This window comes from Phyllostomus discolor, chromosome 5 (assembly GCF_004126475.2).
Source record: "Phyllostomus discolor isolate MPI-MPIP mPhyDis1 chromosome 5, mPhyDis1.pri.v3, whole genome shotgun sequence".
NCBI classification, from domain to species: domain Eukaryota; kingdom Metazoa; phylum Chordata; class Mammalia; order Chiroptera; family Phyllostomidae; genus Phyllostomus; species Phyllostomus discolor.
The window spans coordinates 14,200,393-14,488,750 of NC_040907.2; the positions used below are offsets into that span (position 1 = coordinate 14,200,393).

At 44.3% G+C, this 288,358-nt stretch overlaps 6 protein-coding genes and 3 long non-coding RNA genes across 21 annotated transcripts in view; 1 reads left to right on the forward strand and 8 right to left on the reverse strand.

Annotated features, from left to right (window-relative positions):
- Nucleotides 1–217: 217 nt before the first annotated feature.
- Nucleotides 218–2,820, reverse strand: TEX46 (testis expressed 46). The gene is made up of 2 exons (XM_036025510.1): nucleotides 2,238–2,820; nucleotides 218–595 (listed from the first exon to the last, which is right to left on the reverse strand). Exons 1-2 carry the CDS (start codon nucleotides 2,427–2,429, stop codon nucleotides 398–400), a joined length of 390 nt encoding a protein of 129 aa, XP_035881403.1. The 5' UTR covers nucleotides 2,430–2,820; the 3' UTR covers nucleotides 218–397.
- Nucleotides 2,821–6,413: 3,593 nt separating this feature from the next.
- Nucleotides 6,414–52,526, forward strand: KDM1A (lysine demethylase 1A). 2 transcript variants are annotated; one of them, XM_028513773.2, is made up of 20 exons: nucleotides 6,414–6,907; nucleotides 12,288–12,453; nucleotides 22,614–22,673; nucleotides 27,124–27,257; nucleotides 29,986–30,064; nucleotides 30,698–30,790; nucleotides 31,692–31,798; nucleotides 33,354–33,435; nucleotides 34,296–34,390; nucleotides 38,492–38,634; nucleotides 39,005–39,095; nucleotides 40,600–40,734; nucleotides 41,394–41,467; nucleotides 42,893–43,004; nucleotides 45,865–45,997; nucleotides 47,390–47,577; nucleotides 47,995–48,109; nucleotides 50,199–50,326; nucleotides 50,970–51,116; nucleotides 52,002–52,526. In XM_028513773.2, exons 1-20 carry the CDS (start codon nucleotides 6,548–6,550, stop codon nucleotides 52,185–52,187), a joined length of 2,628 nt encoding a protein of 875 aa, XP_028369574.1. In that variant the 5' UTR covers nucleotides 6,414–6,547; the 3' UTR covers nucleotides 52,188–52,526. The 2 variants fall into 2 exon arrangements, with proteins under 2 accessions (XP_028369574.1, XP_028369577.1); XM_028513776.2 differs by lacking the exon at nucleotides 22,614–22,673.
- A 1,270-nt stretch (nucleotides 52,527–53,796) lies between these two features.
- Nucleotides 53,797–140,958, reverse strand: LUZP1 (leucine zipper protein 1). Of its 4 annotated transcripts, XM_036025511.1 has the most exons (5): nucleotides 135,230–135,335; nucleotides 81,585–81,690; nucleotides 73,687–73,851; nucleotides 59,256–62,443; nucleotides 53,797–57,669 (listed from the first exon to the last, which is right to left on the reverse strand). In XM_036025511.1, exons 4-5 carry the CDS (start codon nucleotides 62,322–62,324, stop codon nucleotides 57,514–57,516), a joined length of 3,225 nt encoding a protein of 1,074 aa, XP_035881404.1. In that variant the 5' UTR covers nucleotides 62,325–62,443; nucleotides 73,687–73,851; nucleotides 81,585–81,690; nucleotides 135,230–135,335; the 3' UTR covers nucleotides 53,797–57,513. The 4 variants fall into 4 exon arrangements, with proteins under 4 accessions (XP_035881404.1, XP_035881406.1, XP_028369807.1 ...); XM_036025513.1 differs by lacking the exons at nucleotides 73,687–73,851; nucleotides 135,230–135,335 and adding an exon at nucleotides 140,739–140,958; XM_028514006.2 differs by lacking the exon at nucleotides 73,687–73,851.
- A 14,929-nt stretch (nucleotides 140,959–155,887) lies between these two features.
- HTR1D (5-hydroxytryptamine receptor 1D) lies at nucleotides 155,888–158,820 on the reverse strand. The gene has a single exon (XM_028513384.2). The coding sequence runs from the start codon at nucleotides 157,837–157,839 to the stop codon at nucleotides 156,706–156,708; it is 1,134 nt and encodes a 377-aa protein (XP_028369185.1). The 5' UTR covers nucleotides 157,840–158,820; the 3' UTR covers nucleotides 155,888–156,705.
- Nucleotides 158,821–213,427: 54,607 nt separating this feature from the next.
- LOC118500531 lies at nucleotides 213,428–218,917 on the reverse strand. The gene is made up of 2 exons (XR_004903094.1): nucleotides 215,595–218,917; nucleotides 213,428–215,125 (listed from the first exon to the last, which is right to left on the reverse strand). It is a non-coding gene; the product is annotated as an uncharacterized LOC118500531 (long non-coding RNA).
- An 8,496-nt stretch (nucleotides 218,918–227,413) lies between these two features.
- LOC118500532 lies at nucleotides 227,414–230,086 on the reverse strand. Its single transcript, XR_004903095.1, has 2 exons — nucleotides 228,958–230,086; nucleotides 227,414–228,746 (listed from the first exon to the last, which is right to left on the reverse strand). It is a non-coding gene; the product is annotated as an uncharacterized LOC118500532 (long non-coding RNA).
- Nucleotides 230,087–230,757: 671 nt separating this feature from the next.
- On the reverse strand, nucleotides 230,758–236,475 carry LOC118500533. The gene is made up of 2 exons (XR_004903097.1): nucleotides 235,900–236,475; nucleotides 230,758–233,437 (listed from the first exon to the last, which is right to left on the reverse strand). It is a non-coding gene; the product is annotated as an uncharacterized LOC118500533 (long non-coding RNA).
- A 291-nt stretch (nucleotides 236,476–236,766) lies between these two features.
- HNRNPR (heterogeneous nuclear ribonucleoprotein R) lies at nucleotides 236,767–268,071 on the reverse strand. 6 transcript variants are annotated; one of them, XM_036025515.1, is made up of 11 exons: nucleotides 267,924–268,061; nucleotides 264,570–264,735; nucleotides 262,179–262,297; nucleotides 261,264–261,371; nucleotides 259,171–259,284; nucleotides 249,695–249,871; nucleotides 248,078–248,213; nucleotides 244,730–244,944; nucleotides 240,681–240,830; nucleotides 238,274–238,395; nucleotides 236,767–238,052 (listed from the first exon to the last, which is right to left on the reverse strand). In XM_036025515.1, the coding sequence occupies exons 2-11, from the start codon at nucleotides 264,724–264,726 to the stop codon at nucleotides 237,440–237,442; spliced, it is 1,911 nt and encodes a 636-aa protein (XP_035881408.1). In that variant the 5' UTR covers nucleotides 264,727–264,735; nucleotides 267,924–268,061; the 3' UTR covers nucleotides 236,767–237,439. The 6 variants fall into 6 exon arrangements, with proteins under 6 accessions (XP_035881408.1, XP_035881407.1, XP_028369168.1 ...); XM_036025514.1 differs by having other exon boundaries at nucleotides 264,570–264,738; XM_028513367.2 differs by having other exon boundaries at nucleotides 244,730–244,935; nucleotides 264,570–264,738; nucleotides 267,924–268,060.
- Nucleotides 268,072–280,948: 12,877 nt separating this feature from the next.
- Nucleotides 280,949–288,358, reverse strand: part of ZNF436 (zinc finger protein 436) — a 9,812-nt gene continuing 2,402 nt past the window's right edge. For 3 of the 4 annotated variants that reach the window (XM_036025519.1, XM_036025517.1, XM_036025518.1), the window contains 3 exons: nucleotides 287,727–287,853; nucleotides 286,416–286,475; nucleotides 280,949–284,959 (listed from right to left, as the gene is read on the reverse strand). In XM_036025519.1, coding sequence (XP_035881412.1) covers nucleotides 283,707–284,959; nucleotides 286,416–286,475; nucleotides 287,727–287,832 — 1,419 coding nt within the window. In that variant the 5' untranslated portion in view covers nucleotides 287,833–287,853 and the 3' untranslated portion in view covers nucleotides 280,949–283,706. The remainder of the gene's footprint in view (nucleotides 284,960–286,415; nucleotides 286,476–287,726; nucleotides 287,854–288,358) is intronic. The other variant, XM_028513235.2, reaches the window with a different exon arrangement.

The window sequence follows — 288,358 nt, forward strand, 5'->3', positions numbered from 1 at the left end:
ATGTTGGCCTCCGGGCCAGGGACGCACTTGGGGCCTCTGCGTGCAGAGCGGGGGGGGGGGGGGGGGGGGGGGGGTGAGGGGAGGCGGGGCGGGCACTGGGGAGGCCGCTGCTGCTGCTGCGAGGCTCAGGGCGGACAGGAATGCAGCGCCCTGAATCAGGGCGGCCCCCCCCCCCCCCCCCCCGCCACCCCGCTGCAAGGGGGGAAGGGCGGGGCTCTAGGGCCCGCAGGCTGCGTCTCTGGGGGGTGCTGTGCCGCTGATGGGGCGAGTGACCCTGCAGCCTCGGTCCTCTCCTGTGTTGTGATTCACTAAGAAAATCCAAAGGTCTCCGACAGGGCTTTACTGAGTAAAGGTGACACGGGAAGAGGCCAGCCACCCGGGCTCGGACGGGACGGCGTCAGGGGGAGTGGGATGTGCACTCGGAGAAGATGGAGATCGACTCGCGCTCCCTCAGCCTGTGCTGCTGCCCTGCAGGAAGAGCCCGCCGCCGGCTCCACCTGTCCTGGCGGCTCAGCTTATTCCACAAGATGAACATCTGATTCTCCAGGACCTTCAGCTTCATCTCACTGACCATCAGCCGCTCGAGGATCTTGTCCTGGAGGGCCAAGCAGGCGTGCAGTCTCTCGATTTGTCTCGTGTTCACGGTGGGGCCCTTGGGCGTGGCTTCAGGGGTCTTTGGTTTCTCTTTCTCTTCCTAAGCGCCCCACCAGCAGGGAAAGAGGAGAGGCTGGTTAACCGCGATAGCCGCCCCCTTCCCCTGCCCGATGATTATAAGCGTCATCCCAACTTGCACAACCAGCCCTCCAGGAGCGCGCCCTGTGGGTGAGAGCACTGGGGCCCGGTGAGGGACGGTCCCTCTCTCAGCATCCCCCAGCCTGCAGGGGAGACCCCACGCACCCACGACCCACAGTTCCCTGTGGTCCATAGGAATCAATAACAGGGCCGCCAATCTGGGCTCGCTCGCAAAGAACGTAACACCTTCACCCAAATGTACGTCTCCAGAGCCGTGCTTTCCCGGCATGCCCGAGAGCCCCGCCCCGCCCTGCAAGGGCTCCAGCTGCCGAGTCTCAGAGGAGACAACACGCTCTGACCTCTGCATTCCTCATCTGCCCCCTCACCGAGCCTAGTAATACTTCATCTTTTTTCTTTTTGGAGCCCTTCACACACAAAAAAGTAATGGTTCCAACAAATATGCATGTTCCCACACCAGCTTCAGAAAGAAAATATCACAAATGTAACAGTGGGTCCCTCTCCTAGAGTGACCCCTCCCTCCCTGAGCCTCATCTCCACCGCGGCCTTGATCAGTGTCTGTGTTTTCCGTGCACTTTTTTAACTAGCAGTGGTTTGCAACGAGAGGCTATTTTGCCCTCCCCAGGGGACCTTTGGCAACATCTGCAGACACTTTTGGTTGTCACAAAAGGGGTGACGGATGCTATTGGCATCCTATGGGCAGAGGCTGAGGAAGCTGCTAAACATCTAACAATGCACAGGACAGTCCCTCACAAAAAGAATGATCCGGCCCGAAATGTCAATCATGTGGAAGTTGAAAAAATCCTGCCCTCCCCTGGCTGCTGTGGCTCAGTGGATTGAGTGCCAGCCTGCAAACCAAAGGGTTGCCATTTCAATTCCCAGTCAGGGCACATGCCTGGGTTGTGGGCCAGGTCCCCAGTAGGGGGCGTGTGAAAGGCAACCACATGTTGATGTTTCTCTCCCTCTCTTTCTCCCTCCCTTCCCCTCTCTCTAGAAATAAAAAAAAAAATAAATAAAATCTTTTAAAAAAGAAAAACCCTGCCTTAATATATTTCACTAAGTACGTGCATTCATAAACAAGATAGGATATTGTTTGGCATATTTTTAGATTTGTATATGTCATAATCCTTATACATCTCTCCTATCATCGTTACATTTTAGAGATTTACCTATGTTTTACACGTGTCTTTAGTTTCATTTTTCCTTTAAAGGAGTTGTTACTGTTGCCAAAGCATGTGGGCATCAAACCTGAAGTAGGAGAGTGTGGGACAGTCCCAACCTTAGAGCCAAGACATCGGAAGCCTTGAGAAGGTTGTGTTTGGTGCTTCATCGCCCAAGAGGCAGCTGCAGAGGAGGGACGCACGCAGGCCGGAGTCGTGGGTTCCTCAGTCGTGCCCCATTATTCTGACACCTTCCCTGTCCCCCAAGCCCCAATCTAGGGGCTTCACCCTCACCCTCAGCTGAAGCTCAAGGCTCCTCTTGCTCACCTGCTGGGACTTTGGGGGGGTGGGCTTCAGTTCATGCTTGACCAGCCAGTTGCTAAGCAACAGCAGAAAGAATAGGAACCCAAACAAGGCTGGCTTATAGCTGATCAGCCAAGCCACCAATGCTCCGATGGCACCTGAGGAATCAAGTATGTCGTGGAGATTCCTAAGAAGAGATATTAGTTCTTCCAGCATTCTGGCTTGGTGGCGCCCAGGCCCCAAGACCCAGCCTCAGCTACCTCTCTGGGACAGTTGCCTCCATAACAGGAGTCATGGATGCCCTGTCCTGTAAGTCATGACTGGCCCCCAGCAGCACCCCTCCCCCGTTGCCACATAACAATAAGATTGACTACTCCTATGTCTTAAGCGGTCACTATGTGTCAGACTTGGACAGGCAGTTTGCAAGCATCATCTCATAATGCCCTCACAAGAGCCAGGTGATGTAGGCCTTAGTGATGCCTCATTCATTCGACAGAACTTCTGGGCCTAGCCACTGAGAATAAAACAGCCAGGAACACATCCTCTGCCCTCACAGGGAGGGAGACTGCAAAGAAAAATTAACCCAACATTTGGAAATAAGGCTCAAACTTTACGGCAAGTCTGTTCACAGTAATACTAGAATATTCTCTAACTGGGAATATTCTGTGGGTCACCCGATACTTTAGGAGAAAGTAACTTTATTTGACTTACTCTTAAATATTGATTAGCTCCCACTCTGTGGAGTCAGATGTTAACTTTTAAAAAACGGGTAAGTTGCTCTAGCAATTCCACTTGGGAATATGTACCCCAAACAACCTAAAGCAGGGTCTCGAAGCGAGATTTGCGCACCCACGTCCGTAGCAGCATGACTCTCAATGGTGGAAAGGTGGGAGCCACCCAAAAATCCATCGACAGGTGAATGGGTAAAAAGGAAGGAAATTCTGACACATGCTACAACGTGGGTGAACTTAGAGGCGATTACGCTAACTGAAAGAAGCCAGTCACAAAAAGACAAAAGCTGTTTGATTTCACTGACGTGAAATATTTTGAGTGGTCAAGTCTATAGAGACAGAAAATAGAACGGTGGTTGGAGGGGCTGGGGGTGGGGCAGGGGAGTGTTGGAGAGTGACTGTCTACGGGTACAGAGGTTTTCAAGATGAAAAGAGTTCTGGAGATTGTTTGTCCGACCATGTGAATGTAATTAACACTAAACTGTACATGTAAAAATGGTTAAGCCCCGGCTGGTGTGGCTCAGTGGACTGAGTGCCGCCATCCTGCAGTTCAGTCCTCGGTCAGAGCACATGCCTGGATTGCCGACCAGGTCCCCAGTTGGGGCGGAGGGGGGTCGAGAGGCAAGCTATCTGTGTATTTCTCGAACATTAATGTTTCTCTCCCTCTTTCTCCCTTCCTTCCCCTCTCTCTAAAAGTAAATAAATCAAATCTTTAAAAATAAATAAATAAAAAATGGTTAAGATGGTAACCTTTAGGTTATATGTATTTTAATACAATTTAAGAAAATGAAATTAGTTACGGGCCTACCTCACTTTATTGTGTTTTGCTTTATGTACTTTGCAGGTGTTGCATTTTTCACAAAGCGAAGGCCACTCCCTCCACTAGCAAAAAGATTACGCTGACTTGATCGTGATGCTTGCTTTATCATGGTGGTCTGGAACCCAGATTGCAGTGTCTCTAAGGTATGCCTGTATTTCTGGAAAGAAAATGGATAAGTTGCAAATGATATTTTGGGGAGGGCAAATAAATGCAAATGGTTCTGTCTAAGAGAAAAGATAATCCCCAAAGTTTAGTATTATGGCATCGTAAGACATTAACTACCTTTTCTTTATTTAAAAATAGTTCACAGTCTTATTCTAGCATTCTGTCTTCCACTGAGCAATGACTAAATATAGCAATTTTTCATATTCTCCTTTGAACAAGCTTTATCTTCCTGCTGTTTTTCTCAATAATAAAATCAGTCAGTCAATCAATCTTTGGCCCTGGCCAGGTAGCTCAGTTGATTAGAGCATTATCCTGATATGCCAAGTTTGTGGGTTCGATCCCCCGTCAAGGCACATACAAGAATCAACCAATGAATGCATAAATGAGTGGAACAACAAGTCAATGATTCTCTTTTTCTTTAAAATCAATTCACTTTTAAAAGTGAAAAATCTTTGACATATGTCCATTATTTTTTATGGAAGTTCTTAATGTTCAAATATCAATTCCAATGGCTATGATATTCTAATATATTGAATTAGTCACCACTTTCTGGGCCTTTAGTTTAGTTTTCCTTGCTTGTTATTATACATAACTTGAGATAAACAGCATTGAAGTTAAATCTTTGTACCCATACTTAAACATTTCCAGAGAATGTTTTCCTGAAAGTGGAATTGCTGGGTCAAACCATATGGATATTTTTAAAATATAATTTTAAGTTTTAACAAATTATTATATGTTAAACAATTCACATAGAACCATAGGATGTATGAACTATTACTTGCAAATGACTTCAGCACTGGTAGAATTTCATAATTTTTTACCTTGTTAAGTAGAAAGTTAGGAGTTGGATAAGTCATAAAAAAAGACTTGGTTGCTTAAAATAAAAAAAAAACAAAACAAACTACAGGATATAGAACAAACAGGCTTGTCTCCTGTCTCACCCCTTCCCATCAATCCAGCTCTTTTAGCTGGTATTGATCTTCTGATATTTATCTTGATATAGCCAAATAGTATGTTTATACTGTTATTTTTTATTTCTTTTTAAAGAGATTTTATTTATTTTATTTTTAGAGAGAGACAGAAACATCAATGTGTGGTTGCCTCTGTTATGCCCCCAACTGGGGACCTGGCCTGCAACCCAGGCCTGTGTCCTGACTGGGAATTGAACTGGTGACGCTTTGGTTCACAGGCCAGCACTCAATCCACTGAGCCACAGCAGCCAGGACTATTTCTTGATTTCTCAATTTTGATGTTATATATTATCTTTTCATGATGGGAGATGAGGATTTACCTCCCATGCAGAATCTCTCTCATCCTCACTTCACCCCCTTCTATAAACCCCTCTCACCCTCTCACCCCTCTCCTCCACAAACTTTCTCTTTCCTCCATTCTCTCAATATGATTCTATCACTTGGGTTAAAACAATATTCATTGCTTATGTTACTATGCCAATGTAGCTCACAGCCCAGCCACATGTTGTCCTGGAACTACAACTTCTTGCACAGCTACTGCTTGTTTTTTTTTTGTTTGCTTAGTTTTTAAAAGTCAACTTCATGATGTACAATCGACATAAAATAAAACATACCTATTTTCTGACTGGTGTAGCTCAGTGGATTGAGCTCGGGCTGTGAACCAAAGTGTCACAGGTTCAATTCCCAGTCAGGCCACATACCTGGGTTGCAGGCGACAGCCCCCAGCAACTGCACATTGATGTTTATCTCTCTTTCTCCCTCCCTTCCCTCTCGACAAATAAATAAATAAAATCTTTAAAAAAACATACCTATTTTACTTGTGCAGTCCAATGAGTTTTGACTAATGTATATACCACCCCAATCAAGATATAAAACATTTTCATTACTCCCAGCAAGTTCTCTCCTGCTCTTTTGCAGACAACACCCACACTCCTCCCAGGCAACCACAGATTGGACTCCAACACTAGAGACTAGGATTACCAGTTCTCAGACTTCATGTAAACGGAATCATTTTTTGAAAATTACAGTATATTTTGAAGGGACATGTAAAAAAGCAATTATAGTTCTGTGGAAATAAGCTTGAAGAACACGAAGCCTGATTTAGAATTGGGTCAGGGAAGGATTCCTGGAGTTAAAAGAATAAATCACCACTACTATCTTTGAAAGCAAGAACTCCATAATTAAACCCTTGTCACCTAGTAAGCATTAATAAATATTAGTTGAATTGACGAATGAATAGGTGAATGAATGAATGCGTGAATAGATTTATAAGTCTGTCCAGGTCCCTGGATGAAACGGTCGCCCTCGGAGGTGCAGTCTGGCCCAGAAGCCCTAAGAGCAGGACGGTGCTGGGGCCAACTCTGAAGGCCAAGGGGACGCTCTAGGAAAGCATCGCGTTCTCCGCCACCGGTGCCGCTCTAGCCGCCAGAACGCGGTTCTATGGCGGCGGGGGGCGGGGGAGGGCGGGGCCGTGGGCGTCCCGGGCCTTTTTGTTCCGTCGCGGCGGGAGCGCGCTTCGCGCGTGCGTAGGCGGCGGCCGTCGTTGGCGCGCGCACTGCGTGAAGTGAAGCGAGTCCGGGTGGTTGCGGACCCACGGACTCACAGGTTGAACGGCCCCTTCGGCTGTCGGCAGCCAGGCGGCCCGAGATGTTGTCCGGGAAGAAGGCGGCGGCTGCAGCGGCCGCGGCCGCGGCGGCCGCAGCGGCGGCAGCTGGCTCGGAGGCCGGCGCCGGGGCCGCGGCGGGCTCGGAGAACGGCTCAGAGGTGGCCGCGCCGCCGGGGGGCCCGTCTGGCCCTGCAGAGGCCGGGCCGGGAGCGGCCGGGGAGCGCACTCCCCGCAAGAAGGAGCCTCCGCGGGCCTCGCCGCCCGGGGGCCTCGCCGAGCCGCCAGGATCCGCCGCACCTCAGGCCGGGCCTACCGTCGTGCCTGGATCTGCGACCCCCATGGAAACGGGAATCGCAGAGACTCCGGAGGGGCGACGGACCAGCCGGCGCAAGCGGGCGAAGGTGAGGCCCGGCCCCCTCCCTCAAAGCACGAACCCCAGTGTCTAGCCTCCCCGAGGTTGTCCGGCCCCCCATCAACCCCTCTTCCCCGGTCTTGGGCCTTACGCCCCGTGCCCACCCAGACCTCCCCAGTCAGTCGATCCCCACCCCGCATTCCCATTAGCTAGATGAGAGAGGGGAAGGTCTTTGCCTGTGTTGAAGGCGGTCTTTGTGCTGGGACCGGGCCCTCCTGGGAAAGGGAGGATTGACGTGCGGGTCGATTCCCTCGTTACATTTTGTACTCCTTTGCATTTTCCTGAGTGGAAAAAATGGCTCCCAGACGTGGAGTTGGGGTTGGCGTTGCTGGAGACGTACCCCACTAGTTTGTTCCCAGCTGTGCCTGGAAGCTAGCTGCTCAGCAGTGTTTACGGGGTGTCAGCTGGGAGCACATTGGGGCCGCAGGGTGATCCTCATGAAATTGCCTTAGCCATTAAGAAAGAGACCGAAAAGAAAGGAACGTTTTTTCCGAGCCCTCGATATGTGCTAGGAGTTTTCTCCTTTTTCTTTGTATGCTCTCAGTGATCTTTTCATGAAGATATTTACGATGAAGCTGATATCAGTGAATCTAGATACAACTGTGGGAAGAAAGAGGTTTGTCACAGGGTAGTGTGCACCCAGACAATAGCCGCCCCGCGTCTCTGGGTGCCAGGTGCTGTGTTCCGAGCATCATCAACGTTTTGTTTTTGGTAGACACCCGGGGACAGGTATTGCCAGCCCCGGTTTAGTAATGAGTAAACCGAGGCACACAGTTTAAGCTGCTTGCCCAAAGTCACACTGCTCACCAAGGGGTGGAACGGGAATGTGAGCCCTGCACGTAGGTCCTAATGAGGTATGTCAGCCTCTGAGACAAAGGACCACATGGGACCCCTGCAGTGTGTGGGGCACTGGAGCAGTCCTAGAGCACAGACTTTATTGTCGTTTTTACTGAATTTATCAGGGCGACTGGTTAATAAAATTAGATAGGTTTCAGGTGTATAATTCTATAATACATCATTTGTGCATTGTATTATGTGTTCACTGCCCCAAGTAGAGCACAGACTTTAGACAGGGGCCCCTCTGGAAATTTCATGGTCCAGCTGAAAATAACTGGAACCATACATACATAAATTTTTAAGTAACATTTAAAATCATGCAATTCATATAATTTGTACATGTAATAAGTTTTCTACCTGTATATAATTTTTTAAAAGATTTTATTTATCCACCTCCAGAGAGAGGGGAAGGGAGGGAGAGAAACATCAATGTGTGGTTGCCTCGCGCACACCCCCAACTGGGGACCTGGCCTGCAACCCAGGCCGGTGTCCTGACTGGGAATCAAACCGTGACCGGTTTGCAGCACAGTACCTAATCCACTGAGCCACACTAGTCAGGGCTGAATTTATTTTAATTTAAACACTGATAGCCATGTGGTAGGTGCTCTGTAGGCACATGTGGCTAGTTCGGTCTTACTGGAAGCATCGATGCAGATCATTGCCATTATTATAGAAAATTTCGTCAGGCAGCTCTACACTAGACTAGGAAGTGCAGCTCATAGTGCTGTGAGAATTCACAAGAGGGGAAGGTTTATTTCTATGTTTGGAACAGTTAGGAAATAATATGCAGAGCAGCTGGACCTTGGATTTTAGGTGTTAGGTTAACAGGAAAAGGTGGCAGTAGCTTTTAGGGAGTTTAGCGAGTTTAGGGATTGGTAAAACAGCACTGAGGACCTTTTGACTAGTGTGTTAGAAAATGATTAGAAGTAAGTTTGACTAGTTAGAGCCAGAGAGTTTATACCCTAGTTTGAAAAGGTTGGCGTTCATCTGTTAAACTATCTTGGAACATCACAGATTTGGAAAATTAATCTGGCAGTTGTACCTAGGTGAAAGAATTAAAAGGAAGAAAGATTAAAACAAACAAACAAAAGATCAGGTTTAAGGTGACTGGGGAGTGAGTGAATCAGGATAGCAAGAGTGTGGGAGAGAAACTCGTCCATGTAAAGGTGTGAGTAGTGCCCTGCTGACACATATCCTCCTATGGGGACATCTCTGTGCCCTTGGTTGTATTTACTTAGGGATGGGAGATTCCCAGGCCTTCCTGCTCAGAGTATCTGTTCCTTTTTTCAGGGGAATAGTTTTTATTTTTTAGAGTTTATGTGACTCTTTTAGATGGTTTTAAAACTTTTTATTAAGTGGAGAAGTTCTTTTACAAAAGAAAATTTTATGCAGAATCCCCAAATAAAATATACCTGTTTTATATTAAGAAATTTAAAGGTTTTTTAAAAGGTTTTAAATAAAGATTTAAGTAAATATTTAAATCTAATTAAAGGTTTAAATAAATCTTTAAATCCAATTAAAAATTTAAATAAATCTTTAAATCTAATTAAAATAAATAAATAAATATTTTATTTATTTCTTTTTAGAGAGGGGAAAGGAGGGAGAAAGAGAGGGAGAGAAGCATGATGTGAGAGACAAACAGAGATCGGTTGCCTCTCTCATGCCCCCAGCTGGGGACCTAGCTGGCAACCCAGGCATGTGCCCTGACTGGGAATTGAACTGACAACCTTTAGGGCTGCAGGTCAGCGCTCAATCCACTGAGCCACGCCAGCCAGGGCAGAAATTTACATTTATTTTATTTTAGTTGTCAGTCTTTGAGAAAATGAGGCTATTTTGATAGCTAAATTAAGCACAATAGTTGAAGACTTGTTTCAGCCTCAGAATCCAATTTTATTGGTGTATTTTATTTATGAAATATTATAAAGATCCAGTATGGATTGATAAGTAGAGCAGAAAATTGTTTTTGTTTGTTCAGCTTGTTTTCCCACCTCAGGACACTCAGTTGAAAAGAAATGGAAGAAAAAATTCCATTCTTGGGTCTCCCCAAAATTGTTACCCAAGCAATACAAGTTCATGTGATGGTGGTCTCTAAAGGGTTATGGTTTGGATAACACATGAGTGTATATGAGTGTATATTTTTGTTTTAAAAACACATTTAAAAATTAATAAACGAGCCCCATCTGGTGTGCCTCAATGGATTGAGTGCCGGCCTGTGAAGCAAGGGATCACTGGTTCAGTTCCCAGTCGGGGCACATGCCTGGATTGCAGGCCAGGTCCCAGTAGGGTGCACAAAAAGCAGCTACACATTGATGTTTCTCTCCCTCTCTTACTCCTGCCCTCCCCCTCTCTCTAAAAATAAATAAATAAAATCTTTTAAAAATTAATAAGTGAAATCCCAAAGAGTCCTCTGGTTCTGTGGGACACAGTTTTTTCTGTTGTTTTTTAAGTACTACCTGTAGATAGCCTTGCTACTATCTCTAGGTATTTTTCTAATCCCTTTTTTCCTGAAAACCAAAAGACCAGCCTTTATAGTGTATTCCTTGCTAATAGTTATTCCTTCACCAAAAACAATAGATTTTTTAAACAGTAGAATGTTTAAAAGATTGTTTTTGCTACAAAATTTCTCAGTACCTTTAATGTGCGTTATGACCTTGGGGGCTTTGTAAAGATTAGTGTTTCCCAAACTTAGATTCATTTTTCCTTCAAAGACCATAGTGTCTAATGGAACATCCTTTGGGAACAGCTGAACTACTGTAGTAGAAAGGGTTTTATATTATTCTCTGTGTTTGTCTCAGAATTTGCACATTGCCCCGTTTCCTAGTAGGCACTTGAGAAGTGACCACTGACTGACTGGATAAGATGGGATTAAAGGACTGGCTTTTGGGGTGGGTGGGGTGGGGTGGGGTGGTATCAGGCACTGTTGAGGGCTAAAGGGAGAAAAGGAAACTGTGTACTGTAAGCATGTATTACATTTTCTGACCCCTCTCTCTCTTTGAAACATTTTTACCTCCTGTTGATTTTTTACCCATTGTCCTGAGGTCTGTTTCTACTGTTTATCTTAGTCAAGTAGGCTAATGTTTAAATGGCTAGAGGTCTTATTGTAAAGCCTATCAATAAGATGGTTACTTTGATTAGGATCTTTTGTTTGCAACTGGAGTTTCAGCTTATTAAGCTCAGGGAGATTCTCATTAGTAACCATTTTTCCATTGTACCATGTACTCAGTGTTCATTATTTGATAAATCCTTGTGCTAAATATAATTCTTAGAGCATGGGCCAGAATTATTCAGTTTATTCTTAATTTTTGTTTCCATTTTCTAATCCAGTCTCAATTTTCAGTAAAACTTTTACCTCCCCTAGCCATTCACTCCCCACCCCCCAATCCTGTGGTTATGTAATTTAAAAAACAAGAAGAAAAGAAAAATATAAAACAGCCAGCCATCTGGAGCTATTTCATAAGTATTTCAATAGTTAAAATAGATTACATTTGCTACAACCTACAGGACTATTCATTTCAGAAATCTAATGAGTTAGGTACATTCTGTGTGGAAACCATGTTGCCTTTGCTCTGTCTCCACATCTAAATTATTTTTGTTTCATTCATTTTTGCTTTTCATCAAATCTGAAATCGTTAGAGAGCTGGTGTTTCTGTGGCTTCCTGGAATCTATTAGGGTAGGACTGACAGTGACATTTGACAGTGTTCCAGGTTGATGACTGTAATACCATATTAACACTTTGGCAAACAGGTCCTTAATAATCTTCCTTATCCTAAGTTGCTTTACCCCCCATAAAACATTCACTAAGACTGCTTCCTCTTTCTGTTTATTACCTGGTTCTCTCCATGGTAACCTGAGTGTGAATTAGTAAGACTGCAGCCTCCGCTCCCCGGTCACTTACTCCTGAATTTGTTGTAATAAGAATTCTTTGCTCTCAGTCACCTCCCTTAGGTCACCAGTTATTTTTTAAGCAAATATACTTTTTCATAGTTTAATTTGACTGTTCCTATTTGCAATTTTTATTCCTTCTCTCCCCCTCCCACCCCATTCCCATTTGGTTTCTGGCATTTTTTTACTATTTTCCCAAGGAATAGTAATTAGAAGAAGTACAGGCATTAGACAGACTTATTATTCTAGTTAACTCATATTTTTTGCCTAACTGGGGGGTTATTTTAGTTTAGGGGTTTTTTTTTGTTTAGTCCCCCCCCCCAAATTTGCAGTATGTAAACATGATACACACACAGTTGTTAAATACATTTGGGAGCTGTAGGCAGCCTCAGAGCCATTGATCTAAATGTCGGTGCTATGATGTAAAAGTTACATATTGGGCTAAGTCTGAACTGACACAAGATTGTTTTATGACAGATTTTGTTTTTAATAGCTAACCTATCGTGAGCTAGTTTGTTCCTTGGTGTTTTGCTTGTTTCCCTTAAAATTTAAAGTTAAAAAGCAGTTCACACTCACTGACGGTTCCATGTTGAGTCCCTGATTTTCGGCGTCACTGCACTTAGCTTTCCCTGGTGTGATCTCCGTGTAGGTAGAGTACAGAGAGATGGACGAAAGCTTGGCCAACCTCTCAGAAGACGAGTATTACTCAGAGGAAGAGAGAAACGCCAAAGCAGAGAAGGAGAAGAAGCTTCCCCCACCCCCTCCGCAAGCCCCACCTGAGGAAGAAAACGAAAGCGAGCCCGAAGAGCCGTCTGGTGAGTTGCAGTCATAGACCACAGTTTTGTTTTACCTTAGAAATAAGAGTGAACGGATTTATTCCTATTTTGCAGTGACATTTGTCTTCATCTTTGGTTTATACTGGTACTGTGTGTCTTAGTGTGTGTATGTAGGCACATACATGTGTACATACATACATAGCAGTACTGATACTCCCTTTGCGTGTGTCTGTACGTATGCAGGAGGGAAGGAAAGGGAGGGAGGTGGAAGGCTAGTAGCAGTCAGTGTGAGGCAGGTGGAAAGGTGGAGAAAATAATCGGTTAGAGAAAACACGGAGAAAGCCAAATCCAGAGAGCCAAACCTCTCCGTGATAACTCGTTTTCAGAATTGAGAGATAGACTGGTTCAGACATTATTCTGGCTAAATTATGCATTTACCAAGTGGTTAGAAAACTTGCATGGGGTGGTGTGATGTGGATTAGTTTGAGAAGAGTCTTTTCCTAATGAAAAATTTGAAAATATATCTGAGGCAAAAAAGAAAAGACCCACTAAGTACCTATTATTGTTCCATTGTTGAGCCCTCCCATCAAAGGTATGAGAACAGGCTGCGGGGAGATTTCAGTTCACAGTTTCACAACCTGGAAAGCTTAGTGGAGTCTGTGGTGTTGGAGTCGGAGCTTCAAATATCTGTAAAGAATTCTCACTGACATCCCCTTCGCCTGAGTCCTGCCGAGGACACCAGACCAATCAGGGACACCCGTCTGTTTTGGAGAGACCAAGCGAAAGTGGAATCTTAATTAATTTTTCGTATCTTATGCCCTTAGTGGTATTTCATGAACTTTTCTTGCCTTTAAATTTTTACTATATCCGTCTCCCTAAAATACTTCCTATATTTCCAGTAGCTCCAGGCCCATTCACCTTACCAATTCTTTTAGTCCCAAACCTTTTAAAAACAAAATGCTTATTTCAGACCCCATATGCTGTGTCATGCATGACTTTCATAGGTACCCAGATTACGGCACACATGTGTTTCATTTGCTAAGTTTTATTGTTTGTTTTAGACTTTTTTTTCCTAAGGTTTTTCCCTGTGGTTTTTACATAAATTGCCAGGCCCATACTGATTTGTGATTTGTTGGGATCAGAAGTCAGGTGTTAATTTAAACTTAGATTTAGAATATGCCAAACAGATTCTGGCTAAAACTCTCAAAAGTGAAAATTTATAATTTATAGTAATTATAGTAAAGTGTATTAAAAGAATATAGTTTGAGAACATTTATAAAAAGATAATTAGATTCTGGGTTCAGTTCATCTCAGAAATGATGAGGTTTTCTTAGAACGATTTTCCTAAAACTTCCTTAGAATGGCGTCTGGGACAGGTTGTTGGGAGTGGCATGTTACCTGTGGGACTGATGTCCCTGAGGCAGACGGAGCCTTCTCTGTACCTCGGTACCTGCTCTTTCTGTGGTTTCCTCCTCCCCTGTCTAGACGTACATTTAGCTCTCTTCCCTCGTTCCCTTATCTCCAGCTCTTTCCTGGACTCTTCCTTCCATATTCTTTCATTCTTGCTGCTTTTCTTTTTTTACCTTTGCCATAGACTTGCTAGAGAGATACAGGGGGATAATCCTTTTCCTGCTGTTACAGCTGAGAAGCCCCTGAGGTCCTAGTTCAGGAGCTCTGCTGCTCAGCAGCAGGTCCCACGTGCTGCTTCCCCCTCTGTGCAGTTGTCAGGGTCTCCGGCGAATAGCTGATTTACCACGGATACCAGTTCACGCATACCTTCTCTGTCTTCGGAAAATTTTAAACCAAGTCTCGAGTTGGTGTTTTCTTTTTCATGAAAGCAGCTATTTATTTGTTTATTTGTCATTGGTAGGTTTGTTATCTTTTTCCGTAAATGTCAGGCACTGTTTCCACAAAAAGTAAACATCTTAACAAAAGGATTTAAGATTGGGAGAACTGTCTTTATGCTATTTATGTTCTGGTTAACTTTAGTCCAGTGGTTTAGTGTAAATAACTGAGTATTTTGAGGAAAAATGTAAAGTTTTGTTTATTACGTTTAGGATATTGTCTGTTCTCAGAGGTGTGTTGATAATAGCCCAAACTTGCCAATATAATATGTCGTTGTGAAAATAAAGTTATTTTTTCTTTTAAACAACTTAAAATTAAAAAAAGAAATTCCAGGGTGAATTACGGAAGTACTTTACCCAGAAAAGTAGTGACTCAGTTTACTAGCTTACATAATTTAGAAATAGATTCGGCCCTGATGCTGAATCACATAATATTATCAGGTGAGTTCAAGTGTTTAAAAACGGTCCGGAGTTTCCAAATCTCTTGTCTTATCAGCGCCATTTCTTCAACTTCGGTTTTTACTTGCAAACTGGACAGGAGCATTGCCGTGTGGGTGTCTTCGTATCTTGAGAGGAGATGAGGGTCTGCTTCTCTACCAGATCTCTCCCTCAGCGCAGTGTAGGCAATGGCTAGAGACCGCTGCTCCCGTAAGCTGTGTAAGGAAGGTGTGAATACACCTCATTCTTACCAACATGTAAAGTTGTTTAGAAAATTTTGCTGTGCTTTTCACAGTGTAATCTTAAGGAGAATAAAATGTATTTTCTTAATTATGAAACCTCGAGGTATTTTGAAGTCAGTGGGTCAAATGGTTTGACTGGGGACGATTCCTCTAGGCGAGTTCTGAGAGGGGGTCAGAGGGAAGGTGGGGGCTTTAGCTACAGGGCTGAGGAGTTTGGACTTGATTTGCTTGAAGAAATTGGGATGGCCTGGTCAGGGGAGCACTGAGGTGGTTCTGAGTGAAGGCTGATGGACCAAAACACGTGTTTTGGGAAGATCCATCTGATGTGCCGTCTAAGGGTGACCTGAGGGAGCACAAAGACTGGCGCTGGGCAGACGACTTAGGCCATTGTGGTCATCAAGTTCAGTGGATTTGGGTCAGAAAAATGCTCTCAATATCAGTCTTAAATTTTTATAGAAATGAAATTTGGGGTTTTTTGTTTGTTTGGATTTAATTGGGAAGATGTTCTCTGTTCTGGCTTAAACATTGTTTTTAGATTTGTCATTTTTTGTTAACTGAAGGTGGCATGTAGTCCTATGGGAGTCACATGGGTGAATAATGTATTTTTGCTCCTTATCTTTAAAATCCACCTAAATTTCCATGTATTTTTGTATTTACTGTATACTTTAGATATATCTGTTTTACTAAATGATGGTTTTATTTGGTTTCCTAGTAATTTTCAATCAAGATAAAAGTGTTTTTTATTTTTTAGGACATGGCAACCAAACCTGAACAGGTTGTCTTTGGAACTGTTAGTTATGAGTAGGGCCATATAATAGGGGAGCACCTGTAGGACAGTGTAACATCTCAGCCGGACCACTGGTCTGGAATAATCACCCCTTTGTTAAAGTAGCCTTTTATTGGAGAAATTGTTCTTCCCTTTCTTAACTCAGTTGTTATCCTGTGTACCTTAGATTAATCCTCAGTGAGGATTTACTATGTTAACTGATATGCTAGCACTTACCTTTTTTATTTCCAAACAAAAACATTTTTTTCTTCACTGCTTTTAGAAATTGAAATTTTCTAGAAAAACCTCACTTGTAGTTCTTAGAGTCAAATTTCATATTGGATAACTCTTTAAGAACTCTGGTTTGTGAAGATATATTGCATTTGGGGTTAGAAATAGCTTAGTTGTATATAGCTTAAGATTTTTACCAAAAGTCTTAAAATACATGAAATGAAATTTGCGGGCTACTAAGATACCTTTCTCAAGACTTCTTCAAGTCAGTAGATTTCTAAATTTAAAAAAGCGTGTGTCTATATGTGTATTTCTTCCATGCTCAGTGATATCCTGATACTCTAATGACGCTGAAAGACTTCATTAAACTATCGGTTAACTCTTCAAACTAATTTTATTAGAGATGGGTATTAGATACAGTTAGCTGATCAGTGACAGCTCTGTATTACACTCTATTTTATTCAATGACTATGGGAAGAATCACCTTATCTCCTGTTTATATTCTTAAAAGAATTCTTGTAAGAATATAAACAAAGGAAGTACCTATTCTCTTCTCTGTTTTGCATGGAAATTTTGGATATGTGTGTTTGAAAGAGATATAGGCTAGTAAATAAATTATAGAAATCATTTGTGAGAGATTGGTATGACAGAAATTTATGTGTGTGTGTGTTTTAAAGATTTTATTTATTTTTTTAAATTTATTTTTAGAGGGGAAGGAAGGGAGCAGGAGAGGGAGGGAGACATCAGTGTGCAAGAGAAACACCAGCCGGTTGCCTCTCACACGCCCCCAGCTGGGGGCCTGGCCCACAACCCAGCCATGTGCCCTGACCAGGAATCGGACTGACAACCTTTCAGTTTTCGTGATGGTGCCCAACCCACTGAGCCACACCAACCAGGGCAGAAATTGGTGTGGTTTTAATTTGGGGTCTCTGTTCATATAATAGTCATACTACAGGTTGAAAGTATTTTTTTTTAATCACATAAAAGGAGATGTAACCTGAGTTAGTAAAAATACTAAGTTATAAAAAATACACAAAATGTATGTGTATGAGTAAAAAATTTAGTTTTAAATTCAATAAAATTTAATCACAAACACTGATATCATGAAATTATCCACATGATAAAAGATCAGTGACCAAAAATTTAATGAATTGTTTATTCGGTAAAACAAAAATCTGAATGACAGAATCTTTTGGACCGTCCTTTGGAGCTTGGTGTGATAGAATTTGACCAAAGAAGAATTGAACATGGATTTCCTTACTTTAAAAAGAAAAAAATCAGTAGTTCCAATATTTGTGCAGTTGCGTGTGTGTGTGTGTGTGTGTGTGTGTGTGTGTGTTTAAACAACTGATAGTCAGTTTATTAAGAAGGTTGATTTAGGCACCTGCATTGGTGGCTTCAGCCTTGACTCCTGGCTCAGTACTGACGAAAGAAATCTGTTTAACAATCTCAGAGGGGCTGTGCAAGTCAGTGAGTCGTTTGTGAATCCTCACATGAAGCCAGCCTCGTCTTAGAACCCTCCCCACAGGGGTTTTCTTACAGTGAGTCTCAGAGTCTTGGCAGGCATCCGAACTGGCCCTTTCACGCTGAGAGTCTTTTCGCCTCTGATCAAGTCAGCACAGACCTCCTCCAAAGCCTTTGGGGCTGGTCAGAGTAATTCTAATTCTAATTCTAATTCCATGAATCACCACCTCTGGTTCTACAGGTGTCTTTCCGGTATCTTTTAAAGTCATTGCTGCAGTGCAGCTTCCTGATCGGCTTGTTCCTTGGCTTGTTCCTCCGCCAGAGCAAACCTCCGTGAGTCAGAAGCCTCGGTGAGTCAGGAACGGGAGCAGACAAGACAGCGCTTTGTGTCAGCGGCAACTGCGTCTTCCTCAAAGAGCAGTCCTTAACATTTCTGTAGTTCTTTTTTCATAAGGCGCCCTCATCTCCCCTGTGAGGCAGTCAGTATTGGCATATAGTCTGTACGAGTGCTGGGTTGGGCAGTATTGCATAGTTACACAGAGTTCAGGTGGATCATTTTTTCGTCGTGCTATAAGCTGTTTCTCAAGTGGTTTGTTCCAGGCTTTTCTCTTGCCTTGCCTGCAGGTGCCTGCAGTAGGAGAGCAGGAGTAGCTTTCGGGTTCCATGACAGTTGACTCAGATTACCTCCAAAGGAAAGATAGAATGCTGTTGCACTCTCATACCCAATAGGGGACGTTCTTTTGTAGATTTACTACAAGTTTTTGGGAAATTCATTCCTGCTAGAATTGTTTATATTGCCATTTTGGTCCACTAGTGTCAGATAAGTGTCTGAAGTCAAGTCATTTGCATTCTCATTGTAAGTGGTATGATGCATACATTTACAAAGCAGACCTAGGATTAATTTTCTTGCCTTTTGGGGGGGGGCATAAAGTATCATTATAGTGTTTTGATTTGCAACTGTGTTCCAGAATAACTTATTGGAGGACTGAGAAAAAAAAATGTGACGAGATGATAAGGTCATCTAGATTAGTTCAACACAATTTTTTTTATTTTGAGAGATAACTATAAACAAACTAATATATATGTATTACTATACAATACATAGTCCCCACTGTCGGATCATTTATAGCTTAGTACAAGACACCAATGTACATATAAATATGAAGTAAAAGAAAAAATATTCTTTTAAAAAAAAACTTCTCCCAAGGATATGTTTGTTGATTTTTCTTGGGGTGGGGGGAGTAGAGAGAGGTGTGAAAGAGAAACGTTGATTGGTTGACTCCTGTATGCTCCAGGGCAGGGATCAAATCTGCAGCCTAGGTGTGCGTCCTGGCTGGGATCGAACCCACAACATTTTGGTGCACAGGACAATGCTCTAACCAGCCAAGCTACCCAGCCATTTGAATGTGATTGCAAGAAACTAGTCAAAATGTGAACCTGCTGGTCAGCATGTTCCTGAGAAAACAAACTAATGATCCTAACACCCGTGCTTGCCAACTAAAGTATTTGAAAGTAATCATAGACTTTTAAGATTCTGGAAGAGCGGTATCTTAAGAATTTGAATCAAGACGAGAAAAGACCCAGTAACGTGACCGTAACTAAAATACTTAAATATTCAAGAATTACTTAACAGATCTGCAAAAGGTTTACTAGAGGACAACTGAAAGGCTGCTATGTAAGATAAAACAAAAAGATTTCATTTCCAGTTTGGAGAAAATGGGCACAGATAACCTGTATTAAGGGTCTCTTCCCCACACTTCACCGTGTGCACGTGTGTGTGTGAACGACGGGGGGATGAAAACAAAAGGAAGTCTGCAAAGAGATGCCAAGATCAAGGTGATAGTAAAAAGTTGCTCTTGTAAAATGACAACAAACTAACTCACAACTATCAACAACTGAAACTAAAAAATAAAAATAAACTAAGCAAACAACTAGAACAGGAAAGAATCAGAAATGGAGCTCACATAGAGGGTTTTCAGCAAGGAGGAGGAAAGGGAAGAATGGGGGGAAAGGGTCAGGGAATAAGAAGCACAAATAGCAAAATAGACAGGGGGAGGTTAACAATAGTATGGGAAGTGGAGGAGCCAAAGAACTTATATGTAGGACCCATGGACATGAACTAAGGTGGGGAGATGCTGGTGGGAGAAGGGGTTGCAGGGTGGAGGGGAAGAAATGGGAGAAAAAAATGGGACAGCTGTAATAGCATAATCAATAAAATATACTTAAGCCAAAAATAAATAAAAACCAAAAAAGTTGTTTTTGCATATTTTCATTTTCTATTTTTAATTTGAACTCATAAAAGATAACCATACTTGCCTTCTGGTCCGTGTCATTGTGCCACTGTCAGAAGCAGAGTCCTAGGCTAGAAAGACCCAAAGAGCACACGAATATAGCATATTTATACGTTTTAATCTGAGACACTACCTGGGTGGAGAGTTAGCTGCAAATGTTTATACGTGTGCTTTTTTTGTTTGTTTGTTTTTAAGATTTTATTTATTTATTTTTAGAGAGAGGGGAAGGGAGGGAAAAAAACATGGAATCAGTTGCCTCTCGTATATGCCCCAAATGGGGACCAAACCTGCAAACCAGGCATGTGCCCGGACAGAGAATCGAACTGACAACCCTTCACTTTGCAGAATGGTGCCCGTCCAGCTGAGCCACACCCATCAGGGCTGTCTGTGTGCTGTTTTTAAGAAAGTGATGAAGAGTTGATCTAGCATACCAGTAATAAACATGATGTCTTTAGAGAAATGGGACCCTCAAAATACTTATGAGCGTGTTATGATTAGAGGGAAAAAAGCAACCTCATCTTTACTTCAAGACATGTTATAAACCTTCACCGAGTCGAGAGATAAATCTGTTATTCCTTTGCTTAATATTAAGCCCTTTTTGTTTGGTTTTCACTTATTTCTCACATGTTTATATCAACTTCTTGCTTGGTTTTCTCCTATTTCTCTGCCTAAGTAATACTTTGGATTTTCATAGGTCTCCTACATCTTGTACCAAATAACAGTATCTTTATAAAAAGGCTGTCCTGCCAGTTTGTGAAAGAGCAACCTGTTAATCTTTTGAACATGTAAATCAGGGGTAAGAGATATCCATATTTCTATTTAAAGTACCAGTGACAGAAAGAAAAAAAAAAAACTCAGTCAAGAACTACCTGTAGGTTAAAATAAGCTGATTAGCAGATTGCATGGCAAATAGTGGGAAAAGAAGGAAAATGATAAAAGGAAGGATAAAATAATTCAGACTTAATGGCTGGCTTGAAAGAGGTTTTTGCTTTTATTTATTTTTATAAGTGGTTAGATGCCTTCATGACAAGACATTGCTTTTATTCTTTTCCAAGCTAGGAAATAAAATTTGAGAGACAGAAGTTGTATTATTCCTAATGCCTAAATGTTATTCTTGGAAACCATATTTATATTTTTGTTCTGAGCTCCTCTCTTCCCTTTATAAAATACAGTTCAGTCTTCTGATCTAGCTTGGTTCTATTTGGAACCAAACAAAATAATGACAACATTTTTTTTAACTTTGATTTTTTTAATGAACAAATCCAGAAGTTACTAAGCATGAACTTTTTTTTAAAGAATTCTTTTTTATTATTATTTTATTTATTCATTTTTTAGAGAGAGGGGAAGAGAAGGAGAGAAAGGGAGAGAAATATCAATGTGTGGTTGTCTCTCACATGCCCTGTAGTGGGGACCTGGCCCTCAACCCAGGCATGTGCCCTGACTGGGAATTGAACTGGCAACCCGTGGTTCACAGCCCACGCTCAATCCATTGACCTACACCAGCCAGGGCAGAATGAACATTTTTTATTTAAACTTTAAAAGTAAAATTTTAAATGTAGGGACTGAGCTTTCAAGATAAGTTGCAGATTGGATTATATAATTGGAGTCATCTCTTCATAATTAAATGCCCTTTTCCAAAGGCTTTAAATAACAAATCTCATGCCTTGTGCCTTCTTTGAGAAGCATAACCTTCTAGAACCTAAAGGATCCTTCAGGATAGAGCGTAGTGAGATAATTTTAGAATGAGAGTCTATCCTACCTTCAAAGCAGAGCACATACCTTCTAGCATTACATTCTTACATTGTCAAAAATCATTTCTATCTAAATACTTTTATAAACTTAATGATGAAGTTGCCATTTTGAGACTCACAGACTGGTGGTAACAGTGCTGTGTTAGTGTCACTTCACTATTCCTTTTAACTCGAATGGTAGAATAATCAATCTGCTGTCTAGTTGAGATTCTTTTAAAATAAAATTTTACACGAAGCCTGTGTAGTTTTTAGATCATCGGGAGGTGGTCTTTTCATGTCTTCCAAAGATCACACTGCATTTTCCTGTGGTGTAAATTTCCTAGGTGGCTAGGAGTTTAAGAGGATCATGGCATCCGTCTTGGTGACGGCTTTTGGAAGAGTCTGGAAGATAACCTATTCTGACTTTCTCAGATTGAATTTTCAAGCTGTGATACTTTTCTTGAAGTTATTTCTTTCTACACATTAATCAGTGAGGAAATTTCCTTAGGCTTATTGTGAAGTCCCCTGAGATCTTGCCTGCCTTGTTTGTCTGTCTGCGGTACCTGGAATATGACAGCATGGCATCTTACGGTGTGTTTTAAAGTTGTACTAAGAAATCACTGACATATTCAGATCTCGCATTGTCTAGTATGTATAGTAAATACAACTTTTTTCTGGAATTGGATTATTTTGTTACATATCCTGCTTTGAAGTCAACGGGAGAATTTTTCATTAAAATTAAAAGTCTCGTCATGTATTCTTTTTAGACAGAAAGGTAGAGATAAAGAGACACTGAGGGGATGCTGGCTTGCTGCAACTTCAGGTCCTAGAGCCCGTGTCTCCCACCCGTTCTCGGTCTGGCAACAAGCAGTAAAAGACGTTGGGAGTCCCTCCCCCACCCCCAGTCCCACCTTGACTATTAAATAAGACTGGCAGCAAGGACATAGTGATTAGAGACTATGTACTTTGTTCTACCTTTCAGCAAGAATCAGTGTGTCAAGTTGAAGTTTCGTGATCGGAATTTTGAAGAATATGACGTGATTCCTTGGGCCTTGATTCCAGAAGGAGCTCTCTGAATATGGGTTTACTAGTTGGTGGTGAATTCGATAGTCGCCAACTATTAGGCCTTTATGTCCAGATATTATCTCAATTTATGGAGTAAGGTCCCTGAGTTCTCCTCTTTCCTTCCACAGGGCAAGCAGGAGGACTTCAAGACGACAGTTCTGGAGGGTATGGAGACGGCCAAGCATCAGGTGAGGGTGGCGTTAGATGCTTGCCACTTAGTAGCAAGAGCCGCCAAGTCAGGGATCGATGCTTGCGAGTGTTTTTGGCTGTGGTACCCACATTTTAGCCAGAAGCGCAGGGGAAGTTGAACCCGCAGGACAGGGTAGCGCTAGGAGAGTGTAGCCAGGGCAAAGGCAAGCACACCTTTTGAAGTCCTCAGGCCGGTCTCAGCCCTCCGCTCTTTGTGTTTGGAAGGAGATGGCGGGTACTTTTTTCCCCAACAGCCTTTGTAGTAAACATGATATAAAATACAGAGTTAGGAGTCATGGGACCTTTAAAAAGTAATATAATTGTATACACAGAGAGGAGAATCCATAGGCTGAAATTCTTCAAAAAAAGAACAGGCATTCTAGGACAAGTAAGGAATTAATGCAGGCAAGTGACTCTTTTTAGAAATGGTTGTTACATAGGGTTGGGTAAATTTTTTTCAATTAACATTAGTTCGTTAATTATTTTGCAGTTTAAACATTTTGTTTCTCACATGGAAATTAAATTTTAAAAATGTCTGCTCAAGCTCTTTATTTTCATATCAATCTATGAGATTTGTACTTCTAGGAAAAAATAAAGGGTTAAATGATTTTTAGGGCCCATTTGGAACAGTTAACAGTTTGGTCCAGGAATCCAAAGTAGTATGTGTGGATTTCATCCTTTGCCTCTTAAAGAATGTGTTGTGTTCCAGTGTCGAGGCTGGTTTTACATTTTGATAGACTTGGAATAGGTGTTACTTGATTTTTGGAGTTTGCCACTTTTCAACCGTTAAGTCTACTGTAAAATTATTTGCCTGTTGTAGTTTGTGTACGGCAGGTCCAGGGAGTATTTGTATTTTACTCTCTCGGAACAAATGATAGTTCAGTGTTAATACAGAAACTAGTAAAGAGAGGATCCAGAATGTTAGAGACAGACTTCTGTAAACGTTAGTCCAAGGACTGGCTGTTGATAACCAGCACAGGGCTATCGTAGTGGAGTTACAATCCTCATTCAGAGTCAGACCTTCAGGAATGGTTTCCGTCAGAGGGTGCACACCTGGATCTTGCATGGAATTGTTGAAGGGCAGGGATAGCCTTTAGAGATTTAATCTTGAAGAAATACATTGTTTTGTTGATGCTTTTTGTTTGAATAAATTTTTGCTTTCACTTTAGTAAACAGTACATTGTATTGCTGAAACCAAAAGCAAACTTTCATATAAAACTGTGACACTATGGACTTAATATTAGTGGGACATGAGTTTTAAGTGTTTCCAGGAATGGCGGCAACTATTCTGAATGCTTCAAGATCTTCCCTCAGATCTTTGTCATGTTCAGAAGCATGCTTTTGTGTGATGATCAGTCAGCATTAGAAACATGCTTATAAGTAATCAACATTCTTCTCTTAATAAAACCAAATGACCCTCACGAGTGTCTTGGGACCAGGATCGTATCTTGACTTTTTAAAATCCAAATCCAGTTGGTATATACATTCTAAGTCTTAAAAGTGAGAAGGGAACTTGAGGTCATCTTGTCTAGCTTCTGGGACAAACAGTATTGTGTCTCCCCTGCTGTATGGATTAGGACCTGAAACGAAGGTCAGTGACTTGACCAGGGTCACACCAGCAGTTGGGGGAGTGGGAACCCACAGGTCTTGTTTCTTAGGCACGGACTATTCATTACACCCTTCCCTAATAGAATCACTTAAAGTGTGCATTTAACCCTGAAAATGAAACATCTAAAGCATAAGAAATCATATGATTTTCCTCTTTTTTTTTCCTTTTCTCTCCTTTCCCTCATTCTTCTTTTTATTTTTAAACTATTATAGGACTGGATGTGGCACATCTATAATTTACTGATTTTAAGTAGTCTTTTATATGTAGATCCTATCAGGTTTTTGCTTTCACTCTTTAGCTAGAAACCTAGTTAATTTATCTACTTTACTGGGGGAGAAAAGCAAATAACTCTCATGAAGGCCTTCTTTTCTTCTCTGTTAATGTTTGTATTTGTTTCCTTACTCTTCTCAAGATACTGCTTTTATCACATCAGACTCGGGTGGTGGGGAGTGATTCCATGGACCAGGAGGCCTGTGTCTTCACTTCTCCTCTTCCCCGTCTCTGCCTCTAGAGTCGATCTGTCCAGAAAGGTCTCAGTTATTCCCTTAAGTAATTTAACTATGTTGCTGTTTTCGAAGAATGGTCGAGCCTGTCAGACGGTTGGAAAGGGTAGTTGCGCTTTCAGCATGACTGCATTTTGGAAGGTGCTGATGCTAGAGTTTGCAGTGTGTCCGAGGATCCCACGTGACTGAGAATAGCCTGTGTCCCGATGGTCAGTGTTTCTCCTTTTGCCTTGGTCTCATGCCCCACCCTCAGCGATAGGGCTTTTACTGGTGGTGCTTTTCTATAGGAATAATGAACTATCCTGACATTCTTTAATTTTAGGTTGGGATTCATTAAATGTGAGGATTGTTGATTTGATTTGGTAACTTGAACACCGTGCTTGCGCCCTCCTTACCTGCTAGATAGGTCTCTCTCCTTGTCTCCAAGACAGCGCTTCTCCGCGTGCGGCCCGTTTTCGTGTTAGGCGCCTTGCTCAAGGGCCGCTGCTTTTTCTAGGTAGCGTCGTGTTTGGGAGTCTTTGTGAGACACCTAGGTGGCTTAGCTGTGTTTCTCAGCCACAGCTTCGAACTGCCTGGTTCTTTTTGTGCTCCTAATCTTACTAATACCTTTCCTTTAATTTTGCTTTCATTATCAGTGCTTCCAGCTTCTTAACTCTTTAAAATAATTAAATATGGATATCTGGTGCCTGTTTCGTTACTTATATATAATTATTTCAATGGTATTAAATTTTGAAACTCTGTAAATTGTGTTTTGATATTTCATAAACTGGCGATTAAGTATATTTTCATAAAGTGATCTTAGAAATACAAGTAAAATATATGCAAATGTGTTTCTAAGGACATCTTATAAAGTTGTACTTAATTACCAGCATATAAAAACATCAATTTTTAATACCCAATTTAAAGAGTTTCAAAATAACATGTATTTTACTTGTAGAATATGAGATACATATATACAAGGTCTATCTGGAAAAAGTCCAGCCATTCTTAATATAACAAGAACGGTTTGCGCGACATTGATGTAACCTGGCAGCCAAGGAGAGTGGACTGGAACGCACATGCGTGAACAGTGATGACTTCACTGCACTAGTCAGTGGGAGCAGTTGACGCCGTTGACTGAGCATGTGTCCTGTGTGGCCCTCATATTCAAAGTGACTGAGAGGAGAGCGACGAACCTGCATCAGAATTTGCATTAAGCTTGAACATTCCTCCACGGAAACTATTCGGATGATTCAGAAGGCCACAGCTGTGGGCAACTGGTGATTGGCGGCTCCATCACAACAATGTGCCTGCTCACGCATCAGGACTCGTGCTGAGTTTTTTTGCCTAACATCAAATCACCCAGGTGACTCAGCCTCCCTACAGCCCAGATTCGGTGCCCTGTGACTTCTGGCTTTTCCCAAAACTAAAGTCATCTTTGAAAGAGAACAGATTTCAAACTGTCACTGAATTTAGGAAAATTCAATGGGGCAGCCGGTGGCGATCAGGAGAACTGTGTGAGGTCCGAAAGTGCCTACTTTGAAGGGGACTGAGGCATTATTGTCCTGTGTACAGTGTTTCCTCTATCTTGTATCTTCAATAAATTTCTCCATTTTTTGTATTACATGGCTGGATACCTTCTGGATAGACTTCGTATCCATTACATGTGTATATACTATATAGTGAAGGCATTAACATACTTTACTTGCAATATGTGGTGAACTATTTCTAATGTTTCTGCCAGAAATGGTAAATCCCTTGCTTTCTTCTGTCTCATCATTGTAGTCTGCTTAACTTTTCCCACTGCTGGCCAGCATTGAATTATGGGAACTAATGGATGGTGCCATTGATGACATTGTGTATTTCGTACTGCTGGTTATTAAATCTTAAATTCATCTTCATGCTCCTTTCTCTAATCCTTAAAGAGGGCAGGTGATTTGTGTTTTTCACTCTGTAGCCTTTTTTGCTTTCTGATCTTATATTTTTCCTTTATTCTGGTTCTTTAGTTTTAAAATTTATTGTAGATTATCAATGATACTAATTTTAATTAGTGTATTTTCCAACATTATAAACTTATTTTGTTAACAAAAAATATTTCAGTGCCTTGTTCTATTTTATAAAGTATATTGTTTCAGTCAGTAAATTCTAATTTTGGAATATTAAGCTCAAAAGAGGGACTGAATTAGAGGGGTATTTTAGCTTTTGAGCACCCTTTTTAAAGGAGGTGAGAGCAGACTGTGAATGAAGCAGAGCTTCACAGAGGCTCTTCAGGCCAGAGAGGGGTCTGAGGCCTAATCGTTGTCCCCAACTCTGTATCTGCCAGCACTTTTCCCAGGAGTCCTTTGCTTTCTTTGCCAGGTGTGGAGGGCGCAGCGTTCCAGAGCCGACTTCCCCACGACCGGATGACCTCTCAGGAGGCCGCCTGTTTCCCCGACATCATCAGCGGGCCACAGCAGACCCAGAAGGTCTTTCTGTTTATTAGGAACCGCACCGTGAGTTCCTTTTCTCACCTCATTATAAAAAGTGCATATCACTTTCATAGAGAATATGAGGAAAAGAGAGAACCATTGTTAGAAATTAGTTGTTTTTTTTTTCCTTTAGGTATTTTTAAAGATGTGTGTATAATTCTTGTTTTTACAAAATTGAGATCCTACTTGCTCTCATTCTTTGGATCCTTTCATTCCTCACAACCTCATAAACACAGCAAGAATCTCTATACATTAAAAAAAATACTTTTAAAATAATCACTTTGTCTTTCCGTCCCAGGATAAGAGAAACTGTTCGTCTGTTCTACTCACCTGGTTCAACCTCCTCCTCTGGCTGAGTAATTGATTTTAATGTCTGTGTAATATTTTGTCTGACTGTTGAGTCCTAATTAACTGTTGGACATTAAATGTCCATTTTTGCCATATAATTATTGAGCTCTGGACTACTTTTATATTTTTTGACTCTATCTCCATATGTTATTTCCATATGGTAGAGTTCTAGAAGGAAAACAACCTTGTTAAGAAGCACGGACACTTCTTAAGTTCTGATACACGTTGCCAGATCGCTTCCCAAGAAGGCTGAACCAGGTGACGCTCCCACCTGCCCCTGTTTTTGTTGCTAAAACGATGATAATCTGTGCTGCTGTACTAGACCAAAACTATTTCATTTATTTTCCATTTCTTGGATTGCTTAGGCTTACTGCTTTTTCACATTTATTACTTGTTTATATTTCTTCTGTGAATTTTTCTTTCATGTGTTTTATTCATCAGAAGTTCTTTAACCATAGAGTAGAGGAGGGCAAGATACTATTCAGAACATATTCGTTGTACTCTAGGATGATAAGCAAATTTCTGTTATCCTTTTACCTACTTTAAATTTAGTTCAGAGATGTCATTTTAACATATCTGCTTTTCAGCCACCACTAACGTTTTTATTTTGGCTGTTAGACTGCAAAATCACTGCTAAATTTGGATTGCTTAGCTAGAGCGGTGATTTGTAGGTTATACTGGGTTTTTGTAGTACGTGATAATGGTTCTCTTTTGTGAAGAAAAGACAGGTTTTTTAAAAAGTGAGTGGAAAATCTTACTTTGTATTTCTGAGGCTGATTTGGCCTGTAATTGAATCCACATCTGTGTATAGCATATCCACATTTCGATCGAAGTGGATTTTCTGAGACGAAATTGTCTCTGTTTGTTTGTGTGTTTCATCTGAGGGCGGTGTTCATTGATGGCCCGAGCTTCGGTTCACAGGACGGAAGGAGGAAGGAGGCTCAGGCTGGGGGTGAGGCGCTTGGGCCTGGAGTGTGCTTGAGGAATTCCATTTCCCCTTGACAGTGGCCCCAGAGAGAAGTAGAGATGCATATGAATTTGTTTATATTTCTTCATTGGATTTATTTACACATGACCAGATTTCTTCTTTGTTGAAACTTGTGTATGGAACAGTCTGTGTTAGGTTTTAGTTAAGGCTTAAATCTGCTGGTGTAGTTGGTCTTGCATTTTGAAGATATATATTCAGTTTGAAGGGAAAATGTTAGAGCTCATTGATTGTACCACAGTATTTATTTTTTCACTTCTCATCTTACTGCTTTTTCAGCAGTATTTAAGGTAAATGGCCACTCCTTTTTTCTTTTAAAGATTTTATTTATTTTATTTTTAGAAAGAAGGGAAAGGAGGGAGAAAGAGAGGGAGGGAAACACCAATGTGTAGTTGCCTCTCATATACCCCTTACTGGACCTGGCCTGTGTGACCTTCTTGGGAATCGAACAGGCAACCCCTTGGTTCGCAGGCCGGCACTCAATCCACTGAGCCACACCAGCCAGGGCTCCTTTTTCCTTAAACACACTACTCCCTTAGCTTAATATAGTGTTATAGTCTTTCTCTTGCTTCCCTGGTCATTGTCTCTGACTGCTTTGTAGGCTCATCCTTGGAGCAGCAGGCCATTATGTGAACCTGTTGGAGTTGCTTAAGGTCTCTCCTGTCTCCTGTTTTTCCTCCAGGACCCCTCTTCTATATACTTTGGGTTGGGCATCAGTTGTCACCCGCAAATTGCTGTAGACCATAACTCTCTCCTCTGATCCCCAGTTTCCTCATGACTGCCTTGTATTTTAGAGAGAGAGGGAGAGAAACATTGTTTGTTGTTCCACTTATTGTACTTACTCATTGGTCAATTCTTATACATGCCCCGACCAGGGATCAAACCCGCAACCTTGGTGTATCGGGACAGTGTTCTAACAAACTGAGCTACCTGACCAGGGCTTGGTTGTCTTGGAATTAAACTCATTATCTTCTCTTTCAGTGAGTGGCATACTGATTTACTTAGTTGTGCAAACCAAAAGCTGAGGAGTTTTCCTTGGCGTCTCTTTTTTTACCTCCCCTGTATATGTAATTGATAATTTGATTTTTGTGGATTTTACCTACTCACTGTCTCTGGAGTCATGTAATCCAGGTTTAAATCCTAGTTGCTCCCTGCCTATAGCTAGCTGTGTGATCTCAGAAAGTTACTAGGGTTTTGTTTTTTCTTTTTTAGGTTAAATATCTCCCAGTTTCTTCAACAATTTGCTCATTTGGAATGGTTTTGTGTTTCATTAGTTCCTCTGTCAGGAATATAACCCTCATTGTTTTCAGTGAAAGGAAAGCCCACTTTTGGGGCCTTAAAAGTTAAAAGGATATTTTAAAGTGGTCAGATGGTGTAAATCTAGTTGAATGAAATGCAGTTTCTATCATTTACATACAGTTGCAGTTGTGGCTGGATAATCCAAAGATACAGCTGACTTTTGAGGCTACTCTGCAACAGCTGGAAGCACCGTACAACAGTAAGTCACGTGTTCAGCCACTGGTGTCGGACTAGATTGCGAACGTTGGTATTTCCTTCCAGGAGCCCCATGGTTCCTTGGTAATGAATCTTTTTGATTCATATTTCCTCTTATTTCACCTTGTACTGTGTAAAAATGAGCCTTATAGAAAAGCTATTTTGTATGTTTGTAATTATTTTCCTGGTTTTTAAGTGGCATTGACAGATGAGTGAGTTTAGGAGATGGCTAATAATGTCCCCAGGCCCGTGTCCAGCGTTAATCCACGGAGTGCTATGTTGGCGTTCCGTTGACTGGCTCTCTGGCTTTCCCACTTCCCATTTGCCACCAACGAAATCCTGTAAAGGTTTTGCCGAAGTAAATGAGCACAGTACTACACTAAAAAGCGTTGGTTTTGACTTTCACTTCACCTGTAATGGAATGTCATTCTTAAATTCCTAATTATGTGATACGCATTTTGTGCTACCTCACAGGCTTGTGGTTCTAAGAATTACTTATCTAAAGGAGTCACATGACCTGCAGCTTATGGAAAAGATGTGTAGAATGACTTTGTGATGGGGAAATAGAAGAGTTAAAGAATTTGTCATTTAAACTGCTAAAAGTGTAAACATGTTTTTAAATCCGTGTATCCTGTAGGTGACACTGTGCTCGTCCACCGAGTGCACAGTTACCTGGAGCGCCACGGGCTCATCAACTTCGGCATCTACAAGAGGATCAAGCCCCTACCGAGTAAGGGCCGGGCCGGTGCACTTGATAATTCTGAGTTGTGCTTCTAGGGCTCAATTTTATTTCCAGGAGGCTCTTAGCATTTTATTTTGATTTCTGAATCTATATTTGGACTCAAAATATTCCCACATTTATCCTATAAGTCAAAATTAAAATCTCTTCATGTATGCATTTCCTGTAATTTCTGGTTTGAAAGGTACTTAGTAAAAGGTACTGGGCTTCCAATTTAAGAACTCAATTAAAATATAAAATTTGTTGATAATGAGAGAAGTGACTTATGAAAGCAGGAGGTTTGAGATATTCCCTCATTGGCCAGTTTTCTTATACTGCTAAAGGTTGCATTTTTATTTTATAAATACTATTTTATTTTGTAAAGTCCTCTTTCATGATCTGAGATAATGTCTGCCAGGAATCCAGGAGATGGGGATATTTTGAGAATTAATATTTTTTTATTATTTTAAAATATATATTTTTTTTGATGCTTTAGTAATTCCTCCAAAGGGGATACTGCAAAGTACAGAACCAGCGCTCAAAGGAAGTGGCTGTGAGGGTACGCGGGGCGGCTGGGCAGACCGCCCGCGTGTGACTGTGAGGCTGTGAAGCGGCTCACTCTCGTGAGTTAGCCGGGGGCCGCAGGTCCTGGAGCAGGGGACTGGGAAAAGTCAGAAAGTAAATCCCAACAGAAAGGATTTCATTGATAAATTTTCAACATCAAATTAAAGTTTATAAATTTTATGTATTTGCTAATTTGTATTTAGATAGTTGCTGTATTTTGAAAATAACTCTGAATTGTTTACTTTGTAAAGCATCGTGACACGTTAGGAGGTTTTCATGATAAAACACCATAAATACAAATTCAAACCTACAACGAAACATTCTGATTTTTGTTTGTTTTGGCTTTTAGCTAAAAAGACAGGAAAGGTCATTATCATAGGCTCTGGAGTCTCAGGCTTGGCAGCGGCTCGTCAGTTACAGAGTTTTGGGATGGACGTCACGCTTCTGGAAGCTCGGGTGAGAATTTTATTGGGGGGTTAGAAACCTGACCTAAAGGAAATGTAAGGAAGTTATTTGTTGCAAATTAATAAATCATCCAGCTTCCCTGAACTAAACCAAATTGATTTAAACTGCATTAATTGTATTAATACTCAAAGCAAAGCAATTGGATAGTGTTACTTACATGGAAGCATTTTTGACAGTAAAGCTTGAAAAAGTGCTCAGGGAGGATTTAGAGTTTGTAAATGATCCGTGTATCTTCTGATGGATGTTTGCGGGTCACGCCTGCATGGACACACATCCTCTGCAGGAGGCAGTGTTTCAGTAGTGGGGCGGAGTGCACCGTGTTCCTTGTTTGAGAGTCAAGGAAAAGGGATTGCTTCCCAGGCAGCAGCCGTATTTTAGGGCCTGATGAAGCCAGGATACTGGTTCCCTTCTCATTAGTCCCAGAGAGAGAATGGAAACTAAAGGAGGAAAGGGATGATGGCTCGGAGTGGGAAAAAGAACACCACGTTAGGCTGCTACTATTTGAATTATCTTCATGAGCAAATTTCAAGATTTACTTACATTCCAGTGGCTTAAAGGCCTCCCTGGACTCCCACTGTTTGAAGAAACACTTCTCAGGGTGACCTAGACACCCTAGAATTTTATAGAAGCTTTCAAAATGTTTAATGCCATCCAAATTGCTTTCTATAAATTGCTAATTTAAAAAAATAGTCTTTTCAAATATGGGGAAATCAAAAGTAAACAGTTCCTGATACAGTCTTACTAAAAATATTAATTCAGAAAACAGTGCCCTCTGCGTCCTGTGTGCTGACAGTGCTGTAAGGAATGGTGGGGTGATTGTGATCCTTCCCTTGTGGGGCTTCAGTCCAGTGTACAGGTTTCTGTTTTGTTTTGATAGTTTGCTTGCTTGCTTGCTTGGAGTTTGTATGCCCATATTTATCCATGACTGAAATGTCGCTACAGCTAAGTAAGGTTTCCCCTACTTGAAAGTCCCCGGTGAGCAGAGATAGACCTGGGCCTGTGGGCAGGAATGAGAGAGACTGTTCGGCTCATTAGACACCCTGCCCCTGGACATGGGTCTGCTCTGGAGAACTGTTTGTCAAAGAAGTCACCTGTCAGATCGCTCACCGCTGACTTGGGGCACTGGCGGGCAAGACGTCGTAACTCAGTGGTAGAAAGATGACATTTGGTGTTAGAATTTTTTAACATATCTTTTCAATATGTGTGGTCCTTGCTTGCCTATCCATTAGTGGTATTAGAGACAGCTGGATAGAGAACAGTAGCTATAACTAAATATGTCTTCTATCAAATTATTTCCTACTTCACATCATAATTCCATACCTTTTTGTATGTCATTCATTACCTACCTCTCCCTCAAATAGTCTTCCACTTAAACTTCATTTGGTCTTTTGCCCACAGTGCTATTTACTGCATTCCATGTGAACTGAACTCTAAACTATAGCTTTCTCTTTTAATTACAAAAGACAGAGGCCTGGGATGGTATCATGCCAGTTTCTCGTGGTTAAAATAGAATTAATGATTTTACCTATTTAATTTCTGAAAACAGGATCGTGTAGGTGGACGAGTTGCCACATTTCGCAAAGGAAACTATGTAGCTGATCTTGGAGCCATGGTAGTAACAGGTCTTGGTAAGTGGTTCTGTGCTGTAATATACATCGGAGACTCATAAGTTTTCATAAGATTGTTTAAACTCATATTTTAAAGCCATAGATGCTGTCTTAAAATATATTAGCTTGGGATACTATTCTTGGTGAGAGATAAAAAGTCATTTTTCTGAAAGGATATATCAGTATGTACAAAATTTAAATCGTGCAGACATTTGAACCTAGCAGGTCCAGTTCTGGGAAATTATCCTAAGAAAGATAAGTAGTGGACCATGTTGTATTTGGAGATTTTATTTATTTTTAGAGAGGGGGAAGGGAAGGAGAAAGAGAGGGAGAGAAACATCAGTGTGTGGGTCCCTCTCAAGCGTTCCCTACTGGGGACCTGGCCCACAAACCAGGCATGTGCCCTGACTGACAACTGAACCAGTGCCCCTTTGGTTCACAGGCCCGCACTCAGTCCACTGAGCTACACCAGCCAGGGCGGAGCATTTTTAATGCAGTGTAGCAGAACATTAGAAACCACAGATTGGAAGATGAAATTGTTACACATGAGAACTATACATCCATATTGAGGGTGTCCACAGTTCATTATTAAATTGTAAAAACATTACAAAACAATGTGTGTTATCCTTTTGTATATGTATAGGTCTGAAATTTTATGCACATAGTATCTAGAATGATCTGTAATAAAATGTTAACTAACTTTGTGGGTTTATAGGTAATTTTTTGTTCTATGCTTACACATTTGTTTTACTTTGGGCAATTTTTTTTCAATATATATTGCACAAGCTTCAAGTATGTTAAATTTGAGTAAAAATGTTTTTGCTTGAGGTTTTGTTCTCTGTTCCCGGGTGTGCTGAGTTAACCGTCTGAATCCCTTCCAGGAGGGAACCCCATGGCCGTCGTCAGCAAACAGGTGAACATGGAGCTGGCCAAGATCAAGCAGAAATGCCCACTTTATGAAGCCAACGGACAGGCTGTAAGTTGAGGATGAACAGAACTTTTCCAGATTTTGTGGGTTCAATTGAAAACATTTTTGAGGAAAACGTGTGGGTGAATGAATTTACGCACATATACATATAAACTGAGGGCAGAAATGATGTGGTGTTTTCTGATTGTTCCGTCTGAACCACATAGGAAAGGATGATTATTGCATATATGCAGATTTATCTGCCTGTTTAAGCATTAATCTTCAGGCATTTAATGAAGGCTAGCTGGACAGTTAATCTTTTTGTTTAGCTGTGGCCACCGACTCCAAGAGACCTGTGTAATTGACACCCGATCCTTCCTTCCTTTGTCCTGTGCCTCCCATCGTGTGCTTCACTGTGTGTGCTCCCGTGAGCTCAGTTTTGTGTTTGTAGGCCCAGGTTTTAATGGGCCAGTAGCCGAATGGTGGTACTTAGCTGATGCTGTGGCAGGCATTCGTTGACCCCGATGCATAGGAGCTTCCTTTGCTTAGTGTGGCAGCAGCGTGGAAGTGGTACTCAGTATGAGAAAATGATAGTACTTGACAACTATATGACAGACTTAGACTGCGTGAGTCACCTGATTTTCACAGGTGAGCGAAATTCAAAAGTTTGTATTCAGTAGACCTTTTACCAGTTTCCCTATCAGGAGTAAGGGTGTGTACAGTCCCGAGGAAGAGAAGATTTGCTTTGTATATGGCAGTTTAGCTCTTGTTACTAAAACTGGTAAGATTCCAATTTCAGGTCCCAAGGACATTGTTACCCCTTCCTGTATACCTTGAAGTTTTATGGGGTTCATATCAGAGAAGGCAGACTTTCGAGGAATGCCTTTTGGTTCCCACCTCCCCCATTCCGGACCCACATTTCCTCCCGTGGTTTTGGGGGCGTGGAGTGGGGTGAGGGCACACCCTCTGGCGGAATTAACAAAATAGAATGAGGGATAAAAAATGATGACGTGGATGTTAACCCAGCAATTCAGTAAGTTTTCACTGCTCTGCGAAGATCTGTCTGCAAAGGGTACAGAGTAAAGTAGGACACCCCCTGCGATGGGAGACGCCGCAGCGTAGTGGGGCTTGAACACGAGTAAGTCTTTCCCAACGTGTTGTTGCGGGAATTTGCAGGAGTGTACAGGAGTGGAAAGAGGCCTGTAGTGGACTTCCATTTTTTCATTCCAGTCTTGTTTCATCTGTCCAGCCCCCTTCTGGGCCTGGAGTATTTTAAAGCAAATCACAGTCAGTCAGTCAACAGGATTTTATTGAACATTTGCCAAAATCTAAGCCCTGTTCTACGCACTGAAGGTGTATTCTCTGCCCTCAAGGAGCTTAAGTTCTAGTGACTCCAGGTGTCTTGTGAACTCAAGAGCATCAGCAATAATAACTGCCTTTAAAATCAAAGTCGTTTTGCCCCAAGCATATTACTCATGCATATTCCAGTAACACAGAGACAAGGCACATTAGCCAGGGTGAAGTAGAAGGATCAGTTGCTGCTGAGAAGCAAAGAGAGAGTCTCTGGAGGTGGAAGGGGGAGCATTTGCAAAGGTGGGTTAGGACTTTCAGCATGTGGCCGTGGAGCTCAAAACTTAAGTCTTTCCCTCCAAAGGCCCTCTCCGTCACATGCTCACACGGGTTTGTTGTAGATTTGCACCTGTATGTTGGGCTGGTGCCATTTGAGTTTTTGTCATTGAAAGCGCATGTAAAAAGTCAGGTTTTTGTGGGGATTGTGGGTGGACTGAAGGAGAAAGGGTAATGAATCAAGTGGGCGGCTCAGCAAACAGGGAAGAAACAAAAAGTCAGATTTGGTCCCCGTAACCTTGACAGTGTCCCTTTAAATATTTCTCCACTACCCACCCTGGACGCCAGTTTCTGAGCCTGAGTACTGCGTGTTTTTCAGTGTGAGCTTCCCTGTGTGACTGTCACCCTAGCTGCAAAGGTTAAAGCTTGTTTGAAGCGAGCCATCTGGTTGACGCTGGAAGAGCTGTAGTCTGTGCCATGTTCACCCTCGTGTATTGGCACACCCTGCCCTCCTGGAGAGGCGTGGGTGATGCCGTCCCTCTTGCTGCTGTGGCATGCCCTTGCCGGGCATTTCAGAAGCCACATGTAGGAATACCATCTCTTCGTACTCCATGTGTAGCCATGCACATGGCATCCCTGATCTGTTAAGATCTCGTAACTGTAGCCCTGGTCAGGTGGCTCAGTTGGTTGGAGTATTGTCCTGTGCACCAAAACGTTGTGGGTTTGATCCCCAGTGGGAGCGTGTACCGGAAGCAACCTATCGATGTTTCTCTCTTTCTCTTTCATAGGAGAGAGATCTTTTCTCTCTCTCTTTCTCCTTCCTCTCTCTCTCAAAAAAAAAAAATCAAACATATCCTTGGGTGAGGTTTTTTGGGGTTTTTTTATTAAAAAAATATCTCAGAACTGTAGATATTGGTTGAAAATGTAATTGTTGCCTTTTTTAAAGGTACACCAAATTTAGAGTTTCCAGAACCATCTTGTAGCATCATTGCAGGAATTACACCAAGCAAAACTTCAGCATTGCTTTGAGTATCACGACCATCACATCGATGAGGAAAAGTAACTGATGAGCAAGTAAATGACCTTCCCGACAAGATGGTCTCTTTCATTAGCTCTGACAGCTGTGTAGTCAGAACAGGCAGCGATGTCACCAAGAGCGCCTTTCTTTGGCCGTGGGGTTGGATAGGTGGTCATATGGGTTTGCTCCCTGAGTCCTAGGCACCGACCACCCCGATGCATAAATGGCACCAAGCATCCGAAGCCTGATTCTCTGCCTTATTTCTCTACATAAGTCAGAAGATTCTTGGTGGGTTTTATTTCTGAGGCTAAGGAGGAATCTCTAATTCATAAAGATTTCCTGATCTCTCCTATGTGTGATCTTTTAGAACCTGATGCTTTAAAATACACGTTTGACTGAATCAGTTGTGGCATCCATCGTATTTACAGTTTTAAAGGACAGTTGCAGTCCCTCCCCCTTTCTGTTTTTGGTGTACGTTGTACTTCCTGCTGCATTCTTTTTGCCACCCCCTGGCTCATACAGTGTCGCTGGTGTGATTTTTCAGTGAAGGGGCAGAGGCTTGTGCGTCAAAAATATCTGTTTAATTGGGAAGGACAAAAACTAAGAGGCAGAGTCTTACTGTGACGATCTTGTCCATGACCAGTTACCGCTGCTCGGAAAGGATCACGTCTCCTTGGCCTTGGTGTTTATAAGAACTTCAGTGTTTTGTTTTCTCGTTGCCAGTTTTAGGTTGACTGTAAAGTGAAATTCATATTTTAAGTCTCATTTCCCAGTTGATGCCCAGCTTATGGCAAGAGATGTTTGCATTAGACATGCTTCTTCCTCCCTGCGCTGCCGTCATGAATTGCTTTGGGGCTGAATTGAGCAGCGGCAGAGGGATTCAGATTGGCTGACGGTGTCGGTGTCAGCGGGCAGGGCACAGGGGGGCAGGAGAGTGATGGTCTTGCAGCTCGATGCCCTGCTCCGCAGTGTGTCCTCCTCCTCCACGATGGTGAGCAGGCCTGTACCTCAGTCACTCACAATCTGAGCTTGGAAGTTCAACTCTGAACGTAACTGGTGCTTTAGAACATCATCACTCTGCAAATTAACAGCTTACTAATAACCGTGAGTTTCACTTCTGTGTTCCCTGCTCCCATCTTAAATTCTGTCATCTTTGAGAGGAAGCAGATACTTCAGGCTTCTTGTCTGTCCGTCTTGCCCTTTTTCTGGAAGGTCCTCAGGTGTTTTGACAGTTTTTGTTCTCTGGGACTGTTCTAGCTGTTGTGTGCATGTCCGCCCAGCTTTCCCAGTGCACGGCAACTCCCCCTAACCCCAGCCAGCATCGGTGTGAGCCCGGGGGCTGTTCACAGAGGCGGAGTCCCGGCTCGGAGTGCAGAATCGGGCGAAGAGGGAAATAACAATGCCAAGAACGTGTCATAGTTCATTTAGTGGGACTGACCCCTTCATAGAAAAGAAAGTTTGAATCACTGTCCTCAAAGGTTTCCTTTGAGATACATGTTTTGACCTTTTAATCTATACAGCGTTTGTTCGTGGATGGTTGTGTTTAGTCTCATAAGGACCAACTCTGCTATACTTCGGCTTTTCAGGTTCCTAAAGAGAAAGATGAAATGGTAGAGCAAGAGTTTAACCGACTGCTAGAAGCTACATCGTACCTTAGTCACCAGCTAGACTTCAATGTCCTCAATAACAAGCCCGTGTCCCTCGGCCAGGCGCTGGAAGTGGTCATTCAGTGAGTACTCGGGCACTGCTTGTTGTCTAGCGAGTTCCCTTCAGAGATTGGCTTTCTTTGTTCTAAGTTTTCCATCAAGTCTCATTTGAGCTAATTTTCGCTTATTCTTATGTGAAATAGTTAAATCTGACAGTAAAACCATTTAAAATAATTATGTGATACATAAGGCCCCTCTCAATACTGAAATCCACTTTTATGGCATTAAACTGTATTTAACAGCCTAGAAAATAATTTGCCACCTGCCAACTTTCTTATTCCAAAGTGTTAGAAATTTTAGTGGGCCTTGATACTCTTGCATGTTTTTGATGGATACCAGTCTTACGTCGCAAAGCTGGCTGTGTGACCAGGGCACACCGATTGTCTCTCGTAGGTTACAAGAAAAGCACGTCAAAGATGAGCAGATTGAACATTGGAAGAAGATAGTAAAAACTCAGGAGGAATTGAAAGAGCTTCTTAATAAGGTGAAATTCTGTTTATTTTCCTTATAGCTAAAGGTACATAGGGGGAAAAAAGTCTTCAGGGGTGTCCAGCCTTTGGCATCTCTGGGCCACACTGGAAGAAGAAGAGTTGTCTTGGGCCACACATTAAATACACAAACACTAATGAAAACTGATGAACAAAAAAAAAAGTCTTAAGTAAATTTACGATTTTTGTATCGGGTCACATTCATAGCCATCCTGGGCTGCATGTCGGACACCCCTTCTTAATTTAGAAATTTAAAAAGCCCTGGGACTCTTTACTCTTAAGAAAAAATGACTATTCAGAGGCACCGTTTCAGCCCTGACTGGCGTGGCTCAGTGGATTGGGTGTCATCCCGCAAACTGAAAGGCCATAGGTTCGATTCCCAGTCAGGGCACATGCCTGAGTTGTGTGTGCCAGGTTTCCATTGGGGGCGTGCGAGAGGCAGCTGATGGATGTTTCTCTCGCACATCAGTGTTTCTCTCCCTCTCTTTCTCCTTCCCTCCCCTCTGTCTAAAAATAAAAATAAAATCTTAAAAAGAAAAAAGGTACTGTTCATCCATCAGTCTTCAGTGTGGCATTACTGGTAAACTGTGTCAGGTTCCCTTTGGCTATTGCAAAGCTGACCCAGTGACCTCTACTGAATTCTGGGACGAGAGGAAAACCATCTGTCCAGGGGTCAGGCTCCCCCGATCAGGACAACAGTCAGCAACCAGGACAACAAGTCATTGCCCTGATTATTTCACTTGTGCCAAATGTTGTATCTGTTGAAAGCTTTTTGCCGCCACCATCCAGAGCCCTGGCACCAGACTAGGACACTGTTTGTTTCTCCTCATCCTGCCAGCTGCAAATACACCACCAGCCCAGGGAGGAAATACGAAGTGGGACAGCCCCCATGGGGGTCGTCACACAAAATCTGGGTGCATCTTATGACCGGGCTCTTGCCTGGCTCACTGTGTCTCATTTCTTCATATCGCTGAATGAAGAGGCCTCTAGCGCTCCTCCGTCGTGATCGCGAGCGGACGAGACGGAAGGAGTGGCTGGGGATCGGCTGGGCGGCTGGGCCCTGTCTCACGCTTTACCCGCCACCCAGTCCTCTGTGGTGCCGCCGGACACCTGCGGCTCACCTTGGGAATGGCGCCTTAGGGGCTTTGTGTGCTGACTTGACCTTCCACGTACTGAAAAAACAAATCACGGAGGTTTGTTTTCCCTGGAAATTATTAATTTGTACATGTGTATATAATTTTTTTATTAATGGGACACTTCTAGTTCTACCATTTGTTTTGGAACACAGAACCAATCTTATCTGCTCATGATGTGATATATCTGTATTGAATCATGTAGGATTTTTCTCTGTTCTAAAACGTGATGTAGGAGAGGTATGTAGGAATTCCAAGGACCTATTCTGGTTCAATATAATAGTGTTCTAGGCAAGGAGCCAAAGCACGGGACTTAGATGAATTATGTTGCTGTCTGGAGTGGTAAATCTGTGTTTTTACCTTTTAGATGGTAAATTTGAAAGAGAAAATTAAAGAACTCCATCAGCAATACAAAGAAGCGTCTGAAGTCAAGCCACCCAGAGATATCACTGCCGAGTTCTTAGTGAAAAGCAAACACAGGGATCTGACCGCCCTGTGCAAGGTGTGGTATGCGTGCCTACGTGCCCGGTTGGTCCTACTGGGAATCCCAACAGTCAGACCTGAGAAACTCTGGGCAGGAGAGCGCCGCTAGCCAATCACAGGCGCCTCTAGTAAGAAGAAAACGGTTTGATACACAGGAGCCATGGGGTTAGCTTGGTTTGGGATATACTTTTCTACAGAATTCCTACTTCATCTTTATAATCCCATCCTTTAGCTTACTTACATCCCATTTAGCCTTTGGCATAGTCCATCGCTGACAGTTTAGCATAATGATTATGAGCGTGGACTCAGGTCATCTGGAGTCACACTGTCTGGCTGAAATCCGTAACCTAGGATCGCCTAGCCACGTGACCTCGGGCTCCCTGACGCCTCGTCTGTGACAGGGTGTTAATGCTGACTCCCCGTAGGGGGTCCAAGGTGCTCATTCCATCTGGGGACGCGGTGCGTGCACGGGAAGCGGTCGTCGCTATGCCCCCCACCCCGGTCTTAATTCCAGGCTGTTACAGCTTGTCTCCGGAAACACCCGTCGCCGAGCCCTGACCCGGCCTTGAGTAGATATGACCTGGGCAGAGATGTGGTCCGGCCCTGACATGTTGTGGAGTAAATAACTAGGTGGATCTCTGACATGTCCAGATCAACTGGTTCTCTTAATTTTATCAGGAATATGATGAGTTAGCTGAAACACAAGGAAAGCTAGAAGAAAAACTTCAGGAACTGGAAGCCAATCCCCCGAGGTAAGAAGAGCAGACAGATGTTCAGAGAGCCGGCTTTTACTGTTCTTTCTGTTCAATATAAAGAGCCATGGTTTTCCTCATGCTCAGTGAGTGGATGGCAGATTATTTAATGAGTGGGAGGTACTTGTGCGTGTGGACTGCAGTTTACCCTTGAAAACACAGGTTTGAACTGCTCACTCGAGTGCACTTGGATGTGGGTTTTTGCAGTAAACATATTGGACATTTTTTTTTGAGATTTCAACAATTTGAAAAAAACGTGCAGACAACTGTATAGCCTAGAAATCTAGAAAAATTGTGTCATGAGTGCATAAAATATATGTTCATATTTTCCTTATAATTTTCTTTTCTCTAGCTTACTTCATTGTAAGACTATAGTGTATAATACATATAACATACAAATATGTGTTAATTGATTATTTATCTTACTGGTGAGGCTCCCTGCCAGCAGTAAGCCAATGGTAGTTAGGTTTTGGGGTCGTCGAAAGCTAACCCAGACATTCGGGGCAGAGCAGTGTGGGTGCCCTTTACCCCAAGTTGTTCAGTGGTCACCTGTGCTTCTCCTGAGCGCTCCCAGATCCTCCCCTGCTCTATCGTTTCAGTGTGTGAGGGTGCCCTGGAGCCTCCAATACACTGTTGTTAGGAGTGCATTTCTCCATAAAATCTGCTATTTGAATGAAAGTGTAGTGAATGAAAATTGTCATCTTTGCGTGGCCTAGAAGGCGGTGTTGCTTCAAATTCCCCTAATTCTGGGGAGTAGGAAAGTATGACACTCTTATTTCCGTTGGGTTTTGACAGTGAACACTTATGTGCTGATACTGCACTCCATACTGCTTCTGGCCTCCAGGTACATCTGCTCTGTTCTGTAGTCAGGAGTGCCCATGCTTTCTTCTTCTTCTTTTTTTTTTTAAGATTTATTTATTTTTAAAGAGAGGGGAAGGGAAGGAGAAAGAGGGAGAGAGACATCAATGTTTGGTTGCTTCTTGAGCGCCCCGTACTGGGCACCTGGCCCACAACCTAGGCATGTGCCCTCACTGGGAATTGAACCAGTGATCCCTTGGTTTGCAGGCCTGTGCTCAATCCACTGGGCCACACCAGTCAGGGTCCATGCTTTCTTTATAAAATAACTTTTTTTTAGTATGAATATACTTTCATAATGCAAAGTAACCATATAAAAAAGTCTCTTTTTTTCCAGACAAATGAGGACTGATTGTAATTTGCTTTATGTAGTGAACTTGGCAGTGCCCTAGGCACATTACTAAAGGGATTAAAAAACCAGATCAGGTTCTACTTTTTGACTTAGAACTTCATGTAAGGAACAGTCCCAGGTGTAGATGGTCACATGCTCATGAGGTCACCCACATCAGCCCAGTGAGCATAATAGCAAAGTCCTTTAATAACCCTGTGCTCCTTGTTCTCATTTTGCAGTGACGTGTATCTTTCGTCGAGAGACCGACAAATACTTGATTGGCATTTTGCAAATCTTGAGTTTGCTAATGCCACACCTCTGTCTACACTCTCCCTTAAACATTGGGATCAGGTAAAAAATTTTTATCATTTATTTGTTGTATGCCTTGGAAAGGGCTCTTAAGAGAAACTTTGTACGTGTGCTTTTCAACAGCTTTATTAAGAAAGATAATTTACATGCAATAAAGCCTACCCATTTTAAGTGAACAGTTTAGCTTTGCCAAACTATGTAGTCACGGACCACCACAACAGTCCAGAAGAGAACATTTTCACCATCCTTAAAGGTTCTCTCTTGCCCTTTTGAGGTTCTTCATTGCTGTGTGTGTCAGCATTTTGTTCCTTTTTGTTGTGTACTCGCCCGTTATGTGTCTGTTACATGGACACGTCACAGATGGGCCTTTCACTGGCACATGTGGTCGTTGCCATGTCGGGCTGTGAGTGACTGAAGCTGGTAGGAGCGTGAAGCTGGTCCATGTCTTTCTCTTGGATAAATGTCTAGGAGTCAAACTGCTGAATCTTATGGAAAGTAGATTTTTATAAAGCTTTATAAGAAACTTCTAAACTGTTCTTCAAATTGCATTCCCACCCGCCAGTAATGCTTGAAGTTCTGGTTGCTCCATGTCCTCACCCTCAGCACTTAGTGCTGCCAGTTTTTACCGCTCTGGCCACCCGATACTTCCTCGTGGTTTTCATTTGCATTTCCCTGGTGACCTGACGTGAAGCATGTTCGATGTACTCACCATTCATGTGTCAGTTCTTTGATGAAAAGTCTTTTCCTATCTTTTGCCCGTTTAAAAAATCTGGTTGTCCCCTTGTTAAATTGTGAGAGTTCATTATGTTCTTTAAATTTGGATCCTACATGTTTGTCAGATTTATGTTTTACACATATTTTCTACCAGATTACAACTTGCCTTTTTTTATTTTCTAAATGGCATCTTTCAAAGAGCAAAAGTTTTCAATTTTATGAAGTCCTATTTTATTAACTTTCAGGCTTTGTGTTTTTTGTAAAATCCTGAAATTTTTTTTGCAAATCTTTGCAAAGATTTTTCTCCAGTTTTTTTCACGAAGTGTTTTTCATGGACTTTGCTCTTATGTTAGGTCTGTGATCCATTTCGAGTTAATTTTTGTGTATACTTAGAGGTGAGTGTAGGATTCATACTTTCCTATATGATTATCTAATTAATTGTTCTAACACAGTCCTTTTTCTTCATTTGTCTTGGTGCCTTTGTTGAAAATCAGTGAACATGTGTGAGTCTGTTTACAATTACTTTTTTCTGTTTATCCATATTACACTATCACGCTGTTGATTATTGTTGCTTTGTAGTATGTCTTGAAATCCAGTAATGTTCTCCAACTTTGTTCTTTTTTTAAAATTGGTTTGGCTATTTTTGGTCTTCTGTGTTTCCATAAAAATTTACAATTGGTTTATCAATTTCTAGTAAAAATAACTTCTGAGATTTTTACTAGGATTGCATTGAATCTACAGATCAACTTAGAGGGATAGTCCCCTTCATGTTGTCTTCTTACCCTTGAACGTGATGCGGTCTTGTGCCACATCACTAAGTGTGGTGGGGGCGGCCTACCCTCCAGCTGGTGAGAAGTCGTGGTGTTTCTCAAATAATTGAATGGACCAGTCTCTAAATCTCGGACTTCAGCCAGAATCAAGACTGACTGTATATAAGTAAATATTACATTTTTACTTATATATTTCTGTTTTACATTTTCCTAATAAGATTATTTTGATTCTCAGTCTTTAGATTATACCTTGGTGTTCTTTAGTATTTGAATTACAATGAGGATTGAATTTGTTAGTTCCCAGTTTCTTTGTGGTTTTGCAGTAAATACTAAATTAGACCCTTGCAAGTAACTGATTTGTCATTTGGAGTTTCAGTCTGTGTCCATTTGCTGCTGTGTTGCATTTTTCAACGTGGGTGGTTTGAACTGGTCGCCCGGGGAGCGGGCCTGTCAGTCACTGAGGAGCAGTGAGGCTTCTGCTGCTGGCCCGTGTTTTTATCTCAGTCCTAACACGTGCGGTACATTGTCTCCAGGAATTTCTTGAAATTGGAAATACTGTGTAGCCTCAAGAGTTTCTCTATATAAAAGAATTTTCAGTAAATTCAAAGAAATAAGATCATTTGGGCCCTGACCAGCGTGGCTCAGTGGGCTGGGCGTTGTCCTGTAGAGCGGGAAGGTCGCTGATTCGATTCCCGGTCAGGGCACAGGCCTGGGTTGCGGGCCAGGTCCCCAGATGGTGGCGTGCGAGAGGCAGCTGACTGGTGTTTCTCTTCCCATTTTTCTCCCTCCCTCCCCCTCTTTCTGAAAGTAAGTAAATAAATAAAATTTCTTTAAAAAGTCAGGGAATTCTTTAAGGCCAAATCTTGACTTTACTATATTAACTGTCTTGGGCCAATTTTTATAATTCTAGATTGCCTTCTCTACTTCAGCCGTCTCTAGTTTTGGAGTCTTCCTCAACTTTAAGACCTGTAAGCTTAAGGAATAAAAACTGATTTTGCTGTTAGGTAGAAGAAGATGCAATCAGGATAGCGACTCTGCTATCCCACCAAGTCTGTATGCATTCAGAAACCAAGCAAAAGCTAGATCTCTGATTGTATGGGTCTACTGAATCAGCCTCCTTCCCTCCTCCAGCACTCATGAATAGTCTGGGCCTGGTGATCAAAGCTCTACCTAAGAGAGAAAGAAACCGCCCTGATTTCACTGTCCAAAGATAGCCATTGTGGACATTCTGACATTTTTTCCTTTTCCCTTCAGTTTTCTGGGGCATCTGAGGCTGAATATGGAGTGATTGTTCTTTAATTAGCATATTGACAGTTTCCACCAACTGCTGCATTTAGTGTTATTTTACAGAACTCGGTATAAAGGGCATAAGTTAGACTAAGAAAATGTGAAAATAGGTCCTTCTCTCTCCTGCGTAGGATGATGACTTTGAGTTTACTGGCAGCCACCTGACGGTGAGGAATGGCTACTCCTGCGTGCCTGTGGCCTTAGCAGAAGGCCTGGACATCAAATTGAACACAGCAGTGCGGCAGGTTCGCTACACGGCGTCAGGTATGTCGCTGCGTTGCCGGGGAGAGAAATCTTGAACTCTGAAACACAGTACTGATCTTTTATTGGGTTTGACCTGTAGAAAAAGTGTTAGGTCATTTCCTGATAGAATGTCTTATAAACTACAACTCTGAATCTAAAAATTTGCATTTACAAAAGGATTGAGACCACAGAATATTTAGAAGTTCCAGCCCCTTCACTGTGTAAGCCAGAAATGAGAAGTAGTTTTAATTTCCAAATTGTGCATGGACTGAAACCCTAGAATCTGGGCCCCTAAGCGTCCAGTGGGTCTCCCCCTGTTATTCCACCATCTTGCATCTTGGCCTTCGGATCCATGCTGGCTTTTCCCACTCAGATGGACGAATGGCCCAGGCCACTTTCTCGTCCCGAGTGTGGTCCTGCTAGTAAGCCGACTTCAGACTGCCCCGTTCCTGTGGCAGGAGGCTCAGTGCTCACTGCTGCTGGTTTCAGGCCCATTTAATACGGAGTTCAGAGAGCCTGTTGTCCCGCCCACCTTGGAATAAATGACCCCGACCTCCTGTGGTGACTGGCCACTCCTCTCCCTGAGGGCCCTCGTGATAAGTGCAGGTGTGGCCACTGCCCTTCATGGCCCCTGTCCTAGAGTTTCCAAAATCACCACAAGTGTTTTTTTAAAACCGCTGAAACAGATTTCCACTTAAATTCCCTTCAGAGGCAGGTTTTAACCAACGGTGGTGAAAAGATCCACAGCCTTGAACTAGCCCTTTGCTTGCTGGTGACGGGCAGTGAGAGCAGCTTTGGGGGCCTTCTCTCTGGTTCCGTGAGCATGGAAAACGGGCGTGTACTGAGATCTCGTGCTTATCTGAACTGTTTGTGTGCACAGATAGGCACTCACTGAGGAAAAAAATCCAGCACAAATGAGGACGCACAACATTACTCATGGTCAGCTCTGAGCTCATGAACTGTCAGGAATAGCAGGCCCCGCGGCTCGGAGCCGCAGCCTTAGGTTTGTGCTGCAGGCTTCCGGTGTCGTCGTCTCCCGGTCCTTTAGAGAGCGAGCCCCTGCCCGCAGCGGAGGGGGTGCTGGGTCTATTGGGACAGACATTTTACTCTGAATTTTGGTCCGAATTTACTTAGCTGTGATAAATGATCAGGCCCTTTTAGTCGTCCAGAAGGTCACCAGAAAGGTAAAGTAGTATTTCAGTGAAGATAAGGAAGGAAGTCGACTATTAGGTTGTGAATCCTGGCACTTACTACCTTTGTTATTTCATTTCTGCCTCCGTTTTCCTCTGAAAAATGGGTAGGACCGACCTCATAGGCAGACTTGTGCGAGGAATGACCCGGGATGGGGTGGAGCTTGCCGCGCACTGAGCGCGCCCCGCCACCAGTGAAGCCTTTCCCCTCGGACCCCTCTAGGGTGTGAAGTGATAGCCGTGAACACGCGCTCCACCAGCCAGACGTTCATCTACAAATGCGACGCGGTTCTCTGCACGCTCCCCCTGGGTGTGCTGAAGCAGCAGCCGCCGGCCGTTCAGTTCGTGCCGCCTCTCCCCGAGTGGAAAACGTCCGCGGTCCAGAGGATGGGATTCGGCAACCTCAACAAGGTAACCTGCCCTCGGCACCGGCACCGGCACCGCCCTCGTGCGCCTGCGCGAGTGCCAGCCTGCCCGCCTCTGTCTGCCCGGACGGGAGGGGGTTTGCGCCTTCATGCACTTCGCTGTGCCCTCGGCTTCCGTGCGCGTGAGGCCTGACCGTTCGTTCACTTCACTGCCCAGTTACACCTGAAGTGTTCGCGAGAACTTACTGCTCTGGGGTCACTTTACAAACCCAGGCCCATGAAGAGGAGGCTCTAAATGTCATCCATCCTAAGTAACGCATTTGTAATAGGGGTTTCGAGGCTTGTGTTGAGAGCAGAGTAGAAGAATTTAAGTAAGGTCTGAAGAAGCACTTCCTGTCAGGCACAGTGTGCTGGAGGCCGTGTTCTTGGACCCCTCACCAGCCCTGTGCTCCCCGTGTGACAGGTGGTGCTGTGTTTTGACCGGGTGTTCTGGGACCCAAGTGTCAACCTGTTCGGGCACGTCGGCAGCACGACCGCCAGCAGGGGCGAGCTCTTCCTCTTCTGGAACCTCTACAAAGGTAAGCGCTGTCTGTCTGGCTGGCCGTGACCTCGCTCGTCCCCCACAGGAACAGAGGAGTAGGAATGTTCCGTTTTTTCTCGGATAGATGTGTCTTCATTTTTCATTTACTCAACAAGCAAAGTCCCTTCTAGGCGCTGGGGGCGTGGGGAGGAGGGGAAGCCCGCCCTCCGGGAGCCCACGGCTGACTGGGGGGCCCGGGGGTGGGGGGGGAGTCGCGCAGGCCGAGAGCGGCGGCGCCGCGGTGACCGCCGTGTTCTACCGTGTGTAACGCGCTCCCGCACATCGTGCGCACCCGTGTTTTGGGGCCCAAACTTTCAGGAAAAAAATCTTTCATTTTAATTTTTTAATTCAATTATTTATTTATATTTAGAAACAAAACCAATTCTCATATTCCAGGGTATTATTTTGCATATGGACGTTGTTACTACTTTCTAGAGTTACACTTTTTACACAAAAGCATAAATTAAAAATTACACTTACATGGATATGGAATTAGTACTGCCTGTGTATGATGCATGTCCTTATTTTTCCCTCAAATACTTGGGTAAAAAATTGAGCATTATGCATGGCAAACACGGCAGATGACGGGGAAGGCCCAGAGCGCTTCAGAAGAAAACGTAACAGGAAGGACCGACCCCGCCAGGAGGGACAGGCCCAGGAGGCTTCCTGGGGGGGAATTTGTCTTCCTTACGCTCAGTCTTGTGTGCGGCTTGCCCCAGATCTCTGATCGCTTCACTTAGAATGTATTTGTGAAACTCCTGCCTTCTGTTGTGCGTTCTGCTTTGGATTGCCCTGAATCCTGTACAGAGGTTAAAAAAACCGTATTTGGGCCCTGCCTCACCGCAGGAAGGGAACGTACGACGTGTGCTGTGCAGCAGCGTCAGGAGGCACGGCCGCGGCCGTGCAGACACGCCAGCTAACAGTTCGATCCCGCCCCGGGTATTGCCCTCCCTCCCCACTGCCCGACACCGGGGCATCCTTCCCTGGGCTCACGGCTTCCCCACATCCGAGTGCCCTTCCCTCTCCCCGCCCAGGCCACCAAGTCCTGTCCGTGCCAGCCTCACCACCTCTGTCCGACCTGTTGGTGTCCCTTTTCTGCTGCCACCTCCCAGTCCGGGCCCCTCTCTCCTATCACCTGCTCAGTCGCCAGCAGCCACTGGCTGCCACCCCTGCTTCTGTCTTGCGAGGGCTTTCCCTGGTGGGCGTGCCTAAGGAGGCGCACGTGATTGGGCCCTCCTCTGCCTCAGCCTCCTCGTCGTTCTTCCCTCGTACCCCTCCACTCCCTGGGCGCCAGCCACCCTTGCTGCTGTGCTAGCATCCCGGATGCACTGTGCTGTGTCCTGCTGCAGGGCCTCTGCCCGGAAGTACTGTGCCCGGGGTGTCCTTGTTTTTCTTCTCTTCCTTCCAGGCGTGGCTTCCTCTGCCCTTCAGGTCTTCACCTAAGTGTCACTGTTTCAAACAGGACTCCCAAGATACACATACCTCCACTGCTTCAGATCTAAATTCTCTGCATTTTCTCTGCATCCTGCATTTCCCTTCAGTAGCTTCTGTTACAGTTAATACTTATGTATCTGTGGTTATTTATTTTGAGTGTCTCTTTATCTACGGACTATACGGTCTAGTCTATAGCTTTCACACCCCAGCATCTACTCCTGTGCCTGTCACATGCGCCTGCTGCATGAGTACTTACCAGATGGGTGAGTCGAGGTGGTGATGGGCTTGGCGGGGCCCGGGTTAGCTAAAAGGGTGACCCTTGTCATGGGCTGTGCCCAGTGGTCAGGGCTGAGAATCCTTTGCCTCAGTGGGATACTTTTTCTTTTGTTAACAAGGTGTGACGTTACATCTTCTGGACTTCCATATTCTGCAGAGTTATAAGCTGTGAAGTACATGGGTTATACTTCACTTACTAAAGCTTGCCCGCACCCTTCTGGGGACAGATTTCAGGTTGCAGTTGCAGGAACAGCTCGTCTCTGGCACAAGTGGCGCGTGGTCTGACTGCTGGCCATCAGACTTCAGAGCACCAAGAACACTGGGTTCTCGGCAGAAGTCTGTAGGAAACCCTGGAATTGTCCTTTCTGTTCCCCCAGCTCCAATACTGTTGGCCCTGGTGGCAGGAGAAGCTGCTGGCATCATGGAAAACATAAGTGATGATGTGATCGTGGGCCGATGCCTGGCCATCCTCAAAGGGATCTTCGGCAGCAGCGCAGTGCCCCAGGTGAGTGCGTGGGCGGGCGGGGCAGGCGGCTGGGCCGGGCTGGGGCGGGGCTGACGGATCCTCCCAAGCTGCAGCCCAGTGCTGGTCAGGCCGTCCTTGGCCAGAACGGAGAGGGTGTGTGGGTTTGCATGAGTGCTGATGTCGTTTGGAGTCCGTGCTGTGAGCGTGGGATTCAGAAGGTCATTTGCTGCATTTGTCTGCTGGCCTGTCGTCTCTGCTGTTGGAATCCTACACCATCCCACCCCACCTGTCCATCCAAGGGGCCAGGCTCCTTCAGGAAGTCTTAAGAGAATCTCTTGAGACTTTTTTCTATTCTTCAGGCCTACTGACACACAGACCCTTACGATTCCTTTGAGAAGAGGCACATTAATGCTTCATGTGAGCTTGTGGAAGAGAATTTAAGTCCTGGGTAGATCTGTGGGTTCACGGGCAAGGGTACAACGTGGAGGCTTCCTTGCGTTCTGAAGGCATTTTCTGTCACCTGTTTTAAAGCAGCAGCATTCACCCCTTGGCTGACTCCCATGTCTGTCGCCTCTTCAGCTCTCACTAGTGTCCCTACTCGTGACAGCCTTTCCACCTTTCGGAGATTCCTGGTTTGTCCTTGGTGTCTAGTGGTAACTTCTGCTCGTGGGTTTCTCTTTAGCCCAAGGAGACGGTGGTGTCTCGCTGGCGTGCTGACCCCTGGGCCCGGGGCTCCTACTCTTATGTGGCCGCAGGATCGTCTGGAAATGACTATGATTTAATGGCTCAGCCGATCACTCCCGGCCCCTCCATTCCCGGCGCCCCACAGGTGAGAAACAAACTGTACGTGGGCTTATTTGGGAGGAGGCCAGTGTTCCAGGATCTCAGGGTAAAAAGTGCCTCTGTTTCCAGATTTCCTCCTGTCCGTGCAGCCTTTCAGATAACCCAGAGCAGAGGAAGAGGGAGGGACAGTGTCATTGCGTCAGATTTCTCACGTTTTGGCTTTGTAAATCCAAACAGTCCGTGTTAAAATGGAAGAATTCAGAGGATAAACCAATTCATTACTTTTTCCTTATTCAGATCTTGGTTCCTATAAAACAAAATCAAACATTTTTAACTCCACCCCACCCCCACCATTTTGTAAAGGCTGATAGGACTGTTGCGGGTCCCAATCACTCGGGGCCTCCAGGGCACGCCCCTGAGAGGTGACCGTGGGCCCCTGTCTAAAGGATGCCTGGCCCAGCTCCCAAGGGTAGTGCGTGTTCCTCAGGACCCTGTGGCAGGTAAGGCCGGTCTGCGCTGGGAGGCAGGTGCTTCCCAAGTAGGAACACGCGCTGTGTTCTCCACGGTTCCGAGCGGTGAGGACCCACCCCTGCCCCTGCCCAGCAGGTGCCGCATGAAGCAGAGGAAGCTTGAGAACTGGGTACCCCAGTGTTTAACTTGTCAGTAAGAACAGAGACAGTGAAGCATTGCTCCAGAGCCACGGCTGGGCTAAGCTCCACCTTCCCTTCCCTACTTCCGTCAGTTCTGAGAAAAGGCCTGCCTGAGAAAAGGCCTGCCGATGGGGGAGACCCTTTTTGGTGAAAAGACAGGAAAGGGCAGGGGGTGGGGGAGTCAGCTTCAAAGGCCAACAGGAATTTGGCCATTCAGACAGGAGAGTGAAGGTGTATTTGCAACCTGCTGATTTTCTCTTAATATCTTTTTCCTGAAATAGCCAATTCCAAGACTCTTCTTTGCTGGAGAACATACAATCCGTAACTACCCGGCCACAGTCCACGGCGCTCTGCTGAGCGGGCTTCGGGAAGCAGGAAGGATCGCAGACCAGTTCCTGGGGGCCATGTACACGCTGCCCCGCCAGGCCACCCCCGGGGTCCCCGCGCAGCAGTCACCGAGCATCTGAGACCGGTAGATCGACCAAGAAGTTGTCGACGTGTGTGTCCTTGGCCGTGTAAGCAAGGTTCTCTTAGCAATACTAGGTTCCTGGAAAACCCGCCCTGGCCCGGCCCCGGGCTCCCGAGCAGCCATGAAGTCCATGCGGCCGGGCAGAGGTCTCTCTGCCGGTGGCGGCGGAGGCTGCCTGCCTTGAGTGATGCGGCGCCAGAGGGGGCAGCGCTCCCCCGTCCGTGGCCGTGTGTGTGCTCTGTATAGACTGAGGACGAGCACTATGAGAGGACACCCTAGTCTCTTGGTGTGTGATAGTTTTTTTAAGAAATATTTTGAGAATAAACTTCATATAAAATTAGTCTTATCTTTTTTATTCCTGTGCCCTTATGTCAGAGCCGCATACAGGACAGCAGTGCTGCTGCTGCCTCAGAGATGCTGATTTCACCCCTGTTCGCGCAAAGAGGAAGTCTACAGAGGGGGAGAGGGTTTGGTCAGGTCGGATGACAGGGGGCGGGGGTCCTGTAGAAGCAGCAGGCTTCCTCGTCTGGGGGGGTACACTTCCCCCACTGGGATTGGGGGTGACCGAGCGCCAGAGTGTGAAGTGGCAGGTCAAGTGTGTGGACATTGGGCAACTTCGAATTCTCAAGGTAAAACACAACACCAAGTTTGCATGGGCCTCTGGCGGAACGTTCTGGCTTTCTTCTCCAGATCTCCTCCACGGGCGTGGGCCTCAGCTTCTGGTGGCGTCTGTATCCTTGGCCCGTGGCCCTTCCCTCCCGTCCAAAAAGCACATCACTCCGAGCTCTGCTTCCCGATGTCACTGCCTGGCAGCCCTTAGGTCCTTCTTCTGTCTCTCATGGGGATACTTGTGACTTCCTTTCAGACCCACCCAAGTCTCCCCCACCCCAAAGTCCTCTGTCACACCTGCAGAGTCCCTTCTGCCACGGAAGGTAAAAACTTGTACTGAATGGTGTGCCTACTGCTTCTCCCCAAGGGCTCTGAACAGACTAACTGCGCGTGTCACTTGCTTCTGGAAATCGGATTTCACTTGTATCGGCCAGTCCTTCCCTAAGTGAGGTTTTGTGTACATCGGTGGTCTGACTGGAGAGGGCTTTTCCCGCAGGCTGGAAACGACAGCGGCGGAGGAATCTCGCACACCAGGACCAGGGCAGCGGTGGGACTGAGGTACCGGCTGGGCGAGAACAGCACGTGGTGGAAAGCAGATGGGCTTCGGAGCCCAGCTCTGCCATCAATACTGTTAGCTGGGGCCAGGGAAGGGGCGTTTGATCAATGTTTGGTCAAGTGGTAAGTGCAGTGCTTTTAAGAGTTTGTTTAAATGCAACAGGTGGCATAGGCAGCTTGAGAGACCATTGTTTTGTGTGTGACAACACAGCCTAAAAATAAAATGTACCAATAAAATAGATGCTATATGATTCTAACTCCAATTCAGCCGGGCTTCTAGGCATGTCCTTGACTAAGCCCCGGCTGTTTTTTCAGTCCTCACAGCACTAGTCGGCTGAGAACGCTGAAGTGAAATACACTCGCTGTAGCGGTCGGTGCACAAGAAACAGTTGTGTGCAGAGGTGGCGTCAACAAAAAGTGGCATCACTGACTCACACACAGAGCACGTGGAAACGAGGGAGTTTTATTGGTTACATATTGTGCTGCAGAGCCAACAGACAGCATTAGAGCCAGAGGATACATGCAGACAGGCAGCTTCAACTATACACATGCACCCAAGGAGCCCTGAGTCACTGCTCACGGCTTTGCCCTGGTTTCCAGCAGCAGGGTTCCGGCCTCCTTGGTCCCATGCCTGGAGCAGGAATGTAGAAGCTGCTGCGCCTGGACTCCAAGGGGCGGGGGTGAGACCCGAGCACCTGCCTGAGCAAGTAAGTGTGGGACAACAGATACTGACGCCCCTCGGCAAAAGGGGCCTATAATGTATTAACAGTTTTTGAGGGCTATTTCCCTAGCCCTCCCAATCTTTAAAATACAAAAAAATAGACTTTATTCTCTTAAAAATACATTCCATTCAGTACATGTTCTGAGCTGTGAAGCAGCAGGAAAATAGGGCCCCTTTCCTATGATCTTGGTTGTGAGGCTTTTGAGAACCCTGTTCCCCACTCGGGGTATTCAAAAGTTAATCCCTAAAAGCAGCTCTTTCAAAGCAGTCTCGAACAACAACAAACCACGCCAACAAAGGCAGCTAGGGACTGCACCAGAGGCTGGGTCCCTACTCCTTTACTGGGAAGCGGTAGCACTTGGCACTCACCCTCTATGATGTAAAGAACTAAAACTGCCCCAGGATGACAAGTCCAAGATCAATATAGACCCTCTCACACCCCATGAGAGGGGGTTGATTTATGTGCAAGTTTGCCTGTGGCCAGGGTCGGAGTCCGTGGCCCCACTGCAAATCCCTTTAACCCACATTGTAACTGTTTCATTGCCACTCAAAAGCAAGAACAGCCATGGTTTCCTCTCGCCTACCACCCCTGCAGCCTTCCCCAGTTTCTCTCTCAGGATGGTAAGGGACCGGAGAAGGACCAGCTCCTGGCATTTAGCCAGCTCTCCTTTCTCCAACCAAGCAGCCTGGAGTTGCCAGGCTCCCAGCTCCACTAGGAACCCTCCCACAACCATCCACCTGCCAGCAAAACTTAGGAGCGCTTGAGCCAAGCTGCAGAAAAGGCTTGTCATAAAAGTGGGTTTATTGGCTGGGACAAGGAATATTTGGCTTTATTAGACAACTGTTCAATTACCAGGTCTCCCCTCGTTTTGGATGTTTCCTCCAGGGCCCTGATGGGGAGGCCTGGGTCCAGACGGTCTCACCGAGGTTGCTTTTCAGAAACGTGCCTCCCTACTTGGGAACGTGAGAGCCAGCCTTGCCAGTCACTGGAAGCCCAGGGTGACTGAGCGTCCAGCCTTCACGGGCTATTACAAATGGTATTCTCCGCAAGGCCGAGCACATGTTTTTAATGTTTTATAGAGGTTCTAGGAAGTGTGCAGATGAAACAATATTTATCCTGAAATAACTATTATGATCAAACCCTATTGCACTCAGATTTTAAGATGGCAGTCCCAGCAAGAGGGCACCACAACGGTCCCTCTTCCACAGAGCATTATGGGAAGTGGCAGATGTTGATGCTGCTGAAATGTGGAAAGATCCAGACTTTGGCACCAGGAGGTACAGCACCAGAATCCAGGGCCCAATGCCCAAAGAGGAGAATCATCGGCCAGCTCTTCGAAGGCATGGCTCGGCACCCTTCTGTTCCCACCAGTGGAGACGAGCCACAGACTTTGATGCTCCCAGCTGACCTCCACAGGGGTCGGTTTCCCTTGGACTGGCAGAGCTGCCAACCAGTGGACAATGGCAGGGGGGCTAAGGGAGAAGCTGCAGCCTTGAACAAGCTAGTGTCTGGCCAGTGACCCAGGAGAAGCAGAAGAGGTTTTGAAAACAGCATCTGAAGTTGAACTCTGAGGCAGCAATGTGAAGGAAAGGCAAGCCACAGGACAACACCCTTAGATTGGCAAAACTCCAGAGAACGGAAATGAGCAAAACATCCCTGTCCGTGAAAGTAAGGAAGGCGTGCCCCCAGCCCCCAGGACCGCCAGGTCTGGTGCAGATGGGGGCGGGGTGCACACTGGTTCCCACGCTGAGTGGAGGCGGAGGAGTGACTCGAGAAGCACGGGAACAGGAGGCACACCCACTTGTGTTACGGGAAGTGCAAGCCAGGAGATGCCGTGTGGCAGTGGGCAAGGCGCTGGTGCCAGAAAGGGCCGCAGAGACCATTTAATCTGACCCTTCCATTTTACAGACTGGAAAAAGGAGGCCAAAGGCAGCTTCTCTGAGCTCGAACTCATGACATAAAAAGGGCCCAGAAAAGCAGTCAAGGGCAGCGAGGACACATTCCCCAAGTCCGTTCGGATGGCACCTTCCAATGAGACCTACCGCACCCCCTCCCCCTCCAATGGGATGATGGAAACAGAAGAATCTTAGGCTGCCAGATTCAGGCCCCTCATGAACCAGCCACTTCAAAGCACTTCACAGCCAGGGAAGCCACGGCGAAGCACAGCACCCTGAAGGCAACCCGGCTTTCCTGACTCCTACGCCAACGCGCTCTCTCTGTGAAGGGGGGTCCCTTCTTCGAATCGAGAATGCTACAGGAAAAGCAGTGTCAAGATTATAAGTTCTTTTTAACTTCCCCATGTGAATGGTATTAACTAATCAATTTTTATTGGCTTCCTGAAGTTTGCTACGTTTTGGAATTGCATACACCTGGGGCCCCTGGTGAGCACGTGTCACCTTTCCTCCGTGAGGTCATGGTCTGCAGAAATCAGGGGCCCACTTCCGCGGGAACGCGTCAGCCTGGTAAAGTGCGCTCCCTCCTCCACGGGGGGGCGGAGGAGGAGGAGGAGGAACAAAGCCCATGCCTCTCGCGGAACTATTGCTTTGTGGAGTGGGGGAAGGGGAAGCGCTTCTTCCTGTCCACCTTCCCCTTTGCTGGGCGCTTCCTGGAAGGCAGAGTGTGCTGGGTCAGGCCCAGTTCAGTCTGGGGGTATTCCGAAGGTGGAAACACGGTCAGCGTGGAGTCTCCAGCCACAGGAGAGGAGCAGGCAATGCCAGCAGCATTATTGGTGCCCGAGGACGGAGACGCGTGAGGTCTGTGCATCTCCAGGTGCCTTTGGAAGGTGAGCTGAGGGCTGGGGTTGGGGGAGAGGTGACGTCATTCCAACAGGTGGGTGGGTACCCGTGTACTCTGCCCCCAGAAAACTGGTTAGCAAGGGGGCCCGGTCAGAGAAGTTTCCATGTGAAGTGTAGTCCCATAATCCTTTAGAGGCAGCACAAACGTCTTCAATAAGTCTGAGGGACTCCAAGGGGGCAAGAAACAGAAGCCCCCGGATGGAGCGGATGGCTGGTAAGTCTTAATGTAGGTGCTTGGGCCCTAGGGCAGACAAGGAGCGAACTGGATGTGGTGAGGAGACTGAGAAATCAGAGTATTAACCACAAGGAAGGGGCTACAGTTGTATGGTGGGGATATAAGGAGTTTCTATCATTCCCTATTTGGGGACCACAGTGGCCCCTTCTACCTGGGGGGACAGGGCAGGGACAAGGAGGTCTCATGCATCAATCAGGGAAGCCTGGGTGACTGTCCAGCTTGTAGTTTCTGATCCCCTCTGGCCAACCGGCAGGAATGACCTGAGCCACAGCCTGGCTCTCTGCCACAGTCTCCCAGCCAAGGCCTGGTGTCCTGCCTGGTGACTGGCCCGGGGCCCCACCTTCACAGGAGGGGAAGGGGGGAGAGCTGAGAAGCAGGGGAGGAGACGACACGCCTCAGCCCGCCGGCTCAGTTGTCCTCAGCGCAGGGCCTGGCTGGCCGTCTCCGTTCCTCGGCCTGTGCCTGCCCAGGCTCCGCCGGCCCCGGCTTCACGGGCAGGTCGGACCGTTCCAGGGAGTTGTGCGGTCGCCTGTGGACACCGTGTGTGCAGTCCTCGTCTTCCTCCTGCGCCAAGAAATTACAACAGTGAGCTGTGGAGGAAGACACGGTGAGTGACGAAGCTGCCCTGGCTCCGCACCCCCGAGGGCCCCTCCAGCCTGACGGGGAGGCGCTGCACAGACAGACAGACCCCAGCGTGACGCAGAGACACGTTCTCCCCGAAGACAGGCCAGTGTAACCATTCTTGCAACTCGGGGTAGACTACAAACTGCAAGCTGCCAGGAGCTCCTAGGGTAGACTGGGGGGCTCACAACTGAACAGAAGCCCTACAAAGTCCAGGGCTAGGCGTCGGGGCACAGGAGTGGTACCCCTGAATAGTAGCCCGCGGTGCTCCAGTTCTGAACACGCAGGCTGCACGCTTCTCGGGGTGAGAGCCACTCCCTCGGTGAGCAGACAGGACGCGTGCTGAGACGGGAGCCGGGCAGCTCTTGCCCACTCCCCGCCGAAAGCTCCCGCGCCTTCCCTCTTCCACACCGCACTGTAAGCACCATGCACCCCCATCACATCTCGGACAGCCAGGCTTCCGAGGACTAAACGTCCAGCTTTCTCTCTGCTGCTCCTCTACCCGACTTCTGCCTTTTTAGTAATGTTTCGTTTGGTGCTCCCAAGCACATGCAGATCAAAGGACACAAGTGTGAGTGAGAGAAGCGGTGGGTACGAAGGAGAGTGGATTTAGAGACAGAAACCCTGGATTCAAATCTTAGTTCTTCCCATAATTCACTTGGGCATGACCTTCGGTTTCTACATCTAAAAAAGTGGGGATAACACCTGCCCAGCAGGGCTGCTGGGGCGACCGAATGAGGTTAGCGGGCAGCGAGGTGCTTTGTCCAGCGGTCAGTACCTTGTAAAGACTTCAGGGCTTTTCAAGGGAGCACGCGGTCACCTGCCCTCACAGGCTCCACGTTCCTGGGGGCTTCCCCCCCAGACGCTGTTCTGCCAGTGTGACCCTCAACTAAGGAGGAGCTTCTGCGTTTGTCTATGCTGTGCTGAGCGAACACGAGCCAGCCCTGCCTCAGACTGAGGGCATAACGGGCTCGGCGGGAGTCTGGGGCAAAGAGGCACCCGGGCACAAAGTCTATAACGCAGGCCTTCGCGCCAGCAGCCGGCCGAGGATCCGCTGTCCGAATGGAAGCGGCCAGGAGCTCGTTTCCCAGGCTCCCGCCTCTGCTCCGCAGACAGGGCCCCGGCTCCCTCCCGCATCCCGGCTCCGCAGCGGCTGCAGCTGCTTCTCGCGCTAACCTGCTGCTCTGCGGAGCCGGCGGGGGGCTCCCTCGGCTGCCCTGGCAAACCAAGGACACAGAGGCCCCACCCCTCTCCTCTCCTCTCCGTCCGGCCTTCAGACACGAAGACCAATTGGGAGAGGATTTTGGAAATTCATGCTCCTCTGTCAAACACCTTCCTCACGGTCCTTTATCCTTCAAGGGTGAACCCACCTTATTGCCGACAGTCTGCGGAGCTGGTACAGTGTTTCCCGGCCCCTCCGTCTGCACAGCCCCGAGACCCACAGGCCAGAGCAGAGGCGGTGGAGGGGAAAGAAGAGTGGGAAGGGGAGAGGGGCGGCAGACGGAGAGGGGGAGAGATGTGGGACTCACCGTGCCTGCCAGGTGGTTCCAGGCAGCGGCCGTGACGGCGTCTCCTACCCGACTCTGCCGAGTGAGCACCTCTGACACGGTGAGGCTGCTGTGGGTCCTTCTGGAAGAGAGCTCGGGGGCCTCCCCCGGGTTTCCTACCCTCCGAGTACCCTGCTCGCAAAGGTAGGACCTGGGCTGCTCGAGGTCGGAGTAGTCCGTGGAAGACCTCTGGGTGTAGGCATTGGCAGACGCCACATTTTTACCCATCTGAGTCGGGGGGTCCTCTAAGGAGTTCAGATCTCGCCTGCTCTTCCAGGCGTTGCGCACGGTCACGTGCCTGGCATCCGACAGGCTCGCCTCCGAGGGGGCGCTATGGCTTTTCCACCTGATTGTCTCCGCGGGGGGCGCGTGGCTGTTCCTCTCCACGGTGTCCGATGGCTTGATTATGATGCTGCTCCGAGAGACCACCGTCTCCGGCCTGTTCTTCAGGGGCCCGTCGCCCACTCTTTCGGCTTCTGAGAACTGCAAGGTGATGTCATGTTTGTGTATGGAGAGCTCGAAGGGGGAGCTGACGTGGTTGCCGACGGCCGAGAGCTCTGGCGGCCCCACCTGGATGTTGCTGGTGGCCGTGTGCCGCTCGCGCGGCGGGGCCTCACCTGGGGCGGCGCGGGGGCCGTTGCTGCTGTCCGAGGGATAGATGGTAATGCTGCTTGTGACTTTGTTCGGCCCTGGTTTGGAGGGCAACTTCTGCTTCTCCAACGCGGACTCCGCTCCGGACCCTCCCATGATTTTCTTCACATCTTTATCAACGATGACAGGTTTGATGATGGCTCTGGACCGCAGGGCCTCTCTGGGGCTGAAGGGCCTCTGGCTTTTCACCCCGGCACCGTTGGCCTCTGCGAACTCCGCGGGGTTGGTGGGGGCTCGGGCAGGCTTCGCAGACTCATTTTCCGCCCCGACGTCTTTATCATTCTCGAACAGGGAGGCTCTGGGGCCCCCTCGGGGTCTGGCCTTGTCTCTCGAGCCGGGCTGTCTGTGCTCTGGCTCCGGGGTGATGGTTGTGTTGACCAGTTTGGCGGTAACGAGAGACATCATGTCCACGTCATCATCTGAATCTGCCTTGTCTCTGCCGCCGGATCTGATGACTCGACACCTCAGGGCTTCGTGCTGACTGCTGTCCTCCATCACAACGGCTACGGGGCGGTCGGCTTCTTTGTTTGGGGCTGAGAGGCCCTGAAGGATGTTCTCCTGGCTTCTGGAGCTGTAAGGGTGCTTGGACAGAAGTGGTGCCTTGGCACCTGGGGAGCCGGTATCGGCCTCTGGGCCGTTGGCAGCCTTTTTGCCCTTCGAGAGCCCTTCCGAGGAAGATCTTCGAGATGAGGCCAGAGCTCCGACGGCCTTAGAGCTGCCACAGTCTGCGGCCTGAGTGACGTGACTTCCGTTGCTGGGCACCTGCCCTCTCCTGCCGAACGGGGCCTCGGCGGGGGCGTCGCAGGCCCTGTCCGCTCTACCCAGCACGTCATTGGGGACAGACCCATGGGTGGTGTCGCTGAATGTCCGTGTTGTCTTCTCCACTTTGCCCTTCAGCCCGCTCTCAGCACCTGGCTTGGGAGCGCCCTTCCAAACTTTGTTGTGCTCCTGAGCAGCGGGCGGGTAGCGGCTGAGCACCGACGGCTGCTCCCTGGACTTCTTCCCTTCGCCCTGCGAGGAGCCAGATCCAAACCGATCTTCGGTCCTCTTCGGTGTCTCCTGGGCCCCACCATCCATCCCTGCGCCCGTGTTGGCAGCTTTGGCTGCCCTCCTGCCGGGGAAGCCGGGGGACGGGACCTGCCTGTTGCTCAGAGAATAGTTCTCATTGTTAAGAGCAAACTCCCTGTTCCGGTGCCTGTCCCGCTTATGCTGCGGGGACAGTTCCCGAGACGCGTGCTTGGACACGGGCGCCTCACTCCCGTGGCCTCTCAACTTAGTCCTCTCGTGCCTGCCCTTGCTGGGCAGGAAAGCGTCCTCCCCTCCCACCTCCCCGTTCTCTAACTCCTTCTGCTTCTTGATTTGTAGCTTTATCTCCTCCAGCTGGCTGGCCAAGAGTTTGTTTTTATTTTGCTCGCTTAAGTAATTATCCTGAAGGTCATTATTCTTGGCCCTCATCTTCTTCAGCTCCTCTTCCAAAGACTCAAAGTGTTTGAGTTGTGTCTTAAGTTTCTCAATCTCTTGGTTAAGGTCTTTGACTTTGTTGTCTTCCTGATTTCGGTTCTTTTCGTTTTCAGACTTGTTTCTCGTTTCATTCTCAGCCTGCTTCAGGTAGTCCAGACTGCCCTTCCTCCTGGACTCCTTGGACGGCAGTGAGGAGGGCACGCCGTCCTCGATCCGCAGGTCCTTCCTTTCCAGCAGGTCGGAAGCGTTCCTCGTGTAATCCCGGTTCATCTTTTTGTTCTGCTCCAGCTTCTGAGTGAGTTCTTTTATAATTTTCTCGTTTTCTTTCTCCTTTTCACTTAGGTATTTCCTCTCGCTCACGAAGCTCAGCGTCAGCGATTTTAGCCTCTCCAGCTCAGACGCCAGCCCCTGCTCCGTCCTGTCCAGCCGGTCCTCGGACGTCTCCAGCTCCCTCACTTTGGCTCGGAGCGCTTCCAGCTCCGAGGAGATCTTCTTCGTCAGGTTCCTCTCCTCGTTCAGGCTCAGGCAGAGCTGGGTGCAGTCGTTCTTACTCCTGCTAAACGCCTCCTCCAGCTTCTCCAGCTCGGCCATCCGCTTCTGAAGCCGCTCGATCTCCGATTTCAGGTCCCGCGTGAGGCTCTCCTCCTCTTCAAGTTTCTCCTTCATCAGCCGACACAGGTCCTCGGCTCTCTTAATTTCCTCGTCCTTGCCTTCGATTCTCAGCACCCGCTGCCGCAGCACTTCGATCTCGGCCAGCATGCTGGAGTTGCTGCCTTCCGCCTGGATCACCTTGTCCTGGAGGTCCAGGAGCTCATCCTCCGCTTTCTGGAGGTTTTTGGTGGCTTCTTCCAGTTCATCAAGGCGGCGGCTTAGACTCTGTAACTTAAAGCGCAGGTGGCGGCTGGAGGTAGTCTCCTTGTAGTTTGCAAACTCGGCCATGTCTACTGCCAGCCGGTGCGGGCTCCGAGAGGCATCCGCTTCCGCTCGAGGGCGTGCGAGACGGTTACCTTCCCCTGGGCATGCACAGCCTTCCCTGGCAGCTGGAGACCGTCATCACTCTGCAGAAGGGAAGCACAAAGCACGTCAGGTGGCAGATAACAAGTCTGCACGTCACTCCCAGCTCCCATATGTAATTCTTGTGCCTGAAACACAACAGGAATCTGAATAAATCTGCAGGATAAGACTGGTTCTTTACGGTTGATAATGAGTTGATATCTAGTTTCAGCCTAAGGAAGAATGCCGCCAATGGTAGCATGGCAGAAAGACACAGTGGGCTGTAAGACAGTCCTTACCCTTTGCCACCTGCACAATCTCAGGAGAGTCATTGGCTTTTCTATACATCACTAAGCAAGCAGCCCCAGTTTTACTCGGTTGTAAAATAAGGATGCAATGCCTACCATCCCTCTCCCCACTACTGTTCTGAGCTAATGCAGGGAAAGCGCTTGGTAGCGAAGCAGTAAACAATTCTAAGATTATTAAGAACTATAGCTTTAGGAAAGAAGTAGAATAATGAAAAAAATCACCTTATTGACCTAGGAAGGTAACAGGACCTGGGGTCCATTAAGGCAGAAAGGGAGGACAGTGTGCCGAGAGAATGCACGACCTTGGGCCTGCCGTCACTGCCGTTCCCAGGTCAAACCCGCACTGCCTGGGTCATCTGGGGTGACTCGGTCGCACTGGGGATCTAACGCAAAACGGTCTCCGCCTGGACGTGACACGACGTGGACGTGTACTGTCCCTGGGGAACCACCAGAGGTCAACAAAAAGAGTCTAGAAAGGAATTCCCTTCTAAGTTCATTCTACATAAAAGCCACACAGCCAAAGTCCCACTGAACCACAACACACGTAAGGAAGAACCACTTGTTTATGTGAACAACGGAGGTTTATACCAATAAGAACTGAAGTAAGATAGTCTATAGATCATAAATTAAGTATATTCCAATATTTAAAGTCATAAAACGAGACACTAACAAGATGCTATCAACAAAGAGTGGTCCTTTGAGATTTTAAAAGAGACTTTGAGATTTTAAGTCTCAAAAGGGATTTTAAAACTAACCAAATAAAATTGCTGGAAATGTAAAGAAAAATAGCAAATAGATGCAAATGAAGGGTAGAGTGGTTGAGATACAAGGAAATTACAAAAGGCAGCACAGAACTAAAGACCGAAGAAGTGACCGAGAGGTGAGCAGACACAGAACACACGCAAGAGGCCCACAATGAGGTCCACAAGGAGTCCAAAGGAGCGGGCCGATGGGGGAGAGGCAGTATTTGAGGAGCTACTAGCTAAGAATTTTCAAGAGCTGATAAAAAAACACAGAACAGAGCTTCATATTCAGAAAGCAAAGTTCCCAACCAAAATTAAATCTGAGCCCAGATGAGAACAAAAGGAAAATAAAAACCTAAATGTTTATTACTAACAGACCCTCAGTGAAAAAACTGTTTCTGAATGCGCTGCAGAATACAGAAGCTGATCCCCTGAGGGAAGCGGGAGACGGACGGGATGGTGAGCAAATAAACTAACCCAGACAAGCACTGACTCCTGGGCAGGAAGGGCGGGATGAAATCGAGTGGGACCGAAGTACTGGACAGTAACAACACGTACGCCAGGGAAATCAGAACTCAAGCAAAACCCTGTATTCTTTGGGAAGAGAGGATAGAGTTGTTGTAACTAATTTCAAACCTTGTTAGGAATAGATATTCATCATATACTGAGAAGGCATTAAGAAGCAATACATAAAGAACTATAATGTTAATTAATAATGAAAAAAACCCTCATTTTTAAATGGGCTAAGGACTTGAGTAGAAATTTCTCCAAAGATGATATTCAAATGGCAACAAACACATGAAAAGATGTTCAACATCACTACTCCTTCAGGAAATGCAAATCAAAACCACACTGAGATGCCAGTTCACACCCCCCAGGATGGCTGCTGTCGAAAAACACAGACACGTGTTGGCGAGGATGTGGAGAAACTAGAGCCCTGGTGCCCCGCTGGGGGGGGAATAAAACGGTGCAGCCACCGTGGGAAACAGTGTGGTGGTCCCTCGAAAAGTTAGAAATAGAGTTACTACATGACCCAGCAATTCCACTCCGGGTGTATAACCAAAAAACGTGAAAGCAGGACCTCAACGAGGTTTGCACACCTATGTTCACTGCATTATTCGCAATAGTCCAAAGGTGTGAGCAACACGAGTGTCCATAAAGGGATGAATGGGTACACGAACTGTGAAATATACATACAGTGAAACAGTCAGTCTAAAAAGGAAGAAGATGCTGACACGTGCCACAGCATGCAGGAACCTTGCTGACACTGTGCTAAGTGAAGAAACCCAGTCACAAAGCAAATGCTGGGAGATTCCACTGACGTGCGGTGCCCAGAACAGTCAGACCCACAGAACGGAAAGCTGAACAGTGGTTGCTGGGGGCAGGGGCCAGGGGGGTCTGTCACTTAATGGGCACAGAGTTTCACTTCTGCAAGATAAAAAATTGGTTGCATAATGTGAATATGTACTTAACATTATGGAACTGTATACTCAAAAAATTTTTAAGAGGATACATTTTTGTTATGCATTTTTTTTACCACAATAAAAAATACCTTTAACAATTTAAGGCAGGGAAAAAGTAAAATGCCGAGACAGAGACGGTACGGCAGACTCCCAGTTTCCGGTCCAGCCCATCAGCAGCTTCGAAGTCATCGCTTCAGCCACACAAGTCAAAGCAGAACAAACTGGAAAGCGACAGCTCCCCTGAGGTCCACATGAGAACTGCAGTCACGGAGAAAACCACTGCACCCCAAAAGCAGGCAAGTGCACACCGAAAACCACCATCTTCCCCAGCAGAAACCCCCACGGGCACTGGCCCCGCCACAGGAAAACCTAAATTAAACGGCGGCTGACAGACTGCTGGAGGCTCCCCTGGAAAACTGCGAGCTGAAACCTCCCGGCAGGGACCCCCGTCTCAGAGGGGACGCACTGCACTTTGTGGGCTGTCCTTCCAGGAGCGGTGCCAGGCTCCCACAGTGAAGGTGAGAGGAAACTCCTTACGTTTCTGCTCACCCAAGTAGCTAGATAGCACTAAGGAAGGGAGCGAAAGAAATCAGACATTATTACGCATAATGAACCAGGGAGCACAAGCCTGCTTCACCAAGAAGTTGCAGTGTTCACTGACACCGGGAGGATGACGGCATCACCCCAGCAAGGGGAGCAGCATGCCCTGGCCCCCTGTGTGGGAGGAAGGATGGCTTTTCACTCTCCCCAAGGCACAGCAGGTCCATTTGCCCAGACTCTGGGGGCAAGGAATAAGAAACCAAGGGGGAAATTATTCTGCTGGGCACGTGCCAGGTAGTAAAAAAGGGCACCGGGACGGTACTTCTATGAGGCATGTGCATTAGCAGCTACGATGGCAACCACAAGGGGGAGTCTCTAGCCTGGGAAAAGGATCACATTAGTTAAGGGACACAGAACCCCAGAAGAGATCTAGGAAACAGGTTAAGGGGAAGACCCAATGCAGCCTGTGGAAGACTGGGAAGTTGGTTAGTTTGAAAGAGTGCCTGGTCCCTCCCAAGCCTGAGATAATAAAACCCAAACTTGAAGAGCTCGCTCTCTCTAGCTCAGTAACACGCTCGCCCCATTCATCCGTGCATCTTCTCTCGGTAGCAGCCCTGTGGCCCTAGCGGCCGCCCGGGGCTGGCGGCAGACGGCATGTGCGTGGGCACACAGCCAGCCAGAGAAGCTGGGAACACGGACTAAGCTGGCGGGTGGTGACAAAGACTGGACTGCACTGAACCAAGGGCACAGAACTTCTGGACCTGGGTCTTGTACTGGCTCGGTGAAGACAAAACTGGGCTTCTTCCAAGGAGGGGCGGAAAGAGACGGGACCCAGGGAGCAGTTCTTTGATTCTGCTTCTCCAATAGAAGCTCACCATGCCACGACCTCCCATCCGTGGGCCCCTGGAATTCCTTTCTTGCGACTCCATGAAAGGACTTCGTTTCCAAACGCTTCTAGGAGGGGGAGCCTACTCTATTGGTGCTTTATCAGAGCCTAACTGACGCGGGGGGGGGGGGGGGGGGGGGGCGCGGGACACTTCCACTAGCCTTCCATGTGGGGGAGGGAAATGCCCAGCTCCAGCCACTCTAGCTATCCTGAACCACCTGAAGGGCGGGGCGGGGTGGGGCGGGGCTGCGGGGAGTGATGGTGGGTACAGGAGGACGATGACTGGATAATCAAAAGCACTGGTGAAGTTCACAGACCAAGGGCACAGCTCACTGAAAGACTGAGACCCAACCCCGGGACAGCGGAGCACGCCCTTCCCCCCACACCGCACCACCGCGTCACTACAGACGCCTCTCTGCCTCCGTTCTTTTCACCCAGGTCATCATGTCGGTCGTTGAACAAAAAATTACAAGGCATACTAAAAGGAAAAAAAAAACAGTTTGAAGAAACAAACATCAGAACCAGACTCGCATACAGCACAGACGTTGGAATTATCAAGACAGGAATTTGAAGCGACTACGAAGAACAGGCGGAGCCCTGCAATGGAACAGTAGGTCACACCCGAGAACACACAGGTGATGTCAGTGAAGCAGCGGAGATTCTAGGGAAGAATGAAAAGGAAATGGAAGAGATAAGCACTGCGACAGAAATGAAGAATGCCTTTGTCTCATTACTGCACTAGACACAACTGGGGTAAGAAGCTCTAAGCTTGCGGATATATCAACAGAACCTTCCAAACCGGAAAAGCAAAGAGAAAAAGACCGGAAAAAAAAGAAAAAAAGGAACAAACTATCCAAGAAGTGTGGGACAACTACAAAAGGTGTCACATGTAATGGGAATGCCAGACGAAAATGTAAAACGTTAATGACAGAACATTCCAAAATCAGCACACCACAAAGCTCAGAACACAAAGCAAGATAAATGCCAAAAAATAAAATAAAAATAAACCCCAACATCTAGGCATATCATATTCACACTGCAGAAAACAGAAGATAAAAAAATATTTTTTAAAAAATCTTGAAAGAAGCCAGAAGACACAATACCTTACCTATATAGGAGAAAAGGTAAGAATTATATGTGACTTCTCCGAAATCATGCAAGCAAGAGGGAAGTGAAATGAAATGTTTAAAATGCTGAGAAAAAACACCAACCTAGAAGTCTGTACCCTGCAAAACTATCCTTCAAAAGGGAAGGAGAAATGCTTTCTCAGACAAAAACTGAGGGGATCTCTTGCCTGTGGGCCTTCCTTGAAAGAAATGTTAAAATAAATTATTCAGTGAAAAGGAAAATGATATATAGATCAAAAACTCAGGCCACATAAATAAAGCAAGAGTGTTAGACAAGGAATGAGCTAAAGTAAAATAAAATTTTTAATTTTTTACATTCATAACTGATCTAACAGACCAACTGCTCCAAACAATATAGGAACGTGTTCAATGGCTACAGTTCACCAACACGGAAGAAACGGCAGCGATGGCACACGGGACAGGAGAAGAGCCAGATCACTTTGTTATCACAAGGTCCTTGCACTAACTCCAGGGCAACCACTAAAACAGTTTATCAATATACTAAGAAAGGACAGGAAAATGGAACTAGATAAAATGCTCAGCTAATGCCACTAAAGCCAGAATTAGAAGACAAAAAAACAAGGGCAACAATGAAACTGTAGCCAATGTGGTAAATATTAATCCAACAACACAGTTACTTTAAACAGCAACAGTCCATATCGATTAAATGACAGGCAGCGTCAGAGTGGATCAAAAATTGAGACCCAACTGTATGTTGTCTAACAAAAACCCATGTTAAATTTTAGTACATATGTAGATTAAAAGTAAAGAAATGGACAACGCCGGCCCATGTTAACAATAATCAATAGGCAGCCGGAGAGAAGCCCCACCCATTTCGGACCGCAGGCTCCAGAGCAGGGGAAGTTATCGGGGGTGACGAGGGACATTACATAATGGCGTCACTTCTCCGAGAGGACACAACAGTCCTGAACACAGAGGGGGCAAAAGTAGGGTTACAGTTGTGAGTACACAAAACACAGGCTTTATCTTGTATTACTTACTAATTATTGTGTTCTCCATAAGAACAACTGTAACCCTACTTTTGCCCCACCCTGGATGTATGCATCTTAAAACGGAGCATCAAAGTGCATGAGGCAAAACCTGACAGAAACGCAAGGAGAAACTGATGAACCACTGCTACGGGTGGGCAGTTCCACACCATTCTGTCATAAATGGGCCCATCTAGCAGACAGAAGATCCGTAAGGACACAGTTAAACCCAGGAACACCATCAGTCTCTCTCTCTCTAAACTTCTCTCTCTAAACTTCTCTCTCTCTCTCTCTCTCTCTCTCTCTCTCTCTCACACACACACACATTCCTACTCAGAAGTTATGTTATAGCACTGCATATTTTTCACGCTTGGAAATGGTTCTTAACCCTGGGATTTTAAAAAGTGGAAATAAAATGACAACAAACTCACAACTATCAACTGAACACAAAAAAACTGAGCAAACAACCAGAACAGGAACAGAATCACAGAAATGGAGATCACATGGAGGGTTATCAGTGGGCAGGGAGAGGGAGAAGGATGGGGAAAAGGTACAGGAAATAAGAAGCATATATGGTAGGTACAAAATAGACAGGGGGAGGGTAAGAACAGTATGGGAAATGGAGAAGCCAAAGAACTTATATGTACGACCCATGGACATGAACTAAGGGGGAGAATGCTGGTGGGAGGGGGGGTGCAGGGCAGAGGGGAATAAAGGGGAGGAAAAAATCGGGATAACTGTGATAGCATAATCAATAAAATACACTTAAAAATTTTTTTAAAGGTGCAAATATTTCTTTCAAGAGAACAACAGTACTCAAATTAATGAAATGTGGTCTCTATATTTTCTGTATCTCATTACTTTAAAATTTTTATTTTTTTCCAAGAACTGCAATTAACATTTGAACCAGACTGCTATTGTACCTTAAAAGAACTCAGTGATAACCAGCATTTAGCCTATTAAAAATGCTCTTTTTGAAGGGAAAAAAACTGCCATCAATCAACTATATATAAAGGACATGTGTAGATTACTACAACAGAATATATTCTTTTATTTGATTTTTATTTATTTTTAGAGAGAGGAGAAGGGAGGGAGAAAGAGAGACAGAAGCATCAATGTGTGGTTGCCTCTCACGCACCCCCTACTGGGGACTCAGCCTGCAACCCAGACATTGCCCTGACTGAGAATTGAACCCGTGACCCTTTGGTTCGCAGGCAGGTACTCAATCCACTGAACCACACCAGCCAGGGAAGACTATGCATTCTTTTCAAGTTCATATGGAAGAGTCACCAACATAGACCACATTCTTAACACAACTCAACAAGATGAAAAGAACAGAAATCATACACTCTATTCTCTCAGACCACAGTGGAACTAAACTAGAAGTCAACACCAGAAAAACAGCTTGGATAGCCCCCAATACCTGAAGATTAAACAACATACTTCTAAACACATCGGTCAAAGAAATCTCTAAAATATTCTGAACTGAATAAAAGTGAAAACACAACAGATTTGTGGGGTACAGCAGAAGCAATGTTTAGAGACAAACTTATAGCGCTGTGCATACATTAAAAAGAGTGGAGATCTACAGTCCATAATCTACGATTACATCTAAAACTAGAGATTTAAGCCATACAAGAAAACTGCCATTATTGGCAAGAGAAAAACTGCCTCAACCATGATTCCATAAGAAAACCCAGGGCAAAGGAGAAACAACCTTAAGTGGAATTCACGGAGATGCCAAATGCCACGGCCACTCAGGTCAGAACCCAAGATCCGGACTTCCGGCAAGATGGAGGCATAGGTGGATGCACCGTACCTCCACACACAACCAAGATTAGAACAACAAGTTAGAGGCAGAATAACACCCAGAACTGACAGAGAACTTACCTGAATGGAAGTCAGACAGCCAAGAAGTTGAAGTAGACCCGTTCATCCAGACCGATAGGAAGGGCAGACACGAACAGCCGGGCACACGAAGAACAGGGAGAAATGGGCATATAAGGCAACCGGGAGGAAGCGCGTAAGGCATCTAGGGCCCGCAAGATCGCAGCGGGTGACCCCTGAGTACGCAAGCGGCAGCTGGCGGACCCAGTGAGGCTGCAATTGTGGACCAGGGCACAGCGCGCAACCCAGGATCCCAGAGAAAGGACTGAGGTCCCAGGAGAACAGAATTACCGCCATTGTTCCCTCCCGCCCCGCCCCCACATACAACGTCACAATCTAGCGACTGGGGTGCCCAGCCCCGGTGAACACCTAAGGCTCCACCCCTCACCGTAACAGGAGCGACCAGACCAAAAAAGAAAAAAGAGAGAGAGAGAGACATGTCTCAAACAGAACAGATCAGTCCCCCAGGACTCATCCTTTTGAGTGACCAAGAGATAGCCAATCTATCAGATGCACAGTTCAAAACACTGGTGATCAGGAAGCTACAGAATTGGTTGATTCTGGGCACAAATTACATGAAAAAATGCAGGTTACCATAAAAGAGATGAAGGAAGATGCACGGAGAACCAATAGTGATGGGAAGGAAATTGGGACTCAAAACAATAGAGTGGACGAGAAGGAAGAAAGAAACAACCAAATAGGAAAGAATGGAGAAATAACAATTCAAAAAAACGAGGAGAAACTTAGGAACCTCCAGGACATCTTTAAACGTTCCAACATCCAAATTATAGGGGTACCAGAAGGGGAAGAGGAAAAGCAACAGATTGAACATGTATTTGAACAAATAATAAAGGAGAACTTCCCCATTCTGGCAAAGGAAATAGACTTCCAGGAAATCCAGGAAGCTCAGAGAGCCCCAAAGAAGTTGGACTCAAGAAGAAACACACCAAGGCACATATCATTACATTAGCCAAGGTAAAAATGAAGGAGAGAATCCTAGAAGCAGCAAGAGATAAGGGGACAGTTACCTACAAAGGAGTTCCCATCAGACTGTCAGCTGATTTCTCAAAAGAGACCTTACAGGCAAGAAGGGGCTGGAAAGAAGTATTCCAAGTCATGAAAGACAAGGACCTATATCCCAGATTGCCCTATCCAGCAAAGCTTTCATTTAGAATGGAAGGGCAGATAAAGTGCTTCTCAGGTAAGGTCAAGTTAAAGGAGTTCATCATCACCAAGCCCTTATTTTATGAAATGTTAAAGGGACTTATCTAAGAAAAGAAGATAAAGAAAAAACATGTATAATGAAAGGACAGCAAACTCACAATTATTAACAACCAAACCTAAAGCAAAACCAAAAGAAACTAAGCAAACAACTAGAACAGGAACAGAACCACAGAAATGGAGATCACATGGAGGGTTAGCAACAGGGGAGTGGGAGGAGAAGAGAGGGGGAAAAGGTACAGAGAATAAGTAGCATAGATGGTAGGTAGAAAATAGATAGGGGGAGGGCAAGAACAGTATGAGAAATGTGGAAGCTAAAGAACTTATAAGTATGACACATGGACATGACTAAAGGGGGTATATGGGTGGGAGAGGGTGTACAGGGTGGAGGGGAATGAAGGGAGAGAAATGGGACAACTGTAATAGCATAATCAATAAAATATATTTAAAAATAAAAAGAACCCAAGGTCCCTCCCAACTGCACTTCAAGCCAGAGCCACAAGATGGAGCCCCTGCTCCACTCACACAGCGAGGCCACGGCCAGGAGGAACTGCAGAGCCTCCTCCCTCAACCTCTCACATCCCAACCTCTCACATCCCGCCCTCTCCCGGGTTCATTCCCTCTCCATTACTCCGCCCCCTACACACAACCTTCTCCATCATCTTGGCTTCTTTTGGCCTCCCCTTCCATTTGTCCCAGCCTACAAGCTCCCTCAAAAATGGAGAGGAAAACTATCCCAAAGTTATATATTTTTATAAGACAGAAACCCTTTCCCTCATTCCCTCATTCCCAACCATTTTTCCTATTGTGAGTGCCATACACAAAAAGTTTTTGTTTCGTTTTTACTTTTGCCTAGTGGTACAGCGAGGGAAAAAGTTATCGATTTATACAGAGTGGAGGGCGTGGGGGACTAAACCAAGCACAGGCTGCATGCTGGTTCTGCATGAGCAGAGACGAAGGATCTGCAGGCAGCAGGTACAGGAAGACTAACGGTGTGCGACGCTCCCACCGGTGCTGGAGAACGGCCGACCCTTGTAAATATGCTGGAAGGCCATTGAATTGTACTCTTTAAAGAGACGAACGAATGTATGATATATAAGTTGTATCTCAATAAAGCTGTTCTTAACAAAACCAGCTTACCCCAAACGGAAACATTCCCCTCAACAAATCTTATTCATACTAATTTATACTACAGTTTTCATAAATTTGTTTTTCAGAAAGGAAAATGTTAAACTTTAGTACAGCCCTATCTCAAATTATAATTCTCAATTAGTAGAGTGCAAGAATTATATTGCTTTTTTATTCCTTTGGCTTTTAGTGTTAATTTTACATGTTCTGTTCAAGACTGATATGAATCAACAAGTGCATCGCAAGAAATGAAAAGCCAGGAAATATACAGCAAATACTTACTGGAAATGCAGGAAAAGGGTTATCACACGCCACTACTCAGAACCCTCTACAGTTTCTTGTTGCTCGCAGAATGCAGTCCAAACTCCCGACACGGTGCTAGGTCCTTCGTGACCTGGTCCGTCTCAGCCTCCCCCACGAACTCTGCGTCGGGTCTGTTCTCGTGCAGACCCACAGCCTTGCTCTCTGTCTGTGGGCCTTCACCAGCTTGACTGGTAACTCCTTCTTTCTCCAAATCCCACCTTAGACAACACCTCCTCCCGGGAGCTTCTATAGGACCTCCTTCCCAAAACCCCAGGCCTCTCTGCTCCCAGTCTGCCGAACCGGTGCCCTCACAGCCCTTACCACACTGCACCCGAGTTTTACTTGCTCATGTGTCTCTTCAGCTTAGAATTTCTCATTCGCCACTGTATTCTCAGTACCCAGCAGGAAGCCTAGCGCGTAACTAACGCTTAAAATTTGGTGAATGAATGGCTGAACAAGCCCCTAATTACCAGACGGCTGGACAGCCCTTTGACACTACACATGGATGACAAAGGAGAAAACCACCGGCGGGAGCAGCAGGGCCAGCACGGACACCAGGCTCTGAGACGACGCCCTCCGCGATCTCGCCCCAGGCCCCGTGTCACACGCACAAGGTCTCAGTCACGGGGCTTTTCCCTGCGGACAAAGCCCTTCCGGCGTTCAGGCCTGTGTCATGGAAATGGGACAGAAATACAAAAAACAACAAAACCCACCACTGTCTGTAGGTATCTACTTCTAGTTACGGTGCCGAATGTTGGAGAAGACAAATTTCTAGCTTTTCTTCCATTCCTTAGAATAGGGTTTCAGAGCCAAAACAACTAAAGAATCATTTAGTCCACCGATTTCATACCAGGCTCAGCAAACCCCTCAGGGATCGCCTCTGGGCCAGAGAGCAAGGGAGGAGGCCTGAGCATGTGGAGCTTCTAAACTGAACTGCACTGAAACAAAGCAACTGACTTTAGCCTCTTGTAAGTTTAAATTTTACTTTTCAATTACGGTTTACATTGAATATTACTTTGCATTGGTTTCCGGTGGACAGGGTAGTGGTCACACAATGACTTCAGCCTCTTAGCATATCGGGCTTCGCCACCATGTGTGCAGAAATAGTTCCACTACTTTCATGTAAAATAAAACCACCTATTTTGACCCAATCTCTTTATTTTAAAAATTAAGGAACTAAGACTTAATTAAACACTGTGGTTTAATTCTTAATTGAGAATTAAGCAAACACTGTGGTTTCTCTGTACAGAATCCATCCCATTGTGTACAGGCACCTCCCTACAAACTCTTAAGCATTTTTACAGAGTGAGCAGTTCCGACTACACACAGACCAGTAACGACAAGGTATAAAGGGACAGATAAAGGACAATCACAAACTGAGCACTGCTATACCACAGACAATATATTAAGTACTTAATACGCATGCTTTCTCTCAAGCGACCCCAGATATGCCATGTACCCTTTCTTAAACGAATTAGTTCCCTGAGGTTTTCTCATCCATACAAAGACAACACGGTAATCCCCAGGCATGTGCAGCACTCAGCAGAAGGTCCTGCACATAAGGCACGACAACCAGTCGTAGATGTTACTACCACTCTATTCAGCCTTCACAATAACCTTATGCGATCGGGTCCTGGGACGTGCCCAAGCTCACATAGCTAGCTAGTAGGGAGAGCCAGGTGGTGAACCCAAGTCCAATTCTAAAGCCCATATTCTCTGAAAAATGCTACCCTCGTTTGGCCCACGTCACTGATCTTTCTCTAGGCAGCAGTTCCTTCCTCTGAAAAAAATAATACCCAGCCTACCTCACAGCACAAAATTAAATTAGCCAATGCACTTTGAAGGTCCTCCGCATACCTAAGGTAAGTTTCACCAGGCAGAATCCTCCTAAAAATAGCAACTGGCTAAGATCAAGCCTCTACCCGGGGAAAACAAGGAAATGAACCAAAAATGGGTCTATGAGGCCTGTCCAGAGGGTATCCAGTCATGTAACATGAGATACAAGAGACATTTATGGAAGAATACACAAGATACAAGAAACACTGTACATAGGACAATGACACCTCAGTCCCCTTCAAAGTAGGCACCTTGGAACTTTTCACAGTTCTCCCTATCACCACCAGCTGCCCTGTAATACTTTCCTGAATCTCATCGACAATGTGAAATGTATTCTCTTAAAAAGGTGATTTTAGCCCTGGCTGGTGTGGCTCTGTGGGCTGAGCACCAGACTGTGAACCACAAAGTTGCCAGTTCAATCCCTTGTCAGGGCACATGCCTGGGTTGTGGGCCAGGTCCCCGCTTGGGGGCATTCGAGAGGCAATCACACTGATGTTTCTCTCCCTCTTCCTCCCTCCCTTCTCCTCTCTCTAAAACATAAATAAAATCTTTTTTTTAAAAGGTGATTTTAGTTTTGGGAAAAGCCAGAAGTCACAGGATGCCAAATCTGGGCTGTAGAGGGGCTGAGTCATCTGAGTAATTTGATGTTTTACTAAAAAACTGCATGAGAGGTGATACATGAGCAGGCACGTTGTCGTGATGAAGCTGCCAATCACCAGTTGCCCATAGCCGTGGCCTTCTGAATCATCCGGATAGTTTCCACAGAGGAATGTTCAAAATTAATGCAAAATTAAATGCAGGTTGGTTGCTCAACTCAGTCATTTTGTATGGGATGGCCAGACAGTGCACATGCTCACTCAACAGCGTCTACCAACCCCACCGACCACTACAGTGAAGTCGTCATTGTTCACCCGTGCACATTCCAGCCCATTCGCCTTGGCTGCCAGGTTACATCCAAGCCACACAAACTGTTATTATATCAACAATGGCTGGACTTTTTCCGGACAGACCTCGTAGAGTATTATTTATCTCTGACCTTTTGGCCCTAAGTATAGCCAGAGAAAGAAATGCTTTCTTTCCTCCAGGACCACCCCACAAAGTGCCTCCCGCATTCCCTATTCATTATTTTTTACCCAGGTAAAATTCATTTATTCAGTAGACATCTATAGAACATCTATGATGCACACACTATTTCGCCAATCGTTAGAGAGAGATCCTTAAGATCTAACCCTTGCTTTTAAGGAATCAGAAAGAACCAATTATAAAACAATAATAAAGAAGCCTTCCTGACCATCTAAACTAGTAGAGTGCCCACCCCTTGGATCCCTCTTCTTTTACCCCGTTTTGGTCAGCACATTTTACTGCTCAGAAGAAGTGATTAACTGTGCCCGAGGGTGGGGTCTGGGAAGGACATTGTTTGTAGGAAACCTCAGAAATCAGAGGAAAGTGAAAAGGAGGAAGGGTAGTCCCATCCTTTATGCCAGCTTCCTCCCCTGCCACACACACACACACACACACACACACACACACACACACACGCTAGCGTCCAGCTCAGATCCAGCTCAGACCGGAAAGCACAGCACCAGCGTCTCTCACTCAGGGCTCCTTCTGCCCAAGCTCTTGAACCCAGTTCCCAGGGCCCCACCCGGTGTTTTGGAGGCTAGCTCTTCTCGCAGCGGGCCAGGAAGCTCTGAAATAGAACATAATCAAACTTGCCCTACCCTGTCCCCCAACACAGCTGCCATGATTCACTTCCTAAACACTCATTAAAGGGGGGGGGGGGGGGGGGTCCAAAAACTTACTTTAAAGTTTGACAGTATTCATATAAATATACAATTTTTTTAGTAAATATTTTAGTATTTGTAAAACTTAAGGTTTCTGTCCCAACTTCTCAACTCTGCCACTGCAGCATGAAGCAGTCATACACAATATATAAGCAAATGGCATACTATATTTCTTTTTTTTAAGATTGTATTTATTTATTTTTAGAGAGGGAAGGGAAGGAGAAGGGGGGGAGAGAGAGAGAGAGAGAGAGAGAGAGGGAGAGAGAGAGAGAGAAACATCAATGTGTGGTTGCTGGGGGTCGTGGCCCGCAACCTAGGCATGTGCCCTGACTGGGAATCAAACCTGCAATGCTTTGGTTCGCAGCTGAGCTCAATCCACTGAGCTACGCCAGCCAGGGCAACATACTATATTTCAATTAAACTTCACTTATATAAACAGGCAGCGGGCCTGTGCATCAGCTTGCCAACCCCGATCTACTGGGTTGGCAAAAAAAAGTCCATTATGTTGTTTTTTGTTCTTTTTAAGTAAAAGACACATTTTTCATTTTCACCAGTAACTTTATTGATTTGGATATGTTGAGTCTGACAGCTCTCTCCCACTGTTGGCTTCTAATGGATGGAGGCCAGGGGTGCTGCTACATCTTCCAATGCATAAGACAGCCCCACAGCAAAGAACTGTTTGGCCAAAATGTCAGTAGTACCAAGAAACTTTGCAAACCACTTTTGACATGTTCAATCAGTCATAGCATCTTCTCCATACACTGCACAAATCTTTTTTTTTGTGCTTCAGTTGCATTTTTACCTTTCTTGAAATAATAAAGCATAGTACATGTGTTGCATTATTTTCTTTCATCTTGATTATTACAATAGCTGCACAAAAATTCACTAATTTTGACAAGTTTCTTTTTAATGCACACTGATATGACAGCTGTCACAATGTAATCTAACAAAATTGTTTCAAATGAAGTTAAAGACAACTAAGCACTACTAGAGCCATCATACAGAAAAAACCCTTGATGGACTTTTTGGCCAAACCAATAAAAGAGAATGGGAGAACTATTTTTAAGCAGCTTCCTCCTGACTATTTCCAACTACCTGTCTTAAAACCTCAGGCTCTTGCCCTGACTGGTGTGGCTCAGTTGGGTGTCATTCCACAAAGCGAAAGGTAGCTGGTTCAATTCCTGGTCAGGGCACATGCCTGGGTTGCAGGTTTGGTCCCCAGTCAGGGCATGTGCGAGAGGCAGCCAATCATGTCTCTCTCTCACATCAATGTTTCTCTCCCTCTTCCTCCCTCCCTCTCTCCCTTTCTCTCTCTCTAAAAATAAATGAATAAAAATCTTTAAAAAAAAAACCCAGCACCTCTTCAGTATTTCTATTTAATTACTAAGTATAACACTGCCAATAAAGAGTTAATATCCAAAATACATAAAGAACTCATACAATTCAGCAACAAATAAAAACAAGCAATCCAATTTAAAAAATGGGCAGAGCCCTGGGCAGCGTGGCCCAGTTGGCTAGAGCGTCACCCTGCCACCCAAAGGTTGCAGGTTCAATTTCTGGTCAGGGCACAGGCTTGGGTTGCTGGTCCCGTCCCTGGTCCAGGCACATGTGATCCCATCTGGGCAAAATCAGGAGGCAACCAATCAACGCTTCTGTCTCACATCGATGTCTCTCTCTCTCTCCCTTCCCCCCTCTCTAAAAAGCAATTCATAAAATGTCCTTGGGTGAGGGTTAAAAAAAAAAAAAGGGCAGAGGACCTGAACAGACACTTCCCCCAAGAAGACTTAAAAACAGCTAACAGATGTACAAAAAGATGTACAACCACACTAGCTATTAGGGAAATGCAAATCAAAACTATAATGAGATACCACCTCGAACCTATTAGAAGGGCTACTATCAACAAGACAGGTATATAACAAGTATTAGAGAGGTTGAGGAGAAAAGGAAACCCTCATTCACTGCTCGCAGGAATGTAAATTGGTGTGGCACTGTGCGAACAGTCTGGTGGTTCCTCAGAACATGAAGAATAGCCCTGGCTGGTGTGGCTCAGTGGATTGAGCGCCAACCTGCAAACCAAAGGGTCACCAGTTCGATTCCCAGTCAGGGCACATGCCTGGGTTGCGGGCCAGGTCCCCAGTAGGGGGAGTGTGTAAGGCAACCACACTGATGTTTCTCTCCCTTTCTCTCTCCCTTCCCCTCTCTCTAAAAATAAGTAAATAAAATCTTTAAAAAAAATTTTTTTTAATTTAAGAGTAGAATTACCACATGATCCAACAACCCCTTTCTGGGTTTCTAACAGAAAAATTTGAAAACCTTTACTCATAAAGATATATGGACCCCTGTGTTCACTGCAGCATTATTCACAATGGCCAAGACATGAAAACAACGGAAGTGCCCTTGGATGGATGGTTGGATAAAGATGTGGTATATATACACAATACTCAACCATAAAAAAGATGAAATATTGCCATTTATGACAACATGGATGATATCGGGAATATCGTGCTAAGTGAAATAAGTCAACAGAAAAAAGTCAAGAACCACATGATTTCATTCATAATTGGGAAATAAAACTGAAAGCAACAAAGAAACAAAAAGACACAGTTTTAGACTTTTACCAGGGATCACTGTCAAGTTCCCCATGATAGCCTCAAACCCATGTGATCTAGATATTAACTCCAGATACATGAAACATCTCTGCAGGGGGACTGGGAGCCAACTCCACCTTTAAAATACATCCAGAATCCATTACTTTCTGGCTACCCACCACTACCGCCCCTGGTCGGAGCCCCCCACCCTAGTTTCAGCCACATCGCCCCCTCCTGGACCACTCACTGACCACCGCAAAAGCTCCCTGTTCTCCCTGCTTCCACCACTGCCCGCCTTTCCCTACCCTCCACAGTCCACGCTCCCAAAGCAACCAGAATAAGACTTTAACCTCTAAGTCAAAACACGTCATTCCTCTGTTTCCCATTCTCTAGGGGCTCCCACCTCACTTTCCAATCCACTGCAAAGGTCTGGCCCTGGCCCTAAGACACTGTGTGATTCGGTCCCATCACTTCTCTGCTCTCATCTCCTACTGCCCTTCCCCCCACCCCACCCCAGCACACTGGCCTCCCAGTGGGCTCCCGGCCAGACAGGTCACACCCCTACCTCAGGGCTTTTCACTTGTAGCTCTCTCTGCCTAGGATGTTGTGCTCCCAGACACCTCCCTGGCTGGATTCTTCACTTCTTTCAGATCTTAGCTTAAAATATCACCTCCTCAGAGGCCTTTCTCTGATCACCTTATTTATATAAAGGAGCAAGCTCTCAGCGCCCTGACACTCACAGCTTACCCTGCTTTTGTGCTTCCGAGCACGTTTACCCACTGGACATTATTTATCTCTGTGCCTGTTTGTTTATTTATATCTAGTTATTCATTTATTTGTAGCTATTTCTTCCCATTAGAATATAATCCTTGAAAGCAAGGGCTTTCTCCATTTTGTTTAATGCCGTATACCTATTTCCAAGAACCGTGCTAGGCATGTAGTAAGTACAGTGCTCAATTTTATCATCAGAACACAAGCTCCAGGATACAGCACAATAACCTATGTATAATAGGAATGTGGAATAAGTCTGATGAAAATGGTTATCCTCCCCCTCCCGAAACTCACCAGGCACGTTTAAAAACACTGGTGCTCCAACGGAAAGAGACCGAAGTGTCATGAGAAAGACCGACGAACAGAAGAACACTGGCTGCCACTCCACCCCGCCAGAAACTAACTCCATAACCCAGTTCCCTGAGACAGGAAACATGCTCCAGGGAGAGGAAAAGAACAAGACTCCCGAACCAGTTAACACAGCAAGAGCTGGCCTAGAGGTGTCCCACCCCCTCACGAGCGGCTGCAGCATGCTGCCCCCGACTGCGCCGTCTCACCGCAGGGGCGGCCACGGGAGTGCAGGTGGCCCTCCCTGGGCTTCCTCTCCTGTGACCGATCACTCCTCTGCTGAGCCCCAGTTCCCAGACGCCTTCTCTGCTTGCCGCATTGCTCCACCTTCCCAGAGGAGCTTTCTCTAACCGTCCACCAGCTACCACGGGCAACCAAGGCCACGGTTTCCACTCTCCAGTGGCTCCCATCTTGTTTAGAATAAAATGCACTCTTGCCCCTCTGCACACTCACTGCTCAGGTTTCTTTTATTTCATTAGTACTCTCCATGGCCATGGTCAGCATCAACCAATAAAATACTGGCATCCAGAACCCTAGGGAAAGGAGCTAGTTATCAATTGAAGTTTTTTTTATTTTGCTTTGCTTTTTTAAAGATTAAGTCAGTCACTGCCTCAACCAAAAATTAATTTTCTCTGCCCTGGCTGGTGCAGCTCAGTAGATTGAGAGCATGGGCTGTGAGCCAAAGGGTCGCCAGTTCGATTCCCAGTCAGGGCACATGCCTGGGCTGTGGGCCAGGTCCCCAGTGGGGGGCACTCAACAGGCGACCACACATTGATGTTTTCCTCCCTCTCTTTCTACCTCCCTTCCCCTCTCCTAAAAATAAATAAAATCTTTTTAAAAATTAACTTTCTCAAGAGATGTTAAAAGTACAATGAAAATAATCCAGGTCTGAAATCTAGTCCTAACATTTACTACCTATGTGAATTCGGAGAAGTTATGTAACCTCTCTAAGCTCACTCCCTCATGGTGATCATAACAGCACTCACCTCATGGGGAGATAACACATGTCATATAGGGCTGGCCTGGCACATAGTAAGCACTCAATAAACAGTGGCTAGACCTATTGAAGGTTGTCAACTTCATGCAAGAATTTTCCTTTGTTGGACTGGCTGGCTGATTAAACGAGAAACCATGTGAAGTACTTATTAGCACAGTACATGGTTCATAATGGTCGTAGACTAATACTGGCTTTCCTCCCTCTCCCGTAATGGTGGAAGAATTGCAGACTTCATAAACTACCCAATTCTATCAGTGTGGCCACGTTTCACTGCACAATATACTTACCATTTAGGTACTTGAAGCTTTCAGTCAATGCTTCTGGCTGCTCCCCCCGATTGGTTCTTGTCCTGGAAAGTCACTCACTATCTTTCAGTGGCAGTTGCCCCCTGACCTATACAGAATAAAAAAGGAAGGAAGAGAGAGGTAGAACATGAACCACACCAGGGCTGAGCAAGCTGAACCAAAGGCCTGTCCCAAAGGCCGTCGCAGACAGTGCAGGGTCAGGAAAGAGACTGGGCAAAATCCGAGTCCAGATGCTGCTCACTCTGACGGAAGCTGGCTATCTCTTCCCCAAGGGAGAGGGGAGTGGCTCCAAGAGACTTCCCCTCTCCTCTCAGATAAAATACAGTCCCAGTGCAGGCTACATTGCCCTCCCTTAAATTAACAGACCTACACACTCCTCAACAGTCCAAAAGTTCATATGGCATCTCACAGCTGGGGAGCATCTCAGAAATCAACTAGTTAAATGCCCTCGTCTTAAGAAAGGAACTAAAGCTTGGAAAGGGTGAGTCACACAATTGCTTAAAACTTAAAGCCAGGATTCTACTAAAAATAAGATGTTCTAGAAGGTGGATAGGAACAAACATCAGCTGGGTATCTACCACAGCCCACACAATATGTTGTATATCTTATAAGCCAATAACACAATAATGCTGCTCCCTTATAGATAACCTAAATTTCAAGAAGTCAAGTGACTTGTCCAAGGTCTTACCGCTGGCTGGTAAGTGGCAGCCAGGATTTAAACTCACGTCTGTCTGAGCTCAAAAGCCCCTTCACCAGGCTGTCTCTCACTGGGCTGCCTTCTAGACTGGGTCCTTGAAAGGACCCCGAACAACCCAGGAGTGATTAAAACTAAAAATAGAGCTTCTCTGCCTGCAAATGTGCCCTTCGGTTTTATAACGAGCCTTCTTTCTACAAGACAGCTGAAAAGCCTGCTAGCCCATTTAATCTTACCCGTAAAGTAAGTTACTGAAAAGCAGAAGATCTGGGTCAAATGTCTGTCTACAATGGAACAGCACTGAGGGCCCAGAAATCAAACCGCGGGTACATGGGGGCGAGTGATTTTTGACAAAGGAGCCAGAAACACACACTGGGGAAAAGAAAGCCTCTGTGATAAACAGTGCTGGAGAACTGGAAACCCACGTGCAAAAGGATGAAACTAGACTGCAGTTTGTCCTCTTGTACAAAAATTATTCCAAAAGGGATCAAAGACCTACATATAAGATCTGAAACAATAAAGCACATAGAAGAAAACATAAACACTAAACTTACGGACCTTGGTCATGGAGAACTTTTTAGAAATTTGACCCCAAAGGCAAGGGAAGTAAAGGCAAAAATAAATGAGTGGGGCTGTATCAAACTAAAAAGCTTCTGCACAGCAAAGGAAACAGACAACTAAACAAAAAGGCAACTGACCGAACGGGGGAGATGGTGTTTGCACACCACAGCTCCAACAACCAGTTCACATCCAAAACATATGAAGAACTCATACAAGCCCTGACTGGTGTGGTTCATGGGTTGAGAAACAGCTTACAAACTGAACAGTCACTGGTTTGATCCCCGGGCAGGGCACACGTCCGGGTTGAGGGCCAGGACCCTGGTTGGGGGCATGAGAGAGGCAACAGATCAATGTTTCTCCGGCACATCGTTTCTGTCCACCTCTTTCTCCCTCCCTTCCCCTCACTCTAAAAATAGATGATAGACAGACAGACAGACAGAATTTCTTAAAAAAGAAATTATACAACAAACAATCCAATTAAAAACTGGGCAGAGGACCTGAGCAGACGCCTCTCCCAAGAAGACATACAAATGGCCGTCAGATACATGAAAAGATGGTCAACTTCACCAGCTATGAGGGAAATACAAACCAAAACTACATGAGATACCACCTCACACCTGTTAGCGTGGCTACTGTCAACAAGACAGGTAAGAACAAGTGCTGGAGAGGCTGTGGAGAGAAGGGAACCCTCCTCACTGCTGGTGGGAACGTAAACTGGTACAGCCACTGTGGGAAACAGTATGGAGGTTCCTCACACAAAAAACAAACAAACACACAAATAAAAAAAAATAGAATTACCATATGACCCAGCAATCTCTCTTCTGGGTATCTACCTGAAAAACTCAAACACATTTGCGAAGATTTACGCACTCCCATGTTCATTCGCTGCAGCATTATTCATGGTGGCTAAGACACGGAGACAACCACAGTGCCCTTCGACAGAGGACGGGACAAAGAAGACAGGGTGCATATATGCCTCGGAATACTGTTCAGCCACAAGATGAAATACTGCCATTTGCAGCAACAATAGATGGACCTTGAGAATATTATGCTGAGGGAAATGTCAGAACAAACCCTATGATTTCACGCATATGTGGGGTATAAAACTGACACTCACAGACACAAGCAGACGACAGTATGGTGGTTACCAGAGGGCAGGGGGACGGGGGGCAGTAAAAGGTAAAGGAGGTCAAGGACACAGTGACGGGAGATGATCTGACTCTGGGCGGTGGGCACGCAATGGAACACACAGATCGTGTACCAGAGAAATGTACACTTGAAACCTGTATGACCCTATTAACCAATGTCACCCTGATAAATCTGAGTTTTATATCCTCACCCAAGGACTTGCTCCTTGATTTTAGAGAGAGGGGAGTGGAGGGGGGGGAGAGAGATATCGGTGTCAGAGAGCATCGTCAGTCCATCGGCTGCCTCTCGAACATGCCGACCAGGGAGGGATCTAACCCACGACCTAGGCGTGCACCCTGACCAGGGATCAGGGTATACGGGATGCCTCTAACTAATTGAGCCACCCTGCAGGGGCCATCCCAGTAAATGTAATAAAATAAAAAAATATATGGTTAGCATTTAAAAAAAATCTGTCTATCCTAGTTTTGAGGAAGAATGGAAAGACAGCTAAGCTAGTGATAAAACTAAAGCTTTTGTAAATGTTCTTCCACTCAAACTACCCCCCCTCCCATTCCGTCACAACTGCCCCGTCCCCCCTCCCCCACCCACAGCCTGCAGACCCCCTCTGCCTTCCCACCCAGGCTGCCCGTCCCTGTCACCTGATTCCGCCACCTCCACCGCCAACACTGCGACATGCACACAACAGAATCCATCCCTACCTCTATCCCCCTGGAGAGCTAGAAGGCTAGAATTAAGATGGAGAAATAATGAAATCATAGTTTTTTAATGGCTTTTTTAAAAAGATGAGAACTTGAAGCCTCAAGCCAGTAAGACCTGAAGGAAAAAGAATTACTGATAAGCAATGAAAACAGCTAGGGAAAAAGACCTGCACCAGGGGCAGCACCCGAGGGATGGCCTGGGTGAGTGCGGGAGAAGCTTTAGCTCTCTCTCCCTCCCACACACACTATTTTTTTCAATTATTTTATTGTTGTTCAATTACAGTTGTCTGTATTTTCTCCCTGCCCCCTCCAAATCCACCTCCCTCCCTTGCTTCCACCCTCCCCCTTGGTCTTATCCATGCCACACACTTTTTTAAAACATATATTTTACTGATTATGTTATTACCGTTGTCCCATTTTCTCCCCTTTATCCCCCTCCACCCTGCACACCCCCTCCCACCTGCATCCCCCACTTTAGTTCATGTCCATGGGTCATACATGTAAGTTCTTTGGCTTCTACATTTCCTATAACTATTCTTAACCTCTCCCTGTCTGTGGCTCAGGTGGTTTTCTCCCTACCATTTATGCTACTTATTCTCTGTACCTTTTCCCACTCTCTCCCCCTCCCACTCCCCCCGCTGATAACCCTCCATGTGATCTCCGTTGCTGCCACACACACTTTTAAAAGGACTTTGTCTAAGTAGAGTAAGTGTGACTGCTATTCAAACAGCTTCAGAACGGGCCCACAGGTCGCCTGTCCCGCCCTCACCCATCATCTGACTCTTCCCCCCTCTCCACCGACCTTACACACACACACACACACACACACACACACGCACACACTGCTCCGCACAGACGAGAGCTTCCCCCGCACATAAATTCTGACCTCTCAGCGGGGGACACGTAAGTCTGACCCATCTCCATGAAAGGCTCTGCAGCCCCAACAGTGAAAGCAGCACCCCTACAGACAGCGACTGCCCCCACCGCCCACTGCCAAATTTGCTAGCATGTTCCTAGGGCCTAGGAGGCTGTTCTCTTCAAACAGGAGAGAAAGCACGGCCAAGCAAACAGGAACTCCGGATGATCCTGGTTTGTTTTCAACGGTCTGCACTCTCTCCTGCTTCGCAGGGGTGGGAGCAGGCAGCGAATGGCTTCTGAATGTCTTTTACTTCTTGCATCCTCTGCGAACTAGCCTTCCGCCCCCAGAAACAAGAGGATGACTGTAAATACTCTTGGGCTGCCCCTTCAGAGGGATTCCCGCCCCAACGGACCCACCCACATCACTGCCCTCGGGCATCTTTTCTGTGCTTCGTGTCCCTGTCGGCAGTGACAGTGGTGCGCAGGGGTCTGCCTGTGCAGTCACAAAGAGGAAAGGCCCCTCACGGACAACGGTGCCTCCAGCCACCTCCTTCTCCAGAGGAGGCAGTGAGCCCCAGAGAGGAAAAGAGACTGCCTTGCCCGAAGCTGCAAAGCCAGTTGAAGTGAATGTGGCTGAGCCCACCTGAGATCATTAGCAAGCCACACTGAAGAAGCCCATCGGCCCAGCCCTGGCCAGGTGGCTCAGGTGGTTGGAGCCTCGTCCCATACATCAAGAGGCTGCGGGTCTGATCCCCAGTCAGAGCACATTCCTAGGTTGCAGGACGGATCCCCAGTAAGGGCACACAGGTGAGGAGACCAATGATGTTTCTCTAATCCCCTGCCCCATTCCTGTCTCTAAAATCAATGAGCACGTCCTCCAGTGAGGATTGAATAAAAAGAAATTCAGCTAATATTTCTTTTAGAAAATAGAGCCCAGGCTGGTGGCTCAGTTGGCTGGGCATCACCCCACACACTGAGTGGTCGCCAGCTCCGTTCCTGGTCAGGACCCGTGCCTGGGCTGCGGGTTTGGTCCCCAGTCGGAGTGTGTGCAAGGGGTGGATGGTCAGTATCTCTCTCCCCCTCACGTCGATGTTTCTCTCTCTCCTTCTCCCTCCTCTCCCCTCTACAATCAAAAATAAGAAAAAAAAGAAGAATACATCAATCCATCCTCATTTGACTGCTAAAGATCAAAGTTCTCTCAAATATGTACTCATTTTGTCCCCAAAACACTTCGATGAGAAAGCTAGTGGGTAATTCTGCTCCCAGTATACTCTTCCTACAGATAACTGTAAACTCTGGATAAAAACCTTTAAACTATCTGAAGTGAACAAAAGCTGGCAGATTTGGAACGGGTGAAAATTAGAAGGAACTAGCAGGAGATGGATTTCCCATTTTCAGAGCTTGGACCTGACGGTTGTCCAGCCGTAGTTACGATTTAAAACGAACCAACCCTAGGCTTTCTGTCTGCAGGAACCAAGGACAGAGCCGCCAGAGCCGGTCAGAGAGAGCCACGGGAGGAGGGGCCCGGGTTCTGTGTGTAAGCTCTGCCCCAATCTCCAGCTGGCCCCTGAACCGCACAACACGGGGCAGAATCCAAGGATCTCAGCAAAGGATGAAAGGGCCAGACCAAAATTTGAACTGCCACCTACCACAGGTAAGACAGAGTTTGCCGTTTTAACCAAATTAACTGCCTATGAAAATGAAAACATCAAAAGAAGCCAGATTCTCCACAATATAACATTCACATTCACTTATGGTCAGGACAGAACTCAAATTATGTAAAGAACTGGAAAGTGAACCTTTTTGCAAAGGGGAAAGACAACAAGCAGAGGGCCATTCCGAGATGACCCAGATGTTGGAATTATCAGACGAGGATATTAAAACAGCTATCGTAACTAAGCAGAGAAATGGAAAATTTTTAAAGTGGCACCTTCATTTTTTTTCTTTTTTATTAAATTTATTAGGGTGACATTAGTTAATAAGATTATATAGGTTTCAAGTGTACATTTCCAAAGTGGCAATTTTAGAACAGAAAAGCAGTACCTCAAACTTTTTTCATTCACTGAATGAGCTTAGTAACAGAATGGAGTTGACAGAAAGAAGAATCAATGAATCTTGAAGACAGGGCAATAGAAATGATCGAAACCCAAACAACTCTTGAGTCCTCTGCAGTCTCTAGAACCACCCGCCCCCTTAGGCCCTTCAGCCGAGCGCACACAAGGACCACGTTACTTTCTGTCACCAGAAAACTGGTCTCAGAGAGACCCCGAGTGACTGGGATCACAGAGAAATCACGATCTGCAATTCCGTGGGACTGGCCGCCCCTCATCTACTAATTAACCCCGTGAGGTCACCCAGATACAAGCAGTAAGAAAGGTAAAGGTGGAAAATGAGGGGGTAGGCTGAAAATTTAAATCTGAAATACCATAATATCCAAAGTCCTAGAAATCAAATCTAGTGCCCTATTGTGTATACTGAGAAACAGGAAACAGTTGTTTTTTCCCCTAGAATTGCTGAGGTAGCATCCTTAAGATTGTTCAGAAAAAAAGCCAGAAGGATTTTTAATTTTTCTTCTGCCCTATGCGGTCTCTCACCCAAAAGTCAACCTGGCAAACAGGCAGGATGGGGCGGGACCCCAACTGGTGCAGTGGGTCTGCGGCTGACGTGCCAGCAGGTTGGTGACCCAGTGTCCCCCAGGCTGGTAAAAGCGGCTACTCTGAATGCCAGCCCTGCCCAGCTTCCCCACAGCCAAGCCACCTCCTGTTGGAGCTCAGGACCATCTAGGAGGAGGTGGAGGGAGAACCGTGAGCTGCAGAAGACATGTCAATTTCCACCCCACCCACCTGCCCACAAGGGAAGAGAACCAGGGCAAGTGCTCTTCTCTGGCTAGAGTGGGAAATAGAAGAAGAGGTGCCCCCAAGTGCAATAAAAAACCATGAACCAGGACTTCTGGCACTAACATTCTGTCAGAGCTCAGAGAACATCTTTTTTTATACTCTCAGGGGCTCAGTGTCATCAGGTGAACCAAAAGTCAGATGAAATGACATCTAAGGTCCTTTCCAATAACAGTATGTACGACATCTTGAGCTTCCGGTCAAGAGAACAGAGTACATAACCACAGCCACATCAAAATTACAACTGAACTATTTACAAAACAACCAGCGATGAGAACTGCCTAAAATCTAGCTGAACAGAAGTCCTATAACTAAAGACATACAGAAGATGCCACACCCAGACTTGGGGGAGGGGCAGAGACAGAGAGCAGGCTGGCCCCACGCCCATGTGTGGTGGCTGAAAATTGGGGGGGGGGGGGGGGGGGGGGGGGGGATATTCGGGCTGCAGCTCCGGAGGTCATCCCTGAAGAGCGAAGGGTCCCAGTCCCAGACTGGGCTCCCCAGCCAAGGGTTCCAGTGCCAGGAAGGGAAGTCCCCTTAACTTCCAGCTGTGAAAACCAGCAGAAATTGCGGCTGAGCGAGAAGGAGGGCTTCTGGAGTCCCAGGTGTTCCTCTTAAAGGGCCTGTATTCATTACTCAGACTCACTCCCTCTGAGCTTCAGCACCGGGGTGGCAGCTCCAAAGGCGTCAGGAACTGAACTGTCTGGCTTTGGGGCAAGGGTTAGAGGGGCAGCTTTCTCCCAGACAGAAGAGCTGGCAGGAGCCCCTTGTTCCTTTGCCGAGTCCTCCCACCACAGAGCCAGCACGTGGGGATCAGAGCTGAGTCCCCATCAACCTGGCTAACACTGTTCACTCTGCCCTGGCGGTCCCCTGAGACCCCGCCCCATCCAAACAATATTTACCCAAAGAGATCCACACCGAGACACATCATAATTAAAATGGCAAAGGTTAAAGACAAAGAGAGAATCTCAAAAAGCAGCAAGAGAAAAGCAGTTAGTTATCTAGAATGGAGCTCCCATAAGACTGTCAGCCGATTCCTCAACAGAAACTTTGCAGGCCAGAAGGGACCCGCAACGAATATTCGAAGTGAATGCAAAGCAAGGACCTACAACCGAGAACACTGTACTCAGCCAAGCTGTCATTTAGAATAGAAGGGCACAGAAGAGCTTCCCAGACAAGACAAAGAAAGCTAAAGGAGTTCATCACCACCGCACTAGTATTATTTGAAATGTTAAAGGGCCATCTTTAAGAAGAAGGTAAAAAAAATAATAAAAAACATGAACAACAAAATCGTAATAAAGACAAATTATTAACAATTACTTTAAAAGTGAATGGATGAAATGCTCTAATCAAAAGACAAAGGTGGCTGAATGGATAAGAAAACAGGACCTTTAACACATGCTACCTACGTGAGACTCCCTTCAGACTGAAAGACGCACACAGGCCGAAAGTGAAGGAATGGAAGAAGATACTTCATGACAATGCAAACAAACAAACAAAGAAGCTGGGGTAGCAATGCTTACACCAGACAAAACAGACCTTAAAACAAACTCTGTAACAAGAGACAAAGAAGGACCCAGCAACTCCACTCCTGGTATTTATCCAAAGAAACCCACACACTAAATCAAACACGCACTCATCCATATATCCGGTGCGGCACTATTTACAATAGCCTAGATGCTGAAGCAACTCAGGTGATAAAGAAGCAGTGCATATATACAATGAACTATGACTCAGGCACTAAAAAGAATGAGAGCTTATCATCTGCAACAACATGGATGGCTCTAGCTGGTGCTGTACTGAAGAAATAAGTCAGACAGAGAAGGACAAATACTATGATTTCACTTATATGTGGAATCTGAAAAAACAAAGTAAACAAAATAAACAAAAAAGAATATAAAAGACATTTTGATGGTTGCCAGAGGGGAGAGAGTTTGGGGGAAGGGAGTGGAAAATGTGAAGGGATTAAGAAGTACAAATTGGCCCTAACTGGTGTGGTTCAGTTGGTTGGGTGTCATCCCACAAAGCAAAAAGTCACTGGTTCAATTCCCAGTCAGGGCACATGCAAGAGGTAACTGACTAGTGTTTCTCTCCCTCTCTTTCTTCCTCCATTCCCCTCTCTTTAAAAAATAAATATTTAAAAAAAAAGATGTACAAATTAGTAGTTACAAAATAGTCATGGGAGCGTAAAGTACAGCACAGGGAATATAGTCGGTGATACTGTAACAACTATGTCAGATGGGTGCTAGTTTTATCAGGGTGGTCAGGTCTTAAGTTATATAAATGTAATAATATTGTACATCAACTGTACTCGAAAAAGAAAAAGTTATTTTAAAAAACAATATGCATGGCATCTTCATCCATGTCATCTCCATCTGCCTTTAAAGAAACTATAAATAATTGGTCTCAAAAGTCAGTCAAGGAAACAATACATTTGATTCATTAGACTATCTCACGGGTATACAGCTATTCAAATTTCTTAAAGAATAAATTAATTTAAAAGTATCAGTAATTTCAAAATTATGTTAAAAGCAATTTCAATACCTATCTATAATGGAGGACTGCTAAAATACTATTTTTCTGCTCTTAATTCTGCCAGAATCATTTTATTTTAAGCTTTATTTTGTTTGAGTAAATGTGAACTTCATTTTTTTTGTTACCGTTCTTTAGAGAAACAGGAAGAGAGAGCGAGAGAGAGAGAGAAACATGAATCTGTTGTTCCACTTGTTTATGCATTCACTGGTTGACTCCTGCATGTGCCCTGACCGGGAAGAGAACTTGCAGCCTTGGTGAATCAGGACAACACTCCAACCAACTGAGCTACCTGTCCAGGGCCCCAGGATAATTTTTTTCATCCATGTAACCCTTAGGATAAAAAGGCAGATACTCTTATCCTCCCCGAGCTCCTCCCCCGCCATATGACAGATGAGCAAACAGACTAAGAGACTTGTGAACCTTTTAGGAACTAGAAATAGAGCTTCAGGGGTTTCTCCACCTCACTAAAGAAACCTTACTTTCCTAAAGAAACCTTACCTAACAAAGAACCAAGAGTATACGCATAAGTTAAGACTGAAACTGCAAAGAAAGGATTCAAGCACTTCCAAGCACTTGTGGAAGCACTATTAATAAACAATTGATAAGACCAGCTTGCAATTGAGGTATCTATGTAAAAGCGGGCCCTCAAGGACCACCACCTGGCTCCGCTGTTCTCTTTCGAACACGTAGTCTACAACTAGAGGCTAGGCTTCTCTGCAATTGGCCCCCGTTTGTGGGGTTTAGCCAAAGAACCAGGAAGAAAAGTGTGGGTAACACACCTGCTCTAGGAAAGCTGGCCGAATCAGAAAAACATGCCGGCTCCCTTTAACCTCTGGAGTCTATGACTAGGATATCATGGTGCCACAAGGATAAGAGCAGGTAATGTCAAATATAATTAAACAGCAAGTCACAGCAATTACCCTTCGGGGAGAAAGGAACCAAAAGTGCTTTTATTACCTAATGTAATCTCCACAGTAACCCTATCAGGTAAATAATACCGCGTCTACTTTATAAATGAGGAAGAAATAAAGGCTCAAAGTCATATAGCTAGCTGATAAGTGGCAGCTGAGAAGTCGATTTTCACCCAGGTATTTGTGCCCCTAATTTTCCTTTCTCCTCTCCATTATACCACCTCTCTAAGGAATTCTCTCTCAAATCTTACCCTCAAGAAAGCCAGTCCTGACCCACAGCCCCAACATCACAAACCTAACATAAGATGATGGATAGTTTACTCGTTAACTCGTTCATTCATTCATTCGCTCATTTATTTGTTTGTTCAAATATCAACCTCTGAGTTTAAACACTGGAGATAAAACAGTGAGTAGAAAGACCTGCCGTCATGGTATTTGCTGTATAGTGCAACAGAAAAATGCTGAGGAAAGATCACACTATTAAATTTAAACTACATGAAATACAATGAGAAGAAGCTGACCTCCCACCAGGGGTGAGGGCGTTCCAAAGAGAAGAGGAAGCAGGGTGAGCCCGAGGAGCTCCAGGAGATCTGCGTGACCACAGCGGGGAGGTCAGCCGGACGCGTGGGGAGACACATGGAGAGAGCCACACCATGCATGCAAGCCCTTGGAGGCCAAATTACCAATCTGGGTCTTTATCCAAAGAACTATAGGAAGTCATTTAGGTGTTAAATAAGGCTAAAACGTGTACTTTCAAAAAGATCACGTTGGCTTCAGTGTGGACGATATATGGAAAGAGGTAAAAATGATGATGAAATCAGTCAAGAGTCCAGGCCTGTGGTCCAGGAAAGATGATGGAAATAGCAGCTAACAATGCTGGGTGCATACAGGGCACATACTACGTACCAGGCACCATTCTAGGCACTTTACATGAATTAATCTTTTTTTTCCAGTCCTCATCTGAGGATAAATTTCTATCGACTTTAGAGAGAGAGAGAAACATTGATGTGAGAGAGACACTGCCGCGTGTCCACACCCTCACCGGGGATCAAACCTACAACCCAGGCATGTGCCCTGACCGGAGATCGAACCCACAACCTTTCAGTGTATGTGACGATGCTCCGAACAACTGAGCCACCCCTACAGGGCCATGAATTAATTTTTATGACAACTCTGCTACAGATATTTTCCCCATGTTAAAAATAAAAAAATGTAATTTAAGGGAATTACTGATTCATGCCCTCACCTTCACATTCTCACTTTCTTCATAATCAGGACCTTGTAAACACCTTTAATTCACTTACCCTCCCCAACCCTTCTTCATATTCAACTAGTAAAACTTCAATCCTTGGTCACCCAACCTGACAACCTCTCCAGGCCTACACCAAAGCCACTAAGTTATACACGAAGTTGTGTCTCTGAAGAAAATACAACTACCTTGACTGGATATTTTTCTTTTTTTTATGAGTTTATTTCAGCCAAACTGATGACATATATCAGGGAGCGAGATTTCAAATGCTCCTCATTGAGCCCCAGCTGGTGTGGCTCAGTGGGCTGGGCATCGTCCTACAAAGCAAAAGGTTGCTGGTTTGATTCCCAGTCAGAGCACATGCCTGGGTTGCAGGTTCGGTCCCCTGGGGCACGTACAGAAGGCAACCGATTGATGCTTCTCTCTCAAATAGATGTTTCTTGCCCTCTCTTTCTTCCTCCCTTAAAATAAATAAAATATTTTTTAAAATGTTCTTCATTGACCAGTATTTTCAATTTACCACCACAAATGTCAGACAGGTCCCTCGATGCTGCCAGCAATCCTGCCACATTTCCCCTTGTCGGTTCACTCTCCCGCTGTCCAACATGACTCTCTCACATCTCCTCTCAATAACCCTCCTTATCACTTAATAACTCGTCACCAAGAAGCAACATTCACACCACCGACTCCCTAACTCCAAATTCAACAATGTAACGGCATTCTGCTTTTCCTGCTGTTCGAGTGAAGTCTTTCTTGGCATGTAAAGTACAACCTTTCTTATCTCTAATGGATCCAATTCCCTCCTTCCTTCATACGCTGTTACCCCCGCTCTCCCTTACATCACCATTTCCCTCTCTTTAGAGACGCATGCCCATCAGCACACAAATATCCCACTTGAAGTGTGGCCCGCAAACCAGCACTGGCTCACACGCCATCAGAAGTACAGAAATTGAGATGAAGCATTTAGACATTTTTGTAGCAAGATGACATTGTTAGAACACCCAAGCAGATGAACAGTGAGCCCATAAAACATGGTCTACACCAGCAAGGGTGCTGATAAACTCACGCAGTGAGTCACACAGAAGGAGTCAGCCACATGCAGATCAGACACAGCAGTGCCACACGTAGGTCCCAGACAGGTTAGGAAAACACCGGTCCTGCATCACAGGCAGCGTGAGAGGCCACCCTCTAGAACAGTGCTTCTCAAACTCGAATGTGCACACCAATCAGCTGGGGACCTCATTAACATGCAGGTTCTGATTCAGCAGGTTTGGGGTGGGACCTGAGACTCTGCATTTCGAAAAAAAACCCCAGTTGATTCAGAGGCCACAGCTGAGAATCAACACTGTAGAATTTCCCATCTTACAAAAAAAAAGAGGGGGGGTGCAAAAAGAATAAACTCACTCTTGATCTCATGTCTCCTTCCAGCTACTTTGGCCCCAACATCTCTGCTTCTCTTTACAGCAAAACCCGTTGAAAAAGTTGCCCACACCCGCCAGGTTTTTACTTCTCACTCCCTCAGTTCACTCCAGTCAGGCTTCTGCCCTCAACACTCCGCTGAAACTGCTCATCGGAGTTTCCAATGTTGCCAAATTCCGTGGGGACTCCTTTGACCTCTAAAGGGAGTCGCAGTTATTTCCACCCCTGGGAAGAAGTTTCTTTCCATTCCGTGGCCTCCAGAGAACTTCCCTTTTTCTCTGCCCTGCGCTCCCCCTCCTCTCTGCCCGCTGCCCGGGCGGCACACGTGGTCTCGGAAACCAGGGAATCTGGGTTCTCACCGTAATTCAGGAACATATCAGTGTAGGTGATTAAACATCACAATCTCAGTTTCTTCGAGTATATTTAGAGATTATACTATCCAAACTTCATGGGGCTGATATAAGGATTATATGAAAACATACATTAAGTGCCTGAGCACGTAAGGCCTGGCATGAAATATATTCTATAAATGTTAACTCAGTTTTCTTCTCATCACCATTCTGATTAAGCCTTGCATTCCCTGCACATTTTCATTTTGTTTCACTTCCCCCATCTAAGTACCAGGAAGCCCTTGAGAAAGAAATCTTGAGAAATTAACTTGCCCAGTTTCAGCAGAAATAATTAAAAAAAAAAAAACCCACTAAAAGAAATGGGTGGGTGGGCCGGTGGTGCCAGAGGCATAACCCAGTAGCATCTGAAAAGGCGGGGAGGATACCCGAGCAGGGAGAAAGGGTCAGGCCCCCTGTCGGGTTCTCCATGCCTCCCCCCACTCGCGTTCCGTCCTGTGGCTGTGGCTTTATCTCTTTATCTCATTCTTTGAGTAAGTCATGCTTAACAACAAGTCTCCAGTCAATGTCTTTGGTAGTAAAAACAAAACAACATTCGCACTCACACACGTACTGGGCAGTACAAAGGGCAATGGAACCCTGGAGTCCCAGTCTTGTGTCTCCAAGTTACTAGTTCTGTGACCCTTGTAAAACTACTGCGACTCTGAGGAGTTTCCTCGTTTGGGAGGCAGGAATGACTGTATGTCTTGGCTATAATATCGTAGAGAGCAAATGGAATAATGTCGGTGAAAGTACTTTGTGCACCAAAAACATGATGAGTGTTATGTTACAGCTACACACACAGTCCGCCTCTGGCCAGTTCAGGCACAAGTTTTACTGAGAAGAGTCCTCGGTTCTGGGCACTCTACTCCATGCTCCGGGGCAACCTGCTTCCAGCTCAAGTCCTCCCGTCCCTGGAGCTGAAAATTTTGTATTCTTTCTCATTTCACTTGATTCCCTTTTTTATTTTAAAGATTTTATTTATTTAGTTTTTAGAAAGAAGGGAAGAGAGGGAGAAAGAGAGGGAAGGAAACATCCATGCGTGGTTGCCTCTCATGCACCCCAACCAGGGACCCGGCCTGCAACCCAGGCATGGTCCGCACCCCACCTGCCATGGAGATTTGTTCACAGCAAGTCCTCACAGAGTATTGGTTACACTGACTCGATGCTAATTTCTAATTTTTTGCACTTGCTGTCCATACCACATGGTCTACAGCAGGGGTGTCAAGCTCATTTTCACTGGGGGCCTTCAAAGGGCCAAAGTAATTTTAGGACTGTATAAATGCAACTACTCCTTAACTGTTAAGGAGGTGAAATTCCATTCAGCCCTTTGAAGGCAACCGTGAGGCTGATGTGACCCCGGTGAAAATGAGTTTGACACCCCTGGCCTACGATGTTCTATAAGAAAGGAACTTCAACAGGGAAAAAGTCATATCTTCCTGTCAGAGTCTGATTTTTAGGTTAAAGAATCAACCTTTGGTGCGGGCTGGTGTGGCTCAGTTGGTGGGAGAATCATCCCATAACCAAAGGGCTGTGGGGCTCAGTCCCCAGTCAGGGTACATACCTAGACTGCAGGTCCAATCCTGGGTCCAGGTGCATATGATCCCCAGTTTGGGCACATATGGGGGGGCAATCAATCAATGTTTCTCTCTCACATTGATGTTTCTCTCTCCTCTACCTGCTTTCTTCACTCTAAAAAAAAAAAAAAAAGCAATGAAAAAACTGTCCTCAGGTGAGAATTTTAAAAACTATTAAAAAAAAAATCAAACTTTGAAGTTCCTACTAAACAACATTTGCACAATAAAGTGAAATAAACAAATACAAGCTTAGTAACTATTCCCATACTCTTCCTTGGGGTATACAGCCATTGCCACTGCCATATCCTCCTCCTACTATACAGGATGTCCACAATCTGCCCTGGCTGGTGTGGCTCAGTGGACTGAGTGCCAGCCTGCAAACCAAAAGGTCGCCAGTTCGATGCCCAGTCAGGGCACATGCCTGGGTTGTGGGCCAGGTTCCCAGTAGGGGCAACTTGAGAGGCAACCACACACTGATGTTTCTCTCCCTCTCTTCCTCCCTCCCTTCCCCTCTCTCTAAAAAATAAATAAAATCTTTTTTTAAAACAAAGTCCATGATCTAATCTGACCTGATAGCTTCAATCACCCTCAAATTATTTATATTCTATTGCCTACTCCCCTTCACCCTCTCTTTAAGAATATTCCTGAGATATACACTCTGAGAGTTTTAAACTCTGACTACATATTAGAAAAACCTCAGGAGCTTTCATAAATATCACTACTGACAGACAACTAACCCAGTTTCTACAATGAGTCAAACACACCTAGCACAACCACAAAACTGGTTATCAGCATCTAGCCAAAGCTGAACATATGACTCAGCAATCCTCTTCTCCCAAGAGAGGAGTGTGTACGTCCACCAAAAGACTTATACGTGACCAAGAATGTACAGGGGAGCTTTGTCACAGAGCCTAACTGTCCCAACTGTCCATCAACAGTGAGTAAATAATTATGGTACATCCAAACAAGGACATATTACATCCGCCTGCACACAATATGAATGAATATCCAGATATGGTGATGAGCAAAACACTCCAGACCCAAAGGAGTGCATGCTATTCTATCTGATTCTATTTATATGAAATGCAAGAACAGGCAAACTAATCACTGGAGAGAGAAGTCAGAATAAGTGGTGACTTGAGCAGCCAGTACTGACGAGGAAGTAGCATGAGGGAGGCTTCTGGAGTTCTGGGAATGTTCTTGATCTTGTGCCTTCCTTTCTTTCTTTCTTTCTCTCTTTCTACCCCCCCCCCCCTTTATTTTTAGAGAGAGGGAAAGGAAAGGAGACCAAGAGGGAGAGAAACACTGGTCAGCTGACTCTTGGGGACCAAACCCACAACCTCGGCGTGTACCCTGACCTGAAATCAAACTGCTGACCTTTCACTTTGCAGGATGACACGTAGCCCGCTGAGCCACACTGGTCAAGGGCTTGTGCATATCTTGATGTGAGTAGTCTTCACATGACTGTATATATAAAAATTCACTGAGCATCTCCTGAAAATTGTGTGTACAATGTATAAACATATATGGAAGAAAAAAAATCAGAATCCTAGGTATCCTTATTGTATAAAAGCACTATAAACAATTCTATTGTACAACCAATGCTAAGAACCATTCTTCTACCTCAACAAGTACAATCTTAAGCCTCCCAGGCCTTCCTACTTCCATTCTATTGCAGTAGCAACTGTGAGACAAAGTAATAAGAACAGAAGCTTGAAAAGGCGGTGGAGCAGGGAGACAGGCACCTCTGAAATGAGTAAGGATCCGGGGTGAGGGAGGAAAGTCAAGGTTGGTGCTGACGGAGCAGCTGAAGGAGACAGTGGGGCACCGTGACAACCCAGACTTCAGTGCTAGCTTCACCACTGACTAGCTGTGGTCCTGATGTCAGGCAAACTCTTCACTTCTCCAGGCCTCGAAGCTGGTAAACTAGATCTCCCAGCGTGTCAACAAAGTCTGGAGAGGAAGTTGAGAGGATTCAAGTAGGAACAGGTCCTTTCGAAAGACTCTAGGTTTACCTCTAGCACAGCACTTATCCTTCCGTGTCATAATTACCTACTTGTTTATCTCTCCCCTCGAATCTTGAGCTCTTAAAAGGCCAGGATTACGTATCTCATCCGTGAATCCAAGCACATGCACTGAAGGTGGCATATAGTAATACACCGTTCAGCAAACGTTCAGCGGCTGAACAGCTGAAAATTATGAATGCCTTATGTATGTCCTTCTAAGTATAAATATATAGATCTATGAGAAAGAATAATTCATCTCCCACATGTACACCCCTTACAAATAACAGTGAATATTATTATTTCCCTTATTAACACCACCTAAAGGAAGTCAAAGTTCTAGGACACCCAGAATCATCAGAAGGCTCCTCAGAGATGTCCTCCCAGAGGCCTCAACAGTCCCTAAATAATATACCTCCTAGTAATAATAACTACTGCTTACGTATTATTATTTCATAATACACAGTGCTTTCACCACCATAATCTCAATCCATCCTCACAACTCTGTGAGGAGGTATTATCAAATCCATTTTATATGTGGAGAAACAGAGGTTCACACTTTAAATAACGTGCTGACCTAAGGCATGCTGAAAGAACTAAAGGAGGGCTTTCATATGCAGCCTCCTTCCTCAGTGCCCAGGACGAGAAACGTGAACATCACCGCCCCACTCCGCTGGCCTTGCCAAATGAGAAGGACCAGTCACTGGCTGCTTTGCTTTAGAGCTGACTTCGCATTCAGTTTTCCCTGTTCTCAGCCCAGGTTATTCACGCAAAAAATAAGGCCAGCCCGAGGAGAAAAATCCCAACACTTCAAACAGCCACACTCAAAGCTGCTGGCTAATACCTCTGTGTATAAAGCTAAAGAAATAAAAGCAAAACTTGCTCCAGCAGAGAGCTGTAAACCTTCTGTCCAGGTAGCACTCGGGTAATTAGTTATGTATAGCTGACTTAGTTTGCACTTGGTTTTATTTTTTCTTCAATAATTTGTACTGTCTCTTGTTTTCCCCAGCCCATTGCAAATGCTGCAAAGGTCACACCTTAGGAAGGTCTATCTCCCTTAAACAAGCATATAGCACCCAAACCAGATTGACCACTAAATATGTTTTACTAACCTAGTAATTTATATAAACTGACTTTCCCAAAGTTAAAAATGGTAATACTTTACGTAATCAACAAGTCGGCATTCTTCGACAGAATTAACACATATAAAATCTAGAGCCTCTAAGAAACAAACACCAAAGGACACCCAGCACCTGCCATAACGCCAGGCACACATTTGGGTGGGCACTCAATAAAGGTGTGCTGAATGAACGGTAACCAAGAGCTTAAGATCCAGCAAAAATCTCTTAAGGCAGAGTAAACTAACTGAGAAGCAAGAGATAGGTAGAGAATGACGAGTGAATTGGAAAAACGGACAATCAGATTCTAAGGCAGTTCCACCCAAAGTACTGCTCCGTGTCCCAAAGGGAACACTGGATTTAAGCACCGCAATACACCTACCCCAGAGACCTACAGCCCAAGAGCAGGCGCTAAGGCAAGGATCTATCACACAGGTTCTCCCTCCCCCATGAGCATCCCAAGCAGCAGCGGTTCACCCCTTTTATTCCGCACTACCAAGCCATGCCCTGAGAGGCCCGGCCACAGGACTGCAGGAGTTAAGCCAGGCAGTAAGCACTAAAAGTTAGGAGGAAATCAGCGTGCCACCTGACACTTTTCTGGCACAAGCCTAAACCGATTAGTTTAGGTTACAAACATGACTGCAAGATTCCACTGCGCTGATGAAACTACTCTTTTTGTACAAACTAAAAATAACCTATTTATCTAATCAAGAGCGTTCCTCAAATATTTTTGTTCTGTCAGCAACCCAGAGTTCCATTTCCTCAAATTCTTATCTAGAGTGTTTTACTAGATCCCAGTCTCCCCAGGCCCCCGGAGCTTCCCCACTCCTCACCCTGATCCTGCAGGCATAGCAGGAGACCTAAACCCCTTCCCTAACTGCAGCTTGCAAAGCTGCCTTTCCAGTAACAAACATGTACAAAGCTCTGTGGCTCTTGCCTCGCGTGGAGCCACAACTGGAAGATGGGCTGAGCTGCCGCAAAGAATAACGAAAAGCGGAGAAAAAATGAAGGACAAGTCAGGGCATGATCAGGAAGTCAGCTAAATGCTTTTCACTCAGGCAGGAATGGAAGGAACCCCACCCACTTCGAAGAAAAGAGCCTATGGGTGAACGGTTTCCAGTAGGGACAGAGCCAGACTGTACTTTACCACCTTACAATACAGCCAGCAAGTCTGCTCAGGGGACAGACTCATAATCAAAGAGCTGTGACCACCCTACAAGAATCATCAGTCTATTCTCAGGTGGAAGTGACAACTTCAAGGGAAACAAACCCTTATGGTCACGAAGAGCCGACAGGGGCTCAAATCATACGAGCAGGTTCCGAGGAAGCTGGAAATCCTGTCCTCAGTAGCTCTCCCTGCTCTCATGCCCGGGGGTAAGCAGCACTCCTTTACCCAAAGGTGGAAACTAAGTGTGGACTTTGAGCTTCTTTACAGCCCCTTATTCTTTGGAATAGCATCAGCGGAATCCACAACAGGGTGCCACCCTGTATCAGCAACTTACAACCTTTTTCATCACATGGCACACATAAACTACTTACTACAGTTCTGTGGCACACCATAAAATATATATCTTTGCCCATAAAACAAACAAAAAAAATAGGTATAATGTTGATTCATTCGTAACGAATGGCTATTGATGTGTGTGGCTGTTGTCACTGTTTCTTATCTGACAATCTAATAGAAAAGAGGTCAGTGCCCCTTATAAAATAGCCAGGTATCACGTGTTTTAAAAATTCTTGTGGCACACCAGTTGAAAACTGTGCCCTATACAGATCTAACAAAGCATCTGCTATTCTAGAACGGTTACTTGGGATACACATTACTGTACTTCCCACAACTTTCAGGTCTTCTACCACTCTTACTTTTGACCTTTTACTGTCTCTTTAAGACAAAAATAAAAACTTATTTATAAAATCCATACTCTCAGAAACATTCCTCCTGGGGGGAAAAAAGTAGCCTGAGACCACCCAAGGTGCATTGTGGCAAAAGTTCCAATGCAGAATCGATTCTGTGTGTCAGAGCAAACCAAGGGCGGTGGCCAGTCCAGGATGCCTGACACCAAACAGCATCAGAGCTTGGGGGCTGACTACCCAGCCCAGACTTTCATTCTAAAGGCAGCGGAAATAAGGCCCAAGGAGAGGAAATGGAGGTTTGGAGCAAGGCTGGACCTAAGAGTCCAAACTCCCAACTCAAGCCTCTAATGCCACACTGTCCCTCTCCTAAGACTAAGTTACCCAAGCAAAGCGGCCAAGGAAAGGGAGGGAGAAGTAAATACAGGGTGGGCAAAAGTAGGTTTACAGTTGTGAGTCTGCAAAACCATTTTTTCTCGTAGTGTTTGTTAATTATATTATCTTCCATACAAACAACTGTAAACCAACCTCTGCCCCACCCCATATATGGTACCAAGAAAAGAGGCCAACGCCTGGTGAACTCTCCTCCTCCGCCGCTCTGCAGTGTGGCTCAGACACGGCTACTGCTCCCCCACAGGCCTTCGTTTCAAGAGTTTTTATCTTAATTTTTACATAACTTTTTACTAAAAGCAAGATATAAATTGCCACTCACACCCTAATATGGCCTCCCCATCACTGAAAAGACAAAATCAAAAACAGCTAACAGGATGGAACGGCTGTGAGAAACCCTCGGACAGAAAAGATAACATCCTCTGGGAGAGAGGGACACATTTTTAAACGATTACTCAGCTGCACGGCCCCACTGAAGGAAACCGCAGTCCCAGGCTTCTTCATAGTCTCGTATCAAGGCCTTGAAGAAAACTCCAATTCTGTGAATCGTGGTTTCTTTAACAGTAAAATAAAAAGTATAGCCTTTCAATCATTCTAAGGCCCTCTCAAGTTCTAAAAGGCTCAACCTCTTTCCAAGAAAGGAAGACAAGTAGCCCTAGCAGTACCCAAAAAGCCAGGGTATAAAAGTCTTAAGTAAGCTCGGCCACTGGCCAGGAGATGGGTCCTGGCAGAGAGGCCGGAAGGCTTACTAGTCTTCCCAGGACCTGACAACGACCAGTGGTACCATTAAATTAAACACGGGGGAAACAGTGTACCAGTTCTCCAACAGTGTGACAACTAAAATGTTGATGGTAACACCTTTAAGGATCTGGTTGGATCATCTACAGATGATTTAAATTTGCCATTGCTGATTGCTTCCGTCCCCTCCCTGAATCAAATCAGTATGTATTCATTGTCTAGTACCAAATATATTTAATACCTTCTCAATATCCTCATTCTCTGTTTTCCCTTTCATTTAGCATTCTGCATATTACAGATTTAAAGACCTATGAAAAAATTTAAAAATCTTAAAACACAATAACTAGAATTTTCAACTAACAGAAAACAAAAAAACGATTGCACGTAAGCAAGCTCTTTTCTAAAACATATCAGTCTACACTACATAGCCAATTCAGCATTCTCCTTCAGAGGCCGCTCCTTCCCAGGGGTGTGGCTGATGGTGAAAAGGTAAAACAATGTAAGCAAAGAGGACAAAAGTTTCATTCTCTGCTGTCTCATCGATACATCTTAATATGGAGGCCACAGGATATCAGAAATTAAAGCCAAAAATTAAACCAAGCAAAAGGAAATGCAAGCTACAATGCAAATTATGAAAAGCAATGAATCTTAAATAAGCAAGTACCTGCCTGCCCATCCACTAAGCCTGGGATAGATATGATGTCTATCAACAAGACTACAAACAGTAATTTTCAAACCTCAGTATGGATATGGAACAACTTGTTAAAATTCCAGATTGCCAGATACCATCCTCAAATGTGTGGAACTGATAGATTTGCATTTATATTCTGGTAGAAATAGTCCGAAGACTACCCTACTGTTAAAAATACCGTGACACGGGACAACTGTTAGGTCTCCTGGATACCTGGAGTGGTGTAACCTCCAGCGTACGTTCGAAAGACGGCATGCAGGCTGATTTTCAACTGCACCAGCCCACTGTCCCCACAGCAGACACCTGGGAATTCACAGGGCCTAATTTCAATCACTGAACAAGGCAAATCTCCCTTCTACCTCCGAAAGCCACGTCTGAAGTCAGGGCTACCGCCACTCCTCCAAAGACCCTTCCAGGGGTTACTAAACCACATCGTTTGGGCTCCTTCTCTTAGAAGGTCACTCACTGGCTTTACTCTGGGCTCTGTTCATTTGCTGCTTCTCAGAGAAGTCTTCTGTGTCGTCCTATCTAAAAGTGAGATCCTATCTAAAAATAAGCACCCCTTCTCTAGCTTGCTGCTTGCTTCTCCTGTTTTATTTCTCCCATGGCATTAGTGAGTACTCCCTGAGAGTCATGGTATTTTATGTTTATTTACACTTTCCCTCACTGGAACGTAAACCCTCCAGTATTAGAAAAAAAGGCCTTCCCATCATTGCCACTGTATTCCTAGCATCAGAACAGTACACAGCATGCAGTGGTGCTTGATAAATGTTTACAGATGAATAAAGCACTATTTCAGGAAACAAAGTAAGTTCTTGGTCTTTGATCCAATTCGGTTCATCTGCCACACGCACTGTCACCGAACGTTTCACCCTGGGTGGCAATTCTTCCTTCTGACGGCTACATCATGCAGGAAACTAAATCTAGGCGCCAGTGCGCAGCGGCACCCTGCCACCTGACTTTCACTAGTCTGTGGTAACTCAAGATTTTTCCTCCCCACTAAACTGCAACAGAGGTTAAAGGTCCGTCCTACAGATGTTTCCAAATGACATGTACTTTACAGGAATGACTTGGCTTCTGCTGTGTGAGGAGTCAGATGCGATGCTGGCAAACACCGGGGTGAGAGCTGCAGGTTTCAACAAAAGCAAACACAGCATGCTGGCAGCCGGTGCCACTGCACTCGACTGCGTCAGGTCAGCCAGACACGCTCTGTCGGTGCTCAGCTGCCTCCCGCCACACACGTTTGTCTATTTACTTGCTTATGCACAATGATATCTCATAAAGCACATCCTATGCTTTATACACCTCACCCCCATCCTTAAAATACTCCTTCCTACATAATTGGTATCATTATCACCGTTTTATAGATGAGGAATCTGAAGCTCCAAGAAGTTGAAAACATTGGGTTGGCCAAAATGTTCATTACGGTTTTTTCCATACGATGGCTCTAGTAGTGCTTAGTGTCTTTAACTTCTTTCGAAACAATTTTGTTAGATTATATTATGACAGCTGTCATATCAGGGTGCATTTAAAAACAAACATTGCAATTTGTAAATTTTTGTCCAGTCATTTTAATATTGAAGGTCGAAGAAAATACACAACATTTTCAGTATACTATGCTTTTTTATTTCAAAAAAGGTAAAAACACAACTGGCACATAAAAAAAGATTTGTGCAGTGTATGGAGAAGATGCTGTGACTGATCAAATGTGTCAAAAGTGATTCGTGAAGTTTCCTGGTCCTATTGACATTTGGCCAAGTAATTAATTCTTTGCTGTGGGGCTGTCTTTATGCATTGGAAGATGTTTAGCAGCACCTCGGGCCTCTACCCACTAGAAGCCAACAGCGGGAGATAGCCGGCATACTCAAAATACTCAAATCAATAAAGTTATTGGTGAAAATAAAAAATGTGTCTTTTATTCTATGGAAAAATCTAAGTGGACTTTTTGGCCAATCCCATAATCTGTAATTAATAAATAAGTAGCAGGCTGGGATTCAAATTCAGGAGTACTTGAGTTTAATTCTTGCCTTCTTCACTGTAACACTTTTATTTCTAAGACTCCCCCCATCTCCTACCCTCTGTGCTGCAACCACCACACAGAAGACAGCTGATAAATGTTTGCTGATTCCATGAGAACTAAACAGGATATTTTAATGCAAACTCAAGAATCTGCCTAAGATCAAATTCCTCAGTCCACCTTTAGTTCTAAAAACAAAAACTCAGCCTGGCTGGCGTAGCTCAGTGGATTGACCACGGGCTGCAAACCCAAGCATCGCAGGTTCGATTCCCAGTCAGGGTACATGCCTGGGTTGCAGGCCATGGTCCCCAGCAACTACACATCGATGTTTCCCTCTCTCTCTCTCTTTCTCCCTCCCTTCCCTCTCTAAAATAAATAAATAAATAAAATCTTAAAAAAAAAAAACAAAAACCAAAAAACTCAGCCCTGTCTAGTGTGGCTCAGTGGACTGAGCACCAGCCTACAGACAAAAAGCATTGCCGTTCGATTCCCAATCAGCACACATGCCTGGGTTGCCAGCCAGGTCCCCAGTGAGGGGAGCACAAGAGGCAACCACACATTAATGTCTCTCTCTCCTTTACCCTCTGTCTAAAAATAAATAAATAAAATCTGAAAAAAAAATTTTTTTAATCAAGCCCTGACTGGTATGGCTCAGCTGATTGGGTGTCATCCCACAAAACAAAAGGTCAGTTTGATTCCCAGTCAGGGCATGTGCCTGGGTTGCGGGCCAGGTCCCCAGTTGGGGGTGTGTGAGAAGCAACCAACAGATGTATCTCTCCAGCATCGATGTTTATCTCCCTCTCTTACGCCCTCTCTAAAAATAAATTTAAAATATATATATATATTTTTTAAAAGACTATATATAGCATTGTTGCTAAATAATGCCATAAAGTGCATTTTATGAATGATATTGGTCAGGAATAATAAAATCTCTTTAAAGCCAGCAGGATTTGGGTAGGTGAGAGACAGTGAGTGAGTGAATGACTTAAGAGTTAGCTAGTTAGTTAAGGAGCTATTGGGACTGTGTGTATGTATATGTGGTTGTTTTTTAAATAATGATCGAGATAAGAAAATCTCATCATTAGTCTCACCATTATTTTTAGCCCTCAAATATAAATGAGCATTGTCCTATCAAAATCCAGATTATAAAGATGACGAGATTTGGAATCTTGCAACGCATTTTAACATCAGCAGAGCTTTCTTTCTTACAGTTCCAACATTTCCCCTAAACCATCTCTCAACATGAAAATCCTCCAACCATTCATCATCTACTGAACATACGAATCCCACCCCATCAAATACTAAGGAAGTAAGATCACTTAAAAAAACGTTTTCCCTGGTTCATCCCTTTTCTGCATTTACTTCTATGCCTGTATACAAACCATGTACCAGAATCACAATTGAATTTTACATCTGCAGGTGATCAAGGCCTGTATTCTTTTCAAAGAATACAAGTGTATACAGTAGACAATGAATACTAGCTGAATATACAGACTTGGAATACAAGTGACCAACATACAAATAAGATTTACAAGAAGTACCAACTGCAACTACAGACTAAAGTCTAAATTCCTTAGCCTGTCACTCAAGGCCCTGGCACACTGACCATGATCTTTCTTCCTTTTCTGGGCAAAATGATCTACTCATTATTTCCTGAGTACAAACTCCTTCATGGTACACCTTTGCCCTGCTGTATCAAATTGTTTTATTTTCATCTATGCCTGTCTAAAATTATTCTGCTGATCATTTTACTGCTTGCCTCTCCCAACTAGTACAGAGGCTCCATGAAGGCAAGGATTTCGTCATCTCGTTCACCATGTATCCCAGTGCCTGTAACACTACCTGCAAGCAGAAGAGAGTCAATAAAAATTAACAACGGAAAGAAAAGGATGAGTTGGTTTGCTCTCAGCTAATACTAGAGTTCTCTTCGAGAGAATAAATATTTTTTCCTTCTTCATCTGCCACATCATCTAAAGAGTAACTGCACTAGAATAATTTAATAACTGCTCAATTATGGTCTTTTCTGGCAACATACTTTCAGTTACATCTTTAATTAAGTAAAAAAAATTTTTTTTTAAGATTTTACTTCTTTATTTTTAGAGAGAGGGTAAGGGAAGGAGACAGAGAGGGAGAGAAACTTCCTTGTGTGAGAGCGATACAGTTGCCTCTCACATGCCCTGCACGAGGGAACTAGCCCCCAACCCAGGCACGTGCCCGGATCGGGACTCGAACCAGTGACCTCTCTGTTTGCAAGCTGGCATTTAATCCACTGAGCCACACCAGCCAGGGCTAAGTAAAAAATATTTTTTAAGGAACTAATATGATTCAGGCACTAAGCTAAATATCATTCTAATTTCTTACTTTTCAATTTGTCATGTTCACCACTGACATTCTGAAAGGTCCAACACTTGATCATAAACTAAAGAAACCCTGAGCCGCTGACCAAAGTGGCTCAGTTTGTTGGGTGTCATCCCACAAAGCAAAGGGTCGCCGAATCGATTTCTGGCCAGAGCACATGCCTGGGTTGCAGGTTCAGTCCCCACTCAGGCACGTATGAGAGGTAACCAGTCGATGTTTCTCTCTTGCATTGATGTTTCTCTCCCTCTCTTTCTCCCCCCTTCCTCTCTCTCTAAAAATAAATAAAATATTTAAAAATAAAAATAAAAGAAGTAGAAGAAAAAGCCCTGAAACCCCTTCCCCCACCCCCAGTCAGATGGCCTCATTTTATTGACCTATAAAATGGAACTGAATGCAGTTACCTGCAGGGCAACCACACGAACTTAGTGGTTATTTTTCATGTCAGAGACCACACAGAGCACCTCACTGTTTAATTATACAGGGTGGGGTGAAAGTAGGTTTATAGTTGTTTCTATGGAAAATAATATGATAATTAATAAATAACACAAGAATAAACTGTTTTGTGTATACAAAACTGTAAACCTACTTTTGCCTCATTCTGTATGTCAATCTCTCACCTATTATTGTCCTTTAAGGAACTATTTCTCAAAAAAATTTAAAAAAATTTAGAAAACTGTAAAAGACATCCTTGAGGTACCTGGAGACACTGAAAACAGACCAGTGTTATATATCACAAAAATAAATTTTAAGGTGTGATAATGGTACGGTGTTTATGTAGTAGAGTGCCCATATTCTAGGGATTACACATCTGCAGGTTATCAAATAGTTACAAAAAATGGATACAGACATATAAATATTTATAGCTACACAAGTATGAAGTAAACAGTTAATAATTATTGAAGCCAAGTGAAAGATATGAGTATTTATTAGACTACTGCATTAGCTCTTTTTAAAAAGATTTTATTTATTTATTTTTAGAGAAGGGGGAAGGGAGGGAGAGAGGGAGAAACATCAATGTGTGGTTGCCTCTTGAGCGCCCCCTACTGGGGACCTGGCCAGCAACCAGGCATGTGCCCTGACCAGGAATCGATCCAGTGACCCTTTGGTTTGCAGGCCAGCACTCCATCCACTGAGCCACACCAGTCAGGGTTGCATTAGCTCTTCTGTAAGTAGGAAATTTTTCATTAGTAGGGGAAAAGTTTCTCTTAAAAGATTAATATGTGCATTTCTCTAAGCTGTAACTAGTTATTTGATTTGCAATACAAGCATTAACATATAGTTAGACAAAAGCATCCTGAGTGTATTATAGGATCCACAAACTAAAACACCAGAAATATCAACAAAAAAAGTAAGAAACAGAAAAAATTTCCCAAGGCAAAGACAACTTCCAGGCTAAACTAGGCCACACATGTCCTTTCTTAAGTAGCTTTGGGCTCAGAAGACGAAGACATCGTGTTTTGGAACGCTGCTTCTAGAAAACAGCTGTTGGGACAACACATGGCATGACCCGATCTTTCAGCCCCACCCTCCCAGGGAAAGAGTCTACGCAGGAAACTACACTACAGAATTGCAGTGACAATGTATATGAAGAGAGCTTTCTAAGTTCGTAAGTATTTTGAAAATACAATTTGGCTTTTATTGCTGTTATATTAAAGTAGATGTTAAAAACTATAATCACAACCATTAAAGTATAACTGATTCGAGCAAGGATCACTGGTGGATGCTAAAACTACTTAATAGGAGAGAATAGCACATTCACATTGTCTGAAAGACACCCTGCAGATTACTTACTTACAAGGACAGTAAGTACACCTTCACAATGAAGAGATCAAAGTCAACGTCAATGGACAGACTAACACTATGCCTAACACACACACACAGCCTACGAACCAAAGGGTGGCCAATTCGAGTCCCAGTCAGAGCATATGCCTGGGTTCTGGGGCCAGGTCCCCAGTAGTGGGTGTGCGAGAGGCATCCAACCACATATGAATGTTTCTCTACCTCTTTTTCTCCCTCCTTTCCCCTCTAAAAATAAAAATTAATCTTTTAATTTAAAAAATGAAAAAAAGGGCACATACAAAATATTAAAAGTGGAGCTGTTCTAAATCAGCAGTCCTCAAACTAAAGTTTTATTGGAGTACAGCCATGACCGTTCATTTACATATTGTTTATGGCTTCTTTTCCCTTGCAAGAGTCAGCGGAGCCCACAAAACCAAGTATGTACTATTTGGTCCTTTACAAAAGTTTGCAATCCCTGCTCTAAATTAAAAGAAACATAACCACCAAATATAACAACAAATCCTCAAGTGGATTCTGAAGGGGAGGGAAAGCTATAAAGAACATTTACCGGACTGGGATATCATATATGAGTATTAGACATTGTTGTATGAATGTTGAGTGTGGAAATATTTAAGGGTTACATGTCATGATGCTTTCAAATGTTTCAGGAGAACTGGACAAGCACATAAAGCAAATGTGACAAAATATTAACATTTGTGAATCTGGGTCAGCGGTTCTCAAATTTGATCTCAAAACTACTTTACACCTTTAAAAATTAATGAAGACCCCAAGGGCTTTTGTTTATTAGTTATATCTATCTAATATCTTCCATGTATAAAAATTTAATATGTATTGAATTTAGAATAATAAGCTCATTAACTTAACATACTTTTACGACAAGTAACTACAGTTTCCAAAAACAAAACATTTAATGAGAAGAGAGACACTGGTTTTACACTTTGGCAAATCTCTTTAACATCTGTTGAGGCATGTGTGTTTCTGCATGCAAGCTTTATTATATGATATTTTGTTTGAAGTATATGAGAATAATCCAACTTCACACAATATGTACTTGAAAAGGGAGTATTTTAATAGCCTTTTAAGATGACTAGAGATATTCTCTGATACCGTAACTCAACAAGTGGCAGTTTCTTACAGGTTAGTTGCAATGTGGAATCTGAAGCCATATATGTTAACTTTTCACATTCTGTTACATTAAGATCCATTAGTCTACCTTGCCCTTTGAATGATCTTTTACCCAAGCATGATTTTATAAAATCATACATTGATCATTTGGAAAATACTGGTTTATAAGCTGACAGATATCTACATCTTCTAAATGTTGACACATTTCATTGTCCAATATCAAAAAACCACTTTTGTTAATATCACCACCTATCTCATCAAAAAAGACTTTATGGGGGGTGGTAGGCTGGGATGGGAATAAAAGACAGACAACTGTACTTGAACAATTAAAATAAAAAATAAAATAAAATAAAATATTTTTTTTTAAAAACGACTTTATGTATTGAGAAGCTCCCAAGCTCACAGAGGCAAATAAATATTAGGCAAAATTCAGAAACCTTTCTTTAAAATTTCAAATTCTATCATTGGCAATAGATACTGTCAGTTATTTTCCTTGAAGTAACATGTTTCATTTCATTCATTTCCAAGAAAAATGTCTGTCAAATACCCAAATGATATTTCATAAGAAAAGCTTAGTTTAGCTTGCAACTTAATCATAATAGTGTTTTTCATCAAAAAAACATTGTGCCTTGATATACAGAAGTGCTTCACAGAACTTCCCATTCATCACATAATATAGTAAAACAATATAGACTCCAGGGTCAAGATTCAATAAAATTGAGAATTTTTCCTGCTTCATCACAAACATTCTTAAGTGAAAGTGAAACTGGCATTTTTGTTTTACTGAAAAGCGTGTTGCAAACATAATTATTACTAATGCAATCTGACACCTCTACCTTGATTTTTGCTAAGGCATCAGCACCTTTCCACCATTGATTGCTCTTGCATCATCAGTATAAAGGTCACTACAGTGAAAAAGGCAAATGAGGTCTTAGTATTATCATGAAAATAGTTTTGACCTTACAGATCCCCTTTAAAGGGTCTTGGGGCCCTAGCAAGTGTAGCTCCTCAGTGGATTGATTGCTGGCCTGTGAACCAAAGGGTCACTGGTTTGATTCCCAGTCAGGGCACATGCCTGGGTTGTGGGTCAGGTCCCCAGTTGGGGGGTGGGCACATGAGAGGCAACTACACATTGATGTTTCTGTCCCTCCTTTCCCCTCTCTAAAAATAAAATAAGATCTTTTTTTAAAAAATTCTTTTTAGAAAAAGGGTCTTGGGGACCCCCATGAATCTGTGAATAAACCCTTTGAGAAGCACTGATAACCATATTTTTCAGACCATAAGACACACCTAGGGAGGAGAAAAGTTTTTGAAGCAAAAAATGTGGTAAAATATTTAATAACATAATATTTCACCAATGTAAATGTAAACAGGACTCAACAGCAGCATTAACAACCATTATTCTTCCCAAATTTGGGGGGCAAGTATGTCTTATGGTCCAAAAAATAAGGTAGGTGAAAAGTATGTGAGTGTTCATAATACTATTCACACAAATGTTTAGTTGGTTTTAGAATTTTAAAAAACAATTAAGGGGAAAAAAAGAAACCATAAGAAATTCTCAACTATTTTAAAGAGCACAAGAGAAAAGATCTTCCCCAATATTAATGAATATATGGCACAGCAATGTTCTTCTGAAAACAAAGAAGAGTAGTGGAAATTAGCTATCAGGTATTACTAATTAATGAAGGTCTAATAAAAAACTCAACTCCAGGGACTTCCGGCCAAGATGGAGGCATAGGTAGACACACTGTGCCTCCTGGCGCAACCAAAATAAGGACAACGACAATTCAGAAACAAAATAACAACCAGAACTGACAGAAAATTGAACTGTATGGACAACCAAGGAGTTAAAATAGACACTTTCATCCGGACCAGTAGGAGGGGGGGAGTCGGGCAGCAGGGCCGGAGAGGGGTCTCAGCACAAAAAGCGGTGGCACTGGAGCGTAAGGCGTCCCAGGCACACAAGACGGCAGCAGGCGGACCCTAGGCACGCAGGCAGTGGCTGGCAGACCCCGGGCGCAGGGTGGCAACAGGTAGACCCGGTGAGACGGCGACTGTGGAGCGAGGCACTGCGCGCAAGGCGGCTGGTTGACCGGGCGGTCCCACATTCGTGCACAGATAAACCAGGAGAATCTGGGGAGTGAGACAGACCCCACAACCCAGGGTCCCAGTGCTGGGACATAGAGCCTCGGGACACTGACTGAAAACGCCTGTGGGGTTGAGGCGCAGGGAGAGACTCCCAGCCTCACAGGAGAGGTCCTTGGAGAGACCCACCCACACGGGAATTAGCACCAGAAAGGCCCAGTTTGCTTGGGGGAAGCGGCGGAAGGGACTGAAATCCGACAGTGAGCGGTGCAAGCACCATGGTTCCCTCTCGGACCCAGCCCCCACTCCCACTTACAACGTCACAACCCAGCGACTGGGTTGCCCCGCCCTGGTGAACACTTTAAGGCTCCGCCCCTAACACGTAAACAGGCACGTCAAGACAAAAAAAAAAAAAAAAAAAAAAGGGCCGGCTGGTGTAGCTCATTGGATTACCTCAGTGGATTGAGTACCGCCTTGCCAACCAAGGAGTCGCCAGTTTGATTCCCAGTCAGGGCACATGCCTAGGTTGCAGGCTAGGTCCACAGTAGGGGTTGCACTAGAGACAGCCACACACTGATGTTCCTCTCCCTCTCTACTTCCTTTCCCCTCTCTCTAAAAATAAAGTCTTTAAAAAACACTTAAAAAAAAAAAGACCCAAATGGAAGAACAGATCAAAGCACCACAGTAAACACAACTAAGCGACCAAGAGATAGCCAACCTATCAGATGCACAGTTCAAAGCACTGGTGATCAGGATGCTCACAGAATTGGTTGAATTTGGTCGCAAATTAGATGAAAAAATGAAGGCTATACTAAGTGAAAGGAAGGAAAATGCACAGGGAACCAATAATGGGAACCAATAGTGATGGGAAGAAAACTGGGACTCAAATCAATGGCGTGGATGAGAAGGAAAAAAGAAACAACCAAACAGAAAAGAATGAAGAAACAAGAATTCAAAAAAATGAGGAGAGGCTTAGGAACCTCCAGGACATCTTTAAACGTTCCGACATCTTTAAACGTTCCAACATCCGAATTACAGGGGTGCCAGAAGGGGAAGAAGAAGAGCAACAAGTGGAAAACTTATTTGAACAAATAATAAAGGAGAACTTCCCCAATCTGGCAAAGGAAATAGACTTCCAGGAAATCCAGGAAGCTCAGAGAGTCCGAAAGAAGTTGGACCCAAGGAGAAACACACCAAGGCACATCATCATTACATTAACCAAGGTAAAAATGAAGGAGAGAATTCTAGAAGCAGCAAGAGATAAGGAGACAGTAACCTACAAAGGAGTTCCCATCAGACTGTCAGCTGATTTCTCACAAGAAACATTGCAGGCAAGAAGGGGCTGGAAAGAAATATTCCAAGTCATGAAAGGCAAGGACCTACATCCAAGATTGCTCTATCCAGCAAAGCTTTCATTTAGAATGGAAGGGCAGATAAAGTGCTTCTCAGATAAGGTCAAGTTAAAGAAGTTTATCATCACCAAGGCCTTATTTTATGAAATGTTAAAGGGACTTATCTAAGGAAAAGAAGATAAGAAAAAGAAGATAAAAAACATGTATAGTAAAAGGACAGCAAACTCACAATTATTAACAACCACACCTAAAACAAAAACAGAAAGAAACTAAGCAAACAACTAGAACAGGAACAGGACCACAGAAATGGACATCACATGGAGAGTTAGCAACAGAGGAGTGGGAGGAGGAAAGGGGGGAAAAGGTATAGGGAATAAGTAGCATAGATGGTAGGTAGAAAATAGACAGGGGGAGGGCAAGAACAGTATGGGAAATGTAGAAGCTGAAGAACTTATGACACATGGACATGAACTAAAGGGGGGAATATGGGTGGGAGAGGGTGTGCAGGGTGGAGGGGGATGAAGCGGGAGAAATGGGACAACTGTAATAGTATAATCAATAAAACATATTTAAAAAAACAACAACTCCCTGGAGTTCACTTTAAGAATTCATGTGACAAGGAACTATTACCAACAAAATACATACAGATCCACAGTTCCTTGTTTTGAGCTAAATGTACTTTGGAGTTCAAAATTTTTTAGATTTTAGAAAGATAATATAATAGGGACTAAGGCAGCACCCAGTAGGCAAACACACTAATATAGTTAAATATATAAATAATCATACTAAGTAGAATAAATAAAATTATAAATAGGCTCACTTTAGTTCAGGTCAAGTTTTGCCATGAAGTGAGTTATATTTTTCATTTTCAAGTGCTTTTTGGTTTTTGAAACTGCATCTAAAGCCCTGGCCGGGTGGCTCAGTTAGTTGGAACATCATCCCATACACCAAAAAAGACTGGGTTTGATTCACAGCCAGGGCATATACCTAGGTTACAGGGTTCCATCCCCAGTCAGGGCATGTAGGGGAGGAAATTGATTGATGTGTCTCTCTCCCCCCACCAACCTTCCTCTCTGAAATCAAGATCCTCAGGTGAGGATTAAAAAATAAAAAATGAAATTACATATAAAAGACTGGGGACTGCCCTGGCTGGTATAGCTCAGTGGATTGAGCACGGGCTGCGAACCAAAAGATTGCCAGTTCAATTCCCAGTCAGGGAACATGCCTGGGTTGCGGGCCAGGTCCCCAGTGGGGGACGCATGAGAAGCAACCACACACTGATGTTTCTCTCCCTTTTTCTCCCTCCCTTCCCTTCTCGCTAATAAATAAATAAATAAATAAAATCTAAAAAAAAAAAAAAAAAAACAAGACTGGGGACTCCTTGGGAATATGCTACACTACTATTCATATCATTTCATCAGCCTACACTAGTACCTAATTATGGGGTAGGGGTTTAGGTAGAATCTTTTGAAATTTAAGAGAGCTTTATTTGCGGTTCCAACACAGTTGCACATTCAACTCAAGATTTGGAAAAACCACATTTACAGAACAGGTGGTTAGAAACAGGCACAGTGCCAATATAAATCATTTTCATTGAGAGTCAAAGTGACCACAGAGAACCTGGGTTGGGCAATGTAACACCAATAGTATTGGATTGAATATAACTCCCTAAGGCTAAAAATTGGTCCCTGAAGGAAGGATGATTAAAAATTAAAACTATGACCTTGGCCAAGTGGATCAGTTGGTTGGAGCATCACCCCACACACCAAAAGATTGCAAGTCTGATCCCTAGTCGGGGCACATACACCATGTGTTGCAGGTTGATCCCTGGTTGGGGAGAGGTCAGGACGAGGCTGGGCACGTATGAGAGGCGCAACCAATCAATGTTTCCCTCTCACTCTCTCCCCCTTCCTCTCTCTTTAAAAATCAACAGACAGCCCTGGCTGGTGTGAGTGGAAAGGCAACTCACCACTTCATGCTCTCTTGGGAAGAAGAAAAATACTAATAGAAGGTTAATATATCAAAGTCTCAATTCAATATTTATTGAGCAAGGTATATGCTATAAGTGGGAATACAGAGATACTTTATTCTTATGCTATATATAATCTTTTATAAGTAGACAAAGGTAAGCAAATGATTAATACACAATATAAGTGCAACGACAAAAGATATACAAAGTACAGAAGGAGTTGATTTATTATGGAGTCAGGAAAGGTTTCATAGAGGCAAAGATAAGTTTAAAATCCTTAAACTAGATTCTAAAGAATTAATAGCAGTTCTCTTCAAGCACATAATGGGAGCAAAAAGGCTATCTATCAGTACACACTAAGTGTCATAATGTCATTAAAGAGCTTTAGAGTGAAATTTAAGCTAATCTTTGAGAATGAGTAGTACATGATTATGTATACAAAAGAATGGACTAGGCCATGAGATAAACTGAGATAAACTGAGAAAATAATGAATCACAGGCAAAACACAATTGGAGCCCTAGCTGGTGTAGCTCAGTGGATTGAGCATGGACTATGAACCAAGGGGTCACCAACCAGTTCAATTCCCAGTCTAGGGCACATGTCTGGGTTGCGGGCTTGGTCCCCAGTGGGGGTCACATGAGAGGCAACCACACATTGATGTTTCTCTCCCTCTCTTTCTACCTCGTTTCCTCTCTCTCTAAAAACTTAAATAAAATCTTAAAAACACACACACACACAATTGGAAATGTACATATTTTAGCTCAGCACAGCGAGAATCACCCAGACAGATGAAGTAGCAGTGACAAGGTGCTGTAGTTGGTTGACTTGGGTGGCATTTTAATTTGTTACCTCCAAAGAAATACTGCCTATTATTTCAGTTGCTTCCATTGTTTTTTGCACATATAAAATCTACATGCCAGACTACCTATCTTTTTTTAAAGATTTTATTTATTTATTTTTAGAGAGAGGGGAGAGAGGAAGAAAGAGAGGGAGAGAATCCCAGTGTGTGAGAGATACATTGATCAGTTGCTTCTCCCACACCCCCACCTGGGGACCTGGTCCACAACCCCAGCATGTGCCCCAACCAGGAATTGAACCAGTGACCTTTTAGTTTGCAGGCCCATGCTCAATACGCTAAGCCACACCAGCCAAGGTGCTTTCTGTCTATCTGCTTACCTACTCACCCATCCTCATTTAATCTTTACAAATCTGCATGTAGTAATATCCCAATTTTAATAAACTCAACTTCACAAAGTTTAGTAACAGCTAAATATATCTATGCATTTTAGTAACGGAACTATATCTATGCATTCTGTTCAGTGTTAGAAATTCAAACTCAATTAATCCCTAAAACAACACTAAGAACTAAGTATCACTAGTACTTCTACTTGTAGATAAGAAAGCAGGGGTTGACACTGGTCATAAATGGCAGAAGTGGAAATTAAATCCAGATATGTCTAATCCTAAAGCTCTCTTCCACTAGATATATTGCTTCATCACCTTCAATCATTATTCAGTCTAATTCGATATGCTCCCAATTTTAAACTCTGCATTTCCACTCACTAGTAGTAGTCGTAGTAGTCTCTTGCACGGACAGGTACAATACACTGTGTCTGAAGACACCGTTTCTAAGTACTAGCCCTAAGGGAAGGCTAACAGCTGGAGGGATCCTAGCCAAGAGAAAGCCCCACATGAGGTGACTGCTCAAACCCTCTTTTCTCTTCAGGTTTTCCCAAGGGGTAGAAGAGCCTCTGATGCTACAGCAGGCTACCCTAAGGGAAAGGGGCAAAGAAAACTTTCCATCAAAGAAACAGAAAGTCCCTGGCCGGCGTAGCTCAGTGGATTGAGTGCGGGCTGCAAACCAAAGCATCGCAGGTTCGATTCCCAGTCAGGGCACATGCCTGGGTTGCAGGCCACGGTCCCCAGCAACTGCACATTGATGTCTGTCTCTCTCTCTCTCTCTCCCCCTTCCTTCCCTCTCTAAAAAATAAATAAATAAAATCTTTAAAAAAATTGGAAAGGACAAGTCTGACCAAGTTCTGGTTACAGCAATGCAGAGGATCACGCAGTATGCACTGCAGCAAAAAGCAGGTGCTGACAGCTGAGTGCCATCAAGGCGCGTAAGGTCATTAAAATAAAAAATAAAGAGCTAGAAGCACACAGATCCTAAAAATGCCTCTAAGCAGCTGCAAGAAATGGCACGAGACAAAAGAGCAGAATCCAGCTGAAGCAGGTCAAGAGTTAAACCCGTGAGACAACTCACATGACAGCAGCAGCTCATACAGGTAGCTCATGTCTCCCGCTCATTGTACCTCTTTTTCCCACGTAGAAAAGGTAAGCCGTTTTCTCAGTTCCCAGCGAACCCGATACCCTTCAAATGCTGTTTTTCTCAGCTTGCTAGATGGCTAGACTAGGACCTAGGAATGACACAGCAACGTCCTCCCCACCTCCCCTCCAACGAACGGCAGGAAGATAATCAAGGACTAGAAGAACTGAGCAGCTGGGAATGTTCTTCCTCCTCATTCCATTTTCATTCCAAACACCACGGATCCGTCCTACTTACACAAGAGAAGTGACTGTTAGGACACTCATCCCAAGCCATTCCTTTCTTTCAGACTGGGGTTAAACCACCTTTTACATTTCATTCCATTAAATTCCATTCTGGTGTCCTTAGACAAGTTCTTTCATGGATTTCTCATCTGTAAAATGGAACTTGATATGCTAGACTCTAGACCCTGCGTCTCTCACTGGAATGTTATTTGAAGGAAATGTTATTTAAAGTAGTTGAAAAAGTTAAAAGCATACTATAATAACAATAGCTAATATTTGTAAGCTCACTTTGTGTCATTCTAAGCCCTTTGCGTGAACTCATTTACTTCTCAGAACACTAGGAGGCAGATACCATCTTACACAAAAGCCACAGCAGGATCAGGAGAGAGAAAAGAAAGAACAGGAAGGCTGGCAAGTCAAATCAGTTACTTACTTAAAAGCGCACATGGTAGAGCACTCACTGTATGACACACAATGCCAGCCTGCTCTGCCCTGTCTCCACTAGTCAGCACAGGCCGCACGATGAACAGCAGAGTCCAACAACCAGCCAAGTTCCACACAAAACCGTCTCACCAGACTAGATGGGGCTAAACACACATATTTTTAGCTCCTGCACAGAACAGAGGCTCAATGAAGAAGATGATCAACAGCTTAAAGATTGTAGAGAGACTAAGGAAGAAAAAGAATATGAAAATGCCTGAATACATGGGCACTGGGTCTTTTGAAAGGACATTCACAGTAAAGTACTTCAGGACAGACACTTGAAGGGAAAGGTGTTAAAGAATGAGTGCATGTAAAAGAAAAACCCGCATACAGAATACTCTTCTTAAAAAAAATAAGAGTTAAGACTTCCTGCAAGATGGAGGCATAGGTGGACACACCATACCTCCACACACAACCAAGATTAGAACAACAATAATTTAGAGGCAGAATAGCACCCAGAACTGACAGAAAATTTATCTGAATGGAAGTCGGACAGCCAAGAAGTTGAATCATGAAAGACAAGGACCTATATCCCAGATTGTTCTATCCAGCAAAGCTTTCATTTAGAATGGAAAGGCAGATAAAGTGCTTCTCAGATAAGGTCAAGTTAAAGGAGTTCATCATTACCAAGCCCTTATTTTATGAAATGTTAAAGGGACTTATCTAAGAAAAAAAGATTAAAAAACATGTATAGTAAAAGGACAGCAAACTCACAATTATTAACAACCACACCTAAAGCAAAACCAAAAGAAACTAAGCGAACAACTAGAACAGGAACAGAACCACAGAAATGGACATCACATGGAGGGTTAGCAACAGGGGAGTGGGAGGAGAAGAGAGGGGGAAAAGGTACAGAGAATAAGTAGCATACATGGTAGATAGAAAATAGACGGAGAGGGTAAGGATAGTATGGGAAATGTAGAAGCTAAAGAACTTATGACACATGGACATGAACTAAAGGGGGGATGTGGGTGGGAGAGGGTGTATAGGGTAGAGGGGAGTGAAGGGGGGAAATGGGATAACTGTAATAGCATAATCAATAAAATATATTAAAAATAAAAAATAAATAAATAAGAGTTAAACCAGCCGGTGTGGCTCAGTTAGTTGGGCATCATCCTGCAAGCAAAAAGGTCTCTGGTTCAATTCTCAGTCAAGGCACATGCCTGGGTTGTGGGTTCAGTCCCCAGTCAGGGCACGTTCACAAGGCAACCCAATGGTGTTTCTCTCTCGCATTAATGCTTCTCTCCCTCTCTCTCCCTTCCACCCCTTCTCTCCAAAATAAAAAATAATTTTTTTAAATCAGAGTAAAATTTCTTAAAATGGCAATCATTCAGAGATGAAAGGCAGAGGGATTTTATTTGTTTTAGGCTAGAAAAGACCTCAGTGTATTTATAATTCTAAAGGAAGGCCTCAACGAAGAGTGAAGTAAAGAGTCCCCGCTGGTGTGGCTCACTGGATTGAGTGCTGGCGAGTGAATCAAGAGGTCGCCAGTTCAATTCCTGGTCAGGGCACATGCTTGGGTTGCAAGCCAAGTCCCCTGTTGGGCATGTGAGAGGCAACCGATCTTTGTTTCTCTCCCTGTCTCTCTAAAAGTAAATAAATAAAATCTTAAAAAAAAAAAGAGTGAAGTAAAGATGCAAGACAGAACGATAATAATTGATAAGACAAAGTAGATACTACAGGATGGGACAGAGAAGAAAAGTGGTCCATGTGGATCCTGAAAGTCACCAGACAAAAGTAATGAAAATGGAGAGAGCAGCCTTGGCTGGTAGCTCAGTTGGTTAGAGCACTGTCCTGATATCCCAAGATTGCGGGTTTGATCCTGGGTCAGGGCATATACAAGAACCAACCAAGGAATACACAAATAAGTGGAACAACAAATTGATCTTTTCTTTTTCTTTCTTTCTTCCTTCCTTCCTTCCTTCCTTCCTTCCTTCTTTCCTTCCTTCCTTCCTTCCCTCCTTTCTTTCTCTTCTTTCATCTCTATCTCCCTCTTTCTAAAAAAAAATACATTTAAAATAATATTTTTAAAACCTTTAAAAAGAAAATGGAAAGTGCAGATGGTAGGGACTGTGAAAAATTAGAAGTGATGCAAAAAAAAAAGTTAAAACAATGATCTGTAAGTCACAGTGAAGGACTAGAAATACGCTGATTGTTCCCTGCTGTCCAAGGAGTCAGGGCAAAAACAGGAAAAACAGTATTCATCAGAGAAAAGATCTCGTTTTCAGCTATGGGTTAGGTATAAGATGGAGCAAATGTTGGGTGAGAAGGTTAAGAACCTAGGACTTTGCTCACATTTGTGCACAGGTTCTGCCAGACCCAGTAGCAACAGCTGGTCAAGGAACATGGGGAATGAAGTGGAGAGGGGTGGGGTTGAGCTTTTATACTATGGAGGTGATAGCAGCAGCTAGAACTTTGAAGCAATCATCAACAGCGAACATGAAAAGTAAGCTAAAAAAAATTAATGACTGCAGATGATGGGGGAATGAAGAGAGGTACCTAATACCAAAAAGCATTAGGTATCATGACATTGAGTCTACAGATATAACTGCATTTCCAGGTGGTGTGATCTTCAAATCCCAAAAGCTAGGTCCTGAAACTTCCTCTACTTTTATTTGCCAAGACTAGCAATTTGTGGAACTGTCTCAACAGTTTGTTGTTTGTTCTCTGAAACTGGGCCTATGTTTTTAATGAGGATTTGCTGAGGGCTCTACAAAAGACAAGGAACATTACCCAAAAAGGAAAGTGAATGGCCTAAGAACTAGGGCCACACACCATACTTGGTCTTTTAAGCCTCCCCCTCCCCACTCTCCTCACCCCACCCCCACCCCACCCCCACACACAAAGGACCAGTTAAACAAAAAACTCCTGAAGTAACAAATACATTCCAAAAATTCCTCTGCACTTAGATAATTAGATTACCATCTAATGATGATGTTATTTATTAGGGCTACACAATCTCCATAACCAAGAACTTACAGGACATTTAGTGGTTTGAAATGTACTAGGTTTTTTTTTTTCCCCCAAATGAGTACTTACAAAATAAAAGAAACCTTTTAACTTTCAGTTCAAACCCCAGAGCAAACTCTCAACATACCTCAAACAGAGCTATAAAAGCATGTGGATGTAAAGCAGTTAGCCCCAAATCTGAGGCAAACGCTGCCTTGCCCCTTTTCCCTGCCTCAGTTAACTAATCACAAATGTTCCCTAGTTTCACCAACCTCCTAATCTTGAAGCTATCTTTATTTTCTTTCTCCATGCCATCGTTAATTCCTATCTCTTCCTTCTTCAAAACTTCTATCCAACATATTCGGGGGTTTTTTAGTCCCTACATTCAGTTCCTGATAGTGTGTTTACACTTCCATTTCCAAAAAATCTTTAACTGGTCTCCTTTCCAGTAGTCTACATAAAACCCTCTGATTAATCAGTCTCTAATTTCAAGTTCATCAAGTTACTACCCTACTTAGAAACCTTCAGTGGTTCCCCAATGTCAGAAAGGTCAAGTCCAAATGCCTCAGTATAACTTTTCAAGACCGTTCATAATCTGACTATTACCTCACTAACATTATCTCCTCCTTGTCCACAATCTAAACTCGACTGGAGCAGACAAGTACTCTCAGGCCTGATCAATGATACAATCTCAGTATCTCTGCTCTTGCTTTGGCCCTGCCTGGCCTAGGAAACCATCCTCTTCCTTTGTCTTTTCAAATCCTATCCATTCACCTTACTGTAAAACGCGGGTCAAACTGCCTCTATGAATGAAGCCCTCACAGACCTAACTTCAGCCCAGGCTAATCGATGTAAACAATAACCTATCATTTTGGCACAAGTTAACAGCACAACAACAGACCTCATAAAGAAGTCACTGCTATACTCAATGGCATTTTCGCCAAAGGATACTAAAGCAAATGTCTTTTCATAAGGCTAAATTATTCAATATAAAAAAAACCCTTTCATCTGAGATGATGTCCTTTGCTCATCTGTTTTTAAATATCCTGTATCTTATAAAATGGGATATTAGATGAGAAGGTTGTTTTCATTTTCATGTCCTTACTCGGAAACAGCTCTTTTGAAATATGACTGGTTTATGAAACTCAGCCTCTAAAACCACTGGTCTCCAGCCCCCATTTTGGCATTTAATTTTTTATTGATTGATTTTACAGGGAGAGAGAGAGAGAAAGATCAATTTGTTTTTTCACTTACTGATGCATTCATTGGTTGTTTCTTATACGTGCCCTTGAGCAGGGTTCAAGCTCGCAACCCTGGGGTACTGACATAATGCTCTAACCATTTTAGTATTTATATATGGTCTGCTACTGTTATGAAATTGTTTCAAAAACCAGGCACTATCTCCCAAATTAGAATTTTAAATTCCTGAAGAAACAAGGGCCATATATTGCCCTTCTGTCTTTTTTGTTTTCTCCACATTAGACCTAAATTAAATATAAAACAAGTACTGAATAAACAAAATCCTTGGCTTTTAGATTTGATGTAAAACTGACCGACGGTGTAGCTGAAGCCAGCGTTCCTTGTCTCCCCTCCACGTCTCCCTTCAGACTCTCTGTGCCCTTCTGGATTCACCCACGTAACGAGCAGCCACCTACCTACCAATATTTCCGGGGGAATCCCACTCCTCTTGCCTTTCTGTATGGTCTCGAAGTTTATCCTTCAGTTACCTTACTACTTCTCCCTGCTCCACGAACTGCCTCACTGTCTGCCCATCTATTTTCCCATCATACTTCTTTAAGATCCTGACGGTCTCTTCAAAATTGAACTAGGGTCTAGTCTTTAAAAGATGTCTAACATACCTGGCTGGCATAGCTCAGTGGATTAAGCAAGGGCTGCGAACCAAATTGTTGCAGGTTTGATTCCCAACCAGGGAACATGCCTGGGTTACAGGCCACAGCCCCCAGCAACCGCACACTGATGTTTCTCTCTCTCTCTTTCTCTCTCTCTTCCCTCTCTAAAAATAAATAAATCTTTAAAAAAAATAAAAGATGTCTAACATAATCATCAGCCCTCAAGTTCCTACAAAAAATATTTCAATATATCATATATTTTAAAGTATATAATTCTATCAAATTATATTACGAATAGCTCACGTTGTACTCCAGTGCAGCTGGCTGTGGAAGACAGCATAAAAACTGGTATCCCTGATATAAACCTACCAGGGACCAGTACTTTATTATACAAACGGCCAAACTATATGTGTAATCTCTTCTACATTCAACCAACTTCTCTGTACTCTTTAGCAGTCTTCCATTTTTTAAACACATTTAATGTGTCTTTAAGTTTATCAAGATCCAAAAATGGTATTCTTCCTATCTTAAGGAACATAAGCCAATGTTGACATCACTTACTTGGTGAATAATGATCTTAAAGATGCAGTTCATAAAATCATGTGTTTGGGTTTGAATAATGCAATGTTCAAGAGCCCTGGCTGGTGCCCTGGCTGGTGTGGCTCTGTGGATTGAGTGCCAGCCTGTGAACCAAAGGGTTGCTGGTTCGATTCCCAGTCAGGGCACATGCCTGGGTTGCGGGTCAGGACCCCAACAGCAGGTGCTCGAGGCAACCAATCTGTGTGTCTCTCGCATATCAATGTCTCTCTCCCTGACTTTCTCCCTCCCTTCCCCTCTCGCTAAAAATAAATAAATAAATAATTTTTTTAGTTTTTTTTTTTAAAGAGCAAGACAGAGCCAACGGCATGGTGATTACCAGAGGGCAATGGGTGTAGGGGGGAGGTAGAAGAGGGTACATGAGGGGATAAATGGTGACAGAAGGAAAAGTGACTTGGGGTGATGAACACACAATACAATGTACAGATGATGTATTATAGAATAGTACACTGAAACCTATATAATTTTATTAACCAATGTCACCCCAATAAATTCAACGAAAATGTTAAAAAAGGAGCAGTAAGCTCAGAAGTCAAATCCTAGCTTGGTATTCACCAGCTGAGCTGACTTTGGGCAAATTCATCTCATAGCTTAAGGATTTTCATTTTTTGAATGGGGATGATAACAGTACGCACCCCAAAATGTTCAGAGAAACAGTGAATAAAGACTTGAAAAGTGCCCTGGCTGGCATAGCTCAGTGGACTGAGGGCGGACTGGGAACCAAAGTGTCCCAGGTTCGATTCCCAGCCAGGGTACATGCCTGGATTGCAGGCCATAACCCCCAGCAACCGCACATTGATGTTTCTCTGTCTCTCTATCTCCCTCCCTTCCCTCTCTAAAAATAAATAAATAAAATCTTTAAAAAAAAAAGAAAAAAAAAGACTTGAAAAGTGCTTAAGTACAGTGGCTGCCATACAGTCAATAAACATTAGATTTTTATTATTAGCCCTCGATGGCTAAAATTCTTAGAAAAAATTCCTTTTATTTTTAATGTATTGATTTTGAGAGAGAGAGAGAGAGAGAGAGAGAGAGAGACATCGATTTGTTGCCCCACTCATCTAAGCAGTCATTGCTTGAGTCATGTATGTGCCGTGACTGGGGATCCAACCCACAGCCTTGACTGTACCAGGATGACACTGGAGCCGACTGAGCTACCCGGCCAGGGCCAGGAAATTTTTAATTTCAAGACTTAACTGACCTGCTTCTTCACTGATATGAGATACAAATCATCACAGAGATGGCCTAAATCAGATAAATACCCCCAGGTAACGAGGAAGACAGAACATTTGTGATAAAGCTGTTCCAGGGTTTAAAGAACCAAAAATTACCTTCTTTTATCTTTCTCAGAATGTACCTTTCCCAGCTAACTTGAAACTAGATAAAACTAGAGATTTCTTTATATTTAGAAACAGGAAAATGCTGTCAGGTCAAGGTGGATGACACCCTTTTCCAGTCTAAAGTCTTCAGCCTCCGCAGAAAGACTGCCTTGGTAAGTGGGTCAGGGAAATACATCTCGCCTTTTAATAATTAATTTAAAGCCTGTTCCTGTGCAGATTTGCCTCTCGGCAAACTAAAAATGTCCCCTTTTTCCCTTCCTTTAAAATTTTCTCTTTTAGACCCCAAAAAACTTTTTAAGGATATACATAAAATGATGTTGACATTATTACAAGATAATAGTTTTATTAGAGAGATTTCAACTCAATCCTAATATAAGTTAAATAAGTTCTACTTAAGCAATGATTTTTATTTACAGAGGTTCAACACGAGCATGGTTACTCAAGTCATCTTGGAAAGCAAGACTCTTCCAACAGTGGCACCAAGGCTCAAGACCTTTCTGAAACTCCACTTGTAGGACTCTCAAAGACAAGCCGCACATGCACAGAAATACTAGTCTCCGCCTATTAGAATTACATCTCATATATGACCAAAAACACTCTTCATTATTCACTTCATTCGCCAGACTTGCTTATCTCCAAAAATTAAATCTAACTGCCCCAAAACAAGGAATTTCCAGGATTAAGAATGTACACTGTTGCCTGGCTGGTGTGGCTCAGTGGATTGAGCGCCTGCCTGCGAACCAAAAGATCACTGGTTCGATTCCCAGTCAGGGCACATGCCTGCGATGTGGGCCCAACTGTCTGATCAACACATCTCTCAAGCATCTCATACGTCGATGTTTCTCTCCCTCACTTTCTCCCTCCCTTCCCTGTTTCTCTAAAAAGAAATTTTAAAATCTTTTGGGGAAAAAAAAAGTACAATGTGCTCTAAAGACAAATTCAAGACAAGTATACTTGAATTATTTCACAGTTTGAAATCTCATTAAAATAAATATATAGCTACTTCCTATTTTGGACATCTGTAATATTTGAAGGGTTTTTAAAAAGATTTTATTCATTTATTTTTAGAGAGAAGGGAAGGGAGGGAGAAAGAGAGGGAGAGAAACATTAGTGTGTGGTTGCCTCTCATGTGCCTCCAACTAAGGCCCTGGCCCGAAACCCAGGCACGTGCCCTGACTGGAGATCAAACCAGTAACCCTTCAGTTCACAGGCCAGCACTCAATCCTCCGAGCCACACCAGCCAGGGTGTAAATTGTAGTATTTGTTTTTAAAAGCAGTCATATTACTTTACAAATACTCCTCAGAGAGGACCATAAAAATACATAGTAACAAAACTGAAAATCTGAAATAGCATACCAGATCTATATAAAAACAGCAAAATGACACTGTGGATAAAAACTGAAACTGGCCTTGGCTCAAATTTGTTTAAATTTGTTAAACTTAAATTTGTTTAAGTTACTTCTTTTATAAAATATAAATAATAAGAAGAAGAAGAGGAAGCTTTTCATCAGTTATTTGAGTAAACAAAAAGGGAAGGATAAAATTGAAACAATGACTAATATTTACTATGTACCAACATTACGATCTGAAGTGCTTTTGTACGTTGAACAATTCAATCTTCACATCCACTATCACCATCTTAAAGATGGAGAAACTGGGGCTTTCTGAGGCTATGGAACTGGAACTGTAGAGCTTTAAATCACCTTCTAAGGTAAAGTGTAATTTAACCAAAACGGTCAAAGAATAAGAATAAGACACAAATGAATAACCAGTTGTTAAGGAATCAGAATACAATAGCCACATTTAATAAAGCTTTACTTGAATAAAATTTGTGATTCAGAAATGTACTCAAGATCTCATGATGCCTAGAAGCCAACATTATGAACAATTCTACGGTTAATGTATAAAGTATAGGAGAGTGGGCCCTGGCTGGTGTGGCTCAGTGGATTGAGTGCTGGCCTGCGAACCAAAGGGTCGCCGGTTCCATTCCCAGTCAGGGCACATGCCTGGGTTGTGGGCCAGGTCCCCAGTAAGGGGAGCACAAGAGGCAACCACACACTGATGTTTCTCTCCCTTTCTTTCTCCCTCCCTTCTCCTCTCTCTAAAAACAAATAAATAAAATCTTATAAAAAATAAAGTATAGGAAACTGGACTAAATATGTATTAACTTTGTAATCCATTCTAAAAAGTATTTTTTGTGATGAACTCCTCATAGTTTATCATTTGTCTTTTCACATTCCGAGAGAAAATTTCTAAGCTACCTATACTTTTTATTTTGACCTAGAGTAACAAGTCAAAAAGCAAGTAGGCTGATTTCATAAAATATTTCTAGGTTGTTGAAGAAAAGGATAATAATGAAAGGTAACAAAATTACTCCAAAGTGTCTCAGAAACTTCCTCAGTACCTCTGCCCCAATGTCTTCATTTTAAAAAATGTGCTAAATCACCCCAAATCGTCTGATATAGCTCTATCAGAAAAAGTCAACATGATCACTACCTTAAGCACACATAGGGCCTGGCCGGGTAGCTCAGTTGGTTAGAGCATCCTCCCAATATGCCAAGGTTGAGGGTTTGATCCCTGGTCAGGGAACACACAAGAAAGTGGGTTGGGCATTGTACTACAAACCGAGAGGTCACCAGTTCAATTGCCAACCAGAGCACATGCCTAGATCGCAGGCCAGGTCCCCAGTTGGGGGAACCAATTGATGTATCTCTTCGCACATCGATGTTTCTCTCCCTCTCCTTCTCCCTCCCTTCCCCTCTCTCTAAAAATAAATAAATAAAATCTTTTCTAATAAATAAATGGGCTTAAAGTATACATACACAAAATGAGTGCATACATTCTTCTGCCTTTGATCAAAGAGGATGAAAAACCACTGAGAGAGCTTACTGGCAAGTCAGAGAAGTGACTTTAAACAGATTTAATTGGCTAAAGTTTTCATGGGTGACATCTAAATCAAATGCTACTCAACAGAACAATTCAAATGAGGTTACTACCTAGTAGCCCATTTCGGTGAGTAACTCCAATCTGAGACCATTGGAGAAGTATGGACGAAGTGTCTCTCCAAGAAGGAGCTGAGCATAGTTAGTTCTTTACCAATGCCAGGGTCCAAAGGAGGATCTGCTTTGTGGCTGGCACCAGGACTGGACTCCTGCACTTTCACACCTTAATTATTATTAAATCACCTGAAGCAGCTGGGGCACTCCCAGCCCTTGTAGAGAAAACACTAAGCAGAATTCTAGTAAAAACAATCCACGTTAATAAGCCTGAGAAATTAAGTGTTACCTACACATAAGCACCATCGTTGTCAATCATCAAAAACTCTACTGAGGGTCTCGGTGAAAGGAACTGAGGGGAGCACTGGCTAAGACACACTAAGCTTATGATCAAATTAGGTAAAGACACAAGCTAGTCAGGTTAACCAAGGGTATGAAGGGTGTGCATTACTAGCTGCGAGACTTTTGAGAGAGATGTTTTTGATCCAATTGGATTAGACACATGCTAGTGTGATTTACCAAGATTAAGGGGTATCAGCAATACATGTCACGATTTTTTAAGGAGAGGTTTATTATTGCAAAGTCAGGACAGTCTTCAAAGACGGGTAATTGAGCTGAGCCTTGACGGATGGAAAAGATTGATTGGTTAAATAACCTAAGAAAAGAAAAGGGCAAAAGATAATGGGAACAAAGGTGGTGAATTGAGCATGTGGTCATAAAATATTTATTAAATACCTACTACATGTCAGTCACTGAGTTAGGGACTACTAGGTATACACTGGCGACCAAAACCAATGAGCTCCCCGCTCCTGTGAAGTCCAGTGGGGAAGACAGATAATAGTCATGCAAACAGATATGTCATTATAAATTGTAATAGGTAGTAAGAAAGTAGGGAACAGACACAAGTAATAGGGAATAATGGGGAAGGACTAGCAAAATAGGCAGCCAGGCAAAGAGCAGGGGCTCTTCAAGAAAGAGAGAGGCAACCATACAAAAGCCCAGAAGTATGAAAGAACTTGCTGAGTTTAAAAATAAATAAATAAGAAACTATCATGACTAAAGCATATGGACAATGAGCTTGCAGAGGTAGGCAGGGGCCACAGTGGCCAGGGCAGCATCATCAAATTGCACTTTTATGATATGTTTCTGTATACATATCACATACACATTATACATGTCAACAAAGCACTGTAGTGAGTTTTTTCAATTATATTGAAGTTTTTAATATAACGTACATTTTAAAAATATTACTCTAACCAGATAAAACAGAAATAGAGGAACATCTACAAATATGTAGGGTCTTGACTGACTGACAGACACACATAAAATAGGCAGAGGAGTAAATCAGTCATTTGAACACAAAAATTCCATATTTATAAAGAATAAATGCTGCACTGGCTGGTGTGGCTCAGTGGATTGAGCACTGGCCTGTGAACCAAAGGATCACCGGTTCCATTCCCAGTCAGGGCACATGCCTGGGTTGTGGCCCAGGTCCCCAGTCGGGGGCACATGAGAGGCAACCACACATTGATGTTTCTCTCCCTCTCTTTCTTCCTCCCTTCTCCTCTCTCTAAAAATAAATAAATATAATATTTTAAAAAATAAAATAAAATAAAAATAAGTAAATAAAATCTTTTTTAAAAAAAGAATAAATGCCAAATCTGGGAAGGGAATTTTGCAATAGCGGATGAGCTATAAATTCTTTAGACTTTATAAGGCGTTATATATAAGAAGGCATTTCCAGAAATTAAGAAAGGAATGGATGAAAACAGCAATGCCTAAACAGGTTAGCAATGCCTGCTATATTTTGGCCTATATTTTAATATGGTATTTTCAGTCACTTCCTTTGCCCTCCATTCCCCTCTCTGCAACCCTAACACACCAGAGAGTGTGGTGAAACAGAAAGATCCCAAACTTGAGCATCAATCACACCTGAGTTCAAATCAATGGTCTACCCCTCACTAGCTCTGGCGGTAACTGCTCTGAGCGCAGCTCCCTCATGCATAAAATGAGGATAATGACTACTTCATACAATTATTATTTTCCCCCTATCATAACCCGAAATTCTGAGTTGGTAGACTGGTATTTTAATTTAATTACTATTTCCTAATGGTATATGGAAGGCTGATGGTTGAGGAATTTCAATTCTCAGTATTCATGAATGGGAGAAGACGATTATAAAACAGCCAACATACAGAAACAGAACGAATAAAGAGAATCAAGAAGGCGTAAAAGGTAAAAATGGGGTTTCTTAGCACAGTAACAGGTTTCAAGCATTGCCTAACACAGAAACTTAAATGAAAGCAGTTTAGGGAAGGCTCAGTGACAGGAAATTATGAGAAGGAAGAAAATTATCTTATGACTTCCCAGCAAGACAATCTCTACCTAATGTATTCCCTTTGTTCAATATTAGCTAAAACAAGTTAGAGATAAACTAAGGATATTCTGTCATAGCTGGAAGGGCAAGGCCTTCAATCATTTTATAGCATCTCCACCCTTAAGAATTTGAACAACTGTAACATGGAAGCACTTCTTAAGGACAGTCAAAGATGTTTTATATTTCAGGAACTACCATTTCAAAATAATAATAATAACAACAACAACAGTTCAACTCTTTAATAAATATTTGAGTAATTTTTTCCCCACAATATATTCCCCAACCTAAAAGTAATGGAAACCTGGTTCACTCTGCCTCTCCCGATTTGACACGTGCTCCCGCCTCTACCTCTCTTACTCTCCTCATGCACCGCATCACTGAAGATCTAAGGTTTCCTATGTCCTACAAATTTGCTACCTGGACACTCTAGTCTTCATCTGCTGGTACCAGCATTGAATCTGAATATAGAAACTTGACACCCTGGCTGGTGTGGCTCAGTGGACTGAGCGCCAGCCTGAGGGCAGAAAGGTCACGTTCAATTCCCAGCCATGGCACATGACTGGGTTGCAGGCTAGGTCCCGGGCTGGGGGTGTGCAAGAGGCAACCAATCAATGTATCTCTCACACACTGGTATTTCTTTCCCCTTCTCTCTCTCTCCCCCTCTCTCTAAAAATAAATAAAATTTTTTAAAAATTAGTTTAAAAAAAAACCAACATTCCCAGGGATCACTTTACTAACCAATTTGTTGAAACTAACAAGTTTAAACAAATGAGGGTATTAGTGGTGATTACACAGCTATATAGCTTTGTCATGTATACATCACAAAGTATACACTTAAAATTGATGAATTTTTAAATTTTTTTTTTTTTATTTTTAGAGAGAGGGGAAGGGAGGGAGAAAGAAAGACAGAGGAACATCAATGTGTGGTTGTCTCTCACACGGCCCCCACTGGGGACCTGGCCAGCAACCCAGGCATGTGCCCCGACTGGGAATCAAACCGGTGACCCTTCTGTTTGCAGTCTGAGCTCAATCCACTGAGCTACACCAGCCAGGGCTAAAATTGATGAATCTTACTGTAGGTAAATTATACCTCAACAAAGCTGACTTTTTAAAAAAGATATACACACATTCATTCAACAAATATTTACTGAGTATCTATTATGTGCATCAAAGTTTACACCAAATTTTTCAGCTTAACATTGCAGGTAATACCTGTATATAATATGCTTTACTCATAAGCTGACATCTTCCCAAAGAGCCTATTACATGAAAAATTATTCAGTTTCTGATCTGAATGTCACCTCAATGATGGCTCTGCAGTGCAAGAACCTTTAGCTACCCAATATCTTCCATTATATAAATGCAAGCTGTGACCAATAGGTACTCTATAAGAAAAAAACTTATTAAGGACCTATTGCATACAGACCATACCACTATCACAGCCTTATGTTTGTCTTTCTACCAGAAAACTAGAACATCTCAAAAGCATGCTGACAGTACTGCTGGAAGAAACCACTACTGAGAAATGGACTTAACTGATTTAGTCCAGGGTCCACAGCGACCCAGTGGCTGAGTCACAGGCCTAGAAACTAGGCCGTCTGGTTTCCAATTCAGCATGCCTAGTAGAGATAATGGACCTTCCAGGGGTGTCTAACCCACGGCGCACGGGCCACACGTGCTCCAGGATGACTACAAATGTAGCCCAACACAAAATCATAAATTTACTTAAAACAGGGTTTTTTTGCTCATCAGTTTTCGTTAGTGTTTGTGTATTTAATGTGTGGCCCAAGACAACTCTTCTTCTTCCAGTGTGGCCCAGAGACGCCAAAAGGTTGCACACCCCTGTTAGAAACAGACTTAAGCTTGAATTCCAGCTCCATTTCTTAACTTGTTTCATATATAAACTTGAGAAAAGTCACTTTACCTTATGACCCTCACAGTCTGCTCATCTGTGAAACAGAGATGCCAACTACCGCCTCAGGGCATTGCTGTGAAGCCCCGTGTGAGATAAGACCACCTGGCATGATTACTGGGCCCAGAGTAGGCAACTCAACAACATTAGTTCCTTTTCTTGGGCTTAAATTATTTAAGAGTAAGAAAATACCTGTTAATCAAGGTTAACCCACAATCCCTATCAAGAATCAGAGAACGATGAACCTGTATTTGCTGCCTTGTTCATACTCTAATCAACACCCTCCCCATCCCACTATTTCCAGTGTCTCAAACTTTAGTTACTATGTTTAGAAAAGTGATTTAATTTTAGAAAGCTGGGAAATTCTTCTGAGTAAATCGAGCAAAACCTTAATCTGCCCCAAGGGGAATTCTGAGCAAAATAATTGTTTCTGACAAGTGAATTTTCTACGGGAGTTATTCAGTTTATTCAGTTTAACCACACAAATGCCACCACACCCGCACACAAAGCGACAGAAGCGATGTGGAACACACTGTACAGATTCTCAGAAGAGAAATGTCCACCCTAAAATCCATACCCCTCCCTCTCTAATCTGCGGTGGTAAAATCTTTCTAGATGATCTGAATTCCGCCCGGGTCTGACACCAGTCCAGCTCCTTAGGCCAGAACTGCAGCAATTTGTAAAAAATCACTGCACCCCACCTCTCAAAATATTTTCAAAAGGCAGGGAAGTCCAGAGAGCATTTTTCTCCTCAACCGAGACAGATAAAAGCACCAGGAGCTCGGAAACACAATTCTTTCCCCAAGGTCATTCATGTCAGCGAAGGTGCGACGGAGAATCTGCAAGCAGCCTCTGTCTTTCTGGAGATCGCACTGCAGCGTTTCGGGGGCATCTCTGCCCTTCCCCTCTCCCACCCTCCAGTGTGAGCACTAGTCTCGGCATTTCCGAAACAAGCCACAACAAGCTCTGCAGTGTTAGGAAAGGGGCTGACGATGAAGAAACAGATGCTCCCAAGCAAGAGAGTCTCTCTCGGCTCACAGAGCCTCCTCCAAGGTTATTAGCAGAAACCGCAGGCACCGCACAGAGCCCTAAACCGGGCTCGGCACCCCTCGCCGGGCCGCTCCGGGGCTCCGGGTTCCCTGCAGGAAGCCTCCGAAGCCCGAAGCCACCGGCCCCAGAAACCGCACTTCATTCCTGCGCTTCGGGAAGCCATGGCTCCTTCCCGGCCCGGGCAGGGGTGGGGGAGCGCGAGGAGGCGGGCCGCGTGCGCTGCGGAAAGTTCACCGCTGCGGCGGCGGCGGCGGGCGGGGGTCGGCCCCGGCCCAGCTCGCCCGCGTCCCCTGCAGATTCCACCATTAATTAGTCCTCAGGACTGTCTACTGGCAACTTAAACAAAGCGAATGCCTCAAATTCCTTCCCGGCCCGGCGGTCTGGCTGTGAGACCAGCAAACGCCGGGACCGCGGGCCGGCGAGGCGGGCCGACAGCTGCGGCGGCGGCGGCGGGACCCCTCCCCGTCTAGCCCGCGCCCCGCAGCCCGGTCGCGCAGCCGGTCCCGCACGCCGGCCCGAGCCCTCCCAGACCTCCCTCCTCCTCCTCCTCCTCGGGAGCTCCCGGGCTCTTCCTGTAAGATCACTTCCTTCCTCCCCGGGTGCCCGCGGGCCCCGCGCAGCCCCCTCCCCGGCGGCCCCGGCCCCCCGCCCCGCCGCTCCCCGCCCCCACCGGGCCCGGCGCGCTCTCCACCCGAATCCCAAACTCGACCCTAAAACTCTTCCTCCGCTCCCCCCATAAAACATCCCCTCAGCTCCCTGCTCCAAACATTTCTCCTTAGATTCTCGTTCCCACCGCGAAGTCTCTGAAAACCTTCCCTCCCCCTTCAAAAACTCCAAAAACATTCTCAAGGTCTCGCTCACGAAGGTCTCCCCTTCCGAGCTCTTCCTCCAGAAATCCACTCAAACTCTCCCCCCACCTCACGTCCACACACCCCCAAGCCCTCCCCGGGTGCGCCCGTCCGATCTGCCCCATCGCCCCCGGGCGCCCCGACTCCTCCGCGGGGCAGGTAATCCACTCCGGGCGCCGACCTCTCTCCTCGCCCGGCCGCCCTGGCCTCCCGCACCGCGCTCCCGCCGCCCCACCACGGACCCCTCACCTCGGCGACTCCGGCCCACGCTCCCGCCAGCCGAAGGCTCCGGCGATCCGGTCCCAGCGGCCGGCGCCTCCTCTGGCTCCCCGGGACTGACAATGAGGGGCGGTCCCAGAGGCTGACGTCAGCGTTCCTTAAGGCGGGGTCTGTGATGAGGGGTGGGGCTTGCCTGTTCGCCCCGCCCCCTCCGTCGTTTTATCCCCTTCCCAGGACTTGGACTCCGCCAAGTTGTAAACGCGGTGGGAAGTCAAAATGGGAGACAAGATATCCTGCATTCAAGAAAAGGCATTCTCTGAAGGGTTGTGAGGATTAAGTGAGATAATCCACGTAAAGGTGTTTAGCCCTGGGCCTGGTATGGAGTAATTGCTCAACAAATACTATTTCTATTACTCAGCAAATGTGGAAAAGGAGCTCTGCTTAGACTAAGGAGCCATGAGTTTCCGTCCCCAGCTCTGCTATTAATTCATTGTATGATCCTAGACAAGTCCTTTCCCATCCCTCACTTTCAACTTCTTTAAAACGGAAAGGAACGAGAGCCAGATAAGAGTCCCTCCAATAATTCTGTAACACGTTTCCTGTGGATCTGGACCTACAGCCCGGAGAGATGGGGAGGGGAGCTTTTGAAGGTAGCCCAAGACCCACACCCAGCGTGGTACAGGACACGGCCAGAGACACTCTCCTGGGAGATGCCCTCCCACGTACTGGCACAGAGCTGCATTCACAAGCCAGGGCATAGATACTCTGAGGGCTGCTTCCTCTCTGGCTGCAGCAGCACAGCTGGTCTCTTGAGACATCTCTTGTGTAAGTTCCTTATTGCCTATGTAATAAAGTCAAAATCCCTGGCCTGGTCTGATCTCTTCCTACCTTTGCTCACGTGCACACGCGCACACACACACACACACACACACACACTGTAGAGTTTATCCAAACTTCCTCTAGCACACCCACTGCTTTCCCACATCTGCCCCATTGCTCATTCTCTTCCCTTGCTGTCTCATCTCAACATTATCCTAGTTTTCCCCCGCCAGAAGTCAACCCTCCCTACTTGGAATGTCCATGGCATTGTGTTTAACTCTCATGCAGTCATGAACACATTTTCAACTTGGATCAAATTGATCTTCCTTTTGTTTCTTAGCACTTTCTCCCTCTCTTGATGTCAGAGCCCACACATGTTCCACAAACTATGTAGTTGTCGTTATTTTTGTTATTATTATTATCATCAATATTTTTTCTAGCTTGTAATATCACATAGCACCCCTAGTGGTGATCTGCCTAGTCATTAGATAGTGGGAGACTCCTACATCCTGAAAGTGGCCCTGCAGAGGGTTGGGGTTGGAACAGGCAACCAACGCTCCAGTTTCTAGACCCCAGGGGGATGCTACAGAGTCACATCTGACACCCCAGGGTATCTCTGTCACTTGGCACTCCTCAAAGGTGGGGACAGCAGCGAGTTTTCTCTGCAAATTCTTTGCAGCAGAGCTGACCCATTTCTCCCTCATGCCTTCCCCCTCTCACTTTCCTTGCAGAGCGATGGATCTGTGTTAAACTGCCCTTGGCATCTCCGCAGTCCTCCAGGAGGACTGCAGCGAGGCACTGGGCGTTTCCAGAGTACTGGCCTGCGGGAAGAGGGAACGGGCTTTGGGATTCTGATTAATTTCCTGCTCTGCGGACAGGCAAATGGCTGTCCTGAAATGCCTGGGCTGATCCTCAAGGGCCCCGAACAAATTAAGGCTTATTTTTAGAATAGGAAATTCAAAAATGCTACTTCCCATGAAAAGCAGGCATGGCCACAGGATTGCTGCAGACAGAAAAGGGGACTTTTATTGAGTCCATCCTTTGCCCTGATTCTGATTACAAGCACTGCAAACCCATGGAAGAGAGAACGTAGGACTTAAGGGGAGGTTCTGAAGACAGAACTACCTCCCCAAGATCCACGATCTCATCAATCGCTTATTCATTCATTCACACCAAAGCTTTGTCACAGGACAGATCAGGGTTCAAATCTCAGCTCCACCACTTACCAGTTTGTAACCTGGGACTTCCGAGTCTCTGTGCCTCAGTTTCTCATCTGAAAAGTGGGAATAAAAATAGTACCTATCTCCTACGGTGGCCATGAGAATTAAATGAAATAACATGTGAATGAGCTTAGTTCAAAGCCTGGCACCTAGTTCATACCAGTATGTGGTGGCTGCTATTACGATTTCAAGATGTCCTCCCAGTGAGGCCTCTCATGAGCTGTCCTCTGGGCTGCAGGGCTAACTAACAGCCATGAGCTCAAGGAGCTCAACTGGAAAAGGAGTGAGGTCGATTTTCACAAACAGGAACGGAAATGTATGTAGCCCTGACTGGTGTGGCTCAGCAGGTTGAGAATCATTCTGCAAACTACAAAGATCGCCAGTTTGATTCCATTCAGGGCACACGCCTGGGTTGCAGGCCAGGTCCCCAGTTGGGGGACGGGTGCAAGGCAACTGACCTAACTCATGTGATGGATATTTTCCTCACACATTGATGTTTCTCTTCCTCTCTTTCTCCCTCTCTCCCCCTCTCTCTAAAAATAAATAAATAAATATAATCATTAAAATAAAAAAAAGAAAAGTAAAGAAAAAGTATCTACTGGGTATTGTTAAACGATGAGAGTAAGTTGCAGAATTACAGGTGTAGTCGGATCCTGTGGTTATAACTTTAATATATGCTTAATGCACGCATACAATATAGAGAACTAAATAGGAGGCTTTCACTTTTTTTTCTTACTTTTTAATTGTGCTTTTCTGCGTGTGCACGTGTAGCAGGAACTCAGGAACTCTTTCTACCCCCTTTGTATTGAATTTATTGAGGTGACAGCATTAGGCAGCAGGAACTTCCCAAAAAGACCCTACTAGACGCTGAGAGGGAAGGAAGGGGCTGAAAACACAGCTACCAGCCCCATCAGCAGTAGGCACCTGAATCACAGCAAGCGCCACAGGTCACATCTCACTCTTCACGCCATTGCAGGGAAAGCGGCTGCCCGGAAACCCTCACCTTCTACCCGCTCCTCAGCCCTTGGCTGCACTTGAGCCTTCAACGCTACAGCCAGAGGCAGGACTCCTAACAGAATTCCCAGGATCCACGGCAAAGCCAGTAGGAGATACTCGTAAGCAGGAAAAAGTTTTTCTGCTCCCTGTCCCCTGCCCTTCCCCACCTCCCAAAGAATAACAATATGTCAGCTTCTTGTGCCTGCTGGGCCTAAATCTGCACTTTCCTTTTCCTCATTATATCTTTGTGCAATTTAAATTTTTTTAATATTTTATTTTATTTTATTAGAGAGAGGGGAAGGGAGGAGAAAAGTGAGGATGAGAAACACTGACGTGAGAAAGAAACACTGATTGGTTGCCTTCCCTATGCACCCCAGGGGATGCAACTCGCACGCAACCCAGGCATGTTGCCCCCACCGGGAATTGAACTGGCAAACTTTGGGTTTGAGGGACGATGCCCAACAAACTGAGCCACACCGGCCAAGGCTGCAAATTAAATTTTTTATAAGGAGGCTCTATTACTTAGTCATCAGGAAAAAGGAGTTGGTTCGCAAACAATAAAGTATAATATTGTGGTTGAGGCCTGTGCTAAGGCTCACAGGACTTGTAGAAAGTGAAAGTGGAAAGGGATAAAATCACCCTAAATTTCCCCTACTGTCCCCCGAAAGTCGTGATTTTAAGTAGACTCACATTTCAGGCCACCCACCAATGCCTATATTTCATTCATTCATTCAACAAACACTCATACCTCCTTTGCTATAAAACAATCATCGTACTGGACACTTTATAGTTACTATTCCATACAGATTATGGGGCTAGGAAAACAACACTCAAGGAAGTAAAGTAACTTGCTCAAAGTTTCACATCTAGTGGGATCCAAACCAAGACCTCATCAAAGCCCAATTCTTGAAGGACATGGGCTGAATTACAAAGCCAGTGAGCTGTGCATTCAGGCAGCCATGATGGCCCAGGTGGCCTTGGGCAAGTCACTGAACTCTTCTCAGCAGCGAGTTCCCCATCGCTGGCGGATGAGGGCATACCTGGATATTTTATATAAGTTAAGCGCTTTGTAAGTTGCAATGCGTAACACAAAAGGTCCTTTGGTCAGCTCTTCCAGGACTAAGTCTCACTCATCTTAGGGTCTCTTGGTGCTTTCCTCATTACTGTGTATCCCCGTTAGGGTTTACCTGCCCCCGGCCCCCGCCCCCACGCCCATTAAAGCATTTAGGAGAGTCTTCCTTGCACGAACTCATGTTATTCCCCACACTAGCCTGGGGCCTCCTCAAGCACGGGAGTGATGTTTGTTCATTTCTGACCCTTCTGCCCCCAGTGCAGTGTCTGCCATGCATCCCGCCATTCCTTTACTCCTTTATTTCGTAACAAATGCCTGAGAGCCTAAGATGTGCCAGGCACCGCAAAAACTGTAAGACAGCAAAGGTCTGGAGAGACAAGACATGAAACATGATTACTTCATAACAATTGCATTAAGTGCCAAAAAGTTATCAAGCCAGGTGCTATGAGGTCTTCGGGGATACAGAGTGGGGACCTAACTCAATCCGGGACACAGGGAAGTCTTCCTAAAGGAGGTGGCCTTGAGGCTCAGAGAGGTTAAGAAATTGACGCAAGGTCACACAGCTGGTAAGGGGGAAAGCTGGGATTTTTAACCCAGAATGCCTGACTCCACTGCCCTTGTTCCACCCACTAAACAACACCCCTTTTATCTCTTCCATCTTACACTTCCCTGGCTCTTATTCATGAGAGGGGAGCAAAGTCTATCTAACACTGAATGCTCTGATGAGATGCTTTTCCTACCTTTGGAGTTTAGGGGACCCCTTCGAGATCGTGAAATCCATGAAACCTCTCCCATAAACTCAGTACATAAAATGCACAAAAGTCATGCCTGCAATTTCAGTGGGTTCATAGGCATCCTGAGGCCCAACTTTAGAACTCAAACTGTGGAGGATCACAGGACCTTAGAGTGAGATTCTCAGAGCCTCAGAAAGAGATACCAGGGCCTCATGGGGACCGCAAATCCCCAGACACGCCCCAGGATCCTACGGAAAGATTTTCAAGATCCAAGAGAAAGATCCTGGGAGAGACTCCAAGTCCTCCAGGGTAACAGCAGGGCCCTGCAGAGATACTCTCAAGATGCCATTGACGGTGGAGGAACCTCAGGCCCTCTTACACAGGGAGGAACCTGCAGCCTTGGGAAGCTGTGGCTCGTGACCCTTTTTGGGTCACGGGCACCCTTGAAACGCTGAAGAAAACAGCAACACACAACATGCTACACACAAAACCAAGGGGTTTACCGACCTCTGGGAGGCCATCAATAGCCCCCAGATTCTGACCTCCTGTTCTGGAACTTCCACAAGAACCTGACCCCCCTGAACCCCCAAAGAAGCTGGATCAGGACCACAGACTCAAGGCACAAACTTGAGAGTCCAGACAGAGCACGGGTTGATCCTGGCTCTGTTGTTTTCTCGCCATGACCTTGGACCACTCACCTACAAACCCTCAGGCCTCAGCATGTCATCTCCCAAAAAGAGAGGGTTGGACACCTCTCCCTCACCAGCCCAGCCCCAGGGGCGTGGGCTCCACGCTGGGGGGGCGATGGCGCCTGTAGGACCCAAGCTCTCTGCTCCGACCGGCCGCCCAGGGATCAGGCTGCAGCGCTTCCACGAAATACTACTGGGCAGAATGCGCCAGGAGCGCGGGCGGGCGGAGGGGGGAGGGCGCGCGTTTGCCGCAGTGACAGCTCCGCGCGCCGCCGCCGCGGGCCTGGGAAGCCGGCGGGGCGGCGAGCTCTCGGCCTTTCCCACCCACCCGGCAGGGCGTTCCCGCCAGCCGGCTTCCTGCAGCCGAGGACGGGGGAGGAGGGACGGCGCTGAGGGGCCGCGGGGCCTGGCAGGCCTGGTTCCTGGCTTTCTCTCCGCGTTTCCTGAGCAGGACCGGCCGGGGGATGGGACCCAGCACAAACCTCCTTCCCCGGGAGCGCAGCCAGGAAGCCGCGTCCTCGTTAACTCCGGTTCCTCCTCCTCCGTGCCTGAACAGTGCTGACCGCGGGTCCGCAGCCTTTTAGTCCTCACCGCGGGGTGGGATGCGAGCCCCTTACCCCGAGAGGAAGCTGAGAGACGAGAGAGGGCAGACCCCCCCGGACCCCGCAAGAGTCCTACCCCACGGTGTGAGTTTATTAACTCCACCCTACGAACGAGAAAACTGAGGCTTTAAAAAATAAAGCGACTTACCCAAGGCCATCATAAAAACATTACTGCCAATAAAATACTTACTACATACCAGGCAGGCCTGGACTACAAATGCTCTAAAACTATTTGATCATTGAGTCCTCAGAATCTATGAAGATAAATATTATACCTCTTTAATAAATTAGAAAAATGCCCTGGCTGGTGTGGCTCAGTGGACTGAGTGCCCCCCTGGGAACCAAAAGGTTGCCAGTTTGAGTCCCAGTCAAGGTACTTGCCTGGGTTGTGGACCAGGTCCCCAGTAGAGGGCGTGTGAAAGGCAACCACAACCACACATTGGTGTTTCTCTCCCTCTCTTTCTCCCTCCCTTTCCCTCTCTCTAAAAAAATAAATAAATAAAATATTTTTTAAAAATAAATAAATGAGGAAACTGAGGACCAGAGAGGCCAAGTAGCTTCTCCACCGTTCACACAGCCACAGGGCAACAGAGCTGGGAATTAAACTCCAGTCTCCTGTTGCCAGAGCTCAGACCATTCTACTCTCCTGCTTCCCAGATACTCTGCTTCAACTCATTACAGTTGAGTAACCTGGGGGCAGCATCTTGTCTCATTTGTTCCTAGGTCACCAAAGCCCCGACTGGAACTTGGCACAAAACAGGTGCTCAAGTGCTCAGAGATGACCATGGAGCCTAGCACAGGAGCTCGGAGTTAGAACTGGTAGGAGGTATTTAGCCTGACTTCTTCTGGAAGCTTTAGCCAAGTGAAAATTCAGCCTCTGCTTGAATACTTCTTATCACGATGAACTTTCTCTCTCCCATAACGGCCCATTCCCCTGCTGGACAAATATGTTTGCTCTGAAATATAAACACCCCATTTTCCCTGTAGACAAAGGAAGACCACCATACGTGTTGCGTGGTATCCTTAGACATTTCCAAGGTGGGTAGCACAATAATTTTAAGTTCCTTGTGAGCCAGAACAAAGTCAGCTGTTCACAGAGATGTTTCCCTTCCGTGTACAGAGTTGTTTCGGAGAAAAGCAGCTCGGACTATACTTTTTCCACCACCCCTTGTAAGTAAGTATGTGACTAGTTTCCACCAAAGGGATATGGGCAGAGAAAATATGTGCCTATTCAGGCCAAATCCAAGTTAAGAAGTGTGTCTGCTTTCTCTAAACTCTCCCTTTTTTCTCCCATCTGCCAACTGGATGCCAGCGCCAGGGTGACCTTGGAAACCGCGTGTCGCACATGGCAGAGTCCTGGTCAGTCTGGGTCTCACCCAGTCACTTGACTGAACGGGGTGCACATTGAACTAGATTCTACTGTATTTAGGCATTGCGATCTCAGGCTTTCTCTATTACAGCAGTTAGCATAACTCAACTAGTACTGGGACTAACTCGGGTTCATTGTTGTATCTTCCATATCATGGAGCACAGTGGGGATCATTCAGGAGATGCTCTAAAGACATCCATCCAGCACCGACTGTGTCCAGCTGGCTCAGCTGGTCAGAAACAGTCTCTGTTCATCTCACTGATGCATTATTTCCTGCCTATTCCAAAACGGTTTTGTGGTGGTTTCCATTGCAGCCTCAAAGCCTATTTGATGGATAATTAAAGAGAAAGAATCAAAGACCAATGGAAGCCTGGACCAAAGGCCAGTGGAGAAGAAGGGAAGAAAGATGAAAAATTGACTAACTATAGCAGAAATGCTAGGTTAAGTTTTCTAAGGTTAGCAACTGTGACAGAGCAAAAACCGTGGTTCTGAGTTTCCTGGCAGTCAAGGCAAAGAGGGAAACAGGATGAGGTACAGATTATACGGGAAGTTGTAAACATGTGATGAAATGTAGATCCTGGAGCCAGAGTGTATTTTTTGAAGCCCTGCTCCACAACTTACTAATCATGTGACTTTAAGCAGTTATATAACTTCTCTATGCTTCTGTTTCTTCATCTGAAAAATGGGGATGATATAATGATAAACACCCCTCTCTTAGGCTCCTTGAGAGGATTAAGTGAGTTAAGGCATATTTAGTTCTCATAACAGGCCTGTCACTTAGTAAATTCTGTGTAAAAAATTAGCTATTGCTGTAACCTGATTGGAAGAATCAGGCCAGCGATTTCAGAGAGACAAATTTTTCCTGGCACTAAACTCTCAGACGAATGTATTACATTCGTCCCCTTGGACTGCCCCTCCCCCCCAACTAATACAATGTACTGTGTCTTAGCAAGAGGTTTATGACAGTTCCTGGGCCCTGTGTCATGTGGTTTTTGGACCAGATAAGCTTTGGCATCCTACTCACCAGGGAATTCTGGGAAGAAGTTGCTGGAATAACCTAGGGCCCTAGGTACCTGTCCACTGGTTGTCCACAGGGCAGGTAAGTGTCACAACTAGGAGCAAAGGGGCTGGAGTTACACAGACCCAGGTACATTCATTAGTCTTTTCCAGCTACAGTGTCTTCATTTATACAGTGGAGACAGTAACAAATAGTACCTGCATAAGAAGGTTGCCATGAAGATCACAAAAAGAATATACACAAAACACTTTCCATAATAACTGGCACTGTAGGGCGATTGCACTACACAAGCACCCACAAAATACGAAAGAAAGCAACAAAATAAAACAGAATCTCACCAGAGACTTCCAGGGCAAGGAGATTAATTTTTAATGCTTCAAAATGTAGAAGAGAAATGGTACATTTCCCCCAGAATGTGACCCTGGGCTAACCGAATCATTATCCTTTGCTTCTGGCTGGAACTCCTTTGGCCTAATTCAGTGTGGGGTACAGCTCAGGCTGGCCTGTCTTTGGAGCCATGCTGGCCTGGAGCAAGGATGACCGTGGTGCCACAGCGAAAGACTCTGTCTCGGAGGGGGAATTGAGAACCGGAAGTTCCCCATTGGGGTTCCACGTGTTGGGTGGAAAGTACTGGAGTGAGTTTCATGCACACTACCTTGTTCAGCCCCCACAACAGCTTCAAGGGGGGAGCCCTAGTCGTAATCACATTCGACAGTTGAAAAAACTGAGGATCAGAGAAGCAAAGTGACCTATCTTTGGTCGCATAGCTAAGAAGTGGTAGAGCTGGGACATGAAAGACATGTGTGATGTCATTATGTGTTTCTAACCATTGGACTACACTGCCTTCCTCCTCCAACCTGACCTAGGATTTTGCCTCTCTCTGTAGCCAACCTCTCTCTTCCTAGGCTGTCCGCTTTCGTCAAAGATCCTCTAAGAATCACCTAATGCTGGGCCACCTACTCCTCTGGCCTGGCCGCAGGGCAGCCCCTCACCCTATGGGAACCATCTCAGAGCAAGACAGAAGTTGTGCTGAGGGTGCCTCCAGCTGATCAGAGGCTTTGAATGGATGGAAAGTCAAACCCCACTCCCATCACCCAAGTCCAACCTGCAGCTCTTATTTACTCAGCCTCCTTGTGGGTCTCTCTGTCTCATGCTCCCACGCCACCCCCATTCCTCCCCCCTTGAAAGCCAGAGTGATTGCCTTCAACACGTCTAACCAAGTCATTGCCCTGCAGGATCACCTTCAGGAGCGCCCTGATGCTCCCAGTTTAAAGTTCAAAGTCAATAGCTTGCTGTAGTCCCTGAAACCCAACCTATTTTCTCTAACCCTCTCTTTCCTCTCAGGCATCCTTGGCCCCATGGCCCCACACAGTCATAGTTCCCAGCCCAAGAGCTTTTGCTCATGCAGTTCACGGTGTGATGTAAGATGAACAAATACATGGATGAGTTGCCAGGCCTGAGCGGGGCTGTGAGGCTGTCAGATTCCATTAACCTCACCTTCCTGCCACCTGAAGGAGACTTCTCTGCCGGGAGGATTCACCTACTGTCCACCTGGCAAAGGAACCCATCAGGAGGGAAGCATCAGCAAATCTGGCTCTTTGGAGAACCCTGGGAAATGAGGACCTTATCTTACAGCCACTCTGGGTGTCAGGGGGGCAACGTGATAAAGTGGCCGCTGGGTTTCCTGCCAAGTCTGTGTGATACCTGTGTCCAAGCTTTTTTTTTAAAGATTTTATTTAAGATTTTAAGATTTTAGAGAGGGGAAAGGAAGGAGAAAGAAAGGGAGAGAAACATCGATTGGTTGCGTCTCATATATGCTCCATCTGGTGACCAAACCGGCAGCCCTGGCATGTGCCCCCACTGGGAATTGAACAGACCACGTTTCCCTTTGCCGGTTGACGGCCAAGTGAGACGCTCGGGTCAGGGCCTGTGTCCAAGCTTTTAACAACCATCCTTGGTTGAGGCAGAATCCACCTCTGTATGTGCATATAATGCATGCAGTTGCTTTCCTGCTGTCCAGAGCAGGCTGCCCATCCCTCTTTCCCACTCGCTAAGGAAAATTACTGAGAACCAGAAAGACGCCCACCCACCTTGATTTCTGCGCCCTTCACCGGTGCTCCTGCGCCACCTGGTGGTCATATATGGAATATGTGGGGATTTCTGACGACAGCTTTGAGGAAGGCCTAGGTTTGATCCACTTAGCAGAATTCTCGAAGGTGGCGTTTTCATCTCAGTCTACCCTCTCTACCGCCCCAGGCCTCATCTGTGCCTGAGGTTCAGAGAAAGGCAGAGGTTGATTCTGCCTCACCGTGGAATCTTGGGTCTGTCCCTGCACCTCTTCAGGTTCCTCATCTATGAAAGCGAGCAGGTAGAGGTTGGGTCTTCCACCTCCGACGTTCTAGGATCTTCATCTCAAGTTCACTAAGTGATGTGTGAACCTATCTCAGCGGGCAGAATGTAAATTTTAGGAGGGCGGGGAAGTTGCTGGCTTGTTCACTTTCTATCCCAAGCATGTGGGGTCAGTGCTTGGTACAGAGGGGCTGCCTTGTTGGGCTTGGGGCTGCATTAATAGCACTGTATGCAGGGAACGGGAGCGGGGGGCGGGGGGGGGGGCGGAGAAGATGGTAGCCATTCTGTCCGTGTCTGCCCAAGTCCTCTGTTATATTTGGGATCAGGACACTGATCCCAAAAGGATCATGAAAGGAACATGAATAAAGTATGACTCACTCATAGGAGGATGAACAAAATTACGGCTGGGGTGAGGCGGGAGGACCACAAAACCGCATTTTATGAGGAATAGTTGAAGGAACTATTGAATAGCATATTGACTCTGGTGTAAAAAAGACTCAAGGGGTAGTGTGTCTGCTTTTTTTTAAAGTTTATTTTAGAGAGAGAGAAACATCGATTTGTTGTTCCACTTACTTCTTTATTCATTGGTTGATTCTTGTACGTGCCCTGACAGGGGATCAAACCCACAACCTTGGGGTATTGGGACACTGCTCTAACCAACTGAGCTACTCATCCAGGGCATGTCTGCCTTCTGAAGAGGACCTCTGGGAAAGAGAGATGGAAAGAATTAGGGCTGCTCCTTCAGGACAGAAACCAAAACATAAACAAGCTTCTAGTCTGAGCTAAAGAACAGATCTGCATTGGAATTTCAGTCTATCTCTAACTAGTTTTGTAATTTTGGGCAAGTTTCTTCATCATATTAAGCCTTGGCTTCCTCGGGTATAAAATAGGTATAATACAGGCACGCAGGACTGATGTGAGGGTGGCATGATATAAAGCATTTTTTTTAAATATCTAGTGCACAGCCTAGGGCCTGGCTAAGGCTGGGCGAGTGTAGCTGTACTTAAAAAACAGAAGAGTGATGAGCGAGAGGTCACCAGAAATATGAGCAGAGGAGTCCAGCAACAGCTGGGGGTGCAGCTCCAGGTGGTGGCGTGAGCACTACTGGCTCTTAGGTCATGATGCCTAGCTCTGTATCTTGGCCTCACTATTTATTTGCCGTGAGACCTTGGGCCAATTATCTAACCATTCTGAACCTCAGTCTCGCCATCTGCAAAATGGAGATAATTGCGTAATAGTTCCCATGTCCCTGAGTCCGTGGGAGATCATGAGGTAAAGTAATGAAAATGTGTGAGTGGCTGCTCTAATGCTAGTGCTCTGAGGGGGTAGTCCTGGATGACCTTGAAGGTTCCCTCCCATCTAATATCCTCCAGGTCTGGAATCCCTGCTCCTGCCCTTGGGAGGGAAATGCAGGGGGCCCTGGCAAAGCCCATAAATGAATGCACTGTCGTTTTAAGACTCCCTGATGCCGGGGACTGCTAGCCTCTGATCCTTGCCCGTGGCAGTGTAAACAAGGCACTGTGCCTTCCCCTCCCCCCACAAGCCAGCCCTGCCAGCAACAGGAAGGTGGCTGGGATGGCATTTGAGGGAGCTGAGGGGGCGGGGTCCAGGGTGGAGTACGGGACAGGCACAGCGGAAAACAGGCTGTCTGGCTTTCCAATTGCTCACGCACTTTGGTCCCCAGATAACCCATGAGCTCCATGAAGGATCCAACTGCCACAGCAGGGACAGAAAGTAGCCAACAGCACAGGGAGGCTGCCAACTGGTGGCCCAGGGGCCCAATCTGGCTGGCAGGCTCTTTTGTGGTCGGCATAGTTGCGCAGTGGTTTTGTTGTTTGTTTGGTTGGTTTTTAATTAGTTGTCAACATTTGAAAATAAGGAAATTGCACAGAAAATCCAGATTCCTTACTCTCTTCAGAATCAGCAAAGCCGGCACATTTCTGCACAACCCAGGTCAGCTGGAGGTGAGCAGTGGCTTGCACCTCTAGACAGGACACGTGAGCTCCAGTCACCAGCATCCCCCCCACATCTCCCTGTTGTATCACACCCAGTCTACTTCACTCACTTGTGAATGGCCCCTATAGGTCCTTATGCTTGTGACCCTTGGGAAGGAGCGTAATCTCAGCCTGGTCTGGGACTCATTAGTGCTCCAAGCTCCATGTCCCCATCTGTAAAAGGGGGCAAAAGACATGGACTCCTCTCAGGGTTGATGTGAAGATTAAACACGAAAATGCCTTTACAGTACCTGGAGCATAGTAGGTGCTCAACAAAAATCCCTCTTGAGTAACCTGTGGCCTGGTCTCATTCAACCATCTACTGTGGTTCTGAAGGCTACAGTGCCAGGCTCCAATCACATGACGAGCCTGGCATTAGTGTTATCCACGTTGTACAGAAGAGTAAACTGAGGCACAGAGGCACTAAGCAAGGAAATGGAAGCACTGGGATAGGTAGCCCCATCTGTCTGATTCTGAAACCTGCTCTGCCACTACCTTATGCTGCCCTTCTGGGCCACCTGCCACCTTGGCCCCGGTCACATCCACTGGGGTTAATACCTTGGATTTGGGAGTATAACTGTATATGGCGTGAGTTCCGGCTCCACCACACACTAGCAGTGTGACACTAGGCAAACAATGTAATTTCTTAGGACTTTCAGTTCTTTATCTAGAGGACAATAAAAGGAACAACTTCATGTGAGTTAAATGAGTTAATGCTCATAAAACGCTGAGGGCAGTACCTGGGCACACAGTAAGAGCTCAGTAAATGCTGGCTGTTACTGTCCTTAATGGACCCCTGGCTGCGTGCCACGTACTCAGAGTACGAAGATCAGTGAGAGTCTCTGCGGGGCTCAGAGTCGGGCAAGAGGTCAGAGGTCCGAGTGGCACATGCTGGAAGGCAGCCCGGCTGCAAGAGAGGGGTGATGGTTAATCTGACGTGTCACCGTAGCTGGCCACTGTGCCCAGACATCTAGTCAAACATTATTCCAGATAGTTCTGTGAATGAGATGCACATTGACGTCAGCAGACTCTGAGTAAAGCAGGTGGCCCTGCGGAAGCTGGGCGGGCCTCGTTTCATTTGGTTGGAGGCCTGAACGGAACAAAGGGGCGGCCTTTGGACTTCATCGGGAGTACAGGTGCCTCCCGGTTCTCCAGCGGACGGACTGCCTTTGCACTCCGAGTGTCCTCTTGTGTCTGAAAGTCCAGCCTGGCAGCCTCCCCCTCAGAGTTTGGACGCACCAAGCCTCCACAACCGTGTAAAGCAATCCCCTGAAATAAATCTCTTTCTGTTCTGTGTAAGTACATCCCAGTGGTTCTATTCCTCTAGAGAGCCCTGACTAATACAGGCTGGGGTTGGGGGATTGGTACCATTCTCTGTGCCAGAGGAGGCGTCCTCACCATTTTTGGCAATGCCAGCCTGGAGAAGGTCGTTCAAGGGCTCTGGCGCTGGCCCGAAAGGAGGGACCGGTTCTTTGATGATTGGGATTCATTTACTATGAGGATCCCACAAAGCTGGGAGGAACAGCACAATATAGAAGCTGCCAGAATCAGGATTCAAAAGCTGCTTAAAAAGAAATGTAACGTGGATCAGTGAAAAGTTCTCCCCTTGGGCTCAACTGTGCAGAATCAGGGGCCAGAGGGTGGGAGTGTGTGGCCAGCTTCAAAGCACGGGGTGTGTGTGTGTGTGTGTGTGTGTGATTCAGAGCTTTGAGTCTGACCTCAGGAGCCCCTCCTTCCTGAGTTACCTGAGGAGAAGAAAGGCTGGCGGGGCCTGAGGCTGCTCAGCCTGAGGAGGCGCAGCCCGCAGCCCGGCCTGCAGGTTTCTGAAGTGCAGGGTCGGGATGGGATGTGGGGGGAGGAAGTTATTGAAAATCAGATTTGGGCCCAGTGGGAGGAGCAGTCAGTTCGGACGGAAGGTGGACTGGGTGTCTCACGGGCGCTGATCTCCCTGTCACCAAGAATGTTCCAGGAGGTGCATCCTTCCTGGTGATGTAGCCCAGACATCGCGGTGAAGAGAAAGAGCATGCGCTTTGGGTGGGACAGGCCTAGATTCAAACTACAGCCACGGGCCCCATCACTGCCAGAGGAACCTGCAGACCTCAGGAAGTGCGAGAGCAGCCTGGGAAATCCCTGGGTGGCTTTGAGAGGCAGCCAATGAACACGAGCTGCTTATCACATTGGAACATCCTTTAGGGGGCCCCACCTCCCCGCCCAAGGCCTCAAGCCTGTGCCCGTCTGAGAGTGCCTCATGCCGCCCAACCCTGCCACCATCCCCCCACAGGAGGGCAACGTAGCAAGAGAGAGATGTGCCCTCCTGGTATGTCAGGCTGTGTTCAGCAGCAAGTAGCAGAAAAATCCAGCCTACAGCGTTTAAACCGTAAGAATGGATGTGGCTCACTTAACAAGAAAGCTGAGCCAGGCAGTCCCAGGGATGCGTGGCAGCCTCATCCGCACCACGTGGTCAAGAAACGGGGCTGGCTCTCTCCCCTCTGCCAGCCTCAGGGCATCCGCAATGTTCCCCACCTTTCCCCAGGGCAGCTGCCCCACCTTTCCATCTTCGCTGGGCTGCTTCTGAGCAGGAAGCCTTCTTTTCCCCTTGCACGTCTTTCTTTTCCTGTAAAAAGTCTCATTCTCAAAACCCCCAGACTTCCCTTTACTTCTTACATGACCAGCTTGTCCTGGTTTGCCTGGTACTTTTCTGCTTAGCACAGGTCCTGGGAATCCCCCTTCGTCCCTGGCAAAATTGACCTGCTGGTCTCCTTACTTGCATCCCATGGGCCAGAGGTGAGTTGCATGTCTGTCCCTTGACCAATCCCTAGTAAAAGGAATAGAAGCATCCCAAGGGGTGTAAACCAATCAGGATTCATGTTGCCATTTGAACTGATCTGGGGTTCTGTAAGCAAGGGAGGGGGATGACTACTGGGTGGGCACCCCACAGTGTCCGCCACACTCACATAGGTCAGAAATGAGCAGAATCCTGTCCTGGGCAAGGCTCCACTTCCGCTGCCCCCACACTGTCCCCATCGTGCTGTGTGTGTGTGTGTGTGTGTGTGTGTGACTAAGTGTGAAAGAACTGGCAGCCTGCCAAGGATGCCGGGGGTTGGGGAGGGTAGAGGATCTTCCCCAATAGAGCCTTCCTCTCTGATCCAGGAAAACAAGTTTTTATTCTTATTCTCATTTTTATTTTTATATAGCAAGTTTATTTTAAATTTGGCCTTCATGTGGCCTAATTAGCATGCAGTTCTTCAGGCACAGGATCCAAACGGGCAGCTTTCGGTTCGTAATAATGAAGACCAGAAAACAGCTGCTGTCTCTCCAAAACTTCCGTCCCCTTTGTCGCTGCAGAGACTGTGGAGGAGGGGGCGTCTGAACAGAAGGCCAGAGCAGCCGAGTGCACGCTAAGGGGGCAGCCCCAGCCCCAGCTCCTTGGGGACACTGGGGTCCACCAGGTCCCTCACTCTCCCCTTGCCTGCACTACACTCAGGACACAGCTGCCCTGACTCTGACTTCCGGCCCACCTGCCACCAAACCTCGAGGTTTCTGAGGTTCTAGTCCCAGAGCCAGTCACTTTATCTTAAAGCTTTAAAGACAAAGACATGGGCAATGAGTCATTTGTAAACCTAGGAATGGTGTTCCATCCAGTCAGTCACTCCAACAAATACTTATTGAGCATCTACTATATGCCAGACACTGATGTGCTGGGGAGCAAATGGTGAACTTGACAAATAAGATCCCCGCTTTCGAAGAAGTCAACCCTCTAGAGGTGGCAGACAGACACAAAGCAAGAACTAATACATACATATCATTATCAGTAATATGTATAATAAAAAAAATAAACAAAGCCAGGGAAGGGGATAGAGAAAGGCGAGGTAGATGGTGCGGGAGAGGGTGCTCTTCTAGATCAGAGGTCTCTGCACTTTACAGCCTGCAAGCTGCCACCTAGTTCAGTAAACAAAATTGTATCGGAATACAGCCAAGCTCATTTATTTATATGTTGCCTGTGGCTGCTTTCACGCTACAATGGCAGAGGTGAGTAGTTACAACAGAGATGATATGACCTGTAAACCTGAAAATATTTACTGTCTGGCCATTCAACAAAAGTTTGCTGTCACGGTGAGATGCTATTGCACACCCATTGGAGTAGCTATAATCAGAAAGACGACAAGGAGTACGGGTGAAGATGTGGACAGATCGGAATGGAAACGTAAAATGGTCCAGTCACCTTGGCAAACAGTCTGGCAGCTCCTCAAAAGGGTAAACACAGATCACCATAGGACCCAGCAATTCCATTCCTGAGTACGTCCCTAAGAGCAAAGAAAACATACGTTCATGAAAAAGCTTGTACAAGAATGTTCGTGGCAGCATTGTTCGTAAGAGCCAAAAAGTGGAGACAACCCGGATATCCATCAATGGATGAATGAATAGGCAAGGTGCGGTGCAGTCACACAGCAGGGCGTTATCCGGCAATAAAGAGAAACATAATGGTGATAGATGCTACAGTATGGATGAACTGTGAAGACATCATGCCAAATGAAAGAAGCCAGACACAAAGGACCGAGTACTGCACGGCTCCATTTGTATGAAATACCCAGGATAGGCAGGTCCAGAGACAAAGCCGGTCAGTGACGGCCTGGGCGAGGGAGGCGGGCAGTGGCGGCTGCCGGGTGCAGGGTTTCTCTCTGGAGCGATGAAAATTGATCATGGTGAAGAACATGACTCTCTGAATGCACTAAAAGGCATTGAATCATACACTTTAAATGGGTGAGCTGTACGGCATATGAATTGCACATCAATAAATCTGTTGTTAAAAGGTTTACCAACCTTTGCTCTAGGCAGGGAAGTCCTCTGGAAAGGAGGCATTTGAGTTTTCTTTGCAATTGGCTCAGAGCTCTCGGAGAGTAACAGATGGCATTTTACTGAACACTTATGTGCCAGGCACTGTGTAAAGCATTTTACAATTGTTACCTCATTTAATCCTCATAGACATCCTATGGCTTAGGTACAGACAACCCCATTTAAGAGGTGAAGAAACTGGAGTTCCAGCCGAGACGGAGGCGTAGGTAGGAACCCTCGCTTCCTCGCACAACCAAAAGGAGGATAATAACCAATCTAAAATCAATAAACAACCAGAAGTACCAGAAAATCAAACTGCATGGAACTCTGACAACCAAGGAATTAAAGAAACAGTCAACCAGAACAACCAGACTGGTGCGCCAAGATGAAGAAATATGGCCCAAATGAAAGAACAGAGCAAAGCTTCAGAAAGAGAGCTAAGTGATGAGGAGATAGCCAACCTATTTGACGGAGAGTTTAAAGCCCTGGTAATCAAAATGCTGGCAGAACTAATTGAGCTTGGTTGAAAAATGAAAGAACAAATGAAAGATACCCAAAATGAAATAAAGCAAAATATTCAGGGAACCAACAGTGACAAGATGGAAGCCAGGATTCAAAGCAATGATTTGGAACAAAGGGAAGAAATAAACATCCGAACAGAACAGAATGAAGAAACAAGAATTTTTAAAAAATTAAGAGTGGCTGAGGAATCTTTGGGACAGCCTGAAACATTCCAATATCCAAATTATAGGGATGTCAGAAGGGGAAGAACAACAGCAAGAAATCAAAAACTTATTTGAACAAATAATGAAGGAAAACTTCCCCCATCTGGTGAAGAAAATGGATTTCCAGGAAGTCCAGGAAGCCCAGAGTCCCAAAGAAGTTGGACCCAAAGAGGAACATACCAAGGTACATCATCATTAAGTTACCCAAGATTAAAAATAGAGAGAGAATCCTAAAAGCAACAAGAGAAAAGGAGACAGTTACTTACAGAGAAGTTCCCATAATCAGCTGATTTTTCAAAAGAAACCTTGCAGGCAAGAAGGGCCTGGAAAAAAGTACTTGAAGTCATGAAAGGCAAGGACCTACATCCAAGATTACTCTATCCAGCAAAGCTATCATTTAGAATGGAAGGGCAGATAAAGTGCTTCCCAGATAAGGTCAAGTTAAAGAAATTCATCATCACCAAGCCCTTATTTTATGAAATGTTAAAGGGACTTATCTAAGAAAAAGAAGATCAAAATCATGAACAGTAAAATGACAACAAACCCACAACTATCAACAAATGAACCCCCAAGAAAAGACAAACAACGAAATCAGAAACTGAGCAAACAACTAGAACGGAACAGAATCAGAGAAATGGAGATCACATGGGGAGATTTCAGTGGGGAGGGGGAAGGGAGGAATGGGGGGGAAGGTACAAGGAAGAAGAAGCATAATTGGAAGGTACAAAATAGACAGGGAGAGGTTAAGAATGGTATAGGAATCAGAGCACTCAAAGTGCTTATAAATGTACAACCCATGGTCATGAACTAAGGGGGGAATGCTGGAGGGTTGGGGGTGCAAGGTGGAGAGGGGATAAAGAGGAAGAAATTGGGAAAACTGTAATAGCTTAATCAATAAAATATACTTGAAAAAAAAGAGATGAAGAAACTGGAGCACAGGGAGGTTAGGTGACTTACCTCAGGCCACACAGCTGATAGATGGCACACCTGGGATCCAGCTCCAGGTGTTTGACTTCAAGGCCTATGCCCGTAACCACTGAGACACACTGAACGTAGCTCCCTGTCTAGTGACTCAGTTACTGATCTTTCCCGGATCAGGATGATGGCCCAAAACAAGGTGGAAATGAGGAGGTGCACAACCTAAAAGGAAGGTAGGGAGGAGCATGCTCGGTGTGGGGGAGAGCAGTGAGATGCTGAGCATTGTCTGTGGGTTCAGGGAGGGGCCTCACGGGGGAGCAAGACACTAACACAGTGCTTCCCAAAGTTTAGAGGCACAGAAGTCACTTAATGCAGAAAAGGGGAGCAAGGCTGATGTAAAATGCAGATTCCTGGGCCTCACTGCCAGAGATTCTGTCTCAGTGGCTCTTCGTTGGGGGCAAGAAACCCAGTATTAACAAACTCCCTGGGAGAGTCTAGTGCAGGTGGTCCAGGGCCCACACTGCGAGATGTCCTGCAGGGACTTCAAAGACTCTTCGAGGTGCCCCCCCAGCAATGATCTTGGCATCCCTCTCTTTCCACTCCTCCTTGATATCCCATATGCCTGGTTCTCCTTCTTCCTGGGCCCCAAGACCCCCAGTGAGCACTGCAGGCCTCTGGGGCTCCGTTCCTGCTCTTCTCTCCACCTGACGCCATCTTTCCCGCCTTCCTTCGCTCCGGCCCGTCTCTCTCAAGAGGCCTCATGGCCTCTCCCCTTCCTTAGCCTCCCATCCCACAAGGGCTCATCTCTTGGGGGTCTGCTGAAGTGTCATCTCTTTAGGAAACCCTCCCTAACCACCGGCAAGTGTCCTTCCACATCTGTAAAATGGGGATGAAGAGGAAATGAGAATAGGCAGGCAACGAGCAATGCAGGCGCAATAGATAGTAGCTCTTCCTTTTATATTGCTCGACCTGGGGCAGACCAGGTCCTGCATCTCTAAAACGGTAAGAGTTCTTGTGCCAAGCGCTGTGTGAAAATATGTAGTGACATACTTATTGTTGTTGCCATTTTACAGGTGAGGAAAATGAGGCAAAGACGGATTGAAGAAATTGTCCAAGGTGGCCCAGTTAGGAACTGGTAGTCCTTCTATGTGAACTGAGGCACCGGGTCCCTGGCTCTAATCATCAGGTTATACCGCCTTTCACTGCTATGAGCTTCCATGAGATGACAAATGCCAGGGCCCTGGCACAGGGCCGAGCACCTGGTAGGTGCTCAATAAATGCTGGGGACGAAAGTGAATGGAAAGGCTTCTACGTCCTGAGAGAGGAAGAAAAATGACTCAAAGACTTTAGTGATCATGAGGTCTCATGCTTTTTATTTGACAAGACTCGACATCTTAAGATCTCTCTGAGAACGGGATGTAAAAATTCAGGGAAAAAAGTCAGAATGGGGTCCACTCGAAGCCTGGTGGGTGCTCAGCGGTCCTTCTTCAACGGGGAGTGACGGTGCGGTTTAGCTTCAGAGCATCAGACTGGCGCAGAGATGCTGGAGGGGGAGGGGCGCAGGGTGGCTGCTCAGGTCCCAGCCTCCCCCCTCCCCCGCGCCCAGCTCCTGACCTCCGTCACTTTGTACTGTTGCCGCCTCAGGTGGACGACTGGGAGATTCAGTCTCATTAGGCATCAGAGGAAGAAATCCCTGGGTGTTGTTTCCCAATTAAGGTGCCACACGGAATGGAGACTCCTCCATCCTGACTCCAAACTCTCTTTCCATCCAGGTCATTAAACTCATCTACCCACCTTGAGTTCCAAACAAAACTTAGGGAGACCAGAAAGCCCCCCTTTTGAGCCTGGGTCTTCCCGCAGTCCAAGTCTTCCACCTGAATTGCATCGATGGGTAGCCCTGTGGGTCCTGTTTCTCCCGAGATGCGTGACTCCTGAAGATACGTAAGTGAAACTGCCCGTCTCTGTCCCCTTTCCCACAGCTTCCCGGCTTTTGGTGGCTCGGAAGTCAAGAAGACGGAAGAAAAGAAGAACACTGAACAATTCTACTGATGGAACCCAGACCCCAAAGACCGGGATGAACCTAAATCTCAGGAAAAATAGAAAAAGACATTTCTGGTGGGGCTACAGGATGCAGACGGTAACGAGAGCCACCCCCCCCCCAGACGAGACTAGGAGGCTTTCCGGAGATGGACGACTTTCTGAAACGCCCGCCGGAACTCCTCGTTGAACACAGTGTAGATGATCGGATTGATGAGGGAGTTTAGGTAGCCGAGCCAGGTGAAGAAGTCGAAAAGCGCAGGGTGCATCCAGCACGAGTCCCGGCAGATGGGGAGGACCAGGGATGCGACGAAGAAGGGCAGCCAGCAGACGATAAAGGCCCCCAGGATGACCCCCAGGGTCTGCGTGGCTTTCCGTTCCCGGGCAGCCGAAAGCCTCTTGCGCTCCAGGGCGCTGTCCGCCAGCTGGACTTGCACGTGGTTGAAGAAGAGAGCGGAGCCGGCCAAGTGGGCGTGCGCGCCGTGCAGGCCGGGGCTGAGCGAGCAGAGCGAAGAGCGCGCGGAGCCCGTGATGAGCTGCGCGGTGGTGAAGCGCTTCCCGTAGAGGGACGGCGGGTTCAGGATGCGCTTCCGAGCGGCCACGTAGATCCGGCCGTAGAGGATGATGAGCAGCACGGACGGGATGTAGAAGGCCCCACAGGTGGAGTAGATGGTGTAGGAGATCTGGGACGTGTTCACCAGGCAGTCCGACATCTCGTCGCGAGCTTTGGCCTGCCGCCAGAAGAGAGGCGGGATGGAGATGCACACGGAGATGGCCCAGACCACGGCGATCATGGCCGCGGCGTGGCCGGCGGTCCGGCGCTTACTGTACTCCAGGGCATCGGTGATGGCCCAGTACCTGTCCAGAGCGATGACACAGAGATGCAGGATGGAGGCCGTGCAGCACGTGATGTCAGAAGACAGCCAGATGTCACACAGGACTTGACCGAAGCTCCAGGTGCGCGTGGTGGTGTACGCGATGCTGATGGGCATGACCAAGACGGAAACTAGGAGGTCAGTCACGGCCAGGGAGCCAATGAGATAGTTGGCTGGGGTGCGGAGCTTCCTGGTGAGGAAGATGGTGGTCAGCACGAAGGCGTTGGAAAGGACTGTGGCCAGTGTGATGATGGAAAGAACCACGGCAAGAGAAATCTGGAGGGCCTGCAGGGTCCCGGGGTCCCACGCGCCTTGGGTTTCTGTAGCATTCAGAGACCTGTTGGAGGCCTCCTGGAGAGGGCCTTCCACTGACTGGTTTCGTGGGGACATTCTAGGTGGTGGTCTTTTCCCACCGGCCCCCACTCGTACTGCTTTCTCTCTCACAGTTGTCTTGCCCGCAGAACAAGGGCATCCTGTTTCGCACTGGAGGGCCCATTGCTCAGAGCAGACCACAGTGAAGAGGCCTCATTGAGCCCTGAGGTCACTACCAGCAGGTAGTTCAAGGTCTTTCCTGCATCGGACAAATCCCAGGATGTCTCACTGCCCTGGAACTCTGCCCAGCAAGCGGTCAGGCCCACCGGACACACACTGAACGTGTCAGACATTCACCAGTGCAGGCAATGCCTCGGGCATTTCGGCTTCTTCCAAAGCCTGTGAGGTAAATATGTTTAACGGGAACTTCAGAATTTCCCCCATCCTCCTCTGAGACGACTGGGGATTTCAGGTGGGGCCCCCGGGGAGCCGGTCAAACGAGGGACAAAAGGAAATACCAGCTGATTCAGAAAGGAAGTCCAGTCAACAGCCTGCAGTTTTCCCAGGTTCATCTTGACACATCATGAGGCCCTCAACTCTGGTTCCTGTCCCACTGATCGTTCTGAGCCCAAGCAGACAAAACATTCCAGTTACCAAGACTCGAGGAATGCATGAGCCGGGGGAAGGCAAAACAAACAGATCACGGCCAGCTCATCCAGAGAGGCACATATTCTGAGCTCTGGAGTTTTAAAAAGAAACAAAGTGAAGAGTTAAGTTCTAAGCAGGACAGTTTAGACACTTCAGATTAGTTGTGAGATGAACAGATACTGCTTAGTGCTGGCAGCGGTGCAGCGACGCGGGCATAGCATTCTCGGAAGTGTCAGGAGCACACAGGGGAGGGCAGGGCCCCACCCCCACAACTCCCAGAGGGGCTAAGTATCGCAGCTGTTGGAAGTGCCACAGCCTGGTTACAAGTACAGGAAATCAGCTCTGTAAATTGTGAATCAGAAATCCTCCTATTTATTCAGTGGAAACTAAGCCAGATAACTGTGCACAGAAAAAAAAGAAGCTAGGAAAAAATATATACAATATATGCCTCTTGAAATTGGTAGGGGAGTGACTTTTCTTCTTTTCATGTGACATTTCCAAACTTCCTAGAGTAAGCATGCTTGACTCTTCACTCCCCCCCAAAAAAAAACAAAAACAAAATACCTTTTTGTTAAGCCAATAAATGAAATCCCTGAGCATTTTTCATAGTGAAAGTTCAAATTCAGAAAGTACACTCGGCTTTCCAAACAGAAACAGAAAATGTAGTCCCAAGCAAATCTTGAAGACTCATTTTCTTTTCCCCTCTGGTCTTGAACCTGGGTTTCCGTATTTGGGACACGGGCAGGTTGCCGGGGCCTGGGGACCTTGGTGTTGCCAATCAGTGAGGCAAACCAGAGGGTAGTCCATGGGGCCTGGCAGTCAGCCCCCCGGGTGAGAGGGGTTGGGAAAAGAAATGCCAAAACCTCTTAGCCCCATCCACACTCCCACGGCGCCTCTCCCCGCCTTGCGTGGAATGCTACAGCTGCACCAGGAAACCCTATAATTCATTTCATTTCTTCCAGGTCGACTTAGCAAACAGCTTCTGCCCTGGGCACGTCCGCAGCCCAGAGAAGACACGTTGAACCCTGGAATGGAGCTGGCAAGGCAGAATATGTATATGCACTTAAAAATGGGATCATTGCACTTATGTATAAATTGGTTTTGTAGTTTGTCCATTTTTCAACTTAATATACTTTGAACAGTGTTCTGTAAGTCACCCCCACAACATCACTCTTAAGGGCCACATATTGTGCCCCCGGTTGGCTACGTTGAGGACAAGGGTTTCATTAGTCCAAGTTGAGACGTTTGGCATTCCTGGTGGCTGAGAAGGCAAGAGCAAAGGCCTAGGGGGTCAGAAAGTGCAAGGCAGTCAGGGAAGGGCAGAGAGACCAGCTGGCAGGAGCACAGAGACCGGAGATGGGGTGAGAGACAGGGCCCAGCAGGTGGCTGGGGCCAGGGCTGGGAGGCAGCATGCTCGGGGCGGGGCGAGCTGAGCCTGGACCACGGGGCAATCTGAGCTCCAGTTCCTGTTCTCTCACAGCCTGCCTGTGTGACCTTGGGAAAGTCCTTTACACTTTCAGAGTCTCAGATTGCTTCCCCCAAACAGTGGCCACCCTGCCTGCTGCCTGGGCTGCTGTGGAGTTCCCAAGGCTCCCCACAAGGCCAGCCTTTGGCACCCTGTAGGTGCCAAGAGGTGCCAGGAATCATCATCAGCATCATCCCACTCCCCTCCCCACAGCTCGGCTCAGGGCTCTCTGTAGGGAAGGTGCAGCCTATGGTGGTTGGTTTATTTTTAAACATTAAGAAGCTACAGCTGTAATGTGGTAGCTTTCCTCCCACTCCCCCAAATTGTGGGTGCTTCGTCTTAAAAAAAATATCTGCCTGGAGGAGGGAAAATAGCCTCCATTTGAGAAAACCAGTCTTAAGGCACCTTCTCCGAAATATTCCCAAAGTTTGAAGGATATTGTTAGAATCCCTTTCACTGGGGCTGCTGGGATGTTCCAGGCACCGAGCTGGCCTTGGAACTCAGACTCACCTGAGCTGGGAAGTGGGCAACGTGGCCCCTACTGACAAACAGCCAACCAATGCTCAAAGAGGCGAGGTCACCTGCCCAAGGTCACGCAGGTGAAAGTGGAAAAACCGGGTGGGAATTTCCATTCTTCTCTGCACTGCACTGACTCAGGAAGAAAAGCCGGAAGGCGCCTGGGCCTCCAGCAGCGATGCTGGCTTGGGATCCCAGGGTGATAAGTGAAAATATGAGCTCCCGGCCCCACCCCAAACGCCTCCGGCTAAAGATTCCTCCCACTTCGGTTCACATGAAAAATGTGAAGTTGGGTTGGACTGTTTGGAATTTTCTTCTTTCCAGACAGTCTGGGCGAGTGAGGCACCGTCATTTCTCAAGGGTGAAGCTGGTGTGCTCGCCCCACAAGCCCATGCGGTCACTCCTGGGTTCCAGGAATTCCAGTGACCTCATTCCAGTGAAAGGCGTGGGCTCAGGCAGCTCTGAGAGGCTGGTGGGTGACATCTTGGGAAGAAGGACAGGATGGACTGCCTCTGTCGGGACGTGGCGCTGCAGGAAGCCACACCATTTGGAGGCCACCTCCTTCCTCTCCTGCCCGCCGTCCTCCCGCCATCCTGAACGAAGCTGGGGCATTTCCCATGATGCAGCTACCTTTGGGGACACAGACTGTAGTGCCACAATCAACTACCTCCCGCCCATCACGCTGTGAGCACTAAATTAAAAATGCAAATTAAAACAACAGGGAGAGCCCATTCTCACCCAGCAGGCAGGTAAACATTTTTAATCTGATGATGCCTGGTCATTTGGTTAGGGTGTAGAGCAACAGGAGTTGTCACCTGCCACCAGGAGAGTAGAAGTTGGAGAAACCTGGTTAGGAAACAATTTGGTATTATCTCATAAAGCTAAATATGTAATGACGACCTCATGACCCGGTAATTTCACTCCTAGGGATGCATGTCAGGCACCCTTGGATGAGCTCCTCAGCTGACAGCAGCAAGAATGGTTGCAGTAGCCTTGGCGGGTGTGGCTCAGTGGATTCAGTGCTGGCCTGCAAACCAAAAGGTCACCAGTTCGATTCCCAGTCAGGGCACATGCCTGGATGTGGGCCAGGTCCCTAGATGGGGGCGTGTGAGAGGCAACTGATGGATGTTTCTCTTGCACATCAGTGTTTTTCTCCCTCACCTTCTCCCTCCCTTTCCCTCTCTCCTGAAATAAATAAAATCTTCCAAAAAAAACATGTTCACGGTGGCACTGCCTGTAACAGCAAACAACGAGAAACCGCCCAAATGCCCGTCAGCAGCAGAATGGTGGAGCGTGGCCTATTGCTATGATGAGGTCCTGCAGAGCAGCAGAGCTGAGTAAACCAAAGCCGCACGCATTCTCACAAATATAACGCTGAGTGCCAAGGTCAAAACCATGCAAGAAGAAACAAACTGTTCAGGCATATAAATACATGTGGCAACACCATAAGGAAAAGCAAGGAAATGTCAAATATAAAATTGCACCTGGAGAGCAAAGGATGTGGGAATACAACTGTGAAGGAGTTTGAAAGGCACCAATGATGTGTGGTTTTTTAAGGTGATGGAAGGGTATTTATTTCTCTTCTTTTATTAGTATGCATGTTATATGTATTTACGAGGTCTGTCCAGAAGGTATCCAGTCATGTAATATGAAAAATAGAGACATTTTTTAAGAAGATACAAGAAACATTGCAAATAGGACAATGACGCCTCAGTCCCCTTCAAAGTAGGCACCTTGGGACCTCACACAGTTCTCCCGATTGCCATCAGCTGCCCTGTTGTATTTTCCTGAATCTCATCGATGATCTGAAACCTCTTCCCTTTCAAAGGTGATTTTAGTTTTGGGAAAAGCCAGAAGTCTCGGGGCACCAAATCTGGTCTGTACGGGAGCTGAGTCACCTGGGTGATTTGATAATTTGCCAAAAAGCTCTATGAGACACAATGCATGAGCAGGCACGTTGTCATGATGAAGCTGCCAATCACCAGCTGCCCACAGCTGTGGCCTTCTGATTCATCCAAAGTGTTTTACGGAGGAACGTTCAAGCTTAATGCAAACTCTGATGCAGATTCATTCTCTACTTCCTCAGTCATTTGGAATGCAAGGACCACTCCGTGCACATGCTCACTCAACGGCGTCTACCGCCCCCGACTAGTGCAGGGAAGTCGTCACTGTTCACTCATGAGCAGTCCAGTCCACTCTCCGTGGCCGCCACGTCACATCGATGTCCATTTTCAATACGTTAACAAACCATTCTGATTATATTAACAATGACTGGACTTTTTCCAGACAGACCTCGTATAATCTTTTGTAGGGAAGGGTATATTTGTTGTTTTTGTTCAACAATTTTGTACGTTATTTAAAAAGAACCACACTGCCAGCAATAACATTGGTACATTGTGACACATTAATACCTGTTGATACATTTGAGTCCCAAAGACCTGGGTTCTGGTCCCAGCTTTGCCACTGACCAGCGGGGGAGCCGGGTAGCTGAGGACAAGTCACAACTGCTCCTTGGCCATTGGTTTCTTCCGTGGTAACATGGGAACATAAGCGCGGCTGTGCTGCCCCCCAGGGGTGTTTAGTAATTCCAGTAAGATCATGCACGTGATATGCTGTAAACTGTGGCGCTCTGAACAAATGTAACAGTGGCAACAAAGATGGAGGCCAGTGGCTGAAAACATACTTTTTTTTGAGAGAGAGAGAAAGGAAGGGAGAGAAACTTTTATTTGTTGTTCCATTCATTTATACATTCATTGTTGACTTTTTAAAAAATATTTTATTTATTTATTTTCAGAGAGGGAGGAAGGGAGGGAGAAAGAGAGGGAGAGAAACATCTGTGTGTGAGAGATACATCAATCCGTTGCCTCTCACACACCCCTGCCTGGGGACCTGGCCCACAACCAGGCATGTGCCCTGACTGGGAATCAAACCGGTGACCCTTTGGTTTGCAGGGCCACACCAGCCAGGACACTGGTTGACTCCTGTATGTACCCTGACTTGGGATCAAACCCGCAACCTTGGCGTATTGGGATGATGCTCTAACCAACTGAGCTACCCAGCCAGGGCCCCAAAACGTATGTTTTATGTCAGGAAGTCTCTGGTCCCAATCTCTGTGGCTCCACTTTCTCTCGGTGGCCATTGGGTAAGTCATTCAAGCTCTCCAGGCTGTGGAGATGCTAACCCATGCCTCACAGGAGTTGAGAAAGAAGGGGTAAGATCATGGATCCAAATGCCTAATGTAGTAAGCAATGACTTCTCTGGTTTCCCTAAGGTGTATCCAGTCACATTCAGGTCCCCAGCAAGATCTCTTCCATGACCAGAAACAAGGCATCGCTGTCCATTCCAGTGAGTGATGGCTGCCGTGGTCAGAACGACCCGTCAGCCACACCAGCGGGCTTCTCCCCTGCCCATCACAGCCGCAGCACGGACTTTCCTCAGCCTCCCCCCAGCCCAGCAGCGCCACCCGTGGAATCCAGATCACAAGAACTCCAGCCACGCCATGCATCCCTCAGCTCCAGCATCTCTGCAGAGGGATGAAGGGGGGAAAAGCAGGCAGACAGACCTGAGTTCCCACCCCAACTTCTTCCTGGGGCCACCTCTGACCACAGCTGACTGGACCGGGATGGATATGGGAGCTGAGATGGACCAGGCAGCTCTCTCTTGTGGATCTAGAATGGAGAACTCGAGTGGCCAGGCAGACAGATGATGGAGGAGGAGCACCTGGAAAGCTAAGCACATCCTGAGGCTGCAGTCGCCAGGCCACAGCCAGGACCAAAGCCACAGCAAGTGGCTTTGGGGGAGCAGAAAAGCCACCAATAAACAAAGAAAACAGATCTGCAGGAAGAGGCGGGAGAAGGGAGCAGACAGAGAGGGGAACCACCTGCCCCAGGAGAGGAAGGAGAGGAGGAAGAGGGAGCCTTTCGACCCGGGATACTCCTCCCAATCTTCCCATGTCCATGAGGACCTCGGTTCCCAGGGAACCTCGGTGGTGCCAGCCCTTGCTTTTCCTCGTTGAGCCAGTTCAAATGGGCAGAACGGGCCCCCAGAAAGAGAAATGAGACGGGATCCTCAGTTCCTTCCCACCACGCGATCCCCACTGTGGATCACAGCAGCTCCTTTCACCTCCTGGGCTGTTCTGCCTCAGATGTAAATTGTGGTAACAACGCCTTTCTCCCGAGCTGCTGTGTGGATTCAGTAAAGGGGGGAACTCGGGCCTCACTGTGGCTGTCACCCAGCAGGGACTCTTTTGATCAGTCTTCACTGAGGCCTCCTGCCCCCGGAGATCATCACCTCCCCTTTCCCAAGGGCCTTGAGTTTAAGTAAGTCATCAGACTTTGCCAGAAACAAAGGGGAAGGGTGGGTTTAACATATGCCCGGAAGCCAGCCTCCTCCTTTTGGAGGAAAACAAAAACAAAGACAAGCACGCCAAGGAACCCACGGCTCTGTGATGCAGATTTGCGGTAGCGGACTAACTCCCGCCAAGGAATTCCTGCCTGCCTGGTCTTTCTCCGGAAGCCGTGCGGTACGGATGAGCGGCCGGCCAGGGAGGGGTTCCCCAAAATCTGCAGAGTGCTCCCTGGCACACAAAGTGCACCCACAGCTGCTCTTTCACCTTTCTCTCCACCGCACAGGGTCTCCTCTGCAAAATCGGGGCGTCAAGTCTACCTGCTGGGGATGTCATGATGGTGAAGTAAAATAACAGATGTGGGAAAAGCTCTGAAAAGTTTTAACGCCCGGAGGGGGGCGGTTGTGTGTGTGGATCTATCTGTGTATCTATCTGTGGATCTCTCTCTCTATCTGTCTGTGTATCTATATCTGAGGTCAAGTTTTGAAATCTAATCAGTATCTTGAGCAAGTCAATTTTTCACCTCAGTTTCTCCAATTATAAAATCTGGAAAATGTAGGGAATTCAAAGTAGCCAAACCTCTGACCCCAAACTTCCACTCTCAGCTATAAAGCCGACAAAAACATGTATGTCCACCGAAAGACTTGTGCAAGAATTGCTGATGACAGCACTATTAGACAACCCCGAACTGAAAACCGCATCAACACCAGGATGGATAAACAAACCCACTGGGGCATCGTCACACGACACAACCCCATCCGCCCCTGCGAAGGGACCCAGCTGCACGCGCACACAGCCCCACGGGCGAGATCTTACACAGTCGGGCAGATCAACATTATGGCACCACACGTGACTCAGACTCCACACGGTTCGAACAGGAAACACTGACCCACGCTGATGGAAGTCACGCTGGCACACGACGCCCTTGCGGGGAGGGGATGCGGGGACTGGGAAGAAGCGTAAGGGGGCTCGTGGGAGCACGTCGTGTTCCGTTCTTCAGCCAGGAGAGCTCTCCTTGTGAAGATGCATCAGGCTGCACACTTGTATTCCAGGCACTTCTGTCTTTGTAGAAAGCTAACCCGGAAAAGGAATGCTTGAGTGCCTCACAACCTGAGGCCTCAGGCTTGCTGGTCAAACGGAGACCCTGGGCTTGTCATTTAACATCTTCGAGCTTAGTTTCCTCAAGTGCGAAATGGCGACGATAACAGTAGCAACCTCAAACTGCTGCCGTGCTTGAGTGAGCTTAATAAAAAGCACCAGCCATGTAGTAAATGCTCCATAAATTCTAGTTAGTTATAATTAACAGCCCCTCCCGGGCAGCCATGATTTAGGAAAAACTTTTCAGATGATGTCACCCAGGCAGCTGAGGTTGCTCATGCCCAGAGGGGTGGGTGACTTGCCCACGACCACAAAGCAAAGTCCGGCATCCCTCTCGGCTCAGCTGCTCAGTGCTCCTGCTGCCCGTGCTGCCTCCGCCACCACCTTCCTCTACCGAAAGGTGGAGTGTATTTCCTTGGCCCTCCATCCTGGGCTCAGTGCGGACTAGCCACGGCCAAGAGAGCGAGGCCGTGCTTGTGGGGACGTGGGCAAAGGGTTTGAATTCTCCCCTGGCTGCCCCTGGGGGCAGAGTTAGTACCCCAATTTACAGAAGAAGAGACTGAGGTCCAGAGAGGTATAATGACTAGCCCAAGGCCACACGGGTAATACGTGGCATGGCTGGGGGGGAGCCAGAGCCAAGAGGGTCTGGAATAGCCACTCCTGTCCGTCCACCTGTGGCCATGGAAGGCTCAAAGTATGGCCACTGAGATGCACTGTAGTAAAATCCCCTGTGTTTCAAAGGGTTAGTTCAAAAAAGAATGTGCCATATCTCATTAATCATTTTTACATGTGACATGTTAAGGTTCGGGGTATGTTGAATAAAATATGTAATCAAAATTAATTTCACTTTTTTCTTTTTTCACATGGCTACCTCTAAATCTTCTAAAATTTTATTTGTGACCCTGGCTGGTGTGGCTCAGTTAGTTGGGCATTATCTTGCAAACAGAAAAGTTGCGGGTTCAATTCCCTGTCAGGGCACACACCTAGGTTGAGGGTTCCGTCCCCATTGGGGCACGTATGAAAAGCAACCAATCCATGTTTCTTTTCTCTCTCACATCGATGTTTCTTTTCTTCTCTTCCCTCCCCCTTCTAGAAATCAATAAGCATGTCCTCAGGTAACGATAAAAAATAAAATATTTGTGGCTTGCTTTATATTTCTCTTGGATGGCCCTGCTCTAGAACCAGTGGTTCTCAACAGGGGTGATATCGCCCTCTAGGGGTCATTTCGAGACTGTTCTCAGGGAATTCAATGCAATCCAGATAAAGGGGTTGAGGCCGCACGGGGCGCTGCAAGGTCAGGGGCTGGAATAGCAGTAATTGTAATGGCCGACCTTCTTAAGAGCTTACCATGTACCAGACACTGTTTTAAGTGCTCCTGCTATATCAGCTCATCTCAGTCTGCCCACGAACTTCTGAAGTCAGTCCTATTGTTATTATTCCCATTTCCCAGGGGAGGGGACTGAGGCTCAGAGAAACGGCTTGCCTAAATCCCCAAGGCTAGGACTGGAACCTGGGCTTGCTCGACTCCATGCTCCACCACTCAGAAAAGGTGCTGAGTAAAGTCAGCTCCACGCCCTTCCTCGTTCCACAAATATCTACCCTTCGCATGCCCGCACATATCCAAAAAACCTTTGCTGGGCACCTGTCATATGCCAGGCTTGGTCACTCCCACTTGAAAGGGCCTCTTTTTACTGAGGGTGCGCGGACACTTCCGTTCAGCACTCGGCCCCGCCCACAGAGAAGGGACTGTGGCTCCCGCGGCGCCCCTGGCGCTGAATGAGCGCAAGCAGCACCTGGGGGCCTCGAGGAAACCGCAGGACCCCAGATTCTGTACTTCTAACAAGCTCCCGTGGACCCCACTGAGTTACTTGTACAGGGGGCAATAGTAATGTCAACCCCACGGTTTAAGAAGGATCTCAGAGTGTCAAAGCGGGAAGAACTCTTAGGAATCATCTAGTCCACCTCCCTCATGGTGCTGAGAGGGAGAGGGACCCAGAGAGGGTAAGACGCTTGCCTGAGGTCACACAGTGAGTGACAGGCAGGGCCCAAGTCCTCAGACTGCCATCAGTGCCCCTTCCATGGCCTCCAGTTTGCAGAGGAACTTCAGGTGAAGGACAGAAGTGTCCAGAAGTTTTCTCGCCAGTTTCACACCACATGCTGTTGGCATTTTGAAATCCACCTCCACCCGCAACACACACACACGCCCCTCCAGGCCGAGTTTCCACACTGGCGGAGTAATTCTGCGAGCAGACTGCCGGGGCGGACCACACTCCGGGAGAAGCCTCTAGGGCGGTGACCCGGCCCTGGAGCTCGGGCCCTGGAGCTCCGGCCCCTCCCCACCAGATGCTGCACGTCTGAGCCTCCAGAGAGCACTCGAGCTGATGAGTTAAACCGTTTTCGCGACAGAGGAGAGGCTGTCTTCTCCAGACTGGATAAACAAGGTACTAACAACAGGAATTCATTTCCTAGAAATTAAACGCCGAATTTGTTCGTGTTTACAGGATCCAAATCCTCTCTTCGCCATCTGCTTTCCCTGCTGGGAGGCACAATACAGCCATGATGAGGCGCACCGGTTTCCGAGTCAGGTAGACCCAATGCTTCCCAGCTCTGCCATTTCCTAGTTCGGTGACCTTGGGCAAGTTCCTCAGCCGCTCTGAGCCTCTACCATTTCAATAGCCGTTGCCTCATCCATCTGATAACTATTTACTTAGAGCCACGTGTTGTCGGCATGAGCAAACAAATGTGGACCCTGCTCCCAGGAAGACGTACAGTGGCCCTGGGGAAACCCTCCCGGGACCTGGGGTCACAGACGTGATTGAGGGTGACACGGGAGTGTAAAGGGGCCCTAGGGAAGGCAGGAGGGACAGGTAACCTGCTGCAACCCTGAGACCCCCCTCTGAAAGTGGCTTTGGAGCAGAGCCCTGGCAGATGAATGGAATCAGCAAACGAGGAGGAGATGGGGGTCAATGGCGCCTACACCACAGGAATGAAGCTGGGAGAACCCTTCCCTCCGTGCACCCCAAGTCCTATTTCTTCATTCCCTATTGCCTACCGATCCTGAGATGGCACAGTCCAGCCCTTCCCGCTCATCCCCCTGTTCACCTGCACTCAGCAAAAGAGCCCATCTCCAGCATGGCTGAGACCTCCTCCTGCAAAAACTCTATGGTTCACTCCTCTGAGCCTTTGCACAGGCTATTCCTTCCAGCTGGAATGCCCTTCCTCTTGTCTCTTTCAACCCTCCCGCAGTTCCTTTGGACCCTAGGAATGGTAGAAATCACTTCCTCCTCCCCATCCCATGGGTCACCTTAAATTTTTTTTAAATTTTATTGATTTGAGAGAAACATCCATCTGTTATTCCACTTATGCATTCACTGGTTGCTTCTTGTATGCACTCTGACTGGGGATCAAACCCACAACCTTGGCGTATAGGGATGATGCTCTAACCAACTGAGCTACCTGGCCAGGGCTCCACTGGTCTCCTCACCATGCATAACACTGGACTCCTCTCCACTTGGCTCACATGCTGACTGCCTGTCTCCCTGTCGGACTTGACTTCCAGAAGAAAGGAGGGACAGGTGTGCCCTGTCTTCTGAAGCCCAGTGTCCTCTGTGTAGAGTTTCCTTCCGCCTCATCCACCCATCCAATTCCAACTTCAACCTCACGATCGAATTCACCTGTCTCCTCCTGGCTGAAACGAGTCCACTCCTTCCAACCAAGTAGGGTCAGCCCCTCTCCCCGGTCCATAAAGTGCTTCACATTTATGATTAGCATGCACGTCTCTCGACATCCTGCAGTCTAATGCTGCGGGGCTCTCACCCCTAGGATGGCATATTCCTGGAGCAGAGATCTGGTTTTGTTCATGGCTGTATGTTTTGGGCTTAATACTTACAGTGGTTCGGTAAGGATTTACTCAAAGAATGAATGGAAGAACACTGATGGTTTTACCTTTGACACCTTCCTCTGAACCTCTGGCCCCCAATGTCCTTTGGTCATTCCTCCCAGATGTCCCACAGGGGCCCCAACCTCAATGGAGCCACCATCTTCCTCACCCACTCCAGTCCCTCCTTGTTCCCTCCTTGGTCTGCTTGTTCACTCATTCCCAACACCACGCTCCTCCCTCTCCCATTCAGCATTTAACTAATTCCAGTTCTTTCGTGAATGAGGAAGCTGAGGCTCAGAGAGCTGATGTGATCAGCTCAGGGTTCCACAGCAAGTACATGCCCAAGGCCAGGGCCTTGCTCTCTGAACAGACTGGCCTCCCTCCTTAGCTTGACCTCTCATTCCCCTCCAGGCTCTGTCTTCTTTTCCCTGACTTCTCTGCACACATTTGGGACGTTTGCATCTCGGTTCAGGCTGACAGACTGCCCTCTGCCTGGAAGAGTGATCTTTCCCACTCCCCTTCATTCATATTGATTGTAATCTGCTTTCTGTTCTCTGAGCTCGGAGGCCCTTCTCAAAGACCACCTCCTCCAGGAAGCCTCCGCTAGCCAACCAGCTGAAGTCTCCCTCCTTTATACCCTCTCCCGATTGGAGGTTTGCTTGTGCCTGCGGCTGGAAGCTCCTTGGGGAGCTCCCCTCCCTACCCCAGTGCCAGCAGCTCAGTAGGCTGCAATCGATATAGAGCAACTCCTCTTCCACGGCTCACACAAGCCCTGGAGAGAGAACAGCGTTCTCTCTCTCCCGTCTGAAACTCTCTGCTGGCTCCCTTGTCTAAATAAAATCCAAAATCTCACCGTGGCCCACAAGGCCCTGTATCAGCTGTGTCCCCACCCCACCCCCAGCCAGCCACCTCTCTGGCCTCATTTCCGACCATGTGCTCCCCTTAAATATCATCTCTTAGGCGAAGCTTTGACCAGCCAACGTAAAGTAGCTCTCACCCTCTATTATACTGCCCCTGCTTCGTGCTCATTTTAGCACTTCCACCTATCTGCCACCAGCCTGAGGAGACATGCATTTATGAGGTCATGTGCATATAGAGGTGGTAACTCAAGCCCAGTGGACGAGACCACCCAGGGAGAGGAGAGGAGGGCCTGGGAGAGTAGAGTTGCTAATGGCTGTGGAAAGGAGGATAAACCTGCAAAAACAGAGGCACAGTAGGCAAAATAGACAGTGCTAAGTTGCAGGGGCCGGAAGAGAGCGTTCCCAGAGCAAAGGAATGGTCAGCAGGGTCAGCAGCTGCTAAGAAAGTTAGAGACCAAACAGCGTCTGCTGAACTCAGGTTCCTGGAGGATACTGGCAGCCTGGGCAGACCCCCGCCCCTCTGTGGGCCTGAGACAGGAGCCATCTGTGCAGTGAGAGGAACCTCTTAGGTCCTGGGAACTCTCGGCTCTGAGATTCTGCACACATTCAAACACTAGTCACCAAGAAGAACGGTCATCCATCTGCGGCCTAGAAGAGGAGGGAAGACCCAGAGTTCTCACCTTCACAACTCGCCCACAAGGTAACTGACAAACTCGGAGGAAGCATCTCTGTGCTTCCGGCCCTGTACTGGGCGCCGTGGGGAGGACAGCAGGCACTAGGTCATACCGGTCATGGCCAGCAGGCCAGCTCCCTCGCTCCTGTGCGACCTGACGCTCTAGGGCCTGGCTTTCCTGGTTGCCTTCATGACGAAGACCACTCACTTCTCCCCACCAGCTGGGCAGGACCAGAAGCTGGAGAAGGCCCATCCGCCCAGGTGGCCTTGCTTGCTTGCTTGCTCTGTTGGTAAAGCATCCCTCGATGTCCTTAGAAGGAGGGCAGAGACCCTGGCCAGAGGCTGTGCAGGACAAGGGACAGCAGAGACCCACAATGTGCGTTGATCAGAAACCGCTGGAGCCCTGGCTGGCGTGGCTCAGTGGACTGAGTGCTGGCCTGCAAACCAAAGGGTCTCCAGTTCAATTCCCAGTCAGGGCACATGCTTGGGTTGTGGCCCAGATCCCCAGGAGGGAGCACGTGAGAGGCAACCACACATCGATGTGTCCCTCCCTCTCTTTCTCTCTCCCTTCCCCTCTCTCTAAAAGCAAACAAATAAATAAAATCTCTTAAAAAGAAAGAAAGAAAACAGTGGAGGTTGAGTCCAAGAAAGAGACTGAAAGGGACTGAAAGGCTGCCGTTGCCACCCAGAGCAGTGACAGCCACTAAGGCCGGAGCTGCGCCCAGGTGCGGTGCTGAACGATGACCCCACTCGATTAGCACGGCTGTTCCCACCTCTCACGGCAGGAAAGCAAAGCTCAGAGGGTAAGGGCTTCCCCAAGGTTACACAGCTAATAAACAGCCAAGCCCGGTTTGTGATGCAGACAGTCTGACCGAGAGCCCCTGCTCTGAATCCTTGGACTTCCCCGGAGCTGGCGTGGTGGAGGGACTTGAGTCTTATATTCTCGTACAAGCAATGTGACCTTGGACAAGATTTATTCTCACTCTCCACATCTGCAGTAAAGCAGATTTCTCAGTGTCCTTCCAGTTCTGACTTTATGTAATTAGCTAGGATTTGCACCGAACTTTACAGTTTATAAAAAGGCATCCATCTATTCTGCATCTCATTTATCCCCCCCCCCCCACCCATCCCGCATGGGGGAAGAGGTATCCCCTCCATTTGGTAGATGTGCAAACTGGGGTTCTAAGAGATGCGGTGACCTGATCAGGGCCCCCTGGGCTTCGGGTCTGGGAGCCCTGGCTCCACGCGGGACGCTCCTTCAACTCCCCTCAAGAACAGAGCGGTCCCACGGCCGCGCCCCGACCTGGCCGGCAGGGGGCAGCCCCGGTCGCCCATGGGCTGCAGGGGCCTGGTGGGGGCGTCACAGCCCCCTGCCCACAGTGGGGGAGCCCCTCCCGCCCCACCAGATCTTGCTTCCACACGGGGCACCCCAACACGCACAGGACACCCCGCAGCTCGTCCGAGCGCAGCCTCGGCCCACCCTCCATCGTGGGGCTCAGGACGGCGCTCCTGGATGCTCCCCTCGGACTGCGCTACTCCTCCGGGACCCTCTTCCCCACGCGCCTCCCATCCGAAGGCGCCGGGAGGTGGGACGCCTTGGGTCGCCGAGGCCCGAGCCCCAGCGCCCGCTCCCTGCCCCGCTCCTTCGGCCAGACCGCGAGCCGCGAGGGGCCCCGGTGCGCCCCTCCCCGGGCGGCACTCGACTCCGAGCGCTTACCCGCTCGCCCTCCCGGATCCTGCTTCTCCGCGCCGCGCCGTGTCTTGTCTCACCGGCCAGCGACCCCCTCATCTCCGCGGTCACCTCAGCCGAGCTCCTAGGCGCCGCCCGCCCCGGCCCCCCCTTGCCCGCCACCCGGGCCCTCCCCGGCCATCGCCCTGCGCTCCCGCACTCCCTCCACCCCTCGCAGCGCCCTGCAGCGCCGGCTCACGCTCCCCTTCCTGCGCCCGCTACTCCTCCTCCTCCTCCTCCTCCTCGCTTCCCTCCCCCCAGCACCTCCCTCGCCAGGCTTCCTCTCCACTGGGCCCCCGCCCGCCAGGAGCGAGGAGGCTCGGCCCCTTCCAGCCCCAGCCCCAGCCCCAGCCCCAGCCCCAGCCCCAGCCCCAGCCTCAGCCCCAGCCCCAGTCCCGCAGGAGCTCCTAGGACCACCCGCCCTCGCAGCCGCCCCAGCCCCCTCTGTGGGAGGGAGGGTGGCCTGGGTCTGGAGTGGGGGGGGGGGGTGAGACGTGGGCCACGCCCAGAGACCCTCGGGGAAAGCCTAGGCTCCTGCAGCCGACCCTGTCCCCTGTGTTCATCCCCAGCTGGATTTTTAAAAATTCATTTACCAAAAGTGTTTCTCAGCCCACTGTGTATCAGGCAGGTTCTAGGCACTGCGGGTACAGCAGAGAACAAAACAGTGGACCCGGTGGAGCTTACGTGAATGTAAGAAGTAACACTTAGGGCATGTTCATAGCGGTAAACCGTACAATGGAAGGTAAAGCAGGGGAAGGAGACAGAGAGTGAGGGGACGCACTGAACAGGGAGGTCAGGGGTCTTGCCCAGGAAGTGCCAACTGAGCAAAGACAGGAGGTGAGAGAGTGGGCCCTGCAGAAATGTGGGGGGACAGCTTCCAAGGGAGGGACAGCAGGCTAAGACCCTGAGGGGCAGTGACCGGTGGGTTCTGGGGCTGAGTGAAGGGCAGGAGCTGAGGTCCAAGGCAAAGATAGGCACAGCTCCCTGCCTCGTTCAAACAGCACATTCCGAGTAGGGGAGGCAAGCTCCCAGGTTCCAGTGGGTGTCGGGGGTGCTGGGATGACTCTGCCCGGCTCCAGAGAACCGGGGTGCAGAGGCCTGAGCACAAAGAAGAACCGTGAGAAATGTCCCCTGAAGAGGCGCCACGCTGGGCGTGGCTCGTGTCCAGATTTCATTGGCTCAGGTGGGGCTGGCCTTCTCTGTCCTTATGGGCTCTCTGTCAACTTGTTCTTCAAGTATTTTGAGGCCTTGTAGTGAGGTGCACCTGCCATTAGCATTAGGTCCTCTTGATGAGTCCACACCCTTATCATTGGGAAGTGATCAGTAGTTCTTGTGAAACCCCCTGAGCTGGGGGTAGGAGAGGCCAGTGGCACCCACTGCCCACACAGCTGTCCCCCGCTCGGCGCACCAAAAACCCAGCAGCCCCTCCGTGTCCCTGCGCCCTGCCCCACCCATTCCCTGCCCACCCGGCCTTGCCCCGCTTGCTCCACACCTCGCCCTTCTGGTTTACCAGTGGGTGACTGGCCCGGAGCCTGCATCTCTGTCAGCGTCTCTCTTTTTTGGGGAGGCTGTGATCAATGATCATGAATAATGCAAAAGTTCTTTTTGTCTTAGTGCAAGTCCCAGGCAAATCAATCGCTGGCGAGTAGACAAGAGTTATCAGTGGCCACGCCTCAGCCTTCTTCACTCTACTCCGGCCCTGGGCTCTCTTCCCAGAGAAAGCATAGGAGAGATTGAGTGATGCCAAATGGAGGCATGTCCCAAAATAGGTACTGCTGCTGATACCCCAAGGTGAACAGGCCTCGGGGAGGAAGGGAGGCAGGGGTCCTGGTACACGGCCCCAGCATTTGCAGCCGCTGCAGGGGTCCCAGCCTGGGCTCCTGCAGCAGGGAAGTCTGCATGGCTGGGTAAATGTCGATGCACCCTGGGGCCATGTCCTCACTGAAAAGACCCCATGGCCCCAGAGGCTGCCCCGACCAGGGATGAGCCTCGGAAGGGCCTGGAGAGAGGGCAGACCTCGCACAGTGTCTCAGGATACTCTAAGAAGTTTGCATCTTTTAACAGCAAAAGCGGTTCAAGGTGGTAAATGCCACCAGGAAGCTGGCTTAAGCAAAAAGCGGGGTCTGCCGTCAGCCTCTCTGCCCTCGCCCTGGGCCAACAGGTGTGTTAAGCACAGTCTTCATTCTCGGGAAGCTCACAGTTCAGTGAGGAAAAGCATCCCATGCAGTTAAGCACAGCCCTGGGGGGAGAAGGGACAGAGGTAGCCGAGGGGAGCATGCCCCACCTGGGAGGTGGGCTAGGTGAACACCTGGGCTGGGCCTTGAAGGGTGGGGTGGGAGGGAGGCATCTGAGCACAAAAGGGGCAGGGGAAGCAGAGAAGTTCCCTGGTAGAGGGAACAGCATGTGCGAAGGCACAGAGGCTATAGAGAGAGTGTGGTCTGTACATATTGCTAGAGTGGGGGGAAGGGGTCAAGATGAGGCTGGAGGGCAGGAAGGGGCCAGCTCAGGAAGATCCTTAAATGCCAGGTGAAGGACCTGGGGCTTTTTCCTGGGAGCCATGGGAGCCAGGGCAGGGCTTTGAGTAAGGCATGATGGGGCAGGGCAGGTTGACACCCTCTGGTACCCTGAACTCTGACATCCCCACAGGGGCATCATCAGCAGGCCCGTCTCGCTCTCTGTCCCTGCCACCACGATCCAGAAACCTAGGGCAAGTCCCCGGGCAGCGTCCCATCCCCTCCAAACCATCTCCCATGCCCCACTGGAGCAGGCTCCCCAGAACACATGGATCCCTCGCCCAGACACCTCAGGCCCTCCCCACTCCTTCCGCAAGAGGTCCCAACTCACTTACCCTGGCATCCAGGCCCTTCCCAGTCTGCTCCCACTCTGTACACCCTGCCTCCTCGAACCTGGCTGCCGCTTTCCCTTTCAGTTAGAAAGCTCTGACCCTCCTTTCCATTGGCCAGAGTCCCCTTCCTTTCCAGCATCTTTCCTACTTCCTTGGTTCACCAAGGTGCATCCCTCAAGGCCCCACTCTGCAAACCCCCTGCTCTGCGGGGTCCCTCCCGTTCCTCCAGAAGGGAAGTGGAGGTTCCTTCCTTGGGGGTCCGAGGGCAGAGTGGGGGTTGGAAGCGTTGATGCACCGCTTAGACTGAGTTTGAATCCTGGTTTTTCCAGTATCTGTGCGACCCTGGACCAGTTCTCTGAGCTCTGTGAGCCTCAGGTGGCTCGTGGTAAAACGGCCACAACGACAGTCCTTACTTCACGGAGCTCTGACGGGGGCTCACAGAAAACCATGCATCTGGAGTCTGTAGCGCTGAGCCCGGCACACAGCAAACCCTCCGTGAATGTTCCCAGTCACTCTAACTGTAGTTGGGTGCTGCACCTTTCGTGCTTGTTTTGTGTCCACCTCCCCAGCATTATAGGTTTGGGGAAGAGTAGGCATTGTTATTCACCTAGGATGCCCCATGTCCAGCACATGGTGGGCATTTAACCAAAGATGGGTGGGTGGGTGGGTGGGTGGATGGATGGATGGATGGAAGAAGCCACCAAGCCACCCCTGCTCCTGCCACCCCTGCTCCCTTAGAGTCCCCTCCGCTTGGGAAGTGGCAGGCCGGCTTGTTCTTTTCTGAACCAGGTGACTGAATTGTGTGTCATGGGACCAGTGTCTGGGGAACACTCTGTCATCAGACAGCCTGTGGTTGGCAATTTCTTCTGGGGAGAGCTGTCTAGACAGAGGGGACATCTGTGCTGGGGAGGAGCAGGTCCTGCATGGGAATTAGAATCCAGGGGACGGCTTTCCAGGGGAGCTGCTTTCTCCCCTCCTCATCACTCGGGACCCAGCCCAGTGAGTTCGCTACCGGCCCCCAGGGGCGGAAAGTGGTTCCCGGCTTTGAGCTGGGGACAACAAATCCAGCGTGTCCCCTCACCAGCCAGTGACAAGGGTGAAGGGAAGGGTGGAGAGTTCATCAAGGGAAGGAACTAACATTCACCGAGCAGTTTTTAATGTGTCAAGCACCATGCTATGTGCTCAGCGTGCATCGTCCTCGCCTTAACCCCGTGAGGAAAGTCCTCTTGTATGTTGCCGCTGGAGGAAGAAACAGACACAGAAGTTAAGTGATGTTCTTTTGCAAGGGCGGTAACAGGATGGGACCTCAGCTGTGCCCAGCTCCCTAAGGCCATGCTCCTCCCCCTGAATCACACGTCTAGGCAATAGGTATTCCGAGCTCCTTCCCTTTGCACGGTGCCTGTGGTAAGTGGCGCAAGGCGAGCCAGGAGAATTCAGACGTGGTTTCTTCTCTCAAAGAGTTTATAACTGGAGGGCAGAGGTGAGGCCTTATTTAGCTCTTTGTATCTCCGGCCCAGGGCCTGGCAATTCAGTGAATGCTGAGTAAAGTACAGATCGTCAGACCCGGAAGGGTCTTCGGAGTTCAAGTGTACAAATCCTGTGTGTTTATAGATGGGGAAACTGAGACCTGCAAGAAAGAACTACCTGGACAGTGTGGTTAGGGGCTTGGGATCTGGAGCCGGGCTACTTGGTTTAAATCTCAGCTTTCCAGCACTTTCCAGTTGTGTGACTTTGGGTTGGGTCAAGTAACCTCTCTGAGCCTCAGTTTCTTCGGGAAAAAGAAAAGCATGGATTTGTGAAAATTAAGTAAGATCATCCATGCATGGGGATTGGCATAACGCTTGACATGCAATCTCACAGTTTGCTCGAGTCGTGGTTAACCAGTCATCCAGTGAGTTAGTAACAGATCCAAACTAGACCCTGGGCTTCCTGACTCGAAGTCCAGTGCTCTTCCCAGCTCTCCACGGTTCCTTGAGTCCCTTGGTGTGTGGCCAGGGGAGAATGGGAGTCACTCAGGGAGAGGAGGTACTGGTACATGTGATCAGGTGTATGCTGCCCTTGGGGACAAGTGCCCACATGGCCTGGATGCCTCCTGCCACCCCTACTCCTGGTCCCTGAAGTCTCCCCTCGCCCCTCTTCCTCCTGCACAGGAGCCCAGAGACTCACTCCTGACTGGAACACACCAGAAGCGGCTGATAACATCCCACACCTCCCATCACAATTTCCGCTGCTCCAGGCGCGGTGGGGCGGAGCCCAGGGGGGCACCGACAGGAAATTCTGCGGGAGCAGCAGCGAGGGATGGGTGTCAGGCAGCCCTGCTGCTCTCCCCAGCGTCGAGCTAGTGGGGAGGAAACAGGTCTCGCGGGAGAGGTTTGTCTGTTTGTTTTTCTCAAGCTTGACTTCTGACAAGAGAATTTAATTAAGAGCTCGATTGCTTCGCCCAGGGAATAGAAATCCGAGGGGACGGCAGGGCGGAGGCTGGTGCCCGCCGGGAAGGGCGGGGCCTCTGTTCACTGGAGCAGCCTGTGATGGGTTTAAGCGACAGCAGGGAAGTTCAGCTCACGGGGGACGTTGGCTCTGACCCCAAGCCAAGAATCTGTCCCTACAGAAACCGGGAAGGGTTAGATTCTGTGGTGCACATTTAAAGACGATGAAGCCAGCTGAGGCAATAGGCAACGTTTGATGGTCCCGACGTCCCCACTCATACCACCCCCACTCATACCACTCCGACTGTCTCCCCGGGGCTGCTGGGGCGCAGGGGCAAGTCAGGGGGCCTGAGTGCGGATCCCGGCGCCGCACCTCCCTCAGCCGCAGTAGTGTCGTCTGTAAAATGGGACAGCTCCACCCAGGCAGTGGCACGGTCCTCCTGCACAATGAGGTTAGGAACATCCGTCTTGCAGAGTTGGGGGAGGGGGAGATAAAGGAGCTGAGGGCTGGAAAATAGGAGCGAGACACTGTGTGTGAGAGGAAAGAACCTGGGTTTGACAGTCAGGCGGGCGGCTGCTCTCCGGCTGTGTGCTCCTGGGCTGGGGGCCCTTCTCCGAGCCGCCGTTTCCTGGTCAACGAGTAATTATGGGAGTTAAATGGAACGAGGTACAGAAACCCCTACCCCTGGTCCTGGCCACTCATTGAGTGTTTGTTAAATCTGAAGCACCCCTTCCCCTACCCCCCAACGCGCCACCACAGGTCCCCAGGAGTTGTGACGGAGAGAAATGCTTTGACCTCACCTCCTGCCTCTCTGCGCTCTGAGACTTCTCAGGCCAGGCTGGAGGAGCAGCCTTTCGCCGGGAGGACACATTGTCCTCGACTTCCGACTTTCAGCAGGACCGGCAGAGACCGGGGAGGGGGACAGATTAGCCATTTTAACAAAACCCACTCATCAGTTCTGTTGTTTGTTTGTTTGTTTGTTTTTACAGATTTTATTTATTTATTTTTAGAGAGGGAAGGGAGGGAGAAAGAGAGAGAGAGAAACATCAATGTGTGGTTGCTGGGGGCCGTGGCCTGCAACCCAGGCATGTGCCCTGACTGGGAATCAAACCTGCGACCCTTTGGTTCGCAGCCCACGCTCAGTCCACTGAGCTACGCCAACCAAGGCTGTTTGTTTTTTGGGTTTTTTGTTTTGTTTTTTTTAAGATTTTTATTTATTTATTTTTAGAGAGGGAAGGGAGGGGGAGAGAGAGAGAGGGAGAGAGAGAGAGGGAAACATCAATGTGTGGTTGCTGGGGGTCATGGCCTGCAACCCAGGCATGTGCCCTGATTGGGAATCGAACCTGTGATGCTTTGGTTCACAGCCCGAGCTCAATCCACTGAGCTACGCCAGCCAGGGCTGATGTTCTCTTTTTATCCTGTTTACCACCCATCTCCCCCACAATTGTCTCTTCTGCTTGCCACTCAGTCCCGGGACCGAGGCCTATGCCTGCACATGCTAGACACACAGTAGGGATTTCCTGAGTGAATAAAATGATATAAAGCCTTGCAGGACTGCGGTGAGGATTTTAGTTTTGCATCCAGCTCCTCCACTTACCGGCTATGTGACCTTGGATGGGTTCCTTCCCTGCGCATCTGTACGGTGGGCATAATAAGAGCATCTGCCTGTGTGCCTTTTCATGCATCTACCAGGAACACATGAAATGATGCCCGTAGGTATTTAGCGCAGTGCCAGGTGCTCAGTAAAAATCAGGTACTTGGACAGTAGCTCAATTGAAAGGTTCACTGCACCTTTGGTGTGTGAGGTGGAAGAGACTCCAGAACTAGGGTGCAGGATGGGTGAAGATGAGGGGCCACCCCGGAGAAGACCAGGCAGGAGACTGGTGCGAGAAGTGCGGGCCTGACTCCGGGCCGTGGCTGTGGGGAAGCCGGAGGAAGAAAAACTAGCACTTTTTCTGAGACGCCCGTGGCTCTCAGAGGACCAGGGCCAGACTCGGACACAGAGAGTATCCTCAGTGAACCCTGCTGCCCTCCACAGTCTGGTCGTGCCCATCCTCATCCTTGGGGAGCAGAGCATTCCAGCACAGCACCCCTCTGCCCACGTCGAACACGGGGAACCGGATGAGGCCAGGAGGGTGACAAGGCACTGGGTGCAACCCCTAAATAATTATCAACAGCCTTTCGGGAGGGGATTATCACCCCTACTTGATGGAAGAACGTTCCGAGGTTCGGAGAACTAAAAGAACTCCCCAGGTTTCCGCAGGAAGAGTTGGGAGAAAACAAGAGCCCCTGCGAGCTGCTTGCTGGGTGCCAGGCCCTGCCTCGCGGAGCACTTCCCGTGCAAACCTCCCAGCGGATGCATGAGGTCTGTGCTTCGTTATCCCCATTTTGCAGGGGAGGAGACAGCCCAGAGAGGGCGGTAACCTGCCCAAGGTCTTACAGCTAAATGACCTTGACAAAACCAGGACTTCGACATAGGCCGCTGGCTCTGGGGCCCACGCCACTCAGCCCGAGTCTGTTTCTCCAACTAGAAGAAGGAACCTGGAACATCTGCTCTCACAGGACGGAGGGCAGCCAATGAGATCAAGACTCACCGGTGGGGGCGCATCATGAAGAGTGTAACGTAGGAAGTGGGGGATCTCGGCCACTCCAGAGCTGAGGTTCAAAGAGACGAGAGAAGAGTAGCCAGCAGTGTTCCTGGCCCGACATAGCTCTGCAAACTCGCCTCCCTGCCTTTCCTCGTCTCATATCCCTGACACTCACGACCCCTGGTTCCCTAAGGGTTCTGCCGCCCTGTGTAACTCTAGGCACAGAGAGAAATCTGGGAGGTAGTAGGTTCTTTCTCAATGTTGAACTGAGCAGGGAGAGACAGGGCTGACGCTGTAAGCCGGCCCATGCAGCTACCAGCTGTACGACTTCACGGTCTATCAGACCACTCCCACTGGGACCCGACTAAGCTGAAAGGCAGATTTAATTCTAAAAAGTGGCTCGGAAAAAATAACACTAACACACGAAAGCTGCTTCCAAATTTAACCATCAGGTATTGTGGGAAGAGCAGCTCTTGTCTCTCCAAAGACAAGGCAGTTTGACAGTTGTTAAAATACAAGGAAACTTTCTGGTGTGGAGAATTGACAGCCACATGTGAGGTTCCTAAGCATCCTTTTAAATACTCAGGGCCCTGGCTGGTGTGGTTCAGTGGGTTGAGTGCCGGCCTCTGAACCAAAGGGTCGCTGGTTCAATTCCCAGTCAGGGCACATGTCTGGGTTGCTGGCCAGGTCCCCAACAGGCGCCGCACAAGAGGCAACCACACACTGATGTTTCTCTCCCTCTCTTTCTCCCTCCCTTCCCCTCTCTCTAAAAGTAAATAAATAAAATCTTTTTTAAAAAGCCTCAGAGGTTCCCTTCCAAACATAAAGCTAATTCCAAGTAGAAATCAACAACCATTCAAAAGACAATTTTGAAAAATTAGAGCTGGTAGCTCTAATTTTCACCCATCAGACTAGAGAAATTTTAAAAGGTTGGTAACGTCCAGCCTGGGCCTGGGTGTTAGAAAACAGGACCCTTATTCACTGCTGGGAGAAGTGCATATTGGGACAGTCTGTTTTGGAGAACAACTTGGCAGCAACCATCAAAAGTTTAAGTAAGCATGTTCTCGACAAATTCCACTGCTAAGTATCACCTTACAAAAATACTCTTCCAAGTCCTGGCTGGGTGCGTCAGTTGGTTAGAGGGTCGTCTCCATATGCCAAGGTTGCAGGTTCGATCCCCAGTCAGGGCACATAAAGAATCAACCATGAATGCATTAATAAGTGGAACAACTGATGTTTCTCCCTTTCACCCTCCTTTCCTTTCTCTTTCTAAAATCAATAAATAAAATAAAAAATACTCTTCCACATGCACACAGATGTATGCTTATCATAGTGCAAAAAAATGAAGAGGACCAAAGTGCTTTTTTGCATTCCTTTTGGTGAAATAAAGGATATCATATCTACATTATGAGCTACTGTAGAGCATTTTTGGAAAACCCAGTAGATCTCTCTGTATTGATATGATAAGCTCTCTGGGCAAATAAAAGCAAGTTACAGAACCATATGTGGCCCCATTCATGTACCCAAAACTATAACAATGCACACAAATGCTAGAAAAGTAACCTGGAAGGAGTCACACTATGCTGCTATTGGTGGTCAGCTTGGGCGTGGGGTTGGGCAGTGCAAGGGAGTTTCACCTTTTACTCTCTTACATACAACACATTGTTGGCATTTTTACAAACATGTAACTTATACGATTGTATATGAAGAAAGAGAAAAGGTGAATTATGAAGCTTTGAGCAAAGTACTTTACATCAAACTTTATGCTCCACATTATAAAAGGGAAATTACTAAAGTAACTTCTGGCTCTAAAGTTCTGCAAATACTAACTAACTAACTAACTAAGCATATAAATAAATACTCAGTAACACAAAGCATAATTCTAAAGCAAAGGTTTCCCAACCTGGCTTGAGTCAGGATCCCCTGTGAAATTTGTTAAGGAAAGTCACAAAGCACCAAGTCCCCCCTCCCCCACACCCAGTACCTCCACCCTCCCTGCCCCATACCCTAGTTCCCCCTCCTCCTTCGTTCCCCCTCCTCCCCCAGATTGGACCAGCTGTGAGCAAAGCTGAATTAAATCTCAAACATTCTAAAGAGCTCCAAAGACACTTCCTCCCTGGTGGAGGAGGAGGAAAAGCATCCTTGGAGGAAGATGCTAAATTGCCTTAATTATGTTTCTTTGGAAGGCACAAGTGCCCATCTGCTGTCGTGGCGGGGGGCGTGGATGCATGCTAAGCGCAGCTACAAATCAACCCAAACACAAACACAATTAGCAGGGCGCGCAGCCCTGTAACCTGAGAAAGAGTGACTGTGGCACTCGTGGAGTGGGCAGCCGGTTGGCACAGCACCAGGGCTCCTCTTGATCCTGGGCTCCAGATGGAGCAGGCAGGGGGCACACACTCTTAATGGGGGTGTGGCATGGGGGTGGAGGACACAGTGAGGTACGAGGGAGAGGTTGCCGGCGTGGGGGCTTTCAGCTGGAGCAGTGCCGACCCCATGCGAGAGCAAGACTGTAAAATCACAGCATCCTTGCACCTCAGTGAACCCGAGAAGCAGGAGGGCCTCATTTGGGACCTCATTGTGGAAAGAGCGTGCAGACTGGATCAGACAGCTCTAGGTTCAAACCCTGGCCATGCCTCTTATTCGCGATGTGGCCTTGGACAAGAATGTGGCCCTGACTGGGGCCTCCTCTTCTGTAAGATGGAGACAGCAATACCTCCTTAGACTGGAGTGAGGGGGCATGAGATGATGACGCATAGACAGCCCCCAACAGCGGGCCGGGCGCGCTTCAGTGCTCAAGAATGGGCTGATCCATTATTTCTCACTGTCATTCACCCACCCTTTCCTGAGACGCCCAGGGTGCACTCCCTCACTCTGCTCGGGTAGGAAGGCTGCCGAGATGAAACAAATTCTAGAAAGGACTGCAACTCGACCCGTGTCCCTGAAGGAAACGCGCACAACCTTGACTAAGTCCCTTTACCCCTTTGGGACTCAGGTTCCCCATTTACAAGACAAGGTCCAGAGGATGGGTCAGCTCTGACCGCTGAGTGTTCTGTGCACGACAGCGCCAGGCTGCCTTCAGAGCTTACCCTGGGGGGGGGGGCGGGAGCAGAGTCAGGGGTAAATCCCGGACACCAGCTCGTCACTCCCAAGAGCGTGACTGGGACCCCTAAGGGGTGAGCTGAGGATGAAGGTGGCTCCCTTGCTGAAGGTGGCAAAGAAGGGAAGACGTGGGCACGTGCTCAGCTGTGCCCAGCTTTCTTCGAGCAGGAACTGATGGGACTGTGGATGGTGAGAGCAGATTCTATTTTTTGCAACCTACTCAGCGTCAGGCACTCTGTGAGGCATTTTACACATATAGACTCATTCATCCTTGTAACACTGCTGGACAGAAATGACCCCAGTTTAAAGACAAGGAAACAGAGTTAGAAGCGAAGATCACACGGCAAATACAACAGGAACAACAGGATTCGAACCCAGGGAGCTCTGGTGTCAAGCCCCTGGGCCCTGTGCTGCGCCAGTTGGGAACTGCTTGAAAACAAGAAGGGGAAGCAAGTGTGCAGATTTCCTTCTAGACGTGAGGCAGCAGGCTAGACATTATGCTAATTTCATTTAAATATCACAGTAATCTTGTACATATTAATGTTCCTCAATTATAGATGGGCAGACTGCGGGCTCATTGAGGCTAAGATCTGGATTCAGGCTACTGTGTGCTGTGGCCCCTCCCACAGTCTGGTGAAACCTATGGGCTCCACCTCAGAACACGTTTTGAAATACACAGAATTTTTTTTAAAGATTTTATTTATTTATTTATTTATTTTCAGAGAGGGAAGGGAGGGGGAGAAAGAGAGAGAGAGAGAGAGAGAGAGAGAGAGAGAGAGAAACATCAATGTGTGGTTGCTGGGGGACCGTGGCCTGCAACCCAGGCATGTGCCCTGACTGGGAATCGAACTTGCAACACTGGTTCGCAGCCTGCGCTCAATCCACTGAGCTACACCAGCCAGGGCTAGAATTTTTTTTTAAATACATAAAGAAATACAGAGGATCACAAAGGAAATGAATTGTAATGAAATACAGTTGTCAAAATATATATATTGTTTAAATCCATGGTATATAATAGTATTTTTTAAAAATTTTAAGTATTTATTTATTTTTAGAGAAAGGGGAGGGAAAGGAGAAAGAAAAGGAGAGAAACATTCATGTGTGGTTGCCTCTCATGTGCCCCCAACCAGGGACCTGGCCTGAAACCCAGGCGTGTGCCCTGACTAGGAATTGAACCTGCGACCCTTTGGTTTACAGGCTGGCACTCAATCCACGGAGCCACACCAGTCAGTGCTAATAATAGTATTTCCTTATTAACACATTAAATGACAAGATTTGGTGTCTGGTCTACTAACTACTCTAATTTCAAAGTCGTGATGATGATAAGCAATATTTTAAGATATCTGCAATAACCATAATATGATACCGAAATATCTGTGACTTTTATTGGAGTCACAGCCACAGGATTTGCTAATAGTGTATGGTTTATTGCCTTCATTCATAACTGAAGTGATACTAAGTAACTTTCAGATAGGAGGTAGTGAAAATGCAAATGTGTTTTTCCCTAAGTCCATACCCTGTCTAGATTCTGCCCATGGGTCTCTTGGGGCTCCACGGACCCAGGTTAACGCCCCTGCCTCGACTCTAACGGTGGTCATTAGACTGAGCTGTACTGGAAATCAGACACAGTAATACCTTTGGTAGCCTATCAGTGGCTTGTTTCATTGAAGATCAAATGTTTGACCTGATGCGTGATGGCTTCCAGCTCCATTTGCACACCTGGGGGAAAAGCCTTTGTTCTGACGACCCATTCAAGGGAACGGGACCACTAGAGGTGCGCGGTACTGACACAGGGCGGTCACACCTGGGTGGGCCAGACCCTTCTGGTTCTTGAGGGCTTCAATGGGTGGCTTGAATATATGAAAATAGGCAGCCCCCAATTTTTCATAAGATCTTAGGCTTCTTATCTTCATCCTGGCTCTGTTTCCAAACAGGCAAAGCTTTCTTCTCTCTTACTTGGAGGACTTGCTGTGAGAAAGATTGATTAAGACCTACCGAATGCCAAAGAGCGCAACAACTACTAAGTAAGCATTTATTCATTTAACTTATATTTATTGAATGTACTGCTAGTGAAGACTTGTGGGCTAAGCAAAAAACAGGCGGAGGGTACTTATTGGCTCACGTAACTTAAAAAAAGTCCCAAAATAGCACCATTTAGGTATAGCTGACTCCGGGCTCTATTTTCTACTATATCAGCTTCACTCTTGGATGGGCATCCCATGAAGCAGCCACCAGTATCTTCGGGCAGCTGTCTTACCTGCTCAGCTACTTCATCATCGTCACCATCACTGTCCATCATCATCACCATCATCATCATCATCACTGCCATTGTCATCATCACCCGGTGGTGGGGAGTTTTTGGAACAAACCAGTGTAAAAAGGTTTGCTGTACCAATGTACTTCTGTTACTTTTTGTTTCACATTACTTACCATAGCAAAGCCTCTGGCAGGCAGGCAAAATCAGCACTCACATTGACATGACGTGATCCACATTAAACATGTTTTTCTTTTAAGATAAAAATAAATGTCTTTTCCTTAAAATAATTAGCATGCTTGACAGATCTGACTGCACACAAAAAATAAACTTTTCTCTCTCTGGCACATGGCACTCTAAACAAAGTCAAACTAACAAATTAGAGGGAAGTATGTCCCCCTACAACAGTGCAAAAATGGTCCTCCAAAGTAAATAAGAAGAAAACAGAGAATCCAGTAGAAAAATGGGCTAAGGGCACAGACAGCTCAAAGAAGTGGGTTGCACGTGGCCGAAACCCTTATGACGAGATGTTCCACCTCACAGAGAGGTCAGGGACACACGCACGTAGTACCAGGAGATGCTATTTTTCTCTCATCGGATTCGCAAACATTTTAACCATTAATAAAACGGGGGAAGTGTCAGTGAGCTCCAAATTGCTACGACCTTTGGGAAAATAATCTGGCACTATTTATTAAAATTTAAAGTGTGCATCCCTTTTGACCCGGCAATTCCACGTCTAGCAATCTGTCAGGTGGGAACAAAAGCTTGAGAACACAGAGAGGGGTGTGCAGGAGATTCGCTGACATTCTCTTTGTAACGGCCCAAAAGCAAAACACTGGGGAAGCGAGCTAAAGGTCATCAGTGGGAGAAGGGAGAAGGTAGTCTACCCACCTAGCGTAGGATATTATTAACTACTAAAAAGGAATAAGATGTTGCATATGGATGTGAATGACCTCTAGACATGGTACTAAGAGAAAACAGCAAGGGACGGAGAGCATGTAAAACTGGAGGGACAGTGTGCATACACATTTGCTTATTCGTGCTTCACGCGGCTCGGGAAGGACGCACAGGAAAGAAATGCCGGCTGATGCTGGGGAGTCAGCCCGGCGCCTGGAGGAGATGGGTGGGAGGCGAGCTCATCTTTAAATACTCTTGGAATTTTGAACCACATGAATGTATTACTTATTAAAATTTGAAGTAAAAAAACTAGAGCCCTGGATGACAGGTGGCTCCGTTGGTTGGAGCATCACCCCATGCACTGGAAGGCTGCAGGGTGGATGCCTGGTCAGGGCACATCCCTAGGTTGTGGGTTCGGTCCCAAGTGAGAGTGCGTGCAGCAGATCAATGTTTTTCACATCGATGCTTCTCTTTCTCGCTCTCCATCCCCCTTGCTCTCTCTCTAAAATTAATAAATATATCCTCAGGTGAGGATTTAAAAAAAGAATAGACACATCTAAATGCAAAAGGTATCCACAAAACATTGTTAAATAAAGAAAACTATGTTTCAGAACAAGAAAGAATATTTTTTTGCACAAAAAGAAAGCAGAAGAAACAAAATCTTAAAAAAAAAAAAAAAAAAAAAGCCCTGGATGGCGTAGCTCAGTGGATTGAGCTCGGGCTGTGAACCAAAGTGTCGCAGGTTCGATTCCCAGCCAGGGTACATGCCTGGGTTGCAGGCCATGACCCCCAGCAACCGCACATTGTTGTTTCTCTCTCTCTCTCTCCATCTCCCTCCCTTCCCGCTCTAAAAATAAATAAATAAAATCTTTAAAAAAAAAAAAAAGAAAGCAGAAGGAACAAAAATCCTAACGCTATACACACATGTATTTGTTTATGCATAAAGAAAATTTTTTTATAAATGACCAAACATAAGTTTTCTTTTTTTAAAAAAGATGTTATTTATTTATTTTTAGAGAGAGGGGAAGGTAGGGAGAAAGAGAGGGAGAAAAACATTGATGTTCAAGGAACATCAAATGGTTGCCTCTTGCACGCCCCCTACTGGGAGACTTGGGCCCACAACCCAGGAACGTGCCCTGACTGGGAATTGAACAGCGACCTTTCAGTTTGCAGGCCAGCACTCAATCCACTGAGCCACACCAGCCAGGGCCACACATAACTTTTCTAATTAAACAAAATAAATTGCCATTGCTTTGGGAGTTTTGTTTGTTTTGTCACGGTGCTTAATTAATCCAAGCTGAGGACTCTGGTCTGGAAAATTTTCATGCAAACTCTTGGTGTCTCAGGCAGGTGGGAAGAGCTTCTCTTGGAGTCCTGAGCCTGTATTGGCAGGATGAATACAGCTTTCTTTGTCCTCTGGGTTTTTAACCCAACGGGCTTGGTCTCCCGAGTGCCTCCTTTGCCCGGCATGAGAGAAACAGGCAGACCCTCCAGGTGTGTGGTCCCTAGACAGCTGCGTGGGCCCCTGAGAGCCCCCCTTTCATTATTTTGGGAGGAGATAGTTGGTGACTTTTGGATAGTCACTCCCCAGTGACATCCCAGCAACGCTTTGCTCTCACATGGCGTGAAGGCCTGGACTGAATCTCAATGGTTAGTCCCAGCAGGGTTTCCAGCCAGCCTGGTTTCCACTGGCCTGCTGGCTCCCCTGGGTGACTGTTCTGGCCGGGAGCTCCAGGGTCCAACGGACTCGGCCTTCAAATCCACCTTTGCCATAAGCTACCTATGCATGGCAGTCTGGGCAGGTGACTTTCCTTCTCTAAGCCTCAGTATCCCCGTTGGCAAATGGGGGTGAGGGGGATAAAGCTCCTGTCCAGGCAGATGTCGTGAGAGGGAGTGATGCCTGGCACCTGGCAGATGTGACATCAGCCGAGGGACGGTGGGGTGAGAGCGTGCCCCCGGCGCTGACTGTGCCGTGGACCCCAGTGTGCCCTCGTGCGGATGGCCGGGCAGGGGCGTGCACAGGTGCTCCTGTGTGTGCCTGAGTGTGAGGGGAACGGTGTCTAGGGCTGTCCCTTCAGGGGACCTCATGTCCGGCTGGTTCAGTCAGAGCCAGGCAGACCGCCTGCCATCCTGAAGGCCGCAGCGCGGGGAAGGAGGGCCTGTCTCAGCAAAGGCTCGGAGGCCCAGTTTACAAAAATAACCCTCCAAGTCCCTCGCGAGGCGGAGGCGGTGACTCCCCCTTGCTCCTGCTCTTCGCACTTCAAGTGAGATTAGACGAGCCGAGTCATTAATTATTTCAGAAATAACCAAGGCAGCGCTTGCCACCCCAGCAGCTGAAGTTGCAAGTGCCCAGTTGGTTTTAATTATTTTTCAGGGAAATGGTTGTAACCATCAATCACGGACCCATTCTGCTTGAGTGCTCAGGGGCGGGTTGGGCTGGGTGGGGGGACAGGACCTCGTTCCGGCCCTCACGGAGCTCTCAGGGCAGCGGAGGGGGCGGGGAGGAGGAGACTTCTGTGTGATGGGACTAATTTAGGGAAACTGTCAGAGGGCAAGCTGGTCGGCGCGGGAGCTGGGCCTTTGAGCGTGGGGAGGACTACCGTAGGTGCGGGGGGGTGGGGGGGAGAGCCTGGTCGTGGTTCAGGCTCCGCCCTTCTTAGCCACGTGACCCTGAGCAAGGGTCTACACCTTGCCTCCGTTTCCTCATCCTGGTCGGCAAGTTAGGAACCTCATCTGGTGGAAGCTGTGAGAAAAGCCAGAAGAAGAAACTGAGGCTCAGGGTGGTACAATGGCTGCCTGAGGCCACTCAGTGGTCACTGACAAGCAGGACATTCGGGGATCCTAACCCAGTGTTGTCACCTCCATGCCCTCTTTCCTCGGGTCTCCTATGGTCTCTCCTTTTCCAGGATCATCTTCAAGGGCCACATGTGCCTGGTGGCTGCTCTCCGCTCGCAGTCCTGGACCCAGGCCCAGCACACGGCGCGTGAACCTGGGCACCCGCCAGGTCTCCCTGCTCCAGCCCTTCAGACTCGTTTAATGCGCTGCTTCCAACCTCCCCACAGCAGGCCCAGGCTGCGGCTCAATGGACAGCGAGGAGGTGGGACCCGATGAACCCCCAACTGGGGAATGGAGGGGGTTCCTTTTACCTCTGGATCCTGAGGATTTCCCTCTGAATTCTGGCTGTTCCCACCATTTCCACAGTATGACACTTTCAGATTCCTGACCAACTGCCTCTGCCCAAAACAGGTTCAAAGAGCAGCCGGCACAGCCTGATTGGCAGCAGCCAGTGGCCGGGCAGTTGCCTCTGGAACCTCACTGCCTGGGTTGGAATCCCCACTCCACCACTCCCTACTTGTGCAGCCTTGACCTAGTTGCTTCACCAACCCGGGACTCAGTTCCCATGGAAAACACAGGGGGAATGAAAGAACCAACATGATGGGGGTGTTGGGAGGTTTAAATGAGATAATACACGTCCGTGCTTAGCCCTATCTTGAGGTCGCAACAACCGCTCGCTAATGATGGAACTACTGTGTGAGCAGGTCGTTAACCCACACCTGTCTCCCTACTGTGCGTGCAAGCTTGGCGAGGGCAAGGATCATGTTTGTTTTATATCTTTCACGCCATGAATACTAAAATAATTAATTAACTAAAGCTGCCAGACTTAGAAAGCCGGTGAGCTGGAGTTCCGGGACTCATGTGCTCAACAAGCGACACTCTCGTACTTGATTTTCAGGCTCATACTTGCATTTCGCCAGACTTGCCCTTTTCAGCACTTCCCACACTTATGATACAACTATGTATTTTTTTCACTGGTTGTTTGCCTGCCTCCCTTCCTAGGTTATAACATCCACGAGGGAGAGGCTCTGCTGACTGCACCCACAGGACTAGCACCGGGCCAGGCAAACAGTAGATTCTTACTAAACATTTTACCAGCTGGCTGATGCCTCCCTCGGCTGATGACTCCGGAGCTTAGTGGAGGTGTGGCTGGTGGGCAGAGGAAGCTCGCATTTTAGAAAAACCAATTAAACACTAGAAGAATGTTATGCTCTGTATATTAATATATTCTTTTAAATATATGCAATTATTTATCATTATTACAAAAATTAGTTTAATTAAGTAGCCAGATATCACTAATTCTTAACTATGACTTATTACTGTTGAGCTTAACCTTGACTTGGGGCTCTGGCTGGAAACAGAAAATATTTTTAGCTCACTCTTCGTCTCTGAGCTGTCTGGGACTTCCTGGGATGCAAACCTAAACATCTCTGTGGGCTTAAAGGCACCTTAATGACCACAGCCCTTACACATGGCTTTTTTTACTGGCCAGTTGATGCCCTCACATCCATAAAGACTATATGCTTTTTGCCCTGGCTGCTGTGGCTCAGTGGATTGAGTGCCGGCCTGCAAACCAAAGGGTCACGGGTTCGATTCCCAGTCAGGGCACCTGCCTGGGTTGCGGGCCAGGTCCCCAGTTGGGGACGTGTGTCTCTCTCACACATTGATGTTTCCCTCCCTCTCTTTCTCCCTCCCCTCCTCTGTCTAAAAATAAATAAATAAACCCTTAAAAAATTAAAACGCAAAAGTAAATATATAGAATCTTTTTTAAAAGACTATATACTTTTAGATGGGATTACTGAATAGCTCCACTATTTTCCTTTCTTTTTTACACCTTTCCTCCCCCCATCGCCATCCACAGACAGAAGGAACAGCCAGAAAGAAAGACAGCCTGAGGGATGCGGTCTCTGCCCTCCCCGGAAGCAGGACCCTTTTCACCGCCTCTGCCCTGAGCAGAAAAAAGATTTCTCTTCCTCCGTCAGCATTTCCTGAGGAATGGTTTCTCTTCCTTTTTTGGAGAAAAGCGCTTCTATCTTTTCCCCTTCCCTCCTGATCAATAACTTGGCTGGGCGGGCTGTAAACTAAAGTTTACATGCAGTTGTTTCCATGGCAACCTCACACCAGACCTCTGGTTCTACGGCAGTCCTATCCCTTTTCCAGTTATAAATTCCAGGTTGCCAAAAAGCAACTTTTTAAAGAAAGTACAGGACAGGACCTAATGAGGTTTGTCGATAGAGATAAAGTGCTTGCACAAGACGGAGGCCTCTTGCTAGAGAGCATGGGATGAATTCCTGAAAAAAAAAAAAAAAAACCCCTCTGCAGCTCATGGTCATTTGTGCTGTGCTAAAACCGTCTGCAGTCTGCATGAGAAAGCTGGTGCATTATAAACATCAGGAGCGTCTCATTTCTGGAGCACCGCCCGCTCCGTGCCAGGCATTGGACAAAGCACTCTGCATCCATGAATTGTCTAGTTTAATTTAACGCTCATTGCATCCTACAGCGATTGTAGCCCACAGATTGTTGTTACAGCCACTGGACATCTGCCACCTTGGAAAATGTTTCGGCTGCTCAATTAACTAGCTGGAATTGAAGCATTCATACCGCTTAATAAGAATAACAGCTGGCATTTACTGTGCCACGTTCACTGCCAGGAGATCTGACCACGTCCTCTCAGTCAATCACCAGAACAAGCTTAGGGGGTGGTATTGTCCCCTTACTGGAGACGGGGAAGCTGAGACTCAGGGAGGGAAAGCGACTTGCCCACCCAGCTAGGAAGTTACAGAGCTGGGATTTGAACCCAGGGGGGTTCGGTCCCAAAGCATGTGCTCTTGTCATTCTGCCTCCCACTATGCTTCCAGCCAGAGAGGCGAGGGCGAGAGCCACAGCGGTCCTCAGACGTCACAGGCTCCCCGGCCGGATGAATGTGCTGGGCGGGTCCGCACCAGGGGTGGGTAACTCCGGGGCAGGGCAGGTGGGAGGGACGGAGAGGGAGGAGTCACTCCTGCCCATTCCTTCAAACTGCTGAGTTTTAGGTTGGTTCCCACGAACCGAAATGCTGTCTTCCTCCCGCCTCTCCCTCAACGGTTCCACCTGCGCGTCTCCTACGCAGCCTCGGAGCCTTCCCCCGCATCACCTGTCCCTGCCACACAGCTGAGAGAGCACTCAGCCTCCTCAACCTCGAGTTACAGACGGGACTCCTTGGGAGCCCAGAGCAGGACTTGCGGGGGGTCACACGGTGAATTCATTAGTGACCGCTCCAGGGCAAAGAGAGGTGTGTTCTGCCTGCCAGGACTTCTGCCACCTCCTCCCCCAACTGTGCGTCTCCCCAGCTGCGCGAGCACAGAGCTGGGCACACAGGGGCCCCTTGGTCACTTGCTTCAGAGGCAGCATGGGGCTGCGAACACACGTAAAGCTGGGGTTGAATGCTGGCCCTGTCACTCACATGCTGTGCAGCCTTAGGGAAGTCACTGTGCCTCTCAGAGCCTCAGCTTCTTCGTCCATAAAATAGAGCTAATAACCGTGCCTCCCTCAGAGCTATCCTGAAAGACAGCAGAGCACAGACGCGGGGAGCAGGGGCCGCGGAGCCAGATCGCGTGTTCCACCTCCGCCACACCAGAACTGTGTCACCTGGGCAACCGTGACTCAGTTTTTTCATCTGCAACCTGGGGATTACAATAGTACTTCCCTCATAGAGTGTGAGGACCAGATGAGGTTTGACATCAAATGCTTCCGATGGGGCCTGGCACACATAAGATTCTCAGCAAAGGAGATCCGTCATTTGGTATCACTGTAGGGTTGTCAGGAGCGCTCCGGGAGAGAAGGCTCAAAACCAATTAGTGCAGTATCTGGGGCACAGTACGTGTCCCACAAACGGCACGTGTTGTCTCTTGGTCACTTTTTGCTGAGGGGCCCACCGTTTCCCCGGCCAGGCTGACTCTCCCCTCCCACCACAGGCCCCGGAGGCCCCGGAGGCCCCACTCTCTGAAAGCCCCGCCTTCTGGGGTCCGGTGCCCGTGGTGATCCAGTTCTGCCAACCCTTCCCAAACGCGTGCACCAGCGCTCAGCCGCGCGTCAGCCAGCGGTCAGGCTTCCGTTTCAGACGTGCAGACAGAAGTGTGTCTGCGGCTGAGCGGGGAGGCCTTCAGACAGGCTGCCAGACTCCAGTGCTTAATGTTCTTCTCGGTTTGGTGGAGGCTTCCACACACTGTCAAAACCAGAAAGGATCCCAGGGAGGCCTGTTGTACTTCAGGGAACACTGAGGCCCAGGAGATGATGGCGAACCAGGCGCAGGGACAGGGGACAAGCATGCTTTTCAAGTTTAAACAGAAACTGCAAAACGTAGCCCGTGCACAAAGGACATGGATATAATGTGTCTTACTGTTTACAGAATCAGGACATCCCTGAAGCTGCCTGCCAGTTTCAGAAACAGAGTTCATACTGACACCGGTGAAGGCCCTCCTGCCGTGTCTATTTAAACAGGGGGTCTGCAGATGAAGCGACTGCCCAGAGAATGCTTGGGGGTTCATCAAAAGGGGGGCTCCTCCTAGGAAGACACCCAGGAAGGTAGCTCTGGGTCCTCTGTCCTCTGTAATTCTCCATGGTGGAGCCGGGACTATCCGCTGGGTTGTGGGTCTAGACCCACATGTTCTAGCCCCTCAGGGTTAGTTTGGTCTCCCACCTTTGGGAGCTAGTGGTCCTTCCCCTAACTCAGGGGGGGGGGGTCACCGCATTTGGTTTCCACCGACAGGAAGGATAAACATCACCACCTTCTCGATGGTTCCCACTTATTGAGGGATCCGTTGTCCTGGGCAGGTGGCTACTTGTATTTGCTCACTTGGTTTCTACAGGAATCTTAAGAGGGGCCACCCATTCATAAACCCACTTTTCAAGTGAGGAAACTGAGGCTCAAAGAGATTTAAAATCCTAGACAAATTTCAGATGGGGTAGAGCCAAGATCTGAGCCTAGGGTTGTCAGACTCCGGGGTCAGATCTGGGTTTTGTGGGGGCCCGAAATGGGCTATTTGGGGTGGGGGAGGGTAATGGGGAAGAAAACGTTTTCCTCGATCCTCTTAGAGTCCAGGCTGGGTCAAAAACTGAAACTGCAGGAGACAGATTAACAGGGGAAATGCACGCATGTTTACTTAATGTGTTCCATGTGAACTGGAATGCACTGGAGGCCTCATGAGGGAATCAAGACCTGAAGGAACCCGGATGAAGACTCAGGAACCCGAGCATATTTGTGCTAGATTTGATGAAGAGTGGCAGTTACGTAAAAATATGGTAAGTTCAGGCGTATGAAATAGTTATAGTCAACCGGGGCCAGTTTGTTAGGGTGCTTCGGGCATCCCTTTTCCTTCAGAGATAAGGGTGCTCCCTTCCTCCAGGGACAGGGAGGGCCCCTCTCCCGTGAGAACTTCATGACCCGTTTCAGACACAAAGGGCGCAGGGCAGGTGGGGGAGCAGGGCACAGTGGCCGTCCTGCTCCCCCGCCTTTGTCTCAAATTCCTTCCGCTGAAGATATTTCATATGCCAAGGTGCCACATTTTGGGGTAGCATGTCCTGAACCCCATCAGGGACCATCATTCAAGAAAAGGATAAAGAATTTAAAAAACAAATTTAGGTTTGAAGTGTTGGCGTGAAGGGCAACCATGAGTGGTCTTAGCTAACTGCAGTGACAAGATCTTGCTTTTGCTCGTTTTACAAACACGTGTACCCTGGGAACACGTTGTCGGGGCCTCTCCCGGGCCTTTGCAAGGAGCTGGTGCAGGTGAGGAGTCCGAGGCCACCCCTTCGTCAGCAGCAGGGGTTTTCGAGAAGGCGTTATCCAGCCCCAAATGCCAGCGGTGCTTCAGTGGAGAAGCCTTGGGCTGGAGCGAGAAAACCAGAAGAGGTTGGCGAACTCTTCTCGGGCCAGTCACTGACGGCTCCCGGGCAGCATTTCATGCGGCCTTTCGCTTCCACTGTGTCTCTGGGCCCTGGGAAGATGGTCAGGGAAGCAGAGAGTGGACCGCTCAGCGTTTAGAATTACGAATGTGCCCTGAGTGACAAAGAGAGGGCGTCCCGCTCGGACGTGCCCAGGCTCCCTAACGCTCCCCCTTCTCTCTCCTCTGTCATTGCTGGCTCCCACTGGGCCATCCCTGTCCAGGGCCAGGGGCGAGCCCTGGTTCCATGGAGGGAGAAAGGAGCTGTGGGTGCTTCTACCGCAGCTCCTCTTTAGTCTGATAAATATCTGAAAGCAAACATGCCGCCACCGAAAGAACTGATTTCCTCCCGGAGATCCTGCCTTTCTCCTCTGAATGAGACATTGGTATTCTCCTGGCACTCTGGTTTTTGTCCTGTTTGCTGGGAAACAATGTCTCCTCCGCTCTTGCCCTCATTACGCCAGAGGTGCCTTTCCCTCTCCTTGCCCTGAGTTGCACTACAAAGCCTCCTAGAATTAGGAAACATCAAAAGGTGCCCTGCCCCAAGCTTCTCCCCTTCCCGGAGGGGGAGGGGGAAAAGAGCTCGGTTCACTTTGCTGAGGCCGCCTTATTCCTTGGCTTGTCTCCCAAGCACGACACTATGACACAGCTTTTCATTTCGTCTTTGTTGCACTTAGGACGAACGAAGCATGAACCCTCAAAAGACTGATTTGGGGAACACCTATGCTGGGCCTAAGTTCAAGGCTGTACCCTGCCCCAGTCCATTCTCTCTGCAGGAGGTGGCTGAGGGATGTCAGAAACATGGAAAGCTGTGCCTCCCCCCTCCTGCCACCACTCCCTTGAGGACAGCCTATGGGTTAGTGAGGGAGGGAAAACAGGTGTACGATTTGGTAGCACCTCTGACTTCCACCAGCAGGTGACAATTAACCTAGTTCCCAAGCCACTGCCAAGGCCACAGTCAAAATGGAAGTGATGCCGAAGGACAGCAGAACAGGCCGCTCCAAAGTGTGCCACTTTCTCATATTGATTTTTTTGAAATAAAGTTGCTTAAAGAACAGCCAGTGCAGGGACACTCTGAGCCTCCTTTGTCCCCCTGAAAGCAGGAGGTGACTCTCCTGTGTGAAAGGCGCCCCCCTGTACTGGGAAGGAAGAAGGCATCCTTATCATTAGAGATTAGGAACTCAGGGCTGAGAAGGCTGTGTGAACAAATTAGTGTCTTCTTCACTAATTTACTACCTCAAACCCAAACTTCTTTTTCTAATCCTCACCTGAGGACATGTTTTATGTGTATTCAGTTGAGAGACAGAGAGAGAGAAACATCAATGAGAGAGAGAAAACATCAACCAGTTGCTTCCCATATGTGCCTCGATGGAAGATGGAACCCACAAGCTAGGTTTGTGCTGTGACCAGGAATCGAACCCACAACCTCTTGGTGTATGGGACAACAGTCAAACCAACTGAGCCACCCAGCCAGGACATCCAAGTCCAAAGTTCTTTGTCTTGTTGATTCCTCACGAGTGTATTGTTTCTTTGGGTCTCATATTTTTATGGGGCTCCTGTACATATGAACTTCGTTTTTCTCCTGTTCAACTGTCTTATGCCAATTTAATTACTACACCAGCTGAAAAACCTACAAGGGGAGAAGGGAAAAGCTTTCCATCCCTACAATGTACTTGGCACAGTTAAGTGGTTACAGTGACACCTCCTTGACTGACGTGTTTGGAGCTGCCCGGACTGGGAATTACCCAGTTAACGTAATCTTTTTGTTGTTGTTGTTGCTCCAATTGTGGTAAAATACACAGAATATCAAATTTACCATCTTAACCATTGTAAGTAGCCATTCATAATACTGGAATTAAATATATTCATAGTATTGTGCAACCATCACCACATCCATCTCCGTAAGTCTTTTCCTTTTGTAAAACCAAAACTCTTCACTCATTAAACACCAACTCCCCATTCTCCCTCCCCTCTAGCTCCTGGCAACCACCCTGCCGTTCTCAGGCTCTATGGTATTGATTACTCTTCCTCATGTAAGTGGGATTATACAGTATTTGTCTTTCTGTGTCTGGCTGATTTCACATAGCATCATGTCCTCAAGTTATAACATGTGTCAGAATTTCCTTTCTCTTTAAGGCTGAATAATGTTCCATTATACGTATACCATTATCTGTATATACCACTTTTTTATCCTTACCTGATGATATGTTTTGTTTTAATTAATTTGAGAGAGAGAGAGAAAGGGAGAGAGAGGAACATAAATCAGTTGCCGCCTGTATACACCCTGACCCCTTGACCAGGGATCGAACCCACAACCTAGGTTTGTGCCCTGACCCCTAACCGGAATTGAACCCGCAAACTTTTGGTGCATGGGATGATCCTCCAATCCACTGAGCCACCCAGCCAGGGTCTTTCTTGATTTTTTAACATATTTCATTATATAAGATGATTTTTGGTGTTGAAAATTGCCCAAAGCGATTCTTCTTAATTATGCCTACCTTTAAAAACCTCTTTAAAAACCATACTTGGAAACTATGGTTTGTATAAAATTGTTTCCAAGGCAAATGGCTAGCCAGAAATCTGGGACAATTTGAGGAATAAAATAATGAATGATAGTGATGGATTATAAACTATAGAGTAAAGTAAGAACCTGTGAGTGCACATAAATGAACAGGTAAAAGAAAAACATTCTTCCTTGTAGTAGACTGATAACTAATAAATATAGAAGGAGTGATGCTAAAACTAGCGGGTAAACGTGGGTGAGAGGAATGTGGTTTCAAAGAGTATCCCCACAAAGTACTTAGTAACTTCGAAGGGGAAAAGAGTGGCTTTACAATGGAGAAATCTGGCAGACACGATCTTAGCCATGTGATTCAAGTCAACATCGGTAATACTGGGACATGCCAACCCGTGTGCCTCCTGTTGTGATGCACTGAGGACATGACGTCACTTTTGTGGTACTTCTTTCTGCTCAATATGCACATATAACCTGGATTTGATCACAAGGAGACATGAAGACCATCCCAAATCGAGAGACGATCCACAAAACCATTGGCTCATACTCTTCAAAAACAGCACACAGAATGGCTGAAGAGCAACTTCAGGTTAAAGGGGACTAACAACGAAACACAATGTGGGGTCCTGGCTTGGATCCAAGGTGGGTAAAAGCAGCTGTAAAGAACGTTGTTGGGACAGTGGATGAAATTCACAAACGGGCTGTGGGTCGGATAATAGTACTCTATCAGTGTTCGATTTCCTGATTTCCATAGCTGAGCTGTGGCAATGCAAGAGAACGTCTTTGGCCTTAAAAGATACACATGAAATATTTATGATTATGGGCACACAATGTCTCCAATTTACTCCCAACTTTTAGAAGCACACGTACACAGGGGAAAGGAGGAAGCACGCGGGGAAGAACACGAACAATGGAAGAATGTGGACAGAGGTGATAGGGATTCCCTTGCACTATTCTTGTACATGTTCCATAACTTTGAAATTGTTATGAAAATATAACAAAAATAGTTGGCCAGACAACTTTTATTTCACCCCAGAGTATGAAAAACATTCCTAAAGTAGGAGTTCCACTTTCTTGGGTTGGCAAACACCTCTAAGAACTTAACTGAATCTCTGAAATAACTCAGAGGTTCAAAATTCTAAACCAATAAGTCTTTACTCATCGATGGGAAAAATTAATACATTTAATTTTCCATATAATCCAAACTTATTCCTTTATTCTTTCAGCAAATATGTGGGACCCTCCCGTGTGCCAGACACAGTGTAGGTGTTTGATAAACCAGAGAGACGAAGATCCCTGTCCCAGCAGAGGGAGACGGACAGTGAACAGCAGACACAGTTGATGACTAAGTGGTATATTATAAGTTAAAGGTTGATAAGGGCTGTGCAGGCATCATCCATTTCAGAGAATCACACAGTTTTAGATAGTTCCAAGGCCCCTTTCAGCTCCAGGCTGAAATGATGTCCCATTTTCAAGAAGAGAAAAATTGTACCACAGAAACACAAAATAACTTGTGTAAGAGACACATACCAGGAAAAACTAGGACTCTGTCTTAGCCACCAGAAGCCGCCTACTCCCAACCCCTGGCGGCTCTGTTGCTGTACCCCTGAAGCTCCCTGAAGCACAAAAGCACAGAAGTTCCCTCCTCTGAGAATAAAACGTTTTACCTTATTATTCTCCAGGGACAATTATGGAATGTTTCAGGTTGTGTCACTGATTACTTGCTATCATTTTGCAACTCCAAATAACTTTAGGTTCCCATAGCAACACACTCTGCTCTGGAAACTGACATTGTTCCCTAATCCATGTGGGAAGGAACAAGTGCCTCACTCAAAAAAAACTCACAGCAGGTAGAAGAAGCCAAGTTAAAGAGTGTGGAGCGTGGGGATGGTTATTAAGGACTTTGTCTAGCCAAAGACAATGAGCCTACCGTGGTCACCAGTGAGTGACTAGCCAATCCTTGGCCTTCCTTCCCCAAGGAAGGAAGTTGGCCAACAAGTAGTCTTCATATTACAAGAAGCACTGTGATGCTTGGCAGGACCAAGGCAAGAAATTAAGAGGCTTTTTCATCAAGTGAAAGAAGCTTCCACTCAACTGCACTGAAAGTACACAGTATTTTTCATAGAAAAGATGTAGACCCAAAAGATGTACGTTGGCAGGCAGGCTGAAAGGCCTATGACACACCTGAGTTGTTGGGAGATGTGTACTGATGTCTGTAAGTCACTGATGTCTGTAAGTGGGTCTCAGAAGACGACTTGGTTGATGGAGGGTGGATGGGTATGTATTAAAGCAAGCACTGTGAAATAATGGGAGAACCCAGGTGGTTTCTATCGGAGTAGTTGCCATAACTTCTTTCAACTTTCCCCTACCTTTGAAAGTTTCATAATAAAATGTTGCAATAGCTCTGGGTGGGAAGCTCAGTTGGTTAGAGCGTTGCCCCAATATGCCAAGGTTGCATCTGGAATCCCCTGTCAGGGCACGTACAAGAATCGATCAATAAATGCATGAATAAGTGGAACAACTAATCAGTGTTTCTCTCCCTCTCAAATCAATAGACTCAAAGGCATATCACAATGAGACAGAACAGGGAAGGGAGAAAAGACAAATGTAAGAAAAAGTGTTGGGGAAAGGAGGGAAAGGGAAAAGGGGAAAAGAAAGAAAAGAATATTTTCAGTGTCCTCCCTAGGTTAATCCCCTTCCTTTCTTACTTCCGTCCTTGAGAGCTGTTTCAAGCAGAAGATTTGGGCCAAACTGGGTTGAAATTGTTGAAATATATGTTGGTGTCAAAAGGAACTCAAAGGAATTTCTTTAAAAAAAACCCCAGAATCACTAATGTCACTTGATGTTTTGGAGTTGGCTTTTGTTACCTTACAGGCATTTATATAAAATAAAACAAGCATCTATAAAAAGCAGGGTGGAATTAAACAAGTGTCTTTTCAGCCAGGAAGCCCAATTAATTCCTAACAGTGAAAGCTGGAGGTTTTGAATGTTAGAGCCTGTATTTGCTCAAGTGCTGGGACTAATGTAATATGTATGTTGTTGGAATGCTCAGTCCTTTACACAGTGAGTGTCAAGGGGAATACAAGGCTTTTAACAGATCTTTGAAATTTCAGGACACATTTTCTGTGAGCTACTGACAGCTTCATAAACATCCTGTACACAGGGGTGGCAGTAGCTCTAGGCTAGAAAGCAACCAAAATCTGTGCAAATAGTGTCACCTGGTGGTCAGAGTGGAGAACAACATTGTCTTTCCTACCAACTCTTGTTTTTTTTCTGTTTGGGGAAGATTGTCTACTCGTCCTTTACTCCTTCCCCTATTCTTAGTTATTCAGCAAGCATTTATAAGGAACCTTTAAGCTACTAGAAAGAGCACAGGACTTGGAACCATAAGTTGTCATACTTCTATTTCTTAATGTGCCCTGTGCTCCCACTGATAATTTTGAAACTAAGTTCTCTCAAATCATTCATTATCGAAAGGCCCAGGAAACGGTAATTATGTGACATGATGGAGTTGTTAGCTAATGATATGGTGGTAACAGTGTTGCAATATATTATAGTCATTTTGGTCAAGTCATGGGAAATTCCATCTTTAAACAATTCCTTTCTTAGGGTAAGATTCTCTGTGCTCAGTTTTCTTTTCTTTTTAAATATATTTTATTGATTATACTATTACAGTTGCCCCACTACCCGCCTTCATTCCCCTCCACCCTGCACACCCTCTCCCACCCACATCCCCCTCTTTAGTTCCTGTCCATGTGTCATAAGTTCTTTAGCTTCTACATTCCCATACTATTCTTGCCCTCCCCCTGTCTATTTTCTACCTACCATCTGTTACTTATTCTCTGTACCTTTCCCCCCTCTCTCCTCCTCCCACTCCCCTGTTGCTAACCCTTCATATGATCTCCATTTCTGTGGTTCTGTTCCTGTTCTAGTTGTTTACTTAGTTTCTTTTTGTTTTTGTTTTAGGTGTCATTGTTAATAATTGTGAGTTTGCTGTCCTTTTACTATAAATGTTTTTTATCTTCTTTTTCTTAGATAAGTCCCTTTAACATTTCATAAAATAAGGGCTTGGTGATGATGAACTTCTTTAACTTGACCTTATCTGAGAAGCACTTTATCTGCCCTTCCATTTTAAATTAAAGCTTTGCTAGATAAAGCAATCTTGGATGTAGGTCCTTGCCTTTCATGACTTGGAATACTTCTTTCCAGTCCCTTCTTGCCTGCAAGGTCTCTTTTGAGAAATCAGCTGACAGTCTGATGGGAACTCCTTTGTAGGTAACTGCCTCCTTATCTCTTGCTGCTTCTAGAATTCTCTCCTTCATTTTTACCTTGGCTAATGTAATTATGATGTGCTTTGGTGTGTTCCTCCTTGGGTCCAACTTCTTTGGGAATTCCTGGAAGCTCTCTGAGCTTCCTGGATTTCCTGGAAGTCTATTTCCTTTGCCAGATTGGGGAAGTTTTCCTTTATTATTTGTTCAAATAAGTTTTCCACTTGTTGCTCTTCCTCTTCCCCTTCTGGCAGCCCTATAACTCAGATGTTGGAACATTTAAAGATGTCCTGGAAGTTCCTAAGCCTCTCCTCATTTTTTTTTTTTTTGAATTCTTATTTCTTCATTCTTTTCTGTTTGGTTGTTTCTTTCTTCCTTCTGGTCCACTCCATTGATTTGAGTCCCAGTTTTCTTCCCATCATTATTGGTTCCCTGTGCATTTTCCTTCATTTCACTTAGCATAGCCTTCATTTTTTCATCTAATTTGCAACCAAATTCAACCAATTCTGTGAGCATCCTGATCACCAGTGCTTTGAATTGTACATTTGATAGGGTGGCTATCTCTTGGTTGCTTAGTTGTATTTGCTGTGGGGTTTTGATGTGTTCTTCCATTTGGGCTTTTTTTTTTTTTTTTGTCTTGTCATGCTTGTTGCATATGATGGGTGGAGCCTTAGGTGTTCGCCAGGGCAGGGCAACCCAGTTGCTGGGTTGTGATGCTGTATGTGGGGGCAGGGTCCGAGAGAGAACAATGGTGCTTACTCTACTCTGTCGGACTTCAGTCCCTTCTGCCACTCCCCCCAAGCAAACTGGGCCTTTCTGGTGCTAATTCCCATGTAGGTGGGCTTGTGCATGTTCTAGTTGGGTCTCTCTAATGAACTCTCCTGTGAGGCTGGGAGTCTCTCCCAGCACCTCAACCCCCACAGGTGTTTTCAATCAGTGTCCTGAGGCTCTATTTCCCGGCACTGGGACCCTGGGTTGAATGCAGTGCCTTGCTTCACAATCGCCGCCTTGCTGGGTCTGCTGGTTGCCACCCTGCACCTGGGGCCTGCCAGCCACCACCTGTGCGCCCAGGGTCCACCTGCTGCAGTCTTGCATGCCCAGGATGCCTTATGCACCCAGTCCCACTGCTCTTTGTGCCTCGACCCCTCTCTGCCCTTCCTACTGGTCTGGATGAGCATGTCTATTATAAGTCCTTGGTTGTCCGACTTCCAAACAGTTCAATTTTCTGTCAGTTCTTGTTATTCTGTTCCTAAATTATTGTTGTCCCTGTCTTGGTTGTGGGAGGAGGCACAGTGTGTCTATCTACGCCTCCATCTTGGCCGGAAGTCCTCACTTTTCTGATTAAATATCCACAAAGGGGTGATACTTTCAGTGAAAAGGCTTGGGTTCTGATATCTGCTGTCAGTTCACTAGTTGTGCAACTTGGGGAAATCACTGCTTTTGGGTCAGCTTTGTCTGGATGTCACCTACCTACCCTACTTCACAGAGTTGTCAGATCTTATATGTTCTTGTCTTCTAATACACATCCATCTCTGGGATCAGTAGCCCAGGGCTAGCTTGACCCTCCTGCCTTCTCCCTGGGCAAAGAGGCCTCTCTCTACTTCAACTCCCTCAGGATACAGCAGCCGCTGTAACAGCAGGGAGTTAGGGCAGAAACAAAAGGAACACGCCTTTAAATGCTGATTAAAATGAAAGCTGGTCAAGTGAAAATGGCTTGAAATAGTTTGAAAAGCTATTAACATTGTTGAATTCAATGTGAGTTTTTATAAAGTATATAGATGAAGTAAAAGTAAATTTGGTGAGTTGGTCATTAAATGAATTAGCCAGTTTCCTGACATAACCTCCCCGGGCCTTTGTGCACAAAACATTTTTTAAAAAATAGCCCTGGCTGGTGTAGCTCAGTGGATTGAGTGTGGACTGCGAACCAAAGTGTCACAGGTTTGTTTCCCAGTCTGGGTACATGCCTGGGTTGCAGGCCATGACACCCAGCAATCGCACATTGATGGTTCTCTCTCTCTCTCTCTCTCTATCTCTCTCCCTCCCTCCCTCCCTCCCTCCCTTCTCTCTCTAAAAATAAATAAATAAAATCTTTTTAAAATCTTTAAAAAAATAAAAAACAAAAAAATATTTTAAAATAGCATCAACCTTAAAGGGATGGAAGGATAAAATTAGTTCATTTATTTATTTAAAGTGCTTAGCACAATGCTAGTACATAGAAAGATTCTATTGTAATACTGAGTTGGCCAAAAAGTCCACTTAGTTTTTCCCATATGTTGCGCGTGGGTCACCGGCCAGCAGTGACCATGGAACGCTGTGGATGGCTCGCCAAAAAACACGCGAGAACAAAACATGCACAGAGACAGACCAGTTTCTGTGGGGAAGTAAGGACGAAATGGCCACCCCCCTAGTGGGGAGCGCCCTGATTTACCGTCCATACCTGCTTTTATTGGGCTCATTTTGCATAATAATTCAGGTAAAGTACAGTACTTATCAGGGGGAAGTAAGGAACTATAGAAAACAAGGAACTCTACCGGTCTATTGAGTTGGGGTCAAAGAGCTGTAAGACTTTGAGGAACAAACTAACTTCCTCCTTGGACCCCTCTCATTCAAACGAGAGCATTCTAAACAAAGAAAGTTTCACAGTAATTTACATGTTCTTTCTTAGGCCTGATCACCCAGGGAATCCGCCCTTTTTAGCACAGAGCTGCACCACCCTGTCATTGTTTCAGGCTTAGCACGGGAACTAAGGCAATAAGATTTTCTCCCAGACAATGAGAACTCAGGCTATGTCAAAGCCGAGGAGCAAGGGTCCATCACCCTCTTTTGCTGCAGCCCCCCAAGTCCTTCTTTTGGGGGGCCTCCCAAAGTGATCGTGCCTGGCTTAGGTCGTTCACCCCGTGGGGAATCTTACCCGTCTTTGGCTAACCGACCAAGCTTTTGGGGGTTCAGTTATGAATAAAGCAGCAAAAGCAGCATTCCTGCCAGGGAGATAAGCTTTTGTCTCCTTGCTGGCTTACAGTTCCAAGGGCGTTCCCTTAGCCTTAGCCTAGGCGGGGGTTTCAGCTTCTGATACCAGGCAGGGCAGTTCCCAACATCCATAAAAGACACATTTTCCATTTCACCAATAACTTTATTGACTTGGATATTTTGAGTATGTTGGCTATCTTCTGAGTGGTATAACATCAATTGCTCACAATTAATGTCTTGATTTGATCGCTCTCAACTTCAACTGGCCTGCCCGACTATGGAGCATCATCCAGGGAGAAATGTCCAGCATGCAACTCTACAAACCATTTTTGACACATTCGATCAGTCACAGCACCTTCTCTATACACTACACAAATCTTTATTTTTTGTATTTCAGTTGCATTTATTTTTACCTTTCTTAAAATAATAAAGCATAATATGCCTAAAATGTTGCATATTTTCTTCCATCTTCAATATTAAACTGGTTATACCAAAACTCACCAATTTTGATGTTTTTTAAAAAATGCACACTGATATGACAGCTGTCACAATACAGTCTAACAAAATTGTTTCGAATGAAGCTAAAGACAACTAAGTGGTACTAGAGACATCTTATGGAAAAAAGCCAAAGGAACTTTTTGGCCAACCCAATATATTACCAGCACCATTAGGCAATGTAATAGCTAGCCTCAATAACCCTTATAATACTGCAGATTGTTAATTATTTTTCTCAAGACCAAAAAGCTATTAAGTTTAGACACAGATCTAGTTCCAAAACCTGTATGTTTTTAAAGACACTTTTTAAAAAAGATTTTATTTATTTTTAGAGATGAGAAGGGAGGAAGAGAGAGAGAGAAACATCAATGTGTGGTTGCCTGTCAAATGGCCCCCACTGGGGACCTGGCCCATAACCCAGGCATGTACCCTAACTGGGAATCGAACCTGCGACCTTTTGGTTCGCAGCCTGTGCTCAATCCACTGAGCTACATCAGTCAGGTTAAGGACACTTTTTTATTGTGAAACAGAACACCAATACAAATGTATCAGAGATTAATAAATACTTATGAAGCAAATGCCCATAGAATCGCCATGCAGGCCAAGAAATCAAACTCTACAAGTTTTCTGTGTCTCCTTCATCACATTCTTGTATATGTATCGTGATGCATTGCTCTAGGGTATGACTTTAAGGAGTGGCAATATTGTACTATGGGGTACATGTGTATGCATCCTCAGATTTACTAGGCAAGACAAACTGTTTGGTTTTTTTTTTTTTTAAAGATTTTATTTATTTATTTTTAAAGAAGGAAGGGAGGGAGATAGAGAGAGAGAGAGAGAGAAACATCAATGTGCGGTTGCTGCGGGTTATGGTCTGCAACCCAGGCATGTACCCTGGCTGGGAATTGAACCTGGGACACTTTGGTTCCCAGCCCGCGCTCAATCCACTGAGCTACGCCAGCCAGGGCTAACAAACTGTTTTTTATAAAATGGTTTTTCTAATTTACTCTGCCACCAGCAGTGTGCATGAGTTCCTGCCCAACATTTGCCATTAGCAGACTCCTTTTCTCCACCACCTGTCCGAGCGGCCGGCATGTCACTGTGGTTTTGATATACATCTCCCTGATTCCAAATGAGGTTCAGCACTTTTTCATGTTTAGTGATCACTGAAATATCTCTTTTTATAATTCAAGTCTTTTGCCCAGTTTCCTATTCACTTACCCCATGCCCTTCTTTCCACTCTGCACCTCACGAGGGATTCTAGATATGGTCCGAACAATGCAGAGCAGACAAAAGACAGGCCTCAAGGCTTATTACTTGCTGGTAATACCCATAGTGCTAGGCAGAGCTGGCCACAGAGTAGTGCTTAATAAATACATACTGATTGGTTAGTGCAGGTCCACAATACTTTAATGGCAATCCTAAAATCCAGAGAGTTATAAAAAAGCAAAAAAAAAAAAAAAAAAAAACCAAACTTTGTTTCATACAAAATTCATTTGGAAGAAAACCCTAAGCTGATATAGAATTACTTGTATTTTTTTATCATGTTTTTTCTTGCAGAAATATTAATGTGTTTGACTGTGGATGCTGCGCCAGACCCCGCTAGGGAAAAACATCATATATAAAGTGCCTATGCCCCAGAGTAGCTACTTAAATCTAAAATTTTCTGAATTCTTGCACACATCTGGTCATAAAGATATGGAATACAAAATTCTGGACCTATTATTTACTGAATTCTTGCAGAGTTCCCAAGCACAACGAGTGTTTTACACACATAATAGACCTGTAGTGGAGATTAAATGAGGTAGGTATCAGCGCTTTTAGACTTTCTATAAGAGAAACCAGAAGCTCAGACAGAGTATTTCCCTAGTCACACAACAGAGCTGAGATTCATGTTTCTGGAAATCAGGGTATCTTCCAAACTGCGTACATGGCTTACCTGATACCACAGAGTAATTTAAAGGTATCATTGAAACATACTTAAAAGTAGTTAGGGAGCCAAATTGAATGCCTACAGCATATTCACTGAGAAATGCGACTTAGACAGACTAGTCACAGTAGCAAGGAGCTAGACGGAACCTCAAAGAGCACCTAGCACATCATTTGCAAGAGATGAGGCCAGCCCAGAGGGCTTACAGAGCATGCCCGAGGCCTCACAGCTGGTCAGTACGATGTGGCTTCCAGACACGAGGTAGCAGCAACCAATACTGCATTCCACTTCTAGTGGACTTTTAAGACCAAGTGAAACTGTTAATCCTGAAAACTTCAGTATTTAAAGCAAACAAGTTTCAAATAAGGTAGACTCTCAAATCTCCCCTTCTCATCTTGCAACCTTATATATTCTTACCTCCGGTCTCAGAGGATGAGATGTCTTCTCATCCAAGGTCCACTCCTTCGAGGCCTTCCATTCCATTCACTTTCATCTTCTCTGGAGACTTGGTTTAGCAGCCACCATCCCCAATCATATTTAAAGGTTTTTTTTTAATTTATTGATCAATTTTTAGAGATAGCAGAAGGGGGAGAGGGAGAGAGGAGGGAGAGGAAGAGGGAGGGGGGAGAGACAGAAAGGAGACATCGATTTGTTGCTCCACCCATCCACGCACCCATTTCATTGGTTGCCTCCTGCACGTGCACCAGTCAGGGACAGAACCCGCCACCTTGGTGCCCGGGACGCTGCTCCAGCCCAGCATCCAGACTCCCCCTCTCACAGTTTGAACCTTCCTGTTTTCACCTGCCCTTCCCAATCTTTAAAAGAAAAAAAGCTTCATTTCTCCATTGCCTCCTGTTTCTTCTCCTTCAGTTAGAGAGTTGTCGACACTACTCCACCTTCTCACCTCTCACTTACTCAACACACACGAGATTTGCTCTCTCCCCACTGTCCCTCTGACATCGTGTTGCCAATTTCTGTGGACACATTTCAATCGTCTCTCTCACTCTCTGCGGACTCTGGCAAGTGTTCAAAATTCAACCTTTTGGTATCTCCGGAGACACATTAAACTAATTGTGATCAAATTCCTTTGTCACCCCTCTTGATCCCAGGTCTGTTCCTAGCTATCACTTACCTGATAATCTAACTAGAAACCTAGTGGTCCTGCCTGACTCTCCCTCCCCCTGCCTCTAAATCAATCCTTAATTCCTGCCATTCCCTTATCAAATAAGCCCAAAAGAGAATCCACTCAATTCAGTTCAACGAATACTTATTAGCACCTCATATACACTTAAAACATATTAGAACTCACCTCAGTGTACATATTAAGCATCCTATGAATCTTAGAAAAATGTTTGCCCACCCAATTGTCAAAAGTGCTATACATACACTAACCATTTGCATTTAGGTCAAAATACTTTTGGAAAAATCACTGTAGAGCACAGGTTGCAAACACAAGGCCCACGGGCCAAATCTGGCCCTCTGCCTTGTTTCTACCTGGCAGCAGCACCGAGCTCTCGCTTAACTGTTAAGGAGTAGTTACACTTATACAGTCCTAAAATTATGTTAGGTTTTTTTAAGGCAACCATGAGGCTGATGTGGTCGCCAGTGAAAATGAGTTTGACATCCCTGCATAGACTATTAAAATACACTAGGAATCATAAGCAAGCCTTTTTAAGTTCACATACCAAAGGCCAGCCTTATAAACCTGGCTTAATAGGACCGCAAATGGTCTTAAACTTATCCCAAGTTGTGGGGCCCCATTTGATTCTTCCCTCCTGATATTCCTGCTCTTGTGGTCCCCTCCCACACTGAACAGGGTTGACCTGAGTGACCAATGGGATGTTGTAGAAATGGAAGCTCACTGCATGCTTCACCCAGGCTGGGGTGAGAGGTAGCTGCAGGTCAGTCCAACAAAGAGGTCCACTGGGCTAGGAACTAAGATTTCCTGCCCACAACTGGCACGAATCGCTACTCGTGTGTGAGCAAACGAAGTAAATCCTCCACCCCCAGTCAAGCCTCCGGATGATGGCAACTTCTTGGAGACCATGAGCCAGACCACTCAGCTCTGCCACTCTTGGTGTGATAATGTGTTTGTTTTAAATTCCTAAGTCTCGGCACCCATATGAGGAACGTGGAAAACCTTACAGTACGAGCAGTTGCATTACCAAGCAAATGACGGTGAGATACCCTGAATGTAGCGACTATGAAAAGCTTTGAATGGTCTCTCAATTTTTAAGAGACATGAGAATTTGATTCTGGAAAGTCCTATTTGATGTCATCAGTGTTGGAAAATCTTTCCTTTTTCCACATTCCTTCAGAAACTTGTGAGAACTCACACTGCAAAGCAACTTGTGAATATAATGAATGAGGGAGTCTTTTAATGATGCCTCTTGCATTAGATGCATGAAAATCCTCCCTGGATAAAACTCTTGAGTGTATCCATTTTGGAAAAACTTCCAGTGATCCTGCCTTTACTGACATGTGAGAACTCATACTGAAGGGAACCCAGGAATATAATCAATATGAGGATGCCTCAGCCTCAGCTCTGCAACAAGTGGCCACAAAACATACCGCAAACAAAAGGAATAAATGTTAGAAGTATGCTATTACCTTTACCAGTATCTCATCCTTAGGTTGGGCCAACAGCTGGTTTTTAGCCTTTTTGCATGAATATTGATGCCAAAACTATCCCTAAAATAAACTAAATTACATTAAAAAACCAAGTAAATAAACCAAATTTGGGGGATAATTTGTTATGCAATAGATATACAAAGAATTCCCAAGTCATGTGAAAACTTGTTCAGTGTAACTCATGGCAATTTTGTCCTGCAATTTTATCTATTGGAATGGGAAGACAATTACTCTTGTTTGCAAATAGCCAAAGAGGTTGAAAATATGTCACAAGAAGTTATTTTGAAGAGTGCTTCATAAATCAGTTCGTAGGGCAGCTGACAATTGTCAACAATGGGCTGTACAGGTTAGGTCCTAGAGTATATTACATAATACACTTTGTAAAAATTGAGGACCAGACCAAGCACCCTGCACCTCCACTAAAGGCACCAAGCTACATGCCCAATTTATCTCTACACCCGTATTTCCTACTCCTTTGACTTTCCGGCCTATTGAGTGTAGCTGACCACAACTGATGGCCAGTCCAGAGAACTGTGCCTCAGAATCTTAGAATACACCCTCCTTATACACCTCTATTTCTAAAACTCTGGCTTAGTTTAAATGTCATCCTCTGATTTCTACCACCCCAACAGTCCCCCTAATTTCATATGAAGTGGAAGTCACCTCTACCTCATCTGCATCACCAATGACCTTTAAGCTATACTTCTCTCCCCTTACTTCATGGCATTATACTTGCTTTTTGCCCACCTAGACTTTATCAAATTGTGAACCAAAGCTCAGAATCTGAATCTTTCACAGCAAGTCAAATCTTAGTTGAATGAATAATGGGACTGGGTTTTGGAGTCCCAGTCTCCTGAGTCTTACTTGAATGTGCTCTCCTTTGACTTAATGTTCACAATGCATTAAATTACTTGTGTGTATACTTCCGTTCACGTGTATATATCTCCCTTCAAAACATTTGTTGAGCTCAACTAAAGGGAATGTATACACTTTCAGATTCTGTTGTTCATTCATGCTTCTCCCCCAACATGCTGTCACCAGTGTATTGAAGAACCACCCAGAATTATGTACACTATCAAAGATCTTGGTTAGTATTTTGCGAATTAGGCTCTGGGTGGTGTAGCTCAGTGGATTGAGTGCAGGTTGCGAACCAAAGGGTTGCAGGTTTGATTCCCTGTCAGGGCACATGCCTGAGCTGCGGGCCAGGTCCCCAGTTGGGGCCATGTGAAAAACCACCACACATTGATGTTTCTCTTTCTCCCTCCAAATAAATAAATAAATAAACAAACAAACAAACAAACAAAATCTTTAAAAATATATTTTGCCAATTATACGGGCATTCTCAATGTATAACTGCCTTTCAACTAACGTGCAATGGCTGGTAGAATAAGACAAAAGGCCTTGTGAGAGCCCAAACACTCCTTTGCTGCTGTCCAGACATTGCCCACTGACCTAAGTTCAAGTTCATGGTCTTGTTTACAGGGGCTCTAATGTAGAGTCTGCTATCCAGCATCACTCTGGGTATTATTAGAAATGCTGGCTCAAATAGTAATCACTTTAGAAATTTAGTTCAAAATGTTAACTTTATTACCTAGATCCATTGCACATTGTGTCGTTAATATTATACTGTTCAATTCCAATTGAGAAAGTAAATCTCATCAGTTTTTTTTTAAAAGCTACCATGTAGCTGTTCCACTGTTATTCCTGGTAGAAACGAAAACACACATCCACACAAAACCTTGTACATGAATGTTCACAACAGTAGTATTCATGATTGTCAAAAAGCAGAAAACCCAAATGTCCATCAACTGACGAAGAAATAAAATATGGCCTGTCCATGCAGGGCAGCATTCCTCAGCCATAAAAAGGAATGAGGTACCTGACATACATGACACAACATGGGTGAACCTGGAAACATTAAGAAGCCAGTTACAGAAGCCCACATAATGTATGATTCCATGTGTAGGAAATGCACAGAATAGGTAAATCCAGAGAGCCACAGCCATAAAGTAGATTAGTGGTTGCCAGAGACTTTGAGGGGTGGTAGTGGTGGTGGTGAATGGGGGTGACTGTTGACGGGTGAAGTTTCCTTTGTGGCAAAATGAAAATGTCCTGATTAAGACATTAACAGTTGCATGCTTTTAAAAAATCAAATTGTATACTTTTAAGTAGTGAGTTATTTCAATAGAGAGAAAGGAAATAGAGGTTCTCAGGGTGATCCCAGACCTACTGAATAAAAATCTGTATTCTAGTGAGATCCCTAGGTGATTCATATATACCAAAGTTTGAGCAGCACTGATCTAGAATACAGTCAAAACTATTTCATATTCATAGAAGAGTTAATGTGGCTTCGCTAGGGTAGATTTCTCATCATAACTAGATTAAGATACACAATCAACTGCTGTTCACATCAACTTTGTAACATCTAGTTTTCCCTTTAAACATTTGTGAAGTTTTAGTACTGGGTGGCACTTTCATTAAGCTTAAGATCCAAGTTTCCATATATTATATGTGATATAAATTTTAAATTTTGTATGTATTATATAAACATATACCTCTAATGCTCAGCATACTAGGTATATAGTAGGTGTTCTTAACATTGATCAGCTCCTCCTGCATGTGCCCCAACCAGGAATCAAACCCACAACCTCTGACTCGCCAATGAACTGAGCCACTTGGCCAGGGCTCTTATTAAACCCGTTTTGAAGGGGAGATAACAACATACATAAGGTGACCAAAGATACACAACCAGATGGGAAATGAGACCAAAAAACCACTCACTTCAGAAAACAGTTTATTAAAGACCAAATGGATTTACAGTGTGTAACAGGGCACAGCGGTGCGGGAGCTTCAAATAAACTATGCATACAGTGGGAAGCCGAGTTACCTACCTGAGGTTTTCAAAGCAGTTTCCCTTTATTTCTGCAGAGCCTAATCTATTCTCTAAAAAAGAACCCTAGAAAAACTCTCAGCAGCTGTGTTTTCTCATGATCTAGCAGATAAAACGTACAGTCCAAAAGAGAGGGGTGAGCCAGGGGCACAGCGTAAAGGTTCTGAGAATAAAATGTAACCGTGAGCCACTCTGCTTCCGTCCCAGTCTTTGATTTTTGTGTGCACACGATCTGCTGGGGGCTGGGCGGATGGGCTATGAGAGGGGAGGTCATCAAGAAGAATGACTCTTAGGGCCAAAGAAAGGGAATTTTTGGTTCTCTAAAAAAAAATTTATCGCATCTTTAGCCTTTTTGTGCTATTGGAACTTTTCTTTTTTAAAACCACACTTTTTAAAAACTTAGTTTTATTAAGAATTTGGAATGTTTTATAGGTAACTGATAGCCTACAGGTACTATATATAAATATCCAACACAAACTAAGAGGGCATGCTCTGCAATCAACTTATCTTGGTTCAAGTACTGGTCCTAGATCACAGTTGTGCAAATTGGGCAGTTATTAACTCCTCTGCCTCATGACTCAAAGAAAATTGTGCTTTGGACAATACACTTATAGGGTAGTTATGAGGATTTTTAAAACGTGAAGAGCTTACAACAGTAACTGGCACACAGGAAGTGCCTCGTAATCACCTCTCTGACACAAGTGCACGTGTGCAGGGTCTCTTCAACAGAATCAGCCACATTCAGACTAACATGCTAGTTAAAAGGAATGTTGATGGAGAAATGGAATTAGCCTCATTTGATTACAATTCCCTAAACTAGAATTCCATCTGTATTGTGTCAATAAAAATAAACTGAGATCACGAACTGTATATGCCAGTCCGTCTTTGTATTCCAGGCCCTCCAACAGTGTCTATTATGTATGTGTGTAATAACTAAGTAATTTAAAAATTATCTATAAAACCAATCAAGGTGGTGTTAATAAAGACTTATAAAGCCCCATAATTTCACTCTTATTTGACTATGTATAATGCAAATGTAATCGGGCAGGAACTTTGAAGCATTTTTAAAGTTTTTCTATAGATACAGTGAGGGATAAGATTAAAACTCAAATAACTTGTAACAAAGTTTTTGAGCACAAAACATCAAAAACTGGCACTTTATGTGCTTCGATCAAAGTTCCAGCCTAACTGCTGAGCAGAGGGGAAAGCTCCCTGTTAGTGGAGCGACTCCACTTCTCCCACAACACAGAACTGCACCTAGCAAGGGCAAGGCTTTTGGAGGCTCAGAATAAAGCAGCTGTCCATCTTTACTAATATGGAACAACTGGATTTAAAATACCTGAGTCTTTCTTCAAAACAGACATGTCACTTACCTGGAAGTTTCTAAAAACATTACGGACAGACGTAAGGCTTAGCTGGTAATTTCCACGACTGTTTGTTCTTTTCCTCTGACTGCAGTGGAGTTGACACGACAAAGCAGGTTTAGGGATGCTAGAAATGAATTGCTACTTCCCCTCGCATTCTTCAGTCATTTTCCCCCAAATTTCAGCACTGGGTGGCTTCCATTTCAGCATCAGTCATGAATCTTGAAGGTCAGACACAGTAAAACAGGGAAGGACATAAAATTAAGTGATCCAGGTGTAGTGCTGAGTCTCCCAACCTTAACAGGGATGAATCACACCTTACAGCATGTGAAAATTCCATGTTCTGTTCCTCAATGAAACTCAACTTCTAGTTAAAGGTATTAGTTTGCTATTGCCTAAAATTTTGTGTTCCTTTAATATATGTTGAGTGAAAAAAGATGTAACTCCCGTAAAAGCCAGACACAAGTTGATCAATTTAGTATGAGTCTGCATTCTTGACTTATTCTTCAGTATGTGTAAAGAAAAAAATTTTACAAAGAAAATTTAAAATGGCAAATTGTTTTCAGTGATTTTCTACTGGCCAGTCAAATCTGTGCAAAATCATAAACTGAAAGTAAAAGCTTCCTACACTTCAAAGAGTTAGCAAACAAATGTTTCCCATAAATCATTACGTAGGTTTGCTGTACTCACACACTGACATTCAACTCCTTTTGACACCCAGAAGTGGCACGGAGAGATCACTACATTGGGAATGGAGATGAGAGTAAATAAACTAGGGGAGCTGAGGCTGAGAACTTGCTCTGTAGAGGAATGGGAGAGGAAGGCATCGGTGTGCCGTTTGAGTTTGAGCATTGACCATTATCATCAGGCAGTTATCCTTGCCGAATGGTCCTGGATTCCAAATGACACATTCTTCCTCAACGTGCTCACGCCACCACTGGGCTCAGCAGTCCGCACTGGAGACCATTTAAAAATGTGCACTTTGCAATAATCATTATCTATCTTAGCAGCTAGAAAGGCAAAACAAAAGTTAGTGTATCAAACTACCTTCAGGGACTAGGGCAGAATATGGAATTCATGAGTGATGAACATAGTAACTATAACCAATTTTTTAAAAGTATCATGAACACATCCAGTCCCAAGGAGTTGTTTTTAAGGGGGAGAAAATTTCAAAACGTTTGTTTTCAAGTATGGTCAAAGTATCCTCTTTCCTCTCCACAACTTAAACTTTTGGACTGACATCCCGTAGATGTGAGGAATGCCAAAATATAATTAGGTGTTTAGGAAACAGAGCCAGTGACCTTACTTACACTGCCCAATTAAACAAACAGTGGACTAGATGTGCCTTCCATCCCAGAAGAACATCCATGGATGAAACTCTGACATAGCAACAACTGCTCCTAATTGCCAAGATTCTGACAGCAAAGGGCGAGAGGGACTTATGTTACCTACTTTTCACATTATAAATAACACAGCAAAATTCCGTTTAAGGAAGAAAAAAAAACCATTTAAAATGACCTAAAAAAAAATCCCTAAGAAATTAATTAAAACTAAGACTGAGAACAAGTTGGGTGGAACGCTGGGCTTCTTAGTTTGCAAGTTTAAAGAAAAATTGAAAGAAGACAAAATGTTAAGTTTTTCAAACCAAAACACTGCTGAAGCTAATCAACATGGCCAAGAGCACTTGTGTGAAACTGGTATCTGGAATTAGGCGGAAATAAGTCTGCTATAGGACTCGACAAGCTCATGGGTTAGACTGCAGTAAGAGGCAGGAGCTGTCAAGTCTTTTGCTCTTGGGTATCTCAGTTTGTAGCAGTTTGTTTTAACAGCCAACGGAAATTCTAGCTTCAATATTTGTATTTTGGAACTTATCACTCTCCAGTCTCTCACTAAGAATTTTCAGGGTAAATCTTACCTTCAAGGACAGTTGTTGACTCCTATATTTCAAAACACTTTGAAATTAGTATTTCGAATCCTCTTAGTCATCTAACACACTTAATTCCACAAATTCACTGACATCTGAACTGAGCCTACAGAATCCCAAGCGGAGGGCAGAAAATTCTGAGAAACATAATCATTATACCTGTTGTTGTACCGATTGGAAAGAATCATCTCATAATCTGGAGAATTAGTTCTCTTCATGCCTCATTTATAAGAAGTTGACCACTAGACATGAGATAAAGCAAAAGCCCTACCAGTTTTCATAGCTGTTTCTTCACTCATTTGAAGGGAATCCAAAGAGATATCCACTACCACACAAGTAGCCCTCACTGCCGTGTTAATAACTTTCAGCTACTCGTGTGCCCTTCTCCAGGGTGTGGAAAGCAAATTGGGAATCACATGTTGCTATGCCCTCATGAGAACAGTAATTACTCCTCTGGACACAACAAATCCAGATACACCTCTAAGTGTTTGCACAGTTCTCTATAATGTCATTGTATAAAACGAGTGTAATGTTATTGCTTTATTTAAATTCAGCATTCAGTGTCCCTGACTGAGGTGGGCTCAATAACCCAGCTTTCAAATAAGAAAACACGACTCGTGGATCTTTTGAGTGTCACTGCTGGCTTTGTCCCATACTTCCACTCAGTTCTCAATTCAGGGACAAAGCCAAGAGAAAAAGTGAACCTGTAGGCTAAGCCTTAACACTGATGCAAAATGGCCACCAACTTCAAAGTAGTATCTCTCCCAAACTGGTGATACCCTGGACATAGTAAACAAAGGGTCAGGGGTAAACCATGTCCACAAAATTGAGATTTCTGCAGCCTTAGCTCGTGCAAATGCATTTAAAAGATTGTAATAAAGTGTCAAGATAATTTTAATTGTGAGATGTGTATCAGGAGAATAAGGAGCAAGAAAAAAAATCTTGAGCATAATTCCAATTTCTCTAAATATGCTTTCTTGACAACCAAAAGCCATGAAAATGTCCCTCATGAAGCCTTATCCTATCCATTGTCTGATGATGGTGAAGATGATCAGACTCATGATTATTCAGACTTTTTCCTGTGAAGATGCCACTGCTCTTGGACGGAATGTCATCACAGCCATTTCTGCTGCTTGGATCTAGTGTATCTGCTGCAATTTGTGCCTCTAGGCTGGCTTCCCATTCCAACTTCATGCTTAAAGGATGAAACTCATTTCATGTTAGTTGTAAGTGAACCAGAGGAAACAAATCACTACAAATTACTTAACAGTTATCACCTCCTGCCTTTTTGATGCTGACCCCACTCCATTCTGGCAACCTCTTCTCTATTTCTATTTCTTTTTCAATTCTCTTCTCCCAGTATTTGTGGGCTTTCCCCTCTTACTTTCTTAGAAAAAGACATTGAGCTACACTTTTGGAAATTTTGGGGGGAGGGGGGGAATCAATGTTGAAATTAGAAGCAGACTTGTAGTAAAAATGTTATTTTTCATATAAATTATCACCCAAAGGGTCATATTAAAGAGGCTGTGAACAGTTGATCTGATTAGCACCCTCTTTCTTTCCTATCTTCTTGCCTTTGGTTCCAAGAGTGAACTTTAGAAACCATGGTCACTGGCAGGCTGTCAGTGAACGGAGGTGCTTGCCAGTGGGTGACTCCGCCTTTCTCCCAGGTGCGCATGGCGCAGTGACTGGAGCTGCAGCATTTCATGAATCACAGGAGAGAAACTTTTAACCCAAACATCAGAGAAAAGTAAATCTCAAATGTATCACTAGTTTTTTAATTAAATTCTTCAGTGGACTAATGGTTCTACCTGATACCTTGGATGAAACCAATTTGACCTTGCTAAATTAGTTTACTATAATCAAGATGTAAGAGTAGGATATTTGTATATATTCATTTTCTAGACTGCCACCACAGCCTGCTTTTAAAGATGACCAGACAAAATAAAAAAGAATATATATTATGCATATGTAGAAACTCATGTTCTTACTCTTCACTTTGCAGAAGAACCTAGTTTTTTTCATTCACTACAAAGTTCTATTCCAAGTAAATGGAGTTTAAACAAACTTTAATTCCAAGTAAAAAAAAAATGCAGAAATCTAGTTTTCAAAGAAGACTTGTATGACAGAAAAATTAATGTTAACATTTTTTGTCACTAACTTCAAAAATTAAAAATGAGTGACACATCTTGCCTCTCTATTAAAATAAAGAATTTTTAAAGCAACTTTATAAAGCAAATAAAGGAATATGTGACGTCCAAGGCTTTCTGCTCTTCTACAAGGACATGCAGCACTGAATTTGGTACACCTGGCTCAGATATGAGACAGACATGACGTGGAGTTTATATCCAACTGAGGGTGAGAAAATACTTGGGACAAAGCAGCAGTAAGGCCCGATTCTGATAAAGCTGAAATGTGTTTTAGATTAATATTCACTATTCCCTTGATTTCACACAGAGGGGAAATACTTTAAAGTCTTCAGTATTTCCTAATAACATGAAACCATCTTTTTTACCTTATGGATTAAGAGAATGAATGCTATGTTTATAAAATTAAATAGAAGGAAAATATTGTTTTGGTAAAACCTGTACCACTTGTTTTATAAGTAATTTTCAGATTGAATGTGGCAAGTATGCAACTAAAACAATTTCATAATCCTAATGTCAGAAAATGTTCCATATACTTTTTACCTATGTCCTTCTTCAAGTCTGAGTGCTCCAATACACGCTAGTGAAAAAAAAGATCAAAATTAGCATTAGCACAAGGATTTTCAGTTAATACCGCAAACAGAATCACCAGGAAAAAAGGCGAGAATAAAAAAAGGAAAAACCTCAAATATGTGACCGAGTGAGAAACCCTTGAGACATACAAAATCAAACTGTATTACTTACCAAACCTCTCCTGACAAAAATCCAGGAAAAAATGGAAGAGATCTATAATAGATCATAAATGGGCACAGAGAACACTTTAATAGCCCTCCCCCTAAATAACATAATTCAAAATAAAAAATTTAAGACAAGACATAGGTCCAATGAAGTATAAATATTTTGACATTTTTAATAAAATTTCTAAACATATGAGCAAATCGGAAGTTTTCTGCACCTTTTGTTTAATAGTGTTGTTTTAAATTTTATTTATTTATTGTTTTTTAGAGAGATAGGAAGAGAGGGAGAAAGGGAAAGACACATCAATGTGTGGTTGCCTCTCACATGCCCCCTTACTGGGGACCTGGCCCGCAACCCAGGCATGTGCCCTGATTGGGAATTGAACCAGTGATCCTTTCGTTCACAGGCCGGCACTCAATCCACTCAGCCACACCAACCAGGGCTGTTTTTTGCTTCTAAGGACAGGGAAATCCTTTGGAAAGAAATAATTCAAAAACAAATGAACAAACCTTAAGTATGGGAGGGGAAATCCAACACAGAACATAGCATAGAGGGAAGTTGAGAAGAGAAATCACCAGTTTAAAACAAAAAAAACAAAATCAAATAAAACCCCTTTCTCTACAATACTCTGGGGCTCTATTTCTGAACAAGTTTGCTTAGTATTCAAATTGTGGCTCAGCTCCTAAGTGTTGCTGTGTCTCAGCAACACTGAGCTTCATCTGTACAATGAAGTCGTGAAGACTAAAGACCATATGAAAAGCGCTTTAAACAGCACTCGACATAACAAGGTATTAACAAATGCCAGTAGCTATTAGCATTTGAAATAGAGCACATATTCAGTTAAATATTTTTCACTGGCTATTATTATTTTTGCAAGGGGCAAAAGCAGCCATGTTTCTGATGGGCACACTGACTGGCTGAAATTTAAGTCCAGATGATAACAGCACACCTAAGGACACTTAACTCTCAGAACAGCTTCAGGGAAATTCTTTGAAGCGCTCTTTCTGTAGACGTTAACTGACCCAAATATAAGGTAGCACTTCTTGTCTGGAATATTACAATTAATATTAGAAAGAGATGGAAGGCGGTATGCCCTTATATATGGGGGGCGGGAAGGGGGAGCAAAAGTAGGTTTACAGTTGATCCCATGGAAAACACAATAAACACAAGAACGAACTCATTTGTGACTTGCATACTCACAAGTGTAACCCTAACTTTTGCCCCCACCCTGTATCAAGTGCATCTGCATGCTAAGTGATAGGTGACTTGAATATTCGAGTTTGCTGTGGGAATAATCAAAGTGACCAGGTTGTACTTACAGATATAAAACCAACTTCTTTTATCCCTTCTACCCACATTTTGTTGTCAAACTGCCACTTAAGTGATTCTAAATGCTCCTTGAAGTGGGCCACTGATTAAAATCTAGAAATCACTTTGTATATGGCAATTTTTTCCAGCTTTAAAAAAAAAGATGTTAGAGAGCATGAGAAAAAGAGAAACATCAATGTGTGGTTGCCTCTTGTGCACCCCCAACTGGGGACCTGAACTGGCAACCCTTTGGTTTGAAGTCCAGAGCTTAATCCACTGAGCCACACCAGCCAGGGCTGTATATGGCAATTTTGGTAGCTCAACCGTATATACATGGTCCAGCAGAAGGCTTGCTTGAGTGTGGTTGGTAGGATAATAATATGGGCACAATAACTTATAGTTCTAATTTGAACATTTCACCGAAAGTGTCTTATGGTGTGCTTGAATGTGATAGTTATGCTACACAATTACATACTTATGATTTTGGAATAAAATACTTTGTAATAAAAAAGGCGTTAATTTGTGACAGACCCTGTATATTCCTGTTATTTCATGTGACATTCCAATCATTTCTCTTAGGAAAATGGAATAATCCTCCAAACTAACTACTAGGAATTAATGGGTTAAAGCAAGGTGGATGAAGGCAGTATAACATTTCAAAGCCTAACAGTAAACGTTTAAATACCATCACAGTCAGATTGGAAAAGGTTTGGAAGATGCCAGGAAAGTATACGATGTCTCCAATCTCAAGAATTTAGATTTGACGTCAAGATTTAGTAAGAATGTTGGTGTTTGTGAGATCATTAGTATGGCAACTGTGTAGGGCAAATATAGCAGGAGGGGATCAGGCAGGAAAATCGGAAGAGCTGTAATAACCTAGGAGTTACCTTGTAAGGCCCACAGCAATGCTTCCTAACCTGTGAGTCTTGGGTTGGGGGGTGGTGTGCATCAAGCAGGCTAAATGTGAATTCTCTCTTAATGGAACACTAGTTCCATAAAAGACTATCTTATCTCCACTGCTGTAATTTCAGTACCTAGAACATTATCTAGCATAAAGGTTGGCAAAAACAGCCTACTTCTGAATGTAAATGCTATTGTAAGAAAATGTAACTCACTTAAAAAGTACTGCTGAATTTCTAGAATCTTTTAAGTTTTTGGATCAATGGAAGCACTAAAATACAGCTGTCCGACACTGTAGGACATTCTCTGATGATCAGGAACTGCCACTTAAGACTAGAGAAATTAAGGAAAAGACATCACAGAAGAATCACAGCTTAACAGAAAATCCAACAGAAATTTTAAGACTGCAGCGCTTCCAAAGACCTAATTCTTTCATAGCTATGTCTGTTAAGATATTGTTCCCCTTTGTATCCCCAGTGCCAGGAATACACATAAACACTAAATGTTTGTTAAATGAACACATGCTGGTCACTGTTTTTCAACACTATCAAGTTTCATGTGATCTGGAGACACGCGAGATTAGAGACAAAGATTATACAGAGAGATGATTTGGGAGGATATAAAACCCTGTACCCCTGAGAGCGGTTTAAACTCCAAAAGAGGAATAAAAGATATGGGAAGGGGGCATCCCAGGGACAATACACAAAACTGTGAATCAGTCAGGAAAACTAAGAAAGCTTTGAAGGTTTACTCAATTCTGTCAAAAGTAACAAAATGATCAAGGGCAACAATCGGCAGAGACAAGGCAATCCAAATGACCTGAAGACCATTGCTGCCATTAGCACTAGCTTTAACTGAATGGTAATCAAAATACTCTATCATTAAGAATCTCCTATGCAGAAAACAGCTAGATGGAACCCCACAGCAACTTGACTGGTCAGATGGCTATTCTGATATTAACTGCTTATTCACCAGCCGTGTGCTCATGCACACATGCGCACACACACACAGGTAATATCAGAGAACATTTCCCCAGGGTTAATAGGCATCAATCTGCCATTCAAGTTTGCATATGCATACTATGGTTCTTTCTCCAGAATCAAGGTTAGTGAGAAACCACCAGGATGCAAGTTCTGGTTTTGCCCTATCTTTATTCTATGACGCTAGCCTAAGTTCAATCACGTGAGTAATGAAGTGAAACAGAAACAGCAACACCCCACTTGTAAAACATATATAAAGATAATAAGGGTAATCATAAAACTAAAAAAAAAAGACAAATCAGCACTACACAAAGCCATGGTTATGTATGCACCCAGCATACTTCATGACCTTCCATTAGCCACTTCAAAAACAAAAAAGAAAGCCAGGGAAGTACAAAACAGGGCAACTTAAGAAGCATTTACAGAATAAAGTGGCATTTACCTTTGAAGAGTAAGAACTCTAGTCTGGAAAGAAAATTAGATGATGAACTTGAATTCCATGCAAAATCATAATGGTTGCAGATAAAATACCACAGCCTGCCTCCATTTTATTAAAAGCCACTTAAAACAAATGCTGAAACACTCTAATTAGATGTTTTAAAACTGGTAAAAGGAAATCAAATCATAGGATGTTTAGTAAGCTTGTGACAAAAATTACAAGTACAAAAAAAGTAGTATGATAAACTAAACAGGTTTAAGGGGCACTGCTCATTACTAGAGGCTACAATGACAGGACATTCCTATACAAAAGGGAAGTCTGAGTTGCTCAGAGGCTATCATTAATCTTACTACAACACAAGAGAATCCTTCTGCTCTTATTTCTCTGAAACTAGTCCTTGGCCCACCCATAGTTGTAAACTCTGGAAATCACTAGTCTAACCAGTTAGCAATATCCCAGTTATTCAATGTCTAAAAGAACCCGAATGTCATGTACCTGATAAGGCTGCACAGAGCAAGTAAAATCTGGAAGACAGTGCAGAGTGGTAGTTCAAGGTGAGCTTTGGTATCACACCCACCTGGGTTCAATATCTTATTTGCCCCTTCTGGTTAGGAGGCCTTGGACCAAACTCTATCTTGGTTTCCACATTTTCACTTACTTTACAGGGTTAGTAAATAAGTTAAAGAACTGAAGACAATGACACCCCACTGGAAATACTATTAGTTCTTCCACCAAATTTGTCTTTGAGTGAAATTATAACCAGTCCAATGTGTTAACCTGTTACCAGACACTAATAAGTTTTGTAAGACATAATGGAGTACGAAACAGCTTGACCTCGTAAGGACTTTTTATGAGTTACAGGGAATGGAGAAAAGTTGTTTCATAAATTGATTCCGTCTGAGTGAAGCAGCATTTGTATGTAAGGGGAGGGAAGCAATGCTTCAAAGAATTGCTCATTAATCCAACCTCGACCAGGAATTTCTCACCAAAAGGCTTCAAGTTTTCAGTAATGAAAAAAGATAAAAATATAAGAAAACCTACCACATTTGTTCTTTCAGATTCAGTCATCCAACCTTTATTTGTATATTTTCTTTAATTGAAATTTGAACTGTATAGGTGAAAATTATTAAAATCAAGTTTTTTGGTATATATTCATTATTTATTTTATTTTTTTTAAGGTCTGTCCGGAAAAGGTCTAGCCATTCATATAACGGGAACGGTTTGCACAACGTCCATGTAACCTGGCAGCCAAGAGTGGACTTCACTGTAGCAGTCAGTGGGGGCAGTAGGCACTGCTGACTGAGCATGTGTACTGTGTGACCGTTACATTCAAAATGACTCACCGAGTAGAGCAACAAATCTGCATCAAACTTTGCATTAAGCTTGAACATTCCTCCACAGAAACTATTTGGATGATTCAGAATGCTGCAGCTATGGGCAACTGGTGACTGGCAGCTTCATCACGACAGCGTGCCTGCTCATGCATCCCATCTCCTGCATTTTTGCAAAACATCGGATGACTCGGCCCCCCTACAGCCCAGATTTGGTACCCTAAGACTTCTGGCTTTTCCCAAAACTAAAATCACCTTTGAAAGAGACGAGATTTCAGATTGCCAATGAGAGTCAGGAAAATACAACAGGGCAGCTGATGGCGATTGGGAGAACTGTGTGAGGTCCCAAGGTGTCTTACTTTGAAGGGGACTGAACTGTAATTGTTCTATGTACAATGTTTTTCATATCTTGAATAAATGTCTCTATTTTTCACATTACATGACTGGATACCTTCTGGACAGACCTCGTTGTATATCCAGCAGACACTAAACTTAACTTTAGTTAGCTAAATAAAAGATGTATGTTTTATAAACTCTTATGTTCTCTCAAAGTAATCTAAATAATACACATTAGTCATGTATTCCAATTATAAACAGAGTATTTTATTAGGAACCAGAACACCTCTCAAACTTCCAATGGTATTTCTGGAAATTGGTTTTGATGCTTCTCGTTACTATTTATAAATCTATTATTGCCTCCTGGAATCTTCTCTAAATTTGTAAGGATAATAACCACGACTTACTGATTCTGTACTCCTAACTACTGAAACAAAAATCACTCCATGGTTGCAAAATTAATAAATGTACCAGTCATCGGTGTTAGGTACTGACCTTTTCAATAAATAGCTTTCAGCTATCTATATTTAGTTAATGACAGACAAGATCAACCCTTTTAATGATGCCCTTTCAAAGCATCCACAGGTTGGTCGAGATGTTACTGTACTTTCTAAAAAGAAACAACGTTAATTACTTTTGTCATCCTTCTCAAGCACAAAATCTAGAATGGGAATGTTTGGTAATTTCTACAATCATATCGAAAGCTCACACTGTGGAGAAATAAACTAGCAACTGTCATAAACATTTATCATTGCTTTGACCCATTTAAAAGATTAAAATATAAACACTGAAACTGTTATACAAATGTTATCTTTAAAAGAGCAGTAATAGTGACTTTTTAGAAAGTACTGGCTAATCTCGTATCTTAAATCATTAATAATCTCCCTCTAGCAAACATTTAGTCTACACTGAACAAAACCAACCTAGTGAAAACTTTATTAAGGAGGGCTAGTTTTCTTAGAAGTCAGATCAACTGATTGTTATAGACTCAAAGAAATGACTTGAGAGATTAGGCATGGTAAATAATAAGTCTTCTTCTCCTCATTAATATAGTGTCAAATTACTGTTACAATAACCATAAATTCAGTACTGGTGAGCACTGAGAATCCCCGATTCTATTTTGAAATACCCATTACTTTAAGTAATGGACCAAAGTACACAGAACTTAAGCAGCAAGGTATTATAGTCCCCTAAAAACTCTGTGTGTGTGTGTGTGTGTGTGTGTTTTAATAGAAGGGAAGAGAGGGAGAGAAACATCAACGTGTGGTTGCCTCTCCCAAACTCCCTACTGTGGACCTGGCCTGAAACGCAGGCATGAGCCCCGACTGGGAATTGAACCAGCTGCCCTTTGGTTCACAAGCAGGCACTCAATCCACTGAGCCACACCAGCCAGGGCTCAAAAATAGGTTTTTAACAAAAATATTGCTGTTGACCTATATATTTCTTACTGGATAGCTCAGATTTTCATAAAATAGAAAATACCCTGCATAATCTACAGCATTCTTAAAAGATTTTATTTATTTATTTTTAGAGAAAGGGGAAGGGAAGGCAAAAGAGAGGGAGAGAAACGTCAATGTATGGTTGCTTCTCGTGCGTCCTCTACTGGGGACCTGGCCCACAAGCCAGGCATGTGCCCTGACTATGTATCGAACCGGTGACCCTTTGGCTCACAGGCCTGTACTCAATCCACTGAGCTACACCAGTCAGGGCTCATTTTTTTAAAATAGGAAAAAATGTCTTAACACAACCTTTCTTCCTATTTCAGAAGATAACATTTTCCGTAAGAGTGCATAAGAAAAGTAGGATCTCTACACCACCAATTTTAGGGCTAAGCACACTGGCTTCTTAATGTGTAACACGGCACACACACGTGCACACACACTCAGGTCTGATAAGTGAAGCCATTTAACATTCTTTCACTATGTCCTTGAAACATGTAGAAGGGTTAAAATCAAATATTAAATGATGGAGATGGCCTAACAAACACTTTAAAAATGCTTAAACACTAATACAGACAGAATTCACAAATGAAGGTAAGTTTAGTTTTGTGAATAAAATATAAAAGTAAAATTTTTAATTTTTAAGTCATTTAGAAAGTGGTACCCCTTTCTAAATCAAGTATAACCTTACCTAGGTAAAAAACAGCTGTCTAAGGGACCAAAATCCAATGACACTCGGCCATAAGTTTTTATAAAAAAATGGTAGGAAAAAAAACAACAAAACAAATGACAATCAAACCAATCAACATAACACACACACAAAACCACTTTAGCAGTACACTTTAATCTAGAACTAAATTATTTTACTGTAAGTTTGAATTAGGCTGACTTTATTTTGGGCATAACTTAAGAGGTTTAAAGTAAACATAAAATTTAGCATTTAACTCTAACCTCACATCATTAGGCCTATTTCTGATCCAGTAGTTGAGAGTATATACTAGAGTCAGGCAAAACAGGGTTCAAACCCTGGCTTTGCCACATTATAGATATTATATAACAACTGACTTAACTCAATCTCTAATTTCTTCACATATAAAGTAGGAATAATGTCACCTATTTTAGAAAGCTGATCATTACATAACACACGGAATGCAAAGCAATTCCTTAGCACAGTGCCTGGTACACAGTATACCAGTTAGTAGATATTACCCTACCATTGGGAAAGAGCAGAGTATTTGTTTTCCATACTTCCATCTATTTTATTTTTCAAATTAAAGTTTTAGAGATGAAAATAAGATTTCAGTTATCAGGGACTACCTTCTAGCCCCTTTATATAAAAATGGATATACCTGCCATTCCCCATCTTTTTACTTTAATCCATGTTATTTTTAAGTTATCCAATCTTGTTCCTCCTTAATCTCCTTACCTTTTCACCAAGACTTACTTTGATCTAATTAATGAATGTCAACTGCTTTTTGCAGAAATTAAAAAAAAACACCCACGTGGGTATTTTTAGTATCCTATTAACCTTCCCTTTCTGGGCTTTCAGAAATCATTTTCATTTTCTATGACTTTTGTTATAAACTGTTTTCTGAACTAATGTCTAAATAAACATGCCATTTCCTCAGTGATCTGGTTTTTTAAAAGCTTTTTTCTTCCTGTTATATTTTTTTTTACCAACTCCCTAAAACTATTAAAGCCTGTTTTTCTAAATTCATTTTTTTGCAGACTATGCTCCTAACCTTTTCTTGGGATCCAATACACTATTAGTTTTGGGGGGGGGGGGGGGTTTACCAAAGTATTGATAACCTCTAACTAGATCCAACTTGAACACCCTGATCCTGCAAAGCACTGCCAATGTCTATTGCTGGCATCTTTTTTACTAAGGTCTACTCTGTAAAATTCCCCCACATGTGAGATGAGCAACCTGTGACTCTTACTCCAAGCGTAGTCACGGCCACTAGCATCATCTATGAGCTTGTTGAAAATGCAGAATCTTGCCCCATTTCAAATCTTTTGAATCAGAATCTGCTTTTTAACAGAATCCCCCAGGGACTCCCACCCAAAGTAAAGTTTGAGAAAAACTGTTGAATGGTGAATTATGACCAAAACAGTTTAATCAGGAAACTAAAATAACGACTAGGAGTTACTTCAAAATTATTTTGACAAATGCAACAGATGGTCTCATCTATACCGCCCCCCCCACCCACCACATTTTGGAAAGTCAAATAGAAATGACATTACAACTAACATAATACCTATATTATTCTTCATGATTTAAAAAGTTCAATATGCCCTGTCTGGCGTAGCTCAGTGGATTGAGCACAGTCAGCGAACCAAAGTGTTACAGGTTCAATTCCCAGTCAGGGTACATGCCTGGGTTGCAGGCCATGACCCCCAGCAACAGCACATTGATGTTTCTCTCTCTCTCTCTCTCTCTTTCTCCCTGCCTACCCTCTCTAAAAAATAAAAATCTTAAAAAAAAATAACAAAAAATAAAAAGTTCAATACAGTGTTTACTATTGGTTGCATTTAAATAGATCAAACTGTCCACAGCTTGTATTTAAATATAATTAATTTGGTAAGGTTCTATTTAACAGGAAGCATGAAAAGTTTCAGTATGACAAGCAAATACTAAATATATACCATATCTAACCAAAAATATTTAGTTAGACCATAACTAGCCAGAAGTATACCCATGTCCTTCTGACCAAACCAATTCAGGTATATAAACAATAGCAAAATATTCATGACCTTGAATTAGTAATATAAAAAGGGTATGAGATTTCTTCATGGGGAAAAAATAGCAAAATATATAAATAGTTATAATCAATAGGTTCACATGCAAACAATTTGTTTCGGTAATATTTTGATCGATACAAGACAAAATTTTCAAACTAGTGATTAACTGATAAAAACAGCATTAGCCTTCTAAAAATACATTAACCTTTCACTATCTATTAACCCCCAACTGAAATTTGCATATTTAAAGATTCCTGATGAGATTAATCCCTTAAGAACATCTACACAGGAATGTGTCTCCAAATTCTATTAAAAAGTGCTTGATAATAGCATGAGATCTTCAACAATGTAAAATTTCACACTTAAGAAAATATTTTCCCCTTTACAATGTTTACAAACTGCAGTTGAGCTCCTTTTTTGCCAGTTACTATACCTGACAGTACTGATCTTCTCCTTTAACCCAGTGGAAAAGAATTTTAAAGTGACCAAACTTCACGGTATTTTAAAAGGCATGAGTTAAGTTGTGTGGTTTTGACTAATTTAACCTCTTGACTGCTTAATAAATGGATGGGTACGCCTAAAAACCACCCTCTAAGAATTTTAAGTAAATAGTTAAATAAAACACTACTCTTGCTTCATACTAGTTAAGAAAATGTTTATATATGATCATGATTTTAGTCACAAATTGGAAGTCTAAGTTAATAAAAATGGGATTTTTCATGGCTATAGAGAAAGATATTCCCCTATGTGAATACATCCCACAGGAAAATACCCAATAAAACCTTGTTGCCCTGGCTGGTACGATTCAGTGGATTTGAGCGCTGGGCTGCGAACCAGGAGGTTGCTGGTTCAATGTGAGTCAGAGCACATGCCTGAGTTGTGGGCCAGGTCCCCAGTTGAGGGCTTGGGAGAGGCAACCGATCAATGTTTCTCTTGTACACTGATATTTCTCCCCCTTTCCTTCTCCTTACTCTCTCTCTTAATAATAAATACAATGTTAAAAAAAGAAAAAAGACCTTGTTATTTCTAAAAATAACTAAATAATTTCAGGGCTCAGACAGAGCAGAAAGACACCAATAAAGCTTAATTCCCTTTATTTTTGGAAAAAGTACACCATATATCTGTGAGCTCTCCCACCCCCATCTCCAGCTCAGCTAACAACTAAACATGCCCAGGTTTAGATATTGTTTGCTGTTAGAACATTCCCTCCTATCTCAGTGAGTGACCTTTTAATTCTGGGACAATAGAAAACAGACACCATAAACTTTCTGGAAAACACTGGCCTAGGGGATGTATTTTGTTTACTCTTTCTTATCTTAAAACAATAATCACTTTTTCTTCTCTGTAGCTCTCATTTATTTAAGTCTTCATTCACAAGAGACAAGGCAGGGTTGCAGGGAAGGCAACTGCAGTCTCCCCTTTCTGCTTCCCCCAGCTCAAGCCCCGGCCTTTTCACCCCTCTGCCCCAAGGTAGAAGCTGTGGCCCTGGCCATGGCATCGTGTTCCTATGTCCCTGCGTGTCCCCCTACCCTTCACTCCCTTTTGTGTGGATCCCATTACAATAGTTTCTTTTTAAAGAGAGAGAGAGAGAGAAAGGTAAGGCAGACTATGTTACTACTCCTTATGAAGAGTTTCATCATGTGTTTACAATCATTAGGGTCCCTGTTACTTACCTCCTTAATCTTTGTTATTAATGGTACAGTCTGCAGAGGAATGAGCACATTACTTCAAGTAAAATTTCCATTCTGAGTCACAGGATTTCTATGCTTTTGACTAAAGAAACTGAGAACACCCCAAGGAAAAGAAGTCAGAAGAAAATCTACTGTATTAGGGTTATGTTAAGAGAACAGGATCCGTATGAAGAGAGAAACCTTTCAAGTTTACTGTCAGGAACAAAGAGGGGGCTCTCCATATAAGTAGTTCTTGTACACTGAAGCTATTATCTGATGGTGCACCTGACACAAGCTTTCCTCAACTATTCCTCCATCACTTCTACACTTACAGGCATGTCATGTCAACTGGTCGAAGACACTGGGGCAATAAAATGCCTACTGAAAGCATCACACAAGTGTTTCCCCTTTGCCCCACCTTTGTATGTTTTCCCAGGAGCATTTCTAATGTAAATATGCCAAAATTTCATCAGAAAAAAACTATCAGCAGCCTGTTATGCCAAAGCCACACCCTTATCTGTGACCCAGCTCTAAACTCCAGTAAAGCTACTTCCTGACACTTTAATAAACCTCCTTGAGTTCTGGTCCTTTTATTTTTTATCATCACTACTGTTTTACTACCTTCCCTTGAACAGGTGCCCAATCAAGTACTGAATTTGAGGACAGGACTCCATTTGACAACAGAAGTCTCAACTACAGAGCTACTGAATCTGATTTGTACAAATGAACCCATCACACCCACCCAAAATCACCAACACAACATTTTGAACATGTAAATTTTATTAAAATATTTAACATTATACAAATATTCCAATACAGTTATAGTACCTGAACGCTGTACCAAAAGCACGATTTTTATTAAACTGCTGATTTAAATGGTCTTGCAAATATCCCTATTTTAATATTCTGACGTTACTGTATGCATATCAGCAATGTAATGGTTTGCAGAAGCTTTCAGATCAATTAGAGAAATAGCTTTGTAACGTAGTACGAAACATCGTAATAGGAGTCATCAAGTATATTTCTACCTATGTTATTGAACAGACTATAGAAGTCCCTTCTGTCTAAGCAGCATATATGAGAAATCAAGATAAGCAATGTTCATGGGAACCTGACAAAATTACTACACAAAATGAAAGCCCTTATTTATTTAAGGAATGTTTAAGTATTCTCCCACAATGCCTCCTTCTTTTCTGGCCCCATGAAATGTATTTTATTGTTAGTGTATAAAAGCCCAACAAATGAGCACTTCACTTTCCTTAACTTGTATCAACTGCCCAGAACGACAGAGTTTTCCTACTACTTACTATACAACTTCCCAAGGAGCACATCATTAAGTGCAATCTTTTCAGTTCTATACTTTGATCTTTTCTATTACTAATACATGCTTAAAACGTGTCAAAAGAGAACAAGCACCTTAACATAATGACACAATCACTAAAATTCTTAAAGTATTTCACCGCAGTGATGTTCAGCTACTCTACAGCAAGCTTACAGACAAGGGTTTACATTCATAACACCCATTAGTGTCTAACACCTGCGGAGGGGATTCTGCCTGGACTGGTACACCCAACCAACAGAGAAAGCGTAAGAATACTGAGGTTCTTCAGACATGAAAATCCAAAACTACTTTTAATCAGTGCTTATGTTCTATTTTTATATGGTATGGGGTAAGAAATGCCTAGTGATTAAATTTAATTTCCTCAATTTATACTTTACCATCATGGAATCCCCTACTGAGTTTGAAAGATTTTAATCTTTAGAAATAATCTAAAAATTGGCTCAATTCTACCAGTGTCTACTAATCCCATCAGCTGTCCTGGGTTTCAGATGAAACACGAGTTGGTGATTAAATTGTGTTCCGCTATGTTCAAGGTCCTGATATTTCACCTATGTATTTCCCTCTTGCCCCATGTTACATCGTATCAAGTGGATCTTTATACTGAATCAACTATTTTTCAAATCGATAAGACTTTTAAGGTTCATTTTACAATGTTAAAAACAGATTGCTTTTGGAAATTTAAAAAAATATTTCTCCTAATATTTAAACCCTACGTTCTCTCAACACCTTCCTATTTTTACTAATGTTAGTGTGCAGTAAACACTTCTTAAGATGCATTATAGGTTAATATACCCAAATAAAATGTAAATATAATGAGGATACTAGAGGGATTGAAATCACAGTAAAATAGGCAAATTTACTGTCTCTCCAAGAGACATTATTCAGTCTATCTTGCAAATTGTCTATCCTGGTCACATAAAATATACCCTGAGTATTTCATTACTTCATACTTGTAGGCCTTTCCTGCTCATCTACCAATCTGAGAATAAAGAGCAAGCACTTATTATATGTTCCTAAAACAGAATTAAAGTCTTATTTTTCTATAAGGCCAACATAAATGCCCACTTATAGGATATGGGCATTCTCCCACTTAATGTCCCACTACTGATCAGGAAAAAAAAAAATAGGAAAAAAAAAGTTCTTACCAACAATTCCACTGGTTATCGTCCCCAGCGAACCCCACCTAGCAAGTCGACATCATGACATGTCAGGTCAGGGCAGCCTCAACCTCGCTTCCCTGATAGTCAGGTGATAAAAGGAAGGAGTTAAAACAGGAAAAGTACACTTGCAGATTTCTGGATAACATCTGAAAATGATTAAAAAACAAAAACAAAACAAAAAACCCAGAGCTTCTGGTAACCTCTAAATAAATATATACATATATATATGTATGTACATTTTAAAATAAAAAAACTTCTACAAAGATTAACAGTAACTACTTCAAATTAAATATTTACATTTAAATTACTGACCCAAACATTATATAAGCAATGTTTTTAAAGCTTGGTATTTACATTTGAAAAATAAAAACTAATCAGCAAACTTCTAATGCAAAAGTAAACATGTATGGTTAATGTATTTGTCATTCGGATTCTCTAGGCAGTCACCCAATCATGGCTTACTCAGAACAACTAAGTTAACAGAAGCTCTCATTCTTAGAGAAACATAAACACACTTATAAATCCAGTGCACTCTTTCTATAAGGCTTTTTCATGGCTCCTTACTTAAGAGACTCCACATAATAAAGGACATCACTAATATTAGCATTTCTTCCACATACTTTGATTGGTTTTCTTTAAGATTACTGGATAGATAGCTCAGTGTAATAAAATTCTCTTTAGAAAATCAAAACAGCAAATTTAACATAATTAGAAATCTTTATAATTGACAAGAGCCTTATAGCAAGTATTTACTGGAAGTGTTTGGTTTTACAAATAATACACAATTAATAAAATGTAGGTATGATTATCCAAATGGGCAGGAGGCAAATGATGTAATGAGTTTCAAGAATATTATATGGCTTTACGCTAAGAATGGAATTTTATATCCCTTCTCTTGGAATTTAAAATATGTATACTTTGTTTTGATGCATGCTGACCTTTTTAAAAAAAGAGGGTTGGTCTAAGTTAGATTCCAAAGTCAAATGAGAGAAAAATTATTTACTAACAGAAAGCATTGGGCTTTCTTATGCAGAATAACCTCAGTAACTATGAAAACTGAAAAATAATTAGGCTGAACTCCTTTGTTTAAAAAAACTAACTACAGAACCATAGTAACTTCATTTCTGTACCAATTGACCAAATAAACTTGGATTTATTAGAAATCTGGCAACTTATTAGAACATTTTTGCTTTTTAAAAATTAAAACACCGTCATATAAATACATACATTTAAGCAACTGCTATAAATGAGTGATCAAATAAAAATTAGCATTCCATTATGGGGAAGGGGTATATTTATGCCAATCTCAGGAGGGTACCTACAAAGAAATCTATCTCAGTATAAAGTAAATTATTTCCTAACACACATTATAGCAGGCTAATAAATTAAACCAAATGAATTAGGTTGGAGGAAAAAAGATAAGCAGAGTGCAGAAAATCAGATTTCCCAGAACTCAAATTTGTGCCAATTAAAAAAAACAAAACAAAACAAAAAAACAAACTCTAATGCAAACCTAGAACAAAGACCTCCCTCAGTTGACATTTTTTCAGATTTATATTATTAGATTATTAGATTTTTGTGAAAAGTTAAGCTCTGAATCTATTTTTTTCTGAATGCTGCTGCTACGACGTTTACAAGCTATCAACAAGGGGAAAGCTCTCAAGTGAGATCTAATGTTTATAAAGTTACATTTTACTGCTAAGTAGACACAAAAAACCTATTAAGCAGTATTAGAGGAACATTTCTACCAATATAGTTAGTTGGTGAGAATAAAATGTAATTTGCAATTAAAGAAAAGGATTTAAAGTATGGAACACAAGTTTTGTTCTTATGTTTTTGCCAGGGCTTATATTTTAAAATGAGCGGGGAAAGCACAGTAAGTTACTTTCAGAATCACTTCTAAGTCCTAATTTTCTTCACGACAACTTTATGGCTGGTACCATATAATTTTTAAGAAATACAAACAACTCAAATTTTATTTGTAGACACCCTTTCTTCTTTCCAGAAAAATTGGGGTTTTATTCCAGTCTAATTTAGATATAAAATTATAGCCTCAAGTTGTATGTTCAAAGTTTAAAAGCAGTATTTAACGAATGTTTGGTGTCTTTATTTTCATACATGGGCATTTTAAAAAAAAAAAGAAAGAAAAAACTGGATCTAAGCCTTACCAAATAAGATACCCATGTTGACCTGAAACTACTGTAAGATGGACTATAGAATTCCTTTATTAGTTTATAAAAACAAAATAGGACTATTAATAAGGCCAGTTAACTTACTGTAGTATGTAAGCAGCGCACATTTAAAGAGAAATAAGATATGCTGACTTTCATCAGCAAATATTGATTTTCTTACTCAAAATCAAAAAGCCTATGAAATCCAAAATATAATCTAACCAAACTCTCAAACAATTAAGTGGCTTGTGATTTTGAAATCTAATACTGATGTTATAATAGACACCAAAAAGGAACAAGACACAGAGGTGTGTTTGTTTGAACTATTTCCCAATGGCTTTTTATAATTCAAAAACATTTAGACCCACCTAAGAACAAAACGAAAGGGAAAATTTGGGGTAATTTGAAAAGTGATCCAGACTTTTCTGCACTGTGAAGTTTGGATTCTTTTGTTCCTCTTATTCTCAAGTAAAAAGGTCATTACCATAACTCAGAATTTCTACAGGAAAACAGGGAAAGAGGTGTTATGACTCGGCCAACAAAAACTTTAGCCATTAGAGATAGTAAAAAAAAAAAGTGTTAACAGAAAATCAGAAATATGTTTTACTAGATATTTTTAATCCTCTCTAATAAGGCATGTGTGTTTCAAAGCAAATTTACATAGCAATAGAAAAGTATATTCCTAAACCAGTAACTAAAGTGGTAGTCCCGATCGTGTACACTAAAACTAGTTTAGTCCGCAGTGCAATTGACGCCACAGTACTAACATTTTTTCCTGTTACATACATTCACTTTTCCAGCAAATAATGTCTTCAGACAACAATTATCCTTTACAGAAAGAATGTGGGTCAAAATAAATTGCAGTCTGCTTCCTTAAGCCCACTGTATTTACACATATTATCCAATGCCTGCCAAGAATGTTCAAAAGCCTTTGAACCTGTTTTTATAAAAATAAAAAAATGCAATAAAAAAAAAAAAAAAAAACAAAAAAAAAATAAAGGATAAAATTTCAAAATTAGATGAGACTATGAGAGAACACCAATCAATAAAGTGCTATTTGGAATAAATACTAGAATTTAGACTATTCCTCAGTCTGATAGCCACAATACATATTGGAATAGACAAGAAATTTTGCATGAATTTGATCACTCACATAGGCAGTTATAGTTTGAAAACAATATTTCTTGCAAGGATTACGAATAAAATAATGTTTTAGGACACAATTGAATTTGAAATAGGTGATGTTTTGAATAGATTTTGAGTTTTTTGAAATCTTACATGAACAAGAAATTGGAAATACAATCACATCAAAGAACAAATTGTCACGGCTTTGACGTTTAAGCCAAACAAATTTTGTAGGGCAGATTTCAAAAAGGTGTGAAGTTATAACAATTTAAAAACACAGTTAACCTACTTCTAGGAATGCAAAACATACAATCATAGGTTATTTTCAATACAAGAAAACTTAAATTTGTTTGCTTTAATTTCTTAAAACTACTAAGACAAAGCACTAGCTTGTATTTTTATTTACAGCATACTCCATACTCCTATGTAGTCTATCTCAAATCCAAAAAATGAAACTGTCCAAAACCAAAGGTTCTGCAAAATCATGATTTAACAGTGTGCTCAGCTTGTTTTGAAGCTAAAATGAAGCCTGAAACGATAAAAGCATTGTAATCCCCAGAATAAGGGAACTCTGCAAGCCCAATAATGTCCAAGAGCATTTATGAAAAGAGGAAAAAAATAAAAAGACTTGAATATATACACAATAGTGATTTCTTCAGCCCAATACAAATGGCAGCAAATTGCTACTTAAAGATGAAACAGTTAAGCCAATTTTTTTTGAAGAATGTAGTAGATCTAGAGCCAATCGTGTCTTGCCAATATCATTTTCAAGCCCTCACTTGTCTATTTCCACTGTTGCCCATAAGTATCCTGATAAAATTCTTGGTTGTCATTATTGTAACCATAGTTACCGGAATAGTCACCACCTTGCTGAAGCGGCTGCTGAGCGATGGGTTGGGAACCCCAGTTCTGTTGGTTGTTGGTCTGACGGCGCTTGGAATCAGGTTGGTTGTACCCATCTGCCTTTCTCTTGCCTCCTACATTGCCCCCACGATTGCCCCGAGCTCCACGGGAACCACGGCCTCTCTGCTGTTGTGCAGGACCCCCTCTGCCACCCCTAGAGCCTCTTGGTGGTCCCAAAGGTGCCCCCCTCTGTGAATAGCCAGCTCTACCTCTTGGAGGTGGTGCTCCCCGCCCCCTTGGTGGTGGTGGAGCACCTCGCCCTCCCCTTCCTCCTCCTCTTCCTCTTACTGCATAGCCATCATCATAGCCGTAGTAGGGATCTTCATAGCCTCCACGATAGTCGTGATAATCATAACCATAGTAATCATCATAGTAATCTTCATAGCCATAGTAATCTGGAGGGTAGCCATATCCACCTCTCCCCCCACCACGACCTCGACCTCTAATTGGAGGTGGCATTCGAGGAGGAGGGTGATAGTAATAATCTTCATACCTAACAATGGAGGGAAAGGAGAAAAAAACAAATTAGTTTAAAACTCTTCGCTGGATTGGGAGTAAAAAGGAGAAAACTGTAATTGAACAATGATTAAAATAAAATTAAAAAAAAAAAAAAAAAAAAAAAAAAAACCTCTTCCTGCTTTCGTTTTATTAACCTGATCTCTGCTATCAAATTATTCTCTGTTCAAAGATGTATTTATTAAAACGCAGACTCACGCAGTACTTCTGGAGGCCTGTCTAGCAGCTTGGCGTTCTTTCCTTTTCTTGTCTGGTGGCTTGGCTAAGACTATTTCAATTTCTTCCCCTTCTATTTCTTTGCCATTCATTTCATCCATGGCCTATACAAAATTAGAAAAATAAATTTATTTTACAATTAACAGTACTTTAAAACGTAACTACATAAACATATCTGTGCCAATTTATACACTAATAAACAATTTACTTAAATATTTTAGTTAGCAAAAGAAGAACCTAGTAACAAAGTAAAAACCACAAAGACAGTACTTGTGGCCCTAGCTGGGGAGCTCAGTTGGTTAGAACGTCGTCCCTACATGTCGACGCTGCAGTTCTGATCCCCAGTCAGGGCACATACAAGAGACAACCAATGAATGAATAAATAAGTGGAACAAATCAATGTTTTCTTCTCTCTCTCTCTCCCCACCCCCTTCCTTCTCTCTTGTAACAAAACTACATTAAGAACAAAACTGATGCTCTACTATTCTATTTAAACAGGTAAAGAGCTGCCTGTTGCTGTTCCTTCATCCCAAATTACTAACTCTTCAAGTTCAGCCATATCAAAGAAGCAAATCTATATATGGGGAAAATGTCATTATCACAAACTTTTTAGGATTCACATTTTCAAATGAACATATGGTATTCAACACACAGGTCTTACACTGTTCTTGCATAAAAATTTTAAGAATTTGCAACACAAATGAAGTTACTGAATGAGGTTGGCAGTGAAATGCATCTTGAAATTGACCAAAAAACAAAACACCCCTGCATACACGCAAAACAAACAAAACAAAAAATTAAAAACCACCCTAGGTTTTCTTTGTAACACTTAACCTTGAACATGCTTTGCCTAAAAAGTTAAAAGCATGAGCCCAGAAAAGGCCTGGCCTAATGAGAGCCTCACGTACTCATCTAGAAGACAGTAATCAAAAGCATACTATGCTCAGTCCTTTGTTTTCATTGTGCCACCTAACAGCCTCTGCCATACTTCAAGGTTCAGATAACTTAAGCAACAAAATATTACCTCCTCACCACTGCTCTTCTATTTCCCTTTACAACCATTCCTTCTCTGGGCATACATAAATGCTCATCTGTAAAGAACACTTAGTGATTTACAAGTATCCAAACAAAGATTAAATCCATCCTTTTCTAGGCACTAATTTTCTCCCTTTACCACCTTAACTTTTGGCTACTTTCACTGAAGAAACTAAATGAGGCTCCAGAAGCTTCCTGGTATAAACAAAAGAATAGAGCATCTACTCTTACCTGGCCATAGTGAAGAATATGATTCCCAGTTGCTAAGCTGAAAATTTTATAATTTCCTAGACTTATTTGACAAACCACCCTACCAGTTCTTACACTACCAGTTATTAATATCAACTGGATTAAAGGACTATTTAGAACATATAAACTTATTAATTATCAGTGTTAATACCATCGGCAATTTCAGAAAGCATACATTAAATTCTGTACTAAGCTGTGAATTGTATAATACTGTCTGATTAATAGCTGCCATCAAAAAGCAAACCAATGAATTCTAACTAGTCAAGGATTCTTCTATAACGCAAATTTAAAAGCAGTACCCTGGACAAGAAAAACTGCTCCACCAAGAAGTGGCACCATTCCACCAATAGAACATGTAGAAAAAGAACCAAGCCTTAGTCATTTATTTGGATCCACCTCCCCAATTTAAGAAAAAAGTGCTTTAATTAGTGTCGCCGCCCCCCCACTGCCAAAGGAGAGAGAACAAAAGGAAAAAGAAACTGGAAACTTCACGCATCAAAAATGGTGCTGATCCATTATTAATAGAAAGCAGCAGAGCATACTTTTCTCATTACTATAATCAAAGAATTAATCAATCAACTACTTTGTGCAAGAAGTATCTCTAACAATGATCAAAACCTGTAAAACATATTCAACGCAATTAGAATTCTATAATGACTAAAGGCAGACAAAACCATGAAGAACTAACCATTCCCTCAGAACACAGCTACTGAATTAAATATGTAGTTACTGTATGAAAAGTCACATACACTACTCAAATTCTTTCAAAGGTCCACAATCCAAAGTAAACAAAGAAGCTATAATACATTCATTACCTGTTTAGTACTTATAGCAGCTAATTACTATACCGTGTAATAGTCCAAGCACTATGCTATCAAAGTTTAGACTTAGCCAGACTGGTCAGGGCAGTAATAATCAGGCTTTGAAACAGGGAGTCTTCCCTATTATTACACTACCACCACTTCACAAAGATTATTAAAGAAAAGTTCCAGTGTTTGGCAAAGCTGAAAACCAATTTTATTTCAGTTTTTAAAGTCACTTTATATGTTTATTAAGTTTTAACAGATTTCAAATATCAATATTAACAAAATTTCAAAATGTCTACCTTAACAGCTGCTCCTCTGTCTTCAAAATGAACAAATGCATAATCTTTCAACTTCTTCACCCTTTCAAGTTTTCCAAATTCAGAAAATGACTTTTCCAGTATTTCTTCTGTCACTGTAGTAGCCAAGTTTCTCACAAATAAAACTTTCACCTGAAACAACAAATACACAAAACCGGCATTAGCTAGTCAATTTTAGCTGGTCTCACATTCAAGTTCTTCTAGCTTCATGGCAGAGGCTTCTTCCCTCTGAAACACTGAGTGCTAGAAGCACTACCACAGAAGGTATAAAACTGCCAACAGAATGATTCTAACTAGTTACCAATTTATATAAACACTGATTCTTTCTCCTGTCCTATCATTAAAGTATCTTTTGTTTTTTCCCTAGAATTGGAGAGGCTGATTCTAAAGTTTATACAAAAAAATAAACAAGCAAGAATAGCCAGGAAAAAGATAAGAATGCAATTTAGAGACTAGCCCTGCCAGATATAACAAACCCTAACGCTTAAATCATTGAATCTGGTTAATGAAAAAAGCTAGATAGTATCTCTAAAAAAAATAATAAAAAAAAGAGGCTGGATCCATATCTCATACTATACACCAGGATAAACTCCAAATAGACCGGGGGGCGGGGGGGGGGGGGAGGGACCAAGGATGGTGGGGAAGGGGGAAACTGGAAAGTATTGGAAGATGTTTTATAAATACCACTGGGGAAGACTTTGTGATGGAAACAAAGGAGTTATACCATAAATGGCCCTTAAACATAGTAAAAACTTAAAACTCATGCACATTAGAGAAAAAAGTCTTAATGGCTTTGAAACATCATTACATTATCAAACTGCCAAAATCCAAAAGTTTAACCATTTGCTCATTATTTTGAGAAGGATGGGAAAAAATAGGCCTCTTGTATTTTGCTGGTAGGAGGGTAAAACCATCCACGTCCCAAAGAAGGGAACATGGTAACGTTAGTAATAACTGATGCATTTATCCTTTGACACACAATTCTATCCCTAGGAATCTACCTACAGATATAGCTGCACTTGTTATCAACTGACATGACACAAGCTTATTCATTACAGAAATAACCCAAAAGATTACCAACAACCCAATGTCCAGCTGCTTGAATATGCTATGATACATCCACAGAATAAAATGTTATGTAACCACAAAACATGAAGAGATCTGAGAGCCGACATGGAGGATACATGTTGGTAATACATTTTCTTCATCTCAGAAATAGGAATCCAACTTATAGGCAATGTGACAGGCAAGCACTATATCATAGTTTAAGTGGCAATGTTTTATAATTTCTTAGTGGTACATATAAGAATGGAAATACCTTCATTAGAGTTTTATGAAATAGAATGGTAAATAAAACAAATATAAATCAGTGAAAAAGTTAAATTACCAGCAACCACTTGCGTAAAAAGCAGGGAAAGTAAGAATATAACTCATATTTGCCTGTATTTGCCCAAGGAAACACTAAGGGATAAACCAGAGACTTCTAAAACTGGATGCCTACAAGGACCAACGGGGATATGGCAAATGGGGCTGGGGTAGAAGTGGGACTTCTCTGTCTATACCTTTCTATAAAATTTTTATTTCTGAGCTAAGGAAATATATTACCTATTCAAACAAAAAAATGAACAAAAAATGAACATATCCACTGAACAAATTGCTGCCTGAGGTTAAGAGCTATATGAATAAAAAGGATTTGAGGTGAAGATCTTTAATTCAATGGGTGAAAAACATTAACATTTTCCACCTCTACCCCCTTATTTTTCTCAGTGTGGTCAATACTGAAGTACAACTACATCAGACAAGCCTCTACTGATTTCTTTTTTTTAACTCAACATAGATCAGTTATTATTTTTTAGATAAAACTATAACATAATATATAACAATTACTTGTTAAAAAAATTAAAATTTTTATATAGCACTTGTACTATATAAAACTTACTTGTGTTAAGAGGCCCTGGATGGTGTAGCTCAGTGGATTGAGCATGGGCCTGCAAACCAAAGGGTTGCTGGTTCGATTCCCAGTCAGAGCACATGCCTGAGTTGTGGGCCAGATCCCCAGTAGGGGATGTGCAAGACACAACCACACATTGATGTTTCTCTCCCTCTCTCCTTTCCTTCCCCTCTCTATAAATATAAAAATAAATAAAATTTTTTTAAAAATTGTGTTAAGAGCCCTGGCTGGTGTGGCTCAGTGGATCAAGTGCTGGCCTGAGAATCAAAGAGTCACTGGTTCAATTCCCAGTCAGGGCACATGCCTGGGTTGCAGGCCAGGTCCCCAGTGGGGAGTGCATGAGAGGCAACCACACATTGATGTTTCCCTCCCTTTCTCCTTCCTTTCCCCTCTCTCTAAAAATAAATAAAATCTTTTAAAAAAAGTTGTGTTAAGAAAATACATTTAGGCCCTTAGATTCTGTTTGACTTTAAACTGACCCAATTTGGCAAAAGATCTTCAATAAATTATAACAGTGATAGAGTGAAGTAACAGCAGAAGCTTTATTCTACTGTGTAAATTCCCCTCTCATTTGAAAACAATAAAGGAGTCTGTATTACCCAATTAAGTTTATTCAATTGGTATTGTTCAAGTTTATAGAGGCTGTCTATTCATTCTGAAATTTGTTTCTAATGCAGGAAGAGAACAGTAAATCTTGAGATTTTCTAACCCTATAAAAAGATTTAGGATAAAATCCAATGTGAAAGGTTACCAGAGTATGAAAAGTGGCTGATAAGCAAATTAGTAGCTTTTAGATTTTCTGGGGATTTGGTTCCCCTCTTATATTGTGTAATACATCTATCACACTACTTTTAATATGTCTTTATAGGATAAGCACTGCAGGATACACCCAGTTTCTACAAGGCAGATTCAAAGTTCTAAGGGATCCAAAGATACTTATGCAATCCTAATAAAATAGATGACATTCAAATTCAAAAAGTTTGTCCAAAGTCACAACTGGATTAGAAGAACATGTGAAACTGAAATTAAGCTAGTAAAAAATAAATATAAACAAATCAGGGCTATTTAAATTCCCAGTTCCTTTCCTTGACACCATCTATTCAAGGAATATGTTAAAAAGGTACTGAGCAACACATGCGAGAGCCTCTGGTTTGTTCTCAATGGACCTTCTCTGCTTAATACAAAGATATTTTTGCCTACAAAAACTTTACCATACTAATATAAACTGGGGCTCTCCTCCAAATTAATCAGAATGAGGACTGTCTCCTCAGAACCCAGAGGAAAAGACTTCTCATCGCGAAGAATCCAATCACTAATTTATGACCGTCCGTAGAGTAGCTGCCTCCCTGAGAAAAGACATATTCCAAGACACTCAAAACACTTGCTAAAGGCAGCAGAGATGCAGCTCTGATGAGTCCCCTCAATCTCAGGGCTCAACCGAAGAAAACCCTGAGAATCAGGATTCATGGGTCCGTCAGTTACTAGACAAAGATCTTGGCAATGCAAGCACAGAGGAAAATGAGGTCCCTCTGCAGGACTTGCTATGTGTATTCTGCCATTACCATTTAACAGCAAACATGACAACACTTTGCCTTTCTTCACAGGGATAATACCCAAAGGAAGCTTGGTAATTAAAAAAAGAAAAACATTAAATAAGAGAAAAATTAGCTACAAATCTAAATAAAATGATTCACCGTCCTTTAATAAAAGTCATGCTGTGGTTAATGAAGATTTTAATTCATAATCTCCAAAACTTTACCTCTCTTCAGTAAGACCTTGTCTTTTTAATTTTTTTAAATCTGTTTATGCCTCCTAATGGCCAGCACTAAACAAATTCTCAGCGTGTATAAAAATACTTAATGGAAGAGATTTCATTTCAGTTAATGGTTAATGGAAGTTCTTGGATACCAAGATAGGCTGTAAGTTTGGTGTTAAAGCAGGTCCTTGCCTAAATAGTTAAGATCAAGAGCTATAATTTATAAAACTCAAAACTTTAAGATTCATTCTGAGTATAAAATTTAAATGATGACCGCACTCCCCTCCCACCCACTCCCTCCCCCGCCACACCAATTGCATTTACCTTAGCCATGACTTCTGGATCTGGTTCTTCCACAGGGTCAGCCCATTCAACTGTAACTACATTTCCCCATACTTTTACTTTTCCGCTCATCAGCCGGCGTCTGGCTTGTGCTGCTGACTTGTGATCCTCATATTCAAGGAAGCAGAACCCCCGATTCTTCTTTTTGTCATCGGGTTGATGATAGAGAATAACGTCCACCAAACCCTCTGTTAAACCAACAGCCAGATATATAAGCCAAAAGCATCCACCACACATCTAGTGATTAGGCAGACCTAAATCCACTTGCCGAAAGGCAAAAAAAAAATAACTGAGGAAGCCTCCAAATGATTCACTAATTACCTAATACAATTAAATCAGCATTATTAGATATGAGGTTTAAGACAGTATTTTAATGTTCCCTTTTAATTTGGGGGGGGTCATAAAGATATAGCCATAAACAAACAGGTACAACTACTGCATTATGACATAATATTCTACAGTGTTTCAGTGTTTGACATGACCTTATGATTTATGAAAATACTACCAAGGAACTTAAAAAAATCAAATTATTGATATAAATGCAAGAGAACTAACATTAGACAAATAATTATGACCAAAAAGTTTCCTTGGATGTAACTTAAAAGTTGTTTTACCAAGAATGAAAATAATTGCTAAATACGGGGATTCTTCTGATCTTAGTCCTATGCCCTCATCTTTCCATATATGCACTTTCTGGGTAACATCAGCTAGTTTCTACTCTTAAATACTATCTTTATCCTTGGCCTGGCTGGTGTGGCTCTGTGGGCTGAGTGCCGGCCTGCGAACCAAAAGGTTGCTGGTTTGATTTCAGATCAAGGCACGTGCTTAGGTTGCAGGCTAAGTCTCCAGTTGGAGGCCTGTGAGAGGCAGCCGATCAATGTATCTCTAACACACTTATGTTTCTCTCCTTTTCTTTCTACCTTCCCTTCCCCTCTCTCTAAGAATAAATGCTATCTATATTCTTAAGAATGCCTAGATTTTATTTCTAGCCCAGACTTAAAGACATTTCAAACTTAACATGTCCAAAACTGCACCACCACTCCTAGTGGTCTCTCTCTCTAGACTTCCCTATTTAATAGACAGTACCATCTCCTGGGTTTCTCAAGCCAGAATTTAGAGACTCATTCTTGATTTCCTGCTTTACTTCATCTCCTCTATCCAATTCCAAGCCAATCCATGTTTTGCATCTCCACTGCTCAAACTTCTACCAGAACACTATGAAAGCTTTCTACTCTCTACTTCCTCTAAGCCATCATCCACATAGCAGTAGAAATAATAATCTATAAACATAAAACAGATGTTATTCCCTGCTTACAACCTTCAAATACTTCTCATTACATGAGGTATGTCCAGGAAAAGTCCAACCATTATTAACATAACAAGAATGGTTTGCACATCAATGTAACCTGGCAGCCAAGGAGAGTAGACTGGAATGCACATGCGTGAACAATGATGACTTCACTGTACTAGTCAGTGGGGGTGTTAGACACCCTTGAGTGAACATATGTAGTGTGTGGTGTCATATTCAAAATGACCGAGCAAGTAGGGCAACAAATCTGCATTTATTTTTGTGTTAAGTTTGTACATTCCTCCACAGAAACTATTCGGATGGTTCAGAAAGCTGCAGCTATAGACAATTGGTGATTGGTAGCTTCTTCAAGGCAATGCTTGCCCTGGCTGGTTAGCTGAGTAGACTGAGTGCAGGCTATGAACCAAAGGGTCACCAATTCAATTCCAAGTCAGGGCACATGACTGGGCTGCTGACCAGGTTCCCAGTAGGGGGCACATGAGAGGCAACTACACATTGATGATTCTCTCCCTCTCTTTCTTCCTTCCATCCCCTCTCTCTAAAAATAAATAAATAAAATCTTTAAAAAAAAAAAAATAAAAACAATGGCCTTCTGTTACCTTAATATACCAAGTTCTTTCTTGCCTTAGAATACTGACATGTGCTCAGTCTCAGAATGACATCCCATGGCTCTTTGTATGCTAATACATTCTCCTCATTGTTAATGTTGTGGATGAAATGTCACTTTATCTGAAAAGCCTTCCATAACCAGCAAAACCAGGATAGTAGCTATTCTCTAGCAAAATATTCTTTATTTCTCTCTTTATACACAGTGTTTACCACAATGTGTAAATATTTTTTGGGTCTTTTCCCCTTTCCCAGAATGTAAACTCTACAAGGGCAGAGAATAGATCTCTCTTATTCACCACTGTACCCCGGCACATAGTACAATACCAGCACTTAATAGGCACTAGATAAACACTGAATGAATGAATAAATGGACATAGGGCCAGAAATAAGCTGGCAGGTAATAAACTGACGAGGTCAAAAAACAGTACCAGTAGGGGTATTAGACCCACACAATTATGATGAATGGGCAGTGATTACAACATGGGGTGCTAGAAATCAAAACTTCCAGAGTTGTTAGAATTTGTGGCAACAAGATCCAGAATGTGATCTGGATGTTGGGGAGCTGAAGGACTGGAGATGAGGTGGTCATAAAACTAGGAGGCTAGGCTTTGGATGGTTCGACCATTTACATGTACAAAAGACTAACAGTAAGTCAATTTAGGGCGGAAAAGGATGACTGTGAGCCAGTAGCAATCTTCTGTTAATAAAAGACTGAAACTGAAACCAGAAGCACAATACATGATAGTCTGAAGGAAGGGGAAAAGATAGTATAGTTGGATGACAAAAATGTAAAGGTATAGTGGTCTACCTTTTAAGGGTACAAAGCAATAGTCTAAAACAGTGTTTTCTGAATCACAGCTAGCATTTACGAGATCTCCAACAGCATTTAAAAAAAATGAAATGGAATAGGAACTATCTAAATCATGAGCAATAGTGAAAATATGGTTTCATTAAATTTTGTTTCAGTTATATATAAATACATACAGACCTGTAAATAAAAGGTACTTCTCAATTAATTCCATGAGTTTAGAATTGGAAATTTTGAAAAATATGTTCTAAATGAGGCAACAGGAAGAGGACAAGAACTCTCATCCCCTTGGCCCTAAAGAACGTCAGGCTCTTCACTGAATGTCGGGGGGGGGGGGGGGGGGGGGAGCCCTCTGCTGAGGAGCACAGGGCAAAAGCTCTGGTGAAGAGCCAAACTTCAATAAAGGTAAAGAAGTGAAGGGTACATTCCAAGATATTAAGGAGATGAGGGAACTTGCTTAGTCAAAACCACTATAAAGCAGAAAGGAGGCCATTTTGACATTGGACACACATTTGAACTCTTAAATCCACACCTCCTTTTTTTGTACTTATAAATAGTAGCACAGATTTCCCAAAATTAACTTCTAAATACATTTTTGTTTTACCTGTGACTTTACTGAATTCTTCCAGAATGTTTTCTTTAGTCTTATTCTTTGGAATTGATCCAACAAAAAGTCTGTTGTTTGCCACAGAAATGCATACTCCAAGGTGTTTGCCAGGACGAATTTCATAGCTGTCACACTGCAAGGAAGAAAAGAACCAGACACCCCACAACCATCCCAAACTCAGGACAAGTGATCTCAATCTAAACAATTCAACACTTTAAGGTCAAACACTCCAGGCTTCATGAACTCACGAGTTCCCTCAGGCTTGCCAAAATGTAAACATGTATTCTTAATTTTGTCAGTCAGTCTCTCATTTTAGTTTAGTTTTGTTAACTTTCACTGTTCCTCCATATTATAAATGACTGAAAACTACTTTCATTATATTTTTAAAAATTATCTTATTTCATATTTCAACTTTATCTATCTAAAAAATTTTTCCCCAGATATTTCATTAAAAGTACCTTAGAGATTAAATTAGATATCGACAAGCCATTGGCAAAATAATTGTATATATAAAGAGTAACGACTGTTTAATCGATGCAAAAGAATTTTAGAAGAACTTCACACTCTACACAAACCACAGAATTCTACATATACATAAAGGTTTTAAACTGCATACCAAACACAATACTTTCAAAGTTATATAAAATGACAGATATAAAAAATGTTTGACTTAACTCACTATATGGTTTCCTTGATGAACTTTAGCTTCTCATGCTTTAGTATTACTTACCCATTTATTTACTAAAAGACATGTTATCATTAAATGAAATCATTCCTACGTTGCCAGAACATGGAAATAAAGCTTAAAAAACTTCTAGCTAGAGATGGATCTAATATAGAGGCAACCAATGAAACAAAAGCCTCGGTGAAAGGGGCTACTGTTCTAGAAGGACCAGAACCTAAGTGAGGCCTTCAGGTAGATGTCTGGCAAAAGATTATGTCAAAAAACAATGACACTGTTATTTTCAGTTACCGAGATGGCAGTATCTTAACACAGTAGGAGTAAAGATATATTTCATTTGCAGGAGTCTGTTGCTACTTCTACTCATAAATACAAAGAGTAAAAGGCCCTACAAAAAGAAATTAACAGAATATTTGTTATAAAATAGTAAAAAAGAGAAAGATTGAAGACAGAGAAGACTAAACGACCTGGAAACAAAACTATACAAAAGAAGAATATACTTAGAAAATAAATAAATTGTATGATTAGGCTATGACAAAAAACAAAACAGATTCAGAACCATTTCCTGAATTGGCAACAGTGTCCTAAGCCTTCATTACTGTAAGAATCCTATCATCCAGTTTGACAGCAAGAATTGACATCCTTTTTTTGTATAAAATCAAAAGAGAGAGCTGCAGAAGATAAATATTCAAATGAAGTTTTAGATACTAATCATTCTAATAATTTTGTAAAATAATGGGAGACTTTCAAGCATAGTAATTCTTGGTTATTTGTTAGAGCAAAGGCCACATACCAACTCAGTCAATTTTTAAAAACATTCAAAGCAAAAACTAAAGAAAATGAAACAATGTTAACGGCAAACATTTTTAATTGAGGTAATTCTCTCAAATAATGACTTGCTACACACTAGATATCTGTTTCTTATCACATACCAATTTAACAGCTTCCTGTGCAGCCTCCTTCCCACAGAAGGTGATAAACGCATACCCTCTGTTCTGACCCGACAGTGGGTCCATCATAAGACGTAAATCCCAAATGGGACCAGCCTTCTCGAAAAGGGGCACCAACTCATCCTCATACAAATCTCTTGGTATTTTACCTACGAAGACCTGAAATAAAACCTCTATATTAGAATCCAAAGTAAACATTTGATTTTAGAGCTATAAAGCCTAACTGCCTTAAAAAAAAAATAAGGTTTTATTTATTTATTTGGAGAGAGGGGAAGGAAGGGAGAAAGAAACATCAGTCTGTTGATCAGAAACCAAACCTGCAGGCATGTGCCCTGACCAGAATCTAACTGGCGATCTTTTGTTTTGTGGACGATGCCCAACTGAGCAGCCCCAGTCAGGGCTAACTGCCTTTTCTTTAAGGGGGTGGGGACCAGAAGATGGTTAAGCAGGAATGGGGACAATATGAATCTACAAAACTAACCCTAATTTTTTATAACAATGACTTAAGAGTCATCACCATAAAACAATATTCTGTACTGAAGTATGGAAACTGATTAATAGGAGTGCAAATTTTGGCCCTAGCTAATGTGGCTCAGTGGACTGAGTGCTGGCTTGTGAATCAACAGGTTGCTGGTTAGATTCCCAGTCAGGGCACACACCTGAGTTGCAGGCCAGGGTCCCCAGTTGGGGGTGCAAGAGAGGCAAATAATTGATGTTTTCCTTCCTCTCTCTCCCTCTCTCTCCCCTCCCCTCTCTAAAATAAATAAATAAAAATTTTAAGGAGTGTGCTAATTTTGTACTAAAATTTGAATACTTATAATCTGTATTCCATTTTGTAAAAAATGGAATAAAAGGCACATATGTATCTTCATGGAAATATGTCTGCATTTTATAAAAGCCATAATTGAATAAAAGATTAGTGTGATCTTCCTCGAGTCTTCTCAACTCTAAATTTTTTATTATTTAAAACTCTAGGGTATCAATTCATCCCTCTCTATCAAAATATTACATTTTTGCCCTGGCTGGTGTAGCTCAGTGGATTGAGCGCAGGCTGCTAACCAAAGGGTCGCCAGCTAGATTCCCAGTCAGGGCACATGTCTGGGTTGTGGGTCAGGTCCCCACTGGGGGCCATGTGAGAGGCAACCACACACTGATGTTTCTCTCCCTCTCTTTCTCCCTCCCTTCACCTCTAAATAATAAATTAAAAATCTTTTAAAAAATTACTTTTTAAGGAACGAAAAAGTCTTCACCATATGAAGATTGGGTGTTCTATTAATTAAAATTATATACTAGAATTAAATTATAATACACAATGATAAATTAGAATTAAATAACCAGAAACCCTCAGTATTTCATACGATAATTTCCTTCCGTTTCCACCACGACAGCAACATTAAAAACATTCTTTTATGTTAAGGCATTTGCAATCCACACAGTCTTAAAGAGTAAACTAGTGCTTGCATTAATACAAATTTTCTAGTGAAACTCTTCTACATCAACATCTCATATTCTGAAAAATGACATGATTACAGAATAACAGCAATCCAAAGATGTCAAAATTATACCAGATAGTAAGTTTCTGATGTTGGGCTCTACAATAGTTTCCTTTTTAAAAAATTCAAGATTCACCCTGGCTGGTGTGGCGTAGTGAGTTGAGTGCTGGCCTGCAAACCGAGAGGTTGCAGGTTCTATTCCCAGTCAGTGCACATGCCTGCGTGTGGGCCAGGTCCCCCCGGTTGGTGACCTGTGAGAGGCAACAGTTTGAAGTATCTCTTGCACATCAATGTTTCTCTCCCTCTCTTTCTCCCTCCCTTTCCCCTCTCTAAAAGTAAATAAATAAAATCTTTAAAAAAAAATAAACAAACTCAGATTCCCCCTCACTGCTATCAGGTGAAACTTGAGATCTACTGAAGCTCTAGCATAATTCTCACATAACAACTATTCCAAATCTTCCATTTCCTTGAAGTCTCCAATTCTTGTTTACTAAATGTCATTTTAAGGTCATCTGGGAAAGTTACTGGTTTCCTCATATTTTTCCTCTGAACCTTAACAACCTTTCTCAATTATCTATTTCACTTCCTTCTATCTCGGATAAAGAGATTTACTTCCTTTCAAGGTTAACATTTTTTAAGAAAATATTTATTTATTTATTTTAGAGAGAGAAGAAGGAGGGGCAAAAGAGAGAAAAACACCCATGAGAGAGAAAGCATCAGATGCCCCTTGCATGCCCTGCACTGGGGACCCTGGCCTGCTACCCAGGCACGTTGCCTGACTGGGAATTGAACAGCCAGTAACCGTTCGGTTTGCAGAACTGCGCCCAGCCCACGGAGTCACACCAGTCAGGGCCCAGGTTTTAACTTCTTAACACTAATAATACGCACATTTTTTGTTCACCAATTTCTTCTAGAAATAATTACAAACCTTTCTTTCTTAAACTCGTGTATTTTCCTCAGTACATCCCTTCTGTCAACTGGTTCTTCCTGTCTTCGCACAGGCTAATCTTCCACAACAAAACAAATACAAACAAAATCCCTCACTTTAGCTTATAATATCTCCCTTTCATATTTACTGTATTTGCCATGTATGATGCACGCCCATGTGTTTGTGCATATTATACATGGGATTAGTCTACCCATTGTTATAACCCATGGCATATAATCTTTATATATCCATGCATAATGCAGCACACCCTTACTTATTTTTCCTCAAAATTGGTGCTAAAAAGTGTGCACTATACACAGTGAAACATGGCATGTGCTTTGAACATATGCCTCATCTTTTGTTTTACTCATGCTGTTTTTCTTTTCAACACATCTGTATGCTTAGTACTGTGCAGCTACAGAAAAGTAAAAATAAGACACTTAAGGCATCATCTGAATAGTATCCCTACAGAGCCATCTTTCTAACGAAAACCCACTCTGAAAAACCCTGGGTACCTATACTCTCTCTAAAACTGACTTCTTCCTGTAACACTAAACCATATGCCCAAATGTCATTAACTTCTAATGACCGAATTTTCTTTCCTCAGTCTCATTGTCCTTGCCTTCTCAACCAGCATGAGCAGTGGTGATGCTACCTTCTGAAAATCCTCTTAAGTCTTCAGAACTCTCCATTAACCTGGTCTTTACCTTTAATTATTTCCTATTCTTTCCATGGTGATTCTTCTATCCACCTAACAATAATCTGTGTTTACTCAAATAAGGGCTCTACTATCTTCACTGTATTTTCTCCACCCCGCAAACTTACAACTCTACAGTCATCTGCCAGATCCCCATCCCAAACTGAATTCTGTATCTCCAACTCCCTAGTTTTAATCACTTCCTCTTGCCCTGGCCCATATGACTCAGTTGGTTGGAACTTCATCCTGTAGACCAAAAGGTCCAGGTTTGATTACCAATCAGGTACATACTCAGGTTGCGCATTCCATCCTGGATTGGGGCACAGAAGAGAAGGTAACCGATTAATGTTTTTTCTCCCCCCACCCCCGCCATTCCAAAAACAAAGAGCAATAGAAAAACAATGTGCTCAGGTAAGAATAAAAAAAAATTCCTCTTGATTGTCCTGATTTTACCTCAAATCACCACTAAGGCTAGTGGTGCTAACTTTGTTTGCTGAATATATATGTATGTATAGATAAGGATGACTATCAGAATAATACTAATAGTAGTTATCAATACATGAAAAACCTGCTCTAATTTTATTCTTTTTCCTGGTTATATTTTCTACATATTCTACAACAAAGATACAATTTACTGAGGAAATATTTTTATAAACAAAAAAATCTCCAATACTTTGAACCTCATTCCCATTCATATACAATTAATGTTTTTAACTATCAGCTTCAAGTTGTTCTAACTTATGCCTAGCCTACACAGACAACTGGCTTTCTCTAATCAATAAACCTTTCATGAGACATGGAAATGCATGTACCTCGAACTCATGTGCCATGTATTTTTCTAAGTTCTAGAGATACAGTGAACAAAGGTCTAGGTGTTCATGAAGCTTATATTACCAACGAAATAAAAATATAAATAATATGATTTTTAGGTATTAAAGGCTAACAAATAAAAGCAAGAAAAGGTGGTAAGATGAGGAAGAGATTGTATTTAAATTAGGAGGGCCTCCCTAAGACAGCTAAATCTGAACAGACCTAGAAGAGAAAATCAAGTAAAATTCTGAGGAGAGAACATTCCAGAGGGAGGGAACAAGTACAAACAGATGGGAGAGTACAACTGCCATAGTCGAAGCACAGCAAAGAAGCCAGTGACTGGGATCCAACGTCCACGCAGGAGACAGTATTGAGAAAGAGAGAGAACAGGATCCAGGACTAAGTTAAACCAGGGTTAAGAGCTTGAGTTTTATTCCAGATATGTTGGAAACGTATCAGGGTTTTGAGCAGACAAGTGACTAGGTATGACCTATGTTCTAAAAGGAATATTCTGGTAACTCGTAGAAAATGGACTGTACAGAAAACAGGCTGACTGGCCTGGTTAACAGGGCGCAACAGTGAGTTTCAAATTACATTGATTTCAAAACCTACATTTTAGCTACTTCGATCAAGTTTCTAATCAGTGAATCTCCATATCTTCACCTGGGAGTGACACCAGCAAGGGGTTCAATCTGCATGTCGGTGGAGAGCTCACAACCTGTTCTTCATTTTATCCCCAGCACTAGACACAGTGGTTGCTCATCTTTGAACGAACGCGTGAGTGAGCATCTACCTCACACTGCTAACTCCTGCACTAACTAGATCCCATCCCTTCTTTCCTCCTCAAGGACACATGGACCAATAACAATATCAATTTCCCCTTTCATGTATCAAAATCATTTCCATCAGCACAAGTATAATTTCTCCCTTGAAATTTAAACAAAAATACCAGTATATCTTGACTACAAATGCCTTCTAGCTATTTTCCCATTTCTCTGCTACCCTCTATAGCAAAATTCCTCCAAAAAAAAACCCCAAAACAAAACGGCATCTACTTGCTATCTCAAATTCCTCATCTCCTATTCTCTTCAAGGTTCTCCAAATCTGACTTTTACCACCATTCCTATCAAAGTCAACTACAATCAAATATCAATTCACAGTCCTCATCTTACTTGGAAAGTTTGATATAACTATCATTCCTTCTGTAAAAACTTTCTTGACTTCTGAGACACCACACTCCTGGTTTTTCTCTTACGTCATTGGCTTGCTCTTCTCAGTCCCCTTTGTTAGTTCCTCATCTCCCCTAACTCTGAATGTTGAAGGGCTCAGGTCTCAGACCTTAGACCTTTTCTCTAAGCTACACACAACTTCCTTGGTGACTGCACCCAAACTCATGGTTTTTAAACACCACATAGATGCTTTTATTTCCCCATATTTACAATCTCCAGCCAAAACTCTCCCCTGAATTCCAAACTCATATAAGCAGCTGATCACACAAGAGCTAGACTCGGAGGTCTGAGATGTCTAACACATAACATGTCCAGGACGGCCCTACTGCTACCTCTCAGTCCTGCTAATCTGCTCTTCAACACAACCTTCCTTATTTCAGTAAACAGCACTCCATCCCTCCAGGTACTCAGGTCAGAAGCCTTGAAGTCATCCTTGGCTCCTTTCTCTCATATCCCTACATCCAACCCATCGATAAATATCCAGCATCTGACTTCTCACTAGCTTCCACTGTATCAACATGCATCATCGTTCAATAAACATATCAACTCTAAAATCTTTTTAGGGCACAGCACTAAAAAAACCTACTGATAAAAGGTATCCTGAAATAAGAAATATACAAGAATTGATATTAATTTTGGAACGTATTTTTTACTTATTTTACTTATTTCTAGAGAGAGGAAAAAGAGGGGGAGACTAATGTGCAAGAAAAACATTGATCAGTTGCCTCACACACCCCCAACTGGGGTCTTGGCCCACAATCCAGGGATGTGCCCTGACCAGGAATCAAACCTGCAACCTTCTGGTTCGCAGGCTGGTGCTGAATCCTCTGAGCCACACCAGCCAGGGCTGACATGCATTTTTAATGTGGCTAGGCTCTTTAGCCTACTTTGGTTAAGATATTTTTATATTTGAGAATATTTTAAAACCATTCTGGGAAGTAAATTCAGCTCTATATTATTTTTATTACCATAATGCAATAGTGCTTCATAATTACATTATTCACCAAACAAATTTTCTCCCTACCCATTACAAGCACATGCAAAAGCAAAAAAGAGTACATGCAATGGCACTATGAAAATATTTAATATGTTTGATATACAGCTAAGTGAGGAAGCTGAATGCCAGATTATACTACCACTTATTATAACACATGTGCCTATATTTTTCAAACCAGACAAGTTTGCCTCCTAAGAATACCTGAAGTGAAAAACCTGTATTTTCAGTAAAATAATTTAACGACTGAATAATCACTTTACAGAAAGGATTCATAAGAATGAGTTCACTGTACTCATTTGAATGTTAGAAGCCCAACTTACATGTTTTCTAAGAGAATGCAGCTTTATTTTAGAAGAAACATCTACAAATCTGTGGTCAACAAGGTACCCAATATTATAAATCACTGGGGTCCATAAAGAAACAGGACATAAATAAAGATTTATCTGAGAAATAAGAGGTGGCCTCGTTTCAAGATCACTTTACCTTAGGACATTAAAAGAATTTAAAAAGGCTAAAACTAAACAGTATTCAAAACCAAATCAGCTCTGGCTGGGTGGCTAGCTGGGTTGGAGCAGTCGCCTAGTACAACGAAAGGTTGTCAGTCCCATCCCCGGTCAGAGCACATACCTAGGTTGAGGGTTTGATCTCCAGTTTCAGTGCATATGGGAAGCAACCAATCTTTCTCTCACATCAATGTTTCTCTCTCTTTTTTAGTAACAGCATCTGTTAATGAGTGCTCATTTATAGGATTAATTTACAGTAGATTTTATCCAAAGATAAAATATCATAGTTTTCATTCACATAACTTAAGTTTTTAACATTGTCAGTCTCAGGCACTGACCCTAATTTCAACTTCCTCAATCGAAAGCTTGAAATCTTTTAGCCCTGGCTGGTGTGGCTCAGTGGACTGAGTGCCAGCCTGCGAACCAAAGGGTCACTGGTTTGACTCCCAGTCAGGGCACATGCCTGGGTTGCAGGCCAGGTGCCCAGTTGAGGGCACGTGAGAGACAACCACACACTGATATTTCTCTCCCTTTCTTTCTCCCTCCCTTTTTCCAAAAATAAATAAATAAAGTTTTTTTAAACAAAAGAGTATAAAATGATTTTTAAAAAATTTTTTAACATTGATTTCAGAGAAAGAGGAATGGCAGTTTGGGGTGGGGGTGAGAAACATCAATTTGTTATTCTACTTATTTATGCATTCAGTGGTTGATTCTTATTCGTGCCCTGACCAGGGATCAAATCCACAACTTTGGCACATCAGGACAACACTCTAACCAACTGAGTTACCCAGCCAGGGCAAGAACTAAAAAGTTTTAATGACTCCAATGAAACATAAAAGAACAAAAGCACTAGAGCTCACTGCATCAAAAATGAAAACAATTAAAACCAATTTATTAAATCTACTGGCCACCCAATATATTAAAAACTTATTTTTCTTTCTGTATGCCTGAAACTAATATAGAATACTGTCAGTTGAAAAAAAAACTATTTTTCTAACTTTCCAAAACTTTAATTTTGTACAACTATAGGCCAAATCTTATGAAATTTAAATTTATGGGAGGAACCCAAAACTTTACACTGCAGCTTTTATTGTAACAAATTCCTTAACAAGAATGGCTTAAGCTGGTGATCTCATATAAGAACTTTGCTACAACAATATTTGCTGTATGTAATAATATCTAATATATAGAAAAATGTATCTTTCTCCTAAAGAGGCAATGCAATATAAGAGGATGATAACATGTTTTAGTTAGCGTATCAACTATGTTTCTAACTAGATACTCAAAATAGTTTCCTATTAAATTATTCAAATGCTTCCAGTGAAATCTTAAGAGTACTAGGTAAACCCTTTCCTTATCTATATAAAGTGAAGATAAAATAAGTCTCCATTAATGAAACCAATCTAATGGGCTAAAAAAGTTCATTTCTATAATTATGAAATACATACAACCAATAAAATTTATACTAAACTGTTTTGAGAGTTGTGAAGAACAGTATTATATAAATTTTAATTCCTAAGGATTTTATAATTAGTTGAAGAAATAAGACTAAGATACATGTAATAATTGGTAAATACTAAACATGGATATGACATGCTGAATGGTATACTATAGACTTTTCCAACTGTATTCCCCTCTTGGAGGTGTCCTAGGGTGCCTCAAGAACAAAGGAAAGACAAAGGAACAATTCCATTTTAATCATTTTATATGAGGGTTTAAGGTAAGGAAAAAAAATCCTGGTACTAAGAAAAAAATTTAGAAACATTAGAAAAAATATATATGCTGTAGGAGTCCATGTAAGAAAAAAGTTGAACTTTATTTCTTATTGTTTAAATATAAATGTAGTTTGAAAGACTTCACTACATAAGCAGAACATTAAAGATAAAGGATACAGGGTAGGCAGGGAGGGGATAACAGGAGAACAAAAATGAAAAAAGGCCAATTATTATTCACTTGTACACTATGGTTTGTTTTATTTTTTAATTTATTTTTATAGAGAGGGGAAGGGAGGGAGAGAGGGAGAGAAACAGCAATGTGTGGTTGCCTCTTGTGCATGCCTATTGAGGACCTGGCCTGTAACCCAGGCATGTGCCCTGACTGGGAATTGAACCAGTGACCCTTCAGTTAGCAGGCCAGCACTCAATTCACTGAGCCACACCATCCAGGGCACTTGTACACTATGTTTTGAGGACACCTGCTCCTATGAGGATCATAGATGACTTAAAGTCTCAATTCCAACTCTAACAATAATTATATTAAGTAATTTAGGTTTCTTTTTTGAAAAGATTTTATTTATTTATTTTGAGAGGAGAGGGAGGGAGAAAGAGAGGGAGAGAAACATCAATTGTGGTTGCCTCTCTAGCATCCCCTACTGGGGACCTGGCCTGCAACCCAGGCATGTGCCCTGACCAGGAATCGAACCAACGACCCTTTGGTTTGAAGGCCTGTGCTGTGTTCAATCCACTGAGCTATATCAGCCAGAACTACATAAATAAAATCTTTTTAATTAATTAATTAATTAATTAACTAATTAATGGCTTCACCTCAAGCACCTAAAATGATGTATTGCTACTTGCATAGTTTTAGCAACCAGTTCCAAGAATTCTACATTCCTTTACCAAGTATTTGGGCACCTACCAGTCACATGATTATCTTTGCTTATGATGCAGCAAAATACATATGGATATCCAAAAAATAGTAACTGAACCTTTGAAAAGAATCAAGTATTTTTCCCAATCACACAATGGATAGAACGATCTACAAACTGGAAAGATTTTGGCAAAGAGCTGAAGGACACTTACTTCTGTTCCAATTCCAGGTTGCGTGCCAGAGTACACACTGTCTGGTGGAGGACCGCCATACTTCCTCTGCCCTGTGGTCACATCCAGAGTATAACCAGTCCTCTCAAGCAAGGCCTAAAAGTAATCACACATCTGTTTATACTTGGATATTAAATATTACACACAAATCAGTACATTGATATTTTCTAAAAGGCACCCCAACCTTAGGCCATGCAGTTTATAATTAGGTTAAAAAAAATTGAAATTCACACTGGTTCCTCTCACATGTTGCTCCCACTTTATTTTAATTCTTTCCATACATTTAATGGAAAAGTCGTGGACAAATTAAGTCTCTAAAGACATACCACATTTTTGTTATGAGAACAGAAAATAGAGGCAAGAATTACTAAAAATTCAACATAAGCTAATCTGAGGTTACTAAATCATACTTACGTACCACAGTTCCTCATTTTATACCTCTTCTACCTTCAGTTAGACCAGTTTCCTTACTTGTTCCTTTTACATACCATACTTACAGCACCAGTGATACTTTTCAAATAAACTGTTTGCTATCATTAAAAAAATCAATAGTCCTACCTCTCATGCAGCTTACCTCACATCTTCCTATTCCTTCTATTATACTCAAATAATTGGACCTGTTTTATTTGGTCCTTTTATTTTGTACTCCTGTTAAACCATAAGCTTTTTAAGAGCCAGACAATTTCTCATACAGCAGACTCAAAATATTTGGCAATTACCAAATGAGTATGTTCGGGATCAAAAAAACAAACAAAGAAAAACCAAACAACCCCCCCGCCAAAAACTCCCATTTCCCATTTCCCAACTTTCTCACAACATTATATTAGGTATTAAGGGGGAATTACAGGAAAAAAGATAATGTCCCTGTCCTCAAAGGTTTGTGCTCATATGAAAGGCCTAGAAAACAAAGACACGAAGGGAGAAAAAGAAATGCAATCTACCTAAAAGGGGAATCTGACACTTCAGGATTTTCAAATTATACAATGTCAGGACAACAAGGGAGTTTAGCTACCACCAAGTTCAGTGGTTTTCAAAAATACCTTTGGAAGAACCTTGGGATACCAAAGTTACCTTAGACCCTCCATTCCTTTACCTTTGACTCTACTTTTAAACATGAAAATACATGTAATACACAAAATATACATTGATATGCATTTACATATTTACATGTGATACTTACATAATGTAATATATACATATTACATATATAGCATATATCTTATCAGGAGCAAATAGCTTTAGGAAAGTAACAGGCCTATTCAGTGAACAGCATTAAGTTTAAAAAACACACACATTACATCAGATAGAATTTTCACATATTTATTTTTTTAAATGTAAGAATGAGGTTATGTCATTTTACACATAAGGGAAAAATGTACAAAAGAACTCTATATAAACTAGTTATATGGCAGAAACTATAATTTATATTTCATATTTACATAAAACCGTACTTCAATATTAAATAAAGTATTTCAAATTGAAAAGTCTATCACTGTAGCAAAACATCAATGTCCATTTAACTAAGAATTAGGTTCACTAGTCTTTCACTTAAATGCCCTATATTTACCTTTCAGAGAAATTTACCTAAATAGTAACAATAATGGTTCATAGTTACAGTTTTTGCTACATTCCAGACAGTATTTTAAGCATTCTGTATCTTAATTCTTAATCCTCACAACTCCTGAGGTAGACACTATTACTATTCCCCATTCATTAATAAACTGAAGTAAATAAAAATTCAAAGAAAGCAAAGCAGTTATAAAAACACATTTTACCAAGAGAAAAAACAAAACAAAGAGCTTGGAAATGAACCAGAGATATGACTGGATCAATTAAAAAAACTATTATAAGAAGCATCAATAAATAGATATCATTCACAGCCTGAAGAACAAGGAATGAGGGCAGTTTAAATTGTTTTTTTTTTCACCAAATATAGAATTAAATGTTCACCTCCAAAATTCTTCTAATTTTCCCTAAATTATTTCATTTCTAAACACTAATTTTAAAAGTGAAACTATAAAAACTGTTTGATGTCATTTGATTCAATTTGATTTCATTACCACGTCAAGTTTTACCTTGATCTTTGCTTCATCGGGTCCCTTCGTAGACTCTTGCACCTTGCTCCCCTGTTTCTCCCTTTGCCTGTAGGTCTTCATAACTCCGCATAAAAATGCACTTTTGTTCTAGAACAGGCAAGTTATTCAATGAAAAAGAATTACCAGGAATCGGTGAAGGGTCAAATACATAATTAAACTCAATTTCAGAAGATCAGAATTTTAACAAAACATCTACTCATGTATTTACTCAATGCTGAGTGGTGCCAGAGAATGGAGGAAAAAGCAGCAAGACAGTCTTCCACTTGTTGATATTTAAATGTATACGGGCTATCGTTGCCACATGTTCTGAAACCACTTCTCCCACCTACATTACTTCCCTTCAAGACAATTAAGACAGAATCAAATGACCCCAAAATCTGAGCAATTTAGACATGTAAAACTAGTTAAAAATTAGCAAACTTTGATTTTAATTTTTTTAAAAAGCTTTTTTTATTTTTAGAGAGAGGGAAGGGAAGGAGGAAGAAAGGGAAAGAAATACCAATGTGAAAGAGAAAAATCTATTGGTTGCCTCTCATACACGCCCTGTCCCAGAACCTAATCCACAACCCAGGCATGTGCCATGACCAGGAATTGAACCAGTGACCTTTCACTTTACAGGGTGATACTCAACTAACTGAACCACACTGGTCAGGGGTGATTTTAAGTTTTGAAAGTAACTTACTGCAAACAAGGAATGGGGGAGACTTTTACTTTATATTTGTGTTTCTGAAAATTCTGCCATAACAGATCTTCGTTTTCCTTAAAACTAAATTTTCTAAAAGAAGTAGAGGTAATCACAAACAAAAAAATACCACTTCTCTACAGGAAAAAAATAATAGTAAACTAATTTCAGGTCACTAGTTGTTCAAAGACATTTCTGAGTAATGGCCTTACCTGAACATGTGATAAGTCACTTTCCTTGAACTGTTGTAGTACAGATAGAGCTCCTTCTTCATTAAATTCCCTGAGAGCATCAATTGCTCTTTCATCAAGATCGACATAAGCTACCAATCCTACAAATGAAATTGAAAAGGAGTAACATTATTGCAACAAAAGGGACAGTCTACACTGTGCTATCAATGTTTAATCAAGAACAGTTACATTCAGTACTATCACTAACAAACTACACTTTCATTTAACTATTTGCATACAGACAGATATACAACTACTATATAGACAGGTCAAGAGTACAAATATGAAAATAAAAGCTAAAATGTCAATAACTATAAACATGAATTTCAACCCCCATATCCCACAAGAAAACATAAAAATCCTAACCCCATTTCCCACTCTTCAACAGGTTTAAATTTTGGCAGTTAAATCTGATGTACACACTACACTACAGATTAAACATTAATATAACAAATTCTGATTCATGTTAGACTGGTAAGAACACATTGTATTTCCCAAGGATCAACCTTCAAATTATATGGACTGTTATAGTTGTTGCTAACTACACAAGAGGTGGGGGGATAAAAAGAGAGAACTATTTTTACTAAATTAATTCTTTCTGCTCTCCAAAAAGTGTCAACAGCTTTTCCTCCTTAGCACCAAAGATAACATGAAACATATTTGTTTATCAAAGCATCTACTTTGCTGCAGTCAGAATGTGGAAAGGCATTTTAAACTTTTCTACAAATGCAAGTGCAGCTTGATCAATCAATTCTGAAAGTCATATTTTAAAGGCATTTTGTGCTCTTCTGAAGTGTCAAGCTGAGATTTAAAAGATGCTGTGGCATTTGCAACACTGTCAAGAATGGCAATTTTTTTCAAATGGCATTAAGGACTTTACTATGGACTCACAAGTAAACTATACAGAAAATATACACTGCATTCCATATATGTAGTATATTTAACTGCACACAGAACATCTACTAAGTTTAAAATATAATTACTTAAGTTTGTTAAGTGTTATATTTATCTCCATATATATGTATAAGAAATAAATTTCAGAATTGATCCTATGTAAAATGGAAATATTTGGCACATTAAAACCCCCAGGTCCATATGAACTAACATCAAAAGTGACTCCATTTTGGTAAAGCCAAAAGAACTTTATTTCATACAGTAAATCTATTTTAAATAAATGTAATGCCACTTGCAAAGTTACCTTTAAAAAATGTTGTCATGGTTTGCTTTAAAAGCTCAAAATGAGCATGTCTAAATAACTGGAGTTTTCTTACTTGAATATTCCATACCACCACCCAAAGCCACAACTCAGGACACCCATCAATCCATTCTAGCAATCCAACCCTACGCTTACACCATCAGCCTTTTATCAATAACAAAAACACTCTACGAGAGAGCATCTCTAAGCACATCACTGCCAGTTCTCTATGGCAGAATGTCAAAGTTCCTGAGGGCTGATTTTCAAATGGGACGATCACTCAGGAGTCATATTTAGATGTCATCTTAATATCTGAAATTATCCTGAGTTTTTCAAATTAAAAAAAAAGTTTTAAGGACAAAATAATCAGTATATGTTACTATGGTACTTAAGACATGTTTGTGAAATAATTCAATTCTCTCTCCCAAAATCTAGACAGGCCCACAAAACACTGAGGAAGAAAGTTTCCATCCATGGTCCCAAAGGGGGAGGACACATTTATTTATGAACAACAATCCCTAAGGGTAAATATATCTCTCCCTCTTTAAACTTCAAACCACTTACAACCAACCATATTAAGATGTTCAAATTTGCTTAAGCGCTTAACCATGGGACTTCTAGATTAAAAAAAAAAAAAAAAGCAGCTGTTACAAACCAAACACTTCCATATTACTGAGAGATGTGGATTTTTGTCTAACAGAAAGTAGACAGGCACAAACTCTCAAGGAGTCTAACATTTATTATCATTTCAGATGATACAGTCTAACCAGTCCTCTTATTATGCCACCTAATCAGACCTAAGCTGATTTAACAATCACTTTAAGAAGCTAAAAGTAGAAAAGTAAAAGAAAAATGATGACTGATTTAGATTAAGGAAAAAAGTAAAATTTGGTATGCTGAAACACACATTTTAATTGGTGGTAAACCTAAAGCAAATTGATGTACTGTTCTGGAACAACTAAGACTGAATATTCAACACTAAGAAGGCTTCAAAATAATGAGAAAAGAATATCAAAGTCAAACCCAATATGCCTTCAATGAAGGGAAAGTAACAAACATTCAGCTCTACATAGATCAGAAACAATAAGTATTATTTAACCTTAAAAAGTCTATAAAATTTAAAGTGGTTTGCGCCCTCACTTTCATAACCAGTCAGAAACAAGAAATGCATATTATACCTGTCTGAAATATTTCATCAAGTCTTTCTGCCACCTTCTGTGGGAGGCCTGCCTCTATCAGTGTCTTGTAGTGTTCTGTGTGAGTTACACTGGAAGTATCCATTGGTTCTTCCTCTTCTTTTAACTGTACCGCATTACCATTCACCTGATTAGCCATTTTATTATGCTGCTGGAAAAAATTCAGGAGCTATATTACATTAAGCCAAAAATAACTAGTTTGTAGGACAACGCATGATTTAGCTGAACTAATTTGTATACATGCTGCTAATAACCTCTTTCATTATTTTATGCCTTTTGTGATGTATCTGACCTAAAATTGCAGTAACAATCCTGTAAAACCATTAAAAATGTACATGGAAGCATTAGATCTTTAAGGAACTTCATGTACACTAGGTTAAATAAAGGCTTGAATTTACTTAAGGTAGAATCGCTGATTAACAAAAGTAGCTGTTGTGTCCTGAGGAGCATATCAACAAATCACCAGAAAATCCTAAAAAGTCCTTCAGCACTCAATTCTTATACAATTTTTAAAAGTTCGGTTTAAAAACATAATGAACACCCACAGTCCACTTAACCAAGGTTTAAGAACATTCAAATTTTCCTAACTCTGCTTCAAATCCAAGATAAGTGAGTGAGAAACGTCCTGTTGTCTCTAGTTCAACACACTGGTGGTTTGGGTTTTCTTCGCCTCACACAAAACAAAACAAAAAATCACAACTTGACATTATTTTTTGTTCTAAAATTAATTTGCTATTCCCATTCACAGATTTAAAAGAAAAAATGACTAAGTTTAAAAGTTAAAAGATTGTTTTAAGTTCACATAAAATAAAAAGTGAGCTAGAGTTGAGGTTGCTTCATTTTAAAAAATCATGAGTATATATTGAATTTTTCACATCAGTAAAATAAAGCTGCAAAAAAACAAAAAACAACCAAACAAACAATGAAAAATGGACACCTAACCTCTTCCAAATAGTTTCAGCAAACATTAATTAGGATAAACTTAGATCAGCTGTCTCAGATTAACCTACCCAAATCATTTTGCATGTTCAACCTGTATGTAATGTTGAAATGAACCAACTCCCTGAATAGAGATTAAATAGTAAAACCATACAAGGCCAGTCTCTATCCTTCCTCAAAAGACAGAATTAAAGTGCCTTCGTCTGTGGTGAAATTACAATGTAATGAAGACAATCAGCAACAGAATAAAGACATTGCAACAAATACTGAAATAAAAGAATGAAGGTGATCAAGAAAAGCCTACTTTCTTGATGAGACTCAAGATACCTAGCCACCTATAAAGAAAATACAAGTTTCCTTTAAAAAGCACTAAAACCCATAAGATAACCACACTTCCAGACTGCTTATCAAACACTGTGCAAATGCACCAGGAGCAGTTTTCTGACTTAAAACAACTTCTTTTCATTTCGAAGTCCACTAATATTTAGTTGAAGTTAATGAAAAACGGAGGAAAACTGAGAGGAAGGAGATAAGAGTAGGAAGAGAGGAAAATGCAGGAAAGGTTACCCTGAAATGAGATAGTATCATGACCTCTTGGGATTACAAATCATTAAGACTTGATAGTCCACTAATGTCTATTCACACGCAGACTGTGGTTAAGCTCTGGATTGATAAATGTTTCTCAAGGCAAGCCTCAAATTCTGGTGAACTGGCAATTTGTAAATGTTTTGGTTAACATTCGTAACTAGCACACTTTTGGTCAAAAAAACTACTTACAGTGAATACATTTACTGATTAGTACAACTTATTTGTATAAAGATGCACCCTAAAGTCCAAAGTCTCCTGAGCATATAGATCTGTTTTCCCAAGCTCCCACCACCCCAAAATACGACCATAACAAGATCATCAGAAGTCAAAAGTTGTCAGTATCACAAGACCCTTTCAGTATTGCAGCTGGAAATAACTATTAGTCACAGAAAGAAAGCAAATTTTTGACAGAAAAGTTCAATGAACATCCGTCAAAGTGGTATGTTTTTTAAAGTATGTGTGAAGCAAAATGACAAGTTGCATATAAAAGACAAGATAGAAACATTTATGACTATTATATTGCAAAGGCTCTTTGCTAGTTGATTTGGAAATTGAATTTTACTTATAGGTTTTAAACAAAAAATGTAAAAGAATTAGATTCTAGAAAAATAAAACGTTCAGATCAAGGAAAAACGTTTCTTCAAGCCAAATACAATGTGCTCATTAAAAAAAAAACTTTTAGGTCACATGAGACTTAAAACTCATGTCAATTCAACACAATGCCACACAGCCAAACCATATTTCTGATGCAGCAAATATACTAATGTGACTGGAGTCATTTGAACTAAGCATTTTTGCAAAAAGTAGAAATTTCATTAAGATTTAAAAGGGCTGCTGGGAGATTTGGAAGTCAGAGTAGCCCCCTTCCTATTTCTGAACAACTCTATGCAAATTATTCACATTAAGAGACGAGTTGTAAAAAACCAACGACATGAAAACTAACGGTTATCTCAAGGTTTAAGACTGTCAAGCCCTCATCCTACGACTGACTCATGAAACATAAATTCAGCTTCTTAAGGACAGCAAGAATCTCAGGCAGTGTGAAAGGATGGGACCTTTCAAGAACCCAGTGGCTGTAAGTTTTTTAAATGCTGACAATACGCTCACTACCATCTTTTTTTTTTTTAAATCGCCTTTCCAATTTGGTGCGCCTAAGACATTCTTAGAATTATGTGTCTCGGGCGCTGCTTGAAGCCTAAGTTTCATGGCCTCTAGTAGTCATTTTTTCCTTCAAATCTCGGCTTGCAGCATGCAAAATGGGGGAGGGGAGGGAGGCTTCCCACACACATCGGCCCTTCGCCTTGTGCTCCCCACAAAAGTTTTCTCATGGCTCAAATAACCCGGGGTTTACATCCCGCCCTCTGCCCACCCCACCCCCTCACGCCAGTCTCGACGATCAGCACATCCCACTCGTGGCTACGCCGGCTGAGACGGGACGCCAGGCGGCTCAGGCAGGGAGAAGCGATGGGGCTCAGGGCGCCTTAGGCCGCCGGCTGGGGCCGGCCGCATGGAGCGGCGGACGGAGGCGGGAAAAGCACTGGCAACCGCAGCAGGCCGCGGGGAGAGCGCCCGGCGGACCGGAGCGCGGGCCGGGGAGGGGCGGAGGGAAATGAGTAAGGGTGAGGGGGCGCCTCGGCGAGGCTAGGCCTTCTACAGTGCTGCGGGACGAAGCAGCAGCCGCCCCCAGCCCGTCCCCACCCCCACCCCGGGGCCTCGATGAGAAAACGAACTGGGGACCAGGCTCAGAGCGCGGGTCGGGTCGAATCGGAGCTCCCGGCCCCTCCCCCCACGGGCCTGGGCGAGACTCACCAGGGAAGAGCAGGGGCCAGTGACCAGGCCCGTGAGAATCAGCGCGAGGCGCTTTGAAAACGACTAGAAATGGCGCGCGCGCCACCCCCTCCCCCCGTCATGGAAAGAGATGCGATCCCGGCAGCACGCGGGGTTTCCCGGAACTGCTTCCAGGGACTTGGAGCGGCCAGGCAATCACCTCGCGCAATGGCCTGAGAGGCAGCTTGTGTGACCAATGGGAGCAAGAAAAGCAGTACCACGCTAAACGACCAGGAGCCAATCGGGAAAGCCACGGGTTGAGCCAATGAGGGAACCCAGCGCCGCTGGCTGTGGTGCCTCCGGGGCGGGGGCAGGAACACAAAGGGGTCTGTGGTGAAGCCAAGGGTAGAGGCGAGTCTGCGGGGCATCGGGTCCTTGGAGTACTGAGGCTCCTCCCTTCTTGCCCGCCGCGAGCGCGAGGTCGGAAAGCTGGGCCTCGCGCCGCGTGGCCGCTCCGGAACCCCGCCCCTTACGGTCCGCGCCGGCCCCGCTCCGCCGCGGCCCTCCCACCCCCTTGCCGGTGCCGCAGCGTCCCGAATTCCCCTTGGAGGCGCCGCCACCGCCGGCGTTCGCCCCGGCCACGCCCACCGCCACGCGGTTGGGCCTCCCTCCCGGGCACGTACGGACTCGAGTTAGTACACGATTTTAGGATGATTGGGCTGGTCTTTCGAGTTGAAAAGTCGTCCCTTGGAACGATTGGAACGCAGCCCCTCCGTCTCACAGGCTCCCTTCCATGCATCGTTAGGAGCGTCTCAGAATGAGAGAGAAATCACGCAAATGGAAACACTCAAAAGCTCTGTGATACACAAATGACACGCAGGGACTTTTTTCCACAGGGTCTGCAGACAGTATTTACAGAGTAGAACAGATACACACATCGATGGAGCCTTTTCCATGCTGGGGAAAGGCTTATTCCCCAAGGAGACTAATTTCTCATTATCTCTACACCTGTTCCTCGCCTTCTACCCACGCCCCCAGTTTTGTCCCCTGTCCTCGCCTTAGTCCCAACCCGTTTCATCCCACGGCCCTCCAATCTCACTTCGGGAGAGCCCGTCCTCCCCAACCGCCGCCTCCGACGTCCCACCCTGCAGAGCCCGCCCCTGGAGGGAGTGGAGAAGGTCAAGCAGTGGTCCGCGGCATTTCCAGCGACACTCGGGTAACGTTTAAATTTCTCAGACCCTACCAACCAAAAATTAATTATTGGACATCTAGGCGCCAGTACCAAACTAAATGTCTTGGCGGATCCAAGTTTGGCATTATGAGGTCTGAAAGTTACACAAATGATGGGATCTTTAAGAAAAATAACATAAAATGATGGATATAAATTTAAGAACAGTCTAGGAGGGACGTGGTAACAGGGAGAGACCCAGAAGCTTACAATGTATTAGCCTCTAGCTCAAGGGTTCTTAACCTATTTGGTACCACTTGACCAAGTCTAGTAAAAGCTATAGATCTCTTCTAGGTTTTAAAATAAAATATATAGCCCTGACGGGTTTGCTAAGTTGGTTGGAACGTCCTCCCATACACCAGAAAACGTTGGGGTTCATTCCTGGTCAGGGCGCATACCTGGGTTTCAGGTTCCATCCCCAGTGGGGGTGCATATGGGAGGCAACCATCTGTGTTTCCCCCCCTCATCCACATTTCTCTCTCTCTATCTCCCTCCCACCTCCGTCCCCCTACTGCTCTCTAAAAATCAATGAACACGTCCTCATGTGCGGATTAAAAAATAACAGCTCCGGCTAGTGTGGCTTGGTTGGTCGCAGCTCCTCCCCTACTTGTAAAAGCCACAGTTCTATTTCCATAGGGTACATACCTAGGTCACAGGTTGAGTACCTGGTGGGGGGTATGCACTGGAGGGACCCATGGATGTTTCTCTCTCACATCTATGTCTCTCTCTCTCTCTGGGCAAGGATTAAAAACAACAATAATAAATAAAAATTAAAAATAAATACATAGCATTGCAGACTTCATATTGAAGTACAATTAGAAAATATATTTTTAAAACAAATTTGTGATATACTATTCCGTTTTTCTTTATTAACGCATGAAATGTCAAGATCTTGCAGTGGGTCAAATAACTTGAAATTTTAAAGCAACTAGAATATCAGTAAATCCATAATAATTGAAATGTGATATGAAAATGTCTGGGATTACTATTGACAGTGAAAGGTACTACTGATTCTACTGTGGTTTGTTGTCTACATTCACAATGGGGAAAATGCTGACTTTCAGGTGGACATTAGTGAAAACAAAGGTGTTATTTTTTCCGTCCTAGTTGGAAGACTGTTGAATTCCATTCAGAGACTCTTTTGAGGACATTGGCCACAAGGATAAGGACCCCTTGGACTGGATACTGTAATTAAAGTGATTCTATCACCCAGTATTTTCTGGGATAATGTTTCAAGTATTTGACCATACAGCCTTCTATAAGTATACTCCACCATCTCAGACTATATATCTTGACTTCTTTATTTGGAAAATGTGGTCGCCCAAGCTTTGCATCCCCCCCAAAATTAAAAATTGTATGTGTGTGTGCATTCATGGATTCAATATTTCACAAATATTTATTGCATACCCTCTACATACAAATCATTGTGTTAAAAATGGGGAATATAAAATGAACAAAACACAGTCTCTGTCCTTAAAGAGCTTATGTTTGAGCAGTAAGGCAGGACAAGTATACAAATAAATATCATAAAAAAATGAGTCTTGCCCTGGCTGGTGTAGCTCAGTGGATCGAGTGCAGGCTGTGAACCAAAGCATCGCAGGTTCGATTCCCAGTCAGGGCACATGCCTGGGTTGCAGGCCATGGCCCCCAGCAACCGCCCATTGATGTTTCTCTCTCTCTCTTTCTCCCTCCGTTCCCTCTCTAAAAATAAAGAAATAAAATCTTTTTTAAAAATGAGTCTTTAAGAAGAGTACCAGCCCTGACTGGTGTGGCTCCATGGGTTCTCTTACACATTGATGATTCTCTCCCTTTCTTTCTCCCTCCCTTCTCTTCTCTCTAAAAACAAATAAAATCTTTTTTTAAAAAATTATAAGAAGAGCCCTGGCTGGTGTAGCTCAGTGGATTGAATGCAGGTCTGCAAACCAATGGGTCGCTGGTTCGATTCCCACTCAGGGTTTCAGGCCAGGTCCCCAGTAGGGGCTGAGTGAGAGGCAACCACACACTGATGTTTTTCTCCCTCTCTTCCCCCCTCCCTTCTCCTCTCTCCAAAAATGAGTAAATAAAATCTTTTTAAAAATGTATAAGAACTCCAGCTATATCCCTAATCTTTTGAAATTACATAATACAGTGCAGCCAGGCCATTCCACAATGCTTCCTTGCCACACACCAAACTTGTGATCTGAGTTAGTATGTCAGTGAACATGCTTTTGCATCTTAAAACAGTTATAGGGCACCCAAATGTTCACATTGAAGGTTTGACTCTTACTAGTTAGAACCTGAAGTTAACAGAAGTTGTTTTAAATTATTGAACTTTCTTACTGAGTCCCTAGATGAACCTCGGTTGTGCTTGTTCCCTGCATAACTTCAGTCTGTTCCTCAGACTCCCAGCACGGTAACATCTATTCCGCCTCTCCTGGATGCCTTCACTTGCCACTAACAAGGACAAGCCACCCAGCCACAGTTCAGAGGCATGAACAGGGGAAATGAAAAAAAAAGAAAAAAGAAAACAATGTAGAAAGGAAGAAAGAGGAGAGGAAAAGGGAGAAATACCATGTGTAGAATGGTGGCAGAAAGGGCATCAAAAACCCACTCCTGTTGACATTTAGGTGCCAACAGTCCTCTACTCAGCTTTACTTGAAAACTCCAGTCCTGTCTTGAATTGTTCCAATTGTCAAATAGAACTATTTATTTTCTTCATCAAACTATAATAATTTTTATTACTTTAAGGCATTTTCCAAAACGGTAGCACTCCAATTGAGGGTGACCAGAGCTGAAAACTGTCTTTCATTTTTTTCAAAAGGTGCCATATGGCTGACTTTGCAATAGCTTGTAGTCAACTTACCTTAAGGCCTTATGGGCTTTGGCCTGCATGGTTCGGTTGGTCGGAGCATAGGCCTGCAGACTGGTAGGTCACTGGTTCGATTCCCGGTCAGGACACATACTCAAGTTGCAGGTTTGATCCCCGGTCAGGGTACATGTGACAAGGTAACCAATGTTTCTCTCTCGAGTTGATCTCTCTCTCTCTCTCTCTCTCTCTCTCCCCCCCTACCTCCCTCCCTCCCTCCCTCTCAAAGCAATGACAACTGTTCTCAAGTGAGAAGTAAAAAATAACCTTATTGAACGCCTGCTTTATTGTCATTTTTGTGGCATTTTTTTTCTTTTGAAGGTTATCGTTAGGCTAGCCTGTTGAATTCCCTTCTAATTCTCAAATTCATCAAAGCTGTTTTTTAAAATCCTTACCCGAGGATATGTTTTATTGACTTTAGAGAGAGAAGAAGGAGGAGAGAGAAATATCGATGTGAGAGAGAAACATCTATTGGTTGCTTCTCGTACACGCTCTGGCTGGGGGTCACTCCTGCAACCCAGCTGTGTGACTTGACTGACTAGACAGAACCTGCAAGCTTTTGATGTACTGGATGACCCTCCAACCAATGGAGACACCGGGACAGGGCTTTAAAGCTGTTTGAATGGGAAGGAAGTGTATTTCCATGTTAGCGGTACAACGTTTTGAACAATAATCACTACCATTTATTGAGCTCCTACTGTGTGTCGAGTGTATTATATATACTATTGCTGATCCTTACATGAACCTTAAAGATTAGTAATCTATTATCCCATTTTATTGAGGAAACAAGGCTCAGAGAGGTTAAAACATTTGCTCAAAGCCACACAGCTGAACTAAGATTCAAATTCAGGTCTGTGTGACCCCAAAGCTACTTCACCAAGTTATTTTTCAGTTTAAAGTCTCAGCACTGGCAGGTTATTCACTTGTAAAGGTAGATATTTTTACTAGTCAAAAAATCATCATAGTCATCCCTGGCTGGTGTGGTCCAGGGGATGAGCACCAGCCTGGGAACCAAAGGGTCACAGGTTCAATTCCCAGTCTTAGGGCACATGTCTGGGTTGTGGGCCAGGTCCCCAGTAGGGAGTGCGCAAGAGGCAACCACACAGTGATATTTCTCTCCCTCTCTTTCTCCTTCCCTTCCCCTCTCTAAAAATAAGTAAATAAATAAGTCTTTTTAAAAAATCATCACAGTCAAACTGATGATTAAGGGTCCAAAGCGAACTATGATATAAGATAATGAGAATATTCCGTTATGTGTTTTGCACAGTGGTTTCTCAATGAAATTTGAACTTGTTCTGAGAAATGACAGTATCTCAGAACAAAAAAAATTATGGCTTCACAAGATCTCAGCATTACAGAGCAACAGTCCTTTATGTCAGTTTATCAGAAAAAAAAAATGTCTCAAAGATTTACTTATATGGACTTCAAAATACTATTGGGTTGGCCAAAAAGTCCATTTAGTTTTTTTCTGTAAAATAAAAGACAATTTTTTTAAAGATTTTATTTATTTATTTTTAGGGAGGGAAGGGAGGGAGATAGAGATAGAGAGAGAGATAGAGAGAAACATCAATGTGCGGTTGCTGGGGGTTATGGCCTGCAACCCAGGAATGTACCCTGGCTGGGAATCGAACCTGGAACACTTTGGTTCCCAGCCCGCGCTCAATCCACTGAGCTATGCCAGCCAGGGCTTAAAAGACAATTTTTAATTTTCACCAATAACTTTATTGATTTGGATATTTTGAGTATGTCGGCTCTCTCCCACTATTGGCTTCTAGTGGGCAGAGGTCAGGGGTGCTGCTAAACACCTTCTAATGTGTAAGACAGACCCATAGCAGAAGAATTTAGCCAAAATGTCAATAGCACAAGAAACGTCACCACTTCTGATACATTTAATCAGTCACAATACCTTCTCCATACACTGCACAAATCTTTTTTTGTGTTTCAGTTGCATTTTTACCTTCCTTGAAATAATAAAGCATAATACACCAAAAATGTTGCAGATCTTCCATCTTCAGTATTAAAACGGCTACACAAAAACTCACCAATTTTGATAAGGTTTTTTTGATAAAGTTTTTTTTTAAATGCACACTGAAATGACAGCTGTCACAATACAATGTAACAAAATTGTTTCGAATGAAGTTAAAGACAACTAAGCACTACTAGAGCCATCATACAGGAAACAGCAAATGACCTTTTTGGCCAACCCAAAACTTAACACTTGTTAAGAACTTACCATGTTATCTTATTTAATGCTCACAACAATATAGGAGGCACAGTACCAAAAGGTAACATTTTCCTTTTGCAAATGAAGAAACTAAGCCCCAAGTCAGACTCCAGCTTTCGTAGAATTCCAAATTCCAGCCTCTTTATCTTTATGCCGCACAGCCAGAAGAGAAGAGTCAAAACCAATAATGTTAAACATTCCTCTTCTAAGCCTTCATATTTCCGAACCTGATATTGGTACTCTCTTTTGAAATTCTTTTTGCCCTTTTTTTTTCCATGAGTTCTCTGTTCTCCTTGAGTTCTGTGAAGAGAATATGGGAAAAGTAAAAAAAGAGACAGCAAAGTGAACCCTCCTTTTCCAATTTTCCATGCCCCCAATCAAAATCAAGAAAGCAAGAATCAACTTTCAAGTCCAACTAGGACTGTTAAATTCAATTTAAGAAAGATGAACGCTTCGCCCAGTGGAAGAATTGAACACACATTCCTTCCTTGGCAACAGTGGGGCTTGGTGGCTCACCAATAGGACCTTGGTGCATTGACCCACTGACACTGAATTCTGCAGCCTTATTTATTTATTTATTTATTTATCATTTATTTTTTAGAGAGAGGGTAAGAGGGAGAGAGAGTGAGAGTGAGGGAGAAATATTGATCAGTTGCCTTTTGCACACCACCAACTGGGGACCTGGCCTGCACCGCAGGCACATACCCTAGACTGGGAATCAAACCTGTGACCCTTTGGTTCGCAGGATGGCACTCAAGCCACACCAGCCAGGGCTGAACTCTGCAGCTGTTTAAAGAGATGGGCACAGGCAGTAGCAGCTGCAGCTGCCTGAATTCCAGAAATCAAATTCTGGGAGACTATTAAACATAGCACCTGGTCCACTGAGTTCTGATTATTTTAAGGCTTGCCTCTAGGCAGGCAGAAGAGCTATATGCTGCAAATCACTTATGGAAGTGTTACTGTAAACTTTAAAGCAAAACCAAGTGGGATTCTAAGGTATGCATTATTACCCACATTCAAATGTACAAGTTAAATATACTGTTATACAAATAAGATTCAATAGGTGTTGTGAGTTCTGCTCCCTCAGTCATAACTTATGTTTTGTTTTTAAAATGCAGTAAAACAGCCCTGACGGGTGTGGCTCAGTTGGTTGGGTGTCTTTCTGCAAAGCGAAAGGCTGTGGGGTTGATTCCCCGTCAGGGCCCATGCCTGGGCTGCAGGTTCCACCTCCAGTCGGGGTGTATGTGCAAGGCAACCAGCTGATGTTTCTCTCCCTCTATTTCTCCTTCCCTTCCCTTCTCTTCAAAAATAAATAAATAAAATCTCTTAAAAATGCAATAAAACAGTAAGAATTGATTATAAACAGACTATGTGCATATAACTAAATTCTCATTACCCTTATGTTAAAATATCCATTACAAGGAGGGGAGGTACTCTAATTAATAACAATAATGTAATACCATATACTTACATGGTTTTTCCATTTATAAAGAGTTTCAAATACAACATCTCATGCCTTTGCTACATTTGGACATCTTGAAATGTGCCCTGTCCTTGGCCCTATGACTCTCCTCTCCTGATTCTTTCCTGGTTCTCTAATACTTCCTTCTAGGTCTTCTCCTCTTCCCATTGTTATCTATCGGTGTCCCCAGGATGCTGTCCTTGACATTGCTCTCACGCTCTATCGGGGCCACCCATTCACCTGCGTGGTTTTCCCTATTACCATCTTCATCTATTCCCATTTCTTTACCCGCAGCCCCATTTTGGGTCCTGAGCTCTGGACTCTCATTTCCAACTGCCTGCTGGGTATAGGAATATATGTTTGGATGTAGTGGATTCTTCAGACCCAACAAGTCTCTAAGGATGCCTTTTATCTCCCATCCTTTGCCCCCTTCCTCAGCGAGCTCCACCCACACTGACCCACTGATGGTCCCCCCTGCCCCTCCAGTATGCCAACCACTGCCTCAGCCCTCTTACACTTGCTCTTCAGTAAATTAGGCACTGAGAACGCTTTTCCCCAGATATCCCGATGACTTCCAGAGCTCTGCTCTCAGGTCACCTCCTTAGAGAGGCTTTTCATGGCCCTTCTGAATAACAGCTCCCTTCCCTTACTCTGCTTTTCTTGTACGTGTTATTATCTGACATCATACTACGTCTTTGTTTGTGGCCCATCTCCCCCACCAGAATGTTAGCTCAACAAGGATAGAGCCTTCATCTCATTCAGTTGTATACTTACATTGAGCACATTCACTGGTGCTCAACAAATTGTTGTTACATGATTGAATCAGCTTGTAATCTTTACGCACATCCTACACTCCTCCTTTTTGTGAGTTCTGGTTCCATTCATAGCGTACTTGGCCATCCAATAAATCGCTCATCTCAGAAATCTGCATTTCACAGGTTCTGACTCATCCTAAATCACTCATGGGAATGTTTGATAGTTACACCTAGAGCCAGGACTGGAATAAGAATACAAATCAGGCTCGCCCCTTCTCCTCCTGTTCTGGCTCTATCCCATTGCTGGAGGGCTGTCATGTCCACAGGGGGCTACTCAACCAGCAAGCCCAAGCTCTGTCCATCCTCCCAAACCTAAGGCCCAGGGGTATGCACAGGCAGCTTGGTTTGCCCTCAAGAGAACAAAGCTGGGGAAGAGGTTTGTTCATAGGATGTTTAAGCAAAGAACTGCAAGGCCCTGGACACTTGGGTGTGTGATCTAGAAGGGGAGGGGGTGGTGTGAGCTCTGATCCCCTGCCCCCCCCCCCCCCCCCCCCCCGTGGCGAAAAGTGAAACAGAAGGAGGCCCAGATCCGAGGCTTCTAAAGAGCAGGGTTCAGGGAGGATGCCTCATTACTGCCGCCTAATGGCCATACTACCTGGGCTAAGACCCAAACTCCAAAAATGTGGGTGTAACTACACAAGCATGAGGTCCAGAAAGCATGCTTCTTCCCTGCCTTGCCTAAAAACCAAGATGTAAGTTCTATGATTCAAGAGCTAGCAATGTAGAGATTTAGAAAAGGAAATCTTAGTGTCCCAGGTTCGATTCCCAGCCAGGGTACATGCCTGGGTTGCAGGCCATAACCCCCAGCAACCACACATTGATGTTTCTCTCTCTCTCTCTCTCTCCCTTCCCTCTCTAAAAATAAGTAAATAAAATCTTAAAAAAAAAAAAAGAAAAGAAAAGGAAATCTTGGGTAAAAATTCCACTGGAGAACTGGACTTAATCAAAATTTAAAACTTTGGTCCTTTCAAAGACACTATTAAGAAAATGAAAAGACAAGCCCTGATTGGTGTGGCTCAGTGGGTTGAGCACCCTTCCGCAAACTGAAGGGTCGCTGGTTTGATTCTCAGTCTGGGGATGTGCCTGGGGGGTGGGGGCAGGTCCTGGGTTGGGGATGTATGAGACAACTGATCGATGTTTCTCTCCCTCTCTTTTTCTTTCTCTTCCCCACTCTCTAAAAATAAATAAAATCTTTCTTAAAAATAAAAAAGGAGAAAGAATGAAAAGACAAGCCAGCCAAAGACTGGGGAAAATATTTGCAAATAATATAGCTAATAAAGGAATTATGTCCAAAATATATTAAGGACTCTCAAAACTCAATAAAGCCCTGGCTGGTGTGGCTCAGTGGATTGATCACCAGCCTATGACCCAAAAGGTCATCAGTTCAATTCCTGGTCAGGGCACATGCCTGGGTTGCGGGCCAGGTCCCTGGTTGGGGGCATGCAAGAGGCAAATAGTCAATGCATCTCTCATACATTGATGTTTCTCTTTCTCCCTCCTTTGACTATCTCTCTAAAAATAAATAAAATTTTTTTTTAAATCACTAAAAACAAGGGATCCAAAACTTTCATGAGAGTCTCAAGGGAATCCGATCCTCTCCAAAATAGTAAAAACCATTCATTTATGTGCTTGGCTTGGAGGATTCAGAGGTTAACCAGAGGCCACACCTAGAGCAGAGAACCTAGAATCGCACCTGAACTCCCGTACTGAGAGCCTGCCTTGCAACAAGTCTCCAAAGCTGCAAAGAAAGATCTATTCTCAGATAACCCTGGAAGATGACAATGAGTCCTCAGGAGCTGATGTCTTTATCCCAGCTTTACCGAGGCGGGTGGGTCTTTTTTTTTTTAATAATTTTATTGTTATTTTTAAGATTTTATTTATTTTTAGAGAGGGAAGGGAGGGAAAGAGAGAGAGAGAGAGAGAGAGAGAGAGAGAGAGAGAAACATCAATGTGTGGTTGCTGGGGGCCGTGGCCTGCAACCCAGTCATGTGCCCTGACTGGGAATCGAACCTGCGATGCTTTGGTTCACAGCCCGGGCTCAATCCACTGAGCTACACCAGCCAGGGCGAGGGTCTTAGGTGGGTCACATTGCCTCTAGGAACCCTCTTCCCTTTGCATAAAGGCCCCACTAGATACCCAGTGACGGAATTTCTACAGTTCTTTTGTGAGTAGAATGTGTTGTGACAAATTAGAAATGAAGTCACCAGCGCTGCTGAAGGGAATGAAATTTATACATATTTTCCTCTCATTTACCCAAGAAATATTTGCTGCCTGCCTACTGTAAGTAAAACATTTGCTAGGCGTTGAAGACATGATGGTAAGATGCGGTGACTTCTTCAAGGGTGGCAAAGTCTAGGGAGGAGATGAAAAAGCAAACGGGCAATGAAACAGAAATAAAGTGCTTTGGTGGGGACGAATCCAGAGAACACTGAAGGGAACACCTGATGGACCCAGTCTGGTGGGATCAGGGAAGGTTTCCTAGACAAGCCTGGTGTGAGAGCCGGAGGAGGAGGAGTTGGCCAGAAGAGCAGAGAGGAAGAGATGCAACTTGGAGTGTGCTGCCAAGTGCAGGGAAAGTGCAGAGAACGGAAGCCGAGGGGCCAGATCACGGCTGGCCTCCCCATAAATCACACCGAAGCAGTGTACTGTCTGCTGCTGGTGATGGGAAGTGGGAGGAGGCTTTACCAGAAGAGTGGCAAGAAGGGATTTGCCCTTCAGGAAGCTCATTCTAGCTGCAGCAGGACAAATAGACTGAAGGGGTTTGAAAATAGAAAAGGAGAGACTCATAAGAAGGCTGTTTCCATTAGGAAGACATGGCTGCTAGTGCTCTGAATAATTGCAGCTAATTTTTTTTAAAGATTTTATTTATTTATTTTTAGAGAGGAAAGGAAGGGAGATAGAGAGAGAGAGAGAAACATCAATGTGCGGTTGCTGGGGGTCATGGCCTGCAACCCAAGCATGTACCCTGACTGGGAATCGAACCTGCAACACTTTGGTTCGCAGCCTGCGGTCAATCCACTGAGCTATGTCAGCCAGGGCTGCAGCTAATATTTTGAGCCTTGTTCTCTCTCTTAATTTTTGCAGCTCTATGAGGTAGATATATAATTACTCCCAATTAACGATGGGAAACGCAAGGAACCAGAAGAGCTAAGTAGCTTGACCAAGGGCACATGGTAAGTAGTGGCAGTAGAGCAAGGTAGGTGCACTGGAAAAATATTTAAGAGGTGGTATGGTCTCTTCTGGATGACTAGTTTATTCAACTAATATTACTGACTAGGGGGTGGCTAAAGGAGCAGGAATTGTGAAGTATGACGTACAAGTTTCTGGCTTGGACAATTAGGCACTGAGTGAGTTAGGAAATACAGAGGCAGGTGGAGGTGGTAGAAAGAGGTAAGTTCAGCGTGTGGTTTGATTTTTAAGAAATGCCTGGGTAATGTCCAGGTGGAGATGTACACAAGGCAGCCATCTACAGGGGGCTGGTGTGAAATTCAAAGTGAGAACTTGATGTCATCAGCTTCAATCCCTCTGAGCAGTATTAATAAAAAAACAAAACCATGTTTGGAAAAGCTGAAACCAATACAAACTGTGAACATGAGGCACTTAGGAAAACATACTACAGTAGCTTTAACCACGAAACAATTTTAGGTCATTACGGGGTAGTTTTTCTGTATCAATTTTACTCCTTGGGGTTTTTTTGTTTGTTTGTCGTTTTTTTTACTAATGGCCCTTTAAGTTTCCTACGGAGAAGCAGGGCCCAAATCAGCTACACTACCACAGGGATGTGTATCTAACCAATGCTTTAGAGTCCTTTTCTCCTAGGGCCCAGGAATTCCTTTTTGAACACTAACTTTGAAATGCTAGGGCATCACTGAACAAATGATCATTTCGGGGCACTCAATGGGGAACTAATGTCCTGGGGCAGAGCCTCCCTAACCAACCCCTAGAGAGCAAAGAGGTAATCTTCTTTGTTATAATAATGATGAAGCATTAACACATCAAATGGCCTCACAGGGAAGACCCCAGGTGAATTTCTGCAGGTGAACTGGCATTTTCTTTTAATTTCCTTCCCAGAAATGAAAAATGCTGAACATGTAAAATGGAAAAAGAACTTTAAAAAAAAATGTTTCGATGAAATTTCTTTTCCAAGTCTTGTCCATAGATTAACTCAAGTTTTTCTTCCATGTTTGTATTTTTGCCCAACTTAAAGCACTTCTCCTTACCTGTACACCTAGACTGGCCCTTCATTTTTATTTTTTAAAAAAAGGTTGTATTAGAGAAAATTACTTGTAATTTGAAAATTGTGGACACAGCCTGGTAACACATAATCACTTGCGCCAACTGCAAGACGGTGCAATTATGTCATGAACAGAGAGCCTTTGACTGTTTCTAAGAGTTATCTGTTCTGGAATCCCAATACTGGTTCAGTAGAAATTGTTTCAGTATTCTTAAGACTAAATATCTCCTTGAGGCAACAAGGCTTCCTTTCATTTTTCCTTTTGGATGTCCCCCCCCCCCCCCCCGCCTCTTCTGCATAGCTAATGAGTCACTCCTACCAAATACGACCATGTTGCCTTGCCACCAGCCTAATCTTCCTAGGAAATTGTTCAGGTTTTTGCATCTTCCCAAAATATGGCAATATCCAAGGGCTCACCAATGCATGAAGACAATGTACTCCCAAATTTCCAGAACATCAGTACAAGTGCATGAATGTAACTGCACACCAATTCAATGCATCTGATGAAAACCCATTTTATGAATTGGTGCTGGATTACTAAAATAATTCTCAGCGCTTTGATTTTAAAAATTATACTTTTAATTATAGAATATTGTTAGAATAATACAGATATAGATCGACACTAGGATAACTGTGACCAATACCACAAGGAAAACTGCTCTACATACTTACTCATCCACTCTCCACAACCATAGAAAACAGGCACCAAGTGTTCAGGGTATGTGCAGAAGCAGCCAGAATCTTGGGAGCAGAAGGCATGCAAAAGCATTAGCAAAGAGAGTTCGAGGCATAACTTCTACACAAAGTTCAACAAATGGGCAGCAACTGGCAGACAGAGAGGAGATGGAGCTGGTCTGGCCCTTGCCCTTTTAACTTCCCAGCTGGAGTGTACATGTATGGAGAGATGGCCGGGGTACTTAAGATGCCAAAGCAGCAGCAGGCACAGGTTGGGGGCGGGGCGGGAGAGTAGGGAAGGAAAAGGAAGTGAAATAGAGTTACGTCATGAAGATACTGTCTTCTATGGCTGCTCCAAGGCTGAGGCCCTAGGAGCTCACCGAAACAGAACTTTGATATTCATTAAAACCATCAGCAACACTGATATGGTACAAGACATATTTTAGTTGAGTCATCCAGAACATGAAAGTCATTCAACAACAATTAAAATATGAATACCCACAGTTGGCAAGAGTTCGTATAGAACAAAAAACATGCTCCCTGCCCGAGTTTGTATTTAAATAGGAGTGACAACAGAAAAAAAGCTCATCGGTGGAGTGGGATTTTTTTGTTACTTTGGAGGTCGTGTTAGTCCCACACGGCTGTGAGTCGTAACTCAGTACAGTACACTACTTTAGAGAGACCACTGGCTCTTTCAACGCCAGCTTCCGAAGAGCTATGGCAAAAGTTGGTTTCAAATGTTAAAACTCTCACAATAAAGCACAGTAGAAGTAACTTGAGGCACACTAAAAAATAAGCAATGTCCTTACTTGAATCCCATCTCCTGGGCATTAATTCCCTTCCACTCACACCCTCAAATACTCGGATAAGCACAGACATTGGGGACACTTCTTAATTCTTGGATGGGCTGAGATGGGAGAACTGACACTACTGGGCTTACATGAAGTCAACTCTTAATCACTTTGTATCTGTAGGCAGAGAGGATGAAAATACATTCCTATACATTTACTAGTTCCTTGTGACTAGCCCAAAGAGAAGATATTCAGTCTCAGAACAGGACAATCAACCTATCTGTCCAGTCCTTATATCCCACGATGGGCTGATACATATGGACAAGTGCTTAGTTCTGTCCAAAGACAGACCTTACGAAAGAGCGCACACTAGAGCACTAGTGTTCACATTTTTTCTTCATAGAGTGAAAAGGACATTTCTCACACTGGAGTTATGTCTGTAGCTCTGCCACACAATCAACATCACCCGGTCACATGCTACTTCTGTGTGAGTTGTTTCTGCTATGGGAAAAACCACAGGAACACACGTTACTGTACATACACATGCCCTTATGCAAGCTAAGAGAAACACTGAGACGTGGCCCTTATCAGATCCAGAGTTAATAATAGTATAGGGAGAAGGGACCTTAAAGGGCAGAGGGGAAAGGACACAGAAATGACCTGTGTTCCTTGGGAAGGGACTCTGTGCTTCCTTCCCTGAAGTCATCAATTCCACTTGCTCCTTACCCTCCACCATCACTTATGGTCCTCTCTCTCCTTGAAGCTATCTTCATTGCAATGTTCCCTACAATGATCCCCAAAGAAAATGAATACATTCTGATTAGTGGCAATAACAACAGTGGGCATCACTTGCTAAAATCACCATCACTGATGAGTCCTTGGTCCCCAAACCTGTTTCATTTTTCCTTGCAATCCATATCGTCAGTTAGCTTTCACAAAAATGCAAGCTTTAAAGAAGCTAATTAGAAACAATGAGAAGAAAAGTTATGATCATTGCCTCCACAGTGCAGAATCCAGCTCTCAGGAAATCGGAAAGCTACAAGTGCATGAGCAACTCAAGGAAAAAGCCCTTTGAAAGGGGAGATGTGTGTGCCCAACTATGGTAAGTGAGTAAGTGTGGCAATTCAGGCAAAGTCTCTCGTCCTTTTCCAAAACAGCTGTGACCACCCTATGACAGCCCAACATTGCCCTCGGCACAGTTTTTTGAGCCGGGGCTAGGAGGAAGAACTTTTAAAAATTTACTCTACTTCCAGGCCTGAGTATTTATCAGCCTTTATCCCCTAGACTTCAGAGGTCCAGTTACTTGTGGGGCTGATTTCAATGAAGTACTTTGTTAATACTGAGTGAATAAAAATCACTATGTTTAAGAGGGAATAACATTCCCAAAGCCATGGGTCAATTTCAAATGGCTTGTCTTCACTGACGTTTCAAACTGTGGCCTACAGCAAGGAAATTCAGTATGGTATAAGCAGCTCAGTCTTGAGAGAGCTCTCTAATAGCAAATAAAACTGTACCTTCAAGTGAATCATTTATCAGTCATAATTACAAGACTTAGTCAGTGTGAACTCTCTTATGTTTAATAAGAGCTGAGCTCCGGCTGAAACTCTTCTCGCATTCAGTACATTCGTAAGGCTTCTCCCCCGTATGAACTCTTTGATGTGTGATGAGGTTGGAGCTCTGGGTGAAACCTTTTCCACACTGCACACACTCATAAGGCTTCTCTCCTGTGTGGGTTCTCTGGTGCTTGATTAGATCTGACCTTTCACCAAAGCTGCGCCAACATTCATTGCACTCGTAGGGCTTCTCTCCGGTGTGAATTTTCTGGTGTGTGATGAGATGAGAGCTCCGGCTGAAGCTTTTCCCACAAGCGTTACATTCATATGGCTTTTCCCCGGTGTGGGTTCTCTGGTGCTGAACCAAGTGTGAGATGCGGCTGAAGTTCTCCCCACACTCGTTACAGTGGTACGGCTTTTCTCCCGTGTGGGCTCTGCGATGGCGCACGAGGTCCGAGTTCTGACTGAAGTTCTTCCCGCACTCGTCACACTTGTAGGGCCTCTCCCCCGTGTGGACTCGGTAGTGCTTGATGAGATCAGACCTCTCACTGAAGCCTCGCCCGCATTCATTACACTCGTACGGCTTCTCGCCCGTGTGTGTCCTCTGGTGCTGAGCGAGGTGAGAGCTCCGGCTGAAGCTTTTCCCACACTCCTCACACTCATAGGGTTTCTCCCCGCTGTGGGTCCTTTGGTGTTGGATCAGGTGGGACAGCCGGCAGAAACTTTTCCCACACTCGTTACATTTGTGGGGCTTTTCTCCAGTGTGGATTGTCTGATGCTGGATGAGGTGAGAGCTCCTCCCAAAACTTTTCCCACACTCGTTACAGTCGTAGGGTCTCTCCCCAGTGTGCGTTCTTTGATGCTGAATGAGGTGTGAGCTCCGGCTGAAGCCCTTTCCACACTCGTAACACTTGTAGGGTCTATCTCCAGTGTGGGTTTTCTGATGCCGATTAAGGTCTGAGATCTGACTAAAGGCCTTTCCACAGTGAGAACATATGTGATAGCGGATACCTGTGTGAACCTCTTTGTGGACCAGCAGATCCGTGACTTGCTGGAGAGGATAGCTGACCCACTCGTCTGCTGTCAGGTCTCCCCACTGTCCCTCCGATCTGTCCCTGCTTTCGAAGGCCTCTTCACTTTCAGGATTTTCTTCAGCATTCCCAACAGGTCTTTCGGATGCGGTCCCAAACTCTACATCGTCACTGATCTCTTGCTTTGGATTCACCTCGTTCTCACTCCTGATCTCAAAATCTGTAAGAGAGAGTAAATAATAATAATAATACTGATAAACACACAAAAATGATCTACTGCGTGCGAGGCACTGTGCTAAGTCCTTTACATGGATTACCTCAATTGCTATGAGGTAATAGCAATCAGGCATTACGATTTCTCCTTTTTAAACGAGAAATCCACGACTAAGAGAAGTGACATCCAAAAGGTCATACTCACAGATACAGAGAACAGACCGACATGTGTCAGAGGGGAGGAGGGTTGGGAGTTGGATGGAAAAGGTGAAGGGGTGAAGCAGTACAAATTGGTAGTTGTAGAACAGCCAAAGAGGTACAGATGGCAGCATGGGAAATAGAGTCTGCAATGTCGAGATAACTGAGTACTGGGCCAGGTGGGTGCTTGGGGCAGTGGGGGAACCACTCTGTGGAGTGCATGGTTTTCCAGCCACTTTGCTGTACATCTGAATGGTACTTACTGAATGTAAACTGTGGTTGGGAAAAAAAAAACATCACCACAAAAGGTCATGTAGTAAATGATGGAGCCAATATTCAAATTCAGGTTTGTCTGATAAAGGTTCATGCTCTGTATCAATACTGTCAATGGTTCTTCATAAAAATTGTACATATTCCTGATTTTTCATAAGGAAAAAACCAGAAAGAGAGAATATGAGACTCTAAATTAGAATTTCTAATAGCCAAGAGCCTAGATACTTTATGTATGAATGCATGTGTGTATATGTGTTTGTTTTTAACTGATGAAGCCTTCATCATTACCATTATATAATATTTACTAAGAACCTTCTGTGTTAGCATGGAGAAAAATGATATTTTATCTATTTATATCAAGGGTTTTTTTTTTTAAGATCTTATTTATCCATTTTTAGAGAGGAGAAGGGAGGGAGAAAGAGAAGGAGAGAAACATCAATGTGTGGTTGCCTCCTCCGCACTACCTACTGGGGACCTGGCCCACAACCCAGGCATGTGTCCTAGCCAGCAATCGAACTGGCAACCCTTTGGTTTGCAGGCTGGCACTCAATCCACTGAGCCACATCAGAAGGGGCTATATCACGTTTTAATTGACCAAGAAAGTGATTGATTGCCAAATAACACTTTCCAGTGATCTTTTAATGAAAATAGGGGTGGGAAGGTTGGAGAAGGCAGAAAAGATGCCTAGCGTAGGACATTCTTGGCATTGACTAAGTACAGTCTTCAAATGGAAGTCAAAATATACAACCACTGTGTACAAAAAAACTTTCTACCAGACACCGCATTTTCCAAACTGTGTTTCTTAGTACACTCTTCAGAAAGAGGTTATTAGGCATGCTAGGAGAAAAGGGTTCACGGATAAATTAGTGTGGTAAATAATGTGTGCAACATCTTCTTAGAAATTCACAGTGTCTGATAACATGTTAAAGGTTCTAAAGAGTCTTGACGCAAATAAGCCTTGTACATGTTATTTAACCCACTCCCAAACTTACTTGGGCGAAAACTTTTTTTTTTTGGTGCTTCCATGCTTCCATCCTTAAGTGCTCCTTGGACTGAATCATAGACATATAAATGCCTATTTCTTTAAGATTCTCATTTCTTATTTTTGTTGGATTAAGTGGCATATTTGGGTAACAGACTGCAATAGATCTGGGTATATAACTTCATTTCCGGTTGCTTTTCTAAAGGAAGGATCCAAGAAACTTGGGAAATCAGAGAGAGCCTGAGTTAAAAAGAAAACCCCTCATATTTGCCTTTTGCTCTGGCATAGGCTCTAGGAATAAAGATTTCAAAGACAGGATTAGTCTTTAATGAGTGGCAGATGACCCAGTGAAGCTCACATGCTTGCTAACTTCTGTTGAGTCTGAACAGGAGACAAAGTGAATTTAAAGGCCGTTCAGCTCAAGAACATACTATTTGTTCTGGATATACTCAGACCAAAGGACAGCTAAGAGAAATGACAGGTTTGCTGATCATTAAAAAAATTAGCTTTCCTCGCCAATATACCAATTTGTAATCTCATTTAGTTCAGGATTTTCCTGGGACAACATCTGACATACTCAAATCTATGCTCAACTCTGAAACATCTCTAGACAAGCACCTACCTACTCCAGATACAGGACCTAAGGCAAAGCTGGGGCTCTGAAGCCAAAATAAATACCGAAAGGTGGCTTTTGTTCTCACATGAACCTGGAGCAGAACCCTCTCATCTTCTAGTAAAAGCATTATTTAGGGTGGGCATTTAAAAATTTTATTTATTTTTAGAGACAGGGGAAGGGAGGGTGAAAAAGAGGAAGAAAAACATGGCTGTGAGAGAGATACAGCGATTGTGTTGCTCCTTACATGCCCCCAACTGGGGACCTGGCCTGCAACCCTGGCCTGCAACCCTGGTCTGCATGTGCCCTGACTGGGAATTGAACCCGCCACCTTTCAGTTTGGTTTCCAGGCTGGCACTCAATCCACTGAGCCACATCAACCAGGGCTATGGGGGTATTTATATCCTGGACACCATTTTATCAGATATGTTTGGTCAGTAACCTGTACAAACAGGCTGGAAAAAGGCAAATGTCTCAGGGCATGAGAAATCTAAATGTTTTTAAAGTGTGCAGAAACATTCTTTCCGCATATGAGACAATATGACCCTGATGTCCCCACACTCAAATATTTGTGAGAATTCAACTCAAGTCAATATCCAGTTAAGTGCTTTAAAAAATCAAGCAACTAGGTTGTGTTGAAAGAGCTAAGCCATTTTGGACACAGCCTCAAAAATATGGGGTGAAGAATGGAAGAGAACCCTCACTTACCTAATGAGACAACATTTCCATAATTCTCCTGCATAACATCCCTGTAAAGGTCCCTTTGTGTAGGGTCCAGGGGTCTCCATTCTTCCCGGGTGAGGTACATGGCCATGTCTTCGAATGTCACGGGTGCCTGAAATCACACAATGCTTCCTCATTACTTGGTATCTCAGAGGTTAGGACCAGTTTTTCTCCTTGAAATTACAGACTTGGCTAGAACTGCTGAGGAAGCAAAACGTATTAAGTCTGTTTTGTAGAGTCCAAAGAGGAAATAAAAAAGCTAAAAAGAGATATAGTAAAGAGGGGAGCAATTTGCAAGCTAATTGCTCTGGTCAAATGACCAGATATCCCTGACCAACACCAGAACCTCATCCTCTAGCTGTACTTTGCTCGGAACACATCCAGCACCTACGTCGCTCCATACCTTTGCTCACACTGTTCCTCTTTTCCTGGAATATCTTTCTTCAACTATAGATATCCTACTATTCTTATTTTCCCCCTAGATGAGGAAAATCTTTAACTGACAAATATTTAAGTGACAAAGGGTTTTAAGAAAGAAAAAGAACGTACGAAGCGAAATAAGTTACAAATATAAGAGCTAGGCCTTATATTTGGAAATATATGATCTGGAAATTCTA

Bases quoted from the DNA above. Each gene is read 5' to 3' on its own strand.
- TEX46 (XM_036025510.1), bottom strand. From the start codon at position 2,429: ATGCTGGAAGAACTAATATCTCTTCTTAGGAATCTCCACGACATACTT. The intron at 596-2,237 runs GTGAGCAAGAGG...TTGGCCCTCCAG, and splicing joins CCCCCCCAAAGTCCCAGCAG to GACAAGATCCTCGAGCGGCT.
- KDM1A (XM_028513773.2), top strand. From the start codon at position 6,548: ATGTTGTCCGGGAAGAAGGCGGCGGCTGCAGCGGCCGCGGCCGCGGCG. The intron at 31,799-33,353 runs GTGAGAATTTTA...TTCTGAAAACAG, and splicing joins TCACGCTTCTGGAAGCTCGG to GATCGTGTAGGTGGACGAGT. The intron at 39,096-40,599 runs GTGAAATTCTGT...TTTACCTTTTAG, and splicing joins TGAAAGAGCTTCTTAATAAG to ATGGTAAATTTGAAAGAGAA.
- LUZP1 (XM_036025513.1), bottom strand. From the start codon at position 62,324: ATGGCCGAGTTTGCAAACTACAAGGAGACTACCTCCAGCCGCCACCTG. The intron at 57,670-59,255 runs GTGAGTCCCACA...TTCTTGGCGCAG, and splicing joins GGAACCACCTGGCAGGCACG to GAGGAAGACGAGGACTGCAC.
- HTR1D (XM_028513384.2), bottom strand. From the start codon at position 157,839: ATGTCCCCACGAAACCAGTCAGTGGAAGGCCCTCTCCAGGAGGCCTCC.
- HNRNPR (XM_036025515.1), bottom strand. From the start codon at position 264,726: ATGGCTAATCAGGTGAATGGTAATGCGGTACAGTTAAAAGAAGAGGAA. The intron at 261,372-262,178 runs GTAAGGCCATTA...TGCCTGTTCTAG, and splicing joins GTGACTTATCACATGTTCAG to AACAAAAGTGCATTTTTATG. The intron at 238,053-238,273 runs GTGAGTCTGCGT...CTCCATTGTTAG, and splicing joins CAGGCCTCCAGAAGTACTGC to GTATGAAGATTATTACTATC.